General features: G+C 37.8%; 16 protein-coding genes across 27 annotated transcripts; 10 read left to right on the top strand and 6 right to left on the bottom strand.

Moving 5' to 3' along the window:
* Positions 1-1,289: 1,289 nt before the first annotated feature.
* LOC139951570 (uncharacterized) lies at positions 1,290-11,448 on the bottom strand. The gene is made up of 15 exons (XM_071950520.1): positions 11,255-11,448; positions 10,324-10,635; positions 9,687-10,001; positions 8,937-9,158; positions 8,280-8,324; positions 7,571-7,739; positions 5,844-5,926; positions 5,369-5,620; positions 4,964-5,074; positions 4,418-4,605; positions 4,020-4,142; positions 3,801-3,912; positions 3,122-3,218; positions 2,747-2,846; positions 1,290-2,018 (listed from the first exon to the last, which is right to left on the bottom strand). The coding sequence occupies exons 1-15, from the start codon at positions 11,298-11,300 to the stop codon at positions 1,941-1,943; spliced, it is 2,253 nt and encodes a 750-aa protein (XP_071806621.1). The 5' UTR covers positions 11,301-11,448; the 3' UTR covers positions 1,290-1,940.
* A 3,054-nt stretch (positions 11,449-14,502) lies between these two features.
* Positions 14,503-27,672, bottom strand: LOC139951569 (uncharacterized). Its single transcript, XM_071950518.1, has 15 exons — positions 27,618-27,672; positions 24,383-24,688; positions 22,995-23,318; positions 22,362-22,595; positions 21,671-21,724; positions 21,136-21,313; positions 20,730-20,812; positions 20,274-20,525; positions 19,869-19,979; positions 19,311-19,498; positions 18,910-19,032; positions 18,688-18,799; positions 17,994-18,090; positions 17,619-17,718; positions 14,503-16,636 (listed from the first exon to the last, which is right to left on the bottom strand). The coding sequence occupies exons 1-15, from the start codon at positions 27,658-27,660 to the stop codon at positions 16,559-16,561; spliced, it is 2,283 nt and encodes a 760-aa protein (XP_071806619.1). The 5' UTR covers positions 27,661-27,672; the 3' UTR covers positions 14,503-16,558.
* A 2,389-nt stretch (positions 27,673-30,061) lies between these two features.
* On the top strand, positions 30,062-81,158 carry LOC139951574 (cell adhesion molecule 3-like). Of its 7 annotated transcripts, none has more exons than XM_071950525.1 (11): positions 30,074-30,240; positions 31,407-31,603; positions 35,406-35,714; positions 35,983-36,306; positions 37,378-37,611; positions 41,826-41,858; positions 59,295-59,348; positions 64,928-65,023; positions 66,169-66,205; positions 70,442-70,706; positions 75,410-81,158. In XM_071950525.1, exons 2-11 carry the CDS (start codon positions 31,549-31,551, stop codon positions 75,539-75,541), a joined length of 1,539 nt encoding a protein of 512 aa, XP_071806626.1. In that variant the 5' UTR covers positions 30,074-30,240; positions 31,407-31,548; the 3' UTR covers positions 75,542-81,158. The 7 variants fall into 7 exon arrangements, with proteins under 7 accessions (XP_071806632.1, XP_071806626.1, XP_071806625.1 ...); XM_071950524.1 differs by having other exon boundaries at positions 59,295-59,357; XM_071950531.1 differs by lacking the exon at positions 70,442-70,706 and having other exon boundaries at positions 30,062-30,240; positions 59,295-59,357.
* Positions 81,159-83,632: 2,474 nt separating this feature from the next.
* LOC139951571 (TBC1 domain family member 23-like) lies at positions 83,633-102,997 on the bottom strand. 2 transcript variants are annotated; one of them, XM_071950521.1, is made up of 16 exons: positions 102,864-102,997; positions 101,674-101,782; positions 100,942-101,047; positions 100,382-100,586; positions 99,806-99,929; positions 99,105-99,229; positions 97,373-97,526; positions 96,533-96,655; positions 95,623-95,718; positions 94,003-94,173; positions 93,557-93,599; positions 92,681-92,787; positions 91,101-91,240; positions 90,677-90,765; positions 89,722-89,857; positions 83,633-88,519 (listed from the first exon to the last, which is right to left on the bottom strand). In XM_071950521.1, the coding sequence occupies exons 1-16, from the start codon at positions 102,893-102,895 to the stop codon at positions 88,219-88,221; spliced, it is 2,061 nt and encodes a 686-aa protein (XP_071806622.1). In that variant the 5' UTR covers positions 102,896-102,997; the 3' UTR covers positions 83,633-88,218. The 2 variants fall into 2 exon arrangements, with proteins under 2 accessions (XP_071806622.1, XP_071806623.1); XM_071950522.1 differs by having other exon boundaries at positions 91,101-91,222.
* Positions 102,998-103,171: 174 nt separating this feature from the next.
* Positions 103,172-139,753, top strand: LOC139951566 (E3 ubiquitin-protein ligase CBL-C-like). Of its 3 annotated transcripts, none has more exons than XM_071950509.1 (11): positions 103,174-103,794; positions 111,581-111,859; positions 115,724-115,861; positions 117,338-117,557; positions 118,462-118,482; positions 122,246-122,407; positions 122,764-123,052; positions 123,473-124,030; positions 130,637-130,741; positions 131,324-131,385; positions 134,847-139,753. In XM_071950509.1, the coding sequence occupies exons 1-11, from the start codon at positions 103,271-103,273 to the stop codon at positions 135,129-135,131; spliced, it is 2,643 nt and encodes an 880-aa protein (XP_071806610.1). In that variant the 5' UTR covers positions 103,174-103,270; the 3' UTR covers positions 135,132-139,753. The 3 variants fall into 3 exon arrangements, with proteins under 3 accessions (XP_071806611.1, XP_071806610.1, XP_071806612.1); XM_071950511.1 differs by having other exon boundaries at positions 103,179-103,794; positions 123,473-123,607; XM_071950510.1 differs by lacking the exon at positions 118,462-118,482 and having other exon boundaries at positions 103,172-103,794.
* A 147-nt stretch (positions 139,754-139,900) lies between these two features.
* On the bottom strand, positions 139,901-146,742 carry LOC139951576 (protein AAR2 homolog). 2 transcript variants are annotated; one of them, XM_071950533.1, is made up of 2 exons: positions 146,675-146,742; positions 139,901-145,968 (listed from the first exon to the last, which is right to left on the bottom strand). In XM_071950533.1, exon 2 carries the CDS (start codon positions 145,938-145,940, stop codon positions 144,804-144,806), a length of 1,137 nt encoding a protein of 378 aa, XP_071806634.1. In that variant the 5' UTR covers positions 145,941-145,968; positions 146,675-146,742; the 3' UTR covers positions 139,901-144,803. The 2 variants fall into 2 exon arrangements, with proteins under 2 accessions (XP_071806634.1, XP_071806635.1); XM_071950534.1 differs by lacking the exon at positions 146,675-146,742 and adding an exon at positions 146,605-146,667.
* A 350-nt stretch (positions 146,743-147,092) lies between these two features.
* Positions 147,093-154,554, top strand: LOC139951527 (PIH1 domain-containing protein 2-like). Its single transcript, XM_071950461.1, has 5 exons — positions 147,093-147,155; positions 147,489-147,693; positions 149,204-149,327; positions 150,799-151,340; positions 152,348-154,554. Exons 2-5 carry the CDS (start codon positions 147,517-147,519, stop codon positions 152,486-152,488), a joined length of 984 nt encoding a protein of 327 aa, XP_071806562.1. The 5' UTR covers positions 147,093-147,155; positions 147,489-147,516; the 3' UTR covers positions 152,489-154,554.
* Positions 154,555-154,663: 109 nt separating this feature from the next.
* On the bottom strand, positions 154,664-261,379 carry LOC139951526 (uncharacterized). 2 transcript variants are annotated; one of them, XM_071950460.1, is made up of 21 exons: positions 260,274-261,379; positions 253,560-253,793; positions 252,544-252,718; positions 251,661-251,758; positions 251,447-251,551; positions 166,201-166,269; positions 165,221-165,335; positions 164,751-164,852; positions 163,487-163,674; positions 162,457-162,512; positions 161,992-162,118; positions 161,611-161,717; positions 160,864-160,963; positions 160,064-160,214; positions 159,038-159,104; positions 158,483-158,549; positions 158,068-158,153; positions 157,583-157,709; positions 157,381-157,422; positions 155,433-155,562; positions 154,664-154,802 (listed from the first exon to the last, which is right to left on the bottom strand). In XM_071950460.1, the coding sequence occupies exons 1-21, from the start codon at positions 260,316-260,318 to the stop codon at positions 154,735-154,737; spliced, it is 2,259 nt and encodes a 752-aa protein (XP_071806561.1). In that variant the 5' UTR covers positions 260,319-261,379; the 3' UTR covers positions 154,664-154,734. The 2 variants fall into 2 exon arrangements, with proteins under 2 accessions (XP_071806561.1, XP_071806560.1); XM_071950459.1 differs by having other exon boundaries at positions 154,731-155,562.
* Positions 168,975-179,839, top strand: LOC139951636 (uncharacterized). The gene is made up of 7 exons (XM_071950605.1): positions 168,975-169,169; positions 170,334-170,540; positions 171,179-171,370; positions 171,675-172,145; positions 176,927-177,133; positions 177,245-177,289; positions 179,657-179,839. The coding sequence occupies exons 1-4, from the start codon at positions 169,112-169,114 to the stop codon at positions 171,884-171,886; spliced, it is 669 nt and encodes a 222-aa protein (XP_071806706.1). The 5' UTR covers positions 168,975-169,111; the 3' UTR covers positions 171,887-172,145; positions 176,927-177,133; positions 177,245-177,289; positions 179,657-179,839.
* Positions 187,924-192,787, top strand: LOC139951802 (uncharacterized). Its single transcript, XM_071950870.1, has 4 exons — positions 187,924-187,984; positions 188,472-188,695; positions 190,165-190,345; positions 192,519-192,787. The coding sequence occupies exons 1-4, from the start codon at positions 187,924-187,926 to the stop codon at positions 192,785-192,787; spliced, it is 735 nt and encodes a 244-aa protein (XP_071806971.1).
* On the top strand, positions 196,766-202,408 carry LOC139951637 (uncharacterized). Its single transcript, XM_071950606.1, has 4 exons — positions 196,766-196,826; positions 197,309-197,515; positions 199,201-199,395; positions 200,092-202,408. The coding sequence occupies exons 1-4, from the start codon at positions 196,766-196,768 to the stop codon at positions 200,310-200,312; spliced, it is 684 nt and encodes a 227-aa protein (XP_071806707.1). The 3' UTR covers positions 200,313-202,408.
* LOC139951563 (uncharacterized) lies at positions 203,291-206,823 on the top strand. Its single transcript, XM_071950507.1, has 4 exons — positions 203,291-203,351; positions 204,005-204,211; positions 204,787-204,963; positions 206,567-206,823. The coding sequence occupies exons 1-4, from the start codon at positions 203,291-203,293 to the stop codon at positions 206,821-206,823; spliced, it is 702 nt and encodes a 233-aa protein (XP_071806608.1).
* On the top strand, positions 209,536-212,159 carry LOC139951721 (uncharacterized). The gene is made up of 4 exons (XM_071950771.1): positions 209,536-209,596; positions 210,088-210,294; positions 210,791-210,982; positions 211,545-212,159. Exons 1-4 carry the CDS (start codon positions 209,536-209,538, stop codon positions 211,811-211,813), a joined length of 729 nt encoding a protein of 242 aa, XP_071806872.1. The 3' UTR covers positions 211,814-212,159.
* On the top strand, positions 215,141-218,612 carry LOC139951801 (uncharacterized). The gene is made up of 4 exons (XM_071950869.1): positions 215,141-215,204; positions 216,066-216,272; positions 216,967-217,167; positions 218,338-218,612. Exons 1-4 carry the CDS (start codon positions 215,141-215,143, stop codon positions 218,610-218,612), a joined length of 747 nt encoding a protein of 248 aa, XP_071806970.1.
* On the top strand, positions 222,520-226,099 carry LOC139951800 (uncharacterized). The gene is made up of 4 exons (XM_071950868.1): positions 222,520-222,616; positions 224,056-224,262; positions 224,605-224,799; positions 225,559-226,099. Exons 1-4 carry the CDS (start codon positions 222,520-222,522, stop codon positions 225,834-225,836), a joined length of 777 nt encoding a protein of 258 aa, XP_071806969.1. The 3' UTR covers positions 225,837-226,099.
* Positions 261,380-270,377: 8,998 nt separating the features above from the next.
* Positions 270,378-277,427, bottom strand: LOC139951827 (tyrosine kinase receptor Cad96Ca-like). The gene is given in 10 exon segments (XM_071950894.1): positions 270,378-270,743; positions 271,472-271,571; positions 271,829-271,925; positions 272,912-273,023; positions 273,131-273,253; positions 275,611-275,798; positions 276,171-276,281; positions 276,576-276,785; positions 276,972-277,054; positions 277,387-277,427. Coding segments are annotated over 10 exon segments (1,143 nt in total). The 3' UTR covers positions 270,378-270,665.
* Between the last annotated feature and the right edge of the window lie 2,806 nt (positions 277,428-280,233).

The raw sequence follows: 280,233 nt of genomic DNA, 5'->3' as shown, positions 1-280,233 counted from the left end.
CGTAGCCCAAATTGAGAAACCAAATCAAATCATACCAAAGTTAAACTCGAACCCCAAAATAACTAGGACCGCTTTATGATATGAGCACAAACTTTGTTTATTTTGGACATGGCACGCTTAAAGTTTGGGGCAATGGTTCAAGCGAACTAAAAATGACATCAAGTTAGGAGTGAGGCCGAGTGTGGTGGTCCCCCCGTGTCCCCCCCCCCCCCGGTGCCCCCCCCCCGGTGCCCCCCCCCCCCCGGTGCCCCCCGCCCCCCACCCACATTATGGTACAGGTAAGTTTAGTACGGCCATTCTGCTGGAGTGCGCTGTCTCCACTAGGTGTTAAAGGCTCGTCGTCAGAACTATATATTTACAAAAATCAGATTATTTTTCACAAACATATCACAACCGAGTAATATACCTACGATATGTTTTTCCCACGGGACTCGGGAAGGTACTGAGTATACAGTGCTAACACACATCGGTGTATGGGTAAAAACCAAAACTAATATTCTTTATCCCCGATGCATCTCTTATAAAAACATATCACTTAGAGCCACCAAATACATCAGATGGAAATACGTTTCGGTTTATTTTAAGATCATTGTCGATGAATCAATCATTATTTATATTAAAACTTTTTCTGTGTAAAGACTTGTAACAAAATCTATTAATTTAGCTTTTGAAGTCATAAATGATATTATATTTAAATTGTTTCAAATTCTATTTTGTTTTCGTTCTGGCATTGTCTGTCTTTTTTTTCTAATCTTATTGCATCTTATTGCATTTATAAGTGTTGCAACTCAGCACTTTGCAAAATCTGTATAAGGAGCTTATTTGTTAAGAAAGTTCGTTGAAACCATTTTGAAGTGAAAGCGTGGTCCGAGGAATTATCATTATTGCAAGCTAATTCTATCAGCTATTTCATATCAAGCTATTTCATATTTTTGTGCATTGATTTGTAATTCAATTTTTTTTTTTTTACTACAAATGAAGGTCTTCTGCACGTTGCTGAGTATCACAATTGCAAATTAATTAACATGAAAACAATAAACTTCAATCATACTAGAATAAGAAATTGACATAGAGTACGACAGGAAAAGATTTGTGATCATTTCTTTCCGGTAAATATCGAAACTTCAGATAATTTGATAATGACCAGTTTAGTTTTCTGGACACTGACTTTTGGCCTTGAGGGGTCAAGGCTCACATATTCTTGATTTTGTAATGCTTTTTAGTAATTTTCGTACGTATTCAAGATAAAAAAAATAGATATTAAAATGTAAAAAAAAAAAAAATTATCAAATGAATTTACATCTGATAGTTAGTTTTAAAAATGTATATATTATTATGTATAACTGAAAGAAATGTCAACTCTGGTTGCAATACAAAAAACAAATCGAGAAAAATACTAAAAATTAACAGACGTCTAGGCCTAGTCCTATTTTAGACTAACGTTAATTTCATTTTGAAAAAGGAGATTCAATTTTATCATTTATTTTTGAATAAACATACAATGCAACCACTCTGTGACCATTTCATTGGATACAGTAAGATCATTAGGTAAACTGCTATTACATCTTTTTGACCTATGTTTGTATACACTCTAAACAAACTGGGTCAGAGTGACCCAGATTTGCATGGAACCTGATCCGTTTTCTTGGTGCCGACAGTGGTTTTACATAATTATTGGGTTTAACTCAGATTCAGCGCCATTTTGATCCATTTCTGGATAATTTTGAAACAGATACCGAGTTACTATGACCCATTCTGGGTCAAGCCCAAAGGGACACGAATCCAGGTCAACTCTGACCATCAAGTTTTGAGAGTGTAAATTCTACACACTATTAAAAACCCTGCAAACTATTTGTAGTATAGGAATGCTATTACTGTAATAAACAGAGCGTCGAAAGACTATTTTGGATGTCTGAGTCGTGAGAGTTAGCAGCAAACTCTCACAGTTTCTCGTTGCCATCCCCTATCTTTGTCACCTCGTAGATATTTTCGTCCAGATCACCCAGTTTGATGTAATCCTGTAAAATCAAAAACAGTAAATCTAGTTTAAAAAATTCGAAATGGTGTTTAAACAAAGAATCCCAATATATAAACACCTTGCATTTCATACCACCATGGAAACAGGTTCACATCGTGGAGCAAGTTCGGGTGGCGTCTAGACTTGACTACACCGAATAGACTTACCAGAAACCATAGAACACAGGGAGATTGACTATATTATCACAAGAGCATGGTCGATATGGTTAATTCGAGAGCTACGTCACAGTTTGTGGTCAGTCTACGAACTCGCTCACTGGTGCTGTCTCCTGTACGAACTGCGCGTGCGCACTTTCAGTCATCTGACCCGTTGGGTGCAATCAACTTCATAACTTTTTATACTAAATAACTTTGTGCATTATTATCCGAGTTTTTCATGTGTCTGATAAAACAAACAAAGTTACATGTGGTTGAACGTCATCGGTGATTGGTTTATCCGCATTACGTAAATAAGAATGGGTCGAGTATTGGGGCGTGGCTTGAGCTCACATCACGTTGGTTCGCACAACTCACAACACCAACAAATAAGACCAGCATTTTGCAGGTTATTGTGTAAAGTGACTATATTGTGACTAAAAAGCAGTTTAATATGGAGGTTAGTGAGAAACACTGATGCCCTTCTCGGTGCCATTGCCTTCACTACCTTTAGATTTCCCCAACATTATGCCATGAAATAAATAAACTCTGAAAAAAACTATTATAAGATTACCGCTTCATTTGTCAAACTCTTCTCCAACTGTTTGAAGAGACTACGGAAAGTTGGTCTCTTGTTTGGATTTTGAAGCCAACAGCTGCTCATCATGGAGTATCTGATAAACATCAAAAGAAATTTAGAAAAACTAGTGAATATTGAGTTTATTCACGTGAACTTTAAGATTTGATGATCGATGTTCAATTATTAAAAACTAAAGATAATCTTCAACCCATTTTTGTTTTGCTCTCCTCGTAATATGTAAAGAAAGTTTAGGATCCAGCATAGCTATAATCGTTCTGATATCATCATATAAAGGGAAAATAGAGATGCTAGAAAAGAAATCCACAACACTCTCATTTATCTCAAATGGCAAACTTGTCTTTCACTTACAGCTCTTCCCTGCAGTGTCTTGGTTTAGGCATACGGTAGCCCTCCCTGAGTTGGGCAACCATTGTCTTTGCAGTCATGAGTCGATAGGGCCTCGCACCTGTCATCAATTAGATATGCAGATTCATGTAAAACTTATTTGGAGGTGTAGGACATTGATTAACTGGAATCTTTCAAAGATTATACCGAAGAACAGACGTTTGGTGTCAAATACCAATGATGTATTCTCACTCGATGTATCCCAACATAACAACGCGTGAAAATTTAGACTCAATTGATAAGTTGCTAGAGAATGACGGAAGAAAAAACACCCTTGTTGCACAAGTTTGTTTGCTTTTTAGATGCATGGTAAAAGACATCAGCTGAAGGATTTTATTATGAGTGAGAAGTTACCTCTTTCTCAAAAACTACGATATTTCAGAGGAAGCCGTTTCTCACAATGTTTTGCATTATCAACAGCTCTCCATTACTCATTATCAAGTAAATGTTTATGCTTACAATTATTTTGAGTTAATACCAATTGTGTCCAGTGTCTGTAATATGAGTTGGTTTTATCAATTATGGGCGCCATATTGTTTTCATAAGTTCTCGTTTACTAGAGCGAAACTCAAAATTGAAGGTCACAACTGACAGCAGAGAAGATTTCTAACTGATTTCGCCCTCTATATCATAATCATCTCACCAAGAGTAACGATCTCCCAAAGGAGAATCCCAAAAGACCATACGTCACTCTCTGTTGTGTACACGTCATCAAGAAGGGATTCCAGTGCCATCCAGCGCATGGGCAGAACTCCCTGCAACGCAGAGTATAGAAACGACAAAGATAACATTCCCCTTTTCCATTTGAAACCCACGTAAAGTGAAGATAAAAAAACAAAAAAACATCGTATTGTCTGATTACCTCTGATTCCCGCTGGTAGATGCGGACATTCATGACGTCACGGGCCAGTCCAAAGTCAGCCACCTTACAGACCATGTCTTCACTTACCAGAACGTTACGGGCAGCCAGATCACGATGGATACACTGAGGGATCGAGAAAGAGTTACAACTAATGACTCAAAACACATTACAATTTTTGCATTTTGTCAATTTGTTTTTGGCTCAACACTCAACAAGTGACGTCAGTGTGACGCAACTAATTTTTGGCAGATTATTTCATTAGTTGTTGACCTATGTCCAAAATGATCGAAAGCTGATTCTACCGAACCAACCAATCACCACATTGATTAAAATCACATATTATAATATAGAGTCCTATCGCAATAATTTTAAAAGTTAATTATACAAAATTAACTCACCTTTTGTGACGACAAGAAGGCCATTCCACTTGCCACATCTCTGGCAAACTTGATCAATGTCTTAGAGAGTGATTTACTTATACCATGTATGTTGAAGTAACCAGTTCCAGTATCTTCAGATCTACATCCAATCAGAACATTCTTAAGGTCACCTTTACTGAGATATTCAACGATGACGTAGATGGGATCTGATGATAGAAATAAACAACATGGATAACAAGAATCAGTCAAACTGCCTTATAGAAACCTTGAGGGCCCAATTTCACAAAGCAATAACATTTATCGCAAGACAAATTGTCAGTATTACTTTCGAGATTTTATTGGGTTTTTTTCCACCATGTGGCAACACTTTCAACCTCGTCCCTGTAAATGGATATATCTAATCAGGAGTGATATTCGAACTGAACGAGGTTATAATTATGGAGCTTCCATTGTATTAAGTTAGCCATTTTGAACTGATGGTGTTAAAATGCTACTAGTATTTATTATTTGTCAACCATTTAACTTTAGAGGAGCAAACTGTTGTCATTATGTGTTGTTATTTACCTTTCTCTACACAGTATCCCAATAGATTGACCACGTGTGGATGTGAACCCACTTTCTTCATTAGGTCCAACTCCTGCAGGAGGCCGGTCTTTGCTTGTCCATCAGCACCATCTACAAAATGTAAACCTTGGATGTCATTTTCTTATTTTTATTCGAAAACAACTACTCTCCTACTTCAATTAAAATGTCTGCTATGTGAGAAACTGAACTATGCAAATGTCTAATGTGCAAATCTTGCGGATAATAAAACATTATTGGGGGAACCAACAATTCCAAGTGCATATCGTTATGGTTTAAAAGACACAAATTCAAAGTGTAATGGTTCCCAATGTCTAAATACACTCAAGACTTGTAACACGTCTATTGTTGAACTCAATATCTTCTTTATGACGTCACTTTACTAACCTTTCAGTGTTTTAATGGCGACCTTGGTGCGATTCCCATCTCCCATAATCCCTTGCGCTGTACCGAGAAGCACTCTCCCGAACGCACCTCGCCCAATCTCGTTCTCGATCACTATGAGATCTCGCGAGAATGACAATTCGGGTCCTACATTGCCATACGTGTCATCTTTAGGCGCTTTGGACCCGGCGGCCATTTTGTTTTCTGAGATACTTTCATAGACAGCTGGTTTGGTCATCTTGTTCGTCGGACCATCTGCAAGTAACCAACAATGTATGGAAAACCGTATTAATATATCGGCATTATTGTTTTGTTAAGCCTTTCTTGCTTAAGAAAATAAATAGTGTGAACTCTATATAAAAAACAATCTATACATTTTTTATTGAATGATAGTTGTCCATATTTTTACAACAGAAACAGAAAGTTCCACGTTTTAAAACAAGTTTATTAAAAAGGTATTATACTTTTGTTCGATTACCTGGCGGATTGATCTTATAAACTGAAGGACCAGCAAGAGGTATTTGTCGATTTCTTGACGGTTCTGTAGACATCTCGTAGTGCCTGGAGTTTGTTTTAGAAGTGATGTTATTGATAATAAGTATTCCTTTGGTCACAAATTTAATTTATATATTATATATATTTATTGACCAAACCAACAGCGAACGAGCCGCCAATTACAGGAAAGGATACAAAACAATTAGAAATATTCATATAGCCTATATAAAAACAATCTGATATGTACAAAGTTAACAATTAAAATAGAATCATCTTAGGAATGAAAATTAAAGCATACATTGAAGGTTAAGTAAAATAAAATAGGGAACAGAAACAGACCACCATGAACGACTGTGAAATATATTTAAAATAAATTTTAAAAGCAAAAGCCTACATTAAATTATAAAAAGAATAAACGATAAAAAGACAAGAAAGAAAAAAAATATATTTATATATAAACAAAAAATATAAACAAATCGATGTAAACAATACCAAATAAAATAAAACAAAACACTGTAAAGCCTACATTAAATTATAAAAAGAATAAACGATAAAAAGACAAGATAAAAAAAATAATATATATATATATATAAACAAAAAATATAAACAAATCGATGTAAACAACACAAACTAAAATAAAATAAAACACTGTAAATACATGTATACATTAGTTACTGGAAGAGGATATGGCATGCAAAACCTGACCTGAACCATGGATACATTAAGGAGGAAATCCATGACAAAAAGCCACGCTTTGTCACATCTACCCGATTCCTTGGCACATACAAGATGTGTTTAATAGACTGTCTAGTATTACGGTTAGGAACATGTAAGCCAAAGGGATTGAACTCAGTGTTGCTAAAATGATTGTGGAAAGAATTGTAGAGAAATAGACAGTCATTCAAAATTCTTCTCTGTCTAAGGGGTGGAAGTCTGTACATTTTACATAGGTCAAGATAATCCAAGTTATAATCAGTGCCATTATTTAGTGTCCTGTGAATAAATTTGAGAAAACGAAACTGAACTCCCTCTAGTCTATGTGATTGATGGGCTGAAATAGAGTTAAATACAATGGTACAAAATTCAAGATTAGGTCTGATGAGAGAACATCAACACGAGTAAGAATATTATCACCTTAGGTATAATCAAATTTGACAGGCTTCTTCTAGAACAGTGTGACATTCTTTTCTGATCTTTGTGGTGCCTTTAATTTGTGTTATTCCGAACACTGTGTGCACGATCATGGGTAGACTTGATTCAAGTCCCGTTCTCATGTGGGAGGTCCCTAAGCATACATACCGCCGTCAAATTGTAGCTGTGGGCCCGCGTGCTGAACAGATTGGGAAATGCAGAGCGTCACAAAACTATAGTTTTCTGAGATTGGCACGCGATTGGGACTTGTGTCAAATCTAGCTCATGGGAAGCCAATATGCAAAAGAAATCTATGTAAAATGGACATTGATTTTTGGGGTTGAACAAAGAATTGACTAGAGTGGGATTCGAATTCTTTGTTCAACCCCAAAAATCATTTACAAATTTACCCAGTCAGTTTCCCTTGTGGTTTATATTGATAAACTTTCATCAAAAAAAATTCTAAATATTTCACGAGAATTCACGAGACTGCTATCTCAAATCCACATGTTAAAAAAATCTGGAATGTGTGTTTTTGCTCACTCATGTGAAAGGGTGAGAGAAAGACATGAACTTTACCCATCGTCGCCATCTATGGTAGCCTTGTCTGGTCTTTGTATCGGTATGTCACAATGACGTCGCATCAAGACAGCAGTGCCACTGACAATCACAGCTCCGATGACAATACCGCCCAAAAGGGCTCCAATGATAATACCAACGCCAGTGGAACCACACACACAATCAGGAACTGGAAACAGTAATATATAGTTCTTAAAGTGTTTTGGTAATGTTTTTTTGCCAGATCAAGTTGTTGGCCATGACATGAATCAGACTGACATGAAACTCTTTAACTCACTGTGATTGAAGATGTACTTAATATAATTTATGTGTAGAAGTTTCAGCCTCATTGGTTGTCAATACAAGGTGAAAACCACAAAGCAATGTTTTCTGGAGAGTCGCGTGTTGAATATGCATAAGTATATCGATACGTCATAGTGACCCTTGACCTGTTGTAATTTGATTATAATACATGTCCCAACATGGCGAGTTCAGTTAACTTCAACGTGTGTCTTTGTTCAGTCATTTGTGTCATCAAACTGAGTAAGTCCAACCAAATATTACTACATCGCGTTAACCATGCTGAAATAGTTTTTGTGATTTTTTTTTTCTCATTTCTTACTATTCTTTTTATGCAAATATAATTGTATGTAGTTAGCAAAAATTTGTCTATGTGACTTATAGTGCAAAATGAATGAAAATCATGACAAAATTTATTAATCTGTCTTACCTGTAGGGCGACTGGTAGTAGGCCTATATGTTGTAGCCCAAGGTTCTAAAAAACAAAAGGTGAATAAATGTTTCTTGCATTTTCTTTTTTTTTTTTTACTTATCATTATTATTTAAAAAAAAATATTTAATATATAGTTTTCTAAGTGTATATAAGTTAACAGACAACGCTCCACAAAATTGTAAACAATAAGGAACAACAAATGTATCAAAACATTTCACAGAAATGTGCTCAAAAATCTATATTTATCACACATGTAATGTACTATAATCCGATTAAACTTAAGCTATGTAGTAAACTTTATTTAGATGTACCATTTTGATTTGTACAAACAACAATTCTTATTGAATAAATGAAAATTAACAGCTCGGTTCTTTTAAAGTAGTCAATTTTACTGATGTACTTTGCTGTTTCGAACCTATCTCAAATTGATTGTATAATATTTTTTTTTTTTTAAATTAGTATTCTTACTAAAAAACGCAATGGTTACGATCATTGTTTACCTTTTCTTGGGGTAATCATTACCGACTACAACACTCAATTTGCAAAATCATTGAGACATGTTTTGTTATCAACAAAGCATGTTGACACTAGATTTCAATTTTATCTTCTTTGACGGACGAGCCCATACAAGAAAGAAAAGCTTTATTTGCATACCTGGGCATAGTTCGTATGGCAGGTAGCCTGTTCCTGTCCCAACGCTATTAGTGACGTCACATCTGACTCTAGTGCACCCATAATCAGCATTGTTGAATAACAAGCTCTGTCCAGGGGTTTGTGCAGTGTCATTCAGAAAGATGACATATTGGATGCCTGTTACTGGATTGGCATCAGCTGAACACAAGATGTTAGTCATACTGATCGTCACCAGTGGTTTAACTGAAAGTGAGCAAACAACAAAGACAAGAGTATCCATAATCAGCATAGTTGAATGGCAAGGTCTGTCCAGGGTTTTGTGCAGTGTCATTCAGAAAGATGACATATTGGATGCTTGTTACTGGATTGGCATCAGCTGAACACAAGATGGTAGTCGTACTGAACTCGTATTTCATTGTCACCAGTGGTTCAACTGAGAGCGAACAAACAACAAAAAGACTAGCCTCAGAATCCTTGTCAATATTATTCGAACTCAACTGATGAGTGACTTAAGAAAATAACCTCTTAGAGTGCTTAAAATTGATATCTCTTTTATTACATGCTCCAGTTCATTAATTAAGTAATTTATTAATTAGTCATTATTCACCGAGAAAACAGCCTGCAAAATTTTTAGATAAACAGGTATAGAAGAAAAAACACCCTTGGCACACGAAGTTGTGTGCTGTCAGATGCTTGATTTCGAGAAGGTTAATTCGACCTCTATTCCCTTGCAATATTACTAACTGCCATTACTCTATAAAAGTGACTTACACTGCACATTGAGGGTGACTGATTGTGATTGAGGTATTGCAGCTTCCTGTCCTGTTGTTACACATCTAAACTGATGACCATTATCATTCCTAGTTGGAGTGTATAGGAGGGTGCTAATAGTATTAGTTTTATCTCCATTGACACTTTCTGTCTCAGTATCACCAGAGAGACTGGTCCCATCATTGGTCCAGTCTATTCCTACACGTGGTCTGGCACCAAAGGCTGTGCAGACGAGTGTTTGTTCCTCACCAGCCAACACATCAACGGGTGAACAAGATGCTCCATTTACTGTGATTGTCACACTTGTTACTTGAGCTGAAACAAACAAACAAACAAACAAACAAACAAACAAACAAACAAACAAACAAACAAACAAATTGAATAACTTTACTGCAAAATAGCCACTATCAAAGTTAAATTATATTTCAAGAGACATTTTGAAATTGGGACTGCTTTCATAAAAAGCACACGAAAAATCAAAGCTATGTGATCACAATGGCTAACATTACGGTATTGAATCAAGAAAGTTAGTTTTGAGGAACTTTCTTATAGGATAGTTTTCATTGATACTATCCTATGTTTTTCACAATGTCCAATTATTTTTTTTGAAAAAAATGATTTGAAAAGATAAACAAACCTTCTACAGTCAATATCGCTGATTTAGCAGGATCTGCACCAATCTGGCATTCATAGGTACCTTCATCTTCATACTCAGCATTGTTGATGCGTAGATCATACTGACCAGTCTCATAATCAGCAACAAGCTCAAAGTTTGAATATTTGCCAGTAGTTTTTAGCAAGGTTTCTCCTGCGGCAAAAATGCCACCTTCGTCTGACCATGCTCCGAAGGTGATTGCCACACCAGACTGTGAGCCGCATGTGAGCAGTACATCATCAGTCTCTTTAACTGTAGTGTCAACTGGTCCATTGAAGTCACCGTTTACGAGACCTACAATTATAGTACAAAATTAACGATCACCCACAACAAGTTAGAACAGATACAACAAAATCTACCCCGCCCCCTCTCTTTTCTTCCCGTTCAGGAAAAACAAACACAAGGGAAACTGACTTGGTATACCCACTGTTCCCCCCCTTTTTTTTTGTTACAATAATTACATGGATTGTACTTTTTTTTTTACTCAAACAACCAACATCGTTATTGTTTAATCATCTAGCCCCCATTGGCCCTCGTTGTTATGAAGTGTTTGTGCATTGCATCGTTGGTGAATTTATTAGCATAACTTCTTGAAGTTAGGGCCTGTAGATTTTTTTAGATTGACGGCATCTTTAAAGACAATTCATACCTAATCCGATGTAGAATGTCATTTGCAGCCTGTTATATCGTATGCATGCAGCGAGCATGATTATTGTACAACATCGTGTGATTGGGAAACTTTGGGACGTTGATTGGCAGCAAACTTAACGGGTAAATTTCCATTGTGTATACGTTTACTGAGCACGCACACATAACCAAGAACAGTTGGACACGGCCTACGATGAACAAGAAACGTCAACGTTTCCGCATGTAATATCGTGGTTTCCATTATCAAATTGTTTATAATACTTACAAGGTATACAACTACAAACACAGAGCAGGACGCGATAAGAAATCATGACTGAACAATCCACGTAATCCAAGCCACACGATACAACACTTTACTGGTCACTGGTCGGTGTATTTAGTGTAGAGGTGGAATCCTTCCAGTTTTCTAAGAGGCTATAGTTGCTCAAGATTTATTGCGATACTTTACATTCATAAGTTTTGTTTTTCAGCCGCAGAACAGGAATCTGATTGCAAAACAAGGGAGTGGAATTATTGACAAATTCGTTCCGTTTCATTTTACTGAACTTTGCCCCTACATGAACAAACACTATTTTACATAATAATGGACCATATTTTTCGCAAAATAGAGGAAGGAACGGGGTGAGTAACACATATCAGATTGCTGTTAAAGACAAGGACACCTTGGGTAAGTGTCAAAGAGCAGTCTTCTCACTTGGTGTATCTCAACACATGCATAAAATAACAAACCTGTAAAAATTTGAGCTCAATTGGTCGTCGGAGTTGCGAGATAACTATGGATTAAAAAACACCCTTGTCACACGAAGTTTGTGTGCTTTCCAGGTGCTTGATTTCGAGGTCTCGAAATCAAATTCGTGGAAAATTACTTCTTTCTCGAAAACTACGTCACTTCAGAGGGAGCCGTTTCTCACAATGTTTTATACTATCAACCTCTCCCCATTATTTGTTACCTAGTGAGGTTTTATGCTGGTAATTATTTTGAGTAATTACCAATAGTGTCCACTGTCTTTAACCGAATAGAAATAGGTCAACTCGATCAACCAAAAGGTAAACTAATAGAGCCTATTCGTACCGCTTGAGCACAAAGTTTGTAAATTCTGATTGCATTATTTTTGACATGGCATGCTTTAAAGGCATCTGGAAATAGGATTGTTTTTCTTTTAAACTTAAGAGTATATGTTTATTAACAATAAAACAATTTTTTGAGTAATTGTTTGTCACGATTTATATGTTAAAAAAATTAATCAAGTGCTTGGGGGGGGGTTGACTACGCCTACCCCTTTTGTGACGTAGGAAAAGGAAGACTTTGCCTCGATCAAACATAGACCCCCCTCGATGCGTAGATAAACACACGTGCACAAGTACATGTAATTCTAAGACGTGAGTTTGTACGCTGCGAAAAAGGTTTTTTTCTGGGCATTTTTCCGGCAATGCCGACCAGGTGTATTGCTGCTGGATGCAGCAAAACAACTAAAGATGGGGTCAGTCTTCATCTGTTTCCTGCAGATCCCAAGTATAGGCGGTTGTGGGCTGCGAAAGTCAGATTAACTAGAGCAAAGTGGTCCGGTCCGACGTCTTTTTCAGCGCTGCAGCGAACACTTAGAGCCGTCGTGCTTCGAACAACTCATTTGACATGACGAGAAGAGCCATTCTTAAACACGACGCAGTCCCAACAATTTTTCTAGCTAATGGGAAGTCGAAGAAGGTATCTGAAAGACGTGACGAACTCAGAGGAGCATTTGCTAAACGTGAAAAAATCCGGGTAAGTTTGAACTTTGAGGGTATGTTTTTAGCTTTTGCCAAGTGACACGATTTTCTGTTGGTACCGCATGCGATTCACCGTGCGTGCAGGTCCTATGTGACCGTCCGCCCATTATACAGCAGCCATAGTGCGTGCGTGCAGTCTGCTCCGTGGCCGTATTTCTATAATAATACGTAGGCAGACCCACATCTTACAACCCATTTGGTCACTAAAAAGTCGCATAGTTAAATAAAAATAGCAGCATTAGCTTTTGTAAAAACCACTAGGCGTTCAACATGTTCAAGTTTCAATGTACGTATGTGTGTAAAATCGTGTCTAAATTTGTTTTGATGTGCCATGTTCCCAGACGTAATGTACGGGGGCCCGACTACAAATTTTCTCTCCAAATATCGCGCCTTGAAATACGTCACGAACAGCGCCCTCTCGGGTCGGGGCCTACTCGTAAATTTGTAAATACAATCAAAACTAAGATTTTTACACCTTAGTTAACTTTTTATTCACATTCCTCTCATAAAAACACATATTTTAGTGACAAAAGCTTTATTTAAAAAAAATACCACTTCTAGGTGACTTTAAAGTTTGGGTCAATGGTCTAAGCAAACTAAAAATAAGGTTATGAGTGAGTTCGAGTGTTCCCCCCCCCCCCCCCCCATGATACTGGTTAGTTATACTGTATGGCCTTTCTGCTGGTCAGAGTGTCCCGCGGCCCACCGATCCACTAAAACGTAAAGGCTCGTCTTCAAAACTACAGATCGACACAAACATATCACTTAGAGCCACCAAAATACATCAGATGAAAAAGCGTTTTCGGTTTATTTTTTAGATCACTGCCAATACATTAATAACTTTTTAGGTTGAAACTTTTTTCTGGGTAAAGATTTTTAAAAACTTCTGTAAAGTCAGCTTTGATATTAAAATTAATATGTTGCAAATTTTATTTTGTTTTCGTTCTGGCCGTGTCTGTCTTTTTTTGCTAATCTTATTGCATTCATTGCAAGTGTTTCAACTCGGCTCTTTGCGAAATCTGTATAAGGAGCTTCGGTTATTTGTTAAGAAAGTTCAACACATTTGTTGAAATTTCTTTGGACGATATTTGTGACCCTACAACTGAATTTTAAGTTCAGTTTTAATGTATGTACAAGGTCATTATGTGTCAACATACACTTGAATTGACGGGTAGTGTATGTACAATGGCTACATTTAAAAACTGGTACTGCCGGTGTCGCATGCAATTATGTCCTCTATGCAATACTATCCGGAGGACATTATTGCATATGCATAGTGTCCGCCAGACGGTTTTGCATATGCAATCGTGTCCGCCCGGACGCTGCTGCATAATGCAATTGTGTCCGACCGGACACATTTGCATATGCAGTTGTGTCCGCCCCGTGCAATGCCGTCCTTGCAGTAAATTAAACGCCCTTGGTCGACGGAACACGTTCGCCATTTTTTTACAAGCTATGTGCATGTCATGAATGACATGGGAAATGGGCCGTTGGGTGTTCGCTGCAATAATAAAATACGTGAATATTCATGTCGCATATACATTACGTAGGTTTAGTGCATGCACGCTCGCTTACGCACGCACATACATGTACATGTACAGTCATGTATAACATGTCCGCCGGACGGTTTTTGCATAGCACCGGACAAGATTGCATATGCAAAAGTGTCCGGAGCGGACAGTATTGCATATGCAATCGTGTCCGGGGCTATGCAAAAACCGTCCGGCGGACAAGTACATGACAATGTAAGCGCGCGTGCATGCATTTAACCTACATACGTATATGCAGCATGAATATTCACGTATTTGTTATTGCAGCGAATACCCAACGGCCGAACATTTCACATGTCATTCATGACATGCACATAGCTAGTAAAAAAAATGGCGAACGTGTTCCGTCGACCAAGGGCGTTTAAAAGGACGGCTTTGCACGGGGGCGGACACAACTGCAGATGCAAATGTGTCCGGCCGGACGGACAAACAAACAATTGCATTATGCAGCAGCATCCGGGCGGGAACGATTGCATATGCAAAACCGTCCGGCGGACATTATTGCATATGCAATAATGTCCTCCGGATTGTATTGCATAGAGGACATAATTGCATGCGACACGAAATGAATGAAACGCTCAGCCTTGTCAATGCTTGTCACTGTCAGTCTAAATGTTAAATAAAAACATCCCCGCGTCAAGTAAGTAAAGTATTACTTAGTAAGACGTCACTTTTTAACTTGTTAAATAATAAGCATAACGTCATGAACGTTGTTGCAATATTGACAATGCAAGATTGCAAGAATGCCCTGTGTGTCCCGGTGTTGATTCTCCTCGACTTATGGCGAGTTACTCGTCCTAACTTAAGACTATAGCCATGTTTTTCATATCTCCCAGGACCGAGTCCTAAGTTAGGACTAGTCCTAACTCTTTGTGAAATCCACCCCAGGTCCGGTAAAGCTAGCTACCGATGCTACCCATCGTACCCAGGATTATGTTGATTGTCTCTCCAACCACTTCATGACTTTACAATGTTCTAAACGCTAGTTTAGGCTTACCAACAAAGCATTCCCTGTAATAAGTACCATGCTATATACACAATGCCTCAACACCACATAACACGTTTTTTTTATAACTTACAAAAAAGTGCAATTTGACTCGACCGACATAGCAACCAACATAGCAACGAGCGTACCTGGTTACCAATATTAAACTTCAATCTAAGAAATTGACATTAGAGTACGATAGGAAAGGATTTGTGATATACCATTCAATACAGTATTTTTTTCCGGTAAAATTTCGAAACTTCAGATACTTTGATAATGACCAGTTTAGTTTTCTGAAGAATGACCTTTGGCCTGGAGTGGTCAATGTTCACATATTCTTGAGTTTTAATGCTTTTAGTAAGTTTCGTACATTATTTACGATAATGAAATATTAAAATGTAAACAAAATAGTTTTTTATCAAATAGATTTACATCTGATAGTTAGTGAAATAAATATAAATATAAGTAAACGAAATCATAACTCTGGTTGCAATAAATAAAGTAAAACAATCTAGAAAAATACTAAAAATAAACAGACGTCTAGCTCTAGGCCTTACTTATAGACTAACCTTTTGAAAACTATTTTTCCTCAAGTTAGTTGAAAAAAGGAGATTCAATTCTATCAACTATTTTTGAATAAACATACAATCTGTGACAATTTCATTGGATACAGTGGGATCATTACGTAAACTACTATAATATACATCTTTTCGACCTATGTTAGTATATACTCTAAACAAACTGGGTCAGAATGACCCAGATTTGCATGGGACCTGATCCGTTTTCTGGGTGCCGATAGTGGTTTTAAATATTGGGTTTTAACTCAGATTCTGCGTCATTTTGATCCATTTCTGGATAATTTTGAAACAAATACCGAGTCAATTTGACCCATTCTGGGTCAAGCCCAAAGGGACACGAAACCAGGTCAACTCTGAACATGAACTTTTTAGAGTGTAATTTCTACTCTATTCATAATAACCTCAGACAGTTTCGCTATTCCTATTGGTGGAGAGCGCGTTACGTGTGGGTGTTTAAACCTTTGATAATGACTAGTGTTTATAACCGGTTGGGACACGTATCCAGGTCAACTCTGACCATGAACTTTTAGAGTGTAATGTCTACTCTATTTGAACCCTGCATATTATTTGTAGTATAGGAATGCTATTACTGTAATAAACAGAGCGTCGAAAGACTATTTTGGATGGACCAATATATATATCACATCATGTTATGTTGTCTTTTCTCGTGAGAGTTGGCAGCAAAACTCTCACAGTTTCTCGTTGTCATCCCCTATCTTTGTCACCTCATAGATATTTTCGTCCAGATCACCCAGTTTGATGTAATCCTGTAAAAACAAAAAAGGTAAATCTAATTTAAAAAAAATCGAATTGGTGCTTTAAACAAACGATCCCAATATCTATACATCTCGCATTTCATACCCACTGGACACAGTTTCACATCATGGAGCAAGTTCGGGTGGCGTCTAGACTTGACTACACCGAATAGACTTACCAGAAACCATAGAACACAGGGAGATTGACTATGGGTGCGTTCGTTTAGCTTCCCTGTGTCGGCCCCGATGTTGCGTGATATATTTTTTTTCCAGGACGAACGTGGGCACACAATTACCCCACGTTCGTCCTCGAACCAGGAAAAAACCCCAGACACGTCACCACGTGAGCCTTCCTGTGGTGACGTCAGTGCACCTCGGGACAGCCCCAAGAGCCCCACTTGTGGATTGGGTCACTTGGGGCTGGCCCGAGGTGCACTGACGTCACCACGGGAAGGTAAACGAACACACCCTATAGCACTGGAGCATGGTCGATATGGTTAATTCGAGAGCTACGTCACAGTTTGTGGTCAGTCTACGAACTCGCTCACTGGCGCTGTCTCCTGTACGAACTGCGCGTGCGCACTTTCAGTCATCTGACCCGTTGGGTGCAATCAACTTCATAACTTGTTAAACTAAATAACTTTGTGCATTATTATCCGAGTTTTTCATGAGTCTGATAAAACAAACAAAGTTACATGTGGTTGAACGTCATCGGTGATTGGTTTATCCGCTTTACGTAAATAAGAATGGGTCGAGTATTGGGGCGTGGCTTGAGCTCACTATACGGTGGTTCGCACAACTAACAACACCAACAAATAAGACCAGCATACTGCAGGTTATTGTGTAAAGTGACTATATTGTGACTAAAAAGCAGTTTAATATGGAGGTTAGTGAGAAACACTGATGCCATTCTTAGTGCCATTGCCTTCACTAAATTTCCCCAACATTATGCTATGAAATATATAAACTCTGAAAAAAACTATTATAAGATTACCGCTTCATTTGTCAAACTCTTCTCCAACTGTTTGAAGAGACTACGGAAAGTTGGTCTCTTGTTTGGATTTTGAAGCCAACAGCTGCTCATCATGGAGTATCTGATAAACATCAAAAGAAATTTAGAAAAACTAGTGAATATTGAGTTTATTCACGTGAACTTTAAGATTTGATGATCGATGTTCAATTATTAAAAACTAAAGATAGTCTTCAACCCATTTTTGTCTTGCTCTCCTCGTAATATGTAAAGAAAGTTTAGGATCCAGCATAGCTATAATCGTTCTGATATCATCATATAAAGGGAAAATAGAGATGCTAGAAAAGAAATCCACAACACTCTCATTTATCTCAAATGGCAAACTTGTCTTTCACTTACAGCTCTTCCCTGCAGTGTCTTGGTTTAGGCATACGGTAGCCCTCCCTGAGTTGGGCAACCATTGTCTTTGCAGTCATGAGTCGATAGGGCCTCGCACCTGTCATCAATTAGATATGCAGATTCATGTAAAACTTATTTGGAGGTGTAGGACATTGATTAACTGGAATCTTTCAAAAATTATACCGAAGAACAGACGTTTGGTGTCAAATACCAATGATGTATTCTCACTCGATGTATCCCAACATAACAACGCATAAAATAACAAACTGTGAAAATTTAGACTCAATTGATAAGTTGCTAGAGAATGACGGAAGAAAAAACACCCTTGTTGCACAAGTTTGTTTGCTTTTTAGATGCATGGTAAAAGACATCAGCTGAAGGATTTTATTATGAGTGAGAAGTTACCTCTTTCTCAAAAACTACGATATTTCAGAGGAAGCCGTTTCTCACAATGTTTTGCATTATCAACAGCTCTTCATTACTCATTATCAAGTAAATGTTTATGCTTACAATTATTTTGAGTTAATACCAATTGTGTCCAGTGTCTGTAATATGAGTTGGTTTTATCAATTATGGGCGCCATATTGTTTTCATAAGTTCTCGTTTACTAGAGCGAAACTCAAAATTGAAGGTCACAACTGACAGCAGAGAAGATTTCTAACTGATTTCGCCCTCTATATCATAATCATCTCACCAAGAGTAACGATCTCCCAAAGGAGAATCCCAAAAGACCATACGTCACTCTCTGTTGTGTACACGTCATCAAGAAGGGATTCCAGTGCCATCCAGCGCATGGGCAGAACTCCCTGCAACGCAGAGTATAGAAACGACAAAGATAACATTCCCCTTTTCCATTTGAAACCCACGTAAAGTGAAGATCAAAAAAAACCAAAAAAACATCGTATTGTCTGATTACCTCTGATTCCCGCTGGTAGATGCGGACATTCATGACGTCACGGGCCAGTCCAAAGTCAGCCACCTTACAGACCATGTCTTCACTTACCAGAACGTTACGGGCAGCCAGATCACGATGGATACACTGAGGGATCGAGAAAGAGTTACAACTAATGACTCAAAACACATTACAATTTTTGCATTTTGTCAGTTTGTTTTTGGCTCAACACTCAACAAGTGACGTCAGTGTGACGCAACTAATTTTTGGCAGATTATTTCATTAGTTGTTGACCTATGTCCAAAATGATCGAAAGCTGATTCTACCGAACCAACCAATCACCACATTGATTACAATCACATAATATAATAATATAGAATCCTATCGCAATAATTGTAAAAGTTAATTATACAAAATTAACTCACCTTTTGTGACGACAAGAAGGCCATTCCACTTGCCACATCTCTGGCAAACTTGATCAATGTCTTAGAGAGTGATTTACTTATACCATGTATGTTGAAGTAACCAGTTCCTGTATCTTCAGATCTACATCCAATCAGAACATTCTTAAGGTCACCTTTACTGAGATATTCAACGATGACGTAGATGGGATCTGATGATAGAAATAAACAACATGGATAACAAGAATCAGTCAAACTGCAATCAAACATCGAGCCTTAGAAACCTTAAGAGCCCAATTTCACAAAGCAATAAAATTCATCGCAAGACAAATTGTCAGTATTACATTCGAGATTTTATTGGTTTTTTTCCACCATGTGGCAACACTTTCAACCTCGTCCCTGTAAATGAATATATCTAATCAGGAGTGATATTCGAACTGAACGAGGTTATAATTATGGAGCTTCCATTGTATTAAGTCAGCCATTTTGAACTGATGGTGTTAAAATGCAACAAGTATTTATTATTTGTCAACCATTTAACTTGAGAGGAGCAAACTGTTGTCATTATGTGTTGTTATTTACCTTTCTCTACACAGTATCCCAATAGATTGACCACGTGTGGATGTGAACCCACTTTCTTCATTAGGTCCAACTCCTGCAGGAGGCCGGTCTTTGCTTGTCCATCAGCACCATCTACAAAATGTAAAACTTGGATGTCATTTTCTTGTTTTTATTCGAAAACAACTACTCTCGTACTTTAATTAAAATGTCTGCTATGTGAGAAACTGAACTATGCAAATGTCTAATGTGCAAATCTCGCGGATAATAAAACATTCTTGGGGGAACCAACAATTCCAAGTGCATATCGTTATGGTTTAAAAGACACAAATTCAAAGTGTAATGGTTCCCAATGTCTAAATACACTCAAGACTTGTAACACGTCTATTGTTGAACTCAATATCTTCTTTATGACGTCACTTTACTAACCTTTCAGTGTTTTAATGGCGACCTTGGTGAGATTCCCATCTCCCATAATTCCTTGCGCTGTACCAAGAAGCACTCTCCCGAACGCACCTCGCCCAATCTCGTTCTCGATCACTATGAGATCTCGCGAGAATGACAATTCGGGTCCTACATTGCCATACGTGGCATCTTTAGGCGCTTCGGACCCAACCGCCATTTTGTTTTCTGAGATACTTTCATAGACAGCGGGTTTGGTCATCTTGTTCATTGGACCATCTACAAGTAACCAACAATGTATTGCAAATCTTATTCATAAGCATTATTGTTTTGTTAAGCCTTTCTTACTATTAGAAAATAAATAGTGTGAAATTTGTATAAACCATTTAAAAAATCAGATATATATAAAAACTAATTCATCCATTTGTAAAGCTCCACGTTTTAAAACAAGTTCAATAAAAAAAGTTATATTTGTTTGATTACCTGGCTGATTGGTCTTGTTAACCGAAGAACCAGCAAGAGGTATTTGTCGATTTCTTGGCGGTTCTGTAGACATCTCGTAGTGCCTGGAATTTGTTTTAGAAGTGATGTTATTAATAAATAAATGTTCCCCTTGTCTCAAAAATTATTTCATATTAGTGTTACATTCTTTTCTGAACTTTATTGTGCCTTTAAATTGTCTGATTTCGATCATCGAATATACGCCCCTACGGGCTGCCCTACAAGTGGACTATGTGGCAGTACTTTCACCCATATGAGATTTTAAAATATTTCACAAGAATTTCACGAGACTGCTTCCAATCTCAAATCCACACAGGGAAATAAATCTCATGGAATGTGTGTTTTGGTTCACTCATGTGAAAGGATGAGAGAAAGACGTCAACTTAACCCTTCGTCGCCATCTATGATAGCCTTGTCTGGTCGCTGCGTCGATCTGTCACGATGACGTCGCATCAAGACAACAATGACAATGACAGCTACAGCTCCGATGACAATACCGCCCAAAAGGGCTCCAATGATAGCACCAACGCCAGTGGAAGCACATACACAACTACATGTATTAGGAACTAAAAACAGTAATAGTTCTTAAAGTGATTAGGTATCATTTTTTGGCCAGATCAAGTTTTTGGCCATGACATGAATCAGACTGACATGAAACCCTTTAACTCACTGTGTTTGAAGATGTATTTAATATAATTTATGTGTAGAAGTTTCAGTCTCTTAGATGTCAAGGTGAAAATCACAAAGCAAGGTTTTCAGGAGAGTCGCGTAAACCAGTTTTACAAGCTGAATTTTTTCGTTTTTATTTTTCATTTCTTACTATTCTTTTTATGCAAATTTGTAATTAGCAAAAACATGTCTGTGTGACTTGTAGCAACAAAATGCATGACAATTTTTGACAACATTTACTTAATCTGTCTTACCTGTAGTGCGACTGGTAATACTTGTTGTAACACCAGGTGTTGTCGCTACTGGGTCTAAAAAACAAAAGGTTAAGAAATGTTTGTTGCATTTTACTCATCATATTTCAAAAAAACATTTAGTAGTTGTTCTAAGTGTTATAAGTTAACGGATAACGCTTCGCAAAATTGTAAGAACAAGGAACAACAAATGTACCAAAATATTTAACAGAAATATGCTCAAAATCTATATTTATCGCACATGTAGTGTAATATAACCCGACTAAACTAAAGCTATCACTTAAGGGGGTGTTAATTTAGTAAGTAAACTTCATTCAGATGTACCATCTTGATTTTTACAAACAACAATTCTTTATAGAATACATGAAAATTTATAGTTCGGTTCTTTTAAAGTAACCGATTTTACTGATGTACTTTGCTGTTCTTTGAGACTGGCAGTTATGCATAGACCTGTTTTAAATTGAATGTTTATGTTTTTAAAAATTAGTGTTCTTACTAAAAAACGAAATGGGTTACGATATTAATTTGTTTACCTTTTCCGTATAGGGGAATCATTACCAACTGCAACACTCAATTTGCAAAATCATTGAGACTTGTTTTTGTTATCAAGAAAGCATACTGATATCATTGGATTTAAATTGTCTCTTCTTTGACGGACGAACCCATACATGAAGGAAAAGCTAAGTTTGCATACCTGGGCATATATCCTCTGGCAGGTTGCCTGTTCCTGTTCCAATGATATTAGTGACGTCACATCTGACTCTAGTGCATCCATAATCAGCATTGTTGAACGGCAAAGACGACCCAGGTGTTTGTGCAGTATCATTCAGAAAGATGACATATTGGATGTTAGTAACAGGATTGGCATCTGCTAAACACAAGATGGTAGTCGTACTGAACTCGTATTTCACTGTCACCCGTGGTTTAACTGAAAGTGAATAAACAACAAATACCGAATATCATAGAATATAAGTATCAATATTATTCAAACTCGACTAATGAGTGACTTAAGTAAAAGATTCCTTTTACTGGATATCTCTTGAATTACATGATCTAATTGCTTAACTAATTAACCAATTGTTCAACGAGTCCGCAGACTGCAATAACTGCAGATAATGCAGGTAGGGCTTTATTCATGTTCGTCCTCCAAAATATTTTGATTAAAAACAAATTAAAAGGCAACTTGATATCGAGAACATTAATTTGGTTAATTGTAATCTGCTTAGTATTATTTTCCTAAGCTCAGCTACACTTTTTATGTTTGAGCAGATCTGTGGCTTTTTATGTCAACATGAGTTGATAATTAACTGTTATGATCTTAACTTACATTGTACATTGAGAGCGAGTGATCCTATTTGTTCTGAGACTACTTGTTGTCCTTTTGTCCTGCATTCTAGAGAAGCTTCATTGTCATCTTTTGTTGGTGTCATTGTCAGTGTACCTGATGTCTCAAATGTGTCTCCAGAACTAATGGGTGAATCTTCAGAAACACCTGTTGTGATCTTCTCGTTGTTCATGTACCATTCTAGATTCACTGCTGGTCTGTAACCTGTAGCTGTACATCTCAGTGTGGTTTCTACATCTTCGGCCAGGATGATTGGATTACCTGAGCTATCACCATCCACTGTGATGATAGGAGTGCTTCCCTGGACTGGATAGATGGAGACATAAGATAAAAGTTATCAAACCAAGTTGGAAGTTCTCACCATACCAGGCGCATCCATATAGACACACATACAAATACTCCTTCTACCCTCGATGGAACCAGCTCCCAGTAGCCGCTGCGATGTCTCCATCCACATCAGCCTTCAAGGAAACTGCCCTACAGCTATCAGAGGGATGAGGCTCCCCTGTGGGGCTTACATCCTCTCTATGGAATCCTTCAGTTTGTACGCACCCTTAGTTTATCGTCTATTGTTGTCAGTCTTGTTGTTTTGTGGCCACCTTAACTTCACCTTATATTTCTTATGCACTTTACCTATGACGTCATTTCTGCACCATTCTAGCTATAGCTGAATAAGGATTTCGAACCATTGAAGATTGAAGGAAGCTTACAGCAAGGCAATAGCCAGTTCAATTGATCTCTCATCACAGCATCACTTTTTATTATATCTTTATTCTTCTCCTCTTTGATGCACATTGACTATTATAAAGTATTGTACATCAAACAACATTCATAAATACCTCAGACAGTTTCGCTATTCCTCTGGTGGAGAGCGCGTCACGTGGGTGTGTATAAACCTTTGTTTATGACCGGTAAAAAGTGTTTATTCATGGGCGTGACACGCGACCTTGCATCTGTTCTTAAGCATGTTGTGCCACATCACGCGACGCGCACAGCATTCACTTATAAGGATTTTTTTACCCGAGGGCGGCGGAGGGCTTTACCATTTCATAGCTGGAGTGGTGTTGTGTTGAAAGAAATCATTTAACAGTTATAATTTTTGCATTTATTTTACTTTTTGACCAAAAAGTGATGATATTTTTGACCGAAAAGGTATTTATGAATGGGAATCAAAGTGTGTTGAATCGATTTTCAATGGTTTAAACCCGCCGAGGCCTGGTTCTTGATAATTTACCTCGATTTCGTCCCGGTAAAATGATCAAGAACCAGGCCTCGTTGGGATTAAACCACTAGTTGAAAACCTCTTCACCACACATTGATTCCCTTAATAATGTATGGATGATATCAAAATGCAATTAGATTACACTTACTTTCAACCGTGAATACTGCACTTCCTAAACCTGGTGTCAATTCACATGTATAAGTTCCTTCATGAGCAACCTGGGCGCTGGGTATGATCAGATCAAGTTGTGTTGATGTCGGTGAGTTAATCTGAAAGTCTTGATATTTGGTGAACGTATCTCCAGTGAAAATACCATCTTGATTAGCGAATGTCGTTGTTCCTTCCCTCCATATTCTAACCCCACTCACAAAGTCACCATTACTGCATCCCAGTGTTGCAGTTCCCCCTTGTTGTACAGACGTATCAGTAGGTCCAACAAACACAGCAACAGTCACTGATGGATAATAGAAAACGAATTGAGTTATCAGCCATTGAACCCTTTCGGTACAGAAAAAAAAAGTTCACAGATTTACAAATAACTTACATGGTTTACAGAAGGTAGTGGTGAAAGACTTCTCTTAAAATATTATTCCATGAAATGCTTTACTTTTTGAGAAAACAGTAAAACAGTATCAATTCTTCATATCGAGAATTACGGATTTATTTTAAACACATGTCGTTACACGGCGAAACATGCGGATACAATGGTGGGTTTTCCCGTTATTTTCTCCCGACTCCGATGACCGATTGAGCCTAAATTTTCACAGGTTTGTTATTTTTTATATGGCTTTAACGTCAGTAATACTATAGTAAGTGTATTTTCTTGAAACCCTTTTTTTTTTAAATAAATTGAATACTTGAAGGGTTTTTAAATTGGGAGGCTGAAACAATAAGCTTCTAAAATTTGAACTATTACAAAAGTTAAGTCATGTTTTAAAAATGTAACCTATGATTTCGGTACCTTTTCAAAATGTCCATAGATTTGCATTAAACTTACAGGGTTTGAAGGTAATGATAGTGGAAAGCTTCCCTTCAAATATTACTTACTGAGGTGCTGTAGTTTTTGAGAAATGAGTAAAAAAATGTCATGCAAATACGTTTGTAAATTATTAAAATAATTTTCGTCTCATGAGACGAACATTATTTTCATGACATTGTTTTACTCATTTCCCAAAAACTGCAGCACCTCAGCACGTAATATTTTCAGGGAAGCTTTCTACCATCATTATCTTCAAACTGTGTAAGTTTAGTGTAAATCTGTGGACATTGTGTTTTTTGTCCTACAAAAGTTACATAGACCCTTTAACGCTTGCTTTAACTGTGAAGGAAAGCATTCGTTAGCTACAGCTCAAATTAATATGGTGGGTGTAGACAAATATCCAAACAAACTATGATTATTTCTATACATGAACGTTGCAGAATTGTTTTTTTGCGAACAAAACAGTTGCTGGCAGTGTAAGCACTTTATGTAATCCAACATACTAGACATAAACTGACAAACATGTAGAAGTTTTAAGATCGATCGGCCACCTTAATTAGTGGGAAAGGCGATTAACACTGCACGCCATCGATGCAAATAAAAAATGAAAAACGCTCACTGGGTTAAATTAGTTTTTTATGCTACTTCGCTACGCTCACGCATGAAAAACAGTTTCAGTCTATAGACTGTGCAAGTCTCGCGAGAAATTAAACTTCCGGGACCATTGTGGTCCCAACCTAATGGAGTTTTACGTTGGGGAGATTTTGTTCTGTCAATAATTTTAGTTTAACATAAGTTATGACTCTAAAAAGTGAATATGTTCTTGGGAATGTAAAAAATAAGTGATTAAAAACAGAAAAGGAAAATCAATTCAACAAATTAACGAAGAAAACTAAAGAAAAAAACTTGACCTCCAGTTTCCGGTTTACTCTAAACAATTAAGAATATTACCAAATTGACGTTCCCATTACCGCTGAACCTATGTGATGATCGCACCAATTGGACGTGATTCACAAACGGGGTTTATTAGAAAAACCATCCAGGTCGATGTCGAACAGCGATCCTCGTCCCGATAAATGTATAATTTTTACGTTAATTTAAACAAAACAATTATTATGTACACGAATTAAAATAATAATTATACAAAAAGTACGTTAAAAATAATAATCGTTAAGAATTCTTTTAACAAATAACAATTTCAATACAATTTGGTTTTGTACAAAAATATACTTTTTTTCGAATTAAGTTCTCGTTTTCGCTATCGTGCGAGACTTGCACAGTCTATTGGACAACGGATAATAAAAACACTTTTAAGACAACAGACATTTTAAGTTTCTTCAGGTCTATAATAAAGCATGGGAGAGTGCTGGTGCTAGATCGAATGCCGCACACTATCACGTGGTGGGGCGCGGAGCGCCTTGGTTGTAAGTTTATCCAACCGAATAAAACCACATTTTTTAAAATTTATTTCTCATTAAAGTCACCTGGAAATATAAGTTTTTTTTTCTTTCAAACATAAGAGTATTATGCTTGCGAACAATAAAACTTTTTTTTTTTAAATATATAAAGTTGTTTGGGGGCTGACTCCGCCTACCCCTTTTGTGACGTACGTCAATCGAGGCAGACTTTGCCTGCAATGCGTTTAGTAAACACACACGTGCAAAGTGCATGTTTGTCCAAGGCGTGAGTTGGTACGTTTCAAAAAGTGTTTGTTTTTTCATTCAGCAGCAATACACCTGATCGGCATTGCCGGAAAAAAGACAAACAAAAAAATCTTTTTTTGAAACTTACAAACTCACGACTTGGTCCGTACATGTACTTTGCAAGTGTGTTTACTCTCTACGCACTGCAGGCAAAGTCTGCCTCGATTGACGTCACAAAAGGGGTAGGCGGAGTCAGCCCCCAAACAACTTTATATATTATTTAAACATATAAATCGCGACAACATTTACTAACAACTAATTTTAAAAACTAATTTTTTAAAACCTTAGTTAACTGTTTATTCACATTCCACTCATCAAAACACAAATGTGACAGAAGCTTTATTTTGAAAAAATACCACTCCCAGGTGACTTTAAAGATGACATTTGAGACAAAAATTTAAAAGAAAATTGTTTCAAGTGATGTTTTCCTACCACCATCATCATTAGATGTGTCAGTTTTATGTGGTCTTAACAATTTGTTTTAAAACCAATAATTATTCTGTTTCAAGTTAATTTTATGAAGAAGAAAAAATCTTATCAGATACTGAGATTCAAAGAACATACAAATTGAACAGACATCATGTAGATGTAGCTGCAATGGTTTCAGACACGGCCTACGATTTGCACTGAACAATAAACACCATCATTTCCGCGTTTAAAAATCGTGGTTTCTATTATCAAATATTATTTATAATACTTACAAGGTAAACTACAAACACAGAGCAGGACACGATAAGAAATCATGACTGAACAATCCACGTAACGACAACAACACTTTACTGATCGGTGTATTAGTGTGTAGATGAGGTTGAGTTTGTTTATAGTTTTAGTTCGATACTTGTATAAGTTGTTTTTCAGCCGCAGAACAGGAACATTATGTTAGAGCATTATTGCAAATTAAGGAAGTAAGCTTAATATTGTTGAAAGATATTCGTTCCGTTTCATTTCACACTGAACTTTGCCCCAACTGTTTTACATGAGAATAATACCATACTCGCCAAATGAAGGAAGGGCAGGGATTGCTGTTATACTAAACCCCGAGGAAACATGTTAACTCGTTCCCAGATGAGCTACTGGAGCCTCTATTCAACCATGGGGGAATATGAAGAACACTTTTCCATGATTCAACCCAACCTCGTCCAACGACTCCAACCCCGTGATTTAACTAAACTAAATTAACGATACTATCTCATTAAAAGTCAGGGTATAGTCAGTGTATACAAAAATGACCTTGGGACAAAGTTAAAGGCAGTGGACACTATTGGTAATTACTCAAAATAATTATTAGAAACAAAACTTTACTTGGTAATGAGTAATGGGGAGAGGTTGATGGTATAAAACATTGTGAGAAACGGCTCCCTCTGAAGTGACATAGTTTTCGAGATAGAAGTATTTTTCCACGAATTTGATTTCAGGACCTCAAGTTTACAATATTAATTTGAGGTCTCGAAATCAACCATCTAAAGCACACAACTTCGTGTGACAAGGGTGTTTTTTTTTTCATTATTATCTCGCAACTTCGACGACCGATTGAGCTCAAATTTTCCCAGGTATATGTTATTTTATGTATGTGATGTTGAGATACACCAAGTGAGAAGACTGGTCTTTGACAATACCAATAGTGTCCACTGTCTTTAACAAGCTGTGGCCAACTGCCGTTGTGGCAGGAGATTCCCCCCCCCCCCCCCACCCGGGGTCGGCCACGTGTCAAACTGTGTACAAACTTTTTCTGAGAAGTGCCCCTCTTTTGAATCATCCTCCTCCGCCCAATGTTAATTATGTCTCAGGGATCTCTGTCTGCTGGAGATTCTGTTCCTCATTGAATCTTACTGGAAATAGAAACGTTATGGCTGGAGGAGGATGATTCAAAAGAGGGCGCTCACAGAAGGAGTTTGTACACCAAGCGGTCCACCAATCCACAGGCTATATACACCGGTACAAAATATTATTATCTCACTTATTTGAAGATAAACAAAAAATATGTTTTACTAACCATTGAGAGGAAATTGTTTTCTGGATTTTTTTTTTTTTGATTTATCGATTGAGCCGTTGAATTTTGTTTTGTAAACAAATTCACATAGGCAATAGGCATACCAATAAATAATTTGTGTCCTTCCTGTGCACTTGAAATTATTTTAAGCCCCCCCCCACCTATTTTAAAAGTCTGAACCATAGAGCTATGTATAGCTCTATGGTCTGAACCCGGTTCCCTTCCTAGCTCTGTCTGATTCGGATGCTAGATCTATAAACAGCGCCCTCTATTACATGCACGGTCAATTGTTTTGATAAAAACTCTTAATGATGAGCGAAATAGCCTCTTTGTCTATTTATTTATTGAAATATTTTTTTGTTAAATCCTTCCATACATGTATATTGAATTATTGATTTGTGCTTTGTGTATACAGATTATTTATATTTATTTCAAATTATTATTATTTTTCCAAAGAGAGTATTTTTATACAGTGTGTTTGCCTCCCTATGTGATTGGATTACCAGGCTTTCGAGATCCTGGCCATCACATTAGAGTTCTTCTGTAATTTTTTTTGCCCTTACTGTTTTTTTTTGCCTTGTATTTACTTTTGTATTTATTATTTGACATACTGTCTGCTTGTATTTGTAATTGTTTAATGGCCAAATGAAGAATAAGAATAAGTGGCCCTCCACTTCGAACACAAGCCCCGCCTCCAGAAAGAGGGTACAGCCGTACCCGTCTGTACTGTAGACTTGTAGCAGTCTCGCGAGAATACCGCGGGAATCGCTGGGAGATTCGAAACGTACCGCGCAAGTCAATGCAACTGCAACATTATTAATTTTATTTATTCTGCAATACAATAATAACTTCAATACAATCATGTTAATTGAGTGTGTTTAAAAAAAAAAAAAAAAAATTTTCATTACTGTTTTGATTGTTCATACATTTTGCATACATTTTCAAGTTTTGCCCTTTCTTGGTCGAGGCTGTGCATTACGCATAGGGTAAAAATTTGACGAAAAAAGGCGGAAACACTATCGTTCTGAAGGTAGGTGTGTGTGTGCAGTATTCATGTAAGTCAAAAATAGATTATAACGTACAGTTGGGTTGATTAACGTCAGGATACATTTAACATGGACAAGTCTTTCTCGACTCTTGGTATGAACTACACTGCGTAAACTCACGGTTTGTGTTACTACGATCGAGTAGTTGAATGATATACGGAAAATTGCCGAGTGGATTCAAAAACTTTGCGTATAAATAAGGAATAAATCAGCATTTAACTACATCCTATTTATTGAACCAGGAAAGTAGAAGACATTGCCCGTTTGTGCAGAGGTGTGTGACAAACTGTAAGTTAAATTGTCGTCTATTTTCTAAACTCTATGAGTAAATTTGTCCATGGCATGGATGGTGTGGTTCAATCAACTTCTTTTCAAGTTTACACAGTGCTGCTGGCTGTGCTTACCCCCACATCGGTCCAATCCACTCCACATAGTACATACTTGGCTTGAGACCCTGTGCCTACTGTGTGTGACTATAATTTTGTATTTTTCTAGCGGGGAATACGTTTTTTTTCCTTCCCCTTTTGACTTGCCACATCATATTCATATGACATGCAGGACACAGTTAACATTAACTTACTAACTAAACACTAACTAACAGTAACACTAAAAACTAAGTAAAACTTAAAAGTAAAACAGAAGCACTAATTTGTTCTTTCATCATTTCTGTCCCTGTACAAAAAAGTGAACTACACTAGCCTACACTAGGCCTACAGGCTGTAGTAAACGTTAAGACAAGTTTGAAATAAGGCTTTGAAGGGTTTGAAATGTAAGGTTTATCGCGAATAGCAAAATATCAAGAGATATATAGGCGATGCGTGCGCGAGTTGTACATGACAACATACACCGCATAGCAATCTGCCCCATCTGCCTACCCACAACGCATTGCGGTTCTGAATCGCGATAAACCTTATGACTTATAAATCAGCATCAGCAGTCTGGCAGTGTCAACCATCTCTACATTTTTTACATTTAGGCCTATTACTATTAAAATGATGAGTAAAATTAAAAACCGATACAAAAAAGGCCGGAAAAGTTTCCGTATGGCGCTAGGGCCTACCACTTTTTCATTTGATATGAAATAATATCTAATTTACCTCAATGAGATCCCTTCTGTGTCAAAATTAGTGAAAAAGTGGTGGCGCCATACGGAAAGTTATCCAAAAGGCCCTCAATTGCGAACTTGTGTTGAAATATTCTTCTTTTGAAGGAAGGGTTTGCCAGCCCTTACTGGCAGGTTTAATTTTGTTATTACCAACCAGCCAGCAAGACAAATTTAGTTATTAACTAAAATAGCTTGTCAATTCACTAGTCCGTTAGGCTTTTCACTTGTCAATATTTCACATTAAATGGGGTAGTTGCGACAGTTTGCAACAGAGATACAGTTTCTTAGAACACAATCATTGCTCGCACACAATCAGTTCATTAAAACCCTTTGTCTTTTTCCATTGCAGTATGAGATTGATTGCTTCACCTACCGACCCCCTGTAGTAACATCCCAATTTTCAACATCTTTGTGAGTTGATCCTTCTTTGTGCCATCACTGGTCCAAGAGAACTTACTTCCTTGAGAACTGGCTCCCTGAGATTTTGCAGTATGAATGGTCTCCAGAAAGTTGTGGCTTTGACTGTTTTATTAGTATTCCCTTTTGGTAAGTGTAATTATTAAAGGAATAGAAGAGTACAACAAGTTCTTAAATGGCTGTTTAAAACCAGCAGGGTCGTGGTCGTGTAATAAAGGCTGAGCTGAAGGCATGGGCCTTTATCGCATAGCCACGACCACCGTGCAAGGTTTCAAATGGCCGTTTAAGAAGCTTGAGCTGTGTCTTTATCAGCTGTTAACGCACCCCCACATGTCTTGCTCTCCACTAATAGGAATAGCGAACTGTCTGGGGTGTTTATGTTTCCCGGATAATTGTGTTTTGATTATTCTCAGTTTTGTATCCTTTTAAATCCAGAGCAAATCTCTCTTCCAACATATTATACATGTACTAACACATGTACAATTTTTCTCACTTCTAAAACATGGGTTGTTAGGTTGCTGGGTGGTTAGGTTGGCTTATCTTTTCTCACCTTCCAGATCTTGGAGGGCCCTAGTTTGAAATTCTGAATCCTGTGGGGGGGGGGGGGGGTGGGTAGACTTGATTCAAGTCCCATTCTCGTGTGAGAGGTCCCTAAGCTATTACCTCAACTTACTATGAAACAACCCGTAGCATACAGTACAGTGCGCGCTCGCCGTCAAAATGTGGTCCCGAGAATGGGACTTGACGAAGTCGTTTCTTACTCTGCATGTTGTTATTGGAAAATCTCCCCAAATGGGGAGATGTACAAAACCAATGGGAGCGTGGAAGCGCTGCCCTGCCGGTAAAATATTCATTATGGCATCTTCTTTATTATGTGGACCATTTGTAAGTCTGAAATTCGGACCCTGATATTTTCATAAGTGAAAGCTATTTTGTTTATTTATACATTGTAATAAACTAAGAGGTACCTACATGTAGCAAGATATTATACACAATTTTGACAGCCCAGGCCTTTCAAATAAATCAAGGTAGAAGATTTTGAGTCCCTGACATCAGCATTTTTGACAGACCTCAACAACCTGTTAGATAATTGAGGGTTTTAAATGATAAAAACTTCATATTTGCAGGGCATTTATTTAACTTTTGAATGCACAGGTGGTGGGGGATGTTAACAAATAATTTAACAGCAAAAGACAATCAAAGTCCGACAATAGTTATTTTGTGACAATGATTGCTGCGATACCTGGTCAACTATCAGAGTAATCAGTTTTTCAAATCTCCAGCGATGTAATTTTGTCTTGTCTGTCATTAACTTCCGCGCGACGTTCATGAATTTTCTGATCGCCCTGTAAGTTGACCTTTGACACGAGACGTACCCCCGCAAATCTGCTTGTAGTCAGGCACCCTCAGTGTTTTTACGGAACGCGCGATCAGCACATGTTTTTCTGCGCGATCTTATACTCGGGCAAAATAATTCTGTCAAGAAAATGACGTCGGCATTTACTGACGTTCGACAATCCATCGGACAGCTCCAGACGAAAAACCAAAACGTCTTTCAGATGATTTACAGCGGAAATACTTTCTTCAGAACGCTAGTTTTTGGAAACTAAATCAACTTCCATTCAGGTATGTTTGATGTGGATTGCGCGAAGGTAATAAAGTCCGGAACGCCATTTTGCAATTAAGTCCGTCTATTTTCTGGAACGTCATGCAAATCTGTCATTTTTTGGCGATCGTCACTTAAAATCTGTCAAAAATTACGTTGGAAACTGACGTTTTTTCAGCGAAATTACATTAGTCTTGTGCCAGAAAAAAAATAATTACAGACAATATTTGCTTTGTTTTTCTGTCAACCTTATGCCCTCCTCGGTCAGGCTTATATTTTCTGTGTTTGGTGTTTTGTTGATTTTTTACTGATTTTATTTGAAAGTACATCTGTTAGACCTCATTATAGTAAACAATGAATGTTCCTTGTGATTTACTTAAGCTAGTTTTGAATTAAATATATATAACCACAGGTTTCACTGCTGCAGACTCTACACTTTTAAAATGATCACAACACAATTAAAATTAACTGCTCTATCCTTATTTGAACATTTTAATAAACCTTACTATGTATACAATTATTTGAAATATCTGAAAAGGTCAAAAATAATTTTTTGAAAAATGACATTTGAGGTTGTAAAATGGTCCATATTTCAAAGAAGATGCCTTATACACTGTGACATCACAGTAGAAGACGTTGTAAGGCAAGCGTCTATACGCGGCACGCACGTGGGGCGGGTAAACTCATTAGCAGGCAAGGGGTTGTCGGTGTCATAAGTCGTTTTATTGTACTTCCCAAAATTCAAATTTTGCGAACAAAACCGACCCCAATGTATGTTACAACGTATTACTTAAATTCAAATGAACATTTAGTGCTTTCTTTTTTATAATTAATTGGTTATTAACAAATTTATTTCAATCATCAACTAAGTACTTAACCCACAAGTGACAAATGAACTATATTGTAGTCTTCTTTTTGGGTGCGTTGGATTGGTCCAAACGTATCACGTAACAATGTTACATATTCATAAGTGAATATATTTACATACCAGGCGACTGCGACATCGTCAAGTCCCTGTCCCACATGCGGAACAGGTTTTGGAATGAAGAGCAACACAAAACAGTAGTTTTCTGGGGATGGCACGGGATTGGGACTTGAGTCGCATGCGGAACAGGTTTTGGAATGCAGAGCATCACAAAACAGTAGTTTTCTGGGGATGGCACGGGATTGGTCTGGGGGGGGGGGGAGACGGATTTTATGCTCGAGCAGACCTTACATACATGTAACCCCATACAAAGATCAGAAAATCCACCCCATCATGGCAATTATTGTGGTCATTTTCATCTTTCTTCCCACATTTTGTACGTATTTTAGAAAGTTCTCCAGCCCTGATACTTCAGCTTTTAAGGGGCAAGGCAGTTTTGCCTTGACTTTTTGTAAAAATTTAGGGCATCACGGCAATCATAAAAAGTTGCGAAGGGCACGACGCCATTTTGAAAATAAAACGAAAAAAAAACTCAGATTTTTCCATTTCAATCGACGATTGCTTCAGATACCCATGATCATGCACTAACCCACTGTCACTGAAAAAGAAAGCATTCATATAACTCAACAAAATAAACAAAATAAACAAATCTTACACGACACAATAAAAAAATATTTATGTTAATACGGAATCCTACTATTAGTCACGCACGTTCTGTAGTTTTTCGTAGAGACGCTAAAATTCCCACGTAACTGCTCCATTTTGACACGATGTTGACAGAATGAATGCATGCGGTGCGCGACGACTATGCTGTACATGATGTACCATGTACTAAGCATGCAATTTTTGAGGAAACCACATGTGCAGACACGTCAAGTCTTCGTCTCAAGGCGTGTGTTGGTGGTTCGCGTAATTTTATCAATAGAGGGCGTTTAATTCACGCTATCGTATTGTTCTGAAACGCCCTCTAGCGTTCAATGTTTCTTGTAATTTTTTTGTCGCACGCCAAGAACAACGACTAGCGGGCCTGAAATCTGCTCTTGTGCATTACGTGCGTGAAATTTGGTTCTATTTCTTTGCGTGGAAGTTACACAGACATCGGGACTTTTTGGCCTATTTCCGAACTTGGACATCGTTGAATATAATTTTTTTTTTCAGGAGGAAGGGCACGGCGACAATGATGAGAAAAGGGCACGGCAAACATTGCCGTGAAAAATTGGGTTTTTGAAGGGCATTGCGGCAATCCGTAGGGGCAACGACGGCAATTACCGTCGTTGCCCTGATACGTGAAGTATCAGGGCTGTTCTCTTTTCAAAGTCGTTAAGTTTTAAAAACATACTGTACATTTCTATTTTGACAAGGTTTGATTTGGTTTAACTATTATGTTTTCCATTGTCCAGTGTCTGTTGCTGTGTTTGTTGGACCTATTGATACGCCTGTACTGCAAGGGGGAACTGCAACACTGCGATGCAGTAATAGTGACTTTTCAGGTGGGGTTAGACAATGGAGGGAAGAAGGAAAAACGACATTTGCTGATCAGAATGGTATTTTCGTCGGAGATACTTTCACCAAATATCAAGATTTTCAGATCAGTGCACCGTCAGCAACACAAATTGATCTGATCATACCCAGCGCCAAGGTTGCTGACGAAGGAACTTATGAATGTGAAATGACACCAGATAAAGGAAGTGCAGTATTCACAGTTGAAAGTAAGTGCTTATTTAACACCTTGCATTTTAATGTCGGAACAGATTGGTTACATGATCCATATGTATTCATAATAGTCATTTTGTGTACAATATTTTATTGTTACATTAGTTAATGTGCATCAAAGCCAAGAAATAAGGATAATAAAATATGATGCTGTGATGAGAGATACAGTGAATTAATCATTGCAATGTCAATGTCAATGGCAAGCCTTACTTTAAGTTTTCAACTTTGTTTGATAACATTTCTCTTATTTCTCGATTCATCCAGTCCAGGGAAGCACTCCTATCATCACAGTGGATGGTGATAGTTCAGGTAGTCCAATCATCCTGACTGAAGATGTAGAAACCACACTGAGATGTACAGCTACAGGTTACAGACCAGCAGTGAATCTAGAATGGTACATGAACAACGTGAAGATCACAACAGGTGTTTCTGAAGATTCACCCATTGGTTCTGGAGACACATTTGAGACATCAGGTACACTGACAATGACACCAACAAAAGATGACAATGAAGGTTCTCTGGAATGCAGGACAACAGGACAACAAGTCGTCCCAGATCAAATAGGATCACTCAGTCTTAATGTACAGTGTAAGTTTATTAACTTGATGAAATTATCAAAATACACTCATATTAACAATACAGTGTTATAACAATACAGTGGTTTGTAGTTTGAAAAGACTGTAGGTATTGAAACATGTACATGACGTGTATGATAAATAAGGGAATATGTGCTTGGCCATTAAACAGAGTTTTTAAAACCGGTTGCAGTCTGGATGCTATAATTACCCGAGCTGGAGGCTATACGGAGTGTTTAAAACCGGCCAAGCACATTTTTATTCCCATTCATAAATACCTTTTCGGTCAAAAAACACTTTTTTGGTCCAAAAGTTAAAAAACGCAAAAATTTTAATTGTTCAATGATTTATTTCAACAAAACACCCCTTCAGCTATGAAATGGTAAGGCGCTCTGGTGAAAACTCCTTATAAGGAGATTGAGGTGAGCGTCGCGTGATGTGGCCCAGGTGTTCCAGCCGTTGCTCTCGACCAATAGGAATGAATAAACTGTCTTATAAGCACAGGTGCAAGCTCGTGTGTCACGCCCATGTTTAAACACTTTTTACTGGTGTTATATCAACCGTTTAAACACCCACACGTGATACCCTCTCCTCCAATCAAAATGGATAAACTGTCTTAGGTATTTATGAAATTAGAACACAATCACCAAATACATGTAGTAAGAAAAGTGCACGCAAATCACTCATCCCTCAGCTGGAGTTCAAGCAGTTTGCTCTGCACCATAGGTCATCAAGAAAAGATTCATATTTTTTCATTTGCCAAAGTTTCAGCTTTCAATTTAAAAGTACTAATTAGCCAATTAGAGAAATAAAATAAACTCGAGTGCTAGACTTCAGTTGTTGGGTAAGTTACTGGCCTTTTGTAAAAATTACTTGATTGTGGACTGTGATGCAGTTGGGATTGGGTTGGGGATAAAACATTATTTGTTTTACTCGGTCAAAATACCACATTTGTCTAGTCCTCCGAAATGAACTATTGACATGGAAACTGATGGTCTAGAGGGTAAATCCACCGTTCATCAGTAAAGTAAAAGGTGTGATACTAATAATTACTTGGGTTATTTTATTTTGTTTCTTTCTACAGTTAAACCACGGGTGAAAGTGACATACGAGTTTACTACGTCTACTATCTTGTGTTCAGCTGATGCTAATCCAGTAACAAGCATCCAATATGTCATCTTCCTGAATGACACTGCACAAACCCCTGGACAGAGCTTGCCATTCAACAATGCTGAGTATGGATGCACTAGAGTCAAATGTGACGTTACTAATAGCGTTGGAACAGGAACAGATACCCGGTCAGAGGAGTTATGCCCAGGTATGCAAACTCATTTATTTACTTTCATATCAAAGGTCTATCAAATATGATCACAAACTTTGCATTTGACTCTTATGGTTATTTTTTAATCTTCATAGTTTTTTCCCCCTGATAATATAAATGTTTTGCCATTCACATTGAAGTCCTTAATGATTTTGAACGACCTTTTTTGCAAACGTGTATACTAAAGACCAAATCATGTCAAGTACTTTTATAATACATGTACATACCTTTGTACATATTGTTTGAACCGCATAATGAAGATGACCGACTCCCTTGAATTTTTACTCACAAACAGTGGTGGCATTTGCAGAGGCTAAAACAGTAATGTCATTTAAACTAGTTTTCCTCCATAAAAACAAATCGATTAATTGACAAAACTTGTCTTTTAAAGGCAGTGGACACTATTGGTAATAACTCAAAATAATTATTGGCATAAAACCTTTCTTGGTGACGAGTATTGGGGAGATTGATGGTATGAAATACTGTGAAAAACGGCTCCCTCTGAAGTGCCATAGTTTTCGAGAAAGAAGTGATTTTCAACGAATTTGATTTCGAGACCTCAGATTTAGAACTTGAGGTCTTGAAATCAAGCATCCAAAAGCACACAACTTCGTGTGACAAGGGTGTTTTTACTTTCATTATTATCTCGCAAGTTCGATGACCGATTGAGCTCAAATTTTCACAGGATTGTTATTTTATGCATATGTTGAGACACACCAAGTGAGAAGATTAGTCTTTGACAATTACCAATAGTGTACACTGTCTTTAACAATCATGGTACATGTAATTTTCAAAGTGTATGCAAACTTTGCATACAATTTCTAGTTCTTACTTAATTTAAGCTGCAAAAAATAGTTAATGGCCTGATGCTTCGACCCTGGCAGAGTCTTTCTTGAAGGCTAATTTAAGCTGCTCTCTTATTGAGGTGATGTTTTCTTGCTTGCTAGAAACTTTGTATGAAATATTTGTCTCTGGTCATGATTGCTGCAAGTGTCTTGCGAGTGACCGGATAATTTTAGTAAAAATTTACCTTTTACTTGTGTACAGTACAGTACTTTGTCCGATGAAACAAAATAATAAGTTCGACGGGGAACAATTTCATCCAGAAGTTTGCCCAGCAAAATATTTAGACTGAATATGTTTTGTGCACACTGAATGCTTATTCGTTTAAATGATGAGTTTTGAGTAGCAAGTGATAGTGATACATTTTGCGTAGCATTTTGTTTTGGACACAAACATACAAGGAAAATGGTTCACTGTTCAAAATGTTAGGTTCAATCTTTGTACATTGTACATTGGATATTGGATACAGAGTGAACTAGTTGTACAGCAAAGGTGCTTCCCTTCAATGCAGTGCCTAACTCATCATTTGTATGAAGTACGGCGGTCACTTCCTTGCATTTCTCAAAATACAGAGAGGAAAAAATGTCCGCAAATGCAAACACTTCTTCTCTAGATGCAGCCACATTGTATGAACCTGAAACTGTGAGCGGAGGAATGGTGGCACAGCAGATACATGTATCAATTTTTATGAAGTTCAGAATTCAGAGAAGTCTAATGATTGATAGATGATAGATGATAGATCTATGTCTGAGATGAATCGTAAATTTTTTCTTCAGTTTGTGTGTCGTGTTTGAGTGCAAAAGTCATTGGACTGCAGTGTTGGTCTGCACAGAAATAAAAATACCTGTTTTTTTTTTAACTGTACATTTACAAGTACAGAATACATAAAGAATGAGCATTATGTGTACAATTACGACATCATAATTTTATGCAAAGGCACTGACTTTACTAGAGTACATTTACAATGTAGGTACCTGCTGCAAAATTGTATTTTATGTTTGTAACCTAAATGTAGAATCAAGTTATTCAGTGCACAACACCTCTATGAAATGTAGCGACACAAACTGCACTTTCATTAAGGCCGATTTAGTGAGCCGCGGCATAAATCGCCGATCATCACGACTACCCTGTAAAGCTAGAGATGCAATTCAATAACTAGGGAGGCCCATAGGGGAGTAGCCTTAGCATTGGACATGTAGGACAGCGCACTGTGTGAATCAATCCATTATTGCTGCAGTGGTTGGGACAGGTACATGTGGGTATATTATGATGAGTAACAAACTGAATCTATTTGTTGGTCGGTTTATAAAATCGTCGGACTGTGTATCCCCAATCGGTCGTCATTAAAGGAACATTACAGATTTGGATTTTGCCAACAAAACACGTGCTGGCAGTGTACATGTATGTAAGCACTTCATTTAATCCACCATTATACATAAACTGACAAACCTGTAGAAGTTTGAGATCTATTGGCCCACTGGGTCACAAGAAAATATTTTCTTGTAAACCGATTACACATTTTTGCATGACACCAAATGCAACAAAGAAGAAGAATAAAATGCTTACTGAGGGATAAACTCCAAATGGCAAATTATATTATTTATTTCTAATCAAATATGACATTTCAGACAGAAATATTTGTTGGGATGGTTTCTACTACCATTGTCTCTAGAACATTTAAGTTTCATGCAAATCTGTGATCTTCACATTTTTTCTTCTTCTTACTATTCCATAATGTTCCTTTAAGATAACCAAGTACTCTTAACAAAAATAACAAATTTATTGGCTCTGGAACCTGTTTGTTTGAACCTCGAAGTGCCAAGTGTATCTGATCCAAAAAGAAAATATTTGAACTATTTATAGAGATCTACTCTTATCTATTTTTCTAAGATATTTTGAGGCTGCTGAAATTTCTTATCATAGTCCTGGATTCCTGGTTTCAATCAATAGTGACACAATCAGTTTCCGACCTGATAACTCATAGAGTCATGCCGAAATGCTCATTGCCATTTTGCCCAATGACCATTGCCTTGTGCCCCCCTGGTCGTTGCATTGGTGTCCTTGGCCATTGCCCTACATGTATGTTCATGTATGCCCAGGTATTTGCCTTGGTGCCCCAGCCATTGCCTTGTTGCCTCCCTACGTCATTGCCTTGGTGCCCCTGATCATTGCCTCGATGCCCTTAGTCATTACCATGGTCCCCCTGGTGATTGCCTCCGTTCCCTTAGTCATTGCCTTGTTGCCCCTAGTCATTACTTTAGTACCGTTAGTCATTGCCTTATTGCCCCTAGTCATTACTCTAGTGCCCTTAGTCATTGCTAAGGAGCCCCTTGAAACACTATTAGAATTTTTCTTGTAGAGGTTCCTTTTACATGTACCACTAATAGAAACATTGCCTTGTTCTTAAAAATAGAATACTAGCCAACAGTTCCGTTTTGAGTCCCGTTTTTTAATGTACTGGCCCATGTTAAAATCACTGACCTCGGGCCTGTGGTCCATTTAGCTAAGTCATAACAAACAAATGTCAAAAAGGAACTGCCACTCTAAATTATTTCAAGGCCAGTGTTTACTTAGAATGTAGGCTACCTTGTAACTTATTCCTCCATGCTTGTACAATGTGCATGTATAAGAGATGAAAGTTTGCTTGTTATTTTTAAATAACAAGTTGTATTGATCGTAGTTAGGCTAGGTGTCAAAACTGGCAGGCTTTGTACCTGTTGTTCAAAGTACATTGGTTTCAATGCCGTTAAAAAAACAATTATATTGTTTTAAAAGCATCAAATTTAATGTTCATGTTTAGGGAGAGTAACAAGAATCTTGATTCAGTTGCAGTGCAGACACTTGTTCAAAATGGCCCATGACGACACGTACACATTGTGAAAAAACATGTGTTTTATTTATGCCATAATTTAGGGTCCACTTGTACTTTTTGTCCTGTAAGTAATGGTTTTGTTTACACACCGCTAGTGCTATGATTATTAAGGAATTCCTACCTCCATGATTAAGGGTAGTTGATTCATGGGTAAGATATGAGTTGTCCACTTAAGTAATCCCCTTTAATCAGGCCATGGACATGTAAGCTGATCACTAATCCATGTGAACACACTAATCCCAAGTGTTTCTTGTTTACATGCCTGACTGTAGGCCTACATGTACTGTATAGCAGGTTTCCTCAGGCTGGGCATGGGCTGCGGTTCGTGGCATCCGTGGTTTCCTTGCCAGAGAAATATAATTGACTTGTAGTTGTACTTTGTTTCATTTACCAGAACCTCGTTCCTCACCACTTTCATTTAAACCTACAACATTGTTTTTCCTTTTCCTCATTTCATATTCTCCACGTATTTAAAAATTCCTTGATGTCCATACAGAACCATCTACAACAACAGAAATGCCAACCACTGGTACGTCCCTCAATTTTAGTTGTTTTTGTTTTTCCTCATAAAGAGTTTTTTTATTCTGATTAAATGCTTTCAAAACTCAAGTTGCTTTCTTGTTTATCCCCCTGTCATTTTCAAACTTGCCAAAACTAGTCTTGCTTCATTTAATATTTTCATTTAGTTTCATTAACATTTCGTTTTTCAGGTTTCAGTTTTTGTTCTTTGGAGTTTCCTGTTCCAGTTTTAGAATGTTAAATGTTTGTCATAGATTTTGACAATGGTGTTCATTATCGTTAAAATAACTACAGAACCAGTGTTTTAATACAGTGTACATGACGGAGGGACCAAGTGCTGTGCTAATGCTTAATAATTTCCTGCTAAGCAAAAATAAGAGGGACACCAGTCACAATGATTGTGTTTATGGACTGGTACTTACTTTGGCTGGTAACCTTTATGGTTTTTAAGCATATAACTTTGTTGTCCAACTTTACTGAGCACTAACAAAAAAATAATCAGTTTCATTAAAATGAAAATATGCGTCTTGTTATTTTGTTTAGCAATGGTGCAAGAAAGATCCTTTGTTGACATTGTAATAATTGTAGAAACCATGTTGGGTCCAGTTTCATAGATTCTGTGGTTACTGGCGTCAAGTGTGTAGTTTAAATTTTCATTCTGAGTGTAATTGTGCAAGTTGTGTGACGATGCAATGTTAAAATGCATGTCATGTACATGTACTCATCCGTAGTGTTTGTGGAGCTTGTTGAGTACATCATGTACCCAGCATCAAGTGATGTTGTCATTCTGAGTTGTGGAAGGTAAAAACGGTGCAAAGTTTGACGAGACAATGTTGTGAATGCATTTATTGTAGTCAGAAATCCGAAGCCTTTTAAAGTGTTTTTTTTGTTAGTGCCTTTTTGGTGTTATGGTCTGCCAAGCATGTATTCCTCATGTTCATTAAGTAGAATACATATTATGTGTAGAGCACAATCATTAATGTTTTAAGTAGGATTTGAAACTTTGCATGGTGGAGATAAGATATAGAAGAGTTTGCGGTAACACCATGTAATGATCTCTAAATGAGTTGAGGTGGTTCTGAAAAGAACCGTTGGTTTAACTCGACGTTTCGATCAGTATGCTCTGATCGTCTTCTGGAGGCTCCACAGCAGGTTTCACCACGCATCATCGAGTTCAACTCCCCGCCTTCGTGCATCACCAAGCTAATCCGCCGCCCAGTACTTAAGCAGCATGCAGCATCAGGGTCCAACATTCTCCAGAAGACGATCAGAGCATACTGATCGAAACGTCGAGTTAAACCAACGGTTCTTTTCAGAACCACCTCAACTCATTTAGAGATCATTACATGGTGTTACCGCAAACTCTTCTATATACATTAATGTTTTGCGATCTGAATTGTACTTGTAGGCCCTAGAGTGTATTTGTGAAAAGTTTGATGAGCCAATGTATGAATGGATTTAATGTAGAGATCCTGTGTACAGTATCTAGTGGTGTGTTCTTAGTGACTTTGGTGTGGTCCGCCCAGCATGTTTTCCTACATGTACGTATGGATATTTTTGTCATGTTGTTGACTTGCCCTTTTCAACTGTTATTGTTATTGTTGTCTTGTACCCTGACCATCTTTCTTACACTATCAATTCCACTGTTTAAGTTATAATACATGTAAGCCTACAACTCTGCATCCATTTATACAGGCATGGAAATTGAAGAAAGGTGTGGGGAGCTGGCTACAGTAATATGCAAACAAATTTACATGAATATCACAATAATTTAGTTATTTTCTACTTTGTACAATCCTAAACAATGTAGGCTGAACAAAGACTATAGGGGGATGGATGACAGTTTCACTTTTGGGTATCAGGCCTAAGAGACAAATTTGCAACACAAACTAGAGTTGTCTCAAAAAATGCAGACACTTCCTTGTACATGTACCAAAGAGCAAGGTCAAATAACTGCTACATTATATTGTTGGCAGTTGTTAATGTTAATTTAAAACATTCTATTTATCAATGATGATCAAGCAGTAAATCCCACAAACTATTAGGGGGGCTCTCCAAGAATGTTCGAAACTGTCAGGCATTCTGGTCCCAACTTTTGTCTTAACGCTGAGTTGAAACGTAATTAGCAAGGATCCTTGCTGTATGGTTAAAACAATTATGCCCTCTGAATGTTTTTACTCATTGCTCATCTTAAGGTTTATAATAATACTCCTGTGCTATGTCAGCATTCTTAAGGGTTTCAAAATTACGTTTTTTTTGTGAATTTGATCTCAAGATCACCCTTAGTAATTTCATAACATGTACTACAAAACCTGTGTACACATACCACGTAGAACAGTACATGTAGTGCTTTTTATATGCCCTTGATTGCACAAACTTACTTTTTTTGTAAACACTGTGGCTATAAGTAATGTTGGGTTACTGTATGATATTAATTTTGTGTTACCATGGTAGGCCCACATTAAGTAAACAGTTGCATGATGATCAGCACATCACATCTACCGTTGTCTAAAAGCGTCATGGTAACAATCTCATTATGCGTGACATCACAAATATTCATTTTTTTGGGGACATTCATATTCTCGCCTGCTCTTTTATCACAGGTAAATACACTTTACAAAGCATTCAGACAACTGGGGTCACATGCATAATGGACATTATGCACTGTGAATAAACACAACATTGCAGTGCACACTACCCTACATGTACATGTAGATCATTCAGGCTACTGGTTTTTATTCGTACATAAACAACTTCATGAGGAAATTAGTACCATGTGTACACTTTTGCTGCTTGAAAATAGGAAATTTCGGGTCATAGTATACATAATATGGAGTAGGACTTGGACTTAAAACACTAAAAACAATTACCTTGTCAAACCATGTTTAAATTTAACACTTCTACACAAACACCAGGCCTGGAATTGCCCCTTGGAGAGGGCAAGGCCATTTTCATTTGATGAAGGGCACTTATTTCTTGTTTGAGAGCATTTCTACCTCCATGGTGAGAGGAAAACAAGAAGAGTGCTGTGATAAAGGTGTGGTTGATGACATAGGCCTACTGTCACTGTGCAGTTGTGCACTTTCTGAGGCAAAATGCTACGCAAAAGTACCAGTTGCTACTAAAAAAAACCACCCCATTTTTCTCTGCTCAATTAGCCCTAACTGTGTACACAAAAATACTTAGTCCAATCAACTCTGCAGTTCAAGTTTACTTGGCGAAATCATTCTCTGGAGTAGACCCTTTTCTCGTCAGCATTCTCCCTAAAAAATAGTCCTCCACTGACCAAATAATGGTTCAAACACCAGCTGAGTACATGTACCAATCAAAATTCTCTGCAAGTGGTCCGGCTTTCTAGTTCAGTGTTGAAACACACCCCGATAAATTAATAAGGACCTGAGAAAATAGAATTAACTGTTGCAAACTGCTTACATAAGTACCAACCAAAATGACCTACATGTAGTTGTATTCATGCATTAAAATGGTGTGATGTTAGGTCTGCTATGCTAAGGTCCAAATGTCACAACTCTTTTGTAATAAGGACCTACAAGTTGCTTCCTCCATGATGAATATACAGCTTACAATACTAAGTACATGGAGTCCTGATGGCTCGTCACTAAACAAGTTAAGAAAAATCTTTCAAACCCTGCTTTTTTAACATTTTTGATTGGTATGGTGTACACGATGTTAAAGTACATGTAACACGTTGCCTTGGATCGGACGATTTGGTCTATTAAAAGCATTTTTAACCATTTGTTATAAAATGCATGGTTGGAAAGATGTTTTAAAAGTAGAATATAATTATCCACACAAATGTGCCTCGAAATTGCATGGTTTTCCTTTTACCTTGCGAACTAGTAAAAGGAAAACCACGCAATTTCGATGCATGTTTGTATGGATCATTGTATTCTACTTTTACAGCATCTTTCCAACCATATATGCATTTTATAACAAGAAGTTCTTTCATCAGAGGTCAAAGGAGGTTATCCAAATCTCTACTCTGTTATGTTGGTATCCAAGAAAGAAAACAACCATCCCAATACACATGCATGCACTGGGTACATAGCTTTCTCTATGGTACAATCAGTCTACTCAGGTCAGAGGCTCATGAGGTGATAAAAGACCTTCAAACCAATACAATACCATACCATAGTCAGTCAACTATAAATAGTGATTGAGTTCTTAGTATGGAGGAAGTAAATACACTTGATTCATTCCAATAGGGTGTGTACATGTTGGCCTGTCACACAAATGTATAGGGTATGTTGGGCAATACTTGTACCATGGAGGTAGAAGTACATGTACCTTAATACTGCACACAAAACAATGCATAGAACAAAATACTAACACTTGCTGGAAAGATTTTTGTAAGCAAATGGATTTATAGCTTGGATTTACGTGTCGACAAGTGAAGATGATTGTCTTATACAAACCCTTAAAGACATTGGACACTATTGGTAATTGTCTAAGACCAGTCCTCTCACTTGGTGTATCTCAACATACGTGTATGCATAAAACAACAAACCTGTGAAAGTTTGAGCTCAATCGGTCGTCGAAGTTGCGAGATAATAATGAAAGAAAAAAAACACCCTTGTCACACAAAGTTGTCTGCTTTCACATGCTTGATTTCAAGACCTCATATCCTAAATCTGAGGTTTTGAAATCAAATTCGTGGAAAATTGCTTCTTTCTCGAAAACTTCATTACTTCAGAGGGAGCTGTTTCTCACAATGTTTTGTACTATCAACCTCTCCCCATTACTCACAACCAAGTATGGTTTTATGCTAATAATTATTTCGAGTAATTACCAATAGTGTCCACCAATAGTAATTACAAAAAGTGCCTTTAAAGGGTAATGTACTTTTTCCTAACAAAAAACACAATGTCCACAGATTTACATTAACTTTACACAGTTTGAAAATAATGACAGTAGAAAGCTTCCCTTGAAATTTTACTTACTGAGGAGGTGCTGTAGTTTTTGAGAAATGAGTAAAAGTAATTATTTTTGTCTCAGTTTTAGCATGTAAGAACGTATTAACCAGTTATGCTATGGTTTTGGCATAATATCATAACTGAATTAGGGGATTTTACATGCCAAAATAATTTTGGTCTCATGAGACCAACATTATTTTGTGACTTGTTTGACTCATTTCTCAAAAACTACACAACCTTAGTTAGTAATATTCGAAGGGAAGCTTTCCACTAACATTATCTTCAAACCCTGTAAGTTTAATGTAAATCTGTGGACATTTTGAAAAAGTACCCGAATCCTTAAAGAGACAGTTGCGGCCGCATACATGTATCTCGGCTTGTACCAAAATGCTCAAAGTGGCGACATACATTGTACAGTGTACAGCCATAATATTTCACCAACTTTTGCTCCAACAAGAGGCTCAAAAAAATGTATGGGACCCAATTGTCAAATGTTTCTCATGTATGAAGATGAGGCCTTCATGTAGGCTTAAATGTAGGGAATGCGTTTATCAACTAAGTGGCATTACAATTTTCTACCTTGAACATACATGTACAAATTACACTGGAAATAAAACTCATTGAGGCCTACTCAAGCCCAGTTCATACTTCCTGCGAATGTGAATGCGATACGGATGTTGACGTCACAAACTACTCAATGATTAAATCGCAGAGGTTGAGTTGTGCTCAACTTTCTTGCGAATATTGCAGCGAAAACAGAGTTATTATAAATGTCAATTTCACGTCAAATTGGAATCACATTTGCAATTGCAGGAAGTACGAACCGGGCTTATGGGCAATTCCACGTCATGGACATTACGTTTTGAGACATTTTTAGAACTTTGTTGGTCAGTTAAACACACCAAGTGGCTTTGATTTATAGTTTTGTGTTTGATACTAGTATCTTGTGTCCTAGTAAGTCAAATGATACTATGTATTTGGAAAAGTTCAAATTAATTAAGGAGTCAGAGCACTACTAACGAGCGTCATGGACATTACGAAAAACGGAAGTGGGTTTTGGGTACAACACACTCAATTCCAAAACTCTGTGAAGTTAAAGTTCAAAATTTTTAGAATACCTTTTTATTTGCTAAACAGGGAAGTAGTTAACATGAACAGTGATAATATTTTTAAGAAAACCTGTCAACTTTCTTGTTACACGTCTTAATAGAGCGTCATGGACATTACATTTTGGGTTATTTTTAGCGTCATGGACATTACGTCAAACTTGTAAAATGATGCATCATGCTTTTACCCTGAATTTGTAAACCCATGTGCTGCCTTGCTCTTAATATGGGTTTTAAACTATAATGAACGTCCCTATCTTAATGTTTAACCTCTTCCAAACATTTTTAAGAACCAAACCTCCCCCAGAATCTCACTTAAACCCCGCCCCTCGGTAAGTCCCCTTTTTGCACTTTCCGTCCACATCCAACCAGGCTGGCTTCTGCTTTGGAGTAGTTATGATAGACCAAAGATGTAGGTATACATGAAGTAAGCTTTTTTTTCCAATTATCTTTAACATAATTCCCTTTTATGTGTTTCTCACAAGGTGATTGTTCATCTTGAGTAATATACTGAACATCTTGCGTCAACATTTTGTGACGACAGTAAATGGAAATTAAACATCAAAGGTTTCTGTAATTTTCAAAGTTGATCTGGATACTGCTATGTTCAAGACTGGGTGAACAATTCCCAGAAGATCAGTTAAAATGAGTTGGGAGGACTTCTTGGGAGGAACAGGTCAAACGTAGATGCTTCCTTAGTTTTCCAAATACGAGACAGTCATTGAGGTCATCCTCTACACGTTCCACCTAGATTGACATGCAAAACAAGAGCGGAGAACAACAAATGAGGGAAAGATTGGCTGCATGGGGCTTTGTTTATCACAATCATGTTTCCATGTTTTGTCTTGTTTTCTCTCTATACCTTTTCTGCCTCTCTACTCAAGTCTTAGCCATTCTGAAATTATGTAAAAATAAAAAATTACTTTATGTATGACGTCTTTGTATCCAAGCTATCCGCAGATGTGTACAAATCTGCATTACGCCTAGGCCTTGAGAAGTCTTCTTTGATGATAAAGTGTGTTTATTATGTCCTACATTCATTTAAACTTGTCTCAGCAACCGTTCACATACATTTCAGTATGAAAATGTCACTTGAATGTTTTTAGGAAAGATCAGTTCCATGAGAAAACTCACCTGAAAATCTCGGATTTGGGCTGTCAGTTTGTAGAATCTGTGCACGATGTTGCCACTAAACGCGCTGCTAAAAAAGAGCTTGAAACAAATTTCTGATGAAGTCTATGACAAATGTTCTCTTTGACTAGTCCAGGTTTACCTACAATAGGTCCAATTGATAAATTGTAGCATTTACCTTCAAAAAGGTAAGTTTCATGTGACATGTAATGTCCATGACGTAATGTCCATGACGCTAAATGTAATGTCCATGACGCTCGTTAGCACAGTTGCAATTAATTTTTTATTAATTTTCTTGCATTATAGGATTAGCCCCTAAAAACTAGCTTTGCGTATGAAGTCTCATGAAAATATCTCTTACTGGCTTTAAAATATGAAACTAAACACCATGCAATGTCATGGACATTACATTTCATAATTGGTAATTAAGGGCTAATTAAAACGAGTGGCAGCACCCTGTGAATAAATTGACAATGAAGTTTCTTTAAAATTGTGAATACTTACCACCAGTTATATGTTTTAAGCCAAGAATAATTGAAATATCATCTAAAATGTAACCAGGAGGGCATTTTAGACAATTGTGCCAAACATTTCCCAAAAATCATGAATTTGGCACAAAAAAAACTTTTTTAATAAACGATGAAAAACATGGAAAACCAAGGAAAAAAAATGAAACAAACATAGATTTGAAATCACTAGGTATCACTCTTTCTTGCTACTTTAAATTTAAATCCACAAATTTGACTTCAATTTTTTGGGCCGAGGACACTTTTTGGTGGAATTGCCCTTATATGTATCGTCTAAAGGAAAGAGAAAATTGTTTTTATATCATCATCGCATCCTGTCATAAACTTCTTCGAAACCAACAAGGTGATATCACTTTGCATTGTCATTGTGTAAAATACTACACTAAAGTGTGACTTGACAATCTATAGTTCTTGTGTATTGTGTACACAATAATTATGACTCTGTAGGCCCACATAACAGGTACAGTCACTGGCTTAGTGTTATCCCCTAACACTAACAGTGGTCCGTTGGCCAAATGCCAGGTTAAAACACACTTAGGACCAGCCAGAATTCTCTCCAAATAGTCAAGCTGGCTAGGTTGTTCATGAAGTTGCATCCCTACATGTACCACTTCATTTTAAAGTTTAAATTACAATTTACATTTTGCATTTTAAAGCCATCGGACACTACACTTTCGGTAAACAGTATTATCCAAGGCCCACACTTCGTGTATCACAACTGATAGGCCTATATAAAATAACAAACCGGTGAAAATTTAGGCCCGATCGGTCATTGGAGTCGGGAGAAAATAACGGGAAAACCCACCCTTGTTTCCGCCTGTTTCGCCGTGTCATGACATGTGTTTAAAATAAATCTGTAATTCTCGATATCGAGAATTGATATTGTTTTAATAGTTTTCTCAAAAAGTAAAGCATTTCATAGAACAATATTTCAAGCGAAGTCTTTCACCATTACCTTCCGTAAACCCTCTAAGTTATTTGTAAATCTGTGAACTTTTATTTTTGTTTCTGTTCCAAAAGTGTCCAATGGCTTTAATGACAATTTTGAAAGCAATGTTTTTAATAAAACATCTGTGAAAAAGCTGGCGGACCAGTGAAATGATAAGCTACATTTTCACATACATGTAGGTCCTGCTGGCCTGTCACTGAAAAAGCATCGGGCAAACCCTGCTGGCCATGTAAACTGTAACAAACTTCCTCCATGCAGCATTCTCCTTTAACAGTGTTCCGCTGGCCAACTTTACTGTCCAGTCAAAATTCTCTTTTAAGGGATCTGGCTGGCTACAGAATTTTAGCTAATTTGTAATTTGCCTCTAGCTAATGACTTGTAAAAAACCTGACAAACTAGTGAAATGACAAGCTAACTGATCCTGCTGGCTTGTCGCTGAAAAAGTTGAAGGCACATCCTAAAATAATAGATAAGCGTGGTTGTAATGTACGGCCTTCATCTCAATTCTAGAACCCATACAGATACATGTAGGCTTATAAATATATAATGAAATCAAGACCTCATAAAGTGTCAATTCAACCATAGAATAAAGAGTCAATTCAACCATGATTCAACCAACACTATAGATACCAGCTAAAAGAGGTGTTGCCTTTATCTTGAATCCAAACAGATGAGTCACTTCAAAGGGACATCCACCTTGTATGTGTAAATGTCTGCTGTTTACTTCCTCCATGTTTGATACATCATTTTGTAGGCAATGGCAAAACATGTACATGTAGGTGTATGGGGATACATACATGTAATGCCTACTGATCATTGATGACTTGACTCCCATGTATGCAAGATGCAATCTACTCACTGGAACAGTGAGGGAGTAAATGTCTGCTGTTTACTTCCTCCATGTTTGATACATCATTTTGTAGGCAAAAACATGTACATGTACATGTAGGTCTATGGGGGTACATACATGTAATGCCTACTGATCATTGATGACTTGACTCCAATGTATGCAAGATGCAATCTACTCACTGGAACAGTGAGGGAGTAAATGTCTGCTGTTCACTTCCTCCATGTTTGATATATCATTTTGTAGGCAATGGCAAAACATGTACATGTAGGTGTATGGGGATACATACATGTAATGCCTACTGATCATTGATGACTTGACTCCCAGGTATGCAAGATGCAATCTACTGAAACAGTGAAGGAGGGTGTCCCTTAATGAATTGAACCAAGCAAAAGGTGGGCTCAAGCTTGACTTGACTATTAGGTATGCAATGTTGCAGTCTCATTCATGGACTACTACACATCATGTGTTACAGAAAAATTATCCACCCACATTAAAAGAAGCTGTTCCAGAATCCAGATAGACATTGGTTTCCTGTATGAAACAATTAGGTCATTCATCCTGTACGTAGTATCTACGTGTATTTGCCAAATCAAAAAAATAAATTCTTATGATAATACTCTACAATGTACACTGGACTAAGTTAAGATGGGCTCTAAGTTTCACACAAAGTGAAAATGTTCGGACTTGAATTGAAAACATTTAGAGTTTACGTGTAAACTACAGGTGCAGTCCTTGGAAATGATAGCACTAGTAAAACTGCATTAAGCTTTCGCAGCAACAAGACTATACTAGAAAAACTGCATTATGAGCATTTGTTTTGCTGCAAAAGTTAATGCAGTTTTTCTAATATTAGTTAGTCTATATAAAGCGCTATCATTGATTTTTATTTTTTTTTTGTCAGAATAACATGGCTATCCTTATTATAGATTAAGTTCTAAAAATGACTTGGTTCGGTTCCGGCTTGTGGTGGTCCAGTGGATTCTTTTGCCGCCCCCCCCATGGTATTCAAAGATTGACAAGCTACCCAATTGTGGCCAGTTAACAGTACTGCATATATACACCAAAGTGACATGACAACCTTGACCACAACAATGAGCCCTTTGTGGCTAAACAATCCAGAGATCAGACACAATAAATACAACTTGCTGATGACAGACATAAACAGGAATGCAACTGTTGGAAAGTGGCCATGACTCAAGTCAGTACAATGTCTGCTGATTTAATATTAGAGATTATTACAAGTAGATCAGATTATGTGACATATTTTTTTGATTTAATAGTATATTTTGTTTGCAGTAACACCATGTGTGTATCTACCGGTACTTAATAGGTAGAGTTGTTCTTAGGGAACTGTTTAATAGTAAATAATAGAATTAGCTGAAAATTGTTACAAACTGCTACAAACCATAGGACCTGTGGTATGGGCCTAACGTAAAACATATTTAGTAGGCGTGATATCCCCCCCCCCCCCCACTTTAGAAAAATTGGATGAACACTGTAAATTGCCTGAAAAGTTTTTGAAAACCTAAATGTACATGGAGGGCAACTCCTTGTACTCAATAAAACTGTCATACTTTTTATTTTTTGTATCGTGCCTGATTTTGTGGCCTGACGTTTTTGACAATGAGCAGAGGGCCTTCCTCATCCTGCAGAAAGACTTGTACATGCTTCTGGTGAATAGCCATTAATCAATTTGTTTTCTTTTTTCTTTGCACTTTTAAAGCCATTGGACCCTTTCGGTTCAGAAAAAAAAAAAAGTTCACAGATAAACAAATAACTTACAGGGTTTACAGAAGGCAATGGTGAAAGACTTCTCTTGAAATATTATTCCATGAAATGCTTTACTTTTTGAGAAGACAGCAAAACAATATAAAGTCTAGTTAACGAGAATTAAGGATTTATTTTAAACACATGTCATGACACGGCGAAATGCGCAGAAACAAGGGTGGGGTTTTCCGTTGTTTTTTCCCGACTCCGATGACCGATTGAGCCTAAATTTTCACAGGTTTGTTATTTGATATAGAAGTTGTGGTACACAAAGTGTGGGCCTTGGACAACACTGTATACCGAAAGGGTCCAATGGCTTTAAGGTACATTATTGTATGAAATATGACACCACTGTGTTTGGCAACACTTAACTTGACAGTTTGACTACTTTTGAGAGAAGTTTGACTGGTCCACTGTTTTTTTGTCTGGCATTTTGGTGTGATAAAGATCTGAGTATTCTGGTCACTTATCTGTATGGTAAGAATCTGTATTCATGATGGTTACATGTAGTGGACACAGGGGACCTAACACAGACAATGGTTGCAAAAATAAAACCTGCAATACATCCTGAAGTGATGTAACATCCTTTGTAGATTGTAGATTAAATAAAAGATGCACATGTGTCGTGTGTGTTATTACATGTATGGGGGTATGTATATAATGTAGACCTACATACTTCAATTGATTATTACACATGTATGGCTGTATACTCATGTGTGTAGACAATTTTGGGTGTGTCCTCTTCCTACACGGTGACCACGTGACTCATTGTAAACATATCCCACCCATGTGTCATGCAGATCATGCATGCAAACACTCATCAAGCTTACTGTCTGACACTAAATCATAACAATTAGTTTGTCCTGTTCACAGCAGTGTACACCAGGCATAAATCACATTACACCTGTAAATTTATCATGTTCTGTTTTGTTTATGTGCAGGACCCTGAGTGCTTTGCACATTGTAGGCATATTGGTATATAATAATGTACAATCAGGTACATGTATATGTGTACAATGTACAAACTACAAGCAAAGCTGCCAACTGTTCCTGATTCTGTTGAAGGTCCCCTAAAAGTAAACAAATCTTTCCATAGTTTAGGCCCCTATGAAATTTATATATTTCTCTATTATTGTCATCTTTGATACAATGTACAATGTAATATCTGTACCCCCAACACCGGTGGACTATTTTAATATTTGTTTTCTGTTTAATTTTTAACAATATCTGTACCTTTTGTAGAGCCACATAATTCAGCTTTGTGCCGCCAGTTGGTTTTAAATAAAAATGAATTATTAGATGAATGAATGTTCTAAAGACCAGGCCTGGAATTACTTGGAGGCCACAGGCCACGGAGGCCATGGTCTCCATTGCCCCTGGTCTTGGCCTTATTGCCCCATCAAAAGTTTCCCATTGGCTTTAAGATTATCCAATGGAAGTTCCCTTTGCAAAATGAAAATGGCCTTGCCCTTTTAAAGGTGAAATTCCAGAACTGAAAGACCAAATTTTGAAAATCTCTCTGATGAAATAGACACTTTTTCCTTATTATGTTGGTTATTATTATGGTGGTGGTTGTACAAAATCCCCCTGATGCAAATATTGACAGCTTTTTGAGTTTCCTTCGGAGACTACACTACCAGCACGTTTCTACTCCCATAAAATACACTAACCAGTTCTCATTGTAGCATAATTAGTGTTTCATGGATTGCCTATGAGGTCAATGGATTTATTATTCTCCATGATATCCTGCAATCCTGAGTACTTTTAATTCCACTTGACATAATTATTTCCCCCAAGGAAGTTGATCAGGGATCCTATTCTTTCTATAGACCAATCCGATGAAACAAAGTTGGTAGCGCCCTCTAATGAAAAAAAATAACAACTGCAGTGTCTTTTTGTGCAGTATCTAGGAACTGAAGACACCGTAGCAAATGGCGCGCGATGCTCAACACTTGTGCGCCAGGTGCGCGGCGCCCGGATTGGTTTCTTGTTCTTGGTTACTTGTTTCCCAATTTGTTGTTTGCCATAAATTTGAAACAGCCCACACCATTTACATACATGTACATGTAGGTCATCCCTGGTACTCAATAACACTGCCTATTTCTTATGCCTATTTCTCTCCAAGGACCAAACATCATGCCTGTGTTGATTTTAAGCCGAGATAAAAAAAACCCTGGTTTTTCCAATATTTTCTTTTCTGTACGCAATGTAGGATATGGGAAAAGCCCATGGAAGTTAAATGCTTTTAATCAGTTCAATGTTGGTTTGTCGTTTCCTCCATCGGCGAAGGCAGCCATGTTTCTTTTTTTTTTCCCAGAAAGTATTATTGGTGGCTGTAGCTGTACAATGTACACATACTTTTAGTACGTACAGAGTAAACGCACCTGTGTGTATCTGTATAAATTAATGATTAAAAAATCATGACAGGGGATGTTGTACAGAGTACATGTACATAAATGTACAAATGTACATAAATGTGTGTATGCGTACAGCATACAGTACAATTAGAGGCCTACATGGTGTACACACTTATTGCTATAATTCAGGCATGTTACATGTATTCTTCCTACTTGAATTCTGATGTTTGTTGCCCCTTGGAAAAAACAGAAAAAACTGTCATCTGTAAATAGCATAAAAAGTCTTTAAAAAAAAAACATGAACAAGTACAGGTCAGCCAATGTGGTCCAATTATCCTACTTCTCTTCAAAGGATCATTACCATGCCTGATAATTACACTGTTGATCGCCCCTGCCGCCCATGGACTAAGAATTCTAGGTGCCCTTAAAATATCAAATTTACCTTTTTACAATGTAGGTACAATGTATGGTTGGACTCTTCATAGGAGTGCACTGTTTGGTGTGGTTGTACGTGTGTACTGTAGGCTATACAGACAACCCTGAGGCCTTGGTATAGTGTAACTGTGTGAACCATATTTCAAAATTAAATGATTTATAGACGTTTGAGGATTTCCCAATGGAAGTGCCCTCTGAAAAATGATGGCCTTGCCCTCTTAAAAAGATAACATTCTAGGTTTATTGCATGTATTGGGATGTAAATTTTTTAGACGGATGTTTTAAAATTTGATACTTTGTGTTTTTATAAGTTTTGAATTTGAGCATGGAATGTTTGGTTTGGGTTATGCGCATGTTTTTTTTTTGAAGAAGTTATTTTGAAATTAAAAAAAGCATTTTGTAGTATCCTTCAATGTTATGGTAAGTACTTAAAGGTACTGAACACTATTGGTAATTACTGAAACAAATTGTTAGCATTAATATTTACAATGGAGAACTTTTGATAGTATCAAACAACGTGAGAAACGGCTCCCTCTGAATTAAACGTAGTTTTTGAAGAAGGGTACTTTCTCACTCAAAATACTAAAAGACTTCAGGCCTGAAGCCTTTTGTAGGCTTCTGAAAGCAAACAATTTGTGCAACAAGGGTGTTTTTCTGTCATTTCCTTGCAATTTCAATTTACCAATTGAGTAAAAATTTTATTTTCACATTTCATGCATCTAAAGGTTGAGATACACCAAGTGAGAATACTGGTCTTTGAACAATTACCAAACGTGTCCAGTGCCTTTAATTCTGCAACTTAACTGAACCTTGGTTGAGCCTCTTGTGACTGAAATTTGTTTTTCTGATTCATCTCATTTTTCCTGACAACTCTCTTCAACATCAACTTCTGCCCTTTTCGTTCTTGGTACAGCTTCTATATCACGCTCCATTTGAGATCTCATTTTTTGCCCTAAAGCAAATTGCGCTATTCAATCATGGTAGCAAAGGATCTCTTAAAGCCAACTTTAGAACCGGAGGTGTAGTTTTACCCCACAGGTTTCTTTAAGAAAATGTTGAATGTTTTGGCGTTCAGTTTTCTCAAACCTTGCAAAGTTCCTTTAATAAAATATAAGTACAATTCTTTTGGCCAGTTTCCCAGCATATGATGCACTCTAGAAAGAAAGAGCAACCGATTTCACAAAATTTTACCCAACTGTATGAGTCCACTTTTGCTAAATATCTTGTGTAAGTGCTACGCAACGTTCATAATATATTATGTTGCGCAAGTGGACTTTAATGTTTCAAACAGTATGCTCTGTTCTGATCTCTCCCTTTGCAAAATAAAGCATACAGTTTGAAAGGTCATGGGTCATTGCGCTGGTCATGAGTAACATTGGGGTGATCAAGGGGGTTTTCCCTTCATATTGTACATAATAGATCTGCCTTCAATGTGTACTTGGGGCAAAGGTCTAGCTTTTATTCCTTGCTAATATTCTCATGCAATCTATCCCCAATTGTAGAGCTACATTACTCAAGCAGGAAATATTGTTTAAATGAGCAGAATACCAGTTACAAATGTACTGTAACATGCTATTTGCTTGGTAACCTTTTTCTGGTAAGCATATTTTTGTTGAGCTCATTTTTGGTCTGGAACAGAGCTGCCAACTGTCCTCAAATCTGCAGAAAGGGACCCCCCCCCCAAATTATCAATCTTTCCATTTTCTGATCAACAAATTTGGAAGTCTCCAAGATAAATGGAGACTTTTTCACTGTTTCGTCTTTTTAAATATCCAGATTGTTGTACAAAAAATTCCTGATTGCAAGATTCAAACAACAAGCATTAACACAAATTATGCTTACTAACCGGCCAAAAGACCAAGTGGTATCCTTTTAGTTGCGCTTAGCAGAACATTGTTTAGCATTATTGTCTTCTTAAACAGCTCTATGAATTGGCCCCAGGTATTATAAATCTATGAAAGCTTACATGTAGCTTTGCTGCAGCCACATTGTAGATTTCCTGAAAAATTCTAATGCTGGTTTTAAATGTTTGGACCCCACAACAATTAAGAATTGATTCCAACCCACAAACTCATAGTTTGGAAAGCTTTGATGCCGGTTGAAAATCATTGGACAAAAATAAACAATAAATAAACAGATAAGCCTAAAGAATTAAATAATTAACACAACGAACACAAGAAAAGGCGATTCCTTGCTTACGGTAAGCAGAGCCATGAATATGGGCCCTGGTCATTTGTTTTTGTTTAACCCAATCTTGAGCTAGAAAGCAATCGCGTTTTTAATTAAACTTTTGTCGTAAGTATATTTTTTTCACAAATTTGAATATTCATGAAGCCTTTCCCGGTGACTTAAAGAAATATGTGGTTGTTGAGCACTTGAGGGCGGTAGACACCAGAGGGCTAGTGGTAACAGTGACCTCATGTGACCTCATTAGAATTGATCCTATAGGGTTATCTTGATGTTGTCATCTGAGGTCACCGCTACTAATTAACCTTTAGAGTGTACCCTTTCACTCAAGTCCACCAATGGTTTACAATTTGTTTGTAAAAGAAAGCCACCAAATTCCACCGCACTTAAGTCACAATGTACCACAACAATTAAATGTCAAATCTTGTAAAAGCAGTACTTTATTGTTTATAAATGTCTCCCCCCAAAAAATTTGTTGAGCCCCACCCATTATCACAAAATGCCTCGTTGCAGCCCCCCCCCCCTGATTATGAAGCCAGCGCACATCACCAAGCACAAAATATACCTCACAATGTCCATAATAACTGAGAAGCTTGTAAACAATTTGAAGTAAAAGGTTTGTCAGAATTTTGCAGATGATCAGCACTTTTTATTTTTACTGCAGTTGAAAACCAACAACGGTAAAAACCGACTGTCTGAGCTTGAAAGTTTCTCATACTTTGTTTTGCAATTATGAATAATTTTTTATTTTAAGCGCCTAATCTGTATTGTTGTTTTTTTGTCACTGCATTCAGGGTTGGATTTTAATTCAATGTTTTTTTTTTATGGGAAGTATTGAAAACTTTAGAAAGAAAAAATAGATAAAACAAGAATAAAGAAACCTAAATAATTTTTTTTATAGTATTCTAACATGAAAGGATAAATAGTTGATGCGATGTACAACTTTTGAAAGATTTACATTACTGGCATTCAAATGTTTTTCCAACTTTATTTCATTTCAAAACAAATAAAAAGTCAACAAGAATTGTTTCTTTGGTCAGATTTTCAGAACATATAAAAGGAAACAGTAACAAAAACATTATAGAATTTTGAAATGGAATTCCTCCCCAATAATGCTCTTCTAACCATATTGCATGCTTGTTTTTTTTTAATTAATCACTGCCATGCCCTTTTTTTGTGTGTGTATGACTCTTGGTATTTCTATAGGCGCTACAACCATGTCACCTACGACCACTAGCAAGCCCACGACCACTATGAAAGGTGAAATTGGTATGTCCTCTTTATGTTCAGGGTTTCTGGGATGGGAATGTCTTTAGTCTCACTTTTTTTGCATCATATTCTTTTTCATTTTCCTCTCGATCTTGCAATTTATTGTTTTATCATCATTTTTCATGATTTGGTTTTTCATGCACATTCCTTTTTAGCCATTTCTGGTGTTCTGTGCCCCATGATCATAATCCATTCTGTGCGTTGCATTGCGGGAGCGCCCTTTGCACTGATTTAGGCATACATAATACATGTCTAGACCTTTTTCGCAAATATGCATTGCCCAAGCGCTAACTGTGAAATGAGGTGCATGCTGGTCTAGCTAGCGATCAAATGGACCTCATTCCATGCCTATTTGCGATTAAGGTCTATGGCACTGACATTGGGATATACAAAATTCAAAATGCTGCGAGTGCAAACTGATACGAAATTGGACATTACAAAGTCGCAAGGAACACTTCAGAAGAGCCAGGCTGTGCTCAACCCTTGCAAAACATTTTATCAGCAAAAACAGAGCTGTGACGTTCTTTTCGCTTGGCATGAGTGAAGCATTCACAGGACGTACAACGTACTATGGACCGGGCCAACCATTCTTTCAAATAGGGAAATATTGAAGAAGAAAAAATCATTAGAAAAAAAATTGTTTGTCATTAATCTGATGGTGAAAGTTGAACTATGGTTGGGTAGGGGAATGTATTGGGTTGAATAGGTAGGCAATTTAAGCAGCAGCTTTTTGTTTACATGTGCCTTTTTTAGTTTCATGCACACCACATTACACATTCATGTTTCACTTTATCTGCAGTCAGTTTCAAGAAATTTAAAGGAATTAACTTTCAGACTTGCGCAACTTTCATTCAGACAGAGTATACCTTGCATGAAATCGATTCTGACTTTATGGCACAACTTACACCATAAATAGAGCGCAAGTAGCCTTACGCCATGGCTAAACATTGCCTGCAATCGGCTGCTGCTCATTCACCATGTTCGGTGGTTTCTAAGTAGCTTTTATCGTAACTTCTCCACTATTTTAAGAATATTGGGCATTCCACAAGAAACAGTTATGAAAAGAAATGGTATTAGAAATAAATACTTTCCAATTTGTGTGAATGCAAAAGCTTAAAAACACTTTGTTGCTATTTAAAGAGAGCTGAATAGAAATAAGAAACCAACTACAGTCGCTGTGGTTTAGTGGTAAGACCGCGGGACTTGCAATCACAAAGTTGTGGGGTCGAATCCACAATGGCTATAATAGGAAGAGTCACTCAGTCACTGAATCATCATTTTATGATTTGTGCAGTTCATAATCATCTATAGACTATAGACGATGTTAAACCAATGTATGAGAGAGATTGGTTGTTACCAGCTTGGTGTTTATACCCCTTTTGTGGGAGTTTGCCGAGTTCCCTTGATGGGAAGATCATAAACAGACAGACAGACAGATAAATTTTGTTTTCACACTCATTTGCTAACACACCCATTACATCCTAACCACCTCCCTTCTCATCATACCGCTTTAAACTAACACCAGTAGCAGGCATTCCATCCCAAATTCCTCATTAGTCCCCCAGCAGTTACCATGTTCCTTCATGATGTGCCTTTCCACCTGTTCTGAATGGCATCAGCTCCTAATGGTTCTCCTAACAAGTTTTTTGTAACAGGTTTTTTGTAACAGGTTTTTGAGCAGTGGTTTAATTTCTGTGTGTGACTTTTGTGCTAGCTGTCTTGCAGGTGCATGAGTTGAAAGTGCTTTTGTAATTAACGTTATTATGCATAGACCTTGAATGAGTTTACAATGTACATACATATGCAATAGATAGATCTACTTCGTATGAAGCCCCACCCACAATAGGAAAGTGCCTGTCACTTTGGTAATTTGCACATCTGACCAGAAACACAACATTTTGGAGAAAACAAAAATAGTTTAACTGTTGAAATCTACTAAAAACCCATATGGATCTATGGTTTTATAAAATGTAAACAATAGTTAATACTGCTAGCGAGCAAGTGATTGATCCTTTGAAGAAAAAAAAAATGTAATGGTTTATTTATTTAAAAATGTCATCGCAGCATACTGTTGAATTGCGACAAAATTCACAATTGTTGAAAACATTATGTTTGAACACACGATGTAAACACAATGAAAAAGGCCTGGCAGAAATGCACCAAGAATATTATTTCATTTAAAGGCAGTGGACACTATTGGTAATTACTCAAAATAATTATTAGCATAAAACCTTTCTTGGTGACGAGAAATGGGGAGAGGTTGATGGTATAAAACATTGTGCGGAACGGCTCCCTCTGAAGTGCCATAGTTTTCGAGAAAGAAGTAATTTTCCACGAATTTGATTTCGAGACCTCAGCTTTAGAACTTGAGGTCACGAAATCAACCATCTAACACACACGACTTCGTGTGACAAGGGTTTTTTTTTTCTTTCATTATTATCTCGCAAGTTTGATGACCGATTGAGCTCAAATTTTCACAGGTTTGTTATTTTATGCATATGTTGAGATACACCAACTGTAAAGGCTAGACTTTGACAATTACCAATAGTGTCCACTGCCTTTAAGCGTTCAGAAGATTTGTGAGGTAGGGCAAGGGGCTATTTTAAAATATTTTGTCTCATAGTTAAGTTAAACAAGCCAAACTCAGGTCTTTGATGTATTTTGCGTTGTTAAGTACAATCATGTAGTACTCAGACACAGGGTACCAGCTCGTATTGGAACCAGTTGGTATTTTCAAACCCTGGCTGTACTTGTTTGGTTTTGAGGTCGTTGTCCCAATTCTAAAATGACAAGACTCTGGGCTAGGCACTTGCGTGAGTATCCCGAGGCCCGGGCTGATTATTCCGTTTCCATGGTGATGATGTGGTCATGAGTTGAAGGTAAATGGGGCACGGCCGGTCGTCACAGAACAAGGATGCATTCAGCACCTTCCTCTATATCAACAAAACACAACACTAACCATCTACCTGCTTATATGTATGTACATCCATATTTATGTCCATACATGTTGACTTAAAGGATTTGGGTACTTTTTCAAAATGTCCACAGATTTTCATTAAACTTACAGAGTTTGAAGATAAAGATAGTGGAAAGATTCCCTTCAAATATTACTAACTAAGGTTGTGTAGTTTTTGAGAAATGAGTAAAACAAGTCACAAAATAATTTTGGTCTCATGAGACCAAAATTATTTAAGCATGTGAATCCCCTTAACCAGTTATGATATTATACCAAAACCATAGCTGGTTAATTAGTTTTTACCTGCTAAAACTGAGACGAAAATTATTACTTTTACTCATTTCTCAAAAACTACAGCACCTCAGTAAGTAAAATTTCATGGGAAGCTTTCTTCTATCATAATCTTCAAACTGTGTAAGTTTAATGTAAACCTGTGGACATTGTGTTTTTTGTTAGGAAAAAGTACATTTAAGGGTCCCAAGGCGCTCAGAGGAACAATGCAAAGAATAGACTGAAATAATTGAAGGCACACAAACTAGAAGGAATAAATCATACTAATGAGTATTTGTATTTAATAATCATATCACATAAAGTAACCACCCCAGATGGAGCGAAGACCGTGCAATGAGAGTTCAAATTGATCGTGGGGCCGGGGGGGGCCGCAACGAGTGTCGACCAGAATCGCAGCTCATCATTTTATTACCACTGATGGGATAGTGTTTCAGTGTAACATAAGTAAGGCAGAGTGGATGTAGAGCAATGGTACGGACCTCAGTCAGTGCACTGTGAATGGCTGAAGATCCTACATGTATGTATGTATGTATGATGAAATGGCATGTGGTTTAAAGGCACTGGACACTTTTAGCAATTACTCCGAATAACTATTTGCATAAAAACATACTGCGGTAACGAGTAATGGAGAGCTGCTGATATAAAACATTGTGAGAAACGGCTCCCTCTGAAGTAACAGTGTTTGAGAAAGAGCTGAAGTCGTTTATTGGGCATCGAAAACACACAAAGTAATGCAACACTGGTGTTTTTTCTTTCATTTCTTTCTTTATTTTATGCATGTTGGGATACACCAAGTGAGAAAACTGGTCTTTGACAATGACCAAATGCCTTTAACAGGATCTGCCCTGATTAACCTCGTACCCAGGGGTTGATCTTGCCATTTTTCCTCGGTATGCCTTGCTCACTCATAACCCCTGGAACTGGTTCATTAAACAGGCATGCAACTCTTCCGCGTTTCCGCGGCATTCCGCGTTTCCGCGGAATTCCGCGTTTTTTTTTTTTTCTGTTTTTTTTTTTCGTTTTTTTTTTTAGCCTAATATATGCCTGGCATTAACAGTGTACAGATACAATCATATAAAATAAGCCTAGTACATGCTAACAATGCACCTAAGAGCATAATAAACCTCAACATTTTCTGGGGTACCATTGTGGGTATCATGTCCCGTGGCGTTTCGGCTGCCTCGCTCCGCACTTGCGTTGTGCCTTTGAAAATTTTCCTCTTTTTTTTTCAACAGGCAGTTGCATGCCTGATTAAACTGTGCCTTTAATTATTCCTGTAGAGAACCACTCTACGCTCCCGCCCATGTATACAGTGCTTACATTAATACACACATCGGTGTAAGGGTAAAACCAAAATTAATATTCTTTATCCCTGATGCAAATTGAACATCTATTACAAATACATCTTGTAATGAAAAAAAATGATGTGAGGATCTGAATATCGCTGAGTAGAATCACTGGAGCAGATTGGCATCGTTTTATCGATTAAACAATCAATGTTTCTCATCAACAAATTTCCAGAAAACAGATGAATTACTAATGGTGCTCTAGTACCTGTAGGTTATCAAATCCATTTATCTATTCTTTAATCTGATGTCAGCAATAGTTACTACTTAGAATCTCTCTTTTACAAAGTTTGTACTTTAAAAATGCCCATGTGAGCTTTTATAGTTTTAATTACATAGTTCTCCTATTTTTGTACTGAAAGTGAAGGCCATGTTTTGTCAGGAGAATGTCTTGATAGTAATTTAGTTTCCTTTTTATGAAATCCATCGGGGTGCTACTTTCTTTGTTTTCTGTCCTGTGTGTATATGTACATTTTTTCTTCTCTATCGTGAAATTGATAAATGAATGAAATGAATAATTTATTTATTATTCTAATACAAAGTGTTATGTGATCCTCACTTTCAGTTTCATATTTGTTTAATATAAAATAATAAACCAATAAATCCGGAAACAAAAATAAAACCAAGATGACATATAATAATGTTTTCTCAAATAAAGATCTTTTTTTTTTCTTTGTTAAAAACAGGATTAATTTCACAGGATTAGTAAGGATAACAACATTGTTTCATTACCAGATTACAGTCTGAAAGCTACTGATTATGAAGTTCTATTTTTTTTTTCTGTGAAATCCTCTAAAATGAAGCCATGTATTCAAAACCTACGGAAAAGGCAGTTCAGCTGATTTCAGTTGTTCCACCTTGCTGGAAAAGTCCGATTGTTGAAGTGCTTTGAGCCTCACTGAGTGACGGATACAAGAAGCTACAACTATTATTTTATTTAAACAATGGTTCCTTATTCTTGTTTTTGTTGTCCACAGCACCACAAGTGAATGCAGCAGTCATAGCTGTTGCTGTGATTATACCCATAGTAGTCCTCGTAGTCATCATCCTTATAGTCATCTGCTTTAAACAAAGTAAGTTTCAAGACTGTATGCTTCTTTTTTTGCAAGGGCAAGGGGCACCAAGGCATTTTCTCCTTGGTAAAAGGACACCCTATGAGTAAATTGTAAATCTCTAATGTTGACAAATTTTGCAGTGGAAGGGTGTAGGGGCATAGAGTTACATATAAGAACTAGAGGGCGCACGAGTGATGCTTCGTGCACAAACGCCACGGGACCGCAAGATGACAAGCGCGTCATTCTGCACGCGCGTTGAATATGAAATACACGTTTGAGTTTTTTTTTATTGAACGCTCACGCGATGCTGTTTGTTCAACTTACAAAATGGCTGCACAAACGCACGCTGTGAGATGCCAGTTTTGTCAACTTAGAAAATTGCCGCCTGCGCGCATGCCAGAGCGCGTATATAGGCCAGTGCGCCCTCTAGTTCTTATATATAACTCTATGTGTAGGGGTCACGTACACGTACACCGTTTTAACGTGAGATTAGAGAATTTTTGCCCCACTCACATGAGAACTCTAATCTACATGTAGTATGTTTTCCCAATGTACCACAGTGATTTGGTAACCAAAGAGGGCCCAATGTCACGGCTCTGCTTACTGTAAGCTTGCCGAAGTAGGGAACTCTGTGCTTACGCCAGACATTTCACTGGTTAGCAGGAAATTTTGGCTTATACATGTGTGTTATCCCTGATGGTCATTCTACTCTTACCAGGGTAGCGCAGAAGTTAAGCGCTTGCACGTAAGTGGAGAATGGTGATTGTAAGCGCAGAATTTGGCGATAAGCAGAGCCATGGAACTAGGCCCAGGGGCCAATTTCATAGAGCTGCTTAAGCAAAAAATTTGCTTAAGCACAAAAATAGCTCGCTTATTTTACACATGTTACTGGCAAAAATGTCATGACATGTACATTGCTTGTGACTGGTATTTAGCTATTGTTTACTTAGCATAACAATTGAGTGGAGTATTAGCTGGTAATCTGATTTTACGAAGCAAGGATTTTTTTGCTTAAGCAAAATTTTGTGCTTAAGCAGCTCTATGAAATTGGGCCCAGGTCCCTGAGGTGAGCTTGTTGAGGTGCCTGGATGACCATTTTCAGGAATCCAAGATCATTATTTTCTCTTTGTGGTTTTGATAATCGTTACTTTTTCTTGTTCCAGGAAAGTTCTGCTTCGCTCCTTCCAAGACTGGCTCCGGGTAAGTATGGGCGTCATCGAATGTCCTCAAAATCATTTCTAAATGTTTTCTGAAAAGATTACTCGGTGTTACCCGTGGGAAAGTGTCATTTTTCTTGTTTCATGTGGCTATCAAGTTTTGCATTGAAATGCTATTCAAACACAAACTTTATTTTGGTTGTCATGGTGATAGCTTAAACACATCCCTTTCAATCACCCAAGAGTCTTGTCTCAGTTGAGTTTTCTTCTGTTGGATCATTTCTTTTTCTTCAATTTTTATTAAATCATTACTTTTGCACTTTATTGAATACACTGGGAAAACTTCAACTTTCCCATTGTTATTTCTGTCCAAACTGGGAAGTCCCATACACACAAATATTTCCTTTCCAGAAAGTGTTTTGGTTGTGGGGGAAAAAAAACACCAACAAACAACACGCTATCCAGTCATTCAGCTTCCATTCAACTCGCACTACTAAAGGCAAGAAGGCCTGGTCACACAGGCCCCGATAACGATAAAAATGCACGCTCGCGATTGGTTGAATTGCTCCACGCAGAATACGCCCACGCTCATTCAACCCATCGAGGGCGTGCATTTTTATCGTTATCGTTTTCGTTCTCGTTATCGGGGCCTGTGTGACCGGGCCTTTATACAGGTTTGGTAGAGCTGATGCAATAGTCACAGACAGTGTTCGGTTCTAGTGGGATCAACCAAACATGAAATAATAAACCTGTAAGATGCGGCTCTCCGCTGCTGGATAATATCAATGATAAATACAATAAATAAAACCCTGTGGGCCTAAATTCATTGTGTGAGCCAAACGAAAATAGTGGGAAAAAAAAAACATGCATAATGTCCGCCATGTAACATGTGTAAACACATTGTCTGAAAGCAGCTTTTGCGTTTGTTTGAAATTTTTCAATTTTCTCAAGTATGACAATTCATTTCAGATGGAAATAATTCACACAAAAAAAGGGTTTTAGTATGAACTTCAAAATCAGTAAGCTTTCCTAAACAATGAATTATTTTATAGAAATTAAAATGGTTCTTGTTTGAACTTCATAATCAGTAATCTTTCAGACTCAAATTTTACAATTATTTTTTATTCTTACAAATCCTCTGTAAATAGCTTTAGTATACTCGGACAATGCAGTGAATTTTATTTCCCTGAACTACTACTACTGCGTGTACTAAGTACTACTAGAACTAAAAAACAACCCTGCTTTCCTATACGTACCAATTCTCTATAGATTCCTCTAGATAATGACAATGAATGTTGTTATTCATCCCCCGAATAGACTCTACGTAGTAAAAAAAATAAACCTAAAAAATTACAAGTAAAATATAGAATTAGAAATCAGCCAGCGGGAAAAAACTTTTTGCTTTCATGCTTTCAAAAGTGTGTTGTGCTTGCAATGTATGGCGCATTATGATGATTGTTATATGTTGTAAGCATGGTGTTGTTGAATGAAGCTTGTGGTGCAAGTAACGGGTTCTTTAACACACTTGTCAATATTGTTTGAATTCCCTGGTTTTTGAACTAACCTTCCTTTTTATAGATCACGTCATTACAGGGACATCTACATATAAAAAAGTCAAGTCAAAATTATCATGTAAGATCGGTTCGATTTCCATTGTTTCGGACATCAGCTCTTCCTTTGCAAGTAGTTGCTGTAATCCTTTTTTAAAAGAGCCAAACTCACTTTTAGTTACCATATTAACAAAAAACTAAAATTCATTTTATCATCATACATAAAACTACCGACAACTTGTTTAGTAGAATAGAATCAGTCATGTTTTATCGGTCTTTTTTTTAAAGACGCTGGACACAATTGGTAGTTGTCAAAGACCAGTCTTCTTACTTGGTGTATCTCAACATATATGCATAAAATAACAAACCTGTGAAAATTTGAGCTCAATTGGTCCTTGAAGCTGTAAGATAACTATGAAAGAAAAAAACACCCACACAAAGTTGTGTGCTTTCAGATGCTTGATTTCTCAAAATCAAGGTTCTGGAAAAATACTTCGTTCTCGAAAAATACTTCACTTCAGAGGGAGCCTTTTTCTCACAATGTTTTATACTATAAACGTCTCCCCATTACTCGTTACCAAGTAAGGTTTTATGCTAAAAATTATTTTTAGTAGTTACCAATAGTGTCCACTGCCTTTAAGTTGCCAGAAGACAAAGCACCTTGTTGCAGTTATTTGATCAATTCTTTCTGACAATCACAAAGTGCATGCATCAATCAAATTCCTTTAAGACAACAAATTTAGAAAGATTGGGGTTAGTTGTGGTTGGGGTTGGAGGGGGGGGGGTGTCGTTAAATGAGTACTCCCAGGTTTCGGTATGGCACCTGACTGGTAATAATTGAGACCGCTTGATAAATCTGAATATTTCCTGCGAAATATTTCCTTTAAAGTACTGCCGTCTGGTATAATATTGTCCAATTAGGAAGCAAACCAGTGCCCACAAAAAAGTCCCTAAAAAATTTAAATCTGATAAACATTTATTTTTGAAGTTCTTACCAATCCATGACCCTACTTTTAAGTTAAAGATTCTGGACACGTTTGGTAATTGTCAAAGACCAGTCTTCTCACTTGGTGTATCTCAACATACGCACAAAATAACAAACCTGTGAAAATTTGAACTCAATTGGTCGTCCAAGTTGCGAGATAATAATGGAAGAAAAACACCATTGCTGCAGAAGTTGTGTGCTTGCAGATGCTTGATTTTGGGACCTCAAAATCTGTTTCAGAGGTCTCGAAATCAAATTCAAATATCTTAGTAGAAAATAACCTCTTTCTCGCAAACTACGATACTTCAGAGGGAGCCGTTATTCACAATGTTTTACACTATCAACATCTCTCCATTGCTTGTTACCAAGTAAGTTTTTATGCTAACAATTATTTTGAGTAATTACCAATAGTGTCCAGTGCCTTTACAGTAAATGGGGTTCACATAAACATTGACAGTCAATTCAGACAGATCCAAACTTGTAGTTTTGATTTATTCTCCCACATGGCTAGGAATAATCTGAGCATGAAATACCAGAATCCATCAGGGATACAAGGACAAGGCGCATTCAGTTTGAATAAACACAGACACTATACATGTGTAAATATGACATAGAATGTGCCCCCCCCCCCAAAAAAAAAAAGAAAAAACCAACAAAACACTTGTTGTATTGCTTGAAATGCACACAGTCGTTCAGTCTAGCATTTTTCGATAGTCTTAAAAACCAGAATAGTCCAACGGCTCTATATTGATTTTCAATCTTTTAGCTACAGCCTTTTAGCTCAAAACCTCCTGAAAGTAAAGGAAAGGGATGATTATATATAAAGGAAATAAAATGTCTTCGCCCAGAAAATAGAAATGACATGTAATCAAAACAAGCCAGAATTCTGAAAAGTTTAAAGTAACCTACAAGGTAAAAACCAATGATCATTTTTTTTTGTCCAGAAAATTATCAAATGTATTAAAATAAAAACAATTAACAAACCTGACAAAAAAAAAAATAAAAGCACCTTACAAAGGAAAAACATTAATTTGTTTCTATAAGTTTACACAGACATGGAAGTTTACATTTTAATTTTTTTTTAGTAACCAATTTTGTACAAAATATAATAATTCAATTGAAAATTAAAAAAAACACTCTACAAAGCAGCCACAAATTCAAGTGCAGTTTTCCATTTCTGCAAACATTAAAAAGTTGCGGGATGTGGGTAACGAACTGCCGAATCTCAGTGAGATGAATTTGTTTAAGCATGTACATACGACGGATTTACGCGACTCTCCTGAAAACATTGCTCCGTTATTTTCATTCACAAGTAAATTATATTACATACATCTTCATTCACAGTGAGCACTGGGATTCATTTCATGGCCAAAAGCTTGACCTACAAAAAATTATAAAAACCCTGGATACTTGAACTGGTACACTGATTATTTTTTATACCACTGATCAAATGTATGAACAACAAAACTGAGAATTGATCAACAAATGAATTGATCCTTTTCTTGGCTGTATGGTGTCCCAGCTGTTGTCTCAAACCTCAGCTCCCTGGTAGTTGTCCCTAAAAGTATTCAAGCCAGAACTTTTGTTTTCATAGTCAAAAGCAGATGTTATTTTTCTATCCCTTGCCGTTTGGTTTCATCCGTTTTTCCCCCCCCCACTTTTATTTATTTATTATTTCTCCCCTGTGCTTATCCTTTTTCCCCTTCTGCCTGTTATCTGTTCGTCCACCCCCAACCAACCATAGCGGCACGATACTAAAGAAGCAGCCTTCCGCCTCAAACGCTGATATGATTCGCAACCAACCCGAAGTGCGCCAGAGCGTCCACAAGTACGATGACGAACCCAAAAAACCAAGGATTCCCCGCAGTTCCACGGGTAACTCGAAAAAGCAGCCCGGGAACGACGCTGCCCCAAGGCAAAGCGGGGGCTCCCCCGTCGAAGGCAACAGGGGTTCCCCCGTCGAAGGCAACAGGGGTTACCCTGCTGAAAACCCTGATGGGAGAAACCAGGTAGGTTGACTTTTCCTCGACATCTTTGAAGAGATGTCTTACAATTAGCAGATCTGGAGCCCTTCAGTTTGCTATTCACCAAAAACAATTTACCATGGGGGAAGAAGAAATCACATATGTTTAGAAAAGTAAAGTGCAACTGAAAATTGTGATTAAGAAGGTTCAAAATGGCAAAGATACTAATATTTTAAAGTTTGAATACTAAGACTTATTCCTCATTGTCTTTGAAGACGTCTTTCAGTTAGCAGATCTGGAGCCCTTTAGTTTCCTATTCACCACAAATTATTTACCGTGGGGGTTAGAAAAGTAAAGTGCAACAAACATTTGTAATTACAAGTTTTATCAAAAAGTTATTGCAAAGGTACTATAATATTTCAACACTTATTCCTCATTGTCTATGATGATGTCTTTCAAGTAGCAGATCTAGAACCCTACAATTTCCTCCTCGCCACAAACAATTATAACATGGGGAATAAAAGTTATATATGTTTAGAAAAGTAAAGTGCAACTGAAAGAAGACAGATTGGAGAAGACAGTGAAGAAATTGTTCAGTTTCAGATGTGGGAGGAAAACATTCAAACTAGATAAAAAAGAAACAACTTGTTAAAAATAGAGTACATAGAAACGAAAATACAAACAATCAGTATGGAAGGCTAGTGGGTGGTTAGGTTGGCGCGTTGTGGTATCTTTCCTCACCTTCCACCTCTACAATCCCGGCCAAAATGCTTGTGCCACCCATCCCTTACGTTACAATAAAACCATTCCCTGTCCACCATATCCAACTTCGTCTTCTCCAGAAGACGATCAGAGCATACTGATCGAAACGTCGAGTTAACCAACGGTTCTTTTCAGAACCACCCCAACTCATTTAGAGATAGTCATTACATGGTGTTACCGCAAACCCTTCTATATCTATACAACTTGCCATTGACAATAAACTTCTTCCCCGCCCCCCATCCCCCCGCTCAATGTTGACTGTAATGCAGAAGAAGACCGCCAATTGGAACCAACATTGAAAGGGGGCAGGGGGCCCAAACGAGATATGGCCGGGATTGTACATGTAGGACCCTGGTTTATTTCCCACCAGGTGGGACATTACAAGGATCGAGTTTTCAGTCCCAACCTGACTGCGAGGGTTTTCCCTGAAATAATTCTTGCAATTTCTTCCCACATCTTAAACTGAAACTTCCTTGTCTTCTCTCCACAAGCCTTTTTGGGGTATGGCGGACACATTTCTACTACAACACTGTAAAGTTGTGGTAAATTTGTGCGTATTGACCATAGAAATGGAACGTATGTTATTCACTGAAGTGCGCATTTTAGGCGACGCAGCGTTTACATGTAAACCTAATTACCACCAACATGGTGAGCGTGGCATAAGTCGCGCCGCGTGTGACGCGCGCGTATCACTTCCGCCATACCTCAAAAAGGCTTATGGGTTTCTTGGCTATTATTAAGTTTCGTGTTCTGTGAAGCCTTGGTTTCGCAAATGGGATCAATAAACTAAGGGAATTAAAAAGGCACAATGTGAGATTTGAACCAGAGTCCATCAAGTTAAAAGGCAGGGAAAGATACTTGTAACCAATACACGTATGTTGATCCATTCACCACATAATATCATACCGCAAGCTGGTATAGTTTATCCATCATTTAAAAAACAGTGGAATAATATTGAATGGTCAGACAGTAGAAGGGTTAACTGTGAACTGTGTTGATCCATTCAGCACTTGATATCACACTGCAGGCTGACATAGCTTAATTATATCATTAAAAACCACAGTGAATGGTCGGACAGTAGGAGGGTTGACTGTGAACAGTGTAGATCCATTCACCACATTAAATCAAACTGCAGGCTGGCATGGTTTATGTATCATTCACAACTGCAGTGGAATGATATTGAATGGTCAGACAGTAGGAGGGTTGACTATTGAATGTGGCTTGAATAGTCAGTTTTTCAATGCCTACTTTTGTTCTTCAACTTGTCCTAGTTAACAGAGATCTCTTGGGCACTGGTCAAAAACAGTCAGTGCTTGTAGTGGTCAGTTTTGGATCGTTGCCGCTGCCATATTTTCTGCAAATTAAGCTGATGCTTCCTTTGGGACTTATTGAAAATCTATGTGCCATGCGAAAAAGTTTGCCTTAAAGGCAGTGGACACTATTGGTAATTACTCAAAATAATTATTAGCATAAAACCTTTCTTGGTGACGAGTAATGGGGAGAGGTTGATGGTATAATACACTGTGAGAAACAGCTCCCTCTGAAGTGCCATAGTTTTCGAGAAAGAAGTAATTTTCCACAAATTTTATTTCGGGACCTCAGATTTAGAACTTGAGGTCTCGAAATCAAGCATCTAAACGCACACAACTTCGTGTGACAAGGGTGTTTTTTTCTTTCATTATTATCGCGCAAGTTCGATGACCGATTGAGCTCAAATTTCACAGGTTTGTTATTTTATGCGTATGTTGAGATACATCAACTGTGGAGGCTAGTCTTTGACAATTACCAATAGTGTCCACTGCCTTTAAGCTCCTTTGCAAACAAAAAAGCGACAACATTCATACACCGAAGATGGTTTTAAATGTGTTGCTTATAAATGCCTTCTTTCTTCCACCTACATGTACCTGTTTCCCTGCATGTGTGTACATCATTTGCCTTTCATGCTTATTTATATTACCCATTTGCATATTTTTGTGGCTATGGATATGATTGTGAACTTGGTGTACTGCATGATGTTTCAAATTTTTGCTTTGTGAAAATGATGTTGTTGTAATTGTTAAATTGTTGTTAAAAATTGCAAAGAACTACGTGATTACATGATTAAAGCTATAACTACTCTACCCTTGCCCCGATGAGGGGGAATTAGAATGTATTAATGATAATAATACTAGTTAGAATATTTAGCGCCACCAAGAGTTTGCTGTGGAAAGGTTCTATGGAATTTTAATGATAGTAATAAATCGTTGGGATAATAATGCTTTATCTACAGGTGTCTCAAAGCGCTAATATCAATATGTAATTCTGGACAGGTTTTACAGTTTTTTAATTATGAGATCCATTTATGTACATGTAGCACCTTGTAAGGGTTAACATGGTTTTGCTGCGGCGCTTTTTACCAGCCACTGCCAGAAGCTTTGCGGCAAACCCTTTCTCTGTGTGTTAAATGTAACTGGTTTCTTTGAGGTGCATTACACAACACACAGAACCAACGGCTTTATGTCCCATCCGAAACAATGGTTACAAGGGTCAAGACCGGGCCTGGAACCCATACCTTGTTGATCACCAGAGCTAGAGTCCAGGGCTGGTAGTGCACAAATAAAAACAAATTGTCATAGCTGAGTAGGGGTGAACATAATAACCCTAGTGGTTCTGGGGGTCGATTTCACAAAGAGTTAGGACTCGTCTTATCTAGTGTTAGGACGAGTAACTCGTCCTAACTTAGGATTAATCTTAAGGTCTGCATGCAACAGTGCAGGGTTGGGACTCATTCTAAGTTCTTAAGATTGGTCTTAAGTTAGGAGGAGTTTTGTGAAATCAACGGCTGGTTCACTAAGGCTTGCAAGCTACAAAGGTTACATGTAAGTTTACTTCATGAGGTATCTTTGATCTCATCAGAAATATATAATAACAGTAACTGAAATAGAATTATGATGTATCTCAACCTTTTGTCCCCAGATTTTATGTGAAGGTTGTTATATTTTTAGTTGCTGTAATTTGAATTATGGAAGATGATTTCTTTAGGGCAAGCTCTTGGTGACGCTTTATGTTGTGAATTGTCCAAAAGGAAGACTGCCAAGATTGGTATAAACTTCCCTACCACTGAGTATTTTTTATTTGAAAATTTGTCGTAGGCTTGAAAACAGCTGATTATTTCACTATTTGCATTTTACCCTGATACAATTTTGTGTAACGTTTGTTTAACATGTAAAACATTTTTCTCCCCAGAAAAATTCTTGGTTGAACTTTTGTTTGTTGATTGATTGGTTGATTTAACAAAAGAATTGAACATTTTAAAAGCCTATTTTTATGAATTTGTTTATTTGAAATCTCTACTTTTCTTTATAAACATACACTGTAGCAATACATAATTATTGATTTGAAATTTTTTTTTTCGCAATTGCTTGATTTCATTAAATTAAGTTTGAATTTTGTTTTATTTAACAATAACGGATATTAGACTCAGGTTTCTACCCACTAATGTAATACTAGTCACTATGGTTATCACTCATAAGAAATATAGATTTTGTTTGTAATTTTTTTTGTAAGAATTCCAAACAATTTTACACAGTACTTGTTTCCAATCAAATCCAAACTTGTATCAGGGATAAAGAATATTATTCAGTGTTACCAAAACACCAGCGTGTATTACATTTGGTTTTATCCTTTACACCGATTTGAGTTAGCACAGATATACAGGTAAGAGATGTTTACATGTTGTCACCGCAGACCTTACTTACTTCGTTTTAGGGGTGTGGGTACTTTTTGTAGGTCACCAAAAAATAATGCCCACATATTTACATTAAACTCACACAGGTGCTGTAGTTTTTGAGAAATAAGTCAAACAAGTCACAAAAATAATATTTGTCTATATGGACATTGTGTTTTTTGTCCTACAAAAAGTACCCAGACCCTTTAAGGTTGTTGTAATTTATCGCGTTATTTCAGCTGCGAATTTTAAAGTTTTTTTCTTCTTCTTTCTCTGTTAGGACGGTGGAGGCCAAGGCGGTGTAAACTACGCTGATCTAGAGTTTCAGAATCGGCAGGGAGACCCCAATGGGCACGGACAAATCCATTATCCAGAGGAGGAGCCAACACAGTATGCGTCCATCCTAGTCTAACACACCCCTCTTATCAAGTGAAGAGTTCTTTTATTTGTATTGAATATGGAAGGGACCATTTTTGCAGCTGGTGGTTTGAAAGGGGAGTGGATTTTGCAGTACGAAAAAAAAGTTGCTTGAAAATTTTGATTCTGTTTGTTGAACTTCTTTTTCTTTTTTTCAGAGTGGAAGGTTCCGTTGTTGGGATTTGTGTTCACTGTTTAGGTTGGAAGATTTTTAGTTTGTAGGGGTGTTCAAGCCTTGTGAGGTGACATGTGGCAATGTTGCTCATGGTTAGTGTTGATTATGGTCTGCGTTAAGATTGGAACATCAAACGGAGTATGATATTAAAGATGAAGCCTAAGCTGAGGTTTAGAAAGAGCCTAAGGCTGTGTATGAAACGGCGGCTTCGGCTTCAGTTATGGCTAGATCTTGCGCGTCTGTCTAATCTTTAACACTGACAGACGCGCTTATCTAGCCGTAGCTGTAGCCGAAGTCGCCAGATCGGACACGGCCTAAGGTTGGTGTTAGAGCCTGAAAGTGGTAGAGATGGGTGTTGATGGACATGGACTGAGTTTAGTTTCAATAATCTTCATGAACTAGCAGAGTTCTGTTTGTCATTGTCATTCCCAAATTGATGAATTATTCACTACAGTTTGCTCATGAATTATTCATCACAATATATTGATAAAGTATTCGTCAAAAATCAAAAAGAGGCTCCCCTTTTTCTGTTAAAATAAGAAGAAATATTCTTGTGTTGTCAAACATCTCTCATCTCATTTTCTGAAAGTTCACTTAAAGAATTGGTCAGCAGTGCAAAATGTATTTCCGGATTGGTTATTTATTTATCAATCATTTGGTTTTGTTTACATATGTACAAGTGTTTCTCGTTCGACCTCAAAATGTTTCTTGTACAATTAAGATGACATTGATTGTTAAAAAAATGAACAAAAAAATTAAAAATACTTGCGACTTTTTTAATTATGAGGATCACACTGCCTTAAAACTCCACTAAACTCTTGTCCTTTCCTTAAATAATACAAACAAATAACGCAAAATGTAAATAAAGTGTCTTCAATGAGCCCGCCTTAGACTAACCAAAACTCTTAATCTTTTTCTAACTTTATTACTCTAATTATTAGTTTTTTAAATTACATTTTATTTAGAAACATTGTGTCCTTGTCTATAAAATCTCCCATACACTTATTTCTTTTGATTTATGATATTTCTATGATAGCTATTTTCTGTTTTATTTAACGGTGGAATAATAAGTCAAATAGCTGATTAAAAGACCAACTATACTCAACTTACGAGTGTAGCTTATGGAGAGTTATACTTCACTGATAGTCAACTTATAGTTGAGTTATACAACACTAATATACAACTGATAGAAGAGTTATAGGCCAACCAATAGTCAACTTGAGTTATAGCTCACTAATAGTCAACATATAGTAGAGTTATAGCTCTATAATATTCAACTTATAATAAAGTTATAGCTCACTAATAGTCAACTTATAGTAGAGTTATAGCTCACCAATAGTCAAATATTAAAAGTCACCACAGTCCTCAAATGCTGACACTGCAATTAATTTAACTATTATTTAGTATTTAATGGTCACAGTGAATGGATTGCAAATACTTGGATGTATATATTACTCAATTTTTTACATAAGTACCAAAATTTCTCTCACAGTTTAAAAAAGTAACAGAATTTGATCGTTTATAAATAGTCAAGGAAAAAACGTTTTGTGTACAGAACCTTTTACTTTTTTTCAATCGTTTCCTGCAACTACATAAGAATTATTCACTAGAGGTGGATAGACTAGAGGTTATTTTGGATGATTTAAAGCTGGTGGACACTTGGTAATTACTCAAAATAATTATAAGCATAAAAACCTTACTTGGTAACGAGTAATGGGGAGAGGTTGGTTGTATAAAACATTGTGAGAAACGGCTACCTCCAAAGTAACATAGTTTTTGAGAAAGAAGTATTTTTTCATGAATTTGATTTCGAGGCCAGAATTAGGACTCAAGGTCTTGAAATCAAGCAGCTGAAAGCTCACAACTTTGTGTGACAAGGGTGTTTGTTTCTTTCATTATTATCTCCCACTTCGATGACCCGAATGAGCTCAAATTTGCACAGGTTTGTTATTTTATGCATATGTTGATATACAGCAAGTGAGAAGGCTGGTCTTTGACAATTACCGATAGTGTCCACTGTCTTTAAAGTTGGATACGTGTTGGATTTAAAACTTCAAGGAAGGATTTGAGATTTGAACTGCTTTCGTTATTTGGTGCCGAGAATGATAAGGTATGATGGACCTCAATTACTGCATTTCTAATTCGTTTTTAAATGTTCTCGTTCAAAGGTGTTCAATTTTTCTCTTAACATAATGTATAAAAGATTGTATGAATATTCAAATTAGATGATGGTCACATGATTGGGTTGTGTCATGGATATTGACCATGACAGCTTTGTGTAGTAAGGTGTATACATTATCATCAGGGTCATGTGATTTGCTACGCTGTTATTGGTCGATAGGCTTCATCGTTCTAGCATACAAAAGTCTTGTCTGTGGGAGCAATCTTTGTGGAATTGTGATTGGTCAAAAGCTGTCTGCTGACATTGTAGAGTATGAATATGCATGCTGCATCATGAATTATGCATGAATGCCATTTTTTGAAACGCAGCAAATTTATTCGGGTAGCACTGTGTCATGTGATAAAGTAACACAGCCCAAAAAAATTACCATAAAAAGCAGCTAAAATACATAAATATGTATATATATAAGTATTTTGCCATATTTGGAAGAAAAAAAAGGGAAAATGTTAATGCTTGTGGAATGACCCATCTCCTCCCGTCATGATTCTACATAAAAGACAACAAAAAAAAATTGAGAAAAATTTCTGGCATACATGTAATTGTCTTTGCCAAAACTATTTTTACCATAAGAAATTTTAAAAGTGTAAAAATTAAAGGAAAATGAGTTATTTTTAGAGAGTTTTGTATAGTCCTAAATATTCACACATACGTTTTGTACAAGACAGATCCGGAAATTCCAAATAGGCACATCGAGAACACTGCCCCCCCTCCCATTAACCCAGTCGTTACCCTCTGACACCTCACCCCTCACCAACTGACACCATCACTACCCACTCCCCTCCCCCTCCACCCAACACAACAGACGCCCAACAAGCCCGGATCCTGTCTTGTTTCCAGCCTCTTGAAAGTAGATTTAGAGGAACACAGAAATCAGATCATACTAGAAGGTCCAGCTTTTACTAACATTCTTCACCACAATTCTTCCTCTAAAATTATCAAAAACTGATAAAATAAAACATAAATACAATAATACGAAAACCAACCAACCAAAAACGGCTTTAATCAAAACTCTCTCTGTAAAAATCAGATTTGAAATGTAGTGTATCTATCTACAAAGTTGTAAATAAAAGAATCTCAATGCTTGCTCTCTCTTGTTGCCGCTTTAAACTTTTCAGAAGGAAACTCAAATCAAAAGGGTCTGGTTACTTTTTGTAGTACACAAAACACAATGTCCACAGATTTACATTAAACTTGGATAGTTTGAAGATAACGATGATAGAAAACTGAGGTGCTGTAGATTTTGAGAAATGAGTAAAACAAAAGTCTTGAAAATTATTCTAGCATGTAAAACGTATTTTTGTGATTTGTTTTACGCGTTTCTTAAAAACTACAGCACCTCAGCAAGTAATATTTTAAGGGAAGCTTTCCACTATTATTATCTTCAAACTGTGTGAGATTAATGTAAATCTGTGGACAATTTGTTTTGTGTTAGAAAAAGTACGCAAGTTCTTTAATGGCTTCATCTGTGGCTATGGATGGAGAAATCTGTTCCCAATGATGTTGCAGCCAATAGATGTAGCCATAGCCAGGCCCAAAGCCTTTGCCTCATATGCAGCCTTGTAACCACTAAACAAAAATATGTAATGTACATTGCTTCATTGGACAGTAACTTTTTCCCAGACAAAATAAAAAAAAAACGCTTGCAGGCAAAATCCTTGAAACAAGATTCCAGACTTATTGGGACGTAGCGTCTCTTGCTGCCTTTGTACATCTACATACTATGTTATTTTAAAAACAATCATTTAATTTTGTGCACGTGTAAATAATTATTAATTTTTTGATAACTATTCTGTAATTATATTTTGATATTATTTCTGTGGTCGTGTATTCCTGTTGAGTTTTTTAGATGGCTTTGTTTTTGTTTCCGTTTCATGATTTTTATGTCTATGGTAACTTTCGGCAAAATCGGTCTGTGGTTCCCAATAAAAATTCCCCAAATTTGATATTTGTTGCAAATGTTCTTTTTGACTCCAATTGCATTGGATCTGTAAAAGGGAACAAGAATCAAACCACAGTTTTCCAAATATTTCTTTGTTCATTTGTTGTGGTAGTTGCATTATAAAAGCAGATATCTGGGTACAGTTTCACAAAGAGCTAAGATCGATCTTAACTGTGTATCAATCTTAATTGCTAAGCAGAATGTGATGTCACGATACAAATCAATACGGCAAAAATGGCAACTCATTTTAAGATGAATCTTGGTGCTTTGTGAAATCCATCTAGCCCTGGTATATACAGTAGCACAATGTCTATAAATTGAAAAACAATTTATATATTTGTTTTAAAATTACTAGTTAACTAACATAGTAGTCGTGAAGATACACAATCAAGCTTTTTTAATGGGTCTGTTTGTTCGTTTATTCATCACCACATATTATTCATCTGTTTCAAATTTATTTTCACCAATATAGTTAAAGACTCCTTTTATTTAATTTGTTTTGTAGTGATATGTGTGTTTAATTGTTAATAGATTATACATATCAAAATGGTTTCTTTAATATTAAATGCTTGAGAGTAAAGATCAACTTGTTATACATAGAAAAAAAAAAAAAAAATTTAAGCTGAACAAGAATTGTACTTTCAACTTTTGGCAATTATGTATTTCTACCCAGTTAAAAGTTAGATTTCTTTTGAAAAATTTTACGCAGTTTTCATTATGAAAGTTCCTCCGTCTTTGATGACATTCGTTAATTCTGAGAGAATACTATTTTTTTTGCCATTGCTGGGTCACAACTTCAAGCCTTGAATTTTATCTTTGAGAGGGCAAGGCCAATGTCATTTTGCAAAGGGCACTTCCAAAGGAAAATCTTTAAGTCTTTGGTAAAGTGTTGAGAAAGGGCGCCAAGGCCGAGTGTAAACCCCAGTAATGACGGCACATAAAAATCTCTCAGACTGACCCCAATTTCATAGAGCTCCTTAAGCAGAAAATATTGCTTAGCAATCCCTGCTTAGCAATAGTGAGCAGAATACCAGTCACAAACTGTACACGTGACATGGAAGTTTGGCTGGTAACCTTATTATTGTAAGCATAATTTTGTTTTTGCTTAGCAACTGTTTTTTTTTGCTGAAGCAGCTCTATACAAATTGGGCTCAGGTGTTGTTGATTTGGCTTTGTACATAATGTAGATTGTTGCGTGATTCTCTCAAATGTTTGCTTGTTATAACGCTCATTTAATCGATGTATATATTTGTAATTTATAATTATTTACAGTACTTGCTAGTTATTAAAAATGGTTGATGATACAAGCAGCCAAATATCTTTGTGTGATCGTCTGATTGTTTGTTTACCTTGCATCTTTGATGCACAGAATCTGTTTGGGTTCAGAATAAGGGGAACCCTGCAGTACAACAAGCCTCTTTTCTGGACTATTCGCATTTTATATAGGATTTGAGGCATTGCATGGTGAGGTATCAATATATATTTGGTTTGTGGTAAAACCATGTGTGTATCTACTTGTTGCCAGGTAGAGTTTGTTCTTAGAGAACTGTCTTTCTCTATTCTACTACCGCGGAGTAGATTTATCGGATATTCGGGAGACTTCTCAGTTCTGAAAAGAACTGTCCTGCTTTTTAACTGCTACCCGGGCGGTAGCTATAGAAAATTGGCTGGGACTACTACTTAAGATTATATGATCGTATTTAACTGCACTGCCGCGGAGTCTGTTCTTGAATGGGTCTCAACGTTTCGACTAGCTTGCTCTAGTCATTACATTTTCGATTTTGTCATCTTATCAAAGCCTTCAAGAACTCGAAGAGAATACAGTTTTTGAGTTGGATGGATCTAAGGATGGACTGGGGTGGACTGTACTGCCTGTCGCACATGTTTCTCTTTGATTTTAAACCTGCTCAATACCTGACACCGGGTCAACGGTTTGACCCGGTGTGAAATTGTCTTTGATTTGAAGTTGCCTGTAGCCATGTTGTAATCCACATATTAAGGATGGAATGCCCTGACACGATATATTTAAGTCAAACTTAGAGAAGTAGAGAGTAGGACAGTCGTTAACAATTTACACTTCACATTGTAATTTCCAGAGAATTTGATTTTCTGTTTATGAGGGACTTGTTTTGTTTGATGAGAGTTACATGTAGGCCTCATCCAAATTTGCGGCTCTTCTACATATGGCTATGGCTGTTGCCAAGTGTGTTGCTAAGGACTTCCTATACTTACAACGTATGATGACAAGGAAGTCTAGCAGTAGCCGTAGCTGTAGCCGCTAATTCGAACAAAGCTGAGAAATCAGTTATGAGATTTAGTTTTTCTCTACTTCAGTTATTAAATTGTCATTCCTTTTTACAAAAACTTCTTTTTTTCTTGTGGAATGGAAGTTGTCAAAGGAAGAAAGAGGAAAAAAGTGACATTTTCTATTATATATTGTGATGTAGATAGTCTGTAAATCCTCTTAAATGTAACACCCAGGTGGTTCAGGGGGCTTTATCCTCTAGACCAAGGGGAGACCCAGGCCCACTACCACAATTATTTATTCCTGGACATAAAGAGAGTCTGTAAATCTTCTAAAATGTAACACCCAGGAGGTTCAGGGGGCTGCATCCTCTAGACCGGGAGACCCAGACCCACTCCCCCAGTTCTGTATTCATTGTAATGTAGTAGCGAGTCTGTAAATCTTCTAAAATGTAACACCCAGGAGGTTCAGGGGGCTGCATCCTCTAGACCGGGGAGACCCAGACCCACTCCCCCAGTTCTGTATTCATTGCAATGTAGTAGCGAGTCTGTAAATCCTCTAAAATGTAACACCCAGGTGGTTCAGGGGGGCGTGATCCTCTAGACCAAGGGGAGACCCAGGCCCACTACCCTAGTCCTTTATTTTTGGTGATGTTTATGTAGAGACTCTGAAAATCCTCTGAAAATGACGCACCCAGGAGGTTCAGGGGGCTTCATCCTCTAGACCAGGGAAACCCAGGCCCACTACCCTGTACTTAAAAAAAAAAAAATTAAATTAATTGTGATGTAGAGAGTCTGTAAATCTTCTTAAATGTAACACCCAGGTGGTTCAGGGGGCTTCATCCTCTAGACCAAGGGGAGACCCAGACCCTGGGAGACCCTGGCCCACTACCCTAGTTCTTTGTTTGTGATGTTTTGATTCCGTAAACCTATGTAAGAGACAGGAGGTTCAAAGAAAGTTTATGACCCATATTCAGAATTCTTTATTTCCATGGCGATGTCAGAGTTCAGTAAATCTGATTTGTTGTGGACAAACTGATGACCAGAATGGAATGTTTACCAAAATACCTCCAAATGCTCATCTCTGACCCATATTTCTACCCTAGAATCAACTCCCTTGTGACAATGTAACCCTCAAACACCTTAAGGTTATGTATAGTCCATCATTTAACTGCCACATTTGATCAATCAAAGTTTAACACACAACCAAATGATTGTAATTGCTTGTTTTTTTTATTCCACTTTGTGTATGAATGCACTTTGCAGTTTTAAAATGTACACATTATGACATCTGAACTTGAAGAAAAAAAAACATTTACAAATCATAAACCTTTAAAAAAGGTCAAAATCCAATAAGTCATGAATTATTATTTCACTAAGCCTTGAAACCATCACAGGGGCATCAAGTTTGTACATATGTATGGCAACAAATGGGATAGCTTTAAAGATGTTTATTTTTAATACCACCCCACCCCCCCCCCCAAAAAAAAAAAAACAAAAACAAAAAAAACAACAACAACAACAACAACAACAACAACAACAACAACAACAACAACAAAAACAACGACAACATCAACATTATAATAACAATAATGATAATAATAATAATAAATTCAAATAAATGACAAAACAAAAACATATAAACATAATAAATCATTTAATTATACCCCTTTCTTACAAAATTGTACACAGCCAATTTACCTGACAAATTTTATTTCATACTGCCTAACAAAATAATATCATTTCATTTTTAATTAAGCATTAATCTTGTTAACACTTTGTGCCTACGGGTAGCTCTGTTTGTAACCATGGTGATGTCATAATTCACATTATCATTTCCATGGAAATTAACACAAATTCATTCAGTCAAATATTCTTTTAGTCTTAGCAATAAATATTTATGACCAAAGTCATGATTACAACAAAAGTATAAACTACAATTTACAAGAAATACAAAGCATGCAAAATAAACAACAGAAAACAACATCAGTCCATCATTTCTTCCCTTTTAAAATCCTGCAAGAACTTCTACTAAACTGTACAATAATTCACAAAAAAAGCAATTCATAATAAAAAATAATGTCAGCTTTTTAATTTAATATATTTGGCAGGATTTTAATTAATAGTGTACAACCAGAATTTTGATGGAATTGTTTTTTTAATCTTTTTTTTTATATATAATACATACAATTCAGCACATTTTTTTATATTTATAAATACATGCACTTTAGATAAGTCTAGTATGTACAAGACCGTACTATCGGATGGCAGTAAAAGTTAGTTTGATATTGGACATTCACATCTAGGTATGTACACGATGTACTGTGAATGTCTACTTACTACTTTAATATTGGACATTCACATCTAGGTACGTGTATGTACACGATGTACTGTGAATGTCTACTTACTACTTTGATATTGGACATTCGCATCTACATGTAGGTACGTATATGTACACGATGTACTGTGAATGTCTACTTACTACTTTGATATTGGACATTCACATAGGTTTGTACCGTGAATTACTTACTAGTTGGACATTCGCATAAACTTGTACTGTGAATGTCTACTTCCTACTTTGATATTCGACATTCACATAGGTTTGTACCGTGAATGTATACTTACTAGTTGGACATTCGCATAAACTTGTACTGTGAATGTACACTTCCTCCTTTGATATTGGACGTTGGATGGATGTCTATTTTGCTATATCGATATTGAGCATTCACATACCTTTTAACAGCGAATCCTACTTTTTATTTGCACATTGCTGGAGTGCGTTTTGGAGACCCCAACCAAAGCCCAACCGACTCAACAAGTCGGTTACCGGTTGGCATGGTCTGAACAGCATCGTCACCAAGCTCAATCGAACACGCGAAAACGATGACCAATGTTTCTAATTGGGGTTGCCAAAATGCACTCCTGTACAAACCTAAGTGAATATCCATTGTCCAATATTGTACTAACTTTACTGTCATAACTATCGGCCACGTTAAATTATTATCTTTTTACACCATTTTATAACTACTTCAATACTATCTAGAGCTTAAAAAACAGTTTTGGAAATGTTTCAGAGGATGATAAATACAAGTGTAGAAAGATCCCATCTTCTGTTTTCATTACAGACATGGATTTATGATGCATTTTCCTCTATTTTAAATTCATGTTTCTCACAATAATGATGAAAATTACTTCATATTTTGTTATTCAGTTCTTGAATTTGTATCACTGTTGTTGAAATAAATAAAGAACAAAATTAATGGAGACGGGCTTTGTAGCAAGAAGACAAGCGATAAATGGGCACAGAAGTTAATGAATTTAATATCAGAAGAATAACTCCGATTGTGCAGTGCATTACACAGAAATCAGGACAGTCCCGTTACTTTAAGGAGGCACGGAGAACTAGGCCACTGGAATTTGCCCAAGTGCCCCATGATCATTACCTTGGTGCCATAGTCTTTGCCTTGGTGCCCTGGCCATTGCCTTTGGTGCCATTGGTCATTGCCTTGGTGCCCCTAGTCATAACCTGGGTGCCCCAGTTATTACCTTGGTGCCCTTAAACTTTTCCCCTCATGTCACTAGGTCATTGCCTTGGTGCCCCTAGTGATTGCTAAGGTACCCATAGCCTTTGCCTAGGTGCCCCCTGTCTTTGCCTTTATGCCCCTAGTCATTGCCTATAGGTGCCCCTGGTCTTTGCCCTAATGCCCCTAGCCATTGCCTAGGTGCCCCCTGGTCTTTGCCTTTATGCCCCTAGTCATTGCCTATAGGTGCCCCTGTCATTACCTTAGTGCCCCTTGAAGTATTCCAGAACAAGCCCTTTGCCCTCCTGAGAATAAAGTACCAGAGAGCTAAAATCAGGAACATTAACCCATCTTCAAAACCTCATAAAAAACTAACGATAAATAAATCAACGAATAACACAAAATAATTGCCGTTAAGCCAAATACCAATCGACTTAAATCAACTTAAACAACGGTACAAATAAAAGGTTACACCCTGATCTGCATTCGTACAAAACCAAAACAGAAACAAATAATAATACAAATATTAATATTAATAATCAATACAAATTTGAATATGATGAATAAATTAAACATAAATAAATTGATAGATTGAGATCATATACAAAACATTATATTACTACTTTTTCTTTTAGAATTCATCACAAACAAAAAATCAATCGACAATTGAAATAAAAAAAAATCTTTGAACTGACAGATCTTGTAGGACTCATTAACAAAAATATCCAATCTGAAAAATATCCAATCTTTTGTGAAATTTGTGGGAAAAAAAATCTGTTGATTCTTTTGGTGTCATTATCATTTCAATAACTCAGTTCTAAAAATTCTCATTAAGAAAAAACGCATCCTGGGTCTGATACTGTCTTTTCTGCAGTTAACTTTTGTTTTCCTCTCTTTAAAATATCACACTCAGAAAATATTTATTTGTTGATGTTGAGAGAACTTAAAGGTACGGAAATTCGACCGGTGATGAGGTGGGAATACATGTACAAACTTTACATTGTGCGGACATTTGATTAATGAATAACAATTAAAACCAAGAAACCCTCAAGAGTTCTGACCATACCTCTGAGGAGAACATGGTAATGACTCCAAGACAGCGCTGTGACCTGTGTCGAAGTGGGGGGGGGGGTCTCTTTAATATAAGTTTTGTGAGATTGAACTAAATAGTTTTAAATATAATGTTCAATTTTGAAAAGGCTGAGTAAACCAAAACCAAAGATTCGCAAAACTTTCTTCCATCTTAGTTTTGGTTGAAAAATGCCAACTGAACTAAACAATTCTAGGCGGCTACACAAAACAACACCAATATATGGAGCTTTGTTGTCCTACATTCTTTGGTTTATAGCTATTACCGATACTTCAGGGTGCCATACCAATTGCCAAATAGGTTTTGAGTAACTGTTTTTAAGACATCATTTTAAAAATGACTTCAGTGGAAAGAGACACCAGTATTCTAAGACTGAGGAACATTCTAGGCGCTACTCTAATGCAAAGCAAGAATACTCACCCACAAATCAAAGTCTTCAAGTGGAATGTTGACTTTGGTTCAATAAATAAAAAGAGTATGTACGGTGGCTGCTATGGAACAACCATACGGTCGATTTGATTATAGTATTGATGGCATCCTGTGGCCACCATAGGGCATTCATCATAACTGCTTTTAATTTGCTTACTAATTACCGTTCACGCTTAGTAGCTATATATACAGTGAAGCAGATTAGGATAAACCACTTTCTTTCTGAGCACTGGCGGTCCTATTTCTTAGAGCTGCTCTAGCTGAAAAAAAATGCTTAACAAAATTCTGCTTCTAAGCAAGAAACCACAAGCAAGAGACCTAATGCTGACGACATGGTACATGTATTTTGACTGCTAACCTTCTTTGGCTTGATTAATTTCTGAACCCCCCCCCCCATACACCCATTGCATCTGACGTCACACACTCTCAGATCAATAGAGGCAAATCATTGGACAAAAGCTGTTCTCTGTTCGTAAAAAGTGCCTGTAGCGTTTCGCGTTATGCAAAGGGGAGCTATTGATTTCGTACACAAATACAGAATGCGCCTCCAAACAATGCGTGTGATTTTGGGTGTCAACTCTCTTTACTGCATGTTTGAATATGATTTTGACACCCAAGATGACAGCCCAAGGATAGGCACATGTGAGTACGCTGCGCGTATTGCAAGGGTTCTTCTAATACACTGGCACCATAGACTGCCACAAAAACACCATACCTTCCAAGCTAACATTGGGTGCGTGGGTTGCTTCTGTTTCTCTTCATAATATTTGTTCAGATTTGTGTTTGCTAGAAAAAGTTAAGTACAAAACAGCGACACCAGACATGCCTGGGTGTTTGATAATACTATACAGCCTATGGTTACGGCCAATGGCTATTGCCAATGGCTATGGTCAATGGCTGAAGCAGCAACAATCAGGAATATTGCTTTGATAAAGTTTTTTTTCAATCGAATATATTAAGCATTTTTTTCACACAAAAATTGGGCCCAAGAACCTATACCACTGTCCATCCACCAACCTTTGGTTCGCAAGAGGGTCGATCGGAATCTTTACACTTTCACCTTTGACCTGAAGAGAGATCAAAGGTCAAAGACTACGTGACTGGGTCGGGGCTTGTGTTATTCCCTTTGGGTTCCAGTACGTCCATGATGAGTCTCTTGACTAGTTTTGTGGCCTCACTCGCCTCGGGGAGGTAGAGCCGATCCACGGCGTAGAGCTCTGTGTCCTCCCCGTTATACTTGCCGTAGCGGAAGGTGATCAGCTCCGAGCAGCGTTTCTTGGACGTGATGCGGACGACGTCGGAAAGGGCGCGTCGGGCGACGATGTACGAAAAGCCTTTGCTGTCTGCTTTGTCTCGTAAGACGTAGAGATGCGTCTTGGTGATCAGGAGATTGCTGGGGAAGTAAATAATGGACATTTTTTGCTCAATTACATCCTCTCTGCTAAGCGAAAAGACAATGTCTTACAGTGTCCTTAAAAAACGTGAAGCATTTAGGCTATTTAACTGTCTCTGATAGCCATCATTTCTGTTTGCTTAACTAATTTTCTTGTAACTCACAAACTAAACATTATTTGCGGAGATTAACACTAACTGTCTCTAGATTTGTTACTAATCTTGTAAGGTAAACAATGCACAGTAAGCCACCCCTAGGGTCCAGGGTCCAATGTCATCAAGCTGTTCTGCATAAAATATCGCTTAAAGGCACTGAACACTATTGGTAATTACTCAAAACAATTGTTAGCATAAAAACAATTTGGTAACGAGCAATGAGAAACAGCTCCCTCTGAAGTAACATAGTTTTTGAGAAAGGGGTAATTTCTCACTCAAATAATAAAATACCTCATCTGAAGTCTTATATTGTGCATCTGAAAGCACACAAGTTTGTGCAACAAAGGGTGTTTTTTTTCTTTCATTATTTTCTTGCAACTTCGACGACCAATTGAGCCCAAATTTTCACAGGTTTGTTATCCTATGCATATGTTGGGATGCACCGAATGAGATAACTGGTTCTTGACAGATACCAATAGTGTACAGTGTCTTTAACAAAATCTCCTGTAAAGCAACAAATAGCAGGGAACCAGTCACAAATAGTATACACTACATGGTGTTTTGGCTGGTAACCAGGGCCCAATTTTAAAGAGTTGCTCAAGCAGAAAATATTTCTTAAAAAATGTCTGCTAAGCAGAAATGAGCAGGATACCAAACACAAATTGCATGAAAATACTCAATGTTAATGTGCCTTAAAAGACAGTGGACACTATTGGTAATTGTCTTCGCACTTGCTGTATCTCAACATATGCATAAAATAACAAACCTGTGAAAATTTGAGCTCTATCGGTCATCGAAGTTGCAAAATAATAATGAAAGAAAAAACACCCTTGTCACGCGTAGTAGTGTGCTTTCAGATGCTTGATTTCGAGACCTCAATTTCTAAATCTGAGGTCTCGAAATCTTTTGTGGAAAATTACTTCTTTCTCGAAAACTACTTCACTTCAGAGGGAGCCGTTTCTCACAATGTTTTATACTATCAACCTCTCCACCATTTCTGCAAGGTCTGGTAACCAGGTAGGAGTTAGCCTGAGATCTGAGACTCACCTTGGGTATGTGTGGCCGTTATCCTTGACTTCTTGACATTGATACGCTGAAAGGATGTCCGGTTTATTCAGCCAGGTGTCCGTCTTCACCATCTCTTTCCTCTCTTCATCCGATGACGCGGCACTACCTAAACTATCTGGAAATTAGAAACACAACCAGAACATCAACAGAAAATTACAACAGAAACTTTAATTCCTAAAATAGTAGTCACCAACAGTATACACTGTATGGTGTTTTGGCTGGTAACCAGGGCCCAAGTTCATCGAGCTTCACAATGTTTTATACTATCGACAGCTTCTCATAGAACCCCCGACACTACAACATGTTTGACCATATTTTGATCGCTTGAGGGCGCTTTCATCAAGAAATGTCTTGCATCACAATTACAGTTTAATCTTATTTAATTGCCTGTGTCTAGTTTTCTTGCATCAATGATGCATTGATATGAGCATTAACAAAAATAAAAATAAAAATGTAAAAAAAGGTTTTTGAAAAAAAGGTAGTGTCAAATCAAAACTGCTTTTTCATTTCGTTCGTAAATTTTTTACGCAGCGGTTTTGAACTCTGTTTCAGCATGAAACTTTTTTTTAAATGTGGCTAGATTTCAACTTTTATTGTACATAAAAATCTCTGAAAACAAGTACATGTATCTCTGTATGCAATAAATCCGCATGAAAATTTGCTTTTTAGATAAATTAAGCTAAGTAATGGTTGTAGGGAGTGAGGGTACTTTTTGCATGCAACAAGCTCGACACCGTAACTTGGGCATACAAGGGTGAGTGGCCTCACTGAGGTCAATGTATGCAACCAAAGCTGTTTGAATAGTACTCTTGCTACAAATTTAAGTTTATGTAAATTGTGTGTATGCAAATGTAAATATGCAAGTTAAGATAAACAAATTAAAATATTCAAATGAAAAGTATATGCAAATGACTGATATGCAAATGACTCTGACCTTGCTCGTCGTCCTCATCCCCGATGCTGAATACATTCTGCACCTTGTTCCCCCTATATCTCTTTCCTGTATCAAGACTGCTCACATGTCTGCAGAGAGGTCAAAACAAAAGGTCAGGGGTCAATGTGTCATGTGTCAGAGGTCAATGTGTCAGAGACCAGTGTGACCATAGTTGTTGGACTATAGTTCTACAGGTTAGTCAGTTTATGTATTTAAGGTTGATTACATAAAGTGCTTACACTGCCAGCAAAACTGTTTTGTTAGCAAAACCTAATCTTCCTTTTATCTCCCTTTTGAATTACTACACCCCGACAAATGTCATTCCTAACTTTGTCCTGAGCTTAACACTAAATCTCAGGAGATTCTGACCCCAACCATGCCAACCCTAAAAAAAATAAATAAAAAAATAAAAAATGTCTCTTACCTCTCCTCGCTCATGTTCTCATTCTTGATAAACTCCACGACACGTTCCTTGACCGTAGCGGACTTGGTCTTCAGCGTCGAGGTCAGACGTCCCATCAAAGCTGCTCCTTTCTCTGAGAATTTCTGCGGAGAATCACCAATCTATCAAATGACAGAATAGAGAAATGGTGTACTAAAACTAACATGCAGTGAAGAGAGAGCCAAAGAGAGACAAAGACACAGGAGAGTCTGAAGTAAACCTAGAAAGGTTTTACTAGCCCAGGGCACGATATTAACCCAGGGGATTCTTTAGACTTTTGGCCCAGAGGATACGAGCATCGAACTCAAGCTCTGGTGTTTCTATTCAGCAAATGACAGAATAAAAAAATCGTGTACTAAAACTAACATGCAGTGAAGAGAGAAAGGGACTAAAAGACAGAAGGTTCTGAAGAAACCTAAAGCTATCTTATTTTTGACTTGCCCAGAGCACAACATTAACCAGTCATGCAACTTTCTAATTGCAACACCGAAGGGGCATGCAAGGGTGACTACAGACAGGATTATACCCAAGGTTTTGGTTAAATATTTAAGTACACACAAAAAAAGTTAACAAAGTCAATGAAAGTACACAATCCACAACTTCAAAACTCACATATATGTACATGTAGGCATGCTCAACAAAATCTCAAAAAGCAAAACATACGTATCACTTTTGGAGAACAAAAACAAAATACACCAAGATAATTTGCAAAAGAGAGATTTAAAAAGCAGAACAACCAACATGCCATGAAAAAATCAGCTACAACCTAAAAAAAAAAACCAAAGCCTATACAATAGTAAAATTAATGCTGAATGAAAAAGTAACTGGAAATAAAGTGCACTGCTTGGCATGGATTTCTGAATGTTAGCAAAACATTCAATCGTGACATGATGGATGTTGTGACCCAAATCAACATTTCTGCGAACTTTCAGTGAACTCTTTCATGCACTGTCCTGATTGGCATAAACTTGAGCTGTGACTAGGTTTGATAAAAGCCTATGGATTTAAATGAGAAACAACATAAAGTCAGGGATGTGATAGGCTGTTGAAACAAAACCTGAACTATGAGTGCAAAGCAACGCAAAGCTTGAGAGCGCAAAGCATGAAAGCATGCGAGTGCGAAAGCTTGCGGGTACCAAGCCAGCTTACATACATTTATCTTTAGTTTTGAAAGCACTACTCTATATTCTGGGGTATTCCATGTGGTTTGTTCTTCATTTTGTTATGATCCAAGTTATTAAATATAAACAACTAAATAAATAACATTTTTTTGGGTGGCTGGTGGGGTTTTTAAATAATGGATTTCCGGATTTCCAATAGGTGATGTTTTTATCAAACAGGCTGTTTCCCCAGTATGGGTATTTCAGATTGTGACATAATTTATTTTCCAAAAGGTCCTAACTTTTGAACCAAACATCACACAAGTGTGTAAGATATTCATTGTTGCAGAGCCCATCACACATGTTTATGTTTACTAATCCCGCAGCTCAAGGTCAGCGCACACAACTGCTCAACGACAAACACTCATACTTAACGCCATTATACAATTAAAAAATACTCACCCCACTGTCATCGGAGCCCGCCCTCTCTGGCTGGGAGATGATACAAGCCTTCAGGGACGGATCTGTCGAACCTGATGAGGTTTCTTTTTCTATTAACTTTAATAATGCTGTAAAATAAGAGGAAAACGACCCTGAGAGTTTAAGCACTAAAAATGTATTGAAGTTCCAACAGCTTATAAACAGAATCAAGAAATACTTATGGTGCTACTTTGAAAATTAAAAGAGTAGGGACCTGCAGCCGGTTCAATGCGTCCTAACGTCTATGGATATGGAACTTAACTCGCCACAAGTCCTAAGATTTATCATAAGGAAGATTTTGGTGAAATCGACGACTGGTCACACTGGGCAAGTTCTTGTTGCAAAAGGTACACTTTTGGTAAACCAAGAGTTACTTTTCTAATGATGTCTCAAAGTTATGTAAAAAATTAAAAAATGTAATGGCTGTTCTCCTTTGAGATTGCTTTGAGCTGGTTGCTTGTAAATTGCCACTTGTGTCATAGCCCTTGATATGAATGGGTTTGTGGTAACACCTTGGGCCAATTTCATAGAGCTGCTTAAGCAAAAAATTTGCTTAAGCACGAAAATAGCTCGCTTAGTTTACACATGTTACTGGCCAAAATTTCCTGCCATATACATTGCTTATGACTAGTATTAAGCTGTTGTTTACTTAGCATTACAATTGAGTGGAGTCTTAGCCAGTAATCTGATTTTACTAAGCAATGAAATTTTTGCTTAAGCAACGGTTTTTGCTTAAGCGGCTCTATGAAATTGGGCCCTTATCTGTTATATTTGAGTAGAATATGTATAGTTCAGATGTATTCTTTCCTGCAAATTCATCAACTGCCAATAAGTGTTAGATATTCAAAACACACTTACCTGTAAATCCTCCTGCTACTATACTAACGTACTGAGTCTTTTTCTGTTGATTACAAAAATAAAAATAAAGTTACATATTTCAAGATTGTCACCGTTTTTTTTTTATGTTTGTGAAGTTGTTTTCATATTATGCCACGTCCTTTGCAATTCTAGAACTATGAGCGCAAAGCATGAAAGCTTGCGAGCACAGAGCGTGAAAGCTGGCTAGCGCAAAGCGTGAAAGCTTGTAGGTACGAAGCCTGCTAACATACATTTATCTCTTTTTGTGGAAGCCCTACTCTGCAATCTGGGGTGTTCCATATGGTTTTTATCTTCATTTTGTTATGAAATTTATCAAAGTAAAAAAAAAAAAAGAAGTGATTTAAATATATATATTTTTTTTTTAATTAACTAGTTTGTTTTTTAGTTGGTTACAAAAGAACAAATCTTAACCCTGAGAGACTCACTTGTAAGAAGTTAGCGACAACCATATGTAGATACTGATCTTCCTCTTCCCTACCACTTCCTAAGAAGCAAAGATGTTCCCCGGCTGCTTGCGATTCGGCCGCTATGGCCTGCCGCTGTGTGGTAAACAACGCCTTAACTGCACTAGCAAACTCTGTGGGCTGTTGTAACATCTAAAGCAAGATGATATTAAAAAAACAAACATTGGCACCTAACTATGTCAATTGTTTATTCTTTATCTTATTACTGTTATATTGTTAAGAACATTCTTTGTCTACAAGTGCGTACACATTTTTTTAAAACTCCCCTGAACAGATACATTTTCCATTGAAAACACATGACTTCACATCATATCGGCCATATCTTGTTGGGCCCTGAGTCCCCTTTCAATGTTGGTTCTCATTGCACAATCTTCTGCATTCCAATCAACATTTAGCGAGGGGGAACGGGGGACGGTGGAGAGAATGCTTATTGTCAGGAGGAAGTGGACAGGGAATGTTTTTTGTATCGTTGGGAACGAGTAGCCCAAGCATTTTGACCGGGTGTGTAGCCTCTTGTTAATAGATAGGCTCTGTGATCCAGCAGTTTATACATGTAGCACATGTACCCGACCACCAGAACCCATTTCGTTTCTTAAAGCCATTGGACACTTCCGGTAAACAGTATTGTCCAAAGGCCCACACTTCGTGTATCACAACTTATATATAAAACAACAAACCTGTGAAAATTTAGCCTCAATCGGTCATCGGAGTCGGGAGAAAATAATGGGAAAACCCACCCTTGTTTCCGCACGTTTCGTCGTGTAATGACATGTGTTTAAAACAAATCCGTAATTCTCGCTATTGAGAATTTATATTGTTCTAATGTTTTCTCAAAAAGTAAAGCATTTCATGGATTAATATTTCAAGAGAAGTCTTTCACCATTACCTTCTGTAAACCCTGTAAGTTATTTGTAAATCTGTGAGCTTTTATTTTTTCTTCTGTTCCGAAAGTGTATAATGGCTTTAAAAGCGTTAAAGCAAAGTACATGGGAACGAAGTAGTGCCAAAAACGTTTGAATATGCGCGAGACTGGCACAATCTCCTCTAGAACGAAGGTTCAAATCCTGCTAGGTGGAGTTTGTCTTTAGCACTCGCATAGCACCAGTACTTTAAAAACCTGAAGGACACTTCAAGGTGTGGGCTACAATTATTTTTTTCCAGGGGCCGCTGCCACCTACTCCTAGGGCTGAAATAGGGTTACCCCCTTTACAGTCTATTTGTCACTATTTATTTACATTAAAATAATAATAATAACATCGAACTCTTATACTAGCGCACGTATCTACCAAACAAGGTACTCAAGGCGCTGAGTATATACAAACTTTCAGAAAGATTGGTTATTGCAGTGATGAATTCTGAGACCCAATTATGAAGCATCTTAACGGGTTTACAAGGTGCTACGGTGCAGCCACAACCAGGAACACCGGGGCAAACCCCTTCTCTTTTCGATAAGTGCACTGGGTTCTTTTACATGCGTTACACAACACACTGGACCAACCACTTTACGTCCCATCCGAAGGACGAAGCAACGGTTACGTGTCTTGCTTAAGGACACAAGTGTCACATAAGTCACATACTCACCAAGTTAGCATCCAAGTGAAATGCTGTGGCAAGGTGGCATCTGTTATACTGCTCCGCTGGGCGACAATCCACTACAAAATAACTCACACTCTCATTCTAAAATAACAAAACAAAAAGTATAGAAAGATCTGTTGTCTTGGGTCAAAGTTCAACGATTACTTCCTACAAGTTGAAGCTTGTATATTGTTGTAGTTTGTTTAAACTTGGACTGTTAGGCTGTGTCGCACAGTGGAAATGATTACTGAACTTATAATGTGCGTTATCAGGTACTTTAACTTGAATGATCTGTTTTTATTTAAGAAATTTTCGCATCATTTTTCATTACAAACAGGAACAAACCAGCTTAATCTGGTTTTTGCCACTGAATACTGAATATATTTTTGGCTCTTCAAATGTTCAGCACCAAATCATGATGTTACAAACAGGATCAAACTGGTTTTATCTGGTTCTAACCAGAGCCAAATTTCATAGAGCTGCTTAAGCAGCAAACATTGCTTAACAAATTTGTGCTAAGCGGAAATAAGCAGGATACAAGTCACAAATTGTACAGTTTGGCTGTAACCTTATTCTGGCAAGCATTATTTTCCTGAAGACGAGCAGCGTATACTGTCAGAAATGTCATGACCAACTTTGCCATTCTCTGAGCAAACACTCAAACAAAAGAGATTTACACATGGTTGTACCTGCAAGTTTATTTATTTTTAGTTTCTTCCTATTTCTCCAACCCATGCAAAGCTCAAAACAATACTTAAGCATGATTTTGTTGTGCTTAGTTACTTTGAGGGCTCAAGTAGCTCTTTAAAATTGGCCCCAGTCCTTGTTGCATATGTTAATGTGTACCACTTCCAATATTAAGCCCCAACTACAAACAGGACCAAACTGGTTTAAGCTGGTTCAGTCTGGTTCTTACCAGTCCGTGCTGGATAGCTTGTAACAATTCAGACGGGTTGACTTGTAGACCCAGGGCACCAGACAGGTTGGGACTGACATCCTTGGAATTACTTAAACTGCTTCCATAAATAGCTTGATAATCCTGCCAACAAAAATTAGGAAAAAGGGAAACAAACAGAGGAAAAATTACTAATGTTAACTGGCTAAAAGAAGAAGGATTTGGGTTCTTTGTGTATGACAATAAACAAAAACCTCCACTGATTAACATTAAATTTACCAGTTAACATTAATGATGGAGGAAAGCTTCCCTTAAAATATTTCTTTACATCAGGAAAAAATACTAAATTTTTGTCACTACATTTTTGTCACTACATTTTATGTCACTACATTTTCGGCGTGTCATGGCCGAGCGGTTAAGAGCACCCGATTCAAGCTCTGGTGTTTGATCAGCAGAGTATGGGTTTGATTCCCGGCTGTGACACTTGCTACGTAAAATTGGGGCTCTACCGGCCAGGCTTCGAAATGATGCTACCCATGCCTACATCTGTCCCGTATGGACTGTAAAAGGGGTAACCCTGTTTTAGACCTAGGAGTAGGTGGCAATGGCCTCTGGAAAAAAAAAATTGTAGCCCACACCTTGAAGTGACCTTCAGGCCTTGTGTGTCCGGCGACTTGTGTTCAGATAAAAGTCTGTAACACTACAACACTGTTAAATCCGATTCATACTTCCTGCAAATGCTTTGTATGGAGCAAATTTTCTTGCGTCACAACTGGAAAAACAGCACAGATTATTGCATTCGCAATGGGAGGAAAAATGAACCAGGCTTTCGTTGGAGAACAATCTGAAAAAGTGACTTACTCTTCTAAATGACTGGGGTGTTTTGGAGGCGTAATACTGGGCAAGGCTGAAGAAATCTCCTACATCGTCTGCTTCTAATTGATTGGGAAAGGTTGCTAGAGTGTCGATTATCGTCTCTCTATCTTCGTTTTCTAACTCTGTGAGAATGTGTTCCCTGCAACCAAAGAGAGAAAAGGACTATTTTATCTCTTTCAGGGCCAAGGTCATACATGTACATGAACGATCTATTTTATGTATCCTGAAAGCGCCATTATTGTATAGGTACAATCTTTTTTATGTTCTCAAAAAGTGTCATAATATTGTGTGTTATCACAAGAGGACATTATCACTCAAGAAATACTATTGACTCTGGGAAGGCAACACAAATCAGCAAGATACATTTTTGATTAGTTACAAAGACTTCTTAGTGTATTTGAACTTGGATATAAGACTAGTATGCCTGGCCCAGTGATAAGCAATTGTTACTTGGGTCTACAATCCTCAATCCTCCACTATCATCCACTCTATGGTCACTTAATACCAAAATATTTGGACTTGGGTAAGATTAGTATGCCTGGCCCAGTGATAAGCAATTGTTACTTGGGCATACAGTCCTCAATCCTCCACTATCATCCACTCTATGGTCACTTAATACCAAAATATTTGGACTTGGGTAAGATTGGTATGCCTGGCCCAGTGATAAGCACTTGGTATTTGGCCCTTCAACCCTCAGTCATTCTGAATCCTTCACTTTGGCATAGAGGATGTAGAAGGACTTGGGAGGATAAGGTCTAAAGACACTGGACACCTTTGATAATTGTCAAAGTACAGTCTTCTCACTTGGTGCATCCCAACATATTCATAAAATAACAAATCTGTGAGAATTTGGATTCAAGTGGTCATCGAAGTTCGTGAAAGAGAATAATGAAAGACAAAAATAACCTTGTTGCACAAATTTGTGTGCTTTCAGATGCATAATAAGATGCTTCGTCTTGAATTATTTGAGTGAGAAGTTACCTCTTTCTCAAAACTATTTTATTTCAAAGGGAGCCAATTCTCACAATGTTTTATACTATCAACAGCTCTCCGTTGCATGCTACCAAGTAAGTTTTTATGCTAACAAGTATTTTAAGTAATTAACAAGCGTGTCCAGGGGGCGATTTCACAAAATGCTGTCTTTAATCCTGTCTAGAGTTAGGACGAGTAACCCGTCCTTACTTAGGATGGGTTCAATGCGTCCTACGTCTTTGGATATCCGGAACTTAACTCGTCCTCAGTCCTTAGATTAATCCTAAGTTAGGAAGAGTTTGGTGAAATCGACGGCAGTGCCCATGTTTAAAGGCAGTGGACACTATTGGTGATTACTCAAAATAATTAATAGCATAAAACCTTTCTTGGTGATGAGTAATGGGGAGAAGTTGATGGTATAAAACATTGTGAGAAACAGCTCAGAAAGAAGTAATTTTCCATGAATTTGATTTCAAGACCTCAGATTTAGAACTTGAGGTCTCGAAATCAACCATCTAAACGCACACAACTTCATGTGACAAGGGTGTTTTTTTCTTTCATTGTTATCTCGCAAGTTCGATGACCGATTGAGCTCAAATTTTCACAGGTTTATTATTTTATGCACGTGTTGAGATACACCAACTGTGAAGGCTAGTCTTTGACAATTACCAATAGTGTCCACTGCCTTTAACATGCTTAAGGAGCAGTCAGGGGAGCAGTGGGAGATGCAAAAGAAGACACTTACTTGGCATTTACTAATATGATAAGTCCTAAGAAGAAGGAGAGGAAGGAGTCTGCTTGGAGGAAGTAAAGACTCCACATGATTTGTAATACTTCCAGAGAGCAGTTGCTGGAGAACAAACTAGAAAACTGCAAGAAACAAACAAAGACACGACAACTTTTTCAATCATTCGTATGAACTAGCCAGCCGGACCACTTAGTGTGAATTTTGACAGGCCCTTAGGCGGGGCTAAACTAGCAGTTTGCCATAATGACTTATAGAGACCATTTCTACAACAAACAGCATTGGGTTGGCTCAGTGGTTTCCTTCCCTAGCTTTCACCTCTGTGGACCCCAGTTCGAATCCCACCTGAGACTGGTCCCTTGTATGTGAATATGGTATTCAATCCCTGTCTGACTGCGTGTGTTTTCCTACCATTCTAAAACTGTAAAACTGAGCATTTCTTCTTGTTTCCTATCCATTGTGTTCTTGGCGCTTATTGTGCTGGCTGTTAGATGTGTAATCAAGTAAACTCAAAAACTTCCCAAGATGACTATTCAAAAGTATTTTGCCTGCCATTATTTTATTATTTTTTAAATTTATTTATTGACATCCATCAGCGGATAACCACCGTTCTACAGTATCATTTAAAACAGATAAAACTGTGTAAGGTTGAAGTTTGTTCTTTGATAAACAAAGTGACATGGTCTATTGTTGGTCCTTACCCAAACTGATGTGTACGCATCCGGGAATATCTTCTTAGTGTCAAGGAAATTGCAGAGTTGAGGTTCATGGTACATAAGGAGTAGCCTGAAGAGTTGGAACATCTTACTATCTTTAGATGTATCTCTGTGTAAGCAAATTAAGAAAAGAGGAAAGACAAGGCTAATGTAAATAATTCTTGCGTGATATTCCATTATGAATTGAGGGCGGTCGGGTTGGGCCTCGCCTTCGACATGTAGACCTTCCAATCCTGCCAAGGGCACTATGCCCATTGAGTTTTCAGTCCCTACCTCATGCATGGCTTTTCCCTGGAATATGTTTTATATTTTGTTTAATAAAATATTGTCGGACATCACAAGGTTGGGGCTACACTTAACCAATTTAGCCCAATCAACCCAAATCAACTGGACAAGGACCACTGGGCCACCTACTCCTGGGGCTAAAACAGGGTTACCCCCTTCACAGTCCATAAGGATGTTGGCATAGGTTAACCACAAGGAGCCTGGCTGGTAGAGCAGAATGCACTACCAAAGCCAATTTGAAATTTCTGTTTGTTATAATTCAAATTCTTTATTTACCTTGGTACATATTTACTCATGACAGCATAGAAGCAGTTGTAGAGGTCAGCACGCTCCATGCGAAGCGCCACCAAGGGTCCCAACACGTCCAGCCAGCCATTGTTGTGCGCATACGTTGCGCTTTTCGACTTGCAGAAGAATGTGATGACAGACTCCAGATCGCTGGAGAGTGACAGCTTCTCTTCATCCGAGTTGTCAAATTTCTCTGAGGAAAATTTGTTAAAAACGAAATAATAATAATATATCATGTCTGCATTATAGACATTTGTTATTTTTTTGGGGGGTCATTCACATTAGGCCATATCCGAATTGCCGTTTTTTTTTCAAACCACGAATTTTCAATTGTTAAAGTATCTATAATTGTATTTGTTTACGTTTTTTAACAGAAGGGCATTCATGAATGGGAGTTAAAGAGTAGTGACTCGTTCTTCAACGTCCGTTTAAAACCTTGCAGGGTCGTGTCATGTGATAAAGGCCCTCACATGGTCGCCGACCCTGCCGGCTTTAAACGTGCGTTGAAGAACTCGTTGGTACCCTTTTATTCCCTTAATTAAACTCACCAATGAATTCTTTGCTGTCATTTCTGAGTTGGACCTGCTCTGGTAGATCAAAGATCCCATCAAAGGAGGCCAAAGCGTCTCCTTTACCCACAACATTCAAACAAATCTAGAAGCAACAAATATGGTGTAAAGATTAGAAATACGGAACTAGTGGCGGTTCAAGGATGGATACCGTCAATCCTATAACGAGTCCAACCACTGGTTGTTTTCAGAAGCACAGCTTTTAAATAACGCTTCACACTAAATAATCTCAAAGCGCTTAACAAGAAAATTCAATACAAAATGCCAAACTACAAATCTAACAAATTGAAGCATAAACACCAAAGCAGCGGAGGCAATTGAAGACTATTTTGAATTTTAATGGGTTTTCAACAGAGATTCGAACTGATCTTCAGTCTTGGCAGTTTTGATGTGGTTTGGCAGAGAGTTCCAGAGTACAGGACGGTGATGAGTGTGGGAAAGAGCGATAACCGCAAGTCTTTGCACATGTGATTGTATTTGGAGTTGTGATGAGAGAGGCAGAGCAAAGATTGCGAGATGTTTGAATGAGTTCTTGAAGATACTCTGAAGTGATACAAGGCTCACCCTTAACACTAGCCCGGTGTTCATTGTCTAATACTAGTAAAAACTGCGTATGGGCCACAAACCACAATTCACGCATATTGGCAAGCTAGCCTGTTGAGAACCCCGAACCGAGCATTGATTGATAGACTTTTAAGTTTTGGTTTTCACCTTCCAACAGGTTGTGCTGTACTGGTTGGGTATTTGTCTTCCCTGACAAATATTTCTCAGCGTTCCAAAGTCACATCCTTCAAGAAGGGCGGCCTCAAGTTCTGTGTGCCTAAAATGATAAAAGAAACAAAATAGAAATTGAGTGTATTAGTAACAGACACTACGCAATGAAATTCAAGAGGCATTCATTTGAAATTGCACAAGAGCTGATAAGGGAAAGATTTTTACACGATACAAACACATTTATTTTTGAACTCTTTAAAACCCAAAATAATATCTTACTAACATAATACAAGATCAGATTCAGCTTGATTTGACATCTTTTTCAATACTCCCAATAGTTAAATTTGATAAAAGAGAATGTACTATTGTAGGAACAGCTTATTTATGTCAAGCATGTTTCACACAGGTTAGGATAGAACTTAGATTCAGAAGGGAATTATTTGCTAGTGCCGCTGCGTACTCCGCAATACTCTTATTCTCCACTTACAAGTACAACACAGCTAGCGCAGGAATTTGGCACTTGCACAGTATTGTGTCTTATTTTTGTGATTGTGAAGAATGGTGAACATTATCACAGAATTCTGAGGTTAGCAGAGCCTGTAATCATAAAACTGGTCCCAGTGCCGATGGCATTGTCTGTCACTGTCACTGCCAGTCAGTGACTCAGCTCAGCAGCTGCCTGCCACCACCCACCAGTGTCACCATGCATGGTCACTTCGGTGGTTCGCCGACACTCGACATATGACAGGATTCCAGGAAGGAATGCAATTTACAAAAATGACAGATCTGAAGAAGGTGGTAAATAAAAAAGGTTTCCTCTCTAGCTACTCTTTAAACCAATCTTCAGAAAGTCTGTAGAGATCTTTGAGGTGGAAATTTCATGATGCACAGATGAGACAATTTGCAATTGTTGAATTGGGCCAATGTTATGAAATAGTGGGGCGATTTGGCGGATAACTAGTTCGATACGCATACAAAAATGGGGCGACAGATTTATAACACAAACGAATAGAGACAACTGCCCTGCCCACATTACGTTAAAATCAAATCACTATTCTGCGAAATCAACTTATGTATTTAATTATTTGAAACCATCAGCAGAAAGGAAACTATCTCAAATATCTATCACCGTTTTTTGATTGCATATTTGCCCTGATAAACTTTGGTTTGGCTAATTTTTATCTTACCAACTGTTATCGTCACTTTCGTTCTCCGCCATATTGCTGGATGACGTGTTCGTGTACCGGAAGTAATCTCGACATTTTCAAGAACTGCCTCACCACTTGAACCCTTGCAATTAAATATATATCTGGCTACAAACCTATTTTAATTAAAAGTATTTGTGTAAAATAGATTTTAAATGAGACATTCGTAGTAAAACTAAAATTGTTTTATCAAATTTATTGATACAAATATAATGTTTAGGTTTTTAAAGTATTCAATACAATGCATTGTGGGAGTTAAAAATAAATGACAAGCGGTTATTGAGGTGAAATGTTGCGAGAAAAATTATGCGGAAGCGATCGGGAGTAAAATTGTAAAAATGTACTGTACGTACTGCATGCTAAAACCAACTCTGTGATTTTACATCAAAATGGCCCAACCCGCTGGGCGAAAACCCGGGTTTTTCTCTCGAGTTGCGGACCTTATGGCCGCACCGAGACCAGCCGTTGATCGGAAAACCCTGGAAAAGACGTGGAAGTTGATGGAAAAGGTGATGAGATTGTGCCAGCAAGCGAAGATGAAACTGAAAAACAGTCCGCCGTACATTTTGGATATTCTTCCCGAGACCTATCACCAACTACGGCAGATTTGGTCTAAACACGAGGGTGACCCCGACAAACTACACGAACTAAATGACAATTTATACTTCCGAATCTTCGTTGACAACATCATGAAGAAAGCCAGACAAACCATACAGCTGTTCAAGGTACACAAGGAGAAAATGTTCGACGAGAATTCGGCTGGACGGAGGGAGCTTAACCGGCTGTCTCTCATCTTCAGCCACAACCTTGCCGAGTTGAAGGCGATTTTCCCGAACGGGGTTTTCACCGGTGAGTCCTTCCGAATTACCAAACAAGATGCTGCAAAGTACTGGAAGAAGAACTTTGGTACTAGGTAAGAAAACAAAATGTAAATCGTGTATTTTTTTTCTCTGCTAGCCATTTGTGGTTGTATCGTGTACCAAATATGGAGGAAGTTGGTCCGCTGAAAATATAAAAAGTGACAGAAGGTATCCCGGAAATTGACCATGGGATGTGTGTGTGGTACGTGAGAACGAATGGATTCAGAATACACACTTGGCTGGTGGCACTGTTGTTGTTTTGCTGTACTACCCATGTTGATTATGGCCATGGTTTGACTTATTTTGAGATTGTACATGTATGGATTTGGGTTATTTATAATGTGTGGCCACTTGAGAAAACCATCTTAACTTGTTTAGAATGAAGGGGCACCCATTTTGTTTATAAATCAGTTTCATGGATTAAATTATTTGTCTTTCAAATTAACAAAAGATAACATACAGATAAGATTAGGTTGGGATTAGGTAGGATTATGAGGATAAACACATCATAATCTGGATATATCAGAGTCAGACTGCTACTTTTTCACTTAATTTTCTGTAAACTGTTAGATTAAGAAACCATAGTTGTATTTCCTGATTGATGGGACTGCTTTATTTAGTGTTTGTGTTGAGTGTTAAGAAAGTAGTAATGTTTTTTTGGATACAACCCAGCCCCAGGGTCAGTGTATTTAATTTTTAAATACCACGATAACCTGAAGTACTGGTCAGTATAATCATGATCATACATGTCATAACTTTTATTGTTTTCAAATTAAAATTAGGAAAACATGGTTTTCTTAAATTTCTCTAGTTGAGTATGTTGTCCTTGATTCGCTGAATTGGCTGACATGATGTGGTTGCGTGTGAGACAAGCACTTTGCACTAATGACGTTACTTTTGCTCAAAACACTCGGCTGTCAGACAAACATTCCACTACTTTAGCAAAAAAAGCCTTCATCAATGCACCACACGGCACAGGGTCGTGGGTTCGAATCCCAACCGAGTAACATGCCTGTGATATGTGTTCACTCGGGAAAGTACAGAGTATACAGTGCTAACACACATCGGTGTATAGGTAAAAACCAAAATTAATATTCTTTATCCCTGATCCATCTCTTATCGTTGCGGTACCTGCTGCCAAAACAAAGGATTCGAACTGCCTCTAGCTACCGTGCAACCACGGTAGTCGGTAGTCTAGTTGGTAAGAAACTGCTCTAGAGTTGCAAGGGTCGTGGGTTCGAATCCCACCCGAGTAACATGCCTACATGTTTTCACTCGGGAAAGTACTGAGTATACAGTGCTAACACACATCGGTGTATGGGTAAAAACCAAAATTAATGCATGGCACTTCGTTGTCATGCTTGTAGTTAGTGTGACTGTAAGTCAGGTTGGCGCAGTCAGATTGGTGCAGTGGTGTCTTGCCTCACCTTCTACCTCTGGGGACCTTGGTTTCGATTCCTACTGGGGGCACTCATGTGGATCGGGTTTTTCAGTCCCTACTTGACTTTGTGGTTTTTTTTCCCAGAGAACTATTCTGTAGGGTTTTCCTCCCACTTTTAAAACTGAAATTTCTTCATTGTCTTTTCACCTTTTCTATGCTGAAAAGGCTTTGACAAGTATTAGTACGTATGTGACGCGAGTACATTAAACTTTGACACGTACGCGTGCTATGTTAGTGAAACTATGTGTGTTTGTCTGTGATCCAGGTGCCAGGTAGTGAACTACACTATTTTTAGCATTAAAACACTAATGTAGTATTGGTAATTAAAGACCAGTCTTCTCACTTGGTGTATTTCAATGCATAAAATAGCAAACCTGTGAAAGTTTGAGCTCAATTTGTAGTCGAAGTTGTGGGAGGATAATGAAAGAAAAAACGCTCTTGTTGCACAAGTTGTGTTCTTTCAAATGCTTGCTTTTGAGACCTCAAAATCTAATTCTGAGGTCTCGAAATCAAATTTAAATATATTCTAGGGAGAAATTACTTCTTTCTCAAGAAATACGTTACTTCAGAGGGAGCTGTTTCTCACAATGTTTGATACTATCAACAGCTAGACAGTACCAAGTAAGGTTTTTTGCTTTTTTTCAGTAATTACCAATAGTGCCCAATGCCTTTAAGGGCGGAGTGATATTGGCTCACTTGTTTGTTTCCAATCAGGAGTTTTGTCATATTATAAACCCAGTTTAATTCATGAATACAAAGTACAAATAAGACAAACAAAAAGAAGAATGCACTCGCATTCTCACAATTTTTTTTTTCTCAAAACAATGGAGGGCATTCTGAACAAATTTGTTTGAAGTTTGGCCAAAGCAAGCTGAATTGAACAAGGTCTTCAGAATATTTTCTAACGCTATCTTCATGTTTTTTTGAGTGAATTTGGTCCACACAGGAAAATTTTGAATAGACAAATCAATGAGCTTCTGAAGGTCACAAATGGCAACATTTACATGTAGCCACAAACACAAATGTTACGAGTGAGACCCCTTATTTTTCTCAAAATTCTGTTTCATCTTAAAAAATACGCTTCCACCTTTCGAAACGGAATGTTCAATCAAGTTTTGTACTACATGTATGTATTTAACTACAGTTTATATAATAATTAAAACAATTCAGTTTTAAAAACCAACAGGTAACTTTGTCTTGATAAAATAATATTCTTAGAACAAATGGCAAAGTTATCAAAAAGGGGGAAAATGTGTTCATTTGTTTTAAATGTAATGTACAATGTATGACCGAAAAGCCCTTGATAATTTTGTTGTTTTTATATCATCCTACAGTCTCTTTAAATCATTTTGGTTCTTTTCCGTATAATGAAAAGACATGATTGAGAGGGTTTGACATCCTGATAATGAAAGAATCTCATATGCTACTCATCTCAACGTCTGTCGTTAATGTGCGTAAATTAATTGGAACAGGTTTTGACAGTCTGGTTTTATAACGACGGAGGCGCTGGGCCATGCATCACTTAAAGGCACTGGGGTGGATTTCACAAAGAGTTAGGACTAGTCTTATCTCGAGTTAGGACCAGTTACTCGTCCTAACTTAGGACTATCCATGCAATTTGTATATCTTCTAGGACTAGTCCTAAGTTAGAACTGGTCCTAACTCTTTGTGAAATCGACCCCTGGACACCTTTGGTACTTGTCAAAGAACAGTGTTCTCATTTGGTGTATCCCTGCCCATGCATACATAAAATAACAACTGAAAATTTTGACTTAGGCCCCTAACTGCTTAATGGGTCATCGAAGTTGCGAGAGAATAGTGACGGAAAAAATGCCCTTGTTGCACAGATGTATGCTTTCAGATACACTACAAGTATGCATAATACAAGACTTTAGCTGAGGTATTTTAATATGTTAGTGGGAAACTAGGCTACTTCTTTCTCAAAAACTATTATGTTTCTTCAGAGGCAGCCGTTTCTCACAATGTTTTATACTACAGCTCTCCCTTGCTGGTTACTTCGTAAATTTTAAATGCTAACAATTTATTTGATTAGTGCCCTTTAAGACATTGCTACCTCGGTGTCATCCTCTGCTATTAAAATTATGCACAATGGATAATTTCTGGTGCATTATCTCTTTAGCAGACCGTTTAATGTTTTTTTTAACATTCATGAGTTATAAAATACAATGAACAGATGAAAAAAAGAAAAGATTTGCATACATTTTAAGATGATTCAGTATTGGTATAATGTAGGCCTACGTAGTTGAGAGAAAAGTAAACCTTTAAGTTTTCCTAATTTTAAAAACAAATAAAAATATTATTTAATGGGCCTTTTGATGTGGACATTGGTTCAATTTGAAAGCTTGGTTACAAATTTCATCTGACAAAATCTTCTAAAGAGATTCAGATGTAGGCCGTTTTCTAGTTCCGTACGTGTATCGTCTGTGGTTGGATCATAGCTACGCACTGCAGTAGGCTACAATGAGAAGTACCCTTTAAGCAGTAACAACTGAAGAATGCCAGTTCAGACCAACCATGTTTCTGTTTGAAGTAAGTCTGAACTCATAATATCTGACCCCCTTCCCTAAAGCAATGCTGTACAAAAGAAAACATTTGAATTGCCTTCAAACGATCCAAAGTTGATAAACTGTTTAGTACTTGTACAAGGAAAGTTCTGCAAATCTTTGTAATTGATCGAACTTAATCGTTTCCTGTTACAACTTATAAATAAAATCTCTTCAAGATGAGTCAGCATCGTATCTTTTGGTTTCATCACGTTCATCACGTTCATGTTTCCATTTTGGGTGCACTGTTTTGTCAGGGTTCAAACTGAGTTTGTCTTGGATTAACCCGCAGTCCCAATATCCCTCCTATCCCAACGAGGGTGCAAGTCTCACGCATAATCAAATATTTGGAATTGTTAAAGACCCTGGACACTATTGGTAATTGTCAAAGAGCAGTCTTCTCACTTGGTGTATCTCAACATAAATGCATAAAATAATAAACCTGTGAAAATTTGAGCTCAATTGGTCGTCGAAGTTGCGAGATAATACAATGTAATAATGAAAGAAAAAACACCCTTGTCACACGAAGTTGTGTGCTTTCAGATAGCCTTGATCAAGGCTGTTGACGTACTGTGGCCCGGTTCGCTGCACACGCATGCAGTGCATACACAAATGTACATTACTATACATTGTACAGCGAGAACAGTATAGCATAGTCGTGAGTACGGTCGTGTCTTTCTACGTTCAACCTCGCACACGTGGCTCAAACAACAGCCTTGATGGGTTTGTAAAGCTTTACCGGAATTCCGATAAAAGGGTATTCATGATGTGGGCGTGTCATTCTAAACATTGGCCAATCACAGGCGCGATTGAGAATGACGTATTACTGCTAGCAATCATGCCACGTCCATGTGTGTGTGCGTACGCTAGCTGTATGGACATACTACGTGCTTTTATAGCATGCAGTGACGTGAGCGTGGTGTATTATTAGCTATGATTGTAAAGGGGTCTGAATGCGCTGCCGGACGGGTGAGCCGGACAAGACTCGCCCGGTCGGTAATGGTGTTGAACAACTTCGAACAACTTCCGTTGTCTTGCGTTTCATTATAACACGAGGACTAGCATCATAATTATATTACAACGTAGCTGGTAGATTTGTCCCTGAATTGAAAGCTGCTGTACTATAAGTGTACCGTTGTAGTGTAGTACTAGTATGGCAAGAGTTAGTTTATGAAATTGAACTTTACTTGTAGTTGTTGTTCAGCCACACGCCATCTGCTACCGTCTGGTATGTTCGACAACACATATTTCCGATCCCCAACTTTGATTTACGGCGAGAAACGTAATAAATAATATATGTATACTGTAAGACAAAATAAACAGCTGGGTTTCTTATCTCATCTGGTCTGTGTTTGTGCTTCAAGGGGATGGGGTGTGTTGTACTGTCATATGCCCAGCACCTAAGAATTCTTACCAAGTAGCCATCTTGCCGGAAACCCATGACACCTGGATACTTTTTTAACCTTTCTCAAACACATTTCACATGGTCTAATTGTCTTCCTTCTATTTCTCAACCCATGATTGATGCATTAACCGCGGTTGTTATATTTTGTTGAAAGTTTCTTTAGTGGTTTTGCAAATTATACACCACTGATTTCCAGCGACTTCCAGTTTTGTTTTACTAGTATAGTAGGGATTTCTCCCTCGCCCGCCACCATTGCAACTACAGCCACGAGCACATGTGTGCGAGTGCTTGCAGAACGTTGTGATTGACATCGCAGCGAGAGTTTATAGGTCAACCAACAACCAATGAGAACGGGTTGTTAGTAATTAGCATAATGAGGTCCGCCCTATATTTTGGCAGTTACAAAACCATCAAGGCGCTACTTAGGAAGTACCCATGTACCGTAAGTGTACCGTATACTGATGGTACATATGTACATGTATTGTATGTATGTGTACATACGCTGTACACATATTATATGCACTGTGTTGTTTAATGTATGGGGGTGCGCTGGCGGAATTCAGTGATGGGGATTGGGATTTTGCAGATCGCGGCTGGCTGTAGCGCCTTGATCAAGTCTAGCTTTCAGATGGTTGATTTCGAGACCTCAAATTCTACATATGAGGTCTCGAAATCAAATTCGTGGAAAATTACTTCTTTCTCACTATCACCTCTCCCCCTTACTCGTCACCAAGTAAGGTTTTATGCTAATAATTATTTTGAGTAATTACCGATAGTGTGCACTGCCTTTAAAGTTTGTTTGGGAGGAAAGATCTGCTGAGAGTATTTTTACAAAGCACTAAAGAAGTCTTAAGATGGGTTGTCAAATGCTAAGTGGTACATCATTGTACATTGTAGTTTGTATTGGGGCATCACACTTTGCTTTAATACGATTAAGATTGATTCGCACTTACATTGTAAATCAATTATAAATTTTTGTGAAATCTAGCCCAGGACTGCACATGTAGTCTTTTTTTTTCAGGATCATATCAAAACGGAAAACAAAATCTATACCCAGTGTCATGGCCGAGTGGTTAAGAGCATCGAATTCAAGTTCTGATGCTGATTCACCGGAGTGTGGGTTCGAATCCCGGTCGTGACACTTGTGTCCTTGAACAAGATACTTTACTATAACTGCTTCTCTTCACCCAGGGGTGTAAATGGGTACCTGCGAGGGTAGAGGTTGATATTGTGTGTGAAAAAGCCACAAGCGCCTTACAGGCAGCTCAGGGCTGCATACTCCCAGGGAGCTGAGAAACATTACAGGGATGTTATTGGCCCCATGATCAGGGCTCTAATGTAAAGAGCATTGATACGGTTATTGTGAAATGCGCTAGGCCTATATAAGAATTTGTTGTTATTATTATTAATTATAAGCAGTTCTAATTGAACATGCTGAATGACTAGCACAAGATGGTCTCTTTACCTATCCTAAACCAGAAACTCAAACAGTGAGGTACTCAATTGAAAACACATGAGTTTACTAACCCAAGGCTAAAAGCACCAGCCCTGGGCCTGAGGGTTCACAATTTGGGACCCTGATACTAATTAATTTCAGTGTTTGAGGGGTTTTAAAAAATAGTACACTTTGTGTTGAGGATTAGTTGGCAACTAAACTTAATTTAAAGGGAAGGTACATGTACACGTTTGGTAATTAAACTCATAACAAATGTTAACTTAAAAACTGACTTGGTAACAAGCATTGGACAGCTGTTGATAGTTTAAACCATTGTGGGAAACGACTCCCTCTGAAGTAACGTAATGTATGTAGTTTTTGAGAAAGAGGTAATTTCTCACTAAATAAAATAAGAAAAGACTTCTGGCTAATGTAGAAGTCTTTTATTCTTATCTGAGAGCACACCAATTCGTCAAACAAGGGTGTTTTTTCTTTCATCATTTTTACTCAACTTCGATGACCAATTGAGCCCAAATTTTCACAGGCTTGTTATTTTGTGGTTATAATGGGATACACCAAGTGAGAAGACTGGTCTTTGACAATTACCAAACGTGTACCTTCCCTTTAAAAGCTTTCTGCCAGGGCTAATTTCATTGGTCTGATTTTTAGAAAGAAATTACAGAGCTTGAACTTAGACCAGATAGATATGTAGCTACTTTTTTGAAGCAGAAACAATGGCAGAGAACTTTGGGTAGGTTTAGCAAAAATAAGCAGGTTACCTGTGCGACATGAATGCTGACATGATACATTAGGCTGGCAACCTTGTAAGCATGAAGTTGTTGTGCTTAGCAACTTTGTGTTCTCTATGAATTCAGGCCCAGATTGAAATTGATCTTTTGACTTCATTCTGTTTTTTACCTTTTATAACAAATGATATCAATCATGTCAATGGAACTTAACTCATGTCTTAAAAACATTACTTTCTCCCCACCAGTACGATCGTGTCATGGAAGGCGTTCAGTCAGAGCCTGTATGAAGTTCACAGTTTCCAGAAAGGACTGGAGGCCTACGCCCTCAAGACCACCATCGATCTGACGTGCAACGACTACGTCTCCAACTTTGAGTTTGACGTCTTCACCCGGCTGTTCCAGCCGTGGAACACCATCGTACGCAACTGGAACTGCCTGGCCGTTAATCACAAGGGCTACATGTCTTTCATGACGTACGATGAGGTGAAGAACCGGTTGCAGTCGTACATGGATAAACCAGGAAGGTAAATTTAAATACAGGGACCTGTGGTAAACGCATTAATAATATCAAAGTCTTATATAGCGCACGTATCTACCAAACAAGGTACTCAAGGCGCTGAGTATGTACAAACTTTCAGAAAGGTAGGTTATTACTGCAGAGATAAATTTTGAGACCCAATTAGTTAGCACCTATAAGGGTTTACAAGGTGCTTCATGTAGAGCGCATACAGCAGCCACAGCCAGGGAACACCAGGGCGAACCCCTTCGCTTTTCGAAAAGTGCACTGGGTTCTTTTACATGCGTTACACAACACATAACATGGGACCACCGAAGGACGAAGCAATGGTTGTGTTGCTTAAAGGAACCAAGTGTCACAGCTTGGGATTAGAACCCACACTCTGCTGATCAGAAACACCAGAGTTTGAACTCGGTGAGCTTAACCGCTCGGCCACAACACTTTTATTCTACACGTATTGTTATCTTACATACATGTAGGCCCTTTTCAAAACGCGGCTTTGGCTTTGGATGCGGCTTGAGGCTCCGTTCTCTCGTCTGAAGCTCTGAGGCGCTTATACGCAAGGCATGCGCAATTGTCAAATCAACCGGTGGGGCCAAGCTAGCCTGAGCCGAATCCAAAGCCGAAGCCGTCGTTTCGGAAAGAGCCACAGGCATGACAGGAAGTAACGTAGCTAGTTGGAGGCAGTCAGGTTTGCTCAGTGGTTTCTCTCCATGCCTTTAACCTCTGTGAGCCCCTGTTTGAGCTTGTACGAGCCTTTCATGATGGGTTTTTCAGTCCCTACCTGGCTGCGTGGATTTTACCCCAAGGGGTTAATTCCTCTAGGGGTTACCAGCTCTCACCTCGCTAAGCGTTGATTGTCAACGCTTTTTGAAAACACTATGTCGTTTTCTTTAACAAGAAGACACTGTTTTCAGCTGAAATGTTCACAGGTGATCTTTATTGTACACGTATACGTGTACATTTGTAGGGCCTACCTTTCTGGATAATTTGTCCTACAGTCGTATACATGTACATGTAAGTCTATAAATCAGTATTGCTTTTTTCAAAAAACAACCGATGACCCTACCTTTTAAACTTGATCATTTACTGTCACAGTGATATTTACAGTATGTACATGGACAAATTGTGTCCATGTGTACTTGTACATGTACGTACATTGTATCTAATCATGCGTAAGGGTTATAACTTGTGCCGTTGCACAGGCTTACACTGACTGTACACTACATGCAAACTAAAGTTAACCATTTCCTTGTTTCGATGGCTAATGACAATATGTTCCTGGAGAAATATATTGCAAATACAGTGACTGACAGTTACAGGGTACAGTATGAAGATAAACACCAGTTTCTGCTGTCAAACAATTAATTTTGTCTGTGTCAAATAGTCTCTTAAAGGAACACGTTGCCTTGGATGGGTTGAGTTGGTCTTTGAAAAGCGTTTGTAACCGTTTGTTATAAAATTCATGATTAGAAAGATATTTTAAAAGTAGAATACATGTATAATGATCCACACAAGTATCACTCGAAATTGCGTGGTTTTCCTCTTACCTCGTCGTCAAACACGTTTGGCCATTTATTTTTTATATGGGAAGTCAAATTTTGGACTCCCATAAATGGCCGACCGTGTTAGTTCGCAAAGTTAAAGGAAAACCACGTAATTTCGAGGCAAGTATAATGCATGTGTGAATCATTGTATTCTACCTTTGAAAAACATCTTTCCAACCATACTCATTTTTATAAAAAATGGTTAGAAAACGCTTGTTATTGATCAACTCGTCTAATCCAAGGCAACGTGTTCCTTTAATTTAATAGCTCTTCCGCAAGAGTTTGATGCATTTCTTTCTAAGTTGTGAATTATATGCACAGTAGTTTATTTTGGTTCGTGGTTTTTTATGTCATTCTGCTTGCTAATATGATGGAAACTCAATCATCATCATAGCCAGAATTAAGGAGAGTTCCATTTCTAATCTGGGTCAATTCACTTCCTGGAATTTTTGTTGGAGAGAATGTATGACTTGCATACGTCAGTAATATTATGTACATTTAATGTGGGTATTGTGTACGAGCAGAAAAAAAGGAGAGAAGTAAACTCGAAGGGGGAAGTGAGTGTTGTGATAAAAAAAATTCTATGACAGAGCCATTGAACACCTGTACAATGGATGGTACATGTACCATGATAGGGGGCCTACTGTAATGTTCATCCATTCAAAAGCAAACTGTACACTGTACATTGTACTTGTCACGCTTGTTGTATACTGTCATGACTGTACGTACGACACCCTAGGCCTACTACATACATGTACATTGTAATAACAAGTGCTTTTTACAATGTTATCATAAATTAACATGGAACAAAAATCTGAACCGATTACAAATTTCACTTTCATTTCAAAACTGTGTGTGGGCGAGTCAATTTTAGAAAAAAATCAAACTAATTTTTTTTTTTTTTTTTTTTGTCAGAATTTGAAAGTTTAGTTTTCCTCTTTTGTATGATTAGCTACTTGACAACATATTTGACACAATTGAGCATTATTGGGATGTTGTTATTTGGTGATTCTACACTGTACGTTGAATGTGGCGTGTAGTGGCCGAGAGGTCTAGTGCACTATACTCAAGTTTTGGTGTTTCTAAATAGTAGGGTGCAGGTTCCAGTCCTAGTCTTGACTTGTTCCATTTTTATTTCGCTGGTGGGACTTGTCCGGTCTAAAGGTTACTGGTCCACTTTTTACTATGTAAAACTATTAGTCTGGGGCCTGCGGTGTGGGGGTGTACAAAATACAGAGGGCCTTTGATTACTGTTCTGAATTCGGAACTCTTATCATATTTAAAGTCACCTGGAAGTGGTATTTTTTCAAAATAAAGCTTTTGTCACTAATATATGTGTTTTGATGAGTTGAATGTGAATAAACAGTTAACTAAGGTTTTAAAAAATCAGTTCTTGTGTTATTTACAAATTTAAGAGTAGACCCCGACCCGAGAGGGCGCTGTTCGTGACGTCAATCGAGGCAGACTTTGCCTGTAATGCGTAGAGTAAACACAATTGCAAAGTACATGTACGGACCAAGTCGAGAGTTTGTACGTTTAAACAAAACATTTTTGGTTTTTTTCCGGCATTGCCGACCAGGTGTATTGCTGCTGAATGCAGAAAAACACTTTTTGAAATGTACCAACTCACGACTTGGACGTACATGTACTTTGCACGTGTGTTTACTATACGCATTGCAGGCAAAGTCTGCCTTGAATGACGTCACAAAAGGGGTAGGCGGAGTCAGCCCCCCAAACAACTTTATATATTTTTTAAACATAAAAATTGTGACAAACAATTACTAAAAAAATTGTTTTGTTGTTCGTAAGCATACTCTTATGTTTGAAAGAAAAAAATTCTATTTCCAGGTGACTTTAAATTTTCAAAACAGAGTGTTTACCCATGTAATTACATGGGTAATTTAAATGAATTTTAAAGGCAGTGGACACTATTGGTTATTACTCAAAATAATTGTTAGCATAAAAACTTTCCACGAAATTGATTTTGAGATCTCAGAGTTAGATTTTGAGGTCCTGCAATCAAGCATCTGAAAGCACACTACTTTGTGTGACAATGGTGTTTTTTCTTCCGTTATTATCTCACAACTTCTTCGACGACCAATTGAGTTCAAATTTTCACAGGTTTGTTATTTGTGCATGTTGAGATACACCAAGTGAGAAGACTGAGTCTTTGACAATTACCGAAGGTGTCCACTGTCTTTAACATACTTTCCACTATGTTTCTTTCAACAGTTACATCTTCAGAAGTGAGAAGACTGGTCTTTGACAATTACCGAAGGTGTCCACTGTCTTTAATATACTTTCCACTATGTTTCTTTCTACAGTTACATCTTCAGACTGAGTTGCACTCGTCTTGGTCAGTGGGCTATCGGTTATGTCACTCAAGAAGGAAGCATTCTTCAAACCATACCCCAGAATAAATCACTATGCGAGGCCCTCATTGACGGAAATAGGGAGAAGTTGTAAGTTTTGTTTCAGATCTCGCGTTTAGTAGACAATAATACAAATAGTGAAACAGCGCCCTCACTGAGGTCAAAGGAAGACTTACATGTATCATTGGCTGAGAGTTGTGTGTGGCGTGTACGAATGTGTGTGCGTGTTTGCATCATTTTGCCTCAAAAATGGCTGTCTACAGTATGCAGGGGGGGGGGGGGGTCTATCCATTAGTCTTTGAACTTTAACCCCACAGTCCCAAATCCTCTAAAATCCTATTCAGAAAGTTTTGTGACTTAAATTGCAGGCCAAAATAGCAATTGCTTATCATTGTGCCAGGCATCTCAATTTTATCATAGTCCAAACATTTGGGCGTTGAGTTTAAAAACATGTACCATAGAGTAGAGTATTTTGATGAATTTAGTACTGTTTTTTCAAATTGTCTGCTCTTGAGCATGTGTCCAGGCACACCAATCTAGAGACAAAAAAAAAACTAGGTTACCAAACAGTAGAGTAGAGGATTTTGTAAGAAAGTGGCAAAAGGCACAAAATGATGCTCAAGGGTCAATGCATATTGACTCATTGCACAAGTTTAACTGGTTGTTTAAAGGCACTGTACACATTTGGTAATTGTCAAAGACGAGTTTTCTCACTTGGTGTATGCCATCATAAGCATAAAATAACAAGCCTGTGAAAATTTGGGCTCAATTGGTCATCGAAGTTGCGAGAAAATGCTGAAAGTAAAAACACCCTTGTTGGACGAATTTGTTTGCTTTCAGATAGTAATAAAGGACTTCTAGCTAGAAGTTTTTTAAAATTTTAGTGAGAAATTACCTCTTTCTCAAAAACTACGTTACTTCTACGTTTCCCACAATGTTTTATACTATCAACAGCTCTCCAATGCTCGTTACCAAGTCAGTTTTGAGGTAAATATTTTGTTTTTAATAATTACCAATCGTGTACCTTCCCTTTAACTCGCTGGAGAATGATAGTAACAGTGGGTGGGTTAATCGTATACTGAGTGACAATTTTCTTTTCCAGCTATCTACTCCCGGACAGGGACGATGATAATCGAGACCTAAATTCCATTAATAATAATGTAATAGCCTCTTGAGGAACACATGGATCCACATAAGAAATGATAGTAGCAGTAGGAGGGTTAATCATGTACTGAGAGGGCATTTTCTTTTGCAGCTGCATGTATCTATGAATTCCCAGATGGGGACAACGACAATCCAGACCTTACTACCATCAATTACATGTAAGCCTCTGGAGGAACACGTCCACATGAAAAAATGATAGTAACAGTAGGAGGGTTAACGGTATACATGTACTGAGTGGGTATTTTCTTTTCCAGCTATCTATTCCCGGACGGGGACGACGATAATCCGGACCTAACATCCATCAGCACTAAACCTCTTGAGGAATACATCCACATAAAAAATGATAATAAGAGTACTTGTAGGAGGGTTAATGGTATACTGAGCAGCCATTTTCTTTTCCAGCTATCTATTTCCGGACGGGGACGATGATAACCCAGACCTAACTTCCATCAATACTAAACCTCTTGAGGAACACATCCACGTGTCGCAAGATCAGTACGCCCTCTACTGCGAGATGGGCTCCACCTTTCAGCTCTGTAAGATTTGCACGGAGAATAACAAAGATATTCGCCTGGAGCCATGTGGACATTTGCTCTGCTCTTCGTGTTTGAATGCTTGGCAGGTAAACATGAAGATGGCATTATCACTTGTGTTTGATTTGCTTCTAAGAAAAGTTGAAAACAAACAAAAAGCTACATAACAGTAACTTAAGTTGGCATTTTCCTCAAAACTATTTCTTTTCATCTTAAAATTTGCATTGTAAAATGTAGGATCCAAAATTAACTATTGGCAGGTAATTTAAAAATGAAGACTAGGATGCATTATCGCCTGGTGATCTGTTTTTTTTTGTGTTGATTTATTTATTTTTCATGTAATTTGCTTTTCTTTTTTTTTTAAATAAGTTAAAAACAAAAAGTTGGGCTAGCTTAAGATGCCATTTTCCTTGAAACTATATTTGTTTTCTTCTTCAAATTTGCATTGGTAAATACAGGGTGCAAATTAACGGTTGTCAGTTGGGTCTGCCATAAAATCATTCAGACAACCTATGTGATGAAACCGTCAATGCCCGTTGGGCAACCATTTAAAAAAAGGAACTTTGGCCTTGTACTCGAAAGATCGTTTGATTTTTCCAGATACATGTAAGGCTTAATGAATGATGTACACATGTGTAGTATAAATCTACGTACATGTATGCAGGTGATTAGCAAATTGCTTCAGAAAGCTTCAAAGATCGTTTATAAATCACTATCCCATAAAGAGCATTGTGCAAAGCATTTGATTTTGTTCTGGCAACCAAACTCTTTTGCAGGCAACCTGATTTTAAGTTATTGGTTGTCTAAACTGTATTAATTTTGTACCCTGGAAAATGTTTATCAAGAAATTAAAGTTGATGCTGCTAATTTTTGTTATCTGCCAAAATGACAAATCTGATTTTGTTTAATTTCTTATTTCTCCCCAAATTTCCATGTCTCTCCTCCCTCCGTTTTCTTTGTTTCATATCCATGACTTTGTTGCCACTGTAACAGACACGAATGAATGCGAATAAGGTAAGTTCTGCAGTCTGTTTTTTTTTTGTTTTAAAAAAATCCCAACTTTTTAGCCAAAGTGTGTTCGCAGTAAGAATTTTTGGGAAAGATTTTTTGTGTGAATTTATTCAGTTCCTTATTTGGTGATAACCAAGTAATAAATCATATTGTTATTGTCACCGCCGCTTTTTCATAAGGCTGTTAAGCACACAAAATTGCTTAGCTCAGAAAGTTATTTTTAGCAGTTCTACATGTAAATATGTTTATTTGGTTTGCGGAAACACCATGTGTGTATCTACTTGGCGGGTAGAGTTTGTTCTTAGAGAACTTTCTTGCTTTATTCTACTACCGCGGAGTAGATAATCTGGGGTTCGGGAGACTTCTCAGTTCTGAAAAGAACTGTCCTGCTTTTAACTATTACCTGGGCAGATGGTATACAAAATAGACTTGGACTACTTCTTTAGCTTATAGGATCGTATTTAACTGTACTGCCGCGGAGTCAGTTCTGAAATTGGTCTTAACGTTTCGACTAGCTTGCTCTAGGAGACTGACTAGAGCAAGCTAGTCGAAACGTTGAGGCCAATTTCAGAACTGACTCCGCGGCAGTACAGTTAAAAACGATCCTATAAGCTAAAGTAGTAGTCCAAGACTATTTTCTATACCATCCGCCCTGGTAATAGTTAAAAGCAGGACAGTTCTTTACAGAACTGAGAAGTCTCCCGAACCCCAGATTATCTACTCCGCGGCAGTAGAATAAAGTAAGACAGTTCTCTAAGAACAAACTCTACCTGCCAAGTAGGTACGCTCATGGTGGTACCGCAAACCAAATAAACATTACCTCACCATGCAATGCCTCAAATCCTATATTCATGTAAATTGATTACCAGCCAAAATATTACGATGTATGTTCATAATCTGTGACTGGGTACCCGTTTTGTTTTACTTGCAAATAAGTTTTACTCACTTGTCCCTGCTTAACAGCTTTATGAAATTAAGCCAACTCTGTTGGCAACTCTGACTCTTAAAGGCAGTGGACACTATTGGTAATTGTCAAAGACTAGCCTTCACAGTTGGTGTATCTCAACATATGCATAAAATAACAACCCTGTGAAAATTTGAGCTCAATCGGTCCTCGAAGTTGCGAGATAATAATGAAAGATAAAAAAACCCTTGTCACACGAAGTTGTGTGCATTAAGATGGTTGATTTCGAGACCTCATGTTCTAAATCTGAGGTCTCAAAATCAAATTCGTGGAAAATTACTTCTTTCTCGAAAACTATGGCACTTCAGAGGGAGCCGTTTCTCACAATGTTTTATACCATCAACCTCTCCCCATTACTCGTCACCAAGAAAGGTTTTATGTTTATAACATTTTGAGTAATTACCAATAGTGTCCACTGCCTTTAAAACATCCTACACCATGTACACTACACTTCAATTCATTTCAATGCACATTTTGTTTGCATGTTGACAATGACTGAAACAAATAACAATGAGTATAATTATGAAAAGATGGATGCCACATAATTCAACAATAAAATTATTGAAATATCAAAGATAATATTGATTTATTTTTAAATGCTAACCCAACATGCAGAGAAAACAGTAAGCATACTCTTTTGTACATTTCCCTGAGGCAGACAAGGACTTGGACACGACAAGAAAAAAATCCCAATGACAATGACAATAAGACCAGACTTGTAAATTTCAATAATTATCAAAACAACAGTCAATGTACAAGTGTGTACTAGATATATGAATACATTCAAAAGGTGATGTTTCAGTTTGTTAGAGAACGACTTGAGTGAGCGAGACTAATTAAAGGCAGTGGACACTATTGGTAATTACTCAAAATAATTATCGGCATAAAACCTCACTTGGTAACAAGTAACGGGGAGAGGTTGATAGTATAAAACATTGTGAGAAACGGCTCCCTCTGAAGTGACGTAGTTTTTGAGAAAGAAGTGATTTTTCACGAATTTGATTTCGAGACCTCAAGTTTAGAACTTGAGGTCTCGAAATCAACCATCTAAACGCACACAACTTTGTGTGACAAGGGTGTTTTTTCTTTCATTATTATCTCGCAACTTCGACGACCAATTGAGCCCAAATTTTCACAGGTTTGTTATTTCATGCATATGTTGAGATACACTAAGTGAGAAGACTGGTCTTTGACAATTACCAAAAGAATTAGTGTCCAATGTCTTTAATATTCAAGTTGAGTTTACATGTATTCCAGAATAGGGTGCCACGAGATACATAACGTGTACGTATGTGTGTGTGTACATTGTTGTTTTTTTGAGAAGGGCAGACCAATTGTCAACTGTTAATAAATTTGCAGGATTTTCATTCTTGTACAATCTCATCCATGCTTTAACCACTGTGAAAAACCAAAGTTACTTTGGCAATGAAATGTCTGTTCATTCTAGAAGTTAAAGTCTTCACAGTAAATAATTTATTTAAAGATCATAAAAAGATGTTGTTGTGCATACATTAAAACTGATTGTTCTCAATTATAGAACTGCTCCTATCCGGATTGTTTATTGAGAGTAAAGATCAAGAACAGTTATAAAATTCTTCACCTAATAAAATGTGATTGATTGTATAAATCCTCCATTTTATGGAGCTGCTACATGTATGCTAAGAATGGAAATAAATCAAAGTTGCCTTTTAACATCGGACAAAAATGAAAAGTTGCATCCCCTTAGGGTGGATCCCTCTGCCGTTGCTTCCCAGGTTGTATCAAAAACTTGGGCGTTTAATATCCCCCTGACTTTATGGCAGTAACACAGGTTCAGGCCTGTATGCTTCGTTTCTGAAAGGGCAGGGGCACCAAGGCATCTTCTCCTTGGTACAGGGCACCCTACATGTATGAGTAAATTGCAAATTTCTACTGTGAGTATTTCAAGGGCACCAAGGCGACGACCAGGGGGCATGGAGGCAATCGCCTCCGTTGCCTCCGTGAAGTATCAGGCCTGCAGGTTGTTTAATCCTACATGTATTTGATGTTATGTTATAAAAACAAACATGCAGGTTTTGTGGCTGATGTCCTGTTCTTATCTTTCAAATAATAAACCTCAAAGGTTAAACTTGAAGGGTTTTTAAGATAATGATGGTAGAAAGCTTCCCTTAAAAAAAATTAGGTATTGAGGTGGTGTAGTTTTTGACAATTGATGAGTAAAACAATTTCACAAAAATAATTTTCATCTTAGTGTTTATTTTAGCATACAACGGATGTATGTTTTCTCTTGAAAACATTGCCCTGTGATTTTTCACCTTTTTTACTCAAAAAGCTGAAACTTCTACAGGTAAATTATGTTACAAACGTCTTCATTCTCAGTGAGTAGGGATTCATGTCATAGCCAAAAACATGATCTACAAAACCCTTTAATAATGAAAACGTTACCCTGTGATTTTCACCTTTTTTACTCAAAAAGCTGAAACTTCTACAGGTAAATTATGTTACAAACGTCTTCATTCTCAGTGAGTAGGGATTCATGTCATAGCCAAAAACATGATCTACAAAACCCTTTAATAATGAAAACATTACCCTGTGATTTTCATTTTTTTTTTTTCTCCAAAAGCTGAAACTTCTACAGGTAAATTATGTTACAAACATCTTCATTCTCAGTGAGTAGGGATTCATGTCAGAGCCAAAAACATGACCTACAAAACCCTTTAATACAGGCATGCAAGTTTTTGAATGGTGTCCTGTTTTTGTCTGCGTAATTTTTTAAGTCTTTCAAGTCTTGAAAGATGTTCCCATTTGTCTTGTTGTCTATAGGACAGTGACGGCCAGGGCTGCCCATTCTGTCGATGTGAGATCAAAGGAACTGAGATCATTGTGATTGACCCCTTTAATAATCCTAGCAGGGATGAGAGACATAACGAAGCGATGGAGAAACACGACTTTGATTTTGACGATGATGATGATGAGTGTCTAGAGGTAAGTAATAAAAAATAATAGTAAACCTTTATCATGCTGTCTCCATCTTGGTCATGTTCCTCGTATTGAACAACAATAATGAATGCTAGTTATCAATTTTTTAGTTAGGAACCAAACTATTTTGTTCTTCCAGCCTCGGTTTGGTAACATTGATATCAATGGGAGAAATCCAAGATGGCTGCACCCTGAAAAAGGTCTATAGTGGCTTCTTATAATGTGCCGTATTTTTCACCGCGTGAGGGCGCTCTCAAACATATTTGTATCACTTCCAAGGTTATTTTCATGCATAAATTTATTTTAAAGTCAATTGTTGCTGATAAACCTTGCTATGTTTTTTCTTTCTTTCACACCAAAAGCTTCCCCCATCAGAACCAGTCTATGCTGCACCACAGAAGCCGCCCCGAGCCGAGCCCAAGAGGTCAGGCATCGGCAACCTCCCAGCTCTTCCCCCTCGTCGGCCGTCTCCTAACGTCTCACCCTGCTCATCACCGAAATCGCCTCGTTCATTGATGTGCGCTGGTAACGACACCGAGGGCGCTACAGGTGGAGGGAGTAAACCCTCCTTCCCGACCCTTCCTCCGCGCCGCTACTTGGATGACCGGAGTGATGGGGAGTCTTATATCAAGGTTGAAAACCACAAATCAGGTGCGGTGGTCAAAGACCTGTAGGCTAGACAATCTATGCAAAGAAATGGCTTGACCTAGACAAAAATTACAACAAAAATTATATTGTCAGCAAATGTCTCTTGGAACCCTCCCAAACAACATATAAAAAAAAAGTAAAAAATAGGAATTAGGTAAATATGTATAACTTGCATAAATTAAAAAATGGAATTTTTTGCATCTTTTTTTCACTAACATGTACCCAGATGCCCTGGAAGTAGACATGGTAGGAGAAATTATATCATTGTCACATCGTACTTGTATAAAAAGGTCTCTTGCAACTCTCCAAAATAACTTTTAAAAAAGTAGGAAAAGGAAGTACATGTAAGCTACATGTATTGCTTAAATTTCTGCTTATTTTTGTTGTCTTTCTTACTGTGTCTTTTCGTTTTCTTTTCTCCAGTTGCCAAGCCGTTACAGGCACCAGACAGTCTCTACGATCATCCTCCTCCTCCGCACAGTGGACCTAGGGCCCGCTTAACGCCCCCAGCAACAACAACATCAACCGATCTGATCTCGCTCTCCATGCCCGTAAAAGGTGACAACAGCTTGACCACATGCAGCCCCGCTGCCATGGGTCACACAAACCTTCTCTATGAGAAGCTAAGCAATGCCCAGTCGACGGGTCTTTCCACAGCCCCTGGTTGGTCCTCCTGTGACTCCCTCACCAATCCTTTCCGACTTTCTCTCAGCGACACCAGCCCCGACACCCTTGCTGGGCTTAAGGGGAAACCCCTGGTGCGTAGTGCCGAGGCGCTGGATACCATGCTTGGTGACCCGTTCTCGGCCTTGCATCTCCAGCAGCCTGCAGAGGGCGGCGTTCTGTATGTTAATAATCAGGAGTACCATAATCTACCCTCGCCTCTGCACCCCATGAAGCATCACCCAGGGCCCCCTCTTGCTTCCCAGCTGGAGCAGCACGTTGCCTACGAAAATGTACCGCCCTTAACCAAAGCTCTAGGTACGCTTTCCCTCCTTTCATTTCATTTCATTTGTGATCCATGGTCTACGAGATGAGTCAAGTGTTCAAACGCTACTAGACCCCCCAAATAAGGGTCCGACGTCTTGGGCTCGATTTCACAAAGAGCTGAGATTGATCTTAACTGCGTATCACTCTTAACTGCTAAGCAAAGTGTGATGTTAAGTTTCAAGTCACTATGGTAATTGTTGACAACTCATCTTAAGGGATTTGGGTAATTTTTGTAACACAAAACACAATGTCCACAGTTTTACATTACACTTACACCGTTGAAGATAATGATAGTAGAAAGCTTACCTTTTGCTGAGGTGCTGTAGTTTTTGAGAAATACGTAAAACAATAGTTACAAAACTACGTTTTACATGCCAAAATAATGTTTGTCTCCGTGGCTTGTTTTACTCATTTCTCAAAGACTACAATACCTCAGTATAAAAGGAAGCTTTCTACCATCATTATCTTCAAACTGTGTGAGTTTAATAATAATCCGTGGACATTGTGGTTTGTGTCAGCTACAAAAAGTACCTAGACCCTTTAAGATGAGTCTTAGTTATTTGTGAAATCGAGCCCTTGTCTTTCAGAGAAATGCAAACTAAAAAAGAAAAAAAAAAAGGAATCTCGTAAATCAACCTTTTTGTTGGGTTTTTCCGGTCAATTTTTTAAACGGAATTAACTACCCAAAAGACACACACAGTCCCACTCAGGGAAACCATTTGCAGCTGCTTATGTTGCGTCAAATTGTTATTTCATGTATTCATCCAATAATGGCAGAACATTTTTGGAATTGTGGCAGAAACAAAAAAATTCTATACATCTTTATCGTAGGAAGTTTTAGTTTCAAATCCTAACAAATATGAAAATACTTATTTGAATATCGAATGAACACGGATCAAAGACTCATTTTGTAGAACTTGGACACGAAGTTCACTTGATATTTTCATTTTCGTCCTAGGGTTGCCATGGCAAATTTATTTATTGAAGAACAAATTGTTTCTTTTTTATGTGTGAGAAATTTGCTCTGCACAGTATATATTCATAACAAAAATGCAGCAAAATTAACGACTAAACGCCCGGTCACGTATGCCCCGATAACGAGAACGAAAATGAGAACAATGAAAATGCATGCCCTCGATTGGTTGAATGAGCGTGGGTGTAGTCTGCGTTGAGCATTTTAACAAATTGAGGTTGTGCATTTTTATTGTTCTTGTTTTCGTTCTTGTTATCTGGGCCTGTGTGACCAGCCACCGATTTCACAAAACTATTCCTAACTTAGGATTAATCTAAGGACTTAGGACGAGTCCCAACCCTGCACTGTAGCATGCAGACCTTAAGATTAATCCTAAGTTAAGACGAGTTACTCGTCCTAACTCGAGATAAGACGAGTCCTAACTCTTTGTTAAATCGGCGGCTGGCCTTTAAGAGTTATAATAGTATAGACACTTGAATTATTCATTGAGAAAAAAAAATATTTCCATGGTAACCCTTGGAAATTGCTGTTACATCTTGTGGTGGTTTGGTTGCTTAATAATTTGATTGCAGAGATTTTTGATTTCTTTTGTAGGCACATGTCTTTGTTCTTTCTTCTCATTTTTGTTCCCCCCTGGTGTTTTTAATCCTGCGTTTGATGTTCCTGCACACAATTCAGCAGCCACAAAATTAGCGTAAATAGAGTAGTTCCTTCAACTTTTATTTTTTTAAATGGTGTAATTCTGAATTATTAAAATCAAGCATCATATTCTTCCTGCTTTAGGCTGATTTCTGAATTTTTTTGTTTTTGGCCTTCAAAAACTTTCTGCAAAAATTTGTAATATTTGCACACAATTTTAGTTCAAAGTTTAAACACTTTTTTTTCCCCCTGAGAAAGTTTCATCTTCGCCTCTCATCTTACTGTAAAAAAAAAACACAAATTGTGGATGATTTTGGTGTGGGGTGTCACATAATGTAATTGTTACTAGCAGTAGTTTTACATTCTGTCTGTATCAGATTGTCAAACCTTCCTATCCCGGTTGTTTGTGTTTTTATTGACAATTAGAGAACATTTTTGAGCCAAAGCTGGTGTCATTTCAAGGGAGCGTCTCAAAAGTCTAAGGTTCTAGTCGCAGATCATTCTCGTGGGTGTACGCCACAAATCCATTGGACCGCCGGAGTGTTTCACTTGACCGCATTATTGTGCCGAAGTACGGGATAATTTTTATGCAAGTGAATGTGCGAAAGGTTAAAAAAAAAACAATCGGGCGGTTACAACGGAAGGGTCTATGAGTACGTGCTGAAACACTTATCCGATTCATTTAAAAGATTCGTACTGTTCAGACTTTTGAGACGCTCCCTGACACCTGTGTGAACTTTGACCCAGTCCATGTGTCCCTGTTAATTTCAACTGGGCCAATTTCAACTGGGCCAATTTCAAAGAGTTGTTTAAGCACATACAAATTTTGCTCATTATAATATTGGTAACCAGCTAAAATACCTTGTCACATGTATCATCTGTGCTTAGCAGCTGCCTTCTTAAGCAGCTTTTTGAAATTGGGCCCTGGTTTTCGTTTTCACAGTAGGTATTTAGAACCCCTGTCTTATAGTGTTCCCCATCCCATCCCTGAAATCCTTTTTCAGTCAAACATCCATGAGTCTGTTATCACTGTGTGTTTATATACAAAGTACTTGTAATGACTAAAAGGGCGTTACATTCATGTATGAACAAGAAGTGTAAATTTGGAAAAACTAAATCAAAATCAACAAAACAGGGTTTTTCTTTGAAGTTGAATGTTTCCAACAAAGTTCTTTGGAGACCGCTCTTGATCAATAAACTCCATTCACAAGGAGCTCTAAATACAAAAGCATTTTTATGAAATCCATAAAAAACTGCACCAACTATCCTATAGTGCTAAGCCAACACCATGTTCGATGTATCTTTTAAATATACCTAACACACAACAGACACGTGGATTTTTGGCCTTATGTTGAGGTTGTATTAGATTGTCTGGCTTTAATTTAAAGGCAGTGGACACTATTGGTAATTACTCAAAATAATTATTGGCATAACACCTTACTTGGTGACAAGTAATTGGGAGAGGTTGATGGTATAAAACATTGTGACAAATGGCTCCCTCTGAAGTGCCATAGTTTTAGAGAAAGACGTAATATTCCACGAATTTGATTTCGAGACCTCAGATTTAGAACTTGAGGTCTCGAAATCATGACAAGGGTGTTTTTTCTTTCATTATTATCTCGCAAGTTCGATGACCGATTGAGCTAAAATTTTCACAGGTTTGTTATTTTATGCATATGTTGAGATACACCAACTGTGAAGGCTAGTCTTTGACAATTACCAATAGTGTCCACTGTCTTTAACAGTAGTCCATATCCAAATTGAGGGCTACGGCTTCAACTGTTGCTAAAGTTGTTTCTAATGATGATCCAGCTGCAGCTGTAGCTGTAGTCGCTGATTTGGACATAGCCTAAGTCTATCTGTTGCCCCGTCAATATCCTATTCTGATTGTGTAGAGATTATTGATGGTAGGTACCAGACCAAAGCCATTCATCAGTTCATGTAGATGCTTGTTTGAGGTGACATGGTTGCAGATTTACTAACTCACTCAGGGTCATTGTCATCAACAAATCTACCCTTATTGGGGTATACTTCTATCCCGATTGGTAGCCTTTCAAAGTGGTTGGGTCAAAAAGAAGTTGACCGAGATTTATAATTTGAAAACAAAACAGCAACTGACACTCAAAACCCCAGCGAAGCACATATAAATATGCATTCTTTTTTTTAAATAGACCTAACTCCTCTTATGAATCATCAATTTGTTTCATTTTTTTTCAGATGGGCAGGAAAGAATGCTTGTTTAATGTGTTTTGTTGGGGTTTTGAGTGTTAGTTGTTGTTATGTTTTTAAATTGTAAATATTGGTCAACTTCTTCTTGGCTTGCCCTGTATATTTCACCAATCAGGGGATATTTTGGTAAGTAAAGTCTTTTGCATTAGAATCACCAATACAATCATCCCCCGATTGGGGTATACTTCTACCCAAGTCTAAACCCTCTTCTCACAATGGACATACTGAAAAGACTGCTGACAATGACTCTGTTTTTACTAAACCTCACAATCACACACATCTCTGGCAACTTTCACAGAGCAGCTAAGCAGACATTTAATTGAGAAGAATAAATTTTGCTAAGCATTATCAGGCAGACTTCCAGTCAAAGTACATGTACATACTTTCTCTAAGCAGGTTCGGTGAGTAGCCTATGCAATCTCAAAAGCAGTAGCTGTGCTGCTTTATGGAAGTGGTCTGCGTTTAGAAATCCCAGCTTTCAGTTTGCTCCCTGTGTGGTTCTATGGTATGTCACTTTGTAACTTGGTGGGGTCATGAGGTCAGGGGTGAGTAGAGGTCAGGTACTTTGAACAAGACTTGGGTTGTGGTCTTGAAGCGAGTGCATTTAGCAGCAGACGAGCGGAAAGTTCAGAAGCTGTACAAAAAAGCGTGGAGTAGTTTGGGTTGTAAAACCCAATGCTGGTGCCGTCATCGTGTTTTCTTAATTTAGTATCAGGGGCCTATCCCAAACCAAGGCTTAGGCTACAGCTGTGGCTTTTGCTCTGTCATCATGTTTAGGAGCATTTGATACACATTTCCTGCTGGCTGACTAATGATATGCCACATCTGAATTAAGTGACTTCGGCTGTGGCTATGGCTCTTGGATACAACTACAGCATTGGAGAATACGGTTGTAGCCACTGCCGAAGGCATCAAGGTGGACTTGGCCTGACAATCTATTAAGCCAAGTCCGAAATGGTGACTTCGTCCACAGCTACGGCTAGATCAGCGCGACTGCAGTGTTGAAGAATAGGCATGCACTGTACGTGTGCGATCTAGCCGTAGCTGTAGCCAAAGTCGCCAGTTCGGACACGACCATACTTTGATTGCAAACAGGCAAAGCAACAAGATAGCAGCTTGTTGATATTTTAGGCCCCCCATTGTTTTTTTTTACACAGTATATAGGAGGATACAGACCCGTCAGTTTAATTGATGAACTTAAGACAATGATAACTAGTCTGTATGTGTTAAATGGCCAGGCACTATCATCATGAACAAAGCAGGGCCCAATTTCATAGAGCTGCTAAGCACAAAAATTTGCTTTGCATGAAATTTCTTCCTTGATAAAAACAGGATTACCAACCAAATTTCTATTTGTTGCATATTACTTGTTACTGGTAACTCAGCTGTTGTTTGCTTATCCTGAAAATCGCGTGGAAATTTGGTTGGTAATCCTGTTTTTATCAAGGAAGAAATTTCATGCTAAGCAAATTTTTATGCTAAGCAGCTCTATGAAATTGGGCCCAGGCCTGCGGCTGTACATGGAATTATGAACTCTCACCAACTTGTGGCATCCTCTGTAGATACAGACTGAGGGCGCTCGCGTGCAGTCACTTGGTGGAGTTCATAATTTCATGAACATTCACAGGCCTGTTTCGGTCGTGGCGATAGTGCCCCTTTAAGCCCAGTTTTCACTTTACGTAAATGAGGATATGGAGAGAAAGTTTTGTGATGCATACAATCACTACACGTTTTTTTCATGTTTTCTGACTGTGCTGTGAGAAGGTTTGCTTCGCTTTTACATTTCACTTGGGAGTATGAACCGGGCAACAACCACATTTACATTATGACAACGTGTGGTTTTTTTTTTAGCCAAGACAAAGTCTATTGGATCTGCATTGACCCAATGTCTAGTTGTAGAAATGTTTCAAGAAATGAAGAAGATGAAATTTATTTTAGTCAAACTTTTAACAGAAGATCAGTTTGAAATGTTTGATATATTTATTAATTTTTTATTACATTTTTTGTAATCCATTTACATGTATTGAATACCATGAAAAAGAAATTTTAAGCAGTTTTATAATTTCAGATTTGTAAAATGCAAGCTTTCTGTTGATAAGAAGTAACTACAACAAGTAAACTTATGGGTAGAAGCAAAGAGCGAACACTCCTAAAAGAGATTTACACACGACTGTACCTGCTACATAACTTTAAAACACAGCACAAACTTTTGAGCGTGTTTCAGTATTTTCTTTTTTCATTGTGTGGATTGACAAAGTTGCCTTTCTGGGTATATCAAATTTCATAATTTTAATTGATGTGAAAATCTACTGGTTGTGGATGTTTCTTTAAAGACACTTGACACCTTTGGTAATTGTCAAAGACCAGTCTTATCACTTGGTGTATCTCAACATTTTGCACAAAATAACAAACCTGTGAAAATTTTAACTCAATTGGTCGTCAAAGTTGCACGATAATAATGGAAGAAAAAACACCCTTGTCACACTAAGTTGTGTGCTTTCAGATGCTTGATTTCGGGACCTCCAAATCTAATTCTGAGGTCTTGAAATCAAATTCAAATATTTTTGTGGAAAATTACTTCTTTCTCAAAAACTACGTTACTTCAGAGGGAGCTGTTTATCACAATGCTTTATGCTATCAACAGCTCTTCATTGCTCGGTACCAAGTAAGTTATTATGCTAACAATTATTTTGAGTAATTACCAATAGTGTCCACTGCCTTTAATTGAAGTTTGATTTGAACTATTGTGTGTTTAGGCGAGAGAGCTTCACCATCTGATGAGTACGATATTCCTCCTGTACGTGTACACATGCCCACTAACTCCCAAGTCCAATCAGCAACTCAACAACCAAGAACACCAGGTAAGTAGCTCCAAGTAAATCCCATAATAGTCGGCTGACAAATAATAACAATAAACAAAGTAAATCCTGCTGATCAAGACCTAAGTGTCGGGTCGAAAATTTCAGGTATGAAATTATTTTCAGTGTTGTGATCAAGAGTTAAACCAAATTGTATCTAACTACTGACACAGATGAACTTTCATGCTAACAATAAAGTAAATAATTTGAGAAAAGTAACGAGGTCGGTGTAGTGGTGCCTTCGCCGCACCTTCCACCTCTGGGACCCTGGTTTGAATCCCACCAGGGGCACTACATGTATGTGGATTGGGTTCTCAGTCCCTGGCGGACTGCATGGGTTTTCCCCTGGAGTATATTCTCTGTGGTTTTCCTCATATTTACATCTAAAACTCAAATTTCTTCATTGTCAGTCGATCCCCACCAACTGCTTGGGTTTTCCCTGGAGTATACTCTCTGTGGTTTTCCTCCTACATCTACGTACAACTAAAATTTCTACATTGTCTTCATCTCTTCTCGTTTGGCACTAAAGAGTGTTTAGAATATTATCTAAATCCAAACTTAACTGTCAATGCTTTTCTCTTACAGTCCGAGAAACACCAGAAGACTATGACATTCCTCCTTTACCACCCGTCGGTTCTAGATTACAAGTAAGTTTAAACAATTAGGCTTTATTTGGTATTTCGTCTTACACATAGTATACCTATTATTAAACTGAACACTTCTATTTCCCAACCCTACCCAACCCTACAGAATATGAGAAAGAAAGAAAAAAAGGACAAGGGAGAGAAATAAAAAGCTTGATTTGTTATTGTTCTTTGACATATACACCTCTTTCTAAACTTAACATAGGTCTCCACCAACCCTACCCAACCCTACAGAATATGAGAAAGAAAGAAAAGGGAAAAGGGAGAGAAATAAAAAGCTTGATTTGTTATTGTTCTTTGACATATACACCTCTTTCTAAACCTAACATAGGTCTCCACCAACCCTACCCAACCCTACAGAATATGAGAAAGAAAGAAAAAGGAAAAGGGAGAGAAATAAAAAGCTTGATTTGTTATTGTCCATCGACATGTACACCTCTTTCTAAACCTAACATAGGTCTCCACCAACCCTACAGATTATGAGAAAGAAAGAAAACAAGGAAGTTAAACAACGAAAAAAAACATTAACATTTAAAGCCATTGGACCCTTTCGCCTCAGAAAAAAAAAAAAATGTGCACAGATTTACAAATAACTTACAGGGTTTACAGAAGGCAATGGTGAAAGACTTCTCTTGAAATATTATTCCATGAAATGCTTTACTTTTTGAGAAAACAGCAAAACAATATAAATTCTCGTTAACGAGAATTACGAATTTATTTTAAACACATGTCATGACACGGCGAAACGCGCGAAAACAAGGGTGGGTTTTTCCGTTGTTTTCTCCCGACTCCGATGACCGATTGAGCCTAAATTTTCCCAGGTTTGTTATTTAATATAGAAGTTGTGGTACACAAAGTGTGGGCCTTGGACAACACTGTTTACCGAAAGTGTCCAACGGCTTTAACACAGAAAAGAAAACAGAAATTGATTAATAATCTTGAATATAGATCTTAGGCATGATACTCTTCCTACTTTAATCTGATTTTAACTTTTGAGCCATCTGGATTTTTATTTATTTAAGTAGCCTTAAAAGTACATTCATAAATACCTCGGACAGTTTCGCTATTCCTATTGGTGGAGAGCGCGTCACGTGGATGTGTATAAACCTTTGTTTATGGCCAGTAAAAAGTGTTGAAACATAGGCATGACAAGCGAACTTGCACCTGTGCTTTTAAGACAGTTTCTTCATTCCTATTGGTCGAGAGCAAGGGCTGAAACAGTTGTGCCACATCACCCGATACGCGCGACGCGCACAGCATTCCCTTATAAGGAGTTGTTTACCCGAGGGCCTTGACTGGGACTTACCATTTCATAGATGCTGGAGGGGTGTTGTGTTGAAGGAAATCATTGAAGAATTATAATTTTTGCATTTATTTTACCTTTTGATCATACATGTAAGTGTTGGTTTTTTTTGATCGAAATGTTATTTATGAATGGGAATCAAAGTGTATTGAATCGGTTTTCAACTAGTGGTTTAAGCCAGCCGAGGCCTGGTTCTTGATAATTTACCTCGACTTTGTCTCGGTAAAATTATCAAGAACCAGGCCTCGTTGGGATTAAACCACTAGTTGAAAACCTCTTCATCACACATTGATTCCCTTAATCAAGCCTGTACTGAACGTCAGCCCTTGTACTCCATAAACTCTTCCCACTTTTTTCCATGTGCCGAATATCATGCCTGTTATCTTGAATATAGTGAAGGTAGTTGTCCCTGCTGAGTTCCTGTCTCCAAAGGTTGTACTTGTAATAAGCAGGACAGTTTGTTTCAGAACTAAGTAGTCCTCTTAAAGGAACACGTTGCCTTGGATCGGTCGAGTTGGTCTTTGAAAAGCGTTTGTAACCGTTTTTTATAAAATGCATATTGGTAGAAAGATGTTGTAAAAGTAGAATACAATGATCCACACAAACATGCCTCGAAATTGCAAGGTTTTCCTTTTACCTCGTCGACTAACACGTCGGCCATTTATGGGGGTCAAAATTTTGACTACCATAAATGGCCGACCATGTTAGTTCGCACAGTAGAAGGAAAACCACGCAATTTCGAGGCAAACTTGTGTGGATCATTGTATTCTACTTTTAAAACATCATTCCAACCATATGCATTTTATAAAAAAACGGTTACAAACGCTTTTGTTTTGACCAACTCGTCCGATCCAAGGCAACGTGTTCCTTTAACTCTGAAATGTATTCTGCGGTCGCAGTAATAAGTAATACAAAAAGCAACACAAGCGGAGATCAAATTCTACACGACAAAGACGATATATACACATAGTGTTACCGCAAACCAAATCTACATTGATGAATTTATCTCACTATGCAATTACTCACTTACTTTGCATAGACAGCTGGGGTCCGTCGCGTCGATCTCCAATGTCCACGCTTCCTAGCTAGGTTCCAGAGTCTGCTAGGTTTCACCTTTCTTAGTGAAGCCATTTGCTCAATTCAAGATGTCCTCTAGATCTTGACCAACCTGGGGTCAATTTCACAAAGAGTTAGGACTAGTCTTAAAGGAACCTGTTGCCTTGGATCGGACGAGTTGGTCTATAAAAAGCGTTTGTAATAAAATGCATATGGTTAGAAAGATGTTTTAAAAGTAGAATACAATGGTCCACACAAGTTTGCCTCGAAATTGCGTGGTTTTCCTTTTACTGTGCGAACTAACACGGTCGGTCATTTATGGGAGTCCAAAATTTGACTCCCATAAATGGCCAACCGTGTTCCACGAGGTAAAAGGAAAACCCTGCAATTTCGAGGCATGTTTGTGTGGATCATTGTATTCTACTTTTACATTATCTTTCTACCCATATGCATTTTATAAAAAAAAACGGTTACAAACGCTTTTCAAAGACCAACTCGACCGATCCAAGGCAGCGTGTTCCTTTAACTTAGGACTAGTCATAGGATATTAAAAACTTAAGGCTAGTCCTAGAAAGTTATAGGACGCGTAACTCGTCCTAACTCAAGATAAGACTAGTCTTAAAGCCATTGGACACTTTCGGAACAGAAAAAACAAACTAAAAGTTCACAGATTTACAAATAACTTACAGGGTTTACAGACGGTAATGGTGAAAGACTTCTCTTGAAATATTATTCCATGAAATGCTTTACTTTTTGAGAAAACATTAAAACAATATCAATTCTCGATATCGAGAATTACGGATTTATTTGAAACGCATGTCATGACACGGCGAAACGTGCGGAAACAAGGGTGGGTTTCCCCGTTATTTTCTCCCGACTCAGATGACCGATTGAGCCTAAATTTTCACAGCTTTGTTATTTTATATATAAGTTGTGATACACGAAGTGTGGGCCTTTGGACAATACTGTTTACCGAAAGTGTCCAATGGCTTCAACTCTTTGTGAAATCCACCCCCGGTGCTGGAATGACTATGCCTCTGCAGTGTATTGCCATGCACTGCCTACCCATAATAAGATATTAATCTTGGCCCTATTCTTTCCACAGCAATCTAGTCATGCTCCACCCCTTCCGACCCAGCCCCGCCCTCCGGCAGCCGACTCGCATTCTTTCAGCCAACGACAAGCACCCTCCCCACCAACAAATGGAATGCTCCAGCCAACGAAGGTCAGCAGCCCCGATCCCAACAGCCTGGAAGGGATGATCGGAACGCTGGTCCTAGAAGGGTTTAGGAAAGAGGATATCGCTAAAGCTCTTGACATCTCTCAAAATGACCTCAAGATGGCCCGGAAGATTCTTCAAGGTTTCTCAGCTCCGGCCAGCTCCATGTAAATCTTAGCTCAGCATAATACAGGCAAGAACCAATAACCCCCTGCATTGACCGCCATCGTTGCTGTCAAACAATGGAAACGTGTACGCGCTGCGCACAGGACTCCTGACTCTTAGCCAATAATAGCTCTTCATTGACCTCGATGAGGGCGCTGTTGTGTGGGCTTGTGACGTCATATGCAAAGGGTCATTATAAAGCAAGTAACACTCAGTTTAAAAAAAGCCTAGATTTGCGCAAACGATTTCGTTTTTTTTACATGTTACTGGAATTTTTCAAATCGAGACAAAAACAGCCTTTTATATTTTAAATGGAATTTTTGGAGTAAAGACTTTTGAAACTCTATGTCCACAGCTGACATAGAGGGCATGCACAGCAGACACAGACAGCATTTGAGCTCAGCATTCTCTATGTTCTATTTCTATATTGATACTCCATGTACACAGCTGACATAGAGGGCGTGTACAGCAGACACAGATGACAATTGAGCTAAGTATTCTCTGTGTTCTATTTCTATATTGATACTCCATGTACACAGCTGAGATAGAGGGCGTGCACAGCAGACACAGATGACAATTGAGCTCAGCATTCTCTATGTTCTATTTCTATATTGATACTCCATGTACACAGCTGACATAGAGGGCGTGTACAGCAGACACAGATGACAATTGAGCTAAGTATTCTCTGTGTTCTATTTCTATATTGATACTCCATGTACACAGCTGACATAGAGGGCGTGCACAGCAGACACAGATGACAATTGAGCTCAGCGTTCTCTGTGTTCTATTTCTATATTGATACTCTATGTCCACAGCTGACATAGAGGGCGTTCACAGCAGACACAGATGACAATTGAGCTAAGCATTCTCTATGTTCTATTTCTATATTGATACTCCATGTACACAGCTGACATAGAGGGCGTGCACAGCAGACACAGACGGCAATTGAGCTCAGCGTTCTCTGTGTTCTATTTCTATATTGATACTCTATGTCCACAGCTGACATAGAGGGCGTTCACAGCAGACACAGATGACAATTGAGCTAAGCATTCTCTATGTTCTATTTCTATATTGATACTCCATGTCTACAGCTGACATAGAGGGCGTGCACAGCAGACACAGATGACAATTGAGCTCAGCGTTCTCTGTGTTCTATTTCTATATTGATACTCCATGTCTACAGCTGACATAGAGGGCGTGTACAGCAGACGCAGATGACAATTTAGCTCAGCGTTCTCCTGTGTACTATTTCTTTGGTATTTTACAAAAGTGTTTTTTTTTGTCTCTCCACAATATACAAGACACTAAAAAATGTGTGTTTGTTAGAATGTTTAAAAAAAGATCAATTCAGTCTTAGTACATTACAGTACTATGCAGTCAACCTGGAGGCTGGCCTCTATGGGTGGTAGATAAAGTCTGTGATCCTGACCTTGAGGTCAGAGGTCAAAGTATAGGTCATAGTTAGGTTCTGACTTAGTGCTGCGCTTTCCGTGTAAATGAAAAAAAAAATCAATTTGAATCCTTAAATGGATTTGTGTATCGTATGCAGGGCTTGAGTTTGGGATGAAAATCCACAAGACCAAATGGCTTGTAGCGCAGAATGTTCGAATATTGGGCCAGAATTATTTTTTTTTTTCAAGGTAAGGACCAGAACCAAAATGAGAAGAAGAAAAAGTCTGCAAGATTTTTACTTTTACTTATAAACTGGTGGTCTGGTTTGCGTTGTGGTATCTTTGCACTGCTGGATCTTTGCAATGCTGGAGAAAAACCAAGGGGGAACGTTTTTATTGAAGCAAGCGCCATGAGCACTTTTTGTGTGGATACTGGCGCTATAGAAGAGGTCATTATTATTATTATTATCTTTCCTCCCCTTCTAGTACCTCTAGGACCCCGGTTTGAATCACGCCGAGGGCACTACATGGATCGGGTTTCAGTTCTTATACGACTGTGTGGGTTTTCCCTGGAATATTTCTCTGGAGTTTTCCTCCCACCTTAAACTGAAACTTCCTTCCTTGTCTTCTCTCCATTGGGTTCTTGGCTGGTATAGTGATGAAAATGGCTTTTCTGATAGTCCTTGGCTTCACAACCACACCAGAATAAATCTAATCAATCAAATCAAATGAAAACTTGTCTTTGTTTGAACAAACATTAAGAGAAGATTCCTGTCATTTTTTGTACTATGGTTGTGTAAACTTCAATACAGATCAGAATTTAAAAAACTAATAATAATAATAGTAATAATAACCTGTTTTTATATAGCGCTTTTCATGCCCGAGGGGTGTCTCAAAGCGCTTCCGACATAATTACCCCTGGTCACTGGGCCTTAAATCATTCCTTAAACCATCTCAGCTCCCTGGGGAGTATACAGCCTGTGCTCACTATAACTTATGCGCTACTCCGCTAAAAGAATCACATGAACCATCTCTTCCCTCACAGGTACCCGTTTACCCCTGGGTGGAGACAAGCAATTTTAGTTAACTGGTTAAGTGTCTTGGTCAGGGACACAAGTGTCACGACCGGGATTCGAACCCACACTCTGCTGAACAGAAGCATCAGAGCTTGAGTTCGGTGCTCTTATCCACTCGGCCACGACACCCCAGATACTACTCTACAATTAAAAAACAAGACTGCTGGACTTGTCTGGTCATTAGTTTACTGGCCCAATACTAAAATCCCTGGCCTCAGGTCTGCGGTCACTGTTGATACAGTGTTAATTGCGAGCTCTAGAAAACTCTTGTCGTTTTCGTTTATTATTTTCTTCACAGAGTCCTTAGAAGAATTAGTAGGAAGTATTAGTGAAACAAAGTTATTATTTTACCCAGATAATCACACTTCAAGTTGATATGTAAATAGTATTTGTTTATTTTGCCTGTTTCATCTCTCATTTTGTTAAGAGGAGCTGTGGACAATTAAGAAAATTGTGTAAAGTTTACTTAAGATTTTATTGTGAATTATTTAATTTGCAATAAATGCTGCATTAATGCACACTAAGCACTTTGACGTACAAAAAAAAATACAAGTATAATACAAGAATGTAAGTATAGTTTTACATGAAACTGAAAACGACAGAGAAACTCAGTTTGGGCAGTCGACTTTAAACGTACAGGGTTTTTTTCCTCTGTACGAAACTACATTTTGTGTATCGTGTAAAAAATATGTATAAATATATAATCCACACTGTGCTTTTCCTATAGTATATATCTATGTTTTCTAAACTAAATACAAGGGTACTAAACATTGCAATGAACTGTATGTAATTTGAGAAACCGAGGAAGGCATCTGAGCCCAATTTCATGGAGCTGCTAAGCATGAAAATTTGCTTAGCATGAAATTTATTCCTTGATTAAAACAGGATTACCAACCAAATTTCCATTTGTTGCATATTGCCTGTTACTGGTATTCAGCTGTTAATTGCCTATCTTGACAATCAAATAGAAATTTGGGTGGGAAATCCTATTTTTATCAATGCAAATATTTCATGCTAAGCACATTTTTGTGTTTAGCAGCTCTATGAAATTGGGCACGGATAATTTTAACTTGATTCAGATTCTGATTTTGAAAACTGAGATTCCTCGCTATATACAGAAATAAGTTGTGACCTTTGACCTCTACAACAATCTTGTATCCTCCCCCCTTGAAACCAAACCGAAGGCAAAGTAGTCTGACCCCTTTTCTTAAAGGCAGTGGACACTATTGGTAATTACTCAAAGTAAATATTAGCATAAAACCTTACTTGGTAATGAGTAATGGGGAGAGGTTGATAGTATAAAACATTGTGAGAAATGGCTCCCTCTGAAGTAAAAGTTTTTTGAGAATGAGGTAATTTTTTGAGAAAGAAGTAGTTTTCCAAGAATTTGATTTCAAGACCTCAGATTTAGAATTTGAGGTCTCGGAATCAAGCATCTGAAAGCACACAACTCCGTGTGACAAGGGTGTTTTTTCTTTCATTATTATAACTTTGATGACCAGTTGAACTCAAATTTTCACAGGTTTGTTATTTTATGCATATGTTGAGATACACCAAGTGAGAAGACTGGTTTTTGACAATTACCAATAGTGTCCAGTGTCTTTAATCTAAGAAACAGTATTTGTTTTTGTTATCGCAACTGTGATGTTTTATCACATGAACTCTTTCAGTGCACGCTTTTTGTTTAAATTTTGAGCCTAAAATGCCCAGCTTTTTTAGGTTTTTCAAAAATTATGTGTCACCCAAATCTCAACAAGTCTTTCTCACAAAACAAAATGTATCTTGCTGATTTGAATGTCTAGGTACATCCCAAAGTTTAACATCTATTACATCCCAAAGTTAGTAGTATTTTTTAGTGATAATGCCCTCTCGTGATAACATATTGGTCGTATGTACAATTATGACACTTTTTAAGTCACAAGAAAGACTGTACATGTACAATATTTCTGGCTTATTCAAAAAACATTAAACAGATCGTACATGTTTGAGCATGGCACTGAAAGAGTTAAGCAGAAAGTCTCAAACTTAGGGAGCGTCTCAAAAGTCGGAACGGTAGGAACGTTCTTTTTGGATCGCAAGAGTATCCCCGCCGCTTTTGTCCGTTCCACAGGACCGGTCTTTTGGAACGCTCCGCGTATACTTTGTCATGATGTTGCGATCCTGCGGGCATATGCCCGCAGGAACGTTCTTTTGCGCTAGGAACGTGCCGACTTTTGAGACGCTCCCTTACAGGGGACCAGTCATAAAACCTTAAGATTGAATGAAACATTTAGCTAGTATCCTCGTCTCATCTCAGGCTGGGTTTAAATTGGTGGTTATGGCTATGGCTTATTGCTAAGGGTGTGTCTATGGTCATTCTATGCTTCAATGCTTGTTTATATGATGCTGAAGCCGCAGCCACTTCATTTAGACATGGCTTAAAGGGTCTGGGTACTTTTTGCACGACACAAAACACAGTGTCCACAGATTTACATTAAACTTCCACAGTTTGAAGATAATGATGGTTGAAAGCTTCCCTTAAATTATTACTTACTGAGGTGATGTAGTTTTTGAGAAATGAATATAACAATTAGTCACGATATAATTTCTGTAACATTGTCTTTCTCATTTCTCAAAAACTACTAATATCGTTATCTTCTAACAGTGTAAGTTTAATGTAACTATTTGGCCATTGTGTTTTGTGTTACACAAAAACAGTGTAAGTTTAATGTAACTATTTGGACATTGTGTTTTGTGTTACACAAAAAGTACCCCGGTCCTTTAAGCAATGTTTATCCTTTGTTTGCCTCAATGAAATCAGGCGCAGCTGAACCATGGCGCTATTAAAAGTAAATGGTTTCTCTCTCGAGCTATCGTGGTGTTATTTCGCACAAAGTGTCTATGTCTTTTTATACTCTCAATATTTACAGCAATTTCTATTTTCAGATTTTTTGACAATTTGTGTAGCAGTAATGTAATATGTATTGTACTCTTCGAATGAACTTATAATCTTAAAACCACATTAAATAAAATGGTAAACTTTTGTCATGCTGATAAAGCAACTTCATATTTGACCCACATAATCAGGATTTTGTCGACAAAAAGCCAAACAATGTTCCTACCTTTAATTTAGTAGATAATGAGAATTATGTTTTGAAAAAATATTTGTTTTCGTTTAGTTTGTAGCAACAAGGTTGTAGGGGGAGAGTTCAGTTCGGTTTTTGTCAATGACAAAGAATAACATTTTTGGGAGATTATTTATGATAATCTTTTTAATTCTTTTAGAGTTGTATCCTATCTTAGTCGCATTTGTTTGGGTTGTTTGTCAGCTTGTTTTTTTTATTTTTTTTTTTTTTTTTTTATTTCTCAAAATAATTGGGTGACTATCACAGAATGTCACAAAATATTAACTGCATGTTTCCTCAAAACAAATCATTGAATATGAATTGTAAATTGTTGTGTACCTAAAATAGTTTAAAACTTTCTTTTGGGGTTGAATGAAATATTACTGAATTTTTGTCATATTTTTCTTACAAATGTAGCTTGTGAGTACGAAGCAGTTCTTGCGGGAACGAAACACAATTTTTCATTTGTCTTTTGTAAACAAAATGGTTCCATAGTTTCCTAATTATTGTATAAAACAAGGAAACTATTGCATTGTATTGTAAATATAAATACATGTATTAGTTTAATCTATGAATATTTCTCATTTTCAGAAGTATTTTTGATTTTGTTTTTTAAATGTTATTTTGTCGATCCGTTTGCTTAAAAAAATTATGCTCTAGTACTATATATGTAAATAATGTAAAATGGCAAATATTGAAATGGGAGTGGAACTGGTGGCAGATACTGAAAAATAATTAGGTAGGATTGGAAACTTTGCATGGTGGAAAAAGGATATAGTAAAAAGTTTGCGGTAACACCTTGTAATGATAATCTCTAAATGAGTTGGGGTGGTTCTGATCGACGTTTAGATCAGTATGCTCTGATCATCTTCTGGAGAAAAGAAAAAGACGATCAAAGCATACTGATCGAAATGTCGAGTTGAAACCATCGGGTTCTTTTCAGAACCACCCCAACTCATTTAGAGATTGTTACTACATGGTGTTACCGCAAACCTTTTACTATAATTTTCAAAACTAATTATGTTATAACTTACTGAGAAAACAGCATTGTTTTGTAGATGTTGCAAAAAGAAAAAGGGGCCAAAATAGACTTATAGATTGTAACAATCATTGATGCATATTTTTTGGCTTGCCAGCCAAGTTACTGTTCTATTCCAAGATTTGATAAGAATATTTAAAAGTATGCCTTAAAAAAAACCTGTTTTTACAATTATTTTTTATTTCTTTTGGTTTATTGTGAGCTCCAATGATTTATAAAAATTCTTTTTGCATCTTAATTACAGGCTAAATGCAGGCCTGGAGTTAAACGGATGCCATTGTTCCTGGTCTTGGCCTTGGTGCCCCTTCAAAAGTGTCCAATAGTCTTTTTAGATTTTCCAGTGGAAGTGAAATCGGCCTTGCCCTCTCAAAGTGGTATTGTGCCTTTGATAATACAAGTATGGAATTTTGTGCACAGTAGAGTTTGCCAACAGAAACATATTTGGCTAACAAGCAATGGTAGCCATTTTGAAAATTAAAAAATTTCTTATTTTTGTTTTACCTAAACAATTTTCAAAGGATAAATTTACGATGGACAGGTCCTTTTGCCACATAATCGTTCTCATGACATACTCGGACTTTGTGCCAAATTCCATGCTTGTATCATCAAAGCAATTCACCCAATAATTTCCCAGTGGGCAAAACGTGTTGTGTTCAAATACGCATAATTTTGTTTATTGATCATTATTACAATTGACAATGGTTTTCGGGTGTTTGATTTGTTTTCTACAACATTTGAATTTTAAAACAGTTTACTTCTTATTTTCATTAAAGTAACACGTTGCCTCGGATCGGACGAGTTGGTCTATACAAAAGCGTTTGAAACCGTTTGTTATGAAATGCATATGGTTAGAAAGATGTTTTTAAAGTAGAATATAATGATCCACACAAGTATCACTCAAAATTGCCAGTGTTCCTTTTACGTCACAAACTAACACGGTAAATTTGACTCCCATAAATGGCCGATTGTGTTAGTCGATATTTGTGTAGATCATTGTATTCTACTTTACAACATCTTTCTACGATGCATTTTATAACAAACGGTTACAGAACGCTTTTCAAAGACTAACTCGACCGATCCGAGGCAACGTGTTCCTTTAAGATACAGGTGTTGTGCAGGCAGAACTATGTATTGAGAGATTTGCGACAACTTGCAATTAGAAAAGACATTTACGGTTTATAAAATAACTGCATGTGCGCACACAGTGTGCAAAACTAGACTTCACTTTGTATCGTGCTACATTTGGACCAAAAATTACGTCCAACAACCAAGTAAAAACAGAACTCATGTATGTTGCACCCTCCATGTCACAAATATCTCACTACACAGCTCAGACTACAGAGAACACAATTGGCAATGAACAAGGGTTTGAAATCAAGGGGCTTTCTATGTCTTTTGCCCAGACTTAAATTTCGATCTCTTTATCTACTTGATTATGTTGACAAAAAAGGATAAATAACACCCAGTCTGCCAAGTGAGTGTACTTATGCATTTCGCGCAAAATTCCCCAGAATAAAAAAAAAAAGATACTTTTCAGCAAATAAGCCAACAATTTACTCGGCCAAGGGTACCAATATCAAATCTTAGATGGTAACTTGTTTGCCTAGCAAACCAATGCACATTAAATTTTAACTGGTAACCTGCCTGCAAAGCAATGTTTCCAGACGCGCTTGTAGTTGCTCTTTGTGGAATACATGTAGACCCCTTGGAATCGTGCATGCATGCACGCACGCATGCACCATGCAAAAACTCAGCCGTTCCAAAGCCCTTCCACTACATGTAATGTAGGTCAATCAATTTATATTGTTTATGTCCCAAATTTAAAAGCTACTTGTTTTTGTGTATATTGTGTCTTAACCCTCCTACTTTCTCACCATTCATTTGAATGAAATTATGCCAGCCTGCGATATGATTGCAAACATTACAGTCAACCCTCCTACTGTCTGACCATTTAAGTGTGTCCACTGATAACTATGCCAGCCTGCAATTGAATACGATGTTGTGAACGAATACACACTCCACAAATATATGTACCATGTACATGTACATGAAGTTGTGTGACAATCCACAATCCATGCAGACTTTATTCTGTTTCAAAATGTTTGGTGTCCTCGCTGAAAAATGGTAACAAGTGTAAGAGTAGGAGGGTTACTTACATTAATCAAATCAACTAAATGCAATTATGTAAGCCTACAATTATTATTATAACTTGTGTCAAATTTACATTGCTACTGTGAATGTAAGTAACAATTATATTACATTTATTCTATTACTATTATGTGCTTATTATTAGAAAATAAAATCTAAATGAACAAATGCCTTGAAACGCTGGACTGTGTACCTGTCATTTTATTATCAAGTTATGTGGTTTTTCTGTAGTTGGTAAACCAGAGTGGGGTACAGTAGCCCCCTCTCACTCAGAACCCCTTGCCCAACCCTCGCCCTCCAAATGAGATTGGAAAATGCACAAATAATGGTACAATAGGGCCTACATTAAACAGCCCCCCCCCCCCCAACGGAAATGTCTGATTACACTGCAGTCTTTCAGCACTGGTTTACGCTTCACCGTTATCCAAGCTAATTATAGAGCCAAGAGCTTGGCCCAACTTCGTAGAGCTGCTTAGTAATGCGTGATTTCCATTTCATAGCGCTCCTTATCTTTAAAAACACACGAAAAGGCATGCTTACCTTCCAGTGATTATTGCAACAAAAATTAATGACGTAACAATACAAATCCATGGGAACACGCAAGATGGTTGCTAATTTTCTTCCTAACCTGTGAGTTACGCTTGCACCTTAGCAAATGTTTCTGCTGTACAGTTAAGCACGAAAATTTGCTTACCATTAAGCAGCTCTATGAAATTGGGCCCTGATTTTAAAAGCAGAAAGGTTTTATTTTAAAATAAAACATAAGCCAAACATTTAGGTAATCGGCCACAAACGTATTATTTTTAGTTGCTAGGTTACCAGCCAAAACTCATTGAGGAGTGTTTGGGCGGGTAACTTTTGGAGTAGCAGCAGCGCTGTGTGTTGGGCCCTCAAATAATGACCCAGAAGTTAATTCTTTCTCAGAGTTGCACAATAACAGGCGCTTCTTCATCTGGCATTGCTTCAAAGTCCCACTTAAACCTCTTTGTCAAACTGTCCTTAAACTTCCTCCCCTTGTTCTTCAACTGTTCTGACACGTCCGACGCCTGTAAGTTTGCAAAGAAACCTTGAAGTGTTGAGGTTAAAAAATTGTCTCTTGAGACGATGTCGATGAAGAAGTCAGCTGGGACTTCTTTAAGCTGAAAGTGCAGCATACTGATCAAGTTACTGTAGAGGTCTTGATGGGTCGACAAGGCTTCCTCAGAGGCGCAGAGAATGTGGACGAGTTGTTTCCACTGTTCGAATCCATCGTAAACCTGTCCAATCAGAAAGCACACAAAGGCAAATTGAATCTCTGCCAAGATACCGTTTGCGTTGTCTGGGTAATGAGTCCGTAGCATTGTTTTCAGCGTGTAACTAAGATCCATGCAGTATTTGGTGACGTCGGCAGGGCTCGCCCCGTCTGGGTAATTCTTCTTCGGGATCGCACTGAACCTGATTTCAGTTCCTGGTTTGCAGTGCATTCTGGGGAGAAGATCCTCTGCCGTGGCACTAGAGTCCTCAGCTGTTTTCCGCTGGCTCTCGGCAAGTTCAGCCCTCTCCGCCGTCGTTGCTGTCTTATCATCCGCAATCAACTGAGGCGCTGAGAAGATCTTGCCACAAGAGGGCATCCACGTCTTGACCAAGTTCTCAGTGATGTGGCTCGTCAACGACACCCATTTCTTTAAGCTCTCGTATGGATAAGACCCGAGGAATGGATCAAACTCTCTGAGTCGTCCCCTGTACTCTGCCTTCTCAGCGTCCTCCAAGTGATGCTCTACTGCGTCTTCGTCTCGTTTGCTCCAGCTCAACATCATCATCTCTTCTTTCTGGAAGCAGTGGAAGAACCCCATCCTTGGCGCAGTACTTCGATCTCTCACATTGACAGCGCTGTAGTACACAAAGTGTACCCCCGGCGGGATCATCTTCACACCCTTGAAATTCTCGGCTGTGTTCCATGTGTTGTAGTCGATGCCGAACTCGGTGCCGAGGGGGACGTTGAGAAAGATGAGTGTAGCGCCCTCACTGAAGAGTTTCCTGGCTATTTCTTGCGTCATTTGAGGAGAGGATTCTGCCATGGTGGCACTTTGTTGATTTCTTGTTTGTCTGTTGATAATCATTAATATTAATATTAGCTGGACAGTATGCAAAATTAACAAACAACTGAGTGTATGATTTTAGTAGTATTTGCACCGTCACTGTGGATAAAGAAAATTTGTTTAACTTTTAGGCAGGGCCTAGATGCTTTTGCAGCTTTTGATTGATCATGTTGATGATATTGATAGGCTATTATATGTTTGTGTAGACCTGCAGTGCAGGGCTCTGTATCTGTTTTTTAACAATTTTGACATTGTACTGTTGTATGTCTTCAAACTGGGGCTCTGCGTACTCAGTTTCGTGTGAAGATGCAAATGTCAAGTAAGTATGGATAACTTTCCGTATGGCGCCACCACTTTTTCACTCATTTGTACAAGGGATATATCAATCAGGTAAATTAGATACTATATTATTTTATTTCGAATGAAAAAGTGGTGGCGCCATACGGAAACTTTTCCGTAAGTATACTGCAGCAGGTTCTCCCACTTACCAGTCAGTGTGAGTGCGTGTGATCTGGTGATGGATAATTGTTTTTTTATATATTTTTTTATTAACATTAATCTATTAGTGTAACTTTTTTAGTTTTAAATTTTAGTTAGTTGAAACATTTGTTTTGTTTAGAGTTTCGGTCACTTTTTCACTTACCTTAGTTCAGTTCACTAGTATTTGCCTTCAAAAGTTTAATTATAAAGTTTGTACATGATCACGGTCTTACCTTAACCTGGAAATGTTGATCTTGTTTACATCTCTTGCACTTCGAAACAATACACAGAAGCAGATGAGAAACGCACGCCTTATGTAGCGCCCTCTCTAGCCATACGCCGTGTAATCTACACGCCACGAACCCATGCAGTATAAGGAGGTGTTATTTCCCTCCGTGTTTGGAAGAAAGGGACAATAATATTGGACTTGCTAAATCTCGTAAAAATCTTATAACTATCAATCTTATAAGTACAAACCATAGAGCTATATAGCTCTTTGGTATAAACTTAACCCCCCCCCCCAAAAAAAAAAAAAAAAAAAAAAACACAAGAACATAAAACACTTGGTGGCAGCGTTCAACTTTAGTGGTATACGATACCCTCTACTGGATGGATTCTACCGTATTAGTGTATTTTTTATTCGGTTGCTGTGTGTACACAATTTTCTATCGACGAAGGTGTGTGAACCCGGCTAAATTAAATCTATAAAAAAAGGTAATTATTTGTAACTTCTAAGTTATGTTTAGCGAATATCAACTATTGTAAATGTAAAAAAGAAATAGCGCAAATATACTAGTTAAACTATTTGTTTAGGCAGTGCAGTGGAGCATTTGGACTGGAGTGGGCTGATGAAAATTTTTATTTACTCTTTTTACTCTTTTTGTATCCACCTGCCCCTTGCTTTGCCATGTTTGCTAGACATTGCCCTGGCTTGGTCATCATGATAATATATTTATTCAATTATTGACTCTATAGGTTAGGGCATAAATAGGTTCTTTTTAGCTACACAATGAGGTTGATGTTTGTTATCAAATTGTATTTGTACAGACCAGAAGTACACCATTAACCAGTTACCATGGCAACAGGCGAAGATGACATGATCAAGCAAGCTCAGACCATCTGGTCGATGCTTGACGAGCTGGCTGACTCCAACCCCGATGGCTACCAGAAGTTCATAGAGAAGAATCTATCGAAAGGGAAGGCTGAAACGGAAGCAGCCAAACCCTGGATGTGTGTCAAGACACGTTTTTTGGTTAGTCAATGTCTTATCTCTTAAATAAACTTGTGAACAAGTTGTAAAAGGCCAAGGGGGTCGATTTCACAAAGAGTTAGGACTAGTCCTAACTTAAAACCAGTCCTATAAAACATTAAAAAACTTATAGGTTAACTCAATATACCGCGCAACCGGACACCTTTGGTAATTGTCAAAGACCTGGGGTCGATTTCACAAATAGTTAGGACTAGTCCCAACTTAGGACTAGTCCTAAGGGATATGAAAAGTGTACAGCTAGTCCTAAGTTAAGACGGATAACTCGTCCTAACTCGAGATAAGACTAGTCTTAACTCTTTGTGAAATCCACCCCAGTATCCTCACTTGGTGTATCATATGGTGTATCCCAACATGCATTTACATTTAACACTGTGAGAATTTTGACTCAAAATGTTCATCGAAAGTGCGAAAGAAAATTGTGAGAAAAAACACCCTTGTTGCACGAATTTGTGTGCTTTCAGATGCATAATAAAACCCTTCATCAGGTCAGTCTTTTTAAATTATGTTAGTGAGAAACTACCTCTTTCTCAAAAACTATTTCAGAGGGAGCCGTTTTTTACAATGCTTATCAATAGTGTTCAGGGTCTTTAAATGATATTGTTAGTGTCACTCTTGCTAAATCTCGCATGACTTGCTCAGCGTGAGACTTCTGCAATTTCAACCACTGCCACCTTCGAATTCATAATGGAACATTAGTCGGGGGCCAGCAATATCATTAGAACAGTAAACCACATGAGAGCATGCACTATTGCCTTGTCCACAAAGTTACCAATTCTGAAAAAGGACAAAGTTCGTCATAATTTAGTTGCTGTTAAAAAAATGTATGATTGTGGGCAATTATAGCTCTTTCGCAGTCAAACATCATGTATTTTATTTTATTTTTTGGTTTTGTTCCTTACATTTTTAGATCTACATACACTGTACTTCATTTTGGGGTTTTGACATGGTAGAAGAAGACATAAAAAATAGTGAATCTTATCAAATGTGCACTGAGAAAAAGCAAGAGAGAGCAAAAAAACAAAAACAAACGAAACACAAACAAACAATCGACAGATTTTCATGAAATAAAGTTGTACATTTTATGGTATTTCTCAACTTAAAGGAAGGTTACAGAATTGGTAAGAAACAAAACTTGTGATGATCACAGATTTACATAAAACTTACACGGTCTAATGATGATGATAGTAGAAAACATCCCTTGAAATATCTGAAGTGTCACATTATTTCATGAGAAATAAATAATATAATTTTGCATCTTGGAGTTTATCGCTCAGTGAGCGTTTTATTCATTTTTGTTTTGGCATCGATGCAATGTAAAACTTGTAATCGGTTTTTCACTATTCTCTCGTGACCCAGATGGCCGATAGATCTCAAACTTCGACAGGTTTGACAATTTATGTTTAGGGTGGATTACATAAAGTGCTTACACTGCCAGCAACTATTTTGTTTGCAAAAACCAATTCTGTAATGTTCCATTTCATTATTCTTTTAGAAGCCAAAGAAGGAGACTCTCTATATGAATATCTGCAGCTGGGCTAGAATTCCTAAGCCCAAGACGTCTACTGACCCGATCGCTGTCTCAGCTGGTCCAGTAGAAGATGAAGAAGATGAAACTGGTAAGGAGTAAACACAATAATTCAAATGAGTGACTGTGACTCTGGCTGTTGGCTTAAGTGGCTAATGGATGCAGTCATCTAGCCATACATGTAGCTATGGCTTAAAGGGAAGGTACATGTTTGGTAATTACTAAAAACAAATATTAACTTTTAAGTCACTTTTCTTACCAAGTCAGTTTAAAAAAAAACTGACTTGGTAACTAGCATTGGAAAGCAGTTGATAGTATAAAACATTGTGAGAAAGGGCTTCCTCAGAAGTAACGTAGTTTTTGAGAAAGGGGTATTTTCTCACTTAAATAATAAAAGACTTCTAGCTAGAAGTCTTTTATTCCTATCTGAAAGCACACAAATTCGTCTAATAAGGTTGTTTTTTGTTTCGTTATTTTTCTCGCAACTTCGATGACTGATTGAGCCCAAATTTTCACAGGCTTGTTATTTTATGCTTATGTTGGGATACACCAAGGGAGAAGACTGGTCTGTGACATATACCAAACGTGTACCTTGGTGTAGTCAGCAGCAGAGTGTGGGTCTGATTTCTGGTCATGACACTTAACTCGTCCTCACTTACGGTTAATCTTAAGGTCTGCATGCTACAGTGCAGGGTTGGGACTTGTCCTAAGTCCTAAGATTAGTCTTAAGTTTAGGAAGAGTTTTGTGAAATCGACGGCAGGCTCCTAGTGTAGCCACTACACTGGGGCAAATCCACTTGGGTTCGTTTATAATGTGCAATACTTAATGCACAGGACCCCTCTGTTTTATAATCCATACAAAGGGCACAGTAATAATGATTGGTCACAATGATAAGGACACAAGTGTCAAGACCAGCCGTCGATTTCACCGATTTCTTCCTAACTTAGGATTAATTGTAGGACTTAGGATGAGTTAATTTCTGTATCCATAGCCTCAGGACGCATTGAACCCATAACTCGTCCTAACTCGAGATATGATTAATCCTAGCATTTCGTGAAATCAGCTGCAGGACTCAAACCCACACTCTGATGATCAGAAACACCAGAGCTTGAGTCCAGTGTGCTTGACAAAGAGTTGTTGATTGACTTTCAAAGAAATGAGAGTTAAAGCCATTGGACCCTTTCGGTTCAGAAACAAAAATAAAAGTTCACAGATTTACACATAACTTACAGGGTTTACAAAAGGCAATGGTGAAAGACTTCTCTTGAAATATTATTCCATGAAATGCTTTACTTTTTGAGAGAACAGCAAAACAATATAAATTCTCGTTAACGAGAATTAGTGATTTATTTTAAACACATGTCATGACATGGCGAAACGCGCGGAAACAAGGGTGGGTTTTTCCGTTGTTTTCTCCTGACTCCGATGACCGATTGAGCCTAAATTTTCACAGGTTTGTTATTTGATGTAGAAGTTGTGGTAGACAAAGTGTGGGCCTTGGACAACACTGTTTACCGAAAGGGTCCAATGGCTTTAATTTGTTTTATTTAAATCTTTTCAGGTCCCTACAAGGTGGTACGTGTTGCCGTCAACCCAGACGTCCTCGCAGAATGTGCCAAAAATGCAGAAGAGCAAGATCTTCTCATCGATCTCGCCATCAAGTATCTCAAGGAGCAGAAGAAACTTCACCTCTCACAAAATTTCCAGATCTGCCAGAATGTGAAGTTTAAAGGAGATGCAAGTAACTTAAAGAACTTCTTCAACACAAAACAGAAGTCCGATCAGAAAGAAGATGAACGGGACAAGAGGATGGAAAACCTGAGTAAGCTGACACCTGATTCGCTACTGAGCCGGCTGAGAGTATCTGATGACCAATCGGAATCCTCCAACAATAAGCCTGAAGTGTCGCTACAGTTGAATGGGAATGAGAAGCCTAAGAGTGGTTTGATTGAAGAGATCGGGAACAGTGATGAGAAACTGAACTGTCCCGAGTTTGAAGTTTTGATGAGAGAAGCGGACGGCAAACGGTGTCGGAGGTGTGTGGTCAGAATATCTCTCCCTGATGTCCAATCCGTCCAAGAGTGTGAATTAAATATTGCAGAGGTATGTCAAAACCATTCATAACCTTTTATTGTATTAACTGCCAAATTGTAAATTTAAAGGCAGTGGACATTATTGGTAATTGTCAAAGGCTAGCCTTCACAGTTGGTGTATCTTAACATATGCATAAAATAACGAACCTGTGAACATTTGAGCTCATCTGGTCGTCAAAGTTGCGAGATAATAATGAAAGAAAAAACACCCTTGCCACACGAAGTTGTGTGCATTTACATGGTTGATTTTGAGACCTCAAATTCTAAATCTGAGGTCTCGAAATCAAATTCCTGGAAAATTACTTCTTTCTTAAAACTACATTCCTTCAGAGGGAGCCGTGTCTCACAATGTTTTATACATGTATTTTCAACTTCTCCCCATTGCTCGTTACCAAGTAAGGTTTTATGCTAATAATTATTTTGAGTAATTACCAATAGTGTCCACTGCCTTTAATTTAAAGGGGATGTTTTGTCATGATCAAAAAAGACAGCTTTAATAATTGTCAAAAACCATTCTTCTCACTTGGTAAATCCCAACATATGCATAAAACAACAACCTGTGAAAATTTTGACTCAATTGGTCCTCAAAGTTGCAAGAGAGTAATGAAAGAAACACCGTTGTTGCACAAATTTGTGTGCTTTCAGATGCAAAAAGGCTTCAGGCCTGAAGTTTTTTTTTTCTATTTGAGTGAGGAATTACCTCTTTCTCAAAAACTACGTACCCTACTTAAGTATGTTATTCTATCAACAGCTCTCCATTGCTCATTACCAGGCCTGGAGTCTTTTAATATCTGCATGAGAATTGACCTTTTTCTTAAAAACTACGTTACTTCAGAGGGAGTTGTTTCTTTCAATGTTTTATACTATCAACAGCTCTCCATTGCTCGTTACCAAGTAAGTTTTTATGCTAACAATTATTTGGAGTAGTGACCAATTGCGTCCAGTGCCTTTAAGAGTGTTTTTCTTATCAATTTATTTTGCTCTCTGTTTTCCTGTTTTCCTCGTTACTTTGAATAGGAAGAGATATCTCTGCTAGTTCCATTGAAGTATGAGTTTCATCTACCGCTACCTGAAGCAGTTCTAGAAGATGACTCCTCAGCCAAGTTCAACAGCAAAACATCTTCACTGACACTTACCATGCCAACAAAACAATTATAACAGCAAAACATCTTCACTGACACTTACCATGCCAACAAAACAATTATAACAATACAACTTTTTTTGAATCGTCTGAATCTTCTTCAGAGAGAACTGCAGGCATCAGCAAGTCTTTTCAGGTTTGAATGCTATACTCTACTGGAGATGCGCAAATATTTTCCGACAATACAGCATGTCATGACCTTGTGGTTTTAGAGCATTGAATTCAAGCTGGCAGTTAAGTCATCCAGTTGTGGGTTCGAATCCCAGTCATGACACTTTTGTCTTTGAGCAAGTTGTTAACATAATGGCATCTCTTCACCCTCTGCAAGGCTATAAATGGGTACCTGCGAGGGTAGACTGGTGGAACTCGTATTTGAAAAAGCCTTAGAAGCACTCGGCAGCCTCTGGTTGTCTACTCCCCAGGAAGCAGAGAAATATTAATTGAAGGTTCTTTGCCCCGTGACCTGCAGCCGATATCACGAAACTCTAGGATTAATCCTAACTCGAGTTAGGACGAGTAACCTGCCTAACTTAGGATGGGTTTAATGCGTCCTACGTATTTGGATACGGAACTCAACCCGCCCTAAGATTAATCCTAAGTTAGGAAGAGTTTGGTGAAGTCGACGGCAGGGCACTGAAGTAAAGCACATGGATACATAGTTACAAAATGCAGTATGTATGAACTTGTTTTAATAATATTTACACCAATACAGCGTTTTTGAGCAGGCTGTAACTGTAAGGAACTAATAATGGAGTTTTCTTCAACAGGAACATATACCATGGGACCACTTACAAAAGTTTACTTCTTTTGGAAAGCCTACTATTTGAAAGAAAAATTGTAATAGTCAAGATAGTAGTAAGATAAATATCTTGCAACATTATTTCTGTCTGAAGTGCCTTCATATACAGTATATCGAGGAACTTGAATATCAAAAGAATGACTGAATACCAGAAAACTATTTTTTTTGCATTCATACCATAGGTCATTTTGGTTAGGAACAGTTTGCAACAGGTGATTCTATATTCTCAACGAAAAATGTATGAGTTGTAACAAAGTGTCTGTTTGTGTGAGATATACTCTTTATTGACTGTAACACAAATTCACATACAACCACAACAAGTTCACAGGTTTCATTAGTACTGAAGTTCCATAACTTCTAGAAGAGCTACCTTTGGTTTAATAAGACAATTTTAACACATTAAAAATTGTGATTTTGTTAAATTAAATTATTAATTTTACAACGTGAATATACAAGACTGGTTAAAAATAAGTTACTTTTCTTTATTTACAGTTGAATAAGCATGGGCTTACTCTGTGTGGAGCAATTCAACCAATAGAATGCCTGCTTTTTGCGGCGTTATCGTTATCGTTGTCGTTATCGCTGCAGTTGGACCGGATTTTGTCCTTGCGTTAGTATTTTTAAGAATCAAAATTAAATTAAAATAGGGCCTCTCCATCATGTTGTGAAATTGTTTGCGTCTTTTGAAATGTTTGTTTTGCCTCCGTAGTGTTATTCTGAAAAATTACTCGAAAATGCTTAGACACGTTAGAAATCTCACAGCATGTTATAGTTAAGGGAAAGTTGACTCTTGAACATTTAGTTGATAAATAATTATATGGGGAGTCCAGTATATGCTGACCAGTAAAACAAAAGGGGGGGGGGGAGCACAAATCATTCAGTGCGTCTTCGCAACACAAGAGGGCCCAATGCAATATTCCCCTTCCTATGTTTTGTTTTGTTTTTTTGTGTTTTTTTTTTTACCAAAGTAAACATTTTGTGATTTTTTTTATAACAGTTGTTGTAATTTCATAACATCATGAAAGCTTTCTTTCAAGAACCACAAATTTATGACACTAATGCTCATCATGTTTATTTAATATGTTTGAATGATACAAACCATTACCCATCTCCCCTTATCAACCATTTGTCCTTCAATATGAATGTCTCACCATGGTCTCACTCACTCATATGCCGAACAAAAATAAACTAATCAACTGACGAATAGCTAATAGCAAGATTGTATTCTGAATTTTTCTAAAAATCGAGCCTGCTACCAACAAGTTTTTTTCGAATGATCATTTTATAATAATGGGACAAAGATTTACATTTATCATTATTATAATAATGAATTAATGATACATTAACTGGAGATTTAAAAATAATTTACTCATGATATCTGTACTTTAGCATTAATAGTATGTATTTATTTACGAAGTAATTGATCACTTTCTTTTGACTGGCACCGTCGATTGGTGGCGCTCCTTATTTATTTTCCACCGATGACATCACTGCAGTTTTGTCGGTTGATGTCGAAGGCGCCCACGCGAGTTCTGGAAGATGAAAACAAAAAGCTGTGATAATTATTGACATTTTCATGGTAAAGTACCAAACCACATAAATCACCACAAGTTTGCGGTTCTTTTTGAGCTTATTTTCCGCCCAAACCTAATGTGAAGTTTGCTTTTGGTCCCCCAAAAATCATAACAAAACATAAACAATATTTTATTATCAACTTAAAACTTGAAGCAAAGAAATGACATGTTTGAAATGTGAATGCAGGCCATCTTTTGATTTTTGTTTTTAATGACGTGTTTCTTCCGAGTATTCACGTAATTACTACTCGCGGTAGAACGAATTTGGAGCAGTTTTTAGGCCTAGTCATACGTACATACAAACTATTTGTATGTTGATGATCATTACGAAAGAATCACATAACGTTAAATGTTTACATAACGGGTGACTCAGTTTTATGGACCGGAGCTGCTTTTGAAGCACAGAAAAGTAGCAAAGTATAACAAAAATAGCGATGCTTTCCGGAATGGGGTAATGTCCCTTCGGGGCCACCATAGTAATGTCATAAAACAATGTCCTGCTTGTTTCTTTGTTGGCGTCTTTTGCTGTTATTAAGCAGCTTTTTGAGATTGGGTCACTGAGTGTAAAATTAACTGTTTTTCTCTCACTTTTCTTCCTGGATGAATTTCTTGCCTGTGAATCTCTACCAGACTTGCTTGACGAGTCTATGTTCGGGTTGACCTTACATGAATGGAGTTTACGGAGCTTCGCCCACTTCAACTTGAACGCTTTGCCGACCTTTATAATTTGGGGTCAACAAAGATAAGAAGCAAATTATAATATTATGTAAAACAAGGAAAATACAACAAAAACAAGAACAAAACAAAACTTCTAGATCGCTGACGAAAACCGTTTGAAACGTATCTCTTCCACGAGGAAGAGTTGGTTCCCAGATGAACTTAAAGTCACCTTAAAGTGGTATTTTGTCAAAATAAAGCTTTTGTCACTAAGATATGTGTTTTGATGAGTGGAATGTGAATAAACAACTAAGATATAAAACAAATTAGTTTTCATGTTATTTAGAGGGCGCTGTTGTGACGTCAATCGAGACGCGATGAATCGCATGCAGTGCCAACACAAGATAGTGACGCTTGGCACAAGTTAAAAACATTCACTCAAAGTTAAAACAATACCTGATTTTTTCACGTAAGGCAAATGCTCCTTTAAGTTCGTTACGTCTTGCATGTACCTTCTTCGACTTCCCCACTAGCTGGAAAAGTTTGGATGGCGTCATAATTTAGAAAAGAACTTTTCTCTTCATGTCAAAGTGTGTAGTGTATTGCGAATTCTCGAAGCACGACGGCTCGAAGTGTTTGCTGCACAGCGCTGGAATAGACGTCATACCGCACCACTTTGCAAACCACATCTTTTTGGTTTTGATGCATCCAGCAACATTACACCTGGTCGATATTGCCGGAACAAGACTCGTAAAACTCACGACTAGGACTTGAATGTACTTGCACGCAGGCGTACGTGTGTACGATAATCGATCGAGGCAAAGTCTGCCTCGATTGACGTCACAAAAGGGGTAGGCGGAGTCACCCTCCACACAACTTTATTTTTTTAAACATAAATCCTTAAAAGGACACACCGGCTCACCGTTTACGCAATTTAGGGGTGTAGAATCATAAATAATGTTTTTATAGATGGTTGCTATAAAAAAAAAGATCATCAAAATGTCACGTAATTAGCGAAAAATGATTTTAAAAAACCAAGGCTGCCATATAACAAGCTTCCGTTACACGGACTCCTTGAATGTGAATCTAACGTTAGATTTTTCACCATTATTTATATTTTGTAGCGATAATTTGAATACATGATCTTTTTCGTCAATTATTCGTAAATAATTTTGTAAAAAAAAGATTTAAGTTTGGTTAAGTAAGTTACTTTTAGACGGCTGAAAGTAAAACTATAGTCCGGAAGGTCACGTGATTGTTTGTACCACTTTTTGGTTAGAACACTCACGCGACATAAGTTTTTTATTTAAAATGCTCAAAAACGGCCAAATTTGATGATTTCTTTTAATGGACTGTTCTTCTTCATTCCTGGAAGACTGCTGAATTCATTTCTTAGTCTATTGTGTAGCCCAAATAGCCCAATTCGGCCGGTGTGTCCCTTTAAAAGCAAATACTCAAAAGAATTATTTTATTGTTCAGAAACATACTGTTTGAAGAAAAAAAAATATATTTCCAGGTGACTTTAATAGTTGAGAAGATTGTCTAAAGTGCCTGGGGTAGAAACGTTGACAAATAGACGAGTGATACCAGCTCTGGATTTTCTCCTAAGTTTTGTTTTTGAGGTGGTATGTCATTGTAATTCCAGTATCCATTAATTGTTGCTGCAGTTATGAGGTGTGTTTAGTCAATGGTGTGTGTTCAATAAAAACACTTTTGTATTGCCTTGCTTTTGATGCCCTGTATGTGCCAATACGTGCATGGCTAGCTTTTGTCCAAGTAAACAGGAAAACAGCGTCCCGATAGCCAGGTACTTTTGAGCTATCAAACAACTTCACAAATTAAATAATTAAAAACAACAAAAAACAAACAAAAAACTTACTTCTTCGTTCAGAACGCAGTGGAGTATGAAGATCCACACGCCCTGCCCAAGATTAAACAAAAAAGTACATCAGCTTATAATAGATAAATAACTTTTAAAAAAAGCAAAAACAATTTTTATTTTATACTTAGTCGAACTACGCAAAAATGGTTATTCAAAGTTAAACATTTTTATTACGAAATGAAGTGAGTGGAATTCAAACCTGAGATGAATTCAGGATAACAAAGACGTAGGAGAGAACAACAACAGATCCATTAATATTCATTAGTCCGATCAACCACGTGATCCCCAAAAGTGGCGTCAGAAGAACAATTGCACGGGCTCCAGCTCTAAAAAAAAAAGAAAAAAAAAAAAAAATACAACAAACAAATAGCAACAAAGATTGCCTTAGTGATTATTTTTCTCATTTTTAGTCAAGTATTTAACACCCGTTCCAGACCCGCGCGCCTCTAATCAAGATTAGGAGCGACAGCTAGGTCGACCCAGTACATGTTTTGTTTCAGACAGGCGAACTTGACCTAACATTTAAATTAGGTTCGGCCGTTGAAGATCGACGTCTGCAACCAAGCCCTCCAGATTCGTTCCGAACGACCGCATTAGTCGATCTTTTGACCTCTAGCGCGTCCGGCCGCCCCAACTGTTTCAGACATCGAGCGTGTACTTATATTTCAGACATTATATACTTACACTATCTTCTTGGTATCTGATTTGTTAGCCAGTGCCTCAAGTGACAGGAATACTCTGATGACGCGAACAAGCACGCAGGTATTGCACTGAAAATGGAAAAAAGGGGGAAATTATCAATTGGAACTTTTTAACAAATGTGTAAAGAGTTATTATTATGTTTATTACAATGCGTGACCATTTCTCCTGTTTCTGAAAGTGATTCTTCCTTCATTTTATTGTATCTTGCATTGTTTGGTTTTGTTCTTCAAAATGATAGATTCTACCAGAATGGTTTGTAGTGTAGCACTAAGGTAAATTTATGTCATGATTTTTTATGCATTGATAAAGGTGATGTGACGTTCCGATCATTAAATGGTAAATGGTTTCATGGATATATATTTTTTTTTTCATAAAGAATGGAAAAGGTTTCACTTACCGCAGTGACAAATATGACTGGCGCTACGAAGGCCCAGATGACACCGTTTTGGTTGTTGAGCCAGCAACTGCAAAATATTGTAAACAATAATTCGATTTTAATTACTTTTACCACAAAAAGGCCATCTCCGAAGCAAGTGGTTTTTTTTCTTTCTTTTTTTTCTATTTGCAGACATGACCCGGACCCGTGTCCTTTGGGGACAAGACCCATTTACGTGTCAGTATGACGGCCCGTAGACCCGAAATCCAGTCAAAATGACCTGTAGGGTCAAGCTGACGCATAATCTGAGCTAAAATCCTATTATTTTTTACCACTTCTGGGTCCCTTCCTGATGGGTCAGATTCCCTGGGATCCGGAATTCGGGTCATACTTCTGGGTCCCCTGGGTCAGATTCCCTGGGATCCGGAATCCGGGTCAGATGACCCGATAAATTTCAGAGTGTTGCTGGAAATCTAGCTGAGCAAGGTTTATTTCTTAGTAGACTGCAACTCTGTTGACCGTTTCCATAATTGAAGTAAGTGAGGGCATAACCATTATGAAAAGTTAAAAACCTACCTTAGACTGGATGTGTAGGAGCTGAACTTGGCTGCAAGAGTTATCCCAACGACGATAAGTGGAAAAACTACGACACATAGTTTAAAATATTTTTTTAAGACGTTAAACATAATTTTTATGTCAATCGAAAAGTATTTTCGGCGTGTGTTGGTAAAAACATTTGTTGTAAATTATCAATGTATACTTATATTAATGGGTTCTTGAAAATTGTTTGAGATCTTAGTGTTCAAGGGTCAAGGTTAAAAGTTCAAAGGTTCGCCCTTTATAACTTTCAATCATTTATTTGAGTTATTTTATTACATTGAAAATTTCAGAAAATATTTAATTTGATTAAAACATCTGTTAACACGATTTATGTTTTACTATCATTCGGCCGTCTATGCCAACCAGCTCGGTTCGTTAATCAACAATGGAAAGGTCTATGAGTAGCCCAAAATGGAATGGAAGCAATTCTCAGAGTTTGAACTTTTGACCTTGCAAGTAGGCGTGATATATGTATGTAAAATGACCATTCGCTTGATTAGAGCTTGAATATAGACGAATAAGAAGTAACTCGTCATCTCATCTCAGACCTTTTCGCAAATACCGGGGCGCGCGCGTAAAGCTTGGAATTTAGGTGCATTGTGGTCTTGCTGGTATCCAAATTTGATCCATATATATACCACAATGCACCTCATTCAACAGTCTGCGCTTGCGCATTGGTATTTGCGATACGGTCTATATTCCTATACTGTGCAGAAACCTCCTCTGGAGTATACTCGCACATTGGTTGAGGTGCTAACTAGCAGGTGCAGACACTCAAGGACTAAAAAGATACGCATACTGTGCAAGTAAAAGCATTTTGTGTGGGGGATGGATGATTAACAGAACGAACTATCTAAACAGTAACCTTGCGGGTACAACTATTTATGTTGTCTATTTTGAGGGATATGTCAGCTCTGAAAAGAGCCGCTGTGGTCTTAACGTTTCGAAAAGTACAAACTCTGCTCGTCTTTAGGTGAATGTAGACCTTTCATCCTATCTTACCCCATCCAATCACAAACAGTATGCCCATGTGAATTGTTGTTTGGAAAACACTGGTCGCCTTCATGTAGAGATTAGCGCCCTCTAGCATCATCCATGAGAAAGACGAGAGGAGGAAATAATGCAAGAGTGCTGCGACGGCTTTGCAAGCAACCTGTGACACAAACATGTTAGATAGTTCTTGATAAAAGACTTTTTATAATCGTTATTTTTTTTAATCAGATGTTTCCATCCTGTAGCTTGTTAATTAACTCAACATTCTGTGAAAAAATAGGTCACGTTTCAGACTTCAAAGAAAGCAACGAAAGGTTCGTTGTGTTGCAGCAATGTCACATGTTAGCCCCCCCCCCCCCCCCCCGGTAAAAACCTGGCATTTTAAGCTTCAATTATGCATAACTGATTTGACCCATTTCTTTGTAATTTTTACACATTTGTGGAGCCAATCACCTAAAAATGCGGCAGGCCCTAGCCTCGCTGGCCTACCCAAACTAATTTGTAAAAAGATTGAAACGTTGTCTTTGTGGACAAATCGTTTAATTACAATTTTTAACACCTACATGCCTAATTATGTATTTTGACTGGACCACTTACAAATTATTCATGTAGATAATCTTGTCTAACAATGTTGGTAGACTTTGAAATTCTAGCTGGCAGCAGACTTAAAAGTTTTCATTATTACGTTGTTGTGAGCACGTGCACTATAACTAAGAACAATGGATTTAACTTAGTAAGTCTGCTGCCACCTAGAGTCCGAAAAATTCCTCATTGTGTAAGAAGGAAACAAAAGTGAGGTTATTATTTACCTGGTTTTTCACGTCGATACCAGTGAGGAAGATGATCTGGGAAACAAGGATGCTGACTGCTAAATTGCCGTGAATAATAATCGTCTGGTTTCTAAAAACCCTTCAAAGAAAAAAAAATTAACAACAAAAATTAAGACATTCAGTATAGAAAAATTATCACACCATCATTTTTTTTGAACATCACCAATAATTTTAACTTTGTCTTCCTAAAAAGAGTCTTCATCTGAAATGAACACATTTGCAATCGTCTCTTGTAATCTTGACGTTCTGGTATATATTTGTTTACATATTTTAATGTAGCCAGCCAGTGGCATTGGACTTAAAGGCTTCCGAGTCATCAATGGGTGCGTTCGATTAGCGTCCCCGGGTCGACCCCGGTGTGTGGCGGGGTTTTTTCCAGGACGAACGTGGGTAATTATCTGCACACGTTCGTCCTGGGGAAAAAAACGCCACACACCGGGGTCGACCTGGGGAAGCTAAACGAACGCACCCATAGTTATTTAGTTATTTTTTGAATTCCAGTCATGTGTCATTGGCTTACTATTCTTCATTTCAGTTCAATTCAATTTAACCAACTTCAATCATCATCAATAGGCAAAGTTGGACAGCTCCATAAAAAACATAAACAGTTATGGCTAGAACAATTATATACAATTACTTAGAAGATATAAAGATGCTATTCTTGCATTTTGTATTGGTCTTGTTGTTATGCCGAATGAATAATAATAATTATCATCTTAATCTTACTTAAGACAGGCATATAGTGTCAGCGTCAGGCAGAGACATGTAATTGAGATGATACCGCCAGCTAGTGTCAGATTATCCAGAATCCTCACGTCAGTCGCTGATAATGACTAAGGAGAAATCAAGAAAAGAATAATCTCGTTAAATGCCATTTAAACTTTTATACATATTTATTGTATTAATTTTTTTATTTTTTTATTTTTATCTTCTTTTCTTTTTTTCCAGGAAATCTTATAGGGGTTGCACTGCAAGGTGTTTTTCCCCTCACACTTTTTCTGGGAGGCAGTGGATCAGAACAATCAAACAAAATGTTTTGTTCTATTAACAGTTATTAGGAAAACAATGAAGTTCTTAAAAAAGAGGAAAACACTTATATAAATGTACCTGTTTTGCCGGTGACAGCTGCACAAGAACCGCAAAATTAGTCAGGTGATCACAGGAGCAGGTCACGTGAGTGTCATTCATAAACGCCCTCTTACATCCTTCATCTGACCAATAGCCATCCGAGTCACTGTATACGGATGAGACACTCTCTTAAAAGTTTTGGAAGCAAGCTAAATCTAATTTTAATACTACTTTTACCTGTACAATTTATGTTGATTCCTTGCAAATTCAGCTATATAAAACGGGTCATGATACGGTTCAAATGGTACCAGAGTAAAAACCACTGATTTTGAACGTCTCTTATAACACTGTTTATGTGTTTCCTTCGACCGAACTCTGTTAATGCTTCCTTAAATAATCGGAAAGATTCCAAAAAGGGAATTTTGATTACCTTGTTTGGAACGTGCGCTATAGACTTCGATATTATTTTAACATTATTATTAATGTAACTGAAAAGTAAGTTACTTTGTAGCTGCTGTCCAAAATGAGCAAGTGCGACTCCCATCGTTTGTGGTATCCATCTGCACAATTTAAAAGAATAAAACAAAAATAATAACATGAACTTATTATTAAAGGTAAAATTTAAATTATATGAAATTTACCAATGTACCTTCCTGTTTACACTTTCTTTGTTCTTTTCAATTCCGGCTTGCGAAATGAATGTAACATATAAACTTTACATCCTTATTAATTAAAATCCGAGGCTCCTAAAAGGCAATGCGTCTAATGGAAAACAATTTCAATTAATAATAATAATAATAATAATAATGAAAGTTTTAATATAACGTTAAATTATAATTAAGTCCCAAAGTGCTTTTGAAAAGTGAAAGAGTGAAACCAGAAATATTGAATAAAAAAATTACAGAAAATACAGAAAGAACTACATGAATGCATACAATGAAAACTTAAAGTTATTTTACATAAAGATGTGTCTTCAAATTATACTTAAACTGTTTTAGAGAGGAGCTATATTTTTGAATTTAAAGAAATCTTAGTCTGTTGGGGTGGTCCCAAGGTAATATCAACTCAGAAAGACTTTGTTGTAGCCTGGTGATAGATTGATACGTTGTATTAGCTGCAGACTGTATCTATGAAGTTTTGTACGTATGAAACTCTGTACGTACAACATTCACAGGCGAAATTATGTATGTGTTTTTTTGTGTGTGTGTTTTTTTTTTGTTTTTTTTTTTTTTGGGGGGGGGGTGTTGAATGCCAATGGAGTCTGTTTCCGGCAAACTTAACAAAGTCATGGCGACTAGTTGGCGACGCGACCTGTTGGTGAAGTAAACCCCATGGATGACCAAACTATCTCAAAGCTTGGGCCTTTACTAGTCGAGGGTTAGACCTATGTGTTATGGCTGAATTTGATCGAACGGTTCACAACAATGTTCCTTTCCGCTACCCCGCCTTGCTTGTTGCAGGGTAATAAGAAGAAAACAAAAATAAATAACTTTAAATATAAAAAAAAAACTAAATGGTAGAACATATCTTTTACCTTTCTCGTAGCAATTGTCATGGTTGCCGTCAGGTTTTCTGACTTAGAGGGCGCACTTCCATCCCCGATGACGTTGAGTGTTAAGATACAGCTCCCAAGCGGCATGTAGGATTCATTCGTTTTGGCGCCAAACGGATAGATGATGTTAACGTCCCTAACGCACGAAAGACCCATCCCCAAGCGCCCACCTGTAGGAAATAAGTAAATAAAATTAAGTATTTCAAGGAAGGCCTTATCAAACTTTATTTTGCAAAAGTCTTTAAAATTTCGAATAAAAATAAAAAGCTGAATCCATTTTTTTGTTAATCCCTGGGTTCAGTTAAAAGGTCCCAATCATCAGACCCCTATACCCTAGGGTCAACGGTACAGTTTTGATGGCATAATCCGAAGATCCTGGTCAGCCAAGATCTTTGTCAGTAGAACCCATATTATGAAACACTTTTGACCCCTGACCCACGTTATCGACTCCCAAAAATGTAAAAGTTCTCATTGTTCTTCCAGTGTTTGGGGATGTCTCCAATTAATTATATACAAAATACAAAGAAGCACCAAAACACCCGGTTCCCTTTGTTTCAACGGATGACACACACAAACATCCACACACAACCTTAAGGATCCAGTATGTGGGGTCCTTCTATCGTTGTTCTATTATTCCCCTTTCTAAAGAATTTGGAGTCCAGGTTGAACAAAGAATTTGAAAGAATTTCCTTGTGGGTCCGTTTTGGTCCATTGTTAGAACCAACAAGGGCGCGTTTGTAGATATTCTTTGTTCTGTGCACTTTGTTCTGCGAAACATAACTTCTTCAACTTTGGTGGAAATACTGGGTGCGTTCGATAAGCTTCCCTGGGTCGACCCCGCAGTGCTCACTCGTGTGATGAGCCCCTGACAAGAGCTAACGAACGATCGCACTCGCCCTCTCGTGGTGACGGCATGCACCTCGGGTCACCCCCAAGTGACCCACTCCACAAGCAGGGCACTGGGGGCTGACCCGGGTGAGCCCCTGGAATGACGTCAAAGCTGTTCGAACGTACCGGGGCAGAACGGGGTCGACCCAGGGAAGCTAAACTAACGCACCCATTGTGTAGACGTGTGTTAATCCACACAGTGTTTCACTCTGAACAATGTTTAGACCTCAGGTTCTAAGCTCCAGAAATGATTTGTGATGCTTGCACGACGTATGTCGAATGGGTAATGAACATCAGTACCATGCGGAACTCAAAATGTCCAGATTTGCCGAGTTTGGTGTAAAAACCAGATTCTTACCCTTTTCATTATCCAGGCAGAGATCTACGTTATGGGGTAATCCGTTACTTGACGCAGTGCTGATTGAACCGCACTGTCCACTGAAGGTCCGAGCTTCAACAACTAAAACGGGAAGCCAGACACGTCATTGAATCAATGCATATAGAATACTTTGAAAATGCGAAAAAGGACAGGACATTTAGATTGTAGGATTTCGATGATTGTTCTATATTCTTCATCTGCACAGACTAAGATATGAAATTGTTGAAAATTAATTTAATTTATTTAGTTATTTATTTCCTCACACCTCAAAAATTGAGAAGATAAACAAATTTGTTCAGTTTGAAAAAAAAAAAAAAAAATACAATTACGACCGTTCACAAGTGTCCTCAGCACTATTGTTGTTATAGAGTAGTCTAACATGTACAACACCGTTATTTTGTCCTAAGTTTAAGGAAAGCATTAAGTAAAAACATAAGCAAAATGCATACCCATGTTTCTGCTCTTGTGTGAAACAACCGAAGTGTTGGTACCGAAACTGCCTAACAGCAATGGTAGTAACTCGTCCATAAACTGCATGACCTCGATGACCTCTGAACCATCAACCTGGAAACAAAATAAATATCAAGGTAAAGACACAACAGTTGGTTGTTCAGTTTGAGAAAAATGAGAGAGATAAAAGAAGGAATATAGTGGTAGCACTTCTACATTAATAAAACAAAACTGCATGAACAGAATAGTTGGGTCAGTTTCTAAATAAAAGCCAGTCAAATAATAGAGTTTTTTATGATGAGCTTCTAAGATTAGTGCTTATCGATGAGGGGGTTGACACTTAAACATCAATAAAGAAGACCAGTGATGATACGACACACGGATATCCTTTAAAGCCAATGGACACTTTCGGTAAAACAGTATTGTCCAAGGCCCACACTTCGTGTATCACAACTTATATATAAAAATAATAACAAACCTGTGAAAATTTAAGCTCAATTGGTCATCGGAGTCGGGAGAAAATAACGGGAAAACCAACCCATGTTTCCGCACGTTTCGCCTGTCATGACATGTGTATAAAAAAATCCGTAATTCTCGATATCGAGAATTGATATTGTTGTAATGTTTTCTCAAAAAGTAAAGCATTTCATGCAATATTATTTCAAGAGAAGTCTTTCACCATTACCTTCTGTAAACCCTGTAAGTTATTTGTAAATCTGTGAAAAGGTGGACTGCATGAACCAGACGTGCTGAAAAATACGGGATTGATAAAGTCCATTATGATTCAGATGCAAAACCCGCCATAAGCATCTTCAAGTTGCATAGAGCATCTTCAAGTTGCATAGAGCATCTTCAAGTTGCATAGAGCATCTTCAAGTTGCATAGAGCATCTTCAAGTTGCATAGAGCATCTTCAAGTTGCATAGAGCATCTTCAAGTTGCACAGAGCATCTTCAAGTTGCATAGAGCATCTTCCCTACCTGAGGATTGTTCTCCGGATCGGTGTTTGATTCCTTTTCAAGTATCTCATTACTTAGCTCGATACCTTTCTGTATAAAATACAAAAAATTACAATAAACTTAGTTAACAAAATAATGATGTTGATACACAATCTGTCTCTTGATATGGCAGTTTGTAGGTCAGAAAGCAACCATGTGTTTTTGTGAGTTATATGCTTTTCCCAGGAAGCTAATTAATTACTTTCACGCATGCACACAGACTATAGTCTAAAGCCTAAACTAGTCACATAAATTATTAAATATATTAAACTGGATTGTTGAAGATCATGAATTAAAAGATTCGTTTTTAAAAAATGTTGACGTTTTAAACATATAATTTAGTATTCATAAATACGTCAGACAGTTTCGCTATTCCTATTGGTGGAAACCGCGTCACGTGGGTGTGTATAAACCTTTGTTTATGACCGGTAAACAAGTGTTAATTCATGGGCGTGACACGCGACCTTGCACCTGTTCTTATAAGACAGTTTCTTCATTCCTATTGGTCGAGAGCAAAAGCTGAAATACTTGTGCCACATCACGCGATACGCGCGACGCGCACAGCATTCCCTGATAAGGAGTTGTTTACCCGAGGGTGGCGGAGGGCTTTATCATTTCATAGCTGGAGGGGTGTTGTGTTGAAAGAAATCATTTAAAAATTATAATTTTTGCATTAAGTTTACTTTTTGACCAAAAAGTGATGATGTTTTTGACCGAAAAGGTATTTATGAATGGGAATCAAAGTGTGTTGAATCGGTTTTCAACTAGTGGTTTAAACCCACCGAGGCCTGGTTCTTTATAATTTACCTCGACTTCGTCTCGGTAAAATTATCAAGAACCAGGCCTCGTTGGGATTAAACCACTAGTTGAAAACCTCTTCACCACACATTGATTCCCTTAGTGACGTTTCAAGCTAGGAGCCTCTTCAGACTAGTGACCACGTGAAAACGAATCTTTTAGTTCATAGCCACAGAACTGTACAAACATGTTACCAGACATTCAAGTTAAAAGTTGGATAAATAACACATACAACCCCTTACGGGGGCACAAAGTGTCAGTTAAAGTTTTGTATTATTCTGTCTTATTTTTATCCATTGTGAATTAAAAAGGGACAAGCTACAAAAAACGTTTACTACCAGAAGATTTTACTTCAAAATGTATGATGTGGAGAATGAAATCAGATGATGAGCCATGAGTTTGTATTGATCTCGTAAAGGTATTGGCGTGAAAACTCAGTGGCTTATCATACATCGATTTTTGACAGCATTCTGATAGGGAAGCATGTTAATTATTAAAAAACTAGTTCAATTACAGATGTAGAGATATCCACTGATATATAAATCGATATTTTTTCTCTTTCTATCGAGCATCAAATTGTACTAAACGACCTTGGCCTTATAAATAAATGAGGTTTCAATGACATTATTGTACGTTTTTGTTAAAAATGTCTCAGTAGAAGTAAAACATGGCAATTGAGCCAGTCTGAGAATAAAACTTTACATGATTTTTCGGTGTTTTATTTTGCTAAAAACTGAACGAGTTAATAACTTAAATTGTTGTTCGGTCTTCTGGCTGCAATACCGTTTTGAAGGTAATACTTCGATCCAAATTACTTTGACAGTCGGGTCGAGTATGTAATCAACATTGGTCAAAAGCCAATCTCATTTCTTGACAAGCATAATTATGGATGTTACCATAGGAACACCCATGTAAATGAACGCGATTCGTCCCGGTGGGGCGAACAGTAATACAAAATTACAAGGAAACCCGTGAAGCCCTATAAAGCGACGTTTGGTAATGATAATAGCCGACAGATGGGATAAGGTGGAATATCCAAAAGGTATACTCTTTTTCTTTCGATCAAACCTTCATACATAACCTATATTAAACAATTATTATTAATGGGAGACTTTTAAAATCCATTGTTCTCGGTAATGTGCGCGTGCTCAGAACTACGTAAACAATGGAAATTTGCATGGTAAGTCTGCTGCCACCTAGTGTTCAAAAGTCCTTTCAAGGAGTGACCAACGATGACAGGAAAAGTATTACGTTGCACCAAATACAACGGATAACAAGAAGACTAATAACAATATCAAGAGCAGACGAGCCAAAAAATATCATGAACATTAATTCCATCCACAAACAAGGAAATAAGCTTTATTATAACCCAGGCAATGCATGAACTTGATAACGACACACTTCAAATAAAAAGGAGAAAGCAAAAGGAAAGAACAAACCTTTGAAAAGAATCTATTTTATCATAATTATGGACATGGCCAGCATTTGCAGTTCCTTAATGCATATAGCTTTGAATTAAAGACCAACCATTTTAGTAAACTCGATGCCTCCTTGCTGTTTATGGAGCAGTATCCTTACACAAGGTACACGGCATAACGTATCGTGGATATATGCCGGTGCAGGTGAATCTCCTTGGATAGCGCAACAAGTCAATTTTCTAATCGATCGAGCTTTATAATGCAGTAAGAACGAGTAAATTCTGCTGAGCAGAATCAATTAAGACTACAAGCCTAAAGGCTCATTAGTATTCAGCGTTTGTGAAATGATGCTCGACATAATTACGTGGAGTTTTGATAAGCAAAGTCTTCTGCTAGATGTTTTAGAACAAGAGTTGGCTTCGAACAGCTTCTGCCTTGCGGCGTCTTTTGATGAAATCTAATTGAGCGACAGGGTGGTTTCCTATTGCGATGGCAACGGTTGTTTACACTAGCAACTGCAAGCGTTCTTATTGACTCGCGCGCACTTGCTCGCATCAGAGCCAGTTAAGTTGGACATCTCTAGCTATACAATCTCGCAGGTAAAAAACAACGGTTGGTTTTGATAAATATAACCAACGTAAAGACGATAGCATTATTGGGTCGGATTGGCTGCGAACATGTCGCTTCACGACATACTTCTTATGTCTGTATTTGTTGCTTCACTCGGAACGGAAGGTAAGATATGTTCGGATTCTTATTTTAATGGGATGTGTGTTAATAAGAATTGTATTACGTACAATTTAATAATTGTACGTTCCAATTAAATTATTGTGTTTAATCCTTTCTCCTTGTTTGTTTCGATAGCAATATCACTTTTAACTTTTTAACTTAACATATCAATTTGCTTTCATGGTAAAGATTTCCATCACAAAGTTTTAAATTTTAAAAACGTGGATCTTGTTTTTACAGCTATTTTGACATCAAAACAGACGCTTAATAAAATGTGTTTTATTTGGATATATTCCAGTGCAATAAGGATTGGGTGGGTTTATATCTACCTTAAAATCAAATGTGGAAGGAATTGACCCAATGACGTAATGACCCAATGCAACACGCAGCACACGCGCCTATCCTGTCCGTCATGTTGGGCGTTAAAATAAACGCAAACGAATTACCCAAGCGTTCCCACGTTTTCAAGAAATTAAAATGTTCAGAAAATTTATTACCTTAAAACAAAATATGTTTAAGTTGGATACATTCCAGGGAAATTAGGATTTCAGGTGGATTTATATCTATGTTAAAATCAAATGTAGACAAAGCAATTGACCCCCATGACGTAATGACCCATTGCAACGCGCAGTACACGCGCCTGTCCTTACCGTCATGTTGGGTGTTGAATTGAACCAAACAAATTACCTAAGCGTTCCCACGTTTGCAAGAAATTAAAATGTTCCGAAAATGTATTACAATAAAGGACTTATGAACGCTAGGTGGCAGCAGACTTGTTGATCCATTGTTCTAAAGTGTGCGCATAATCAGAACTACGTAAATTATGGGTGCGTTCGTTTAGCTTCCCTGGGTCGCCCCGGTGTGGCGTTTTTTTTTCCCAGGACGAACGTGTGCAGATAATTACCCACGTTCGTCCTGGGAAAAAAAGCCGCCACACACCGGGGTCGACCCAGCTCAGGGGAGCTAAACGATCGCACCCAATAGAAATTTATCTGATAAGTCTGCTGCCGCCTTGCGTTTAAAAGTCCCACATTCCTTTCATACTTTTTGCCCTCCTTTGACAACTGCCCAACCATGTGCAGTTGTATTCACTGACTTGGTAGGAAGGTTAGATAAGAACAAGGAGGTTCGACAACTCTTTGAAAGGAATTCACTCTCTTTATCTCACAGTGTACGCATGCGTATGTTATGTCGGCCAGGAAGCAAACTCTGTCAAGGGTGAACCACCTCTGAAGTCACTGCCTGATCAAAACCCGTGTGAATGTACGGAGTTTCGTCCCGGTGGGGTTAACACAAAGCGACAGGCAAAGCCTCGTGAAGTAACGTTTGGTAATGACGGTCATCCACAAGGCTGGACTCACAAGGAATGCATCAAAGGTATGACCCTCATACTTGTTTAAAGCGAATGTAAAATCGTATAATGGTTTACGTAATGATATGTACAGCCCAAAAGTTGTCGATAAAGATACAGTAAAGGTCAACTGTGAACATTTCAGTTAAATAAACAAAAAAAACATAGTTTTATCGAACAATTATCATTTCATCAAGAATATCAACTCAGTCGACGTTTAGCGAGGTGACAGCGGGTGGTACCGACTATATCTCTGGCCTGATATTTACGGAAATCATGCTTAAACCTCACATGTCGTAAATAAAAGTCTTATAAAGCCCCAAAGGGGGCCCAAAAGACGCTGAAGGCACTTATATTACGACAGCTTTGAAATTAGAAAGCTTTAAGATGTAAATAACTGAGTTTCTTTTCCTGGATTGTTAACCTCCCTTTCACTAAACCTTGTAACTGCGGTTTTTAAATAAATAATTGTTTTTTCCCGTCTGTCTTATCATGTTCGTCAACCTGTTTATCTCTTGAGTTATTTGACTTTCTGTATCCCTCCAATTTGCTTCTGTTTGCAAAGTCATAATAAATACGAAGCAAAATCCTACAGATAATGTTTTGTCTCATGGAAATAATATTGTAATAAAAAGGACTGTCTTTATTTGTTTCTCCCTGACAGAGACAACACTCAGTGACACAATGTCTCCTTGCGGCTCCTGGTCTTTCACAACAAGCGAAGAACTGAGCATTCCACCATACCAAAGATCATTCCAATCGTACCCTGTTACATTTGAGTTCACTCTGAACGGCTCAACTGATGATCTAGTGCAGATAATGTGTTCTAACAATAACATCCCTCCCTGCAGTTTTGGTAAAATTATCATTGTATTGATTCGTAAAGCATGGGATGCAAATTTCGTTCTATTCATTAAAACAGAATAACATGGAAGTTAAAGTGGAGATGGTCACAGTTTAATTAAAACAAAAATAAAAGCTAATGCGCTTTAGCCCAACTGTAAAATATGAAAGTTTCACATCTAAGTAGATTTGTCCGTTATTATAAAGCAAACACGACTCGGCAGTCTTTATGTCATTAAGTATGATAAAGCCATGAATTATTGATTAAAAACAAAACTTCAAGCATTTAAATCCTATGTTTTCTTGTCTACATTTAGAACTGGACGCCGAATTACAGACGATGCGTATCGGAGACGAAGTTACCAATCAATACTTTCCAGATGCTTTTGATGGTTCCACACACTACTGGGTTTTAATCAATCAACACAAACTGGAATTCGGTAGACTTGGAGAAACCAAGTCCCTTGAGTGTCAATCTGATTGGATTATTGAAAACATTATCATTTGGACCCAGTCTGATACGACTTAAGCATTCTATGGGACCTGCCCTGACGCTGAGTTTTACGATTAAGATCGTCCATTGTCTTCTTAGTTGAGGACGATTCCTTTGCATCCTAATCCACTCTGGCTTTACAAAAATAATGTTGTCTGTTGCTTGCCAATAACGTTGAGGGCGCTGTTCTGTAGCCGCCACTGTTTATTTTCTCTACCAGTGTTTGCTTATTTTTATCCGTTAAATCTTTGCTGAGTTTTTGGCATCGTCTTTATATTTGTTGTGGACGTGTTTGGTAAGCTATCTGTGCTTTTGTGTGATACATTTTGGTGCTTTATCCGATTAGTATTGCTTGTTATTTTGATGTTTTTGATGTGGTTTTTATCTCCGGTCGAGTTCACTATTTTGTAACGTGCGTTCATCTAGGTTGTTGCCTTTATTAGTGCTCGTTCTCGTCTGTTGGTGTTTTTACATCTGCTTTTTATCATACATAAGTCATAACGGGTTAAAATCTTTCCTGATGCTGAGACTGTCAGAAATGAGTATTTTGTGTCTTCAGACCAGTACATGTGTCTGACTAATTTTTGTTGTGCCATTTTCACCCTGTCATGGGGTAACATTACAGCTGTGCCGTACTGGATTTAATTTCTCAAAAGTTCCATTAGTCTTAATGGTCCAAACATGGCCAAACTTCTCTAGTTATTCCTGGTCATGACCCTTCACATGACATAACAATATTTATGTATATTTCTGTTAACCCAGGCCCTCGTATTGGATCCACATGCATTTTATACATACAGATAGTTCACATTATATCATGTCTAGTAATTCCCGTGGTCAGCTTGTTCATATCCGTAAGACTTCTTGTCACTCCATTCAGCCTGGATTGCTTTCTATTCTAAAAGCGAATGGAATTCTTCAGTTCAGGGGTACTAGAGCGGGTCATTGTAACTATAAGTGTAAAATTCCTTTTCAAATTGACCACCGGCTTGATTAATTGTTCATAATGAGAGAGCTTTGGAAAACCGCACTCCCGTCCTTAAACATATTGTTGTAAATCCTGCTGATCCCTCTGATGATCTATTTAAACTCTGTTGCTTAAATACCAGATCTCTTAAAAATAAGGCAGCTAATTTTGTTTCTTATGCTATATTAATAGTAAGGATTTGTTTGTCCTTACAGAGACTTGGTTTACAGATATGGATGTTGCCTACAAGGTTGAAGCAACACCACCTGGTTTTAGATTGCTCGATCATCCCCGGAAAAAAAAACGTGTAGTTTCTGGTACATTTCCTACTAACTGGAAAGAAGCTTTAATATGCCCTTCATTAAAAAACAAAAACAATCTTGATATGAAATTAGAAAACTACCGACTAATCAGTAACTTACAATTTATTTCTAAATTAACTGAGAGGGCTGTTTGTGACCAACTTTATTGTCACATGTCAAAACATTCCATGTTGTCGGTTCTCCAATCATCTTACCGGAAGCATCGCAGTACAGAGACTGCTCTTATTAAGGTTAAAAATGATTTACTGATGAGGATGAATTCCCAACATGTTATTCTGCTTGTTATTTTAGACCTTAGTTCAGCGTTCGATACTGTTGATCATGTAATTTTATTGAAACGTCTTCAGTCTAAATGTGGAGTCACTGGCAAGGCCCTTGATTGGTTTTCGTCCTATTTTCAGATAGAAGTCAACGTGTATCCATTCAAGGTACCTTATCAGAGAAGTTTAATATCAACTTCGGTGTTCCTCAGGGATCCTGCTTAGGACCATTTTTATTGGATAGATACTATTTTGATCTCTACAGATAGGCCTTGCTGTTATTATTAGGAATTAAACTTTGCATCGCAATTGCTGCAATTGTTGGTTTTAAGTCATAGACACAGTTTTACGTTGTATTGGTGAATCCGCTTCGAAGTTCAATTATTTTGTTCGTGTCAATGCTTGTACAACTTTTGTCATTGATATTTATACGTTTTATTGTTGTGATTTTTCAAGTAAATTATACTGGATGTCTAAATTAATTTTACTTGATTTCTGATCGATGTTTTTTACCAGTAGCCCTTGACTCACCGATCGTGTATTAAAATAGTCTCAGACAAGGCATTTTGATTGATCAGTTGACATTTAACGACCTGTCCAAAAGTCGGCCTATAACTTTCACAACAAACGCGTTTTCAAACCAATCCAATGCAGCGTGTCCATTCAATCACATCGTATTATACTATAGTCAGTATGTCAGACCATTGACCTTGTCACATGTACACGAGAGGGTATCAATCAACAGGTTCCAGCAATTTGGTTAGAAAATGCAGGACTAAATTCTGCCAGCATCTTTTGTGCACAACCTCAGTTTGTGAACTGTCAATTGTAGATGAAGCCAATTATAATTAAATTATTAATTAAGCAAACAAGTAGCATAAGCTTAAAGATAACCCAGGCGATGCATGGACAAGCTAACAACACACAATGGGAAAAACAATAGGGATTTTTTTTCTTTTAAATAGCAGATTCAGAATCCCTTTTATTATGTATGTGGACAAAAGGTTGTGCATGTGCTGTCAACGTGTAATTAAAGAGGGTATTGCAACCAAACGGGTCCCTCACTGTATTATTTAAGACCAACCGTTTGGTAAAATCTAATTCATCCTTGCTGTTTTTAGAGCAGAATAATTACACAAGATACACTGCATAACGTATCGTAGAGCTACGGTGTGTTTTTTTATATGAAATTTTACCCAAGGTATCCTTGACTGACGCGAAAAGTCAATTTTCCAACTGACCGACCTGCGTAAATGCAGTAAGCATGAATTAATTCTGCTAAGCAGAATAAGGTTACCAGCGAAAAAGCTCATTAGTATTAAGCGGTTGTGCCATGGTTCCCGACATAATTTCTTGTAGATTTTGATAAGCACAGTTTTCTGCTAGATGTTTTCATTAAATTAGGACTAGGCTGGCTTTGTAGCTTCTATTCGGCCTCATGGTGTCTTTTGATAAAGTTTAATTGAGCGATAGGTTTGTTTCCTGTTGTGATGGCAACGGTTGTTTACACTAGCAACCGCATGCGTCCTAATTGACTCGCGCGCAGTTGCCCGCCTCGGTGCCATTTAAAGTGTCGATGAAACTCTGGTTTGAAGGTAAGCAGCAAACACTGAAACCGAAAGTGGTAGAAAAAACACAAAAGTTCAAATCTGTTTTGAGTCGAAGTTGTTGGATATGCAAGAAATAGAATAACTTCATGACTGTTCCTTGAAGCACTAGTTAAATAACGCTCGGATCTTGAGATATATTTATCGATAGCATAAAGGAAAGATTGGCAGCAAGCATGTCGCTTCACGAGACACTTCTTATGTTTGTATTTGTTGCTTCAGTCGGAATGGAAGGTAAGATATGTTTCGGTTATTGGTTAAAAAAAAATTGATCACGAACTATTTTATGTTTGTGAAAAAAAGGCACGGCCGCTCAAAAATCTAAAAAATATAATTTTTGGCGACCATAGTAAGCGATGTTGAGTTGAATTTATACACGTTTCTTTTTGCTTCAACCTGTTTGTATATAATAGTATTCTTTAATGAGCTAGGTTTAAACTTAATTATTTTATTTCCTCCTTTGTCCTTAAAGCCATTGGACCCTTTCGGTACAGAAAAAAAAAGTTCACAGATTTACAAATAATTTACAGGGTTTACAGAAGGTAATGGTGAAAGACTTCTCTTGAAATATTAGTCCATGAAATGCTTTACTTTTTGAGAAAACGGTAAAACAATATAAATTCTCGTTAGCGAGAATTACGGATTTGTTATAAACACATGTCATGACACGGCGAAACGCGCGAAAACAGGAGTGGGTTTTCCCGTTATTTTCTCCCGACTCCGATGTCCGATTGAGCCTAAATTTCCACAGGATTGTTATTTTATATATAAGTTGTGATACACGAAGTGTGGGACTTGGACAATACTGTTTACCGAAAGTGTATAATGGCTTTAATTAATTAGGAGTAATAGCACTCCCAATTTCTTTAACACGTCCATTTTACATGATAATTCTATTCAACTGGGTTTCGAATTTCAGGGAGTTTGTTTTTCTGCTATTTTGACCTAATAAACAGACGGTAATTTAAATATTTGTTTATAGTTGGATACAGTAGGAAGTATATGTCGGGAAGGTAGCAAACACCGCTAGAATAGAGCCATATTTATCTTCTAATAGTTATAATTTGAAAACGCCTTCCATTTTAACCAGACATCTCAAAGTGCTGTAAAATTATAACACCAATTAAATCACAGGAATTAATTGTAGACAAAGGATTTGACCACAAAATTAAGGGTCGACGCCTTCGATACCCCCCTCTCCCATTGTGCAATATGTATGTATCACTTAAAGGAACATGTGCACAGTGTCCGTCGGCGTTATAAAGTTCCCATAATTATTGGCGGGCGGTCAAAAGAGGGCGCATCCATACTTGAGATGGTATTGGTTCAACTGCGAATAAGTATCCGTAATCTTGAAGGCCATTTGAAATTATGCGAGGTCGAAGGCGAATATGGACGTAGTCTCGGCGGAAGAAATCTTATAAAATCATGATGAGGTATTGATTCAATGCAACACGCAGTGATCTTACATGCGGCTATCCAGTCGGCATTTTGGGTGTTAAAATGCACGCAGCGAAATTGACCTGAAAATTATGAAAATGGTATAGTAAGATGCGCATTTTGCGGGACTGCGTTCCGCGTGCAAGAGGTCAATGGTGGTCCGCAGTTTGTTTAAACCGATAGTAACAAAATTAACGAGGAAGTTGTTGGACGCTAGATGTCAGCAGACTTAATTACCAGGTACATTTTCATTGCTTATTTAGTTTTGAGCATGTGCACAAACCCGACAATGGATTTGCCTGTTAAGTCTGCTGCCACCTAGTGTTCCAAAGTTTACAATTCTTTTTATATTCCCTGACTTCCTTTGCAACTGCAAATCATGGGATATTTGATTCACTGATTAAAGGGCTTGACATAAATATCGCTATAGTCGACTGGGTGAAATTGTTTAACAGGAATTCCACTTCATTATCTCACAGTTTACGCATGCGTATGCTATGTCGGCCAGGAAGCAAACTCTATCAAGGGTGAACCACCTCTGAAGTTACTGCCTGATCAAAACCCGTGTGAATGTACGGAGTTTCGTCCCGGTGGGGTTAACACAAAGCGACAGGCAAAGCCTCGTGAAGTAACGTTTGGTAATGACGGTCATCCAGAAGGCTGGACTGATAAGGACTGCATCAAAGGTATGACCCTCATGTTTCTTGTTCTCTTTTCATGATTGATAGACGGTTCGATCAATCGTCTTTTGTTTGTTTGTAACTTATTGTTTTCATTTTTTGGTTTATCTCTCACAGAAGCAGCAACGCCATCTCGTCAACAGCTAGATGGCGACAAGATTGGTTAGTAGCACTTTATTTTGTTGCTTCGAAAGAAACTCTGACCCATCGTGCAAGATTGCTGTATGTTTAAACTACTCGTCCTTTTATAGCAATTGACAGTGTACATTAGTTTATAAACGAGTTTTTTGCGAGAACGAGTAGTAAACAAGTTTGCCAGATGTTTGGTGGGACAAAGGCGAGCAACTGTAATCAATATCAGAACAACTTTGTGCCAGAGAACCAACTACCCAGGTAAAACAAGACGCAAAGCCTGTATCTCTGACGTCACACCTCGAGGCTCGTAAATTACGCCAGAGATCTTCCTTGTCCCTACCTGATCATATCCCCGTCCTTGATCACCTTGCACTAATTTCGCATTCAAATCCTCTGTACATTCCTGTTCGATGTTGTATTATATACGTTATAAACATCAACAACAAAAGTGTATACTACTGCAAGACGGCATGTGCATACGACCGAAAGTGCAGCTGCCAAACATCACTTCGGACCAATCAAAACACATCTTACGTCACTGTACGTTTATCAAAATGGTAAAACCTGTCGTACCCAAGACAGGAGACCTGTCTACACTACGCGTAGAACAAGCAAGGTTCCTAGAGGGCGCCCTTAAAATTGATTGAGTCCCCAACTCAACAACGATTCAGCTTTAAATACGGTTTTGATGTTTGAAGCAAAATGTAAAATTCCTGACATTTATGTAGTTTTACGTAAATTTTTAATCAAGTGGTTGACAGATTATTATTTAAAGGCAGTGGACACTATTGGTAATTGTCAAAGACTAGCCTTCACAGTTGGTGTATCTCAACATATGCATAAAATAACAAACCTGTGAAAATTTGAGCTCAATCGATCATCGAATTTGCGAGATAATAGTGGAAGGAAAAAACACCCTTGTCACACGAAGTTGTGCGTTTAGATAGTTGATTTCGAGACCTCAAGTTCTAAACTTGAGGTCTCGAAATCAAATTCGTGGAAAATTACTTCTTTCTCGAAAACTATGACACTTCAGAGGGAGCCATTTCTCACAATGTTTTATACCATCAACCTCTCCCCATTCTCATCACCAAGTGAGGTTTTACGCTAATAATTATTGTGAGTAATTACCAATAGTGTCCACTGCCTTTAAAGGTGGAATGTTGTTTTGTGTTAACGTCATGCTATTTACAGGCCAATTTATCAACAACGATACACTTTTAAAAAAAAAACTGTCGAGGTTTCATTTGAATACAATGTTTTCACTTTTATTGGAAATGCTGTTCATCAAGAACGCCGAATCTGTCCACGTTTAGTGAGGTGTCAGCGGGTACAAACCGCATATCTGGCTGCAACGTGCACAAACGGACACCAGTCATGAACTAGGAAAATATTAACAACTTGTGGGTTGTTACTTATACTATAATATAATAAACGTAACACCAAGGTCCGCCCAAATATGAGCCAAATAAGGCGCTTAATTTATTACCGATTTATAAGCATTGAAACAAGTAAGCTATCAGATCTAAGTTAAACGATTTATCTGCCTGTGTTTTTACCAAGGTATGACCCTCTCTGTATCTTAACAATTATTTGGGGTTTTCCATGATTTTTTTGCTATGATTTTTTATAGTTGTAAGTTTTTCTTTCTTTCTGTCTTTTTTCGGCAACCTGTGGGGCTCGTTTAATTATTTAGTATTATTTGTTCTTCTTTACCTTTAAAATTTGCTCTCATCGTTATAATCATAGTGATTGAGGAGTAAATCCACCGAAAAGATGTTTGCCTCATTATTATTATTAATAATAATAATAATAATAATAATAATAATAATAATAATAATAATAATAACAATAACAATAACAATAACAATAACAATAACAATAACAATAACAATAACAATAACAATAACAATAACAATAACAATAACAATAACAATAACAATAACAATAACAATAACAATAACAATAACAATAACAATAACAATAACAATAACAATAACAATAACAATAACAATAACAATAACAATAACAATAACAATAACAATAACAATAACAATAACAATAACAATAACAATAACAATAACAATAACAATAACAATAACAATAACAATAACAATAACAATAACAATAACAATAACAATAACAATAACAATAACAATAACAATAACAATAACAATAACAATAACAATAACAATAACAATAACAATAACAATAACAATAACAATAACAATAACAATAACAATAACAACAACAATAACAATAACAATAACAATAACAACAACAATAACAACAACAATAACAACAACAATAACAACAACAATAACAACAACAATAATAATAATAATAATAATAATAATAATAATAATAATAGCGTTTTTGTTTGTTTCTCCCTAGAGACAACACCCAGTGACACCATGCCACATTGCGGCCCCTGGTCTATAACGAATGACGTAGAGCTGAGCATTCCTCCCTTTGGAGAACCATTTCAGTCGTTCCCTGTTACACTTGAGTTCACACTGCAAAGCTCAACCAATGATGTTGTGCAAGTAATCTCTAACGACTATAAATACAAAGTGCTCTGTATTGTTGGTAAGTTAGCATTGTTTTTGTTCTAAAAAACATTGGACGTAAGCCGTGGTAAAAACTGAAAAACATGGAAGTGTAGAATTCAATTAAACAAACATACCAGAAGAATTTTCAGTGTAACTGCAAATATAAAAGTTTCCCAAATGGAGGTTTTAGCTGGTTCGACCTTATCTCGGAACATGCATTGTTTTCAACTGTTATATCAAACACGGTTTAGCAATTCAATGTTTTGTCGCAAAATATGATAAAATCTTTGTACAACAAAACACGTTCTGAAACTTACTTTAAAAAAAAATCCAAAACATTATTTCAAACGATTACAAAATACATGACATTTTTTATGGAAAGGTTTAGACTATTTTCTTCTTTATTCAACCCATCAAATATCCCTTCGGATTTAACAACCCGTGTTGCCAAATAAGAGTAACAAACTAAATCACTCAGAATACTAAATTCTCATTCTAATATCAATGCCGTGAACTCGTCCAGATATCGTCAGGTTGTTTATCAGCAGAAAATAATAGCTACAAATTCCAAACTTGGCAGAAATGAGCAGGATTCCGTTCACAAATTGTGTTTATTTTAGCAAGCATGTACTTTTACTTGTTTAGCTACACTTTTTTATCCATGAAATATGGCCCTGGATTAGAACCCACAACCCAAATACTTTGCCACCACACTCCAATTATTGTGTTGTCTTCATTATTGTAGATCTGGACGCAACCATACAAGACTTTCAAGATGTTTTTGATGGCTCCACACACTACTTGATTACTATCACTCAATACAAACTGGAATTCGGTAGAATGGGCGATACCGAGTCCCTAATTGTGTGTGCAACTGGTGACATTATCGACAACATTTTTATTTGGTCCGAGTCAGCTTTGACTGTGGAATTCTATGGGACCTGCCCTAAAGCTGAGATTTACGAATGATGAAGATTTCTTTGGCATTGTCTCTTATTTGCCATAGAGGGCGGGATTACAAAATTACGTCATCAATATCAGTACACAGCAATGTCCGGTGCTCAATATTGATTCTCTTGGTATCTATTTATTTGGCTTCACCGACACAGTATGTGGAGAAATAACACCATGTCGTTGTGGTCACATGTATAGATTCAAAGAAAATAAATGTAACAACGGAAATTCGCAGTGTACAATAGATCGCCTTCAAATTATTTACTTAGTGAAGTTGTACTTGTTTATTGTATTATTTAACAAATTTCTTATATATTTTAAATCATTGTTGTTTTGTATAATAGCTGTGGCAGAGTCAAAGTTTAAGCACAGCATTCTCTGCAGTTTTCACAGCACATAAATATGGGGTTTCTGGTTGAGCCAAAGGTTAAGTACATCAATTTAAGTTGTTTCCTTTCCAGCCGTTACTTATTTGCAATAAGTTTTATTTGGCAATCAGATCACATTTTTTACAAAAGGTAAATGACTTGCGTATTTTTGAAGTAAATGTTGGAAAACGTTTGAAAAATACTTGATGTGTTATATGTCACTTAGCACTCATGGTTCATATGCTTTTAATGTTATGATAACTCAATAGTTAAATGAACACGTTGCCTTGGATCGGACGAGTTGGTCTATAAAAAGCGTTTTGTAACCGTTTGTTATAACACCAAAACAAAATGTTACTTTGTCTCCATTGTACCAATTTTAAACTTTCTAACGATTGACTGAAAACAGAGTTGTGGCTTTTTTGTACTGCATAACTTTGCGAATGATTTTTTTTTTTTTTTTTCAAGAAACGACGGTCCTAATTATGACTCCCGTTACAGAAACACTTTGGCTCATTTTGTTGGCAACGAAATTCTGACAAGATTTTGTTTATTTGTTATATTTATTAAAAACAGGTTATTCCTTTCTTAATAACATCTGGACGCATAGGTGTTGTTAGTACAAATGTTCAACTACGCACCAGTGTGTTATACATTTCAGGGGATTCCTTTGTATGTTGAAAATAATCAAGTATTATGGTACACTGCGAACCCTTAACCGAACGTTACAGAATTGGTAAGAAACAAAGTTCGTGAAGATCACAGATTTACAAAAAACTTACACGGTCTAATGATGATGGTATAGTAGAAGACATCCCTTGAAATATTTCTGTCTGAAATTTCAAATTTGATGAGAAACAAATAATCTAATTTTGCATTTGGAGTTTATCGCCCAGTGAGCGTTGTATTCATTTTTGTTTTGGCATCGATGCAACGCAAAATGTCACGTAATCGGTATTTCACTATTTTCTCGTGACCCAGATGGCCGATCGATCTCAAACTTCTACAGGTTTGTCAGTTTATGTATATGGTGGATAAGATGAAGTGCTTACACTGCCAGCAAACTTTTTGCTAGCAAACCAATTCCGTAATGTTTTGATATTACGCTCCTTTGCCAAGATGTTATAAAGGGTTCGTAACCAGCGGGGGTGGTGCGCCATATAAACCTTGCATATCTCGCTCAGAACTCTTGCCACTCTCCTTTAGATTCCCCACCCTTGAGACTGAACAATTTTCACAAGTTTATGGTTTGATAAATCAACCCCTCTAATGGTGTATGTGTCCCACTTGCCCCATCCCCATTGGAATAGTATAAGGCATGCACTTGTTATATAATTTGATTGTTTTTTTTCTGGTTAAATGTGATTTGGGTCGTTCCAGATAGGCGTTGCGGTTATATGAATTTAACATTGCATCGTAAATGAGGCTGTTGATTTGGTTTTAAATTTCTGTTAAAAAAACAATTTTCTTAGGCACAGCATTATGTTGTTTTGGTGAACCCGCTGAGAGTTGTAGTTTAATCGTTTTCTGTAGTTGCTTATACAAGTTTGACATGATCCTAAACACAATTAATTTTGATATCTGGACAAATAACGATCGTGTACTAAAACAGTCTCAAACAAAGCATTTTGGTCGAACAGTTGAAATTTGACGACTTGTTCAAAAGTCTAACAAAATAACATAATCGCAAGACACAGTCATTGAACAAAGTTTTAGACAAAGCAATTTGTGAAACAGTTAAAATATAAAACTATATTTAAAAGTCATTTTATGAAAATCCTTGTAAATTGTGTAATACAAGTTTGTAAACTTAGATTTATAAATATTTCAGTATGAATCTTGCGCAAACTATTTTGAAACGTTGTCATTATTTCATAATGGATTTCGAAAAAATTATTTCACCACTAACTAAAATTTATCGTGTTTACAGTTTTAGTCAAAAGAAATTGTACATTATTTTCTATTCGACAATCAACATTACATAACATTGACTATAATACATAAGTATCACTTGGACATCGTCATAATGGAAGTCAAATGTATAAGAAGGTAATATAAAACTTGAAGAAGTCAGCCCACGAAATAATCAACGTGAAACTCAGCCCTCGCCCACTTTCGTAATACGTAGTTTCTTTTCAGTATTTTTTTAATAGGATTTCAAAACAAAGGGATACTAATTTGTCCTTGGTTTGTCTTTACACGAACCAAATAATTAACGATAAACACGAGCCTTCTGACGTTGAAAGGCTGCAGTACCACAACTAGTGGTAATTAAACTGTTCTTCTATTTTACAAAGAAGGTTTTTTTGGGGGGCCTCAATAGAATAGAAAAATCGATGTCAGCCGTGGACCACCATCGTTACGCAAAGGGTTTTTAATTCTTTTTTTAAATAGGATTTCAAAACGGAAGGATACTTATTTTATGACCTTCGTTGGTCCTTACACGAACGGAGTATTACGGTAAGCACGATCATTTAGACGTTGATGGCTGCTGTTGAGCACCACAACTTGTAGGCCATGGGCCGAAGGGCAAAAAGTCCTCTAGAAATAGAAGAATGCTGCAGCCCCAGGGGTGAAGGGGAGATCTATACATCAAAATGTAGGGAATGGTGCCCTCTCCAAGAAAAAACAATGTTCTCATAAAAATATTGGTTCGCAAGCGAGAAATCCAAGATGGCGGCTAAAATTCAAGATGGCGGCTATTTATTTGTAGAAATGTCTAAGAAACACCCAAAATGAACAGCTACTATACAACAAACTTGTCCTGTTGCATAAAAATTATGATCTGGAAGGATTTCACAAAACATGGAAAGTGCCCGTTTACAAAATGGCTGCCATTTCTTAGTTAAATAGCTCATTTTTAGCAAAAAGTCAACAATTTACTATAAATACAGTCATTACATGCACAACTTTTGCATGCAGTGATGAAATTTTGTTGACCGAGTATAAAGTCGTTAGTTTTCCCTAACTGGCATACATGAACTAATTTAGTTTTATATGCTTTGAAAAGCCAGAAAACCAGAAACTGGGGGGGATAATGTGCCCCCATTTAGCCCTGGTTAGCCACGCCCACAAAAAATCTCCAAAATTTCAAACATCACAATTACAAAAGTACAAGTGTCCTGCAATATTATGAGGGGGTAAATATTTTGTGAATTGCATAATTTTTACAGTATGTACAGGTAAATGTAGATCATGGAAGTGGCTCCAGTGTCTGTGTCCCCCCCCCCCCCCTCCCTGACAGAGACTTTTTAGAAGGAACCGCTGGCATCAATATGGAATATTGGAATAAAGTGACGTTTCTCACTTTAATGAGTTAGCTATTAAAGGGAAGGTCACATAGAAGTCATGGCTGACAAGAAAGAAAACCTGAACTAGCGCCCTGACTAGCCCAGCACAATTTTAAAGGGCAAGTTTTTTCTCTAAGCCACCTACTATGTTTGGAAAAGAAGAGTGAAATCATACTGTGAATTATAGGGAAGACAGTGAAGCCACATAGACAGTTCTATTTGTAATTTTCACAAGACACAGGTGCGTCAAACAACTTTGTTAGTGTATGTAAAAGCCTTAGGACAAACATAAAAAGTAAAACCGGTACATACTCGCATACTTTCAGATATCTGTAATAGTTAAGGCGCAATCATTGTAAAATGATGAGCACTTTTATGGGACAGGCTATTCTGAAACTATTGGAGGCTTGCTTTTGTTATAAACAAACATTTGGACTGGAGAGAGGGAAGGGCATTGGATAAGTGATGGGGGGGGGGGGGGGGAGAAAGGTGTGGTGAGGAACAGCATACATCTTCCATGAAGTTTCCCATATGTATGGTATGCCTAGAAACATTCCAAGTAAGATGTTGTAGTTTCTCATAACGTGTGAAATGTCATATCTGTATTAAATAATAATTATTATTACGTAAAATTTAATGCCGGCACGTTATATGTTTGATGAGTGCAAGGCATTAGTTCTTATACAACGCTTCATTTATATGACTTGGGAGGTCAGATGGTTGAGTTTAATGGAGGGGGTAGGGGTTGGGGGGGGGGGAAACCCCTTTCACTTGAGTCTTGTTTCTCTATGTGTTTATTCAGCCAAGTATTGCTAACTTCTTGAGCCAGTCTTTTTCTGTAGGGTCTGGCAATCTAGATCATATTTTTGTTTTATGTAAATGGTAGGCCAGCAGTGGTGGGGCTGGGAAGAGTTTTTTTGAGATTTATAAGCATTCCCTTCCAAGAGGTGCCAGTGTTTAAGGAGAGCCCATGGGGTGGAATGATGGATCTGTGCAAAGTATGGCAGGATGAAGACGAGTGGGGGATTAGATATATTCTGTTGTTTTAAATTAGGTGAGGCAGCCAACATTGAGTTCCGGTGGTCTTCGTTTACTTTAAGTGTGAAGCGGGTTAATTCTCCGTGTTGTAGCCCGTTCTGACAGTTTAGTCTTGAAGAAATTAACCTTCTCCTCAAAGTCTTTTGAGTGTGTACATATAACGTTTGTATCTTGTCGTTTCACCCTTAATAACGCTGCCAAATACTGATTTAGGGTGTGCTGAATCTCGAGCAAGATATTGGAATGTGTCTGCTTCTTGTGTAGCTACTCGAGTATCCAGTTTCCCTTCTTTTTGAAAACGTTCTCCTTTGTAAAGGACGAGGTCTAAAAAGGTAACTTGTTTTTCAGATATCTCCGAGATGAATAGATGTTGGATGCAAGTTGTTTAGCGTCCTAATGAAATCCTCCGCCCTGCTTCAGTTGCCATTGTAATGATTAGAACATCATCTCTATATCTCATGTAGGACACTATTTCGGGGTTGTTCGGGAGAATTGTTTCTTTTTCGTACTTGAACAGAGTGATATCACACATTTCTGGACTGCATTCGCTACCCATTACCACGCCTATTGTTTGTTTATAGAATCTGTTATTAAACTCAAAGACATTTGCGCCATTGATTAGTTCCAAAAGACAACGTGCCTGTTTTTTTTTTTTTGTTTTTTTTTTGTATAGCGTATAGCCCTGGGTTTCCTCGTCTAAAGCATCACAAACTGAGTAGCCTCTTTTTGTGGACAGTTTGTAAACATTGAAACAATATCCAAGTTGATTAGGAGATAGTCTTTGTCCAATGTCAAAGTGTCAAGTTTTTGGAGAACCTGTGAAGAGTCTCGTGTGTATGTGCTTTGTTGCTTGACAATTGGAAGCAAGGAAAAATCCATGTATTTTGAAATTTGTTGAGTTGGGGCCCCGCAACCACTGATGGATCTTCAGCAGTAGGTATAGGCGAGGTGTTTTAATCATCTGGTGGTTGTGGGGCCGGGGTCGAGAAACCCGGGGTCCTTGGATATTATCCATTCTTTGAACAGATTAGTTACGGCCTGGTAGACCGCAGCTGTGATTTCACTTGTTAAATCCTCGTCAACCAACTTATAGTGCGGCCCAGACAGTTGCCTAGTCCCCTCGTGTATATAGTCTGATTTATTGAGAATGCAAACACCCCTGACTTTGTCAAATGATTTTATGGCAATTTTTGTTTTGTTTGACTTTGACGTCTGCTTTAGTCAATTTGTCGCACATTTTTAATTTTTGTTTTGGACAACTCCTCCAGTGTACCTTCAATGGGATAACTTTCCGTATGGCGCCACCACTTTTTCACTCATTTTTACAAAAAGGGATATATCAAATCAGGTAAATTTGGTACTATATTGTTTTATTTCGAATGAAAAAGTGGTGGCGCCATACGGAAACTTTTCCCTTCAATGTACGATTCTAGGTATGTGTTAAAGGTGATTTGAAGATTCCGTATTGATGGCATTCGGAAGGGGTGTATATAGGCTCCGCCTTTGTTTCCCCGCCGTTAAAACGCTTAGTCTCATTTTTCTGAAAAGCAGTTTCAAATGGCGTAGGATGGTATAGACCGTTTGGGGATGAAGTTCAAACCACGCAAAAATACGATTAGCTCAATATCTGTAAAATGTGTGTCTGACAGATTTTTTTACAAATTGCTGATTTGTTTTGCTTTTTGCTTAAGAATATCCAAGAAGATACAACCTCTCCATTCTCTCATTGGTTTTGGATATAAATGTTTCTGGAGAGGATAGATATAACATCTTCCTTCAACTGAAACCCATATCCAATACGCCTCCAGTAAAACGTTGGTACATGTAGTACTATGTAACTAATACATACATGATGTTGTATCATACCCGTACAAATGTTTCTTTTCTAGGTCAAATTCCATGGCAGCTTTCTTCTCTAAACCATCTAACTCTTTCCATGTACTTACACATTCAATAACTTTATCCCAAGAAGACTCTTTAAATGCAATAACAGGTTCAAATTCGTCTTTTGTTACACGATAAACACCCACTGTAACCCCTCCATTGCATGCACTGTCTGACATCTGTGTTGTTCCACAAACAAACAAACAATCTCACACTCGTTCCCATGGGTAGTGAGTTTATGTGTACTAAAGTCCCATAGCACCATTTTCGTGATATTTGGGAACAAGGTTGTAACTCCAATAATTTGCCTAAAAAAGGGGCTTAGAAAATCGCTTTTTTTGAGGAGCCAAACCAAACTTTTAACTTGAACATTGTAAATTATTCATTATGAATACCTTCTCTATGTTATTATGACCTCAAACCTTCTTCACCCCTGACCCTGCAGCATTTTGACAGAATAAATGGCTTGGGCCCATGGCCTATTGGTAAACATCTCCACTCACGAGACTTGCTGTTTTGATTTGTTCTTCGCAAACTGATTCACGACTGACGGTTTTAAAAGTATCGCTACTACAATGTCGCAGCTTATTTCTCCCTTAACTGCAGTTTTACTGACCACTGCCTACTTCATTATTGGTAAGAACTACTAAATTCATGATGTTAATATTTTATTTAAATTTTCATTCTTTTATCTGTCTGATTGCCATCTTTTGGGTAATATTGTCTGCTTATTTATGAAAAACACATATGCCCTTTACGAAACCATTGCTTCGGCTCAGGATTTGGTTTAAGCTAGCTTGGCCTGCGGTTGCTTTGGCAATTATGCATGCTTTGCGCACGCACTAAGTCAGGGCTTCAGACGAGATAACGGAGCCTGAAGCCAAATCCAGAGCCGAAGCCGTTTTTTTTTAAAGAGCCCTAGTTTAATTTTTATACATTATGCTGAAGTGAACAAGACTGGGCTATAACCGGGACATTCGAACAATTGCAAAAGGTACCTGGAATCAATTAGAACACATACATTTTGTCAAACGTCCAAACTGAACTATCTTCTTGGCTTTGACATGTAGAAACAAGCAAATTGGATTCAAATTGATTTTGATCTCACTCTCATCCATTTTAGCCGACGCATGCGTTTGTTATGTCGGTGATGAAGCAAACTCTATCAAGGGTGAACCACCTCTGAAGTTACTGCCTGATCAAAACCCGTGTGAATGTACGGAGTTTCGTCCCGGTGGGGTTAACACAAAGCGACAGGCAAAGCCTCGTGAAGTAAAGTTTGGTAATGACGGTCATCCAGAAGGCTGGACTGACAAGGACTGCATCAAAGGTACGACCCTCATGTTTGTTGTTCTCTTTGCAAGATGGACGATTCGATAACTCGTTTTTGGTTTGTGTCAATAATTGTTTCATTTTCCGGTTAACTCCTACAGAAGCAGCAACGCCAACTCGTCAACAGCAAGATGATGACCAGAGTGGTAAGTAGTCTTTTTTTGTTTTGTTTTTCGAAAGAAACCCATCGTGCCATATTAATAAGGGAATAAAATGGTAGCGACGAGTTCTTAAACTGCCGTTTAAAACCAGGAGAGTCGTGGCTGTGCGATAAAGGCCCTCGCCTTCAGTTTAAGAACAAGTAACTGCTCTTTTATTCCCATTCATAAGTACCTTTATGGTTAAAAGGCGTAATGAAGTATGAAACTCTGTCAAACTTCTCCGTTTTTCGACGTCCTTGAGCTCTGTACGTGTGTTGCATTTTTATGACTGTGACGGTTTTCGGATATGCATTCGTGCGCGTATATAATATGCATCTAAACGTATCCGAAAACAACCGGTTATATAAACGGCTCCAGCTGGTCATTCAACCGTTAGATCGCCCCCACATGACGCGCTCTCCACCAATGGGAATAGCGAAACTGTCTGAGGTATTTATGATTGTAGATTAAACAACTCGTCCGTTGAGTGCGCCGGTTTTCCGTATGTTCTAGTTTTTAGAAACGATTGTTGCGTAGACGAGCAGTAAAAAAGTATGACAATACTATTATCAAGCCACATTTATCAATTTCAGAACAACTGCGCGTGACTTCTCGTGAACCAAATACCCGGGTAGGCCTACAACAAGACGCAGAGCCTGAACCTCTGACGTCACACTTTGACATACGAATTGAGTTCAAATTTCCACAGGTTTGTTATTTTATGCATATGTTGAGATACACTAAGTGAGAAGACTGGTCTTTGACAATTACCTAAAGAGTCCACTGCTTAAATTACCACTTTTACACAGATTTGAGACAAGTAACCTTTCCGATATAATTTACACAAATTCCTGTAAAAAAAAAACTTCTTCTAATGGCTGAAAAAGACCATGACTTTTAAAAATAACCGGTTTGTTTTTGTTCTTTTTTCCACCAATCTTTTTAAAATTATATCCTGGGTTTTTTGTTAGTGTTTCTGATATGTATATTTGGTTTGCGGTAACACCATGTGTGTATCTACTTGCCAGGTAGAGTTGTTCTTAGGGAACTGTCTTGCTTTATTCTACTGCCGTGGAGTAGATAATCGGAGGTTCGGGAGACTTCTCAGTTCTGAAAAGAACTGTCCTGCTTTTATAACTATTACCAGGGTGGATGGTATAGAAATTAGACTGGACTACTACTTTAGCTTATAGGATCGTAATAACTGTACTGCCGCGGAGTATGTTTCTGATATGCTCCCATTTTCACAATTTTATTTATAACGAAGTAATATTCTACAAAATAATGTTTACATCTTTGAGACGTTATGTAATGACAATAATTTTTTGTTCTCCCTTACTAGAGACAATTTCCATGCCACCTTGCGACCCCTGGTCCTTAATAACGGACGTAGGATTGAACATTCCTCCATTTGGAGAATCATTTCAGTCATACCCTGTTACACTTGAGTTCACACTGCACGGCTCTACCAGTGATCAGGTGGACATAACCTCTTACAACAAACTCAACCCTATTTGCACTGTTGGTAAGTTAGCATTGTATTTAAATCATGGTTTATTCTGCAAAGTAAATAACATGGAAGATAATCGTAGATTTTCAGAGTTCAATTTAAACAACTATACAGGAAAGTGCTTTATCGTCTGGAAATACAAATTTACCAAAGTGGTGCTTTTTATATTTTTAGTAAAATTTAAATTAGGTCGTGACACTTGTGTCCTTAAGCAAGACGCCTAACCATGGTTGATTCGTAAAGTTGGTAGGTAGTGCTTACCCGCCAGGCTTCTGATGGATGATACCCAAGCCTACATCCGTACTGTAAAGGGGGTAACTCTGTTTCAGCCGGAGAGTAAGTGGCAATTGCCCCTGGAAAAATAATTTTAAAAATGTCCCTGAAAAAATCTTATGTCGTCAAGTTCTCGACCACTGTCAAAACAACGGACTTGATAGCTGACCAGCAACATGGGTTCATTCCTGGAAGGTCTTGTTCTACAGCATTGCTGTCAGCTAGTACTCAATGGCTTCAATCTTTGGACGCACGAATACCAGTGGATGTTGTCTCCTTAGTCGTTCGCATGACACTATAAGCCACAATATTCTTGTTAAGAAACTCCAACTTTGCTACAATATTAAGGGTGCTGCTCTTGACTGGATTGAGTCGTTTGTAACAAACCGCCTGCAACGAATTGTTTACAAAGGCTTTACTTCAGACTGGCTACCGGTCGGTTCAGGAGTGCCACAGGGCTCTGTACACGGCCCCCTGCTTATTGTTTTGTACGCTAACGATCTTCAACTTCAAATTCCTTCAATCCTGGTACAGAACGCAGATGACACATGTGTGTTTTTAAACAGAGATTGTCATTAGAGATTGTCATTACATGGTGTTACCGAAAACCTTTATATTATAGTGTTTAGGTAATTCTGAAGTAGAGAATCCGGCGCGTCAGTTACATCATTTTTTTTAAAATGATGTAACTGACGCGCCGGATTCTCTACTTCAGAATTACCTAAACACTATAATATAAAGGTTTTCGGTAACACCATGTAATGACAATCTCTAATGAGTTGGGTGGTTCTGAAAAGAACCGTTTGTTGAGTTGAAACCAACGGTTCTTTTCAGAACCACCCAAACTTATTAGAGATAGTCATTACATGGTGTTACCGAAAACCTTTCTCTATATCGTATTTCCACCACCATGCAAAGTTTCAAACCCTATTAAACACTATAGTTCACTGGGCTAAGTTTAACTGTTTGCGTTTAAATGCTGGCAAGTGCAAATCTATACGGTGGACATGGCGTCGTATGAGCAAATCTACAATCTTGGGAACACCTCCCTGGAATGTGTAAGCTCCATCAAGCTTCTATGCTGTATGTTTCCAAGAAAACTGGTCTTGGGAATTTCAGGTGCAGGCAGTTACTTAAAAATGTAATAGACTGATTGGTTTGATTCGCCTCAACTCTGGCAACTGTCCCTCGTGCGTGTCGCTCCATTTGTTTAAGACACTTGTCCAGCCTATCTTAGCCGAGTAGGGAGGAACTTTTAATTTTAACAGCCTATCTTGGACTACTGCTCATCCGTCTGGTGGATTCACAGTATTAAAAAAAAACATATCAATTTAAAGGCAGTGTACACTATTGGTAATTACTCAAAATAATTATTAACATTAAACCTTTCTTGGTGACGAGTAATGGGGAGAGGTTGATGGTATAAAACATTGTGAGGAACGGCTCCCTCTGAAGTGCCATAGTTTTTGAGAAAGAAGTAATTTTCCACGAATTTGATTTCGAGACCTCAGATTTAGAACTTGAGGTCTCGAAATCAACCGTTTAAACGCACACAATTTCGTGTGACAAGGGTGTTTTTTTCTTTCAATATTATCTCGGAAGTTCGATGACCGATTGAGCTCAAATTTTCACAGGTTTGTTATTTTATGCATATGTTGAGAAACACCAACTGTGAAGGCTAGTCTTTGACAATTACCAATAGTGTCCACTGCCTTTAAAGGAACACGTTGCCTTGTATCGGACGAGTTGGTCTCTAAAAAGCGTTTGAACCCGTTTGTTATGAAATGCATAATTTTTATATGTGCTATTGAGCTTTTAATTTTGTAATCAATCTCAGCTCCCTTGTAAGTTTAGCCTGCTGAAACCAAATCAATCCCAATAACCATCAATGTATGTGTTTTCTTGTTTGTTGTAGAACTGAACGCTGTAGAACAGGAGATGCGCATCTTTGAAGAATTCGAGTCCGCAAAAGACTTTCAAGATGCTTTTGATGGCTCCACACACTACTGGGTTACAATCAATCAACACAAACTTGAATTTGGTAGACTGGGAGAAACCGAGACGCTTATTGCGTGTCAAACATATAAAATCATTGACGACGTTACCGTTTGGTCCCAGACTGATATGACTGTAGCATTCTATGGGACCTGTCCTGACGCTGAGTTGTTAAATCGTCCAAGTTAAATCATCCAATGTAATTTTAGATATCTCATAGTTGAGGACAATGCGTTACGGTCCCAATCCACTCCGGCTTTTCAAAAGTTGTCAATTACTTGCCATAGAGGGCGGAATTATAATGTTATGAACCTTATATCGATTGCATTACAATCTGCTTTAAAAAAGAATACCTGATCAAAAACACAATTGCAACGTGACGCCATCACGTACCGGGTCACTGTGAAAACTCCAGTGTTAAATTGATTCTTTTTGTAGCCGGATATGACTATTATACACAAACTATGTTTACCAAAGAATTGGATATTAAACTGACGTCATGTGACGATATGGTTGCAGGATTATACAAATTAAATCAATTTAACACAACATATTTTTGCAGCGTTTTTCATTTTATTTAGTTGCATTTATTTATTTGGTGATTTATTAATTTAATTTAATAAGTTGAGTACTTTCTAATTAAATTTGCTGTTACGGTAGTTTGGCAATAGCTTTTTCGACGCTATAGTCTTAGCATATGCTTGAAAGTTTCAGCATCTCATGTCCAAAATGTACTTGGCAGTCTTTCACAGCACTTGAAGCTGAGTGTGTCTCGTCTTGCAAGTTATATTCTTTCGAGTCGTTGCCAATCGGCAATTAGTTTTATTTGGCAATCAGCACCTAATCTTTACACTTTGTCAATGTTTTGCTCATTGATCCATATATAGATGTTCAGTTCATTATAATCGACTGTATTTTGTTATCTTTTTGAAACGTTAGCAAACTTTTTTTTGTATGGGTTAGATATAAAAGTGGCGGTGTACTGTGTCAACTCGCACTAATAGTTGACTAATATTCTTTTGATGTCATGAGAAACAATTTAGTTTAAGACATAATCAAATTTTAATGGTTTTTGACTTAGCCGTACTTTGTACGAAAAAGAAAATATAGCTGTACTAAAATACATGTAGATTGAACTGAAAATAAGGTTCTTTTTGCACAACATAACTTTTTGAAGGAATTTATTCAAAAACCGAGAGTCTTAGTTCCATTATGTACCCCAGTTTTCGAAAGACTTTGGCTCGCCCAATTAGCGACAAAATGCTGGGATTTTGTTGATGTGGTTGTTCATTACAAACAATCATTCATTTTTTAACAACCACTGGACGCTTGTTGTTGTAAGTATAGACATTCAACTTTTGCACCAGTGTTTTATGAATTTCGAAAGATTCCTCAGAAGCAGTTGAACCTCGTCTAAGTTGTTATATAAAACGTTTTACTTTGTAATGACGTTATACAGTGTTGTAACCAGCGGGGGATAGGGGCGCTATATGACCCCCTTGCATCCCTCGCTCAGAACTCTTGCCACTCCCCCTTTTTATTCATCCCCCCTGCCCTCCAAATGAGGCTGAACAAAATTGCACAAACTATAGCTCGATTTATCAACCCCTCTAATATCTTTGTCCAACTTGCCCCATCCCCAATACTAACGCCACTTGTAGTACAATGTTATTGTTGTTGCTTCTGGTTAAATGTTTATGTACTCTTTGGGTCGTTCTAGGTGATGCTATTATTTTAGGAATTTAAATGCAGCTGTTGATTTAGTTTGATCTATAAGGCTGTTCGAACCAAACGTTGTATGGACACAACACGATGTTTGGCTGAGAATCGTAGTTTAATCGTATGTAAATGCTTGTTCAACATTGTAAATTGATTTGTACAATTCTTTCAGCAAATAAACTCAATTTGCCGAGCAATTAAAACTGGCAATATTAAACCCAATCCATTGCCACAGTTACGGTAGCAGCCATTGAAATGGTAAAGCTATACTGGTGATTAAAGTACGGGTGTTGACATAGTGTTGGTTGCAGATTGGACTGAATCACCTTGCTACATTAGTTGTTTATACATGGATGCAATAACTCAATAACTATAATTTCATTGTAAACTGGTGAGCTCCTAGACACCTGTTTAGATAAATAAAACATTACTGACACAAATATTTAATAAAATTTCGTAATTATTTTCGCGTTGTTTATACAACTATGCAACTATATAAGAGTTTACTATTCGTGAGCAATATTCTACTATGTAGAACAACCGAAATATTCTTGGATTGACTTTCCCAAAATGATTGATTTCAAACCAGAATGTTTAAAATTTATGGCATTTTATTTACCTTTACTGACAATAAACATAAATTGACTCAGCGCTTTGACATTGTAATAATGACGCTCCTAATAAGAAGGTAATTAGCATATCAATGAAGTCAGCCCACGATATCTTCAACGTCAAACTGTCAAACTGAAAAATCGATTTGAGCCGCGGCCAACTTTCGTTACGCAAAGGGTTTTTCCTCCGTCCTTTTTTTTTGAAGGATTTTAAACGGATTGATATTGTCCTTGGTTGGTCTTTGCAAGAATCAAGCATCAATGACACACACGAGCCCTCTGACGTTGTAGGGATGCTGATTATCGTCACAACTGGTGAATATTTAAAGTCACCTGGAAGTGGTATTTTTTTTAAATAAAGCTTTTGTCACTAAAATATGTGTTTTTACGAGAGGAATGTGAATAAAAAGTTAACTAAGGTTTAAAAATATTAGTTTTGATTGTATTTACAAATTTACGAGTAGGCCCCGACCCGAGAGGGCGCTGTTCGTGACGTAATTCAAGGCGCGATATTTGAAAAGAAAATTTGTAGTCAGGCCCCCGTACATTACGTCTGGGAACATGGCACATCAAAACAAATTTAGACACGATTTTACACACATACGTACATTGAAACTTGAACATGTTGAACGCCTAGTGGTTTTTACAAAAACTATTGCTGCTATTTTTATTTAACTATGCGACTTTTTAGTGACCAAATGGGTTGTAAGATGTGGGTCTGCCTACGTATTATTATAGAAATACGGCCACGGAGCAGACTGCACGCACGCACTATGGCTGATGTATAATGTGCGGACGGTCACATAGGACCTGCACGCACGGTGAATCGCATGCGGTACCCCAAAAAAATCGTGTCACTTGGCAAAAGCTAAAAACATACCCTCAAAGTCCAACTTACCCAAACTTTTTCACGTTTAGCAAATGCTCCTCTGGGTTCGTCACGTCTTTCAGATACCTTCTTCGATTTCCCACTAGCTGGAAAAATTGTTGGGACGGCGTCGTGGTTAAGAATGGCTCTTCTCGTCATGTCAAATGAGTGGTGTATCCCGGATTCGAAGCACGACGGCTCGAAGTGTTCGCCGCATAGCGCTGAAAAAGACGTCGGACCGGACCACTTTGCTCTAGTTAATCTGACTTTCGCAGCCCATAACCGCCTTTACTTGGGATTTGCAGGAAATAGATGAAGACTGACCCCATCTTTAGTTGTTTTGCTGCATCCAGCAGCAATACACCTGGTCGGCATTGCCGGAAAAATGCCAGAAAAAAAAACTTTTTCGCAGCGTACAGACTCACGTCTTAGAATTACATGTACTTTTGCACGTGTGTTTATCTACGCATCAAGGCAAAGTCTTCCTTTTCCTACGTCATAAAAGGGGTAGGCGGAGTCAACCCCCCAAGCACTTAATTAATTTTTGTAACATATAAATCGTGACAAACAATTACTCAAAAAATTGTTTTATTGTTAATAAACATATACTCTTGTATGTTTAAAAGAAAAAAATCCTGTTTCCAGGTGCCTTTAACTTTTATTTTATTTAGAACCATTTGTTTACCTCCTTGATGGGCAAGTTCCATTCAAGCCGTTGCCAAATTATGCTATGCAAGTTTTATTTTTTTATTTTGTTTGATTAATAGGATTTTAAAAGGGAGGGATATACTTATTTATGTCCTTGGTTGGTCTTTGCACGAACCAAGTATTAACGATAAACACGATCATTCTGACGTTGAAAGGCTGATGTTGAGCATCACATCTTGGTAAACATCTCCACTCGAGACTTGCTGTTTGGATGTGTTCTTCGCAAACTGATTCACGACTGACGGTTAAGGTATCGCTACAATGTCGCAGCTTATTTCTCATTTAACTGCAGTTTTACTGACCACTGCCTACTTCATAATTGGTAAGAACTACTATTCATTGTGTTAATATTTTTTTAATTTTCTTTCTTCTAGCTGTCTGATTGCCATGATTTTTGATGTAATTTTAATTCCTTATTTCTAGAAGAAAAAACATAGGCCACGGCCTCGGCTCCGGACTTGGTTTAAGCTGGCTTGGCCCGCGGTTGCTTTGGCAATTATGCATGCTTTGCGCACGCACTAAGTCAGGGCTTCAGACGACATAACGGAGCCTGAAGCCAAATCCAGAGCCGAAACCGTGTTTTTTTTTCAAAGGGCCCTATAGTTTAATTTTTATACATTATGCTGAATTGAACAAGACTGGGCTATAACCGGGACATTCGAACAATTGCAAAAGGTACCTGGAATCAATTAGAACACATACATTTCGTCAAACGTCAAAACTGAACTATCTTCTTGGCTTTGACATGTAGAAACAAGCAAATTGGATTCAAATTGATTTTGATCTCACTCTCATCCATTTTAGCCGACGCATGCGTATGTTATGTCGGTGATGAAGCAAACTCTATCAAGGGTGAACCACCTCTGAAGTTACTGCCTGATCAAAACCCGTGTGAATGCACGGAGTTTCGTCCCGGTGGGGTTAACACAAAGCGACAGGCAAAGCCTCGTGAAGTAACGTTTGGTAATGACGGTCATCCACAAGGCTGGACTCACAAGGACTGCATCAATGGTATGACCAAATGTTTGTTGTTTTCGTTCAAGATTGATGGACGGCAATCGTTTTTTTGTTTGTTTGTAAATAATTGTTTCATTTTTCGGTTAATCTCTCTAATGTAGGCAGCAACGCCATCTTGTCAATAGCAAGATGGCGCCCACAGTGATAATAGTTGTATTTTTTTTTTTTTTTTTCGAGTGAAACTCTGACCCATCGAGCAAGATTGCTGTAGATAAAACGACTCGTACTTTGAGAGCAGTTGACTGTGTACACTAGGCAGTGGACACTATTGGTAATTGTCAAAGACTAGCCTTCACAGTTGGTGTATCTCAACATATGCATAAAATAACCAACCTGTGAAAATTTGAGCTCAATCGGTCATCGAATAGTGAAATTCTAAACTTGAGGTCTCGAAATCAAATTCGTGGAAAATTACTTCTTTCTCGAAAACTATGTCACTTCAGAAGGAGCCATTTCTCACAATGTTTTATACCATCAACCTCTCCCCATTACTCATCACCAAGTGAGGTTTTACGCTAATAATTATTTTGAGTAATTACCAATGTGTCCACTGCCTTTAAAGGTGGAATGTTGTTTTGTGTTAACGTCATGCTATTTACAGGCCAATTAATCAACAACGATACACTTTTGAAAAAAACTGCCGAGGTTTCATTTGAATACAATGTTTTCACTTTTATTGGAAATGCTGTTCATCAAGAACGCCGAATCTGTTCACGTTAAGTGAGGTGTCAGCGGGTACAAACCGCATCTCTGGCTGCAACGTGCACAAACGGACACCAGTCATGAACTAGGAAAATATTAACAACTTGCTATTTCCAGGCAAATTTACAGGCAAATTTATCAACAACGATACACTTAAAAAAACTGTCGAGGTTTCATTTGAATACAATGTTTTCACTTTTATTGGAAATGCTGTTCATCAAGAACGCCGAATCTGTTCACGTTTAGTGAGGTGTCAGCGGGTACAAACCGCATCTCTGGCTGCAACGTGCACAAACGGACACCAGTCATGAACTAGGAAAATATTAACAACTTGTGGGCTATTAATTTTGGTTTTTACCCGTACACCGATGTGTGTTAGCACTGTATACTCAGTACTTTCCCGAGTCCTGTGAAAAAATATCACAGGCATGTTACTCGGGTGGGATTCGAACCCATGGGTATGGGTAAAAACCAAAATTAATATTCTTTATCCCCGATGCAAATTTAACATCTATTATAACTTGTGGGCTGTTACTTATATTATAATATAATAAACGTAACACCAAGGTTCGCCCAAATATGAGCCAAATAAGGCGCTTAATTTATTACCGATTTATAAGCATTGAAACAAGTAAGCTATCAGATATAAGTTAAACGATTTATCTGCCTGTGTTTTACCAAGGTATGACCCTCTCCGTATCCTAGATTTTTTTCATGATTTTTTTGCTAAAAAAACATTATTTTTAATAGTTGTAAGTTTTCCATCTTTCTGTCTTGTTTCGACAACTATTGGGGCTAGTTTAATTATTTAGTATAATTGTTTGTCCTTCATTACCTCTCAAATTTGCTCTCATCGTTATTAAAATAGTGATTAAGGAGCAAATCTACCGAAAAGATATTTGTCTCATTATTATTATTTCTCATTATTATTATTATTAATAATAATAATAATAGCGTTTATGTTTGTTTCTCCCTAGAGACAACACCCAGTCACACCATGCCACCTTGCGACCTCTGGTCCTTAACAAACAACGAAGGACTGAGCATTCCTCCAATTGGAGAATCATTCCAGTCGTACCCTGTTACACTTGAGTTCACACTGCAAAGCTCAACCAATGATGTTGTGCAAGTAATCTCTTACGACCGTAATAACAAAGAGATATGTACTGTTGGTAAGTTAGCATTGTTTTTGTTCTAAAAAACATTGGACGTAAGCCGTGGTCAAAACTGGAAAACATAGAAGTGTAGAATTCAATTAAAACAAACATACCAGAAGGAATTTTCAGTGTAACTGCAAATATAAAAGTTTCCCAAATGGAGGTTCTAGCTGGTTCGACCTTACCTAGGAACATGTATTGTTTTCAACTGTTATATCAAACACGGTTTAGCAATTCATTGTTTTGCCGCAAAATATGATAACATCTTTGTACACCAAAACACGTTCTGAAACTTACTTTAAAAAAAAACAATCCAAAACATTATTTCAAACGATTACAAAATACATGACACTTTTTATGGAAAGGTTTAGACTATTTTTTTCTTTATTCAACTCATTAAATATCCCTTCGGATTTAACAACCCGTGTTGCCAAATAAGAGTAACAAACTAAGTCACTCAGAATACTAAATTCTCATTCTAGTATCAATGCCGTGAACTCTTGTTTATCAGCAGAAAATAATAGCTACAAATTCCAAACTTGGCAGAAATGAGCAGGATTCCGTTCACAAATTGTGTTTATTTTAGCAAGCATGTACTTTTACTTGTTTAGCTACACTTTTTTATCCATGAAATATGGCCCTGGATTAGAACCCACAACCCAAGTACTTTGCCACCACACTCCAATTATTGTGTTGTCTTCATTATTGTAGATCTGGACGCAACCATACAAGACTTTCAAGATGCTTTTGATGGCTCCACACACTACTTGATTACTATCAATAAATACAAACTGGAATTCGTTAGAATGAGAGATACCGAGTCCCTAACTGGGTGTGCAACTGGTAACATTATCGACAACATTTCTATTTGGTCCGAGTCAGCTTTGACTGTGGCATTCTATGGGACCTGCCCTAAAGCTGAGATTTACTAATGATGAAGATTTCTTTGGCATTGTCTCTTATTTGCCATAGAGGGCGGGATTACAATTCTAGTGTAAAAAGATCTCTTGCCAAAAGACAGTATTGCAAAATTACACAGCAATGTCCGGTGCTCAATATTGATTCTCTTGGTATCTATTTATTTGGCTTCACCGACACAGTATGTGGAGAAATAACACCATGTCGTTGTGGTCACATGTATAGATTCAAAGAAAATAAATGTAACAACGGAAATTCGCAGTGTACAATAGATCGCCTTCAAATTATTTACTTAGTGAAGTTGTACTTGTTTATTGTATTATTTAACAAATTTCTTATATATTTTAAATCATTGTTGTTTTGTAATAGCTGTGGCAGAGTCAAAGTTTAAGCACAGCATTCTCTGCAGTTTTCACAGCACATAAGTATGGGGTTTCTGGTTGAGCCAAAGGTTAAGTACATCAATTTAAGTTGTTTCCTTTCCAGTCGTTACTTATTTGCAATAAGTTTTACTTGGCAATCAGATCACATTTTTTACAAAAGGTAAATGTTTTGCGTATTTTGAAGTAAATGTTGGAAAACGTTTGAAAAATACTTGATGTGTTATATGTCACTTAGCACTCGTGGTTCATATGCTTTTAATGTTATGATAAATCAATAGTTAAATGAACACGTTGCCTTGGATCGGACGAGTTGGTCTATAAAAAGCGTTTTGTAACCGTTTGTTATAACACCAAAACAAAATGTTACTTTGTCTCCATTGTACCAATTTTAAACTTTCTAACGATTGACTGAAAACAGAGTTGTGGCTTTTTTGTACTGCATAACTTTGCGAATGATTTATTTTTTTTTTTTCAAGAAAACGACGGTCCTAATTATGACTCCCGTTACAGAAACACTTTGGCTCATTTTGTTGGCAACGAAATTCTGACAAGATTTTGTTTATTTGTTATATTTATTAAAAACAGGTTATTCCTTTCTTAATAACATCTGGACGCACAGGTGTTGTTAGTACAAATGTTCAACTACGCACCAGTGTGTTATACATTTCAGGGGATTCCTTTGTATGTTGAAAATAATCAAGTATTATGGTACACTACGAACCCTTAACCGAACGTTACAGAATTGGTAAGAAACAAAGTTCGTGAAGATCACAGATTTACAAAAAAATTACACGGTCTAATGATGATGGTATTATAGTAGAAAACATCCCTTGAAATATTTCTGTCTGAAATTTCAAATTTGATGAGAAACAAATAATCTAATTTCGCGTTTGGAGTTTATCGCCCAGTGAGCGTCGTATTCATTTTTGTTTTGGCATCGATGCAATGCAAAATGTCTAATCGGTTTTTCACTATTTTCTCGTGACCCAGATGGCCGATCGATCTCAAACTTCTACAGGTTTTTCAGTTTATGTATATGGTGGATAAGATGAAGTGCTTACGCTGCCAGCAAACTTTTTGATAGCAAACCAATTCCGTAATGTTTTGGTATTACGCTCCTTTGCCACGATGTTATAAAGGGTTCGTAACCAGCGGGGGTGGTGCGCCATATAAACCTTGCATATCTCGCTCAGAACTCTTGCCACTCCCCTTTAGATTCCCCACCCTTGAGACTGAACAATTTTCACAAGTTTATGGTTTGATAAATCAACCCCTCTAATGGTGTATGTGTCCCACTTGCCCCATCCCCATTGGAATAGTATAAGGCATGCACTTGTTATATAATTTGATTGTTTTTTTTCTGGTTAAATGTTTTTTGGGTCGTTCCAGATTGCGGTTATAGGAATTTAACATTGCATCGTAAATGAGGCTGTTGATTTGGTTTTAAATTTCTGTTAAAAAAAAACAATTTTCGTAGGCACAGCATTATGTTGTTTTGGTGAACCCGCTGAGAGTTGTAGTTTAATCGTTTTATGTAGTTGCTTTTACAAGTTTGGCATGATCCTAAACACAATTAATTTTGATATCTGGACAAACAACGATCGTGTACTAAAACAGTCTCAAACAAAGCATTTTGGTCGAACAGTTGACATTTGACGACTTGTTCAAAAGTCTAACAAAATGACATAATCGCAAGACACAGTCATTGAACAAAGTTTTAGACAAAGCAATTTGTGAAACATTTAAAATATAAAACTATATTTAAAAGTCATTTTATGAAAATCCTTGTAAATTGTGTAATACAAGTTTGTAAACTTAAATTTATAAATATTTCAGTATGAATCTTGCGCAAATTATTTTGAAACGTTGTCATTATTTCATAATGGATTTCGAAGAAATTATTTCACCACGAACTAAAATTTATCGTGTTTACAGTTTTAGTCAAAAGAAATTGTACATTATTTTCTATTCGACAATCAACATTACATAACATTGACTATAATACATAAGTATCACTTGGACATCGTCATAATGGAAGTCAAATGTATAAGAAGGTAATATAAAACTTAAAGAAGTCAGCCCACGAAATAATCAACGTGAAACTCAGCCCTCGCCCACTTTCGTAATACGTAGTTTCTTTTCAGTATTTTTTTAATAGGATTTCAAAACAAAGGGATACTAATTTGTCCTTGGTTTGTCTTTTCACGAACCAAATAATTAACGATAAACACGAGCCTTCTGACGTTGAAAGGCTGCAGTACCACAACTAGTGGTAATTAAACTGTTCTTCTATTTTACAAAGAAGGTTTTTTTGGGGGGGGCCTCAATAGAATAGAAAAATCGATGTCAGCCGTGGACCACCATCGTTACGCAAAGGGTTTTTAATGTTTTTTTTAAATAGGATTTTAAAACGGAAGGATACTTTTTTATGACCTTCGTTGGTCCTTATACACGAACGGAGTATTACGATAAACACGATCATTTAGACGTTGATGACTGCTGTTGAGCACCACAACTTGGTAAACATCTCCACTCACGAGACTTGCTGTTTTGAGTTGTTCTTATCAAACTGATTCACGACTGACGGTTTTGAAAGTATCGCTACTACAATGTCGCAGCTTATTTCTCCCTTAACTGCAGCTTTACTGGCCACTGCCTACTTCATTATTGGTAAGAACTGCTAACTTCATTATGATATAATTTTTTGAAATTTTCATTCTTTTATCTGTCTGATTGCCATCTTTTGGGTAATATTGTCTGCTTATTTATGAAAAACACATATGCCCTTTACGAAACCATTGCTTCGGCTCAGGATTTGGTTTAAGCTAGCTTGGCCCGCGGTTGTTTTGGCGATTGCGTGTGCTTTGCGCACGCACTGAGAGTCAGGGCTTCAGACGAGACAGCGAAGCCTGAAGCCAAATCCAGAGCCAAAGCCGTGGTTTCGTAAAGGGCCCTAGTTTCATTTGTGCATTATGCTAAATAGACCCTTTATCATGCTGCATCCATCTTGGTCATGTGCCTCGTATCGAATAACAATAATGAATGCCATCAATCATTTTGCAAACAGGAACCAGACTCTTTCAAGCCTTGACTTCTTCAAGCCTTGGTTAATAGATAACGTTGATATCAATGGGAGAAAATCAAGATGGCTACAGGCCCACTGGATGATAAATGTCTATTGAACCGGGATATTCGAACAATAAAAGAGACTTAAAATGAACTCATAGACATTACGTCAAACTGAGTTATCCTCTTGGCTTTGGCTTAGAGTATCTAAGAAACGAACAAATTGAAATCACAGATCTCACTCTCATCCTTTTTAGCCGACGCATGCGTATGTTATGTCGGTGATGAAGCAAACTCTATCAAGGGTGAACCACCTCTGAAGTTACTACCTGATCAAAACCCGTGTGAATGTACGGAGTTTCGTCCCGGTGGGGTTAACACAAAGCGACAGGCAAAGCCTCGTGAAGTAACGTTTGGTAATGACGGTCATCCACAAGGCTGGACTGACAAGGACTGCATCAAAGGTATGACCACATGTTTGTTGTTCTCTTTGCAAAACGTTTGCTGGCAGTGTACATTGAGTAAAAAGTGTTAAAACATGGGCGTGACACGCGAGCTTGCACCTGTGCTTATAAAACAGTTTCTTCATTCCTATTGGTCGAGAGCAACGGCCGGGACAGTAGTTGTGCCACATCACGCGATACGCGCGACGAGCACAGCATTCCCTTATAAATGAGTTGTTTACCCGAGGGCCTTACCATTTCATAGCTGGAGGGGTGTTGTGTTGAAAGAAACTATTGGAAAATTATAATGTTTGAATTTATTTTACTTTTTGACCAACAAGTGTTGATGTTTTTTGACCGAAAATGTATTTATGAATGGGAATTAAAGTTTGTTGAATTAGTTTTCAACTAGCGGTTTAAACCCGCCGAGGCCTGACTCTTGATAATTAATATTTTTGTATTTCTTTCCGTCCGCCTTTCGGTCGTTTTTACTTATTGATTCGTTAGACTTTCTCTTACCCCTCAAAATGCCAGATTGATAATGTTTTGTCTTTGAAATTGTTTAATTTTATATATTTGTGTTTCTTCCTGACTAGAGACAACACCAAGTCACACCACGTCACCTTGCGGCCCCTGGTCTTTCACAACGAACGAAGAGCTGAACATTCCTATATATACATTCCCTGTTATACTTGAGTTCACACTGCACAGCTCAACAGATGATCTGGTTCGGATAATTCCTTACAGCAATTCCATCCGTATTTGTACTGTTGGTAAGTTAGCATTGTTTTGATTCTTAAAACATTGAGTGTAAATAGTAAGGCAATGTGCTTAAAGGCAGTGGACACTATTGGTAATAGCGTCAAAACCTACTTGGTTACGAGTAATGGGGAGAGGTTGATAGTATAAAACATTGTGAGAAACGGTTCCCTCTGAAGTGATGTAGTTTTGTAGAAAGAAGTAATTTCCCACGAATTTGATTTTGAAACCTCAGATTTAGAATTTCAGGTCTCGAAATCAAGCATCTGAAAGCACACAACTTCGTGTGACAAGGGTGTTCTTTCTTCCATTATTATCTCGCAACTTCGACGACCAATTGAGCTCAATTTTTCACAGGTTCATTATTTTATGCATATGTTGAGATACACCAAGCGAGAAGACTGGTCTTTGACAATTACCAATAGTGGCCACCGCCTTTAAGCGAAAATATATTATTAAAATATAACTGTTTCCAACCTAGAATTTTTTGTTTCAATTATAGCAAACACTTAAAGCCATTGGACACTTTCGTTAAACAGTATTGTCCAAGTCCCACACATCGTGTATCACAACTTGTAATAACATAAAAACAACAAACCTGTGAAAATTTAGGCTCAATCGGTCATCGGGGCGGAAGAAAATAAAGGGAAAACCCACTCTTGTTTCCGCGCATTTCGCCGTGTCATGACATGTTTTTAAAATAAATCCGTAATTCTCGCTATCGAGAATTGATATTGTTTTAATGTTTTCTCAAAAAGTAAAGGATTTCATGGAATAATATTTCAAGAGAAGTCTTTCATTATACCTTCTGTAAACCCTTAAAATTATTCGTAAATCGGTGAACTTTTTTTTGTCTGTACCGAAAATGTATAATGGCTTTAAGCAATTCATTGTTTAGCCGTAAATTTTGGTAAAGTATTTGTAAAAAAAAAAACACGTTCTGAGAGAACGGTTATAAAACACATGACATTTGGACATTGTAGACGTGTTATTGAGGTTTTTAAACATGTACTGCCAAGTGTGTGGTGTACCAATCAATTCAACCATAACTGAACCATCAACGCCTCTTTTTAAGTTGCAAGTGTCGTCACATGGGCCCAAATCGTCGAGTTGCTTATTATTGGCAGCAAATACTTGCTTACATTTTCCTGCTTAGCAGGAATGAGCAGGATACCTGTCAAAACTATTACATGTAAACTCATGAACAGTATCCTAATTGTTGTTGCAACATTTTTATAATTTTTTTTTCTTTTCTTTTTTCTTTTAAGTGGAGCTTTAAGACTCCGTTTATTCGTCACCAGTGAAAACAAAGTACAAACAACTTCAATGGAACATTAACACATACTGTTAGAACAATACATTAAGGATAAAAGAGGCTAGTTAAAAGACAATGAACAAAGGTGATATTACATATCAAACAACAAGAACATCAAAACATGATAAAATGCAAGAAAAACGTTAAACTTAAAACGAACGTAAAGGACACTACTGTGAAGATGAAATTATTTTTACTAATAGCTACCTTTGCAGCTCTATGACAATGGGCCCCGAATGAGGTCCTGCAACGCAAGTACTATCCAACCAGACCCTGATTTTATCTTTCTTTGTTTATTTTAGATCTGGACGCCGGATCTCACCAAATGGGCATAAGGGGAAGCAACGCTACCATACAGAACTTTCAAGATACTTTTGATGGCTCCACACACTACTTAGTTACAATCAATCAAGACAAAATGGAATTCGGTAGACTGGGAGAAACCAAGTCCCTTGAGTGTCACACAAATAAGGACGAATATATTGACGAAATTACCATTAGGTCCGAGTCGGATATGACTGTAGCGTTCTATGGGACCTGCCCTGACACTGGGTTTTAGGACTTATAGTGTCCCAGCGTTCTAGTTGATCACATTTTTTTAGCATCCCAGTTCACTTTGGATTTTGCAAATGTTTTGCGGAAATTTAATAATTTGGATTCTATCGATTGCATTACAATCTGATTTAAAAATAATACCTTGTCAACAAACACCGTTGCAACGTGACGTCATCACGTACCGGGTCACTGCAAAAACTCCAGTGTTAAATTGATTCCTTTCGTAGCCGGAAATACGCCAACAAAGTTTACCAAATACTTGGGATAACTGATACCGTGTGGATATGGTCACATGATGATACCATAATAAATTTAACACAATAATTTGTACAGTGTTTTATTTAATTAAATTTATTTATTTACTGAATTAAAAAAAGTATTTTTTAATTATAATTATTTTTACGATAGTTCTTATAATTATTAGTGCGTCTGCAAATTTAAGCTTCGCATTCTCAAGATGGACTTTGCAGTCTTTTCACAGCAATTGAAGATGAGTGTGTCTCGTCCTGCCAAGGTTAGGTACAATCCTTCAAGTAATTTCATTTCCCGTAGCTATCGATCGGCAACTAGTTTTATTTGGCAATCAGCACAAATGTTACACAACACCACAGTTTTTCCTGTTTCTCCATATATTTGTTTACGACTTTGCCTTCATAATTGCAGCTATAAAATAGCTTAATAAGAACAGCTAAGCTTTCTTAAAATGGACTTCAAACAGTTTAATGTACAGCATAATTTTGCGAAGGAAGTTTTTATGAATTTCGGAGGATTCCTCGAACCTCATCATGTTAAATCTCATCTAGTAATATTTTGATAATATTATAAATCATGAGATGTAACTTTACTTTGTGATGATGTTATACAATGCTGTCACGAGCGGAAGCAGAGACGTCATATGAACCTTTGAATCATATGTGTCAGAACCCTCCCCCCCCCCCCCCCCCCGCTGAGAACCAGCCCCCCTGCCCTCTAAATGATACTGAAATATTGCACAATTTAATGGTTCTTACATATCAACCCTTCTATATTATGTCTTTGTCCCACTTGCCCACTCCACGTTGGAAAGTATAGAAGCCACTTGTTAGATAACTTGACTAATTTGCTTCAGGTTAATTGTATATAATAATATTCATTTTGGAGCGTTTTAGATAGGTGTTGCTGTTACTAGGAATTTCACGTTGCATCTAAATGTGGCTGATAATTCTGTTTTAACCTACTGTTCATAAAACAAGTTTTATAGACACGGCAATTAAGTTGTTTTGGTGAGCCCGGTGAGAATTGTAGTTTAATTGTTTCATGTAAATGCTTGTACAAAATTGTAAAATGATATTGTAAGTATAATGGTTAGGATTCTTCAAGCAATATTAAAACTAATGTCTCAATTAACTGCATTTGGTTTCTGATCGATGTTTGTTTTATTCGTGTAGCACTTGACTCACTGGACGTATAAAGAGTTAGACGAAGCATTTTGATGAAACTGCTGAAATATCATTAAAGGGACACGTTGCCTTGGATCGGACGAGTTGGTGTACAAAAAGCCTTTGTAACCGTTAGTTATAAAATGCATTATGATTGGAAAGATGTTTTAAAAGTAGAATGCAATGATCCACACAAATTTGCCTCGAAATTGCGTGGTTTTCCTTTTACTTTGCGAACTAACATGGTCGGCCATTTATGGGAGTCAAAAATTTGACTCCCATAAATGGCCGACCGTGCTTGTCGACGATGTAAAAGGAAAACCGTGCACTTTCGAGGCATGTTTGTGTGGATCATTGTATTCTACTTTTACAACATCTTTCTAACCATATGCATTTTATAACAAACGGTTACAAACGCTTTTATAGACCAACTCGCCCGATCCAAGGCAACGTGTTCCTTTAATACAGTCGTTATAGGAATGACTGCACACTGTAATCTTAGAGTTATAATTATATCATAATGATTCTCGCCCCGGTGTTCCTGGCTGTGACCGCTGAATGCGCCGTGGCAAATTGTAAGTAACTACCATTGGGTCTCAGAATTCATAACTTCAATAACCTATCTTTCTGATGAAATATGCTAAGCGCCTTAAGTACCTTTGATACTGGGATCGAAATTACCCGTTGTAAATTTTGTTTTTCTCTTCGTCAGCTCTGTGCAAAAAAACTCCCATAGGAGAGGTTGTTGAACGATATCAAATTTTCATTGTTTACATATCAACGAAGTCAGCCCACGAAATCTTTAACGTCAATCTGTTCCCAAAAATCGATGCCAGCCCTGGCACACTTTCGCAATACGAAAAGGTTTCTATATAATACTTTTTAATAAGATTTCAAAACAGAGGGATACTAATTTTGACCTTTGGTCTTCACTCGAATCAACGATAAACACGATCATTCTGACGTTGAAAGGTTGCAGTTATAAAAACTGTTTTAAATAAGGTTCTTTTTTTTTACACTTCAATTTAATGGGAAAAATCGATGCCGGTCGTAGACCACCTTCGTTACGCAAAGGGTTTTAATAATTAATATCTTTTCAATAGGATTTTAAAACGGAAGGAAACTTATTTATGTCCTTGGTTGGTCTTTGCACGAACCAAGTATTACCGATAAACACGAGCCTTCTGACGTTGATGGCTGATGAACATCACGACTTGGTAAACATCTCCACTCGAGACTTGCTGTTTTTATTTGCTCTTCGCAAACTGATTCACGACTGACGGTTAAGTACCGCTACAATGTCGCAGCTTATTTCTCTTTTAACTGCAGTTTTACTGACCACTGCATACTTCATAACCGGTAAGATCTATTTTTTGTTCTGTTAATATTGTTTTATGGATAAAAACATAAATAAATAATGTTGTTTTTAATTTTCATTCTTCTATCTGTCTGATTGCCATCTTTTGGGCAATATTGTCTCCTTATTTATGAAAAACGTAAAAGCCCTTTACGAAACCACGGCTTCGGCTCAGGATTCGGTTCTGTAAGCTAGTTTGGCCCGGGGTTTGCAATGCGCGTGCTTTGCGCAAGCTCTCAGTCAGGGCTTCAGACGAGATAACGGAGCCTGAAGCCGAGTCTAGAGCCGAAGTTTCGTAAAAAGGGCCCTATGTTCCATCCATACATTATGCTGAACTGAACAAGATTGATTAGTTTTTGATTGACCGGAACTGTCGAAGGTACGTGAAGTGAACACATACAATTTGTCAAACTGAAATATCTTCTTGGCCTTTGTTGAGAGAAATTGGATTAGTTCAAATTGATTTTCATCTCCTTCTCATTATAATTTTTAGCCGACGCATGCGTATGTTATGTCGGTGATGAAGCAAACTCTATCAAGGGTGAACCACCTCTGAAGTTACTGCCTGATCAAAACCCGTGTGAATGTACGGAGTTTCGTCCCGGTGGGGTTAACACAAAGCGACAGGCAAAGCCTCGTGAAGTAACGTTTGGTAATGACGGTCATCCACAAGGCTGGACTGACAAGGACTGCATCGAAGGTATGAACTCACGTTTGTTGTTGTCTTATCAAAACGATTGTTGGCTGTATACATTGACTACACATTTAGAAACAGCTAAAAATGCCTGATCAAGAACGTCAAATCCATCCGCATTTTTTTTAGAAAAGCTACAGCGGGTACCAACCACATATCTGGTCACATCATTTACAAACGGACACCACGGTAATGTGAATCCACTACAACTTTTGACGGTGATCAATTCAAATTGGTTATTGATTTATAAATCAAACATACACCACACTAATCTATTTTCATTAATTGTAGATGACCGATTGTTTAATATTTTGTTTTTTCTTTCCTACGCCTTTCGGCCCTTTTTATTTATTAATTTATTTGATTTTATATTACCCCTCGAAGTATGCCCGATTGTGTTCTCATTTCATTTGAATACCTATCGATCTTAAATCTTACAAATATTGTTTTGTAATTGAATTTTTTTAATAATAAAATACTATTTGTGTTTCTCCCTTATTAGAGACAAAGCGCAGTGACACCATGTCTCCTTGCGGCTTATGGTCTTTCACAACAGACGCAGAACTGAGCATTCCTCCATTTGGAGAACCATTTCCGTCATACCCTGTTAGACTTGAGTTCACACTGAACAGCTCAACCAGTGATCTGGTGCGGATGACCTCTTACAACAATTCCATCGGTATTTGCACTGTTGGTAAGTTAGCTTTGGTTTTGATTCTTAAAACATCGGGTGTAATTCGTGTTTTTTTATGGGAACATCTAAAAATAGAAAACATGGAAGATAATTAGAGATTTCAGAGTTCAATTTCAGATTTCAGAGGTTCTTCAGTGAAAATGTATATTAAGATATAACTGTTTCCAAATTACAGTTTTTCTAATTATAGCAAACACTTATACGCACATTACTGTTTGTCCGTTAAGTGTGTTCAAGTATTTGACAAAAAAAAAGACACTTTCTGAGGGAACGCTTACAAAACACATGACATTCGGACATTGTAGACGTGCCTAGTATGTAATGTACCCAACTAAATCAACCATAACACTCTTCAACGCCTCGTTTTAAGTGAGAAGTGTCTTCACATGGGGCCAAACTCGCCGAGTTGCTACATCGGCAGCAAATAATTGCTTAATTTCCTGCTTAGCAGAAATGAGCAGGATACCTGTCACCAATTGTACACATATAACCTCATTACTGGAACCCACGTTCCAAGTACTCTCCAACCAGACCCTGAAGCTGTCTATTGTGTTTATTTTAGATCTGGACGCCGGTTTGAATGAGATGCGCATCGTTGGAGACGACGCTACTACACGAAACTTTCGAGATGCTTTTGATGGCTCCACACACTTCTGGGTTACAATCAATCAATACAAACTGGAATTCGGTAGAATTGGAAAAATCAAATCCTATGAGTGTCAAACTAAAACAATTGTTGACAACATTGCCATTTGGTCTAGGTCGACTTTGACTGTGGCATTCTATGGGACCTGCCCTGACGCTGAGATTGTAATAGTTGGTGACGATTAATTCCTTTTCATCCCAATCCACTCTGACCTTGCGAATGTTTTCTGTTGTTTGCCATAGAAAGCTTCCCTTAAGATTACTTGCTAGGGTGCAGTAGGGTTTGGAAAATGAGTAAAACAGTTTCACTAAAACAATTGTCGTCTCACTGAGACGCCATGTAAGCATGTATAACTGATTTAATAACGGGACTCTCCTGAAAACATTGTTCTGTCATTTTCACTTTCGTCTCAAAAGCTTGACTACCAACGAAGCTTAAAATTCTACGGGTAAAGTTTTGTTACATTACATCTTCGTTCACAGTGATTGTTTAGGGATTCATTTTATGGGCACAAATTTGATCTAAGAAAGATACCCCACAACTTGATAGGTAAAATTTGCTGTTTATAGGTGTTATCTTAACACCCTATGCTGTACATTTTGACTCTCTCTTCGATATCTATATGCGACAAGACACATGGTGTCAATGTTAACAACCTATATTTGTCACTGTAGCAACAACGAGCAGCAGAAATAAACGGTACCAGCGAAAAAGCTCATACCAAGCGTTCGTGACACGGTGCCTTGTATTTTTTTCTGATAAGCACAGTGTTCTGCTTAATAATTTGATTAAACTAGAACTATAGGTAAGCTTTGTATGGATGTGGCCACGCGGTGTCTTTTGATGAAGTCTAATATTGAGCGACAGGTTTATTGCCTGGTGTTTACACCAGCAACCGTCCATATTCGAGTTTTTAATACACGAACAATTTAATTTATATTTGTGGGAGAAATGGAACCAATATCGAGCTTTGTTATGCAGTATATGCATCATCAACGACTTCTGCGGAAACCAGCGACAAAGCTCATATCAAGCGTTTGTGACCTGGTACCTTGTAATGTTTCTTAAAGGCAGTGGACACTATTGGTAATCACTCAAAATGACGATTTGCATAAACCTTACTTGGTAACGATGGGGAGAGGTTGATGGTATAAGACATTGTGAGAAACGGCTCCCTCTGGTCACAATGTCTTATACCATCAACCTCTCCCTGAAGTGACGTAATTTTCGATTAAGACGTATTTTTCCACGAATTTGATTTCGAGACCTCAGATTTAGAACTTGAGGTCTCGAAATCAAGCATCAGAAAGCACACAACTTCGTGTGACAAGGGTGTTTGTCTTTCATTATTATCTCGCAATTTCGATGACCGATTGAGCTCAAATTTTCACAGGTTTGTGATTATGTTATGTTGAGATACAGCAAGTGAGAAGACTGGTCTTTGAAAATTACCAATAGTGTCCAGTGTCTTAAAACACAATTTCTGCTTTCGACTTTGTTTTTAGGCTATTTGAGGTAATAACGCGCTTTTTAAGTTTTAGAGTTGGAATCAAAACGAGGTTGAGTTTAGGTTTCGGTACGTGCAAGAAAATAAAGAGCTTGTCAAAAATGAAGGGTCTACTATCGCGAAGTCAGACCTACTCTAAAACTTGGAGCGCTTAATCGAGGAAAAAACCAGTCCGGAACAGCCTTTCTTTGTTGACAAACACTTTATGTCTAGTTATTGTTGTTACTATTGTTATGTTAACTGGTACAGTAGTTTTGTACGATGTTGCAAGTCCTACAATACACAACTACTGTAAGTGAATGTTTTTTATTGCTGGGCTGGCGTATTTAGTTTGGGTGTAGACATTTCGAGTAGACATTAGTTACGGCTTGATGTGATAATTTTGATGTTTTAAAACTATTTTTCCATTCACACGAAGAAATTGTAAATGGTCATCTTGCGAGATTATTTTTATAAGTACACAACATAAAGACGGCGATGAAATGAGGCTTATTCAGGCCTGTTACCATGGAACTAGTATTATTATTATTATTGATGATATTATTTGTTTTTGGGAGGTGGGGTGTATGACAAAAAATATGACAGGGGACAAGTTGGGAGGACTTGCCCTCTCAAAAGGTTTTGCTGAATTACAACCATTTGTTGCACATTTTTTCGTGATTATTTTTGTAATTATAGTATTTTCTGAAAAACAACTCATTACAGCTTTGCATAAATTAAAGAGCATGCACAGTTTAATGCTCAGCAGGTCCATTCCACCAGTGGGTCCTCTTTCAACATCATTGTAAATGTCATAATTTAACAAGAGTAAAGAGATACAGTAACACATGTTTTGCTTAGTGCGTTGTTTATTATTCGTTGCACAGATACGATGCACACAATATTTTGGCGGACGTTTCCTTCATTTTTTTTTGCTGACTCAATTGACTTCAACATGTTTTTGTTTTTTTCACAGAACCCTCTATATTTGTTTTTGTTTTTATTGACAATGATGATTTTTATATTTTTTTATGCAAGTTCGCCCATCAAAACAAGCCACTCTACGTAAAGGGCTACAAGGAAGAAAACATAGAAATGTAGAAACTCAGTATAGCTGTAGGTAGGAATTGATATTCCTTGCAAAAGATGACAGACCATAGGATGAATGGAAACATGCACCAGTCAAGTTTGTCTGTTGACATGTCCACGGAGCTGATGAGGGTGATGACTAACAACGGGATTTAGGTCATGCAAAGGACTTGATGATGTATGGGCTATAAAAATCACAATTTACTGGTATCATATGAGATTCTACAAGCATCGAAAACCAGTCGACCACCAAGTTAAAAATAGAACCAGTACAATTCCTACCAAAAGTGTGTAGGTTCACTTAAACGAAAAATTGAAACAACTTAACTCTTCCCAAATGTTGGTTTCTCAATTAACTCTTCCCAACCAGACTGATACTTTCATCAGTCTAGCTGAACGACAGCCTGATGTTATAGTTATGGCACCGCCAATCAGCTTCACGAGTTGTTCCCCTTTGAGTGTTAGTTCTTCTACAATTCTAGTTTCATTACGTGTGTATTCAGCAATGAATACTCAATCAGAGCAACGTTTTAATATTTGGCCTTGGTAGCAAATGTGCTTGGTCCTAGCATTGATTTCAGTTTGTCTTATTAAACCTCAATTGTTATGATTTTGCTGTGGCAATGCCAATTACGGAGTATTCACACGTGGGCGCACGCCTTCTCGCTGACCGTACGATCGTCGTTCAGTTTTTATGCAATCATTTCAGCGTGTAAGAGCAGTAAATACTTCAACCCAACACAGCGGATGCGCAACTAAATTTCTGTTGTTTTAGCAGATAATGTGAAACTTAGTTAACTGGCAACTGTTAAATTGTTAACTGTTCACTTCGAGTTCTGCTTTCAGAATCAACAACCTTAATCAACCCGGCGAACGCTGTAGAAAACAGACACCTGAGTGTTGTTCACGTTGACTAGTAGGTTCGCCTTTTATCAGCATGACGTTCAATGTGATATGTCTCGCGTTTGCAATGCTACTTGTGGCGTCAATCGTAATGAAAGGTAAGGCATGTTCTAACAAACAAGGGAAAGTATTTTTTTAAAGGGGATACCAAATTTTGACTACATTTGCATTGATCTGAACGAAATTATGAACCATGATCATTCGCCACTCGCTATGGTCTCGAGTAACCTTTGTTCTTGTAATAATATAACATGATTATAATACATTAAAACTATTTTTTTTCCTTTTTTTCTTGTCGATATTTTGACGTGTTGTGATATTTTTAAATATTGGGTAACGCAATTTTTAAAATGGTTAAATGTACATCAATCTCTTGAAGGATAGCACGTACTTAGTTCTTGTAAAATATTTAAATTGAGCTAACACTTTGGTAGCATTTATTCGTTTTCACCGTGTAATGTCAGATATTGTTCGTATTCAAATGTAAAAAGACGATACGTAATCGGGTTTATTTGTTAAAAATTTGTGTACGGGGATTTACGTTTTTCCCATTTTTGTTTCTTTATTTTTGTGTATGTTTTATAGCCTAAATAGACGGTTAGGCAGACGGAAAGCAGTTGTTTGCGAACATTTGTGACATGTTCACTGTCTGCCTTAAGTTTGGTAAATTTGATCGCGCACTTCATTCAAATGTAAAACATCTCACTAAGTAAATGTTACTGAGAAAAAAAAAACTTGTTCATCATTTTTGATTTCAATTTGATATGACGATTAATTTCTCTTGAAATTGCATATTGTATACAATGTATATCACTGTGTTCATTAAAAAAGTATATTGACTGATGATGTATAGGTTCAACGCAATTTAAACACAATTAGATATATAAATGCATCAATACATAGAACAATAATGTATTTTAGATGACAGGGGAAATTGTTGCTTCTGTTTAACCTCATAGCCGGTGCACTAGTTTGTTATGTCGGTGATGAAGCAAACTCTATCAAGGGTGAACCACCTCTGAAGTTACTGCCTGATCAAAACCCGTGTGAATGTACGGAGTTTCGTCCCGGTGGGGTTAACACAAAGCGACAGGCAAAGCCTCGTGAAGTAACGTTTGGTAATGACGGTCATCCAGAAGGCTGGACTGACCAGGACTGCATCAAAGGTACGAACTCATAAAGTTAACATTAATTTTGTGTTGTTCATTTTGTATTCATGTTTTATTTATGAGGCTTCATTTTGCAGCCATTTCCGAGTATGTATAGTCTTTGGTAATTTGGGGTTTTTCCCTACGCCCATGTGTGTTATAGCACTGTATATCACTCACCACTATCCCGAGGTCTGTGGAAAAAAAATTACAGGGCATATTACTCAGGTGGGTCAAGTTAAACCCACGACCTTTGGTGTTATAAAGCAGTGTCTTACCAACTCGAGTAATATGCCTGTGATTTTATTCACATAACACCGGAAAGTACTGAGTGCTAACACACTAGAGTTAAACTAAAGTTGTATTATTCTCTCGCAAAATTTTGGTGTTGACTTGGTTGGAAGCTAAACCGAAGTGAAGTTCCCGCACAAATGCAGCACGGCGACGGTGTTGTTTTACGTAACTGCATTTGATTGGTTGAATAAGGGAACCCTGCCCCTTGCAAAAGGACACCCGGGGGAAACCCTGGAAAAATGTGCGATGTCATAAAAGGACCAACTGGATGGGGTTTAGAAAGCCCATCCAACATGACAGAACTAGCCAAGGTGTGTTTTGTGACCAATGAATAATGTATTTCAGGTGTGAGTGATCGAATGAACTATTTTTCCGCAATGCAAATGTATCATCTGATTATGTTGTTTTCCCTCATTAGAGATGCAGACAAGTGGAAACATAACGTCACCGTGTGCCACGTATTCCTTGCAACGTTATCAAGGACTGAACATTTCACCATTAGGGGTGTCATCTCAGCCGTACCCTGTTACGCTTGAGTTCACACTACAAAGCTTGGACAACAATGACGTGGTGGAGATAGACTCCATCAACATTGATAACATTATTCTCTGCCATTTTGGTAAGTCAAGATTGCATTGATCGTGTGAATTCCAACAAAGCACGAAAATAGCTCGCTTATTTTACACATGTTACTGGCCAAAATTTCATGCCATATACATTGCTTTTGACTAGTATTTAGCTGTTGTTTACTTAGCATAACAATTGAGTGGAGTCTTGGCCGGTAATCTGATTTTACTAAGCAATGAATTTTTTGCTTAAGCAAAATTTTTTGCTTAAGCAGCTCTATGAAATCGGGCCCTGGTCTTTACGTGAACCGGCTAATGCGTGAACCGTATAACGATTCACGCCGGGAAAAAAATGCCATTTCGACCCCGATTGAGATTTTTAACCCTGGTCCTTGCCAGGGTTGATTCCAATCCGGCTAGAGCATGCTACCCGGATCGGAGCAGATTGAAATGTTTACAGTGTGAAACGAGTTGAACAAAATCTCCGGTTTGGAACCGGTTCCGACCCAGAGATTTTGGACAGTGTGAACAAGCCGTTGTTGAGTTCAAAATTCAAACACTTATTAAAAATACGACCAAACTGCCACAGCTTTGGTCACTGCTGTTGTATAATTTCTGATGTTTTCACATTTCTAGCAAAGACAGTTCAGTAAACAATTATTTAATAAAAAGAAAATTGTTTGTTTTTAATTCGAATAACTTTGGTACCCAAATTTAAATTACTTAATTGTACTTCTTTTTAGTAAAGCGCTTCAAACGCAATCGTTATCACTTTGCAAATAAACACAAATTAAAGGCTCTAAACTAAAAAAAGAAAAACTTGGTAATGTACCTTGTATAGAACAACAATAATGAATGCTAATAATCATTTTGCAAATAGGAACCAGACTGTTTTGTTCTTCCAGCCTCAGTTTGGTAAGCCCATGTCCGAAACGACGACTTCGGCTACAGCTACGTCTAGATCAGCGCGTCTACCAGTGTTGAAGAATAGCAGACGCGCGCGATCTAGCCGTAGCTGTAGCCGAAGTCGCCGTTTCGGACACGGCCTAACATTGATATCAATAGGATAAATTCAAGATGGCTTCACCATGGTCAAGGTCTATAGAGGATGTCAATACGATTATTCAGGCGCACTATAGGTTTTGGTATTATTATTAATATTGACACACTTCTTGTTTTGTTCGGGTTGTGTGTGTAATACAAAATTGTATTGTGTTTTTTAGAACTGGACAGCTTTGCAGAGCAGATGCGCAACAAGAATAACTTCAGAACCACTCAAACGGTAGACTTTCAAGATGCTTTCACTGGCTCTACATACTACTGGCTGACAATCAACCAATACAAAATTGAATTCGGTAGACTGGGAGAAACCAGCGCCCTTAAATACCAATCGATGAGTGAGAAAATGAACGGGGTTAGCATTTATACCCTGTATGGCACGACTGTTGTATTCTACGGGACCTGCCCTGCTGAGGTTGAATCTGTAGAATTTCAGTAAATTATTCCCTGTGTTCAGGGCCATAAGGTCATTAATGCAGCTTGTATGAATTTCATCAAATTGCTTATGCGTAATTTGGAGCTCCCTGTTTAGTGGGGTTCGTTGATTATAATTGGTCGTCAAAGTTTTTTTTTTTTTTTTTTGACAAAAATCCCATTCGCTTTTTAATAAAAGCATTTTACAGAGAAGTAACGCTGTTATTAGGAAATGATTTTTGCATCGAATATTTTAAAGAATGCACCCTTTGCAATTGTATTTAAATATTCTAACCAAGTTGTAGAAACTACACACATTTGTTATTCATGTGTTGTACTTTGTAGATGTTCGTATAAACAGTTTTAGACAATTTTGGTAAAACCGCTGAGATATTAAATTGTACTTAAAAGTCATTTCATATAAGTGATTGTATAACTTTAGTAAATTTGAAGGAAAAAATCATATATGGTTTTCTGAATGATGTTTGTATCAGTAGCCTCTCGACTCACTGATCAAGTAAGCATTTTTTAGACAAATCATTAATGTGAACTTGATGCCTGTCTTTCAGGATACAGTTGATGAAAAACAAATGTATACATTAGTGACCTTGATTTATTTCACTTTATGTCACTTGTAAAGGTTTTTAAGGGTCTCTGTACATCTTCTTTGCTGTGTACATTTTGTATTAATATAGAAATGGAATTGGAGGCAGTGCATGGTGAGGTATCAATATAGGTAAGGTAACACCATGGCCCAATTTCATTTCCAATGCTCGTTACCAAGTTAGTTGTTAAGTTAATATTTGTTTTGAGTAATTACCAACCATGTACCTTCGCTTTAATAATGGGAAAAGTAGATTCCAGCCGTGACCAACTTTCGTTACGAAAAGATTTTCATTAGGATTTTAAAAATGAAGGATACCAGATTCGTCCTTTGTTCGTCGCAGCACGAGCTAGGCTAAGTAGTAACGATAGACACGAGCTTTCTGATGTTGTGGGGCTGATGTTGAGCAACACAACTGCTAATCATCAACACTCGAGAATTGCTGTTCTAATTTATTTTGTTCTGTCAGAAATTGTAGTGTCAATGTTTGCTTAAAAAGAATACTCAGTCGCTAGAAATTCTTTTAATTAACCAACTTCTACTAAAAAAAATTCACTCACCCACTTTTAAATGCCCTTTTGAAACTTGTCTAGACTATAATAATGGGTCCCGATATTGACTTTTTTTTCCGTTTCTTAATGATCGTCTGTTGTTGTGTTGTAGTTATGGCAACACTATTTACAGCGTGTAAACGATATTGAGTATGTGCAGTTTGCCTCATCACCGACTGACCGTTTTTCAATTCTGACGCAGTTACTTCAGCGTTTAGGGGGCTGTGAACACCACAGTTAAACATTCCGGTTGAGCAACTATGTGGCAAGTGAGCGTGAAACTTGGTTATCTCGAACTAGCATTGTGACTTTTGTTTACTGCATCAAGTACTTGCTTCAAACGCAACAACCTTAACGGTTTACATCGATCGCCAGTTAACATATCACTAAAACGGACACCTGGGTGTATTGGGTTAACTCACGTTGACTAAAATCGTCGGCTGTCGCCTTCTATAAAATCATGACGTTCAACGAGGTATTTCTTCCGTTTGTATTCCTACTTGTGGCACCAATCGCAATGAAAGGTAGGAAATGTTCTGACGAACAAAAAAAAATGCACTTTAAAGGCAGTGGACACTATTGGTAATTGCTTAAAATAATTATTTGCACAACACGTTGTGAGAAATGGCTCACTCTGAAGTAACGTAGTTATCGACTTTCCACGAATTTGATTTCGAGACCTCAGATTTAGAATTTGTGGTCTCGAAATCAACCATCTGAATGCACACAACTTCGTGTGACAAGGGTGTTTTTTTTTCTCTTTTATTATTATCTCGCCTCTTCGACAACCAATTGAGCTCAAATTTTCACAGGTTTGTTATTTTATGCATTATGTTGAGATGCACCAAGTGAGAAGACTGGTCTTTGACAATAACAAATAGTATCCAGTGTCTTTAAAAGGGAAGAACAATTTTGACTACAAGTAAATGTGACAGAATCTGTACAATGATCATTCACCATGATTCCCATCAGTGATCGTTGCTCCCTTTAACAACTTATAAAATGCATTAACAAATTGTCGATACTTTGTCTTACTAAAAGTTTTTCTGGTGTTTTTAAAATTGGGTTATGTAAATTTTGAAATGTTTAGGCTCAAGTCGCACCGATCTCCTAAAATACATGTGGCAGGTACGAAGAATTTATAAATAAATATTAAACTTGCGGGTACAACCATGTGTAAATCTCTTATGAGTGAGTGTTGGCTCTGACAAGAGCCAGTGTGGTCTCGACGTTTCGGTCTCATTCAGATTGGGCTTTGGTTTTCAACAACACACTTTAAAGCAAAGTATTCTTTGTTTTTTGAACTGTGCGACCGTTTTAATCCCATTTGACATAGACAATAGCATTAACTCTTAAAAGCACATAAATTTGTTTGAAGGGAATTATTTCGCAAATTGTGGTATTATAAACATATGCATTGTTTCCACTACGTCAGTTTTTATGTTTATTTAATTTAGAGTAAAACAAAAAAACAATGATAAACCCTTCCTTTAGAGACAGTCTGAAATAATTATTAGTTTTCACTGTAATGTCAGATTTATTTTCTCGCAGCGATAATAAGAGACATGACTAAGGGACATGACTAATAAACTACCTATCTAAAAACACGTTTTGCTTGTTTAATAGACCGTCCTCTCTCGTTTAAATGGTGAAACATGTCATAAAGGATGGAAATGACAACTGCTGTTCTTGTATTTAAATCTTTCATGTTTTTATGTGCCGGTTCATATTGGAAAAAATATGAAGAGACTGGTGGTTCCAGACAGCGAAGGTTATGATAATAACTATATTCGCTCCTTATAAAATGAAACCTCCCCGCTTAAGTATGTATTGATCAATATTAGGACCCGTTTATGCAACCCAAATCACCGTAACGTTAACATGTCAACCTTGTGCGGTAATGATCTCAGCGGCTTCGGCTAGAATTAAATTAAACGACCCATCAATAAAAGCCGGCCACCAAGCTTATATCGTGTTATTTGAAGGGTATACATTATAATATGTATTATTGTATGCAGTGGAAACTATTGGTAAATACTGAAAATAATAAGTCTTAGCATATAACTTACCTGGTAACAAGGAATGGAGAGCTGTTGATAGTATAAAATATTGTGAGAAACGGCACCCTCTGATGTAACGTAGTTTTCGAGAAAAAAACGTAATTTTTCACTAAAATATTGACTTCAACAGCTGCAGTGCTTCTCACTTAGACAATGGACTAAAAACTAAAAAAAATGTAATTTTGTTCATAGACCGCCCTCTCTCGTCTGTATGGTGAAAACTAAAATATGGGTGGAAGGATTGGAATGACAACTGTTGCTCTTGTATTTATATCCTTCTAGCTTTTATCAGCCGGCTCATATTGGAACAATGGATGGGATAGGGGGTATGATAATGATTATCTTTTTGTTTCTACAATTAATGTTTTAATGTCATTATGTAAAATAAAATGACAGTTAAATGCATTTTGGTTTTGCGTGTCTAAAAATATGTTATACAAAATAAATACACACTACAAATTTACCTTAAACAAAAAAATACATCTGCACATTATTAAATGTCCGTGCTGAAGTATGTATCTAGCAATCATCTAAAGCCTGTTGTTATAATGGTCACAGTTTGTACCTTTAAACCTGTAGCCAGCGTGTGTGTCTGCTGAGCCGTATCTTCCTTTCTTTACCTTCCCCACCTGAGTGCTTTGATAATGGCGCACTTATTTCTTATCAAGACTTGGTCATGCTTGAGAAACTATGGGGTATTGAAAGCTAAAGGATGCCATGGCGGCATTGGACTGGGAAGCTCTGGACGTGATGCTGACCGGTGCAAACCTCGGGGATGTGTCGTTCACTGCTTCTACTTCTACTTGTATACTCGGTAGGGTCCGTATTACATGGGATTGCTGGGTTGGGGTATAGGTCTGGATTGACTGCGGGGTCTGACTGGTACTGAGGGTCTTGGACTACATTTCTGTGGTGTAATGTACTACCGAAGGCTACCTACCGATGGTGGTGAGCGCCGGACTCCCCCGTTCCCGAGCACTTCTGTGTAGATTGAGCAGTAAAACTGGTACTTCTTTAAATATTCTAATTCATTGATATTCGGCCGAATTCTGACTTTATTATACTGATTCAGTTCATTACGAACTATGCCTTGATTTATGCTATATCTAACTTCATTTTGTCATCACCCTTTGTAAGCTTTGATTTTGTAAATAAATAAACTTAACTAATTGTTATCATCCACAGAATGTTTCAACCGTTGCCTTTGCCAGTTGCTGGTTTTCCCTTTCTTTAATTGTTTTGGTAATTACATTGTTTTATTAGTGTTGCCGTGCGTACCGACTTATGTGGTTTAACCTTGTGAGTTGGTCGTACGTAACACTGTTAAGGCAACCACGGGGTACTGTACGTTAAAATATCAACCTTGCGGGTAAGGATCTAACAACGTCTGCTTCGGCTAGTATACAAATATTGACTGCTTCGAGTGCTATGCTTAAAACTATGACTCCCGAGGTGATCCCCGGAGCGTTCTATTTTCCCGAGGCGAACCATTGCACGAGTAAAAGCAGTCAATATTTGTTTTATAACACCCCAAACATTTATAAATCCTGTAATATTAAGTTACAGACCTGAACGCTACAATCCACGAACGACGCGAATACAGATTGCGAAAACTTTTACTGTGCTGCATGTAGTGTGTCATGTAATCCGAAATGGTTACAGTCTATTAATTTATCATCCTCGAACACGCAACGGACGTCTGGGTACTGCACGCCGTGTGATAGTCTTCGGACTAGCGCACGGCAAACCGATGCACTATCACACGGCCGTCGTGTAGTAAAACTAAGACATATCATGTGACGCGCTCTAAACCAATGAAAAGGCAGAATATTGGTAAGGGGTGTTATAATAACGATTGAAAGGTACTGGACATCTTTGGTGTTCATTGCCAAAGACCAGGACTCTCACTTGGTGTATCCCAAAATAGGCATAAAATAACAAATTTTGTCAAAAAATTTGACTCAATTCGAAGTTGCAAGAGAATAATAAAGGAAAAACACCAGATGCCCAATAAAAGCTTTCAGGCCTGAAGCCTTTGAATATTATCTAAGTGAGGCATTTATACCTCTTTCTCAAAACTACAGAGGGAGTCGTTTCCAACAATGTTTTATGTTATCAACAGCTCTCCATTGCTCGCTACCAAGTGTTTTTTTATGCTAACAATTGTTTTGAGACATTGCTAATAGTGTCCAGTGCGTATTCGAGATTACCGGTGAAATATTTTTATAATTGATTGTTTTTTTCATCACACAGTTAACGCATGTGTTTGTTATGTCGGCGATGAAGCAAACTCTATCAAGGGTGAACCACCTCTGAAGTTACTGCCTGATCAAAACCCGTGTGAATGCACGGAGTTTCGTCCCGGTGGGGTTAACACAAAGCGACAGGCAAAGCCTCGTGAAGTAACGTTTGGTAATGACGGTCATCCAGAAGGCTGGACTGACAAGGACTGCATCAAAGGTATGACCAAAAAATTGCTCCACTGTTGTCACTTATTTTGTTATATCTCTCATGCCTCAAGTTCGCTATTATCTGCACTATTCACATTCCCTTTTCTTTACAAAAAAAAACATAGTTAATGACCTGACGTCTTCACCCTAGAGCCTAGAGTCTTTCTAGAAGGCCATTTCCTATTTTTTTTTTTTTTTTTTTTTTTTTTTTTCATGTATACCATAGGTCACTTTGGCTGGTAAGCAGTTTGCAATAGCTAGGGCCTAATACAAACAAAATGTCATTCCTTCTTTCAATTGGTAATTTAAGTTACCAACTGTATTTATTTATGTTTTTTCTTCGACCCATCAGAGACGCAGACCAGTTATACCTCACCAGCCTGTGCCACGCATTCCTTAAACAGTAAGCAAGGACTAGCGTTTCCTCCTTATGGACAATCATTTCAGTCGTACCCCGTTAAGCTTCAGTTCACACTGCAGAGCTCAACCAGAGATAAAGCGGAGATTGACTGTCTCAACATACAAAACATTTATCAATGCACTTTTGGTAAGTAAGTCTGGCAGCTGTATTTTAAAATGATTCATCAGCATTTGGTGTTTTTTTTCACAATTTGTGTTAACTTTATTTGCTTCGATGCATATCTACAACAAACACATTTTAAGCAACATGTTGTAATAAGACAATGTTGTTTGTGTGAAAGTATTCGGTATACGCAATAACCAAAATATAATTGTTTCCCAAAAATAATGTTTCCAAACTCTCCCGTTGTTACCCCAGTTTAAAAAAAACATTTTCAAGGACACACATTGCTTTACCGTGATTCGAACCCGCACCTATGTTGCTTTCTCAAACAAAACCTAAGTTCAGTGCACAAGACCAATCAGCCAAATAAAAAACTTATTATTATTGTTTAGTAAAGTTTTGCGGTAATGCCGTGTAATGATAATCTCTAAATGAGTTGGAGTGGTTCTGAAATAAACCATTAGAAGAAGACGACCAAAGCATATTCATCGAAACGTCGAGTTGAAAACAATGATTCGTTTCAGAACCACCCCCAACTCATTTATTATTTTAATGTGCAAATCGAGAAAGTGATTCTCATGCTGGGCATGATGAATAAAGAATTGAATTGAATTGAAATAAATTGAGATTACCATAACATGGTGTTACCGCAAACCTCACTATATCGTATTTCCACCATGCGAAGTTTCAAATCCTACTGAAATATTTATTGTTTGTTGTTGTTGTGGTGGTTGTTGTTGTTTTGGTTTGTGTTTGTAACATAATTTCGATTGTACATTGTAGAACTGGACGGCAACTTAGATCAGATGCGCATCAAGAAAGACGGCATCATCACACAAACAAAGAACTTTGAAGATGTTTTTGATGGTTCCACACACTACTGGGTAACGATCAGTCAATACAAACTAGAATTCGGTAGACTTGGAGAAGCCAATGCTGTCCTTGAGTATCAATCGATCAATGAGAAAATAACCCGATGTAGCCTTTGGACCCAGTCTGGTACAACTTTAGTACTCTATGGGACCTGCCCTGCTGACGTTTCGATATTTTCTACAAACTGATTTTAAATAAATAAAAATAAAGGCACTGGACACATTTGGTAATGGCGAAGACCAGTAGGCCTAGTCACACTTGGTGTATCCAACATGCATTAAAACAAGCGGGCTGTAATATTTGGGTTCAATTGGTCTTCTACAACATGAAAGAAAAAAACTTGTTGCAAAACATTGTGTGCTCTCAGATATCTCACACACAAAAAAAAAAAAAAAAAATAGGGCTTCAGGTCTGACATCATTTAATATTTGAGTTACAAAACTACAATACTCCCTTTAAAGAAATCCGTCTCGCTGCTGAAGTAAATGTGCTGACTACCCGGGAGTCTGTTTGCAAGTGCCCGAAAGGGTAGCAAGTAGTAATATTAACATACTAGTTTCAATCCTTAGCAATATGTTAAACATTTTAGTAACAAATAAAATCCGATTAGTGTCGTGGCCGAGCGGTTAAGAGCACCGAATTTAAACTCAGGGGCGGATTGCACCAAGTGGTCTTAAACCAGTCTATGCGCTATAGCCGGCTAACTTGAAACGCGCTTAGACAGTCTTTAATTATAGACCGATTGCAATAGCGCGGTCTTTAATTTCAGCCAGTCTTAAATCTTAAGCCTGCTCTGAGCTGGCTAATCGGTCTTTGTTTTGGTTCTTTAAGATGACGCTGCATTTGTTAGTTGTAGATGATTTGATGCAAGAGCTCTACGACGAGATTGTGTTTTAGAAATAGATTACACCCATGAGAGGCATTGATGACGATACAGTGTATCGTAAACATATGTTCCCAAGAGTAAAAAATGATACAACTCACAGATTTGATATCTAATGATTTAAACCAAAGCAATAAGAAGAATGCCGTACCGCCAGTGACTGCAGAAGTGCTAAGTATAATGGGACATTTGTTCTATTGCAGTACTTTTCGTCGACTTATCTAAGACCGGCTTATTGCAACAGGCTTAATGACTGACTAAGCTAAGACCGTCTAAGACGGATAGCCGGCTATAACTGACTGGTCTTAGACCGCTGACTAAGACCGTTTTATTGCAATCCGCCCCTGGTGTTTCTGATCAGCAGAGTGTGGGTTCGAATCCCCAGCCGTGACACTTGTATCCTTAAAGTCAGCTGGAAGTGGTATTTTGTCAAAATAAAGCTTTTGTCACTATTGTTTAGATGAATAAACAATTAACTAAGGTTTAAAAAAAAATTAGTTTCCATGTTATTTACAAATTTGAAAATAAGACCGACCAGAGAGGGCGCTGTTCGTGACGTCAATCAAGGCACGATGAATCACATGCAGTGCCAACACAAGATAGTGATGCTTGGCGCAAGCTAAAAGTATGCCCTCAAAGTTGAAACAGTACCTGATTTTTTTCACGTTAGGCAAATGCTCCTTTAGGTTCGTTACGTCTTTCAGGTACCTTCTTCGACTTCCCCACTAGCTGGAAAAATTGTTGAGATGGCGTCATGTTTTAGAAAATAACTTTTCTCTTCATGTCAAAATGTGTAGTGTATTCCGGATTCTCGAAGCACGACGGCTCGTGTTTGCTGCACAGCGCTGGAAAAGACTTGAAAACTTACCCAATCTTTAGTTGTTTTGCTGCATCCAGAAGCAATACACCTGGTCGACATTGTCGGAAAAAAATGCAAGAAAAAAAAAACCTTTTTCGGAACGTACAAACTCACGACTAGGACTTGAATGTACTTAAACGTACGTGTGTTCGATGTTCGATCGAGGCAAAGGGCAAAGTCTGCCACGATTGACGTCACAAAAGGGGTAGGCGGAATCACCCCACACAACTTTTTTTGTACATTAAATCGTTAAAAACAATTACTAACAACCAAATTGTATTGTTCAGAAACATATACTCTAATGTTTGAAGAAACAAAATTATATTTCCAGGTGACTTTAAACAAGACACTTAATCGTTGCTTCGTCCTTCGGATGGGACGTAAAGCCGTTGGTCCCATGTGTTGTGTAACGCATTTAAAAGAACCCCGAAAAGAGAAGGGGGTTCGCCCGGTGTTCAGTGCTGTGGCTGCTGTATGCGCAATAGCACCTTGTAAAATCCTTACAAGGTGGGTGCTAAATAATTTCAATTGGTAATAAAAAATAACCTAGCTTTCTGACAGTTTGTACTCAGCGCAGAGGTAATATTGATAGACAAAGTTTATATGTTGAACACACGTACCTAGTCATGTAGTGCACAGTAATTATTATGGTGTTTAAAGCCGTTTACACTCAGCATTAGTTTGTATTGTACTATAGGTGATAGTTTATATCCTTATATTCACCAGAACTTGTTATATTTGGATCGAAACAGAGAATTGCTGATATGCGCTACACTTTGGTTCGCAATTTGCTCTATAAGTGATTTAATTGTGACATTTTTCGATGTTCGTACAGTTGTAGACAAATTGGTGAACCTGTTGAGATATCAATTATTGCTCTTAAAAGTCATTTCATTTGAGTGACTGTTCAACTTTGTCAATTCAGATTTATAACTTGTTTTAAGTTTCATTAATAAACATTGAGTAATTTAATTTGATGTATCTTGTCTTAATTTCATTTTAGGTTTACAACTCGTGCTTTTACTAATAGCTCATAGCGAAAGTTTATTTTTATTTTTTATCATGTAATGGATTCTAAAGAAGCTCAAGTCTTGATTCGGCATTTTTTGCTATGGGTGCAGCTACAGTTGTTCGTGTTTGTCATTAAAGTGTCAATTTTGAATCCATTGTCACCTTGTAACGAAGACTAATCACATCCGTTGCACGTTCCACAGCTAACATTTGATTGAATTAAAATGGCAGTGTTAAACTCAAACAGTTGTCTTAATAACGGTAGCTTTCAATGAAAATGATAGATACGTAATTAAAATATTGGTGTTGTTGGGGTGCTCATTTCTGATTGCGTAGAATCGTTTCAACCGATTGACAATAATGATTACAATGATTAATAACGTATGATAACTTTCGATAAAACGTTAATAACGTAAACAAAATAACAAATATACCGTGTGATATCTTCAGTTGGTTTCCACAAAATCCTACATACAAAAATACAAACGTAATCAACCCTCGAGACTTGTTGTTTTGATTTGCTCTTTGCAAAGTATTGAACTGTGTCGCGCAGAGATACTGTAAATAATGTTGACAAGGAAGCCCGGACTACTTTACGCCATGGCTCAGGGTGTTTCTCCCCTATCATTTTGCTCGCTTGCTTATTTTGGTAATAAAATAGTTCCCTTTTACATCCAAAGATTCTCTGCATATATCGCCTGTGTTGTGTCTATTGTGGGTATTTAGGCCTATTTATGTTAGAAAGGGTTTTCAATTGAAACCTTTAATAGATCAAGTTCTTGGCCATGACATGAATCCCTACTCACTGTGAGTTTTAACTCTAGTGAGTAAAAGAGATATGTAATTTACATTATGTAGAAGATTCAGCTTCATTAGTCTTTAAGTTTTGGAAAAAGTCTCGTAAATACCAGTATGCTTAAAATAGGTTGTACAAGTTAAATAATAATGATCGTCTCCTGAGACGAAAATTAATTCGTGACATTGTTTTACTAATTTCTCAAGAAGTACAGCACCTCAGCAAGTAATATTTTAAGGGAAGCTTTCTAAACTCATTATCTTCAAAATGTGTAAGTTAAGTGTAAATTATGTGGTTTGTCTCGTACAAAAAAGTAGCAAAACCCTTCATACAGGAACTGTAAATTCTGTTTCAAAATAAGCCATGACACACTACGAATAAACTGTTTCCGTTCAAAACACAACAAAACGCCTTACATCATCGTACCATAATGGAGCTGCCATTAATTCAATTAAAGGTCAACAATTGCAAACGCCCTGGAATAATCAAATTAATATGTTAACGACAGACGAGCAACACCGGTATTTGCTCACCCAACAAAATAAAGGTTACCAGCGTATATCTCATGGGTCATAACGGGTGTTTGCTAACCTGGTTCCCTGTCTAGTTGGTAGTAGCTCTTAAAGTTTTGTTCAGCACGTGTTATTTTTTACTATATAGATATTTTAATTTGGTTAAAACCAGGCTGAATTGGCGTCCTCGTAGTTCCTTTTGATCAAGTCTAATATGGCGAAAAATTTGTATCCGGTTGCGATGGAAACGCTTATCAACAACAGCAGTTAATTTAATTACTTTGACCCTAATTGTTTGCCCCAATTGCCGCTAAAAAAATTACACAATTTCAGTACAAGGTCATCAGCATATAGTAGTTTACACGGCAGCTCCAAATGAAAGTGATCAAACCACTGAGGACCATCACCAAGAAAGGACCCATTTTTTTCACCAGCCTTCGGAGAACGATTGATGGACTAAGGTTTGGTCTTCACAAACTGAAATATTTCCCGAAGCACCTGTTGCTTATGTAAATTATCGGATCTGCAATTGGTTGGTAAAATGTTGCGCGCTTGCGCGCTGGCATTCATTGCTGCAACCATGGAGTTTCATCAGTTACTTCTTGCGTTTCTACTTGTTGCTTCAATTACAATGGAAGGTAAGATACTGAACTTATTATTTTCTCAGGAAAGGTAACGCAGAAGAGTTTCAAAAGATTACACAGAATTTGTAGAGCTGACATAATAGTCGCGGGCAGTGTTTACAATGTTGTGATGAACCACACATCACATGAAATATAAAACCTCTGAAAATGTGGGCTTGTGTTTGGGGGAAATTTCGTTTTATTATTTCAGGTTCTGTAAGGCTTTTATTTTGAAGGTTTTTTTTTTAAAGGAAATTGTTCACAGAAAATAAGGTTAAACGTTAATTAAACAATGATGTTTTTATCCTCACCAATTCAGTAGTACATTAAAAGGAACGATGTAGACGAGTTTACACTTTTTTGTATTGGTAGACAAATTGCAATTGTCATGAAACCTTTATTTTGCGATACAAAAACACAATGGACCTTATTGAAATGTATGACCATGTTTTCCTTCTGCTTTCACACCCACAGCCGACGCATGCGTATGTTATGTCGGCCAGGAAGCAAACTCTATCAAGGGTGAACCACCTCTGAAGTTACTGCCTGATCAAAACCCGTGTGAATGCACGGAGTTTCGTCCCGGTGGGGTTAACACAAAGCGACAGGCAAAGCCTCGTGAAGTAACGTTTGGTAATGACGGTCATCCACAAGGCTGGACTGAGAAAGACTGCATCAAAGGTACGAATTCATGTTTCAATCCTCTTCTGTTTGTAAGCTTTAAAACATTTCCTTACAAAGTGAACTAACTGCATAATGTAAAGACGCTGATTTCTCTTGATTCCTTTTTATATACGTGTTTACAAAATACAACAATTAAGGAGGGGATGCAGAGTCAAGTTCAGTAATGTAATCCACTCCCTTTCTAACAAAAATAATTGTGAAAATTGTGAAAAAGCATAGAAGTCTCTTACCTCATGTTGAGGTATATACGTGCCTATATATTTCGTATGTAATTATGGGATGTCATGACCGGCCGAGCGGTTCGGCGAACCGGACTCAGTCGGTGGTGTTTCTGATCACCAGAGTGTGGGTTCGAGTCCCGTTCGTGACAACCGTGTACTCCAGGCAAGAACCTCACACTCGCTTCATTCAAATCGGATGAGACGTAAAGCCGTGGGCCCCATGCACTTAAAAGAATCCAGTTACACTCTGGGTAGATATCCTTCCCCAACCGCCGGATAACCGCCGGTTTTTTATACGGCGGTTGTCCGATGGGAGTAGAAGGGTTCGCCCCGGTGTGTCCGACAGTGGCTGCTGAGTGCGCCTAGGGCAACTTGTAAACGATAGAAAGATTCTGCATGAACTGGTCTCATCATTCAACATTGTTCAACCACTTTCAGTAGGCCTACCTTATTGGTAGGTATGTACACTAATTATATTACATATACTATATCATGTCTTGACGTATGCCTTGTGATGGCTTCTGTATGATGATGGTGTGCCAGATTGGTCTATCTATGGCCTGTCTTGCATCAATCAGTATGGTTATAGATCTAGCTTTGCAGTCCTGCAAGATGCAATCCTTGCACCTTTTGGTTGGGAAGCATCGTGTGGGTCTTTCTGTCCTCTAATGACCTTGCCTTCAACTGCCATTTGTGTTGTGCATTCTTTTCACATGTCCAAATTATTATTAGCCCTGTTGTGGTTACTTTGCTATTTTGTCTCATTTTCTTGTATTTTGTATTTACTCACGATGCTTCACGGACAAAGCCTTCACAACTGCCGGCCCGAAAGTGTGGAACAGTTTACCATCTCGCATCAGAACACTGGACACTGTTTCGTCATTCAAAAACCACTTGAACACCCACCTGTTTCCAGTTACTCTTACATTGTATCTGTTTTTCATTACCTGTTGTTGCTGAGCGCCATGATCAAGATGGAATGGCGCTATATAAATCTGCTTACTAATATTAGTATTATTATTAAGTCACCTTTATTTGATTTAAGATACACCGAGCACCACTCCTGAAGCATCAGTCTCTGTAGCTGTCATTTTACAAGATGGAGAAGCTAAGCACATTCCTCCAAATGGACAAACATTTTCATCTTACCCTGTAATGTTGGAAATCAGCCTCCAGACCTCGACCAATATAAATGATATGAAGCTCACCACATTCAACAGCAACAATCAGAAACTGTGCGTTGTAGGTGAGTTCTTACTCTGATCTGGCATTATACCCGATCATGGTCAGGGACAAATCTTGGTCCTTGTATTTAAAGTAAAACCTTGATAATGAGGTATTTTAGTTTTTACGTCATTCATCAAGGTTTGTTTAACTTATACGTGGTTAGATTAACACATGTATATTTCATTCATAAATACCTCAGACAGTTTCGCTATTCCTATTGGTGGAGAGCGCGTCACGTGGGTGTGTATAAACCTTTGTTTAACGACCAGTCAAAAAATGTTGAAACATGGGCGTGACACGCGACCTTGCACCTGTTCTTATAAGACAGTTTCGTCATTCCTATTGGTCGAGAGCACCGGCTGGAACAGTTGTGCCACATCACGCGACACGCGCGACGCGCGTATAAGGAGTTGTTTACCCGAGGGCGGCGGAGGGCTTTACCATTTCATAGCTGGAGGGGTGTTGTGTTGAAAGAAATCATTGAACAATTATAATGTTTGCATTTATTTTACTTTTTGACCAAAAAGTGTTGATGTTTTTGACCGAAAAGGTATTTATGAATGGGAATCAAAGTGTGTTGAATCGGTTTTCAACTAGTGGTTTAAACCCGCCGAGGCCAGGTTCTTGATAATTTACCTCGACTTCGTCTCGGTAAAATTATCAAGAACCAGGCCTCGTTGGGATTCAACCACTAATTGAAAACCTCTTCACCACACATTGATTCCCTTATTTAAAAACAAATGCCACGAAGTCGTCGTGTAACGCTTAAGTTTGGGTAAAAACCGTTCCTTGCTCCATGTTGTTTGTTCATCTTCGAACAAAACACAATGAAATGTTTAATTATTAATCATTAACCTCCCTAAAACAGCGATTTGTAAAAATTGTGTGGATGGTAAACTTTGTATGAAATTTAGATACAACCTACGAAGACAAGGGTTGTTTTTCAAGATAGTTTTCAAGTCTTTATATTGTGTCTAAACTACAGAGCTAGATTGCAGTGCACATCGTATGCGCATCATCAGGGGAGTGGGCAGTACGGAAGAACAAGCCCTGCCTGAAGATTTCTGTGACACCACACACTACTTGGTGACAATAAAACAAGCCATATTGCAACTCGGCAGGGTGGGTAAAGCCCCTTCTCTAGTAGAGTGTCAGCGTAGTGATGATGGTTCAATCATCACTAGCATTGTGATCGAGGCCAAAGAGTACACCCCTGTTTTGCTTTTGGGTTTTGGGGGGGATTTAGCTGAAGACATCATAAGATGAACAGAAAGATGCAACAAGCCTTACACAGTATAATCAGTACACTTAACATTATAAAATCCGGGGTCAGAGTTTACATTGATACAGGTCCCATGTGGTCTGACCATTTTCTGGGTCAGTATGGCCTGGAATCGGTGTTAAAAAGGACACAAAAAGGGAACAAACTGACGCAGCAAATTGATCAAAATATAATTCTGTTGGACCAGTTGCCAGGTCAGCCTGACTCATGAGTCAGACCTACTGATGCAGTGTTTAGATATAATTTACAGCAATGAGCTTGAAAGTGCCATGAAGTGCATTATTCAAACGTACTCAATTAAGGAGATTTTGCTTAATATTAATCTTATTTCATGGTCGTTTTCTTAAACTGACTGTAAGTTGTGTGTTAACACCATAATGAGTTACCTTTATTTGAACTGTTAATTGAAACCCTTAGCATTAAAGGGACACGTTGCTTTGATCGGGCGAGTTGGTCTATAAAAAGCTTTTGAAGCCGTTTGTTATGAAATATGGTTAGAGAGATGTTTAAAACAAAATATAATATAATGATCCACACAAAATAAATATGCCTCAAAATTGCATAAGGTTTTCCTTATACGTCGGAAATAACACGTCACGCCATTTTGTGGAGTAAGTTTTTGACTCCATAAAATGGCCGACCGTGTTGTTTCGCAAAGTAAAAGAAAAACCATGCAATTTCGCTAGATCAAAGGCAACGTGTCCTTTAGATGTTACTTGTATTGCCACTATCGGCTTGTGTGAATTAACTAGTCGTATTGCACAAATTATTATTGCGTTTAAAGGCACTGCACACCTTTGGTAATTGTCAAAGACAAATTCTGACTTGGTGTATCTCCACCTATGCATAAAATAACAAAACTGTGAAAAGTTGGGCCCAATTGGTCATCGAAGTTGCAAAATTGAAAGATAAGAAGCACGCAATTGTTGCTTTCAGATGCCTGACAAAGGCTTCATGTGTTGAGTCTTTTCTAAAATTCAAACATTTTTAGTGAGAAATTACCTCTTTCTCGTTAACTACGTTACTTCAGAGTGAAATGTGTCATACAGAGGGTTTTTTTTTAAGAGCTCTCCGTTGCTCGCTAATATAGTTACCAAAATATACGTGAAATTACCAAACAAGTGTTTAGTGTCTTTAACAAGAAATCTAAAATTATTTAAAAAAAAACATTGGTTTTTCTTAATAATTATAAGCAAACATGCTGTAATATTTTGCTTTTATGAAATGCCAGCTTAAAATGTGCCCGTGTCTATGAACATTACCCAAAGCTGCCCACACGTTACACAGTTTACCTTTAAACTGGACATAATATTGTTTTGAATTTTGTCCAAGACCAGTATTTTCCACTTGATGATGTATGCCAACATATGCCTAAAGTAAAACAAACTTCAAAAAAATTGACTCTTATCGTCAAAAAAGTTGCAAGAGAATAATAATGGAAATAGTATTCTGCTGTTATGAAATGCAACTTAAAATTTGGCCGTGTTTATGAAGACTACCCAAAGCTGACCACACGTTCCACAGCTTACATTTAAATGCACTATAGCTGAACACATATTTTGGTAATTGTAAAAGACCAGTATATTCTCATTTCACTTGGCGTATTCCAACATTGGCATAACATATAACAAACCTGTGAAAATTTTGACTCAATTGGTCATAAAAGTGAAGAGAATAATATTAGAAATAGTATTCTGCTGTTATGAAATGCCTTAATATTTGACCGTTTTGTTTTTTAAATATGAGGACTGCCCAAAGCTGCTCACGCGTTCCATAACTTACATTTGGGCACTGGACACCTTTGGTAATTGTCAAAGACTTAGTATTTACACTTGATGTTATTTCTCAACATATGCATAAAGTAAAAAATCTGCGAAAATTTTGAATTAAATGGTCGTCAAAGTTGCAAGAGATTAATGAAATAAATAAAATTGTGTTGATTGGAAATACCAGTTTAAAATTTGACCTCGTTTTTAAAGATTACCCAAAGCTGCTCACTCGTTCCACGGCTTTCCTTGAATGGAATTAAAACGGCAGGTATTGTGCTCAAATCATCGCCACACTACGGAGAAGTAGAGCCACAGTATGCCGCGGCAAGTTAAACGAATATTAAACTTATTCGAAATTAAGAAGGGGGCGGTTCTCACAAGAAGAACCATCGATCCAGCTTGAGACCATTTTTTTAAACGAAGGGTTTATCCCCAACTGGATCTAAAAGTAAAGGTGATTATTTTTCGTCCTTGGTTTCTTCGCACACGAATCAAGTTTGAAGTAGTAACAACAGACACGAGCAACTTGAGACCAAAGACTCAGCTTCATAATTGTTGAACGCTCCTAGATGCGTAGTTCAGTTTGAGGTTCGCTACGTACAAATTTGAAAGTATCTTTTAACTGACTATACGAAAACAACAGGTCATAACGATGCTGCAGAGCTACTTAGAAATAGCTGTTTTACTCGCCACAGCAACCGTTATTAAAGGTAAGATTTAGTATTCATTTCAATTCAGGTTTAATTTTGTTGACGTCTTTATTTACGTCACTGGGTACACAACGAATACTGTAATCATGATGGCGGCATTGATGACATGAATTGCCTCATTTGTGGTTTTACTTCTCGAAACCAAAGTGTCACTTGCTGCTGAATATTTCAAATTGGAATGAGTTTGTTGTCTGGGTTTTGTTCTGAATAAAAATCCTAATATCGCAAATAAAGGCAGTGGACAATATTGGTAATTACTCAAAATAACTATCATCATAAAACCTTTCTTGATTACGAGTAACGGGAAGAGGTTGATAGTATAAAACATTGTGAGAAACAGCTCCCTCTGACGTAGTTTTCGAGAAAGAAGTAATTTTCCACGAATTTGATTTCGAGACCTCAAGTTTAAAATTTCAGGTCTCGAAATCAAGCATCAGAAAGCACACAACTTCGTGTGACAAGGGTGGTTTTTTTTTCTTTCATGAATATCTCGCAACTTTGACGACCGATTGAGCTCAAATTTTCACAGGTTTGTTATTTTATACATATGCTGAGATACACCAACTGTGAAGACTAGTCTTTGACAATTACCAATAGTGTCCACTGGCTTTAAAACGTGAATTATCAAATGGAATATTAACAATACTGCGTGAAGCCATGGTTGATCGTGGGCGCACGTTTGTAGTTAAACAAAATGCCAAGTTCTGCAACAACATCTAGCAAATTATCTTGTTACCATCGGGGTTTTTCTACTACAAAAATCCAGCAATGACCAGCTCTTCCATAATTCCCAGCAGTTACTTAACCTTGGCGTCAAAACTGGGTGAAATTAACCCAATGGCTTCTTCCACATACTTGTACAATAGCTGTTAGCAGTGCCCTTGCTGTTTATTTGGATGAAGAGAGTGAGTCGTGGTGTTGCAAAGATAGTTCAGACCATAGAGCACCATGTATAACACGCTATTATAAAACTGATGATTGGAAATTGTCGTGTAACGTGTGCGTATTTGGTGTCAAGTAAAGTTGCACAGCGTCTACAAAGAGAAAACATGGGGCCTTCTAAAAACTATTTTCGGCCTAAAACTGTTTTCTTTATGGTCAGAATGGTCTACATTTAGCCTATATGCTTTGTGCGATTTAAGTGATTGCGTTCTCCCCCAAAAAACCTGACACTCTTGAAGTCAACCACTATGGAAGCGTGTTGCCGCCAAATGAATAAAATATATCTTATCGTGTACGTACATGATACGTTATCACGTACGTATACGATAAGTTTGGACCCATCGTGTACGTACACGATAAGATGGAGGGTTTTTCATTTGGCGGCAACAAGTTTCCGTCAACCATACCGTAAAGGTGTGGATTTATTTACGATGTCACGCACGGAACGCCTCCTTTATACTTTACGCATTATTGTCACTCTCATTGTTTAAATAGCGCCTTCAAGAGTTTAGATAAGTTACCCCTCACCTTCCAATGGTAGGTTAAAACAGGAATAGTGACTTATTGAATTTCAGTTACAACTTGACATCAATAACCTCATGCAAAACTCTTGACATCAATAAACTCTAGCAAAATATCAGAGAAACTATCAAGACACACAGAAATAGTGACTAACTGAATTTCCCTCCAGGTGGCGTGACAATGACGTCACTGGTAACTCCTTATCAAGTCACATTTGGAGAGGACGGTCGGCTGCGCATGGAGGATTTCGAAAAAAGGACGCTATGCGGGCACGGTAAAGAATCGAATAATACTTGTCTAAATAATATCTTCATTTCCTTCTTGTTTGTGGACCTTTTTTCTGGCATAATTTTCATCTTGACTCAAATTTTTTCTTGACTTCAGACCACGTCTTGAGGACTCCAGTCTTCAATATGGCCATCTTAGATGTTACTCAAGAACCAGTTCAGCTTCAAACAATCCATTCATGTCGTTTAGATACATTGATCATTCTTGTGTCATTATTCTAATTTCCTAGAGCCAATAGTCTAACAACATTTACTTTTTCAAAGAAAATTCAGCAGATTAAAGCGTGTCTTCTTAACAGTCCAATAAAAATGTCCTATAGTATTTCTTGTATTTTTTTCAGATAAAGAAATAACACCAGAAGAAATAGAACACACCTCTGAGGCTGTTTTGACAGGTGAACTTTATAGTTAATTGTTTAAATTAATTTCAAAGAGAGGGGACATGATGAAATAAACCATGCCATAGTAAATGTCGAACAACTTTATCGCATTCTGCAAAGTACATAATCCCTTAAAAGTGAGCGTTGGTAGCACTATTAAAAACATTTAAACTATTCACGGTTTTCTTACAAGTGCAATGCATGTGGCGTAAAAGTCCTTAATATCCGAGACTGGACCATGATGTCACATTTTATAGTGGTCTGTATACGTTTCTGCATGAAAAGCTATAAATAACTGATTTTTAGCATTATGTTTACTCATCTGACAGCCTCTACTACGGAATTCTATGAGTTGCCCCAATTGCCATGTGCCACTCTTCAAACAAGCAAATCCAATACAATCCGCTTTCCGGTGAATGGTTCGACTACAACCTTCTCCGTGAGGTTGGATTTTACTCTTATGAGTGCGGAAAGTAACGATATAGCGGTAAACTTCATGAGAGGTGATAGCAGTATCTACGCTGTTGGTGAGTAGGCCGCCACTCGTGTTTATCAAATAATGTCGTTGTCAACCACAAAACAGTAGCTTCTCATTTGATTCGATTTTTTTCGTTAATTAAGCATGGAGGAAGAATTAAGGAACACGTTGCCTTGGATCGGACGAGTTGGTCTAAAAACAGGCAGTTGAAACCGTTTGTTTAAAATGCATATGGTTGGAAAGATGTTTTAAAAGTAGAATACAATGATCCGCACAAATTTGCCTCGAAATTGCGTGGTTTTCCTGTTGCTTTGCGAACTACCACGGTCGGCCATTTATGGGAGTCAAAAATTGGACTCCCAGAAATGGCCGACCGTGTTAGTCGACGAGGTAAAAGGAAAACCGCGCATTTTTGAGGCATATTATATAAAACGTTTACAAACGCTTTTCAACCACAAAACAGTAGCTTCTCATTTATTTGATTGTTTTCGTTAACTTGAACGAAAATGGCAAGTCGTGATCTTTGCTGAATTTCATTTAAAATGTTTCCTATCAACAAGAAAATGTAGTCATTTAAGTATAACAAGATTTTAATTTGTTTACAAAAAAAACCCAGTAATTTCGATTTTTTGGAGCCGTTTTGTTGCAGCGCGACTGTATAACAAAGCAAACTTCCACACATATGACGTCAAAGTATTGTCATTTTGACGCACGCCATCAACGGCAGAAGTGTTTCTGTTTTTTCAAAACCTTGAGGTTGGGGGCCTGATTTTATTACAAAAAATTCAGAGGTGTACAAATATCAACATCACATTTAAATGGTAAACAAACACGTTATTAGTAATCCCGGTCAAAAACTAATTCGCTCAAGTACTTCTTTAAATGGGATACTTTAAAACGCTAGGTGGTAGCAGACTAACCAGGTAAATTTCCATTTTTACGTAGTTCTGAGCGTGCGCACATTACCGAGAACAATGGAATTTACCTGGTAAGTCTGCTGCCACCAAACGTCCCGAAAGTCTCCCATTGATTTTTAAGAGAGGAATATGTATACAGATTTCAATTACCTTTGTATAACTCTCTCTCCCTCATCATAGAAAGCGAAAGATTTGGGTAACAATGTCCTTATTGTTTGTATCATTGTGAGCAGAGTTTATACGTGGTGATGGTATTAACATTGAAGACTCGTCTGAATACCTAATGGACCTTCAGTTTGACGGGTCGAATCGCTTCTGGGTAACGTACGAGAACGGTGAGGTAAAGGTAGGATTACAAGGGAATGACGAACCGCTGGTGCACTACATCGATAATTATGAAGGTTCCAAGATTGAGGAAATTGATAATATTCAGTTGTACTCCAAGACAACATCTCCCACAGAGTGGATCTTTTATGAGCCCTGCAACATTTTACCCTAAAGGGAACGCAATGCTCGTTAAATAAAAAATAAAAAAAGCAAAACAAATGCGCCGTATTTTTGACCGAGGGCGCTCTCAATACTTATTTGTATCACTTCCGGGGGTATCATCCATACCCCAAAACAGTTATGAAAAGACTGGAACACATTACCACCACAGACATCATATCCCTCATGGTTAATAAGACTTTTAAAGAAGCCGTTATAATCCCCCTCTAAAGCAACTTAAAACTATGGCGCAACAAAAGTGATAGCACGCCGATTAAAACTATGTATAAAGAATCGCGTACACCCCGGTAGTGATAAAATACTATTGAGAGCGCCCTCACCGGCCAAACTAAAAGCAATATTGAAATGATACTGTAGTGTAACCAACTGACTTGGAGTACCCAGTCATTTGTTTACGTAGTTATCTAAATTCACCGAATTCCTTTCCTTGTAAGTAACTTCAATTTATAAAGAATACTTGCAGTTCGCTGAGGCGTTAAGGGTGTAGCACTATTGGCAGCGCTTGGCTCAAATCATTCCTGCTCAAGAAGCGATAGCGGCAAGACGTGATTTGAGTCTTCGTTCTTTCCGTTATTTTTGGTTCAGAAATGTTTAGTTGAACTAAGTTGTATGATCCGTCAACGAATTAATGACACACAGCTCCATGCCACAGCCCGTCGAAACCCGCTAGCTAGCATCATTCCATCGAAGTTTCTAGTAAGTTGCAAATTATTAATATTATTATTAAACATCGGAATTGCTTTATACTTGATACTAGGCCTATTAGACAACTTGTTGAGAGCGTAGGTGTCATTGCTTTATCATTTAATATTTTACAACTTGTTGAACGTGTATATTTTCATTGCTTTATCATTTAATATTGTACAACTTGTTGGGCGTGCATATTTTCATTGCTTTATCATTTAATATTGTACAACTTGTTGACCGTGTAGACTTGCATTGCTTATCATTTTGATAATTGTACATCTTGTTGAGCATGTGGGCTTAAAGATGCTATGTCAGATTTTTGGCCCCAAACATTAAAAAAATTTTTTTTTAGTGAATGGTATTTCAAAGAGTATCACCCGCTCTAACGAAAACAGTTTAACTTTTACTTTTAATGGTCAGGAACCATGACAAAAATTTAAAACGTTTCTTATAAAAGATATAAGAATTGGTCACGTGATATATTGTCGGGATCCCGACAAAGGCTAATTTTAATAATAATAATAATAATAATAATAATAATAATAATAATAATAATAATAATAATAATAATAATAATAATAATAATAATAATAATAATAATAATAATAAAAATAATAATAATAATAATAATAATAATAATAATAATAATAATAATAATAATAATAATAATAATAATAATAATAATAATAATAATAATAATAATAATAATAATAATAATAATAATAATAATAATAATAATAATAATAGTAATAATAATAATAATAATAATAATAATAATAATAATAATAATAATAATAATAATAATAATAATAATAATAATAATAATAATAATAATAATAATAACAATAATAATAATAATATTAATAATGACAATAATAATAATAATAATAACAATAATAATATGAACAGAAAATTTATAAGGCGCGCAGTATCTGGAATAGATCCATTCAACGGCGCCGAATGAGCACTTTATTTCACAACTACTAAGAGAGGTCTTTCGCCTGACGTTTTTGTAAAATACTTGATTTTTTTCATAGTTATGACATCATATATACATATACATTTTTTTTTTTTTTTTTTAATATTGATATAATGTACAGAATAGTTGGGATTTGCAGTTTCTCTTAAAAGACTGATTTTGTGACTTTGTCAGGGGTTTTCAGGTTGCGAATTCCGGAGTAAAGTGATTTTTGATGAACATGGGTGAAGCCTGTCAATACTCTTTGAACTGTCATTTTTAGCTAAATTTCGTCGATTGCAAAAGGTCGTAAACACTTGTGACAGTTTATTTTAAAAGCGCTGGACACTTCTGGTAATTACAAAAAATTTATATTAGCATAAAAACTTACTCGGTAACGAGCAATGGATAGCTGTTGATTGTAAAAATAAAATAAAAAAAATAAATAAAAATATTGTAAGAAACGACTCCCTCTGGAATAAAATTGTTTGAGAAAGAGTTAACTTCTCACTAAAATAATATTTTAGAATCTGAAAATGACTACAGGCCTGAAGTATTTTTTTGGCATCTGAAGGCAAGCACAATATTGTGCAAGAGATGGTTATTTTTCTTTCATTATTCTCTTGCAACTTCGATGACTAACAGTTGAAACAGATTGTCACATATTTATTATTTTTATACATATGTTGATATGCACCAGGTGAGAATATTGGTCTAACGTTGACTATTATCAAACATGTCCAGTGTCTTTCAACTTAGCTACCCCTCGAGTTTTTGGAAAGTAAACACCTATTTCAATTTGTAGTATTTATCGAGTTAAAGCCATTGGCCCCTTTCGGTAAACAGTATTGCCCAAGGCCCACACTTTGTGTATCACAACTTCTATATAAAATAACAAACCTGTGGAAATTTAGGCTCAGCCGGTCATCAGAGTGTGGAGAAAATAACGGGAAAACCCACCCTTGTTTCCGCACGTTTCGCCGTGACATGACTTTAATATTAAATCCGTAATTCTCGATATCGAGAATTTGTATTGTTTTGATGTTTTCTCAAAAAGTAAAGCATTTCATGGAATAATATTTCAAGAGAAGTCTTTCACCATTACCTTCTGTAAGCCCTGTAAATTATTTGTAAATCTGTGAACTTTTGTTTTGTTTCTGTACCAAAAGGGTCCAATGGCTTTAATGAGCATTTTTGCAAGCTAATATTTTTTGCTGTATATCCGTAAATCACAGTAAATCGTGTGTCTTTGGACTTTCACTATTCTTTTTAGTAGCTAGTTTTTGGCAAGTATTTTGCTTTAAATACATTATAACTGTTTTCTTTATTAAACACTGCAATATTCCTAATTAATTTTAGATTATCATGTATGGAAAAAGACAAGCTACTGACATGTTAATTTTTCCTTTATTTTTCAAAACAATTTATACGGATGGACAGCCTAGCTGCCCAAAGCGATACACTGTATGTAGTGGGTAAAGGAACATTTCAAAAGCTTGTTGTGTTTGTGGGGGAAAAAAACGTTACATCAAATAATATACACATATTGACTGGCAACGAGGGAACTAGTGTACGCCTATTCCCCCGAGGGACTTTGAGTGACCAGAAGAGGGACCTATTTCCCTCGGCCGAATAGATACCGGGAATAATCAATTTAACACCCCAGTTTTTGCAGTGTATGCAAAAACTTAAAGGAGAAGAACGGTGTATTAAATGATGGTGTCTCTTGTTTATGATGGTGTCTATTGTTCGTCGCTTTCTTTTTGTCCGTAGAAATCCTCGGGACATGTATACTATATTATGCCATCCACTTTAGAAAGAGAAACTGTCTCAAAAAAGAGAATAATTACTCAAAATTAGATCAACGAAAAAAAAAAAGCCGACCAGTAACCAACTGCCCAATAATAACTGTCCATGAAATGACGTCACCACCGGATATTAAAAAAGACATGTCGCTTTCTGAACGATTGTTAGCTGCGCCTAAGCAATTTCGCGCATGAATTTGGCAGCGTTCCCATGGTTTATGTTTTCATAAAAACTGGGACGGAACAGTGAATGCTTCATAATCAGATGCCGACCTTCATTAGCTACCCTAGTACGGAGACACTTGGGCTGACAAGTGGTAGTCAGAGGCGAATAGTTACTTGCTTGGTCCTGTTTAGTGGTTTGTTAAGTATCTGTAAACCGGTATAACTGACATTGTTTTCATGATGACTGAAATGTCTTTAAAGGACTGGAGAGTGTTACTCTTTCTCGTTACTCTTGCAGTGAAAGGTGAGTCACTTCAAATTCCTTCAATTTCCGGTATCTCGTGAACGTCAAATTATTTATGCGATATAACGACCGGTTTCTTAGAGGAAAGTAATTTTTTTTTCTTAAAAGATATGGATAAAGCTTGATAAGGTGGTTGTTAGTGTACGCAGGTTTGCATTATGTGATTTTTTTTTTAGAGGTGCTGGCTCACAGTAAGCTAGTAGGTTTTTCAACATTTCAATCATTAGTGTTTCTAGTTACCTGTGCCCAATTTCATAGAGCTGCCAAGCGAAAAAAATTTGCTTAGCATGAAATTTCTTCCTTGTGGATTACCAACCAAATTCCCAGGTGATTTTCAGGATAAGCAAACAAGAGCTGAATACCAGTAACAAGCATTATGGAACAAATGGAAATTTGGTTGGTAATACTGGTTTATCAAGGAAGAAAATTTCATGCTAAGCAAATTTTTTGTGCTGAGCAGCTCTATGAAAGTGGCCCCTTATTCGACGAGGCACCGTCAATTAAAAGCAATGGGCATGTTCGGTCGCAACACCCGCACCCGCCAGCACATGTTGACGATTTTTTCGATAGGTTTGAGGCAATGGACACAATTGGTAATATACTCAAAATAATTGCTAGCATAAAAACTTACTCGGTAACGAGCAATGGAGAGTTGTTGATAGTAAAAAACATTGTAAGAAACGGCTCCCTCTGAAGTAACGTTGTTTTTAAGAAAAAGGTCAATTCTCACGCAGATATTAAAAGACTTCGTGCCTGAAGCCTTTGCATCTGAAAGCACACACATTTGTGCAACAATGGGCGTTTCTTCATCGTTATTCTCCTGCAACTTCAATGACCAATTGAGAACACATTTTAAAAGATTTGTTTATTTATACGTTGGGATGCACTTTAGTGAGAATACTGTCTTTGGCAATAAGTATTACCAAACGTGTCAAAAGCCAAACAAACACCCTTAAAAGGGTGTTTGTTTGGTTTTTTTAAATATTTATTATCTGGGTATGTTGTTTACTCGGCTATGCATTTCCTGTGTTAATTTATGCTTATTTTCTTCGTTTAAATAACGTAAGGTTTTAGTTGGTTTTATCTACCACTCACAATTGACACCATTATCTGAATTTGTTAAAAATGAATAATGAGCGAAAACAGCCAGAAAAAAACTATACGATTTTTACCACTAAATTATCCTCAGATAGCCCTAAGTACACGATGGAAATGGTTTCATAATCTTATTGAGACAGCTCAAGGCCTCAGACTGTGGTATAATTGTTTAGATTTCAGAATCGTAGCGGGAATGAGGAACAAAACACTCTGAGGGATCGATATTTCCACTGCCTGCCACGATGCTAAAAATAACACTGGTTCCCATTGTTAGCCGTTTTGTAGTTACTGAGCTCTACTACCCTGCCACTGAGGGCGTTTTCACTTAAAGCGAAACCTTTAGGTTGAGTTCGGGCGGTGTGTTCTTGGCACAAGTCCACTGTTCTCACGCCCGAACTTTGAGAAAATGACCCGAGAACTATTATTACACTCGGAACATCCCACAGAAATAGGTCGAAAATTAGGTTTCTTTCTACCGTCACTTTGATACAAAAACAGCCTATTGGACTGACCTACCGCGTATATAGTTTAATTAAGTGAAACAATTGAATGTATGAATTCAAAAACTTTGGAGGTTGCGTACGTTATGGGACAGGAACTCTTTCCTGTTTCGTGAAATAATATAGTGCGCCACCTATCGTCTGCGGATTTTCTTGCAGGTGATGTGGCGATGACTTCACGGCAACTACCCTTTCAGGTAACGTTCGGAGAAGACGGTCGGCTGCAGATGGACAATATCGAGGAAAACAATGCATGCGGATACAGTAAGACTCTTGAAATACTTAAATGTCTCGTTACATAGATGTTATTGGTTGACATGTTTGCAGGTTCCTCAAGAACGCACGATGGCATTAATTGGGGGCAATATGACTACAATGTAGACGATGTGACGGTGACATCACATGTTTACAAAGCAGCCACCAAGCCTGGACTTCCTGCAGGCATGATTTAATAGCTCAATGGAAGGAAATATAAAATCTTTATTTATGGAGACTGCACTGTCTAATCCTTATCAACTTTTGATATGATGAAAGGGGCACATCTCAAAACTTGTCCAGCTTTTACTTTCACAACTCTTGGTTTTATCTGGAAATTATGACACAAAATGTCAACTTTCCCATAGGATCAGTGCAGTATATTACCTGCCAGAATACTCAGAGAATTCACAAAGGTCACACCTATTGTAACAAAGTTATTATGGTATATAACTAATAAAATACAATTCCTGCTCTAGTCAATCTGTTTGTGTTCAATCTCAAGTGAAACGTAAGGCCATTGTTACCGTTTGTTTGCATTTTGTATACAAAAAGCGGTCCTTTTGGTTAGTAAGTTTATTGCAATAATAATAATGACACTTATACCGCGCCATGCAACAGCTACAGACTATACTTTCTCAAACAAAATCAACAAACATTTTTATGAGAGAGTTACAACTTTATTTCTGACTCGATTTTCTGAATGGCTCTCCCATTAAAAATGGTACTTTCTTTTTCTTTTCCAGAAAAACCAGTGGCTACAGATGGTCAAGATGAGCCCGAGTCTGGTAAGGACAATCTCCCTGATCCTTATCTTTGCTCTTTTTTCGTGAAGTTGTTGATTTTATTTCCTCTATTATATTTCACCCTCAAATGCAACTGCAGATCTTTACTTGATCCACGTATGTACAGTTGTAATCAGTGTTTTAGAAAGATTTAAAGACAATGCAGTTCACTGGACACTGTTATCTAACTTGATAACGAGCAGTGGACAGATGTTAATATTGTAACAAAATTGTGAGAATTCCACGGCTCCCTCTGAAGTATTTTTGAGAAAGAATTTCCAGCTCAAATAATTATAAAATACTCCAGCTGGAGCCTTTTATTTAGGCATCTCAAAGCACACAAACTTGTGCCACGAGGATGTTTTTTCGTTCACTTCACTTGCAACTTCGATGACCAATTGAGTCAAAGCTTGGGATGCACCAACATGAGAATACCTGTCTTTTTGATAATTACCAATGTAACACCCAAACTCAGGGTACTTGTTTTCTATCGATTGAGGGCGCTGTTCACATCGAGCAGTTGCTACGAGGGCTGAAAGTCAGAGTCTTAGGCCGTGTCCGAAACGGCGACTTCGGCTACAGCTACGGCTAGATCGCGCGCGTCTGCCTGTTCTTCAACACTGGTAGACGCGCTGATCTAGACGTAGCTGTAGCCGAAGTCGTCGTTTCGGACACGGCCTTAGTTTCACGGTTTTCCCAAGTAAACAGCCCATTGTTCTTCGCCTAAAGTTTTTGGGATTTCCGCCGAGGTTTATTAAACGGTTTGTGCACTGATTTTCTTGCCACTAAAATTATAAAGCTGATTGATTGATTGTGTTATATTTATGTACTGATTTTAAGCCTAAAATAGTTGTATTTTGTCTTTGCGTTTAATTTGGTCGCACATGTAATTGGGGATTGTTATTCATACACGCTTATTGTCGTTGGTTGATATAACACAGGTTAACGCATAATATTCTATGATTCAGTCAGTTGCTAATTGTGTTTGTGTGGTAATTATAGCCCAGGGTTTATAGGTCAAAGTTTGTATAATAGATTCCCTTCAGGCACATGGGTCAATGTAAACATTGCTTTATTCAGTCCTTTATTTGCATAATTATTGGGGTAATTCTGGTTAGGTCCAATTAATTGGTACAATCACTGAGTATTTCTTGTGACATATATTTTTGTTTCTATTTTCATTGTAGTTAATCTGTGCTTATCACAATGCCTAATGAGAAGAAGAAGAGATATTAAAGAAACCAATCACAGAAGCACAGCATTTTCGTCTTTGGCTGATTCAACCAATATTGCCAGTGCCTTCAAGCGAACTTTTAAGCAAACATTGTGGTATTTTTATATACATATCTGGATCATTGGTCAGAATGGCAATATAATAAAAATATTGTTTAAATTTGATTTTCCAGATAATACAGCGACTTCAGCAGACTACACTTCTGGTATGTTTCTATTCAAAAACTCGCACTGTAAATACATTCTGAATAATATATTGTCCATTTTACAACTTTGGTGACAGCTCCCATTGGTATTGTATACACTTTCTTACCGGGGACCTTATAACCCAGCTGGGACCTTTACCCGACTGGGGACCTTCACCCAACTGGCGACTTTCACCCAACTGGGGACCCTACATCCTCTTTTGACATAGGTCCTTTGTTTGAACATGGTTTGATAGTGTGTACCTACCAAAGAGCGCGCACAGTGTGCCTGTAAAAAATATCTTTATGAAATTTGGCTCATGTTTAAGTTTATATTAATATTACATACAAAATCTTGGTCTATTTTTGTTTTGTTGTTTCGCTGGTTACTTGAAAATAATAACAATAACATCAAACGAACAGACTGAAAAAAGGGGGGGAACACTTCAGAATCATTTGGTGACCATCAAATGCAACAACAAATCTTTACTTTTATCCAATAATGTCATGGAGTCATATTTTTGCTCACTATTATGTAACTCTTCTAAAATACAGAAAGAACTACAAAATGCAGTATAGAACAGTATAGAGTAATATAATGATTCGCACAAATATCCCTTGAAGTTGCTTTATGTGTAATTTTAAGACGAAACACGGACCGCTATTTTGAAGAATTTTGTAATCAACAAAATGGCGGACCAAGTGATTCACCGGTTAAGGTCTCCAGAGTTAAAACTGTTGAATTGTCATGTTATCATACTGTATGTGATTTAGTGCATGAACCACTCTTAAAAAGTATAGGAGTAAGTCCAAACAGCAAAATGTTAAGATCAGCAAATTCCTGCCAGTGTCACAGGGAGTTCTATCCTCCGCAGTAGACTCTGTCCCTAATATCGGAAATTAACATGGGCTGGGTATGGGGAGGGCGCTATCAGAATAAGTTTGTACACAGTTCACCATCTCCAGGGTGACAGAATCTCGTTTCACACAGGTGTCGTAATTAATCGTCTTATCTCAGTCGCCTCAAGAATATGTTTCATTTATTTTATTATTATGGTTTACTTGAAAACATTCAAAAATTCGTGGTAATTACTCAAAATAATTATAAGCATACAAAATTGCTTGGTAACAAGCAATGGGTAGAGGTTGGTAGTATAAAACATTGTGAGAAACAGCTCCCTCTGAAGTAACGTAGTTTTAGAGAAAGAATTAATTTTCCACGAATTTGATTTCGAGACCTCAGATTTAGAATTTGAGGTTTCGAAATCAAGCATTTGAAAGCACACAACTTCGTGTGACAAGGGTGTTTTCTTCTTTCATTTATTATCTCGCAACTTCTATGACCAATTGAGCTCAAATTTTCACAGGTTTGTTATTGTATGCATGTGTTGAGATACACCGAGTGAGAAGACTCTCTGGTCTTTGACATTTACCACTAGTGTCCATTGTCTTTAAAAGACATTCAAAGTTTTACATTAATTAGTTGACTGAATGAATTGCGACGTTTATACAATGACTTGTATTGTGTAATAATTAATTATACATTGAGATCAATCATTTATCTGAATGTATAATTTTGAAAATCTTTTGATTGCACCACAGTATTACATGAGGTGCCTCATTCGCCATGTGCCACTTATCAAACAACCTCATCTGAGAAAGAACGCCTTCTGGTGGATGGTTCGACTATCACATTCCCCATGACATTGAATTTTACTCTCAGTAATCCAGTGAGTAACGATATTCAGATGCGTTTCATGGAAGGAGAGAGCGAGATCTACGTTGTTAGTGAGTACCCACACTCGTCGTTATATCTGATTTATTGATTTAATTAAACTGTCACACACACAAAAAAAAACAGTATAATATTTTCTTGTCGTTAAAATGATTTCTCGAAGAGGGGAATGCTGATTAAATCACCTTTGTAAAAATAATTGGGGGGTATGCGATTGAAATTTGTTTTAGTACTTACTTCAAGGGTAACCTCATTCTTAAACAGTAATTCGGTTTGTTATCATTGTGAGCAGAGTTTAAACGTGGTGCTGGTGTTGAAATTAAAAGCTGCTCTTTTAACGAGCTGGACCTTCAGTTTGACGGATCTAATCGCTTCTGGGTGACGTACGAGAAAGGCGAGGTAAATGTAGGATTACACGGGGAAGACGAACCGCTTGTGCACTACATCAATCCAGATTACACGACTGACGAAGCAGTGGATCAAATTGAGTTGTACTCAAAGTCAAAAACTCACACCGTGTGGAATTTTTACGAGCCCTGCACCATTTTCGCCTAATTACACAAAATTATATTTCATACTGAAGTTGGCACTTGACAAGAAGCCATACAAACTACAACAAATATCACGTTTTAGTTTATTGAACTTTTTACTGTCCTATATTTGGGGAAAATGCATTGCATTTACATTCACTTAAACTTATTAAACAATTTTGAAAGTGGCTAAAATGATTTATTGTTATAATTACTATGTTATTTTGGTACAGCATTTGGGTGCGATTTTAGAAATAACTGAAAAACATAACTCGCCAGTGCTAAATGCAATACATATTAAGCCCAATCTTGTACAAATTCACATTGGATATAATAACCTCTCCGCCTTCGGTTGGGAAAAGAGGAATGGATGGCAAATTGTTTGGAGTTCCGATAACGGTTGAACCTCATGGACAGAGCCATGTTTCATACCCTGAATCTAGAATAACCGACCGGACAGAATGTTCTTAGGTGGGAATTCCTCTGAACATCTGCCCTGGGATTGACAAGTCAATGTAATTCGGTCCGAGGGGACAGAATCTAATAATTTTAGACAGCTCATCACTGTTGAATAATATTTCTTAATACTGTGTGTTTTTGAATGCATCTTTTCAAAGTCTTCGTTTAATGAATGTCAGCATTTTTCACAGCTTTGTTAATTCAGATGTAATGCGGCACTTGGGCCGCGAGATTTGAATTGTTTTAACACACCAGAATAAAAGCAACGTTATTTCAACGTTGGATATTGGTTGATATGGCGTCGCAACGTCGAAGTACCATTAATCAACATTGTTTCAACGTCACATTTTGCGACGTTGATTTATTTTTAAGTTGTAGTTTGACGTTGTACACACGTTTGATAATGGTTGTTTTTGCATCGGGATAATAACAACTTAAAATAGATAAACCAATGACACCATCACCAGGCCTCCGATCACCCCCACTTACCTGGAGCAGTTCCTCGGTCTCTTTGTCTTGATTGATGAGATCCAACAGACAGTCCAGGGTTTCACATTGAGGAAATTCTTCCTCAGTCGAAGTCTCGAAGTCGGTCTGTAAGAAGACGAAATCAAAAGTCACTGTGTTTTATAGTTCAAGGATAAACTTATAATGACACACCCAAAGTTCACCTGTAATAGCCACGCCCGTCTCAATTTCTTACCTCTTGTGATGGTGTCGTCATCAAAGCAGGAGTTCGTGACGTGTGATCCAGGGGGTCGGTGACGACAGGGCTTTGTGACGTAGCTTCTACGTCATCGGCTGTGAGATTAAGTGAATTTCAATAAAGAAAATTAAACCGTTGGATCTGAAGATTAGATTCATTGGTTGTGTTTGAGATGATCGTATTTCGATTAGCTTGAACACACAACTATTTAGTTTTGATCTAAAAATTGTATCACGAAATGTAAATGTTTTCAATTTAGTCATTGCATTCTTGTGGACTGCGTATTATTATTTATTATCAGCACTTAGCTTAATCCCACAGTAAATTATTTTAGTAAAGTGCCTTCTAGCTTATTTTCTTTTTACTTTGGCGCTGAATCAATTTTGCCTTATCGTCATTACTATTTATAAAAATATCTTTTCGTGAAATTAGAGTCGATAATTTTGTTGAATTGTTTTTTGTTTTTTTTTTTCCCCCACCATTCGTTTTATGGATGTTGGCACCATCATTATTAATTATTTGTAAAAGTAACTTCAAGTAAATAGTGATGTCGATAATATTTCATTGAATTCCGAATTTCACTTTCACGGATTTGACGCTGGATTAATTTTACCTTATCACTATTACTTATCACAGTAAAGTGAATTCTAGTTTAAAGTGGTGTCGGTAATATTTTATCGAACTTTTAATTTTTTTTTCTGCACCACAACTTTGATAGATTTTGGAGCTGAATCAATTCTGCACAATTAGTAATGATATAAAGTAAGTTCTCTTTGGAATTGATGTCGTTAAATATTAAGTTGTTGAAGTTATTGATTCAGCACCATGACTCTTTAGTAGAATATCATATATGCAAAGATAAACAAATAAATTTACTCACCAAAGTCAGCTTCACAGATGACATGGTTTTTGTTTCCACAGTCAGTCAGCTCCCATCGCATGTCCGTCTTACGTAAGACCACACACCTGTTAACATCATCAGGGCTGAAACTAGCGAAGAAACTGGCGTCCACCTTAGTGTTGTCTTCCCAATAGAGGGACTCCTCATCATCTGTCTGTAACATAAGATGGGGGAAATCCCGTTTTAATACGCCATTGACAATGCGGGTACATTAATTTAATAGATTTTAAAATTGCATTGGGGATAAAGATTTCAATGTTGCTGCCTATATATACACCGATGTGAGTAAGCACTGTATACTCGGTACTTTCCCGATTTCTGAAATCATATGCATATTATTACTCGGGTATTCCTCCACGTAGAGATTGGCGGTTAAATCTGACGTACATGTGTGAGCATGACACAATACCTGGAGGGGACCTGTCTAGGTAGGGACGGACGGACAAATAACGCTAATTGCCTCGTTAGTACCACGCGTTGGGGGCGCCACACAAACTCCGTGGCAGAGATGTGTGTATGGAGTGCGTTCGATGGTTTGATTAGCTTCCCTGGGTCGACCCCGGTCTGCATGCCCTGGTATGTTCGAATAGCTTTTGACATCATTCCAGGGGCTCGCCCGGGTCAACCCCAATGCCCTGCGTCAGGAGTAGTCACTTGGGGCTGGCCCCAGATGAATGACGTCACCACGAGAGGTTGAGTGATAGTTCGATTAGCACCGCGGGGTCGCCACGGGAAAGCTAATTGAACGCACTCAATGAGGGACCAGATTTCTTTGGTCACGTGGTCGCTGGACGTCATTTTTCTCTCAAAATGCAGCACAACCTGATGAACAGACTAGTCTGGCACCCCGTGTTCGCCCATGTGTTTTTTTAGCGCAAACGGGCTTCTATTCGCAAGTTGTCATATTACTCTCCCAATATACGACTATGCGACTCTGTGGAGACCAGCGACAGTAAATTTTAACCCAATTCTTGCTGAGAAAAAAATGTTCATACCTCGTTTATCTTCAATCCTAGCCAAAGTCTTGCCCAGTTCCACCTAGACTTCAACAACGTGCCTTCTTCAGAGCTACCCATGTACGGGAGATGAGCTCCGAGTGAACGGCAGTGTTGATCAGCATCAGTCCAGTTGAGCGTATCATTGTGGACACTGGAGTAACAAGAACCCAGTTCCTCTGAAAATCCATCCATACATTTTGCGGCTTCTAGCGAGCCTTGGAGAAGATCCACCTTTAGAGAAAACAACATTGTTTAATCCGATTAACAATAAAGATATGTTTTAGCCCTTTTTAAATTGCGTCCAATTTAAATGTCTAATTCGGCAGTGATTGCCCGTGTCAGTAGCTAGCATGAAACGTTATACCTAAGCGAACGGTATGACTTTAGTCTGATGTACGAAACTCCCATTCAGTGGCTCTGGGATTAAGACGAAGAGTGACAGACGATCTACCCGGCGCAACATCGAGCAAGTTCGATCAGGGTACAATCGTCGACTAGTGGCTAGTTCGTAACGTACGAAGCGCATGCGCGCTGAAATGAAAGTGCGAACGACTCTCTAGTCGTTTTCTAGCGACCGTATGTGAAAAAGATGACCGTGAACCATAGCTCTATGCCGTGAACACATTAAAAGTCCATACTCACTTCTTTTCAGTTTTTTTAAAGAATAACTGGTCCTCTCTGCCTGCAGCACACTGTGATATGACAAATTGCTATTGGTAACCAACGATGCGACCAACCTCGACCAGCCTCGAGTGGATGGTCGCGAATAGTCGACTAGACTGGTCCAACTATCGTTGACTAACGCGGGTTCGATCAGATTTAGTCGATTGCGTAATACATTGTTTGGTTTTTCTACGGGTTGGGCCCGGCCTCGGAATGCGGGCTTTTCAAAAGCGACGAAAAATGTAGTATTGGTGCAACACGTTATTCACACTTTCAATCGTGATCCCTGCTGTATCCCTCCTTGCGCACATACTACTTGCAGCACAACGCAGATAATTCATCCGAAGTACCGTCGTAGAAATTGAGGGACGACCGTTCTCAAAGCCGACGCATGTGCAGATGACGCCAAACGTCATAATTACCGTCGCAGAACCAACCGTCGTCCATATTACCTACGCGGTGTAGGAGGAAATCAGTGAAAATGGCGGAGAGAGTACATCGTAGGCATCGTGCCGTGACCGAGGAGGAACCAAGCTGATTAAAAAAAATTAAAAAAAATTATGGGTTTATTTCATTTTTACGATCGCTCAGTACGAGCTAATTATTTTGGAAAATACCCATTGCGGAAGCGCTAACACTGTTGAATGAGGTGCATGCTGGTCTAGCTAGCAATCAAATTTGATCGTTGAATAGACCAGCATGCACCTCATTCCACGTCTACAGCGCACGTACCGAGTATTTGCGATATTTTAAGGTCTTTTCGAGCAGGCCACAATATCATAACAGCGCCCTCACTAGTAAAAGATGAGTCCAAAAAGACAAGTGATGGCTGCACAGGAGTAAACCAGCAATGAAGATACGCCATTTTCCAAGCTCGGTTCGGAATAAATTATGGGTGCGTTCGTTTAGCTTCCCTGTGTCTACCCCGCGGTGCTCACTCGGGTGAGCCCCTGGCAAGAGCTAAACGAACGACCACTTACCGCTCTCGTAGTGACGTCGTTTACCTGGGACCAGCCCCCAAGTGACCCACTCCACAAGCAGGGCACTAGGGGCTGACCTGGGTAGCCCCTGGAATGACGTAAAAAAGCTATTCGAACGCACCATGGCAGACCGGGGATGACCCAGGGAAGCTAAACGAACGCTACCTATGTTGGCTCTTTGAGCGCCTGCACTATGGCGCAGCCCCTTTGTCAATATTAATGTTGGCCCAATAAACATAATTGCGTTGGTTCATTGTCGTTTACTGTAATATGCTAGAACTTCGAATACCCCTTGGAGTCATAAAACAATAAAGATTTATCTCTCAAATTTAGATTGAAATTCACTTTAAAGGCAGTGGACACTATATTGGTAATTGGTCAAAATAATTATTGGCATAAAACCTTACTTGGTAACGAGTAATGGGGAGAGATTGATGGAATAAAATGGTGTGAGAAACGGCTCCCTCTGAAATGACTTAGTTTTCGAGAAAGAAGTAAATTTCCACGAATTTGATTTCGAGACCTCAGATTTAGAATTTGAGGTCACGAAATCAAGCATGTGAATGCACACAACTTTGTGTGACCAGGGTATTTTTTCTTTCATTATTATCTTGCAACTTCGACGACCAATTGAGCTCAAATTTTCACAGGTTTGTTATTTTATTCATATGTTGAGATACACCAAGTGAGGAGACTGGTCTTTCACAATTGCCAATAGTGTCCAGTGTCTTTAATCGAGTGGTCGATATTATAGATGTTAAACTTGCATTGTGCAGACACTGCTTCAGTCTGTCCCTAGTTTCAACCGATTAAGTGAATTTCAGTCTCAAACTTTTAGAGAGTGAATAAAAACTTGAATTAAGTTGGACCGAGTTGCATTTGTTGTCGCATTTTACCTGAGAGTGGGCTTTTAAAATTTGATAACAAGAGATGATCAATCATAATTAAGATGTATTTTTCGTCACCAAACACTATTTGAAAACGGGGGTAAAACTTGTGCCCAATGTTTTAGATTTAAGTTTAATATTGACATGAAAGACCAGAAAAGCCAAAGCATCAATGCTGACCATCCTTTGTTTTCCACTAGGGGCATTCAAGACCTTTATCACGCTGTGGCCATTTTGATTTTGCTCCATTCCAACTCATTGTAACCAAACTGAGGCTGGACGACATAATAGTCTGATGACATGTTTTCGCAATGAGTGTTAGCATTCATAACTGTTATAGAAACAGGGAACATGACCAAGATGGTGACAGCGTGTTTTTATGACTTGTCACTGGGCAAAGCCGAAACAAGCAAATACACTTTCTTTCGTCTGTCATCGCTTGATGCACACCTATTACCAACGCGTCAATCATTAACGATTCCCCCTTGCGGTTCACCATCAACGGAACAAGGTTTTATTGTCAACTAAATTGAGCTCCACTCGCGATATCTGCATATTTTACTGGCAAGGGGTGATTGATGAGAATTCAAATCAACATTGGAGAAGCGTGGAGCAGGAAATATCCATTAAAGTGATAAAACGTTGTTTTTATATTAGAAGAGTAAATTTATTCAAACTTAACTTTATGGTTAACTCACATTTTGTCATCCCTCGAAATCATTGTTTTACCTCGAAATATTATTTCAAGGAACCATCAATCTCTGTCAAAATGTCTTCACATTTGGAGGTTAAGTTATGAACAAATACTTCACTCAACGGTTTGTGTGTGTGTGTCATGGGTGTTGTGGACGTCCAGATAGAGACACGCTTATATCACTATCGCATCAAGCAAAATAAGCAATGGCGACTGTTCCGGTCAAGGAATGAATTTTCTCAACCAAGATTTTTCGGTCAGTGAGCTTTATTTGACTTGCTCCCCGTTGTTTACAAATCTGAACTCGCCTTTAAAGTTGTACAGCCCATTAGGTCGAAACTTAGATTAATGGGTTGTCAGATTGATCATTGAAGAGAGTGTTCTGTGTTGTTTAATTTTCTTCTCTGTATGCTTAGTGTGGGCGGAATTGTACGATACGATTCTTGGCAACGGAAAGGACGAAATGCAAGCTCAGTTCATCAAGTTGGAAAGGAGAAAATGATTTTGTGACTCACAAGGTCATCGTTTTCTCATTTCAAACGTTATGATTTGTGACGACAAAAATGCACTTTTCCGAAAGTGATTGCTTGTATCGGGAACTTGAATTTATTATTGCTTAGACAAAAGTTCTTCAATGTGTGATGATTGGTGTATTTATTATATTTCAGTTTATCACAACTTGCAAACAGGACGATCACATTTTTATTGTGCCGGTGTCAGATGTAATTGTGTCCGCCATGCAATACTGTCCGCTCCGGACACTTTTGCATATGCAATCGTGTCCGGGGCTATTCAAAAACCGTCCGGTGGACATGTACATGACTGTACATGAGCGTGCATGCACTGAACCTACGTACTATATGCAGCATGAATGCTCACGTATTTTATGATTGCAGCGAATACCCAACGGCCGAACATTTCCCATGTCATTCATGACATGCACTTAGCTTGTAAAAAAAATGGCGAACGTATTCCGTCGAATATGCAAAGTGTGTAATGGGTTTCACTTTTCTCTGGTGACCCAGATGGCCGATCGATATCAAACTTCTACAGGTTTGTTAGTTTATGTATATGTTGGATTACATAGAGTGCTTACACTGCCATCAACTGTTTTGTTGGCAAAACCAATTCGGTCATGTTCCTTTATAGTTACAGGGACTAATAGAAAAAACAAAAGATGTCTCCACATGGACGCATTATTTGAAAAAGTGTTGACGGGGATTGTTGATGGAGCTGGCCTGGCAATTAGTAGCATGGGGGTATTAAGAACCATTCATAACATTCTGATTTGTAAACGCGTTTGACGAATTAGCTGTCAAAGAGCGTCAGTTGACGCGCGTGTGATTCTCCGATTTCGACTTTCGGGTTTTTTCATTATTGGGGTTAGTGATATATCGCGTAGCCTACGTGACTGCTTTGCAAACATGTATCACATTTTAAAGGTTGGATACATTAATTTGTGTAATGCTACAAATTGAGGCTTCCGCTTAAAATATTCTGCGAAACGATGTCGTCAAAACACCACTCGATCAAATTCTCAATTAGACTTGATTCAAGTCCCTTCTCAATTTGATTTCATTGTGTGGTTGTTTAAAAGTACAGATGAAGTTTACCTACTCATCACCAAAACAACAAACAAACAAACCAAAAGAAACAAAAAAAAACATGTTAAAACCTAAATGGCCCGATTCTCTTTGTTTTTCTTCTCTCATCGAATTTTGACACTTGCAGTTTCCAAACATAAAACATAAGTACATAACTTTAGCACACGCCACGAACCATATAAAAAAAGATGGATGATGGATACGATACTCTGATAATGATTATACCGACAATTATATTGTACTTTCAAATTTAACACCACTCATTTATATTGGTAGGTTAAAGATGCTATGTCAGATTTTTGGCCGATTTGGCCCAAAAATTTCGATTTAAAATTAAATAGGTATTTTGATGGGGGTCGAGACAATTACAAGCTTTCATTTGAGCCATTGCTCGAAAAAGTCCGCCAATTATTAGTAGCAGTGAAATAAAGTGCTCAAAATTAGTTTTTGTCGGAATCCCGACAATAAATCACGTGACAAATTCTTATGTGTTTTATAAGACTCGTTTTAAATTTTTGTCATGGTTCCTGTCTATTAAAAGTAAAAGTTAAACTTTTTTTCGTTAGAGCGGGTGATACTCTTTGAAATACCATTCACTAAAAAAAGTCTATGTTTTAATGTTTGTGGCCAAAAATCTGACATAGCATCTTTTAAGGCACTGGACACTATTGCTAATTACTCAAAAATAATTATAGCATAAAAACTTACTTGGTAACGAGCAATGGAGAGCTGATGATAGCATAAAATATTGTGAGAAAGGGCTCCCCCTGAAGTAACGTAGTTTTTAAGAAAGAAGTCATTTGAATTGAATTCGAGACGTCAGCTGAAGTCTAAGCACACAACTTGAGCGACAAAGGTCTTTTTCTTCCATCATTCTTTCGCAACTTTGACGACCAATTGAGTTCAAATTTTCACAGGTTGATTATTTTATGCATATGTTGAGAAACACCCAATTGAAAAGACTGGTCTTTGACAATTACCAAAGGTGTCCAGTGCCTTTAAAGCCATTGGACGCTTTCGGTAAACAGTATTGTCCAAGGCCCACACTTCGTGTATCACAACTTCTATATCAAATAACAAACCTGTGAAAATTTAGGCTCAATCGGTCATCGGAGTCGGGAGAAAATAACGGGAAAACCCACCCTTGTATCCGCGCGTTTCGCCGTGTCATGACATGTGTTTAAAATAAATCCGTAATTCTCGCTATCGAGCATTGATATTGTTTTACTATTTTCTCAAAACGTAAAGCATTTCATGGAATAATATTTCATGAGAAGTCTTTCACCACTACCTTCTGTAAACCCTGTAAGTTATTTGTAAATCTGTGATTTCTTTGTTTTTCTGTACCGAAAGGGTCCAATGGCTTTAAACAAAGTAAAGGTTACTAGAGCGGTATATGAACCAACGACCTCTGGAATAACGTTTCAAATGAGCTTTCTTGCCCAAGTGGGCGGTCTCCGTATTTTGTCAATATCTTTGTTCGGGTGTGAAATTATTTCTTGCAATATACCTTAAAACAAGTGTTTTATACATTTTCAAATATCTAAAAATTAGCTATTTAATGTTGGGCTCAAATCGGCTGAATCAGACCTTTCATTATGTAATGTTAATAACTGATTGGCACTGAGTTTGCAATGGTGCTACATAAATTGTTATTTTTAAAATGTCAAAAACCTGTATATTACTGTGTTTTTTTTTTGTGTTTTTTTTTCAAGTTCCGTTAGTACATCTTGGTATATAATTTGCGCTGTATAGACTTCCTGCAGTATTTTTGCTATATTGAGATATTTCAAAAGCACTCTTTTAGCAACCGCTCACAAAATTCCATCTGTCGATCAAACAAACTTAACATGCAATAATTTCCATAAATAACGTTTACTCACCATAACCACAAGTGTCCCAAGAAAACGAATAATTGATGTTTTCATCTTGGCCGTGAAGTTGCCAAAATTGGGATGATGTTGCGATGTCAGTAGAAGTTTTCCTACATATTTTCCCCAGCTGTAGTCAAACTTTCCGATAGAAATAATCTCCTTTGCGGCCCAACAACAGTAAAAGTCTGATGTAGTTGAAATAAAAGCGAGTGAATCTTATTACACAAAATACGTTCGAAGTAATGAGCTGAACCTCCAAAATTAAGCGTGCCCAGCGGTATTGTCTTTAAGATTGCGGAAATAAGAGTTCAGTTAACTACCGCACATGTAAAGCCAGTACGAAAGGCAAACATTCACCCGGTTGTTTGCAACCGTTTGCAAACCAATTAAAACGGCTGCTGGTAGCTGGTGTTACGGGGCAGAAACCGCCAAGGTGGACCGGAGCAGTTCGTACAAAGTTATTTCTGCCTTTTCGAAAACTTTGACCGCTTCACAGTCAGCCAATAAGGGTCGCACTACATAAAGTGCAACTAAAAACCTTTGCAATACAACTATTGTGGTTACCCGTTGTGTATCTCTTACAAAATAAGTCACTAGATTGGTGTAAAAATGAACACGGCGCACGAGCACGTGTTCTTTTGAAACTTTTAAAATGTAAACCGTAACTAAAATCGGTGCTCGTTACTGTCACGATTAAACGAGCACGTGTTCTTTTGAAACTTTTAAAATGTAAACCGTAACTAAAATCGGTGCTCGTTACTGTCACGATTATGAAAACTGTACATCAGCTTGGTCTTCCTCATCGTGTCATGCCAATGATTCAAAGTTCAGCGAGTAACTGGAGATAAGTTCCCGCCACTGGGTCCATTAAGTAGCACACCGGCATCATGATGCAACCAAAATATGACAAGTTAGTGGTTTACAAAACGCACGGTTTTGTTTTCGTCAAATAAGAGATGTGCGTCTAGTCTTCGTCTGCCACCAGTTTCTGACTCTAATCCAGTCGTGTTCCACACAACTTGACAGACGAAGCAAAACACAGATCTTTGATGCTGAGTGTATTCCACTTGGCTACATCGCGCTCAAAAACACTTCTTGGCCGAAATGAAGAGAGAGTTGTAGTGAAGCGCAAACACAAATGGCTTAAAGGAGTTATCGAAACCTCAATGATGCTGAATTGATCAACAAACGTCAAACTGTGTGTGCTACCTATACACGTGCACAATGACATCACATCACACTGAGCATTATTGGACGGGATGGTATGCGCAGAGGCGTGGCTGTCTTGACTTGAATTGACGCTCTTTTGATAGACCTCTGCGCTGCCGGATGAGTTGATGTGAACACATCATCGTTCGTACAGACGTAATTAAAGTCCGAAGCAAATGTGAGCTTGCTTCTTTGAAAGTCAGGGCCCAAATTCATAAAACTGTATAAGCAGAAAACACTGTTTGACAAATTTCTTTACTAAGCAAAAATTGACTCGGGCTCAAGCCACAACAATTCTAACTGCTATAATCATGCTACTACGTAATTTTACTAATAAATCTGTGCTTACAGGTTTTATGAATTTGGGCCTATAGATGTTTGTCATCGAATGCTTCATTAAGCCGTATCGTACTTGAATCTCTGTATCTCAGAGGCAAAGAACCCTACCGCGATTACAAATTTTTCTTCAAATAAACACGCGACCAAAGCGCGAACTGGCCAAAATTCACGGCTGTAATTACCGTAAGAAAATAATCAGCGCTTAAGGAATCAAGGACTTCTGCGCTTACCTCGAGCGTATTTCACGAGTTATATGCCTGTGAAATGTTTTCTCAGGACTCGGGAAATTACTGAGATATACAGTGCTATTACAGGTGTGAGTGAAAACAACAATTTTGTATTTCACGAGTTGGCATGGAATTTTTGTTTGCTTATTCGCTTACAATGGGTGCGTTCGTTTAGCTTTCCTGGGTCGACCCCGGTCTGCCCCCGGTGCGTTCGAATAGCTTTGACGTCATTCCAGGGGCTCACCCGGGTCAGCCCCAAGTTCCCAGAGCTTGTGAAGTGGGTCACTTTGGGGCTGGCCCCAGGTGCATGACGTCACTACGAGAGCGGTGAGTGGTCGTTCGATTAGCTCTTGTCAGGGGCTCATCCGAGTGAGCACCACGGGGTCGACCCAGGGAAGCTAATCGAACGCAACCACAGCTAGCGCAAATATTCGGCGCTTGCACAGTAAGCAGAATGGTTAACATAAGCGCATAATTCGGCGGTAAGCAGAGCCATGAAACTGGGCCCAGTTTGGTCTCAAAACCGTGGTACCAGTGCGATACAAGTTTGGAATTATCGTGTACGTTGTTATAATATCGAAGTCTTATATAGCGCACGTATCTACCAACAAGGTATTCAAGGCGCTGAGTATATACAAACTTTCAGAAAGATAGGTTATTGAAGTGATGAATTATGAGACACAAACTTTCAGAAAGATATGTTATTGAAGTGATGAATTATGAGACACAAACTTTCAGAAAGATATGTTATTGAAGTGATGAATTATGAGACACAAACTTTCAGAAAGATATGTTATTGAAGTGATGAATTATGAGACCCAATTATGTAGCACCTTATAAAGGTTTACAAGTTGCTAATATAAGTACACGATAAGAGAGGTATGTGTTGTATTCATTTTGTGCCAATACGCTTCCGTAAACTTAGTACTCGGGATTAAATTAAACTGTGTCCAAGTCACGGTGTTATTTTATTCATTTATTTATTTATTTCCTCAAAACCTCCAAAAGTTGAGAAAATGAAAAGACAAATTGTTACATACAATAAAAGGTACATAAACACGTAATTACAGATGATAGGATAACCCTGACACTCATTGAAACAAAAGGATTGTCAGAACAATCTGAGAAACTGACAGAGAGTATCAAGATCATCACATTCAAGAAACTGGCTGCGAAACAAAACTGTTTTAAAGACACTGGACACTATAGGTAATTGGCAAAGACTAGCCTTCACAGTTGGTGTATCTCAACATATGCATAAATTAATAAACCTGTGAAAATTTGAGCTCAATCGGTTGTCGAAGCTGCGAGATAAAATGAAATTAAAAAAAAACGCCCATGTCACACGAAGTTGTGTGCTTTCAGATGCTTGATTTCGGATCTAAAATTCTAAATCTGAGGTCTCGAAACAAAATTCGTGGAAAATTACTTCTTTCTCGAAAACTACATTACTTCAGAAGCAGCCGTTTCTCACAATGTTTTATACTATCAATCCCTCTCCATTACTCGTACCAAGAAAGGTTTTAATAATTATATTAAGAAATTACCAATAGTGTCCACTGCCTTTAACACTATCAATGGCTTATGGCTTTGACCATTGTTAGCAAGTAAACCACAAGTTCAAACACTGTTGGCAGTTTCTTTGGTTACCGTTTGCACTTTGCTCTGAACCTGTACAAACCTGTTCACTAATCACACAAAACTGTGCTGTCTTGTCAGCTATCGCCTCCTAATTAAGTCATTCCCTTCACGGCGGTTTGTAGCTTTGATTACATTTTGTCTAAATACCTCAGCAACCAGGATGGTAAGGATACAAGAGTCGAGGGGACAAGATGTGGTGAAGTAGCCCTCGACGGTTGTCATTGATTGAACTATTGGCGGAACAAATAGATTGGGTCTGGTTTTGATTATTATTTGATGTTGTGAGGAGATCTTAATTGAGATCCAAAGTCCGTTGTAAGGTTGTCAATAAGTGCAGGTTTTGTTATTTCAATCTTGAGTTGGAAGGAGATGGGGTTGGTGAGTTAACATCGAAGCTTATGTTTGAAGGCAATTGTTCATGATTAACTCATCAAATTGCTGTAAATTTGGGTCATTTTGAGGGAAAGGTTGAGTCCGCGAGAGTTGTTGTTAATTCGATTGTAATATACTAATTAGAGTTGGCTGCTGCAAACTGCTTACCAACCGAAAGGACATAATGGTATGCATCACAACAATTAATAGTCACTGGTCTGACGTATTGATCCCTACAGAATCTTTCTCAAAAAGAATGGAATGGCCTCTCAAAAAGAAAGACTCTGAGTGAGTCGAAACGTCAGGACATTATCTATACCATTTTTCGATCTTAATCATCTTAATTAGCCTCAGTGAAATTGGCGTACGCGTGTTAGTTGCAGCTATTCGTCAATTTTGTTTTAAAGACACTTGACACTATTCGTTATTGTCAAAGCCCAGTCTACTCACTTGCTGTATATCAACATACGCAGGAAAATGACAAACCTGTGAAATTTGAACTCAATTGGTCGTCGAAGTTGCGAGATAATAATGACAGAAAAAAAACACCCTTGTCACTCAAAGTTGTGTGCTTTCAGATGCATGATTTCGAGACCTCCAATTAATTCCAAATCTGAGGTCTCGAAACCAAATTCACGGTAAAATGCACTGCACACCTTTTGTAATTGTCAAACACTTGGTGTATATATCTATGCATAAAATAACAAATCTGTGAACATTTTGACTGAATTGGTCATCGATGTTGCAACAGAACAATGAAAGAAAGAAAAACATTCTTGTTCCACAATATTTTGTGTGCTCTCATCAGGCCCGAAGCTTTTTGTATACAAAAAGCTTCGGGCCTGATTAAAGTGTCCCAAATGAAAAGACTGATCATGATCAACAGCCACTTTTTGTAAAGTTGTTTATAATTAATTGTGTCACTAAAGAACGGCATCTTCTTCTGAATAATCCATCATCGTATGTTACCATGGTAACATGGACGAGGGTTATCTTTTCTTATCAAAATTCATGAAATAAGAGAAAACTATATACAACCATCACTCAAAAACAACAAGAATTATGAGTCGGGTAATATTTTGAGCAGCTGCATACACAAAGCGACTTATCTATGTGTTTGTTTCAACCTTAAAGACACTGCTAGTCTTCACAGCGGGTGTATCTCAACATATGCATAAAATAACAAACCTGTGAAAATTTGAGCTTAATCGGTCGTCGAAGGTGCGAGATATTAATGAAATAAAAGAACAACCTTGTGGCACGAAGTTGTGTGCTTTCAGATGCTTGATTTCGAGACAGAACTTGAGGTCTCGAAATCAAATTCGTGGAAAATTACTCCTCTCTCGAAAACTACATCACTTCAGAGGGAGCCGTTTCTCACAATGTTTTATACTATCAACCTCTCCCCATTACTCGTTACCAAGTAAGGTTTTATGCTGATAAATATTTTGAGTAATTACCAATAGTGGCCACTGCCTTTAAAGGGTCTATGTAACTTGTGTAGGACAAAAACACAATAAATTTTTTAAAAGACCATGATCCTTTTAAAAATCAACGCATGTGTGCATAGTCATAATCAAAGGTAGGCCTAAACATATTATTTTTGTGTCCACTTTTTGAACAACACTTTGAAAAACACTGATGCATAGGAGTTATATTAATGTTATAATATCAAAAAACAATCGATGTGTCAATGATGAATAAAGTGATTGAGTTTGTCGAATACAACATTTGCAATCGGTGTCTTGGTAAAAAAAAAAGTGTAGGGCTTATTATAATGGCTTGACAATTTTGTAAAAATTAAAACAACACCTTATGCCAATGATTATCATCTCAAGACAGATATAAACAAAAGGATATGCTTTAAATCACTGGAAAAAACATTTCCATGTTTTAGAAAACGGGGTTGTCAAAAATTAGTCTGGTTACATGATGAGTATTGCACAGTATTTAAAACCCTTTGTGTACAGGGAACACGACCCAAGGTAACACGATGAGAAAGTGATTCATTTCAAACACCTGGATACAAGGCAGCTAATACTTAGCGCTGCTTCATGTTGATAAACATTGCCACAATGATCATAAACCATTGAGTAATTGGTAGAGGTTGATAGCATAAAACATTGTGAGAAACGTCTCCCTCTAAAGTAATGTAGTTTTTCGAGAAAGACGTAATTTTCCACGAGTTTGATTTCGAGACCTCAGATTTAGAATTTTGAGGTCTTGAAATCAAGCATCTGAAAGCACACAACTTTGTGTGACCATGTGTGACAAGGGTGTTTTTTTCTTTCATTGTTATCTTCGACGACCGATTGAGCTCAAATTTTCACAGGTTTGTTATTTTATGCATAATATTGAGATACACCAAGTGAGAAGACTGGTCTTTGACAATTGCCGATAGTGTCCATACATGTCTTTAATCAGAGCGAAGATTTATTTTTCATTTTCTATATATGGGAACTTCACGCTCTTTGTAAGCTTTGCCCGGATTCACTGCGTACCACAGACGAGGGTGCTGTTTTGGGGCCTTATGACGTCATAATTATGCAAAGTTAAATGAACGCATTATTGTTAGTTTTTATGGTGATTGTGAAAACCTGATTTGATTAAAAAGTTGACTTTACAAGACGCATGAACGTGCTCTAATAACAATATTTTAAATTAATAGTTACCGGATAACATGCTGCAAAACACCATGCGCTATAGAGATGATAACTTAAAGATAACTTAATTAATCTTTCCAGAACAAACTTGATTTAACAATTTCAGTCAACACTCAATACATTGTCAGTTTGTACAAAATCAGAATCGGTCCTAATTCAGTGCAGTCTGGAGTGTGTTTTGGATTGAATAAACTCAATTATTTGTCACATGGGAACAAAAGTAAGCATGCAGTCTCCTACGCATGGAAATGTTATAATATAATTCTTCGTTGTTAGGTTTTGTTGTCCTTTCTCTGTAATGACAAATATCATATAGTGTGTTTTGATTGGTCCGAGGTTGATGTATACATCCGATCCCACACCACCTTGGACCAATTAAAACACAGGCGGACTTTTTCGAGCAATGGCTCAAGTGAAAGCTTGTAACTTTCTCGAAAATACCTATTAAATTTTAAATCAAAATTTTGGGGTCAAATCTTCCAAAAATCTGACATAGAATCTTTAAGTGAAGCCCTCACATTGGTTTGTTGTATTGTGTGATACACCAAGTGAGTACATGTCTCTGACAATTACCCAAAGTATAGGGTTGTGTGTCGATGTTGTCCATAAAGTATCAAAGTTCGTGAAATAATCAGCGGATAAACTAGCCTTTTGTAAAGGCCTGGGTGGCTGGAAAAGAGCCGCGACCCAAGGCGACTGGAACGGAAGACCACGCACGCTTAGCCATTCGATCGCCACTCGCGACTACGCTGGGCCAAATTTCATAGAGCTGCTAAGCACAACAATTTGCTTAGCATGAAACTTCTTCCTTGATGTACCAACCAAATTTCGAATTGATTTTCAGGAGAAGCAAACAACAGCTGAGTACCAGTAACAAGCACTATGCAACAAATGGAAATTTGGCTGTGGTGATCCTATTTTTATCAGGGAAGAAATTTCGTGCACAGCAATTTTTTGTGCTTAGCAGCTCTATGAAATTGGGCCCTGTACACAAAAGGCTATACGAATACACCTAGGTGATAATACCCAGACTGTTAAACCATGTCATTGAATACCGTATCCTTATGCGAAAAAGGGATCAGACTATATTTTTCTCTTTCAACCTCGGTTTGGTGTAATAACCGCACAGAGAATGACCGCACATCACAAAAACCGCGTGTCCACATTTACCTCCCTTATTATTTTTACCACCTTCAACCTCGATCCTTAAAATCAATGCATCCTTCCATCACTCGTAATAATTTCCAAACTGATATCCGCTACTAATAACTATACAAAGAAAGAAAACATTTAGCTGTCATCCGTTTGAGTTTCAACCGAGCGCCGCAGCGGAGCAGCGGCCGTCATACGATCCGTTTCCCGGGTACTTACGAAGCCCGTCAACAACGGCCAGCCCTGCTTCGACATCATGACTGATGACATCTTCTTCCTGCCTCAACGGTAGTAAAAATGGCTGTGTTTTCCGGTGTGCAATCAGTGTCTGAACTGGCTGTGTTTTATGACACCCTGGATGATAAATTGTCTCATCTGGTGTGTGTGGGGGGGGGGGGGGGGGGGGGTTCATACGCATGGGACTTTATTCGAAATGCCATGAGAAGTCAAGTCCACGGATTTCAGGATTTCTTTGTTTCCAAGTGCTCCGTCCGGAATAGAACATCATCAGAGTAACCTTTTGTCAAGGTCTTCGTGACGTAAACGGCGGAGCGACTGGAACGGAGAACACGCGCGCGAAAGTCGAGTGGCGATTTGAGTGCCGAAGCCACTCCCGTTCCAGTCACTTGGGATCGCCTCTTTCCAAGTCACGAAGACGAAGGCCTTGAAAAAAGGCTTGTGTCCCGGTGAAATCTGGCAGATGGAGAGTCTGTCCGCACTAAACATGGCAGAAGGAGGAAGATTCAAATGAAGGTGCTATTGTTGGGCGCGATCGGTCAATCTGCGCGATCAACCGATCGCGCTGCGCTATTGAACGATCAAATTAAGAGCAATTGGTCGCGCAGCAATCGGTCGATCGCGCAACAATCGGTTGATCGCGCAACAATCGGTCAATCGCGCAATGACATCTTTGCGCGATTGGCCGATTGCGCTACGAGTATTTTTCCCGTTTTCAGCGGATCGCGCAGAAAAGGCTTTGCGCGATCTACCGATCGTGCAGGAATGGGTTGGCGCGATCGACCGACAGTGCAAGAAAAGTTTTGCGCGATCAACCGATCGTGCAGGAATGGGTTTGCGCGATCGACCGATCGTGCAGGTAAACTATTCCTTGGGGCGATTTCTCCAAGCAATAAAATTCATAGCAGGACAAATTTTCAGTATCACCATAGTGGTTTATATAGTGACGTCACACTACGATTGATTTACAGTTGCAATCGATGTTACATATTTGTGAATTAGGCCCCTGAACATCAGCCGATCGCGCAAAACAATTCCTGCACAACCATTCCTGCACATTCGGCCGATCGCGCAAAACCATTCCTGCACAATCGGCCGATCACTCAAAACCATTCCTGCACAATCGGCCGATCGCGCAAAATCATTCCTGCACAATCGGCCGATCGCGCCGAGCCATTCCCGCACGATCGGTTGATTGCGCCTGCTCGTTGGCGAATGTTGCGCGATCGACCGATTGTTGCGCGATCGACCGATTGCTGCGCGATCGACCGATTGCTGCGCGACCAAAAGATATTTCAATAGCGCAGCGCGATTGGTCGATAGCGCAGCGCTATCAACCGATCGCGCAGATTGACCGATCGCGCCCAACACTATCAAAAGAAGTTTGTACTCATAATATGTGTGGCGGTTTTTTTTTTTTCCCCAAAAACGCCAAGCACCGGGGTCGACCCATGCAGGGGAGCTAAGAACGCACCCACAGTTCGCCATCTTGGGGGACAGAATTTCGTGACACACAGTGCCGAAACATGAGCCGTGGTCTCGAAAGGTCCAAAATCTTTAGTGAATTAGACACCCCCTAATTCATTACTAAAGAGGTACCGGTATTACATCGGCGGAAGTGTCGTGGCCGAGCGGTTAAGAGCACCGAATTCAAACTCTGGTGTTTCTGATCAGCAGAGTGTGGGTTCAAATCCCCAGCCGTGACACTTTGCAAGACACTTAACCATTGCTTCGTCCTTCGGATGGGACGTAAAGCCGTTGGTCCCATTTGTTGTGTAACGCATGTAAAAGAACCCAGTGCACTTATCGAAAAGAGAAGGGGTTCGCCCCGGTGTTCCTGGTTGTGGCTGCTTATTGCGCCGTAGCACCTTGTAAACCCTTATAAGGTGCTAAATTATTGGGTCTCAGAATTCATCACTGCAATAACCTATCTTTCTGAAAGTTTGTATATACTCAGCGCCCTGAGTACCTTGTTTGGTAGGTACGTGCGCTATATAAGACTTCGATATTGTATATTATTATATATTATATTATTATATTATTATATTATTATATTATCTGTGTATATTGAAAGAGGGGATTCATTTCTATCATCTAGTATTCAATAAAATAAATACACAATACAACCAATACGAGATAATTTCATTGGTTATTGTCAAATCATAACTACTCTTGACCTAGTTAGTACAAAGTGGGTCAGAGTGACCCGGATTTCCGTGGGGTCTGACCATTTTTAGGGGGTCCGGAAAGTGGTTATACATGTGTTTCTAACTTACATTCTGCGTCTTTTTGCTCCGTTTCTGGATAAAATAATTTGACACGGATCCCGGGTCAATTTGACCCATTCTGTGTCAAGCCCAAAAGGGACACAAATTAATTCCGGTCAACTCTGACTCTGATTTTAAAGTTTAATTTCTGCTCTTTTAAAACCCTGCATATACTATTTGTAATGATGAATGCTATTACTGTATTAAACAGAGCGTCGAAAGACTCTTTTTGATGAGTCAATATTTTATATCATTATCCTGATGTATTTTCTCGTGAGAGTTGGCAGCAAACTCTCACAGTTTCTCGTTGTCATCCCTTATCTTTGTCACCTCGTAGATATTTTCGTCCAGATCACCAAGTTTGATGTAATCCTGTAAAAGAAAAACCAGTTAATCCTGGTTTAAAATTTTCGAAATGGTGTTTAAACAAAGAATCCCAATATCTAAACACCTCCCATTTCATACCACTGGACACAGTTTCACATCATGGAGCAAGTTCGGGTGAGTGACTAGACTCAACTGATCTCTATAATATCGACATTATGGGTGCGTTCGATTAGCTTCCCCGGGTCGACCCCGCGGTGCTCATCCGGGTGAGCCCCTGACAAGAGCTAATCGAACGTTCACTCAACCCGTCGTGGTGACGTCATGCACCTCGGGCCAGCCCCAAAGTGACACGCTTTCAGTCATCTGACCCGTTGGATACAGAACACTAACAATTGCATTAAATTAATCGAGTATGTTATGAGTCTGATAAAACAAAACAAAGTTACATGTGGTTGAACGACTTTGATGATTGGTTTATCCGCATTACGTAATCAAGAATGGGTCGAGTATGGGCTTGGCGTCAGCTCAATTCACGTTGGTTCTCACAGCCATGGAGGACTAACAAGGTTAAGGTATAAAGCAAGTTAAGGTATAAAGTGTTAAATATTGTTATTAAATAGTAGTTTAGTTCAATCTGGAGTTTAGTGGAGAAACACTGATACAAGACTTGACAAGAAAACTTAAGAATAGAATTGCTTCAGGCAGCTTCCTGGTGCCATAAACACCAATACCCTTTCCCAACATAAAGCACAGTGAAATAAATAATTTCTTACCGCTTCATTTGTCAGACTCTTCTCCAACTGTTTGAAGAGACTACGGAAAGTTGGTCTCTTGTTTGGATTTTGAAGCCAACAGCTGCTCATCATGGAGTATCTGATAAACATCAAAAGAAGTTTAGAAAAACTAGTGAAGAACTTTAAGATTTGATGATCGATGTTCAATTATTAAAAACTGAAGATAGTCTTCAACCCATTTTTGTCTTGCTTTCCTCGTAATATGGACAGAAAGATGACGATCCAGCATAACTATAATCGTTCTGATATCATCATATAAAGGGAAAATAGAGATGAAAGAAAAGAGATCCACAACACTCTCATTTATCTCAAATGGCAAATTGGTCTTTCACTTACAGCTCTTCCCTGCAGTGACTTGGTTTAGGCATACGGTAGCCCTCCTTGAGTTGGGCAACCATTGTCTTTGCAGTCATGAGTCGATATGGTCTCGCACCTGTCATCAATTAGATATGCAAATTCACGTTAAACTTATTTGGAGTGGTATATGACATTGATTAACTGGAATCTTTCAAAAATTATACCGAAGAACCAACGTTTGGTGTTGTCAAATACCAATGATGTATTCTCAATCGATGTATCCCAACATAACAACGCATAAAATAACAAACTGTGGAAATTTAGACTCAATTGATAAGTTGCTAGAGAATGACGGAAGAAAAAACACCCTTGTACAACTTTGTTTGCTTGTTAGATGCATGGTAAAAGGCATCAGCTGCAGTATTTTATTATGAGTGAGAAGTTACCTCTTTCTTAAAAACTATACGTTACTTCAGAGGGCGCCGTTTCTCACAATGTTTTTTACTATCAACAGCTCTCCATTACTCGTTACCAAGTAAATGTTAAAGGCAGTGGACACTATTGGTAATTACTCAAAATAATTATTAGCATAAATCTTTTCTTGGTGACGAGTAATGGAGAGAGGTTGATGGTATAAAACATTGTGAGAAATGGCTCCCTCTGAAGTGCCATAGTTTTCGAGAAAGAAGTAATTTTCCACGAATTTGATTTCGAGACCTTAGATTTAGAACTTGAGGTCTCGAAATCAACCATCTAAACGCACACAACTTTGTGTGCGAGGGTGTTTTTTTCTTTCATTATTATCTTGCAACTTCGATGACCGATTGAGCTCAAATTTTCACAGGTTAGTTATTTTATGCATTTGTTGAGATACACCAACTGTGAAGGCTAGTCTTTGACAATTGCCAATAGTGTCCATTGCCTTTAATGCTTACAATTATTTTGAGTTAATACCAATTGTGTCAAGTGTCTTTAATATGAGTTAGTTTTATCAATATTGGGCGCAATATTGTTTTCATAAGTTCTCGTTTAGTGAAGCGAAACTCTAAATTGAAGGTAACTGATAGCAAAGATGTTTTCTAACTGATTACACCCTCTATCTATACATCATAATCATCTCACCAAGAGTAACGATCTCCCAAAGGAGAATCCCAAAAGACCATACGTCACTCTCTGTTGTGTACACGTCATCAAGAAGGGATTCCAGTGCCATCCAGCGCATGGGCAGAACTCCCTGCAACGCAGAGTATAGAAACGACAAAGATAACATTCTCCTTTTCCATTTGAAACCCACGTAAAGTGAAGATCAAAAAAGAACAAAACATCGTATTGTCTGGTTACCTCTGATTCCCGCTGGTAGATGCGGACATTCATGACGTCACGGGCCAGTCCAAAGTCAGCCACCTTACAGACCATGTCTTCACTTATCAGAATGTTACGGGCAGCCAGATCACGATGGATACACTGAGGGATCGAGAAAGAGTTGCAACTAATGACTCAAAACACATTACAATTTTTGCATTTTGTCAGTTTGTTTTTGGCTCAACACTCAACAAGTGACGTCAGTGTGACGCAACTAATTTTTGGCAGATTATTTCATTTTCATTTCATTTTCTCCGGATCCACCGACCAGGACCGTGTCACTTCTCCCACGTTGGAATTTCCCCCGTTGGAACGTTTTTCCATCACTTCAACTCAAGTTTCGTCTGAGATTCGGAATCTTTCCGCACACAAAGCATATGGACCTGATCGTATTAGCGCCCAAATGTTGAAACTTGCTGCCCCAGCCATTGTTCCTGTTCTCACAACTTTTTACAACCACACTCTTGCTTCAGGTTGTCTTCCAAGTGCGTGGAAACGTGCTAATGTAGTGCCCGTCTTCAAAAAAGGAGAAAAGAGCAACTTGATCAATTACAGACCCGTTTCTTTGACTCCAATAATCTGCAAGCTTTTAGAAAAAATCTTGTTTCGTCAAATTCTCGACCACTGTCAAATCAACGGACTTGTAGCTGACCAGCAACATGGGTTCATTCCTGGGAGGTCTTGTTCTACAGCATTGGTGTCTGCTAGTTCTCGATGGCTTCAATCTTTGGACGCACGGGTACCTGCAGTGGATGTAATCTCCTTAGATTTCAGTCGTGCGTTTGACACTATAAGCCACAATATTCTTGTTAAGAAACTCCAACTTTGCTACAACATAAAGGGTGCTGCTCTTGACTGGATTGAGTCGTTTGTAACAAACCGCCTGCAACGAGTTGTCTACAAAGGTTTTACTTCAGACTGGCTACCGGTCGGTTCAGGAGTGCCACAGGGCTCTGTACTTGGCCCCCTGCTCTTTGTTTTGTACGCGAACGATCTTCAGCTTCAACTTTCTTCAAACCTTGTACAGTACGCAGATGACACATTTTAGTTCAAAAATGTTACAACTGACGCGCCGGATTCTCTACTTCAGAAGGACCTAAACACTATAGTTAACTGGGCTAAATTGAACTGTTTGCGCTTAAATGCTGACAAGTGCAAATCGATACGGTTGACTTGGCGACGTATGAGCAAACCAGAATACAATCTTGGAAACTCCCCCCTGGAATGTGTGGACTCCATCAAGCTTCTAGGCTGTATATTCCAGAGTAACTTATCTTGGGATCTACAAGTGCAGGCTGTTACTTCAAAATGTAATAGACTGATTGGTTTGATTCGCCTCATCTCTGGCAACTGTCCTTCGTGCGTATCGCTCCATTTGTTCAAGACTCTTGTGCAGCCAATCTTAGACTACTGCTCACCCGTCTGGTGGGTTCACCGTAAAAAACACATCAATTCAATCGAATCGGTACAGCGCAGAGCCAGCAGGATGATACTTCGGCAAACATATATGGAACAGCCTTATCAAGAAAGACTGAAGACTCTGGGTCTTATGTTGCTGTCTGACAGAAGAATTTTTTTAAACATTTGCTTTATTGTAAAACTGTTGATGTCCACTCGGTATAGTTTTATGAATGACTTAACTAATCTGTCTAAAGTTAACTCCCGTCACACAGAATTGCTCACTTTTCATCACCTAAAACCTAGGACGGATGCTTATAAATTTTCTACCATTGTTCGCTTTCCTAAAATGTTCTCAGAGCTCACTTTGGATACCAGGAATGTTTTGATTTTGGAGGGGTACAAGTCCTTTCGTATGAAGCTGAGGGGGGAATTTTTAGTATGTTAAAAGTGCTAGTGGTTTTAATTGTCTAAGGGGTCTTTGTGCTTTTTGGGTGGTGTTTGGGGAGGCTCTCTGCTATCATTGTCCTCGGGCCCAGTGGGTTGGCATGAATCTGTGAGGGTGCACTCTGTGCCAATTTTATTTTTTCTGGGGTTTTTTAGTCCATTCTATGTTTTTTATTATTTTCAATTGTTGTCCCTTCCTCTTATCGCTGCGGTGTTTTGTTGTGGGTGTAGTTTTTTGTTTTCAATAGTCTGATTTTGTTGTGTTTTAATGATTTCTATTGTGTGATTTTCTTAAATGTTTCAGTGCAATCACCTTTTTATATTGTATAATTATATTTTTATCGTTGGCAGGGGTCTGGTTTTACACATCTTTTGATGACAGTTTTATACTTTTGTTTTAGCCTTGACAGCCCCTGTACAACTTGCAACTATTGTGTATGTCTAAAGATTTAAAATAAATAAAAAATAAATTAGTTGTTGACCTATGTCCAAAATGATCGAAACCTGATTCTACCAAACCAACCAATCACCACATTGATTTAAATCACATAATATAATAATTATAGAGTCCTATCGCAATAATTGTAAAAGTTAATTATACAAAATGAACTCACCTTTTGTGACGACAAGAAGGCCATTCCACTTGCCACGTCTATGGCAAACTTGATCAATGTCTTAGAGAGTTATTTACTTATACCATGTATGTTGAAGTAACCAGTTCCAGTATCTTCAGATCTACATCCAATCAGAACATTCTTAAGGTCACCTTTACTGAGATATTCAACGATGACGTAGATGGGATCTGATGATAGAAATAAACGACATGGATAACAAGAATCAGTAAAACTGCAATCAAACATCGAGCCTTAGAAACCTTAAGGGCCCAATTTCACAAAGCAATAACATTTATCGCAAGACAAATTGTCAGTATTACTTTCGAGATTTTATTGGGGTTTTTTTCCACCATGTGGCAACACTATCAACCTCGTCCCTGTAAATGGATATATCTAATCAGGAGTGATATTCGAACTAAACGAGGTTATAATTATGGAGCTTCCATTGTATTAAGTCAGCCATTTTGAACTGATGGTGTTAAAATGCTACTAGTATTTATTATTTGTCAACCATTTAACTTGAGAGGAGCAAACTGTTGTCATTTTGTGTTGCTGTTTACCTTTCTCTACACAGCATCCCAATAGATTGACCACGTGTGGATGTGAACCCACTTTCTTCATCAGGTCCAACTCCTGCAGGAGGCCGGTCTTTGCTTGTCCATCAGCACCATCTACAAAATGTAAACCTTGTATGTCATTTTATTGTTTTTAATTTAAAAACAACTAATCTCACACTTTGTATAAAATGTCCGCATACAAATGTCTTATGTGCTCGCGATTATTTAGACAATTTGGGAACCAACGATTGCACGTGTATTTCTTAAACGTTTAAAAAGACGTTTGTTAACATTTGAAATAGACACATCCCAAACTGTAATGGTTCCCAATGTCTAAATACACGCAAGGTGACTTGTACCATGTCTATTGTTGAACTCAATATATTCTGATGACGTCACTTTACTAACCTTTCAGTGTTTTAATGGCGACCTTTGTGCGATTCCCATCTCCCATAATCCCTTGCGCTGTACCGATCACTATGAGATCGCCCGAGAATGATAATTTGGGTCCTACATTGCTATACGTCTTATCTTTAGGTGATTTGGACCCGGCGGCCATTTTGTTTTCTGAGATACTTTCATAGACAGCGGGTTTGGTCATCTTGTTCATTGGACCATCTGCAAGTAACCAACAATTTATTGATCATTAAAAACATTATTCAAAATCACTAATGTTTTGTTATAAATAGTGTCACATTTATAAAACCGACTCATCATTTTTTGGGCAGTTGTTCATAATTTAGCAAAAGAAAGCTCCACGGTTCATACACAAGTTTACAAAACAGGCATTATTTGTTCGATTACCTGGCTGATTGTTCTTGTAAACTGAAGGACCAGCAAGAGACATTTGTTGATTTCTTTGCGGTTCTATAGACATCTCGTAGTGCCTGGATTGTGAATATGTATGAAGTATAGTAAAACAAATATAACATGGTTTATTTCGGGTGACTAGTCGATGAGCTCCCCTCGGTATTAGAAGTTGACAAACTGTGGAGGCTAGTCTTTGATAATTACCAACAGCGTCCACTGCCTTTAAATCCTGTGAATTGAATCAACCAATTATTTTATTGCATACTAATTCAGGTTCCGATAAATCTGACCATTTGTAAGTAGTTAAATACTTTGTTAGTGCAGTTTAGTTATTTTAGTGAGTTTTATTGTGTCCATATTATTTAGTGATTTATGGTTGTACATTTACTCTTTTCGATGTGCTTTTTACATACATCTAGGCCTAAATCCCATGCCATATTCCAAATTCATCATGACGGACCAATACAATACATCAGGCCTGTATGCTATTGCTTCGTTTTTGAAAGGGCAAGCGCACCAAGGCATTTTCTCTTGGAAAAGGGGAGGAAATTATAAATTTGTACTGGAGCATTTCAAGGGCACCAAGGCAATGACCAGGGGCCACGGAGGCAATCGCCTTTGGTGCCTCGGTGAAGTATCATACATCTAGGCCTAAATCACATGCCATAGATTATTCCAAATTCATCATGACAGACCAATACAATACTACATGTAAATAGCTTCATACATGTTTTACTGTTAGTTCATGTCAGCGCTATGACAGAATTAGTCTTTAAACAATCTAGTAATCTGCAAAAATAAATTAACTGATTTTTGTCTGTCTTTCTTCTTACAGAATTTACAAGCTAGATCCCAGTGTAGCCGTTAACATCCCAATGTCAACACGCACACAAGTAAACTTTCAAGACGTTTTCCTATAAGCCCAAGACAAAACAGGTGTCAAGGACATCCCTGTGTAGGAAGAAGCGTTTTTCGCCCAGGTCCGGTGAGAAGGTGGCTCGAAGTAGGGAGACGTCTCACAGTCGGGATTGAGAATCGACGAAATTGGAGGAAAATACACCCTGCAGAAGAATGGATACAATGAGATTGCTGTTGTGGCTGAGTGTAAGGTAACTTTTACAAGATTCAAATCCATCAAAGTCAACAATCGAGCAAAGCAGAGGTTACTTTGTATTGGAATTAGTGTTGTGGGTCATTTAAACATGGTTTTATTAGGCTACTCTGATGTGGGGGGATGTGTCTGGCAGGCCGAATGCAGCAGAAAACTTGTCTGGTGGTTGATACTTATTGTATGATGAATAGTGTTATTGGTCATTTCAACTTGGTTGGAGGTACTTTCTCAGATGGCAAACCCAAGGAGAGGGGATAGAGGGTGTCTGGCAGGCAAAAAAGAGCAGACAATTTGTCTGGCTGTTGATCTTTTCTTTGAAAATAGAGTTACTGGTCATATTCAACTTGGTTTCAAGTGGTTACTCCAATGTTGGGTGGGGGGTGTCTGCATTGTCTGGTGGCTGATACTATGTATTCGGGAAACTTTTTTGGTAATTTCAACATGATTTCAGGTGGTTACTCTGACGGGGAGGGGGGGGGGGGTTGTCTGGTGGGCCTAATTCAGCAAAACATTTGTCTGGCGGCTCATACATGTATGTTGTTTAGGAAATAGTGTTTTTGGTCATTTCAACATTGTTTCATCGGGTGGTTCCTCCGATGTTGGGTGGGGGGGGGGTGGGGGGTTGTATGGCAGCCTAAAGCGGCAGACAGTTTGTATGGCGGTTAATGCTTGTATGGAGAAAAGTGTTATTAGTCATTTCAACTTGGTTTTGACCTAGAGAGGGGAAGGGGGTGGTGTTCTAAGATGGTAAACCCAGGGGGGGGGGGGGGGGGTGGGTGTCTGGGCGCAAAATGCAGCAGACAATTTGTCTAGTGGCTGATACTCTTCATTGGCAATGCTGTTATCGTTCATTTGAACTTCGTTTCAGGTGGTACTTCGGGGGTGGGGGGGGTGCTTTCCATGGCAGGCCTAATGCAGCAAAGCAGAGGCTACTTTGTATTGGGATTAGAGTTTTGGGTCATTTAAACATAGCTTCATGGGGCTCCTCTGATGTGGGGGGGGGGGTCTGGCTGGCCTAATGCAGCAGAAAACTTGTCTAGTGGTTGATGCTTGTATGAAGAATAGTGTTATTGGTCATTTTCAACTGCAGGTACTTTCTCAGATGGTAAACCCAGGGAGAGGGGATATAAGGTGTCTGGCAGGCAAAATGCGGCAGACAATTTGTCTGGCTGTTGATCTTTTCATTGGGAATAGTGTTACTGGTCATTTATTCAACTTGGTTTCTAGTGGTTACTCCAATGTTGGGTGGGGGGTGTCTGCATCCTTACACAGCAAAACATTGTGTGGTGGCTGATACTATGTATTCGGTATACTTTGTTTGGTCATCTTAACATGGTTTCAGGTGGTTACTCTGATGGTTAACCCAGGGGGTGGGGAGGAGGGGGGGGGGTGGTTGTCTGGCGGGCCTAATGCGACAAAACAGTTGTCCGGCGGCTTATACATTGTTTAGGAAATAGCGTTTTTGGTCATTTCAACATTGTTTCAGGTGGTTCCTCCGAGGGTGGGGGGGGGCCTAAAGCGGCAGACAATTTGTCTGGCAGCTAATGCTTGTACATGTTGTATGGAGAAAAGTGTTATTGGTAATTTCAACTTGGTTTTGACCCAGAGAGGGGGAGGGGGTGGGTGTCCCTTGGGGCAAAATGCAGCGGACAATTTGTCTAGCAGTTGATGCTTTTCAATGGGATAGTGTTATTGGTCATTTCAACATGGTTTCAGATAGCTCCTCCGATGTTGGGGGAGGGAGGGGGTGTGTCTGGCGGGCCTAATGCAGAAGACATGTTGTTTGGTTGTTGATACTGGTTGGAAGAGTAGTGTTTTTATTGGTCATTTCGACTTGCTGGGAGGTAGTTCCTCAGATGGTAAACCCAGGGAGGGGGCTGAGGAGGTATCTGGGCGCGCAAAATGCAGCAGACAATTTGTCTCGTGGTTGATACTTTTCATTGGCAAGTGTGTTATTGGTCATTTGAACTTGGTTTCAGGTGGTTCCGATGGTGGGGGGGGGGGGGGGGGGGGTGTTGTCTATAGCAGGCCTATGCAGCAAAGCAGAGGATACTTTGTATTGGGATTAGTTTTTTTGGGTCATTTAAACATGGTTTCATAGGGCTCCTCCGATGTGACGGGGAGGGGTGTGTTTGGCTGGCGCAA

Source organism: Asterias amurensis, chromosome 19, assembly GCF_032118995.1.
Source record: "Asterias amurensis chromosome 19, ASM3211899v1".
Lineage (NCBI taxonomy): Eukaryota > Metazoa > Echinodermata > Asteroidea > Forcipulatida > Asteriidae > Asterias > Asterias amurensis.
The sequence above is the reverse complement of the archived record's forward strand: the minus strand, read 5'-3'. Positions and strand labels throughout refer to the sequence as shown.

Excerpts from the sequence above, each read along its gene's own strand:
- LOC139951570 (XM_071950520.1), bottom strand. The coding sequence starts at position 11,300 with ATGATTTCTTATCGCGTCCTGCTCTGTGTTTGTAGTTGTATACCTT. Across the intron at positions 10,002-10,323 it reads AGCGATATTGACTGTAGAAG|CTCAAGTAACAAGTGTGACA; the intron begins GTTTGTTTATCT and ends TGTTTGTTTCAG. Across the intron at positions 5,927-7,570 it reads ACCATAGATGGCGACGATGG|GCACTACGAGATGTCTACAG; the intron begins GTAAAGTTCATG and ends AACAAACTCCAG.
- LOC139951569 (XM_071950518.1), bottom strand. The coding sequence starts at position 27,660 with ATGATTTCTTATCGTGTCCTGCTCTGTGTTTGTAGTTTACCTT. Across the intron at positions 23,319-24,382 it reads TGCAGTATTCACGGTTGAAA|TCCAGGGAAGCACTCCTATC; the intron begins GTAAGTGTAATC and ends CCATCTATCCAG. Across the intron at positions 20,526-20,729 it reads TAACAAGACCAATCAGCCAG|ATGGTCCAATGAACAAGATG; the intron begins GTAATCAAACAA and ends GGTTACTTGTAG.
- LOC139951574 (XM_071950524.1), top strand. The coding sequence starts at position 31,549 with ATGAATGGTCTCCAGAAAGTTGTGGCTTTGACTGTTTTATTAGTATTC. Across the intron at positions 41,859-59,294 it reads AACAGAAATGCCAACCACTG|GCGCTACAACCATGTCACCT; the intron begins GTACGTCCCTCA and ends GTATTTCTATAG. Across the intron at positions 59,358-64,927 it reads CACTATGAAAGGTGAAATTG|CACCACAAGTGAATGCAGCA; the intron begins GTATGTCCTCTT and ends TGTTGTCCACAG.
- LOC139951571 (XM_071950521.1), bottom strand. The coding sequence starts at position 102,895 with ATGGCGGAGAACGAAAGTGACGATAACAGTTG. Across the intron at positions 100,587-100,941 it reads TGACAGCAAAGAATTCATTG|AGAAATTTGACAACTCGGAT; the intron begins GTGAGTTTAATT and ends AATTTTCCTCAG. Across the intron at positions 90,766-91,100 it reads GAGAACATGAGCGAGGAGAG|ACATGTGAGCAGTCTTGATA; the intron begins GTAAGAGACATT and ends ACCTCTCTGCAG.
- LOC139951566 (XM_071950509.1), top strand. The coding sequence starts at position 103,271 with ATGGCCCAACCCGCTGGGCGAAAACCCGGGTTTTTCTCTCGAGTTGCG. Across the intron at positions 122,408-122,763 it reads ATGATGATGAGTGTCTAGAG|CTTCCCCCATCAGAACCAGT; the intron begins GTAAGTAATAAA and ends TCACACCAAAAG. Across the intron at positions 124,031-130,636 it reads GCCCTTAACCAAAGCTCTAG|GCGAGAGAGCTTCACCATCT; the intron begins GTACGCTTTCCC and ends TTGTGTGTTTAG.
- LOC139951576 (XM_071950533.1), bottom strand. The coding sequence starts at position 145,940 with ATGGCAGAATCCTCTCCTCAAATGACGCAAGAAATAGCCAGGAAACTC.
- LOC139951527 (XM_071950461.1), top strand. The coding sequence starts at position 147,517 with ATGGCAACAGGCGAAGATGACATGATCAAGCAAGCTCAGACCATCTGG. Across the intron at positions 147,694-149,203 it reads GTGTCAAGACACGTTTTTTG|AAGCCAAAGAAGGAGACTCT; the intron begins GTTAGTCAATGT and ends TTATTCTTTTAG. Across the intron at positions 149,328-150,798 it reads AGATGAAGAAGATGAAACTG|GTCCCTACAAGGTGGTACGT; the intron begins GTAAGGAGTAAA and ends AAATCTTTTCAG.
- LOC139951636 (XM_071950605.1), top strand. The coding sequence starts at position 169,112 with ATGTCGCTTCACGACATACTTCTTATGTCTGTATTTGTTGCTTCACTC. Across the intron at positions 170,541-171,178 it reads TCACAAGGAATGCATCAAAG|AGACAACACTCAGTGACACA; the intron begins GTATGACCCTCA and ends TCTCCCTGACAG. Across the intron at positions 171,371-171,674 it reads CATCCCTCCCTGCAGTTTTG|AACTGGACGCCGAATTACAG; the intron begins GTAAAATTATCA and ends GTCTACATTTAG.
- LOC139951802 (XM_071950870.1), top strand. The coding sequence starts at position 187,924 with ATGTCGCAGCTTATTTCTCCCTTAACTGCAGTTTTACTGACCACTGCC. Across the intron at positions 188,696-190,164 it reads AAGGTACGACCCTCATGTTT|ACAATTTCCATGCCACCTTG; the intron begins GTTGTTCTCTTT and ends CCCTTACTAGAG. Across the intron at positions 190,346-192,518 it reads CAACCCTATTTGCACTGTTG|AACTGAACGCTGTAGAACAG; the intron begins GTAAGTTAGCAT and ends TGTTTGTTGTAG.
- LOC139951637 (XM_071950606.1), top strand. The coding sequence starts at position 196,766 with ATGTCGCAGCTTATTTCTCATTTAACTGCAGTTTTACTGACCACTGCC. Across the intron at positions 196,827-197,308 it reads CACTGCCTACTTCATAATTG|CCGACGCATGCGTATGTTAT; the intron begins GTAAGAACTACT and ends CATCCATTTTAG. Across the intron at positions 197,516-199,200 it reads TCACAAGGACTGCATCAATG|AGACAACACCCAGTCACACC; the intron begins GTATGACCAAAT and ends GTTTCTCCCTAG.
- LOC139951563 (XM_071950507.1), top strand. The coding sequence starts at position 203,291 with ATGTCGCAGCTTATTTCTCCCTTAACTGCAGCTTTACTGGCCACTGCC. Across the intron at positions 203,352-204,004 it reads CACTGCCTACTTCATTATTG|CCGACGCATGCGTATGTTAT; the intron begins GTAAGAACTGCT and ends CATCCTTTTTAG. Across the intron at positions 204,964-206,566 it reads CATCCGTATTTGTACTGTTG|ATCTGGACGCCGGATCTCAC; the intron begins GTAAGTTAGCAT and ends TGTTTATTTTAG.
- LOC139951721 (XM_071950771.1), top strand. The coding sequence starts at position 209,536 with ATGTCGCAGCTTATTTCTCTTTTAACTGCAGTTTTACTGACCACTGCA. Across the intron at positions 210,295-210,790 it reads TGACAAGGACTGCATCGAAG|AGACAAAGCGCAGTGACACC; the intron begins GTATGAACTCAC and ends CTCCCTTATTAG. Across the intron at positions 210,983-211,544 it reads CATCGGTATTTGCACTGTTG|ATCTGGACGCCGGTTTGAAT; the intron begins GTAAGTTAGCTT and ends TGTTTATTTTAG.
- LOC139951801 (XM_071950869.1), top strand. The coding sequence starts at position 215,141 with ATGACGTTCAATGTGATATGTCTCGCGTTTGCAATGCTACTTGTGGCG. Across the intron at positions 215,205-216,065 it reads GGCGTCAATCGTAATGAAAG|CCGGTGCACTAGTTTGTTAT; the intron begins GTAAGGCATGTT and ends TTAACCTCATAG. Across the intron at positions 216,273-216,966 it reads TGACCAGGACTGCATCAAAG|AGATGCAGACAAGTGGAAAC; the intron begins GTACGAACTCAT and ends TTCCCTCATTAG.
- LOC139951800 (XM_071950868.1), top strand. The coding sequence starts at position 222,520 with ATGGCGGCATTGGACTGGGAAGCTCTGGACGTGATGCTGACCGGTGCA. Across the intron at positions 222,617-224,055 it reads TACTTCTACTTGTATACTCG|TTAACGCATGTGTTTGTTAT; the intron begins GTAGGGTCCGTA and ends TTCATCACACAG. Across the intron at positions 224,263-224,604 it reads TGACAAGGACTGCATCAAAG|AGACGCAGACCAGTTATACC; the intron begins GTATGACCAAAA and ends TCGACCCATCAG.
- LOC139951526 (XM_071950459.1), bottom strand. The coding sequence starts at position 260,318 with ATGAAAACATCAATTATTCGTTTTCTTGGGACACTTGTGGTTATG. Across the intron at positions 161,718-161,991 it reads AGCTGTCACCGGCAAAACAG|TCATTATCAGCGACTGACGT; the intron begins GTACATTTATAT and ends ATTTCTCCTTAG. Across the intron at positions 158,550-159,037 it reads TCCTACACATCCAGTCTAAG|TTGCTGGCTCAACAACCAAA; the intron begins GTAGGTTTTTAA and ends AATATTTTGCAG.